Source organism: Kogia breviceps, chromosome 3 (assembly GCF_026419965.1).
Source record: "Kogia breviceps isolate mKogBre1 chromosome 3, mKogBre1 haplotype 1, whole genome shotgun sequence".
NCBI lineage: Eukaryota > Metazoa > Chordata > Mammalia > Artiodactyla > Physeteridae > Kogia > Kogia breviceps.
In genome coordinates, this window is record NC_081312.1 from 113,319,293 (window position 1) to 113,521,475 (window position 202,183).

At 37.1% G+C, this 202,183-nt stretch overlaps 1 protein-coding gene across 34 annotated transcripts; it reads right to left on the reverse strand.

Moving 5' to 3' along the window:
- Nucleotides 1–6,805: 6,805 nt before the first annotated feature.
- MEF2A (myocyte enhancer factor 2A) lies at nt 6,806–188,636 on the reverse strand. 34 transcript variants are annotated; one of them, XM_067029509.1, is made up of 15 exons: nt 187,950–188,061; nt 183,203–183,284; nt 161,976–162,059; nt 159,049–159,106; nt 158,105–158,171; nt 99,634–99,825; nt 84,261–84,464; nt 53,619–53,750; nt 51,066–51,285; nt 50,263–50,322; nt 36,807–36,994; nt 19,748–19,771; nt 15,952–16,078; nt 12,178–12,304; nt 6,806–10,899 (listed from the first exon to the last, which is right to left on the reverse strand). In XM_067029509.1, the coding sequence occupies exons 6-15, from the start codon at nt 99,685–99,687 to the stop codon at nt 10,530–10,532; spliced, it is 1,506 nt and encodes a 501-aa protein (XP_066885610.1). In that variant the 5' UTR covers nt 99,688–99,825; nt 158,105–158,171; nt 159,049–159,106; nt 161,976–162,059; nt 183,203–183,284; nt 187,950–188,061; the 3' UTR covers nt 6,806–10,529. The 34 variants fall into 34 exon arrangements, with proteins under 34 accessions (XP_066885610.1, XP_066885625.1, XP_066885606.1 ...); XM_067029524.1 differs by lacking the exon at nt 183,203–183,284 and having other exon boundaries at nt 36,807–36,892; nt 187,950–188,124; XM_067029505.1 differs by lacking the exon at nt 183,203–183,284 and having other exon boundaries at nt 187,950–188,124.
- Between the last annotated feature and the right edge of the window lie 13,547 nt (nt 188,637–202,183).

Consider the following 202,183-nt stretch of genomic DNA (forward strand, 5'->3'; position numbering starts at 1 on the left):
TGATTATGACCCATAACTTCTGTAGGCTTTCTTTGTTCCTCTACATTATTTTTTCTTTTTGCTTTTCTCATTGTACAATTTCAGTTGACTTGTCTTCTTGTCCACTGATTCTCCCCTCTATCGGTTCAAATATGCTGTTGAAGCTCTTTGTTGAAGGCTTCAGTTCAGTCATTGTATTCTTTACCTTCAAAATTTGTTTGGCTTTGTTTTATGTTTTCTGTCTCTTTATTGAGCTTCTCATTTCGTTCTTGTTTTATTTTTCTCATATTATCAAATTGTTTATCTGTGTTCTCTTCTAGCTCTCTGAGCATCTGTAGGCAATTTTCTTTTGCAATTATTTTAAATTATTTGTTGGGCAATTCATGAATCTCCATTTCTTTGGTCTGGATAGTGGAGGTTTACTGTATTGCTTTGGTAGACAAGTTTTCCTGATTCTTTGTGATCCCTGTAGCCTTGTGTAGGTGTCCAAGCATTTGAAGAGGTAGTCACCTCTTCCAGACTTTATGGACTGATTTTGGTAAGAGAAGCCTGTTACCTGTGGATAGGGGAACACCGGATTGTGTGGTGACCCCAGATCTAGTGGTACAGGGCACATGGCAGCACTGGATCCAATGCGGGTGTGATGTCTCTTTGTCTCAAGGCCACTAGGATTCACAGTATTGACAACTATGTATTCCTGGGTGAGCACTGCAGGGAATCTGAAATGGCTGCAAGGGATGTTGGGCTTCTAAGCATGCCTCTTGAATCAATAGCTAGGGACCAGGGCAGGCAGCAGTAGTGGCTGGAGCCAATGGTGTGCACATACTCTGCTTCAGGGGCTGCTGCAGTTGCCTTTGTAGTGGCAGAGGTTATTTGCAGGCACACTTGAAGTGATGGGGGTCAGGGCAGGTAGCAAGGGCCAGGGCCAGCTATGGGCTCACTGTCATCTGTGGAGGACCTGGGTGTCAGCATGTTTTCCTATGGCTTCACACTCTACCCCCGGGTATGTATACTACAGTGGAGGACAGTGACAGCGGTCAGGCTGTGGGGCATGCAGGCCCTCAGCTGGATGAACTAGCTACATGTGGGCATGGTGGTGCTGGCCAGCAACAGAAGACAGGGCCTCATCTGGACTCAGAAACAGCTGCTAGGGGCCCTGGTCCTTGGTGTTCTCTCCTGTGGCTGTATTCTTTCCCCTTGGGCATGCACACTGCAGTGAAGGCCAGGAGTGGGGGTCAGGCTGGGGGCATGCATGTGCACTGCTGGAGGGGCTGGTTACAGGTAGGTGTGGTGGTGCTGGCCAGTGACAGAAGGCAGGGCCTGATCCAGGCCTGCAGGCAGCTGCAGGGTCCTTGGATGTCAGTGTGCTACAGTCTCCCCATGGGTTGTGCACACTGTAGTGAGGGCTGGTGATGGGGGTTGGGCATTGGCATGCTGGAGCAAAGCTGGAGGGGCTGTCTATAGGTGGGCATCTTGTTGCTTCCCTGTGAGGGAAGGCAGGGCCTGATCCTTGCCCAAAAGCAGCATCAGGGGGCCTGGCAGTCAGTGTGTTTACCTGTGTCTGTACCGTTTCCTCTCCCTGCATATGTGCTACAGTGGAGGCTAGTGACCAGCATCAGGCTGGCGGCATACTGGTGGGCAGCTGGAAGGTCTAGTCCCTAGCACGGAGCCAGTGGTGGGGGTCAGCTGATGGCACTGAGGTTTGTGTCTTGCACATGTAGCTGTTGAAGCCAGTTTGCTCTAAATGTAGCTCCCAGGCTCTGGTGGGGGTGGGGAGGGACTCAGGTGTCTGACTTCTTATCCATGTGCAGCCACAGAGACCTTGGATGGCTACTGGTGCAGGTCCAGGCTCTTGCAGGAGGCAGTGGGTTGGGGGGAGGGGGTTAGGAAGCAGGGAGGGACTGGACTGAAGCTCAGCTGGCTGGCATTGGGGAATGTAAATACCTGTGGTGTGGCTGGCAAATCTGAGCAGCTGGCTGGTGACTTCATCAGTGGTGGAAGCTGCTGAGCTTGTCTGCAGGGCAGGTCTCCCACTCAGAGGCACTCTTAGAAGCTGGCCTTCTTGGTGCTGAATACTGTCTTGGAGGATGGGATGATACAGGCAAAATGTAGTTGTCTTCCTTCTCTTCTTGTGTCGTCATTATTCTCAGGTTTGTTGGGTTTTATTGGTTTTGTTTTTTTTCCCCACCATGTTGCTAAAATTTCATAAGTGGATTCTAGAGATTTCCTGGAGCTGTTTTTATTTGTGGATAGCTGCCTAATCATTGATCTCTGCTCAGGGACAGGGAAGCCGGGATCTTTTACATAGCCATTTTTTCCAGAATCTTCTTATATTTTATTATCTTGCTTGATTGCTCTGACTAGGATTGCCAGTATGTTGACCGGGAATGGTGAGAGTGGCACCCTTGTCTTGTTCCTAATCTTAGAGGAAGAGCTTTCAACCTTTCACTGTTGCATATGATTGTGGGTTGGTTGGGTGTGGGTTTGTCATATAAAGCCTTAATTGTATTGAGGTTTGCTCCTTCTATACCCACTTTACTGAGCATTTTATCATGAAAGGATGTTTTATTTTGTCAAATGCTTTTTCTGCATCTATTGAAATGATATGAATTTTACCTTTCATTCGATTAATGTGATACATCACATTGATTGATTTGCATATGTTGAACCACCCTTGTATCCCACGGATAAATCTAACTTGATCATGGTGTATTACCCTTTTAATGTGCCATTGAATTTGTTCTGCTAATATTTTGTTGAGAATTTTTGCATCTCTGTTCATTGGGGATACTGGTCTGTAATTTTTCTTGTATTGTCCTTATCTGGCTTTGGTTATCAGGGTAGTCCTGTCCTCATAAAAAGAGTTTTGGAGTGTTCCCTCCAATTCAATTTTTTGGAATAGTTTGAGGATTGGTATTAAATTTTTAACTGATTTAGAATTCACCAGCAAAACCATCTGGTCCTGGGCTTTTTTGTGTTGGGAGGTTTTTGATTACTGATTGAATCTTCTTGTTATTGGTCTAGTCAGATTTTGTTTCTTCCTGATTCAGTCTTGGTTGGTTGTATGTTACTAGGAATTTATCCCTTTCTTCTCTGTTGTTCAATTTGTTGGTATACGAGTGTTCCCTGTAATGTCTTATGATGCTATGTATTTCTGTTATCAGTTGTGATATTGCCTCTTTCATTTCTGATTGTATTCTCTTATTCTTAATTAGTCTAGCTAAAGTTTTGTCAATTTTGTTTTTAAAGAAAACAGCTCTTGGTTTTGAATCTTTTATATTTTTGCTCTGATCTCTATTTCCTTTATTTCCTGTTATCTGATCTGTTATTTCCTTCTGCTTACCTTGGCTTAGTTTGTTCTACTTTTTCTAGTGCCTTGAGGTGTAAAGTTAGGTTATTTTGGATCTTTGTTTATAAATGTATTTATCACTATAAACTTCCCTTTATGAACTGCTTTTGCAACATCCCATTGGTTTTGGTATGTTTTGTTTCCACTTGCATTTGTTTCAAGATATGTCTTGATTTCCCTTTTGATTGATTTCTTTTTTGACCCATTAGTTGTTTAGGAGTGTGTAGTTTATATCTTGTTTATACCAGACATATGGTTAAGTGAAGAAAGCAAAAGAAACAAACAAAAAACCCCCACCAAAATGCTAATTTATGCAAAAGAAATAATATAGGAAGGATTAAACCAGAAGCTAGAGACTGGTTATCTATAGAGGGCTGGTGGGGAAAGTCAGGGAGGGGGATGGGGTAGCAGGGGTGAGAAGAGAGTGACATTACTGTATCTTTTGTATAGCTCTCTTAGAACATAATGTTTCAGATACCATTCACTTATCTCCCCCCAAATAAATTAAAACCAACTAGTAGGAGGGGGAGTACCTGAAATGAAAGAAAAGCCAACAAGAGATCCTTACTATATTATATTGAATAACGTTAACACTGAAGGTGGTTGGGAACGTAAAGTAACCATGGAAAACACTGTCCTCACTGGATAATATAAGGCCAGAGGGAAAAAGAACTACACAAATGCTCTAATCTGGTCAATAAATGTGTTTCTCACACAGATGTGGACTGGCTATTTTTTTTTTAATTTCCATGCCATACATCATGAAGAATCCTAGTTCCCCGACCACGGATCAAACCCGTGTCCCCTGCAGTGGAAGCACAGAGTTTTAACCACTGGACCACCAGGGAAGTCCCTGGACTAGCAATTCTGAAACTACCTTATGTGTACGCTAGAACTAAACAAGTAAGTAAAAAGATTGCAGATAATGAGAGCCAGATTCTTACCTTAGGAGAAAGAATTTACAAATAAGGAAAGGTTAAAATGAACCCTGTGATGTTGAATTGAAATGGGAAGTGTTACTGTAAGCTCATGTTTTTTCACATACATATGTTTTGATAACTAGCTGCAGAATATGGATGTGTGTCTGTGAGTGAGCATACCTACATTTATTTCCTAGCTTTGGTGGCAGAGAGGGCCAAAAAGCAGTGACTCTAGTAGCAGTGAGCACATGTAGTGCCAAAATCTTGGATTCTCAATGCCATTCTCCAATAAATGGAACTAGGAATCCTTGGAGAGGTGGTTGTTCCAGTACCTGGACAGGGAATGAATATGAGTGTTTAACATCTTGCCAGAAAGTAAGGAAATGCTTAAAAAATGGGGAGGAGCTTTTCCAAGGAACACAGGAGTCTACCTAAAGGAGCTCTTAATGGCCAAAACTGGAATAATTTAAGGAATAAAATAATGATAGTACTAGATTATAACCCATAGAATAAAATAAATATCCATGATTCCATAATTAATATGATTAAATAAATTAGTGGGGAGAAGAGACAGCTCTTCCTTCAGAAGTCCAATTAATAAACAGAAAAAACAGGCAAATACTACAGAACTAGTTGTTCTAAACAAGATGCTAAAATTAGCAGGTGAAAGTTTGAAAAACCTATGTATAGTTTCAAAGTATCTCCCCAAGATACTTATCAACTACAAAGGGAAAGATAGTAAATTTACAGTGGAGAAACCCAATAGAAACCACTTAACCAAGTAATCAAGGTCAACATCACCTGTACATATGACATGAACTGCATGATGCATTAAGGATACATCATTTCTGTGGAATTCTTGCCAAAATGCACACATTCCAATCATGAGAAAACATCAGACAAATCCACCCATCAAGGAATACTATTCAGAGTAACTGATCAGTATTCTTCAAAAGTGTCTTGTCTTTTTGAAGACAAGACTGAGGAACTATTACAGAGACATAACTAAATGCAATGTGGGATCCTGGATTGGATCCTAGAACAGAGATAGTGGATAAAGTGGTGAAATTCAAATAAAGTATTTAGTTAACAGCACTGTATCAATGTTAATTTCTTGGTTCTGATAACTATGGTTATGTAAGTTAACATTAGGGAAAGCTAAGTGAGGGACATATGGAACCTACTATTTTTCCAACTTTTCTGTAAGTTAAAAATTAGTTCAAAATAAAGTTTTAAAAGGGTGGTGGAGAATATGGTGAAACCAGTTAGTATAACTGATTTTTTTCTTCCGCAGCTGCGTTCAGCCGCTTTGGTATATACAGAGCAGGCAGACTGTGTGTAAGACAGTGACTGGAGTCTAGGGCATGTTCTCAAAGTGGGGTAAGCTGCCCTGTTAGTTTGGGTCCTCTAGGAAGCAGACACTGCGGTGGAGGTGGGAATTTACCCCAGCTACGTGCAGTCATGGGCTGGGGCCCACCTCTCACTCGCTGGGCTAAGCACACTCTGCCTGGCGGCATGTGTCCACTCAGCCCCCACGAGCCCCTTCCTGTAGTGTTCCAGGTGCCTATTTGGAACCTCCCAACTCTTGTGTCAGCTGGAAGGAAGACCGCTGCCTCCTCAGTTCTACAACCAAGTGGTACTTTGACCCCTTGTGAGAGACTTGACAGGCAGATGGGAGCAGGCAGGAGAAGCCATCCCACTGGCAGAAGACATCACTGAAAAGTCATTTTCTTGGCTGGTGTCAGTCACAGAATCAACTGAAAAACAAGACGAAGCCTAGAGAGAGGCAGCACCCATGGGAGCCAACTAGGAAATCGCAATGAATTGATTTTAAGCAGCTGCCGGTGGGATTATTTTTAGCCACAGGCCTCAACCAGCTTTTCAAAACTTGCTAGTAAGTGTCTCACAGTAGCCAACAAGTAAAGCCAGCACAGAAATTTAGCTTTTAATTTGATAGCAAGAATCTGCTTAGCTGGGAGATGGCTTAGAAAGAGAATCAGAGGAACTCTTTCTGCTGCAAGTTTAAGATAATTTTTCACATCTATCACTTTTGAAAATAAATTTTTTTTTAGTAAATCTGTCTTCTGCCACCCCAGCTCAGTATTATGTATGCATGTGGAGTAAAACAAATTATTTCACCACCTAAACTTGAGGGAGAAATAGACTCGGATGATAGTAAGTGCCGGCAATGCCCCACTCCCACACTTTGGTAGCATATTCTGCAGGAAGCCTCGATCAGAGACTGAATGGGTTGAATGTATCCACACCAGCATGCACAGAACGGCCAGGCTGGCTGATGCTGGGACTGGATCCCTGGCTGCTTCCTAAAGCGTCCAGGGCTGCCCCAGGAGGAGAGGCCTCGGGAGCCAATACAGGGGAGGCTGGTGGGGTGCCGCCAACAGTTTCCCTGACCACATCTTAAAGCAAGTGAAAGGGACCTGCAGGCGGAAAAAGGGAGGGGAGGGGAGGGGAGGAGGAGGGAAAGGGAAAGGAAGGGGAGGGAGAGAAGGGGAAGGGAAAAGAGGACGACTGGTGGCAAACATGACAGAGTCTGGAGTACACAGGAAAAGCCAGTCCATCTTTACTGTAGTGAGTGCAGGATACAAAGAGTTTACAACAACCTCTAACATTTTCTTAACCATTTGATAAAAAGTTCACTATAATATTTATTGTATAATGAAGAAAAAAAACACATTCAGGGAAAAATTGAGATTAACTTATTTTTCTTAAAAGGTTCATCTCAAGGATGGCAACAAAGTCCAGCTTGTGCCGCCAAACGGTTTTACATGATCAAACCGTGTACAGCTTCTTGTGTGAACTGTTGACTACAAACATTTACCAAATACATAAATCTCTTTTAAAAAAGCCATTTTAAATATAGCAAAGCAGTGTCTTCTTGCACAGCAAAGTGAAGAAAGTTTCTACAGAGAAATAAAAGTTTTACATTTGTAAAATCTTTTTCACATTCTAATCATCTAGCTTCTTATGATCCAATGCCAGGAGTTTTCTGGTTCCTTATTTACTATGTATTTCTTGTGCGCATGATGGTTAATACAGAAAATATGTTAATGCTTTATTAGTTGTCCTTACAGTAAAAGGAAATGGTAAAACATATATTGTTCTTTTAGAACAAACCCCTGATTTAGTTTCTAACACAATGGACATAATTAGGGCTCAAAAGATTGATTTTTGATTGGGACCATCTGTAGATGTAAAATGGTGACTTTCACTCTCAATGTAGTACCAGGTAGACTGCTGAAGGAAGTACAGCTGCTGGAAACTGTACTTTAACCAGTGCAATTTAAGCTTTTTTTGTTTTTGTCTTTTAGTAATAAAATAATTCATCTGCAGGGATAAAATTTCTTATGATGGTGTCATACAAAACACATGAGTCTAAAAGGGTTAGAAAAGTAGGTTCTAAAGTAACACGGTTAGTGTCTTCCCCACTCTGAGCTGGTTTCCACCAGGAGACATGTATGTTTATGTGTTCGTACATGGGGTCTGGGTGAGGGCGTCTCTGTCAAGTCCATATGCTCTAAGTCACACTGGGTGTATGGGAAAAGGGTTAACAGTCAAATACTCAGTTCCTGAAAACGGAATACATTGTTACTTGGTCAGTGTAATTGAAATACAAACTCCGAGCCTTGTGTGATATTATTTTAGAAAACAGTAGTTGTACTGATTATAAACCTGCATAGAAAGAAAGACTATTGAGATACAGTCAGAAAAGCCATCTCATAAGGCACACAAGAAAATAGACAGTAAATGTGAATGTGTTAACTCCTATCCCATGTACAGCAGAAGTTCATGAACATGCATAAATAACAACCAAAGAAGCACTGAACACTTCCAAAGCTATAAATGGTTTACAAAGTGGTAAGGATTATCCTGGAAATTCAGTGCTGGGAAACTGTCTTCTTTCAATTAGGTGTGACCTCATGAAGAAATGTGCCTGTAAGCAGTTCAGTAAAATAAGTATATTTTAAAGAAAAAACAATCCTTTCTGAATAAGAGCCAAATGTCTAAACTGATGAGAGGAGAAAGCATATTGCCCTCCCTTTTTTGGCCTCTATCAAAATTTACTACCAAAAATGTCATTAAAAACAGAATTCCATTTTGCAGCTGGGAACGCCACAAGTTTATCCTGTACCTACTACCTGTGTGTCAGCCAGGAAGTCTGGCTGATGATTTGTCACAAAGAGCATAGGAGGAAAACGTCACAAGGAACGCAATTTAGGGGGAAAAACCAAAACATAAGTAAAAATTATAGGTAACTGCTTAATATTAAGTTTAAAATAGAAAATAGCAGTAATTTTAACCCCTTGAGTTTCTCAGGAAAGGGAATATTTAAAAATTGATGATGAAAGACATACAGGACTTTGAATTTTGTTCATGGCACAAGCCCAGGGACCTGCCGAACTTGCTGTTACCACTTAAGCTGTCTTCCTGTGAGAGTAAGGCCTTGGTCAGCATCTCAGTTGAGGGCATTAGGATGGCAAGAGTTGTGCCAAGAATCGGCACCATGAGAGGACTGCTCCCCACACTGCAGTGTCATTCGATGCACAGAGTGCCCGGCGTGGTAGTATTCTGTAACCAGCTTCATCACGCTATTTTAGAGGGTCAAGGAAAAAAGACCCCTTTCCCCACGAATATTTTTCCCTAATCATTTACCACTTATAAAACCTTTGTGCTCATCAACTATTTTGCCATTTTCTCTAATATTAATTAAATTAGGTCAACTTTTCTACTATATTTTTTTCCTCACAAAAGGCAAGTTTTAAATAATGCCTTATAAAATCTCACAACACATTTTACATTTATGCAGGATGAACTTAACACCAATTTTTTTGCCACTTTGCTATTTATATACACATATAAAATATATAATGATGCTCAACCCATACAGCACAAAGATTACAATGTAACATCACACATTCACCACCAGTGAGGGGAGAAACCCCTTTATACAATCCTCTGAAAAGACTGGGCCAATAATTAAAATCCAAAGTACAGTATATTTAACAAAATAGTAAATATTAAACAGTGAATACTCTACTTAATAAGGATCTCGCCTTTTCCCCCTAAATTGGCGGCAATCCACAAAAATATACTTTTTAATCTGGTGACCATACAATACATAGGTACTTACATCAAAGGTGATAATATATTTAAGATTCTATATACACAAAGAGTTTGGCTCAACTTTTAATTTACATATAGAGTAATAAGTGTTCATGGCTTTTTTTTTCCAAGGTTCTGCTTGCAAGATATTTTTGTTTGTTTTTTTTCCCCCTCTTAAAATAAAACTAGAAAGTTAAAACAAGATAAAGCTATTCTCTAAAAAAAAAGTTACAACATACAGCTTTGGCTTATATAAATAATTCATAGCAGAATGTGTTCAAAAGTAGTGAATATAATTTTATATATAGTCATCAATTCATAAGGGTGTTTTCTTTCATATAAAATATACATGAGCTAAAATCAGTTTCTTTAATTTTTATGATATGAATGTAAAAAGAAACTTCTGACATATTCCAATTATAACTTAATATATTAATTTACTGTTAATGCTCTATATTTCTAGGCTAATATTTTCTGAATATTTCATGCGTGTTTTCTATTCTCTCTCTTTTTTATTAGCTAAAGATCACTTCTTTGACCCAATACATTTTTGCACGTGCAAAACAGTTATGTGTGGGGCTTTTTTGTTTTGTTTTTTGTTTTTAATATCAACAGCCCTTTCCCATGCACCTCTTTGCAACAGAGACCCATGCCAGGTGGGTAATTAATATAAATGTCATTTTATATACAGTATTGCTTTCTTGGTTCCTGCTTTTCTACTGCTCTGTTCTACAAAGCATTTTTCTTAAGTAACTACAGTCACCGCACAGTTAAATAAAACAAGTAGGGGCCCTCTAGGTTTCTGCAAGCTAGTGTGGGAGAATTATATATATGGGTACACGTTTCTCTGCAAAAACTGGTTATCTTATGAAACAAGTAGTCCAAGAAGTGCCAGACTAGACTCTGCCTACAGGGTGCTCTGTTTGCCATGGGATGCACACCTGCAGATCTACAAGAGTTTGCAGGTAAGTGCCTGATTCCGTGTATGCAACACACACCCACACATACACACACTCACACCCACATACATATATATGTAAAGGGATATATATGTATGTATGTACATATAAATATATTTAACTCATGTCCTTATTTACCAACTTAGATATGTAGAGCAGTTCACTGCAGTAACAGAAAGTACAAACACCAGCCTGGAAGCCTTAGGTCACCCACGCGTCCATCCTCATTCGCTTTACGGAAGGGCTCTCTCTGTCCTCAGTGTTTGGGGGTCGGCCAAGCACAATCGGAGAATGGAAGTCGCTCCGCGGGTCCTCCCGGTCACTGCCATCATAGGAGCTGCTCGAGCTGCTCAGACTGTCTACAGGGGAGCGGCCCATTTCCTGCCGCGGCTGCGGTTGTGGCTGCGGCTGCGGCTGGGGGGGTTGTGACTGCGGCGGCGGCTGCGGCTGCTGCTGGAAGCCTGATGGGGTCATTCGATCCCGGGGAGGTGAAATTGGTTCTGACTTAATGTTGATGTTTTGGTTGGTATTAATGGATAAATTCGAACCCTGAGATAACTGTCCTCCAGCACTGAAGAAAAAAAAAAAAAAAGATATGGTAGATGAGTGAGTTCATCTGCATAAATGGAATATTACAGACACCACCTGACTAAAAAAAGTCCAGGGTCTGAAATACTGTCAGAACTCCCCAAGACCAGTTTTGGTGTTTCCTGCACAGAAGAAAAATATATATCTCTGGTAGAAAAAAACAAGTACAGTTGAGATTTTTAGTGACTGGTCCTGTTACCCATAGTCTTGGTACTTCTGTAGATGAAGTATCCAAAACAGTGTCAGTGACTAATGCTGTACGTGGACCAAAATGGCAGAGGAACAAAATGGCAACTTGAATTCTGCTCCCTCTCTTCCTTTCTGCTGCTTCTGTGACAGGCACAACATGTCACCTATTCTCACAGCAGCTCTCAGAACTCAGTCATGTCACCCTATTTCCAGATGATGAAAGAGTCTCAGAAAAGCTAAGTGACTTGCTCAGAGTAGGACACAGTAGAGTGTATACAGGCTATTCCCCCAGTCTGAGCACCAAGCCTTTTCCACTTGCCTTTGCATGCCTGTTTTTAGTGTGCTCATTTACGATGCTCTGCAAAGGCCCAAGGGCCAAACACCTGTGTAGGCAAAGAAATTTCCCTCAGATACTCTGCGCCTTTCTCCATGACATAATTCCCAAGACGACTGATAACAGTATGCATTGTGGAGCTATTTCAGGATGCAGGGAAGCTCTCTGGGGATTTTCAGGGCAGGAGGCTAGGAGGCTGGGTGTCCCGAGTGTCCTGAGCAGGGGCGAGGCAGCCAACCCTCGTGGAGGCCACGTGGGCCTGCTATACTGTCCCCTCTTCTAGGATGTTCTCCTCTAGCTGCTCTGTGGGCTGACTATTCTGGTTCTACTGAAGCACCATTCCTTCTGCTGGTGATGCCTGGTCCTACCTGGGCACCACTGTAAACCCTTTTCAGTTATACCCCCACACGCTGTCCATAAGGAACATTCTCTTTTGTGAACCCTTCTTGGTGAGGTATACAGTGTATGCAGTGGGCTGGGATCAACCACATGAATCCCATGTAGCTTGATTCATACATAAGATACCCAAGCCCTACCACTCCTCCCCTACGATCCAGGGAGAAAGCAAAGGGCACAGCTCATTTTCTTATTCTCTTTGTTGATGTTAACCAAGGCAAAAAAAAGAGAAGGGTGGTAGGTAGGCTGGAATACCTTCAGGCTGCCTTTCTTCAAACAGTGGAATGAGACAGAGGTTGGGAAATAGGGGTACAGATTTGGGGAAAATTTCTAGTTACTCACACGAGAGAGCTGAGGGCTGCTTGTCCTAAATGGTGCTGCTGCCAGGCTGACACCTGTCCCAGAGACAGCATTCCTGGGGAGTTGAAGCCCTGCAGGGCCGACAGGTCTGCACTAGTCAGTGAGTAATCTAAAAAAGAAGGAAATGTTGCTTGTGTGTGTAATAAAAGGACCATGCAAAATCTGTTTTTCAAATAGTTGCTTCAAAAGTTTTCTTACGTTGAGAGAAGCCAAGTACTTCATAACATCAAACAACGCACTTATGGGTCTAAAACCCACAAAAAGTTTTCTTTGGGGAGGTTAATAGGACCTAGCTGTATTCAGTTGTCTGGGATTATTTCAATAAAAAAGGTTTCAATTTTGTACTGAATATTTATAGTTTCTTATTTTACAAGAAGTTGAGATACTTCTTCCGGACTTGTAAATAGAAATAATAAAAATGCCACCACTAAAGGATGTTCCTACACAATTGTTATTTTAAATAAATATGCCCACTGCTACCCTCCTGAACAAAGAGAAACACTCCAGCTCACCCTGACTCCATCTAAATCAGCACGTCTCATATTCTTGAAGTACAGGGGGGAGCAGGAAAGACTCAGGACCCCTTCTCATGGGGTGCCAAGCTTAGTGACATAGACAGTATTTACATTATCACACAATTAAATAACTGCATTTGTTCGAAGTACAGGAACTGTCAAAGATCCCTGATTGCATGCAAAATGAAAGTTCATCAAAAAACTGTTACAAGACAGAATATACATGAATGCTTCAGTCATAATCATTGTGACCAAGACTTAGGATGTTAGTCATCATTCACACGTAGAGTTATTTCAGTTCATCATTAACACTTGTCTTTTCCAGTTAGTTCTAAAGAGAGGAGGCAAAAACTCTTTTTCATGTCTCAAGAGAGGTGTTTAAAGAAATTGGTCTTCCTAGTGAATTAGCATTTTTAAAAAAGAAACTGAGTTGAAACAGCATAGCTCTGCTTAGGACATTTTCTCATTCAGTGTTCTCTAAGATTGCCTCGTTCCCTCCCCATAGAAGCTGGGGTGGGGGTCCATCACACTGTGCCTCCAAGTCCTTCCAACTACTTACTTGACATGTCTACTTGGATGTCTCTCCAGACACCTCAAATCTCACATGACCCCAACTGGACTCATCATTTCCTCCAAACCTGCTTCTCTTTAGTAAATGGAACCAACTTTCACATGACTGTTCGTGCCAGAAACCTGTGGGTGTTATCCTTGGTACTTACTTCCACCACCAACCATCATGTCTGGTTGACTCTAGCTACTGTCTCAAGCCTGCCCAAGTTTCACCATCTCTACTGCCACCACCCTAGTTCACGCCATCAGTATCCATTACTTGGACCATGATAGTAGCCTCTTGTGTGGTGTCCTTGAATTCACTTTTGCCCCATGCACACTGTAGCCAGGTGATCTCAAAAAACAAATATGGTCATGATACCTCTTTGCTTAAAACCTTTCTATGGCTTCCCAATGCTCTCAATGCTCCTCATGTCCAAAGTCCTCAACAAGGCCTATGCATCCCTACTTACCTCTGTAGTTTCAACTCTACAGCCGTCCCATCCCTCCAGCCCGCTCCTGCTGCCTCCCAGCCTTTGTACACAGTACTCCCTCTTCCCGGAACACTCTCCCTACTCTGCCTGGCTGAGTCACGCATGTTCCTTCAGGTTGAAGCTTCAGTGCAGCCCTTAACACGACAGTAATAAATTATTCCTAGAGCTGTCTGTCCTGTGTCTTTTCCTCTGATAGACCCTACATTCCACTGTTAACCATGCACTCTTGTATTTCCAGTGCCTGGCACGGTGCTTGTCCCACAGTACGTGTTCAATAAATATGTGCTGAATGGATCCATGAATAAGTGGAGAAGCTGGGAGTGATCTTATGGATGGGCATGAGGAAGCATCTATATGCTTCCTCCACACAGAACTACTGTACTCTTTGAAATGTTGCTCATTTATTCATCCCTGTACTGACCGACTGGCATGTGTTTGACACATGCCACACACACAACGTAGCTGATATACTAACGAAAGACAAAACATGGACGCATGTTTTAAAAAGGCAAATAGATAAATACATTAAAGATAACGTGGTAACATTAAACAGAATAGGTGCTCTGAGAGAGAGCAAAGACTATGTAGTTAAAGAAGGAGTGAGACTAATCCTAAGTGATGGACAGTTTTGACAGAACCTGACTCCATTTTTATGTTTTGGTAATTCCTTCTGGACTAAAAAAAGATTCTTTAAATCCAATGGCATTTCTAAAAACAAATACAGGGGGATATCTAAGTTGAATACTGGAAATACCTGTCATGAAATGCTCAGTAAACTGTAATCTAATGTTGACACCCAGCGCAAGCCCCATCTCCTCAGCCAACACTCCTCTGAACATTGTAGCTCACAGATTTCCTTCTTTCCTCACCTTCTCGAGATTAGAGTATCAACTGGTAACCTCAACAGCTCAGGACTTCCCCGCCATAGTTACCAACTTAGGTATGTCCTGTCTCCTTTTCCAGAATAAACTTGGGAGAAAATGTTACATCCCTAGAATATAGTGTTGCTCATATAGCTGGTGATCAGGACAATGAAACAGAATTTCTATGAATGCATAATCCCTGGCTTTACTCTAGATTTAGCTGATGGATTTGGACATTTTTTTTCATATTGAGTGTTGGAAAAGGTAGTAGACATTTTCTAAGAGGCTTTCTTTTTCAACAAAACCTTTTAAAGTTATTTCTGTTTTAAAAGAACTACTTGGAATTAAAGCAGCAATCAAATGTATTGATGGCTCTGCACCCCTCTGGGAGCTCCAGAGAGCAGGGTGAAAGCACCGTGCTACAGCATTTACCCTGAAGTCTAAAATTAGATGATTTTTATTAGTCTCCTTATTAGAATCACAAAAGAATAAGTTCTCTGCACTGTAGTTCCTGAAAACTGGCAAGGTATTAACTATTTCCCTCTTTCCTTCTTTTGAAGCATCAGGTGTTTGGCTCAGCTGGTGAGAAAGTGAAGCCCCATGTGTCCTCTGCCACTCCCTATAATGGCACATCTAGAGACACCTGTGCACGTCGGGTTCTCCACACAGCCTGCGTGGCTGAAAGCACCCCTTCAGTCACTGCAGCATTCTTAAATTTGCCTGATATACCCTCCAAATAGGGTATTTGGGAGTGAAATGTCTAAATAAACATGAATGAGTGAAAAGCTCCCCTCAGAGGTGACGAGTGACAGACTCTGAGGAGAAACAAGAAAGCTCCTGGTCTTGCCCCTCAGGCACAAACAGCAGAAACCAAATGGGCTGTCACACGGACCTGCCGGCACAGCCACCCAGCTCCACCTCCCCAAGCCCTGAGGTCCAAAGGGACTCAGTCTTTTCCAAGGTAGGTTGACACAGCATAAAGAAAAACACCTTATTTCAAAAGCCTGGAATAGTGAGATGCTGTTTAACAAGAACTATACAGAAAATGCCGAGCCTTTTGCTCCGCTTGCTGCATACCATAATTTTGATAACAGCTAGTTGTTTCTTCGTCAGGGTTGTAAGTAAAAGTTCATGCTGGGAAATCTTTCTATGATCAAATGTGTATTTTCTAATTTTTTTCAAGACTAGCATGTGTTTCTTTAACATATCTAAATGTGAATCTAAGAAACTGGAAATAACTTATTTCAGTAAATATACTTTTTTAAAATCATAAAAGCACATGTTGAGCACAAAACAAAGAAATAAAACCCACAAAAGGCAACAGAGTAGGCTTACCAGTGTTGTAGGCGGTCGGCATTGCTGAGTACACCAGGCCCTGCGGAGGCAGGCTAGGGGTTGTCACAGACACCACGGGGGTAGCTAGGGGCTGAGTGGCTTGGGAACTGCTTATCCTCTGGGTATTCTGTGAGAAAGAAGAAAAAGGTAAAAGTGTTATTCTGTGAGTATTTATATTCAAACTTAATATTTTAAAAATAACATTCAATTTAAAAGTGACATTTTTCACAGTTTTATGATGTGAATGTCATTATTCCCTGAAGCAGTGATCATGTGAAAACCTTAAAAATACTAATGAGAATAACTATTTAATTTTTAAGGATGTATTTTACATTAATTATTCAGTTTCCCCTAGAGTCTTTTTCATAGAGTTTATTGATGTCAGAGATATACCCTTAAAATAGAAAACTGCATTAGGACTGATAACACTTATGTGCTAGCATAAATGAGGACTTGATGCCACTATAAAGACAGCCAAACTACCCTAAATAAAATACGTGTATAATTTAAATACCCGAGGATAGCAAGGTCATTTGTATATATAGAGATTATAAGTCCATGAGCATATAGGGATCACAACTACTTTTTGCAGCATTTACATATTAACAAGGTTTTAAGTCATGGCTTACTAAAGTGCAGCTTATATTCATATTTCCTTCCCTGTGATCCTTCAGTTGACAGACACACACATATATATATATGTACATGTGTATATATGTGTATATTTAGATAGATTTTTTTAAGACTTTTAAAAGAGCAGTTTTAGGTTCACGGCAAAATTGAAGGAAAGGTACAGAGATTTACCACATACTGCCTGCCTCCATACATGCAGAGCCTCTCCCATCATCCACATCATCCAAAACTGACCTGTTTTTTAAGGGCAGATTCAGACACAGTCTCCTGACTCTTATGAGAGGAGAAGCTTTGAGTAGAGAGCTCTTGAATAAAGTACTTTTGACAGGGCTGTATGAGAAATGGTAAATGCTTGCCAACTGACAGCATCTACATAGTATCCTATCTACAGTGGGAATGAAAAAAGATATCAACTATTGAATAATCAAGTCAGTTTAAGATAGTCACCACTCTCTATGTGTAGGGGTATGACAGGGCAGTTTCTCATGACACTGCCTTAAGCGAACACTTTCTAAAACTGAGGATCAGAGGAACAGGACAGACTCCAAGTTCCATGTGGTTAGAACACAAGAAGGCTAAAGCATAACTCCAGGGTTATTTTTTTCTAACTGAAGAAATTACAGCCTGATAACTGACATCTGGGGTACTAAGCCATATGAATAAAAGTATAATTCAGTGTCCTTGAGGTTATAAAGAGTCAGGATGTGATTGTTTTCTCTATCACCATTTCAAAGGGTAATCAGATAAAGGCCTTTGGTTAGATCTAGATATTTGAACTTTTGATCATTTGATAAGGATCCAGATCTCATTTTATTTCTTTTTAGTTTGTATTTTCTATCCAATCTTAAGTTAGAGGATGTTGGAAAGACCATTCAGGTTATACTGCCCTGGATCTTGTCCCAGATTCACTAATTCCTAAGCACTGGGAAAATCATTTAACCTCTCCAAACCTCTTCAAGTGGGGAAGATAGCGATCATTGTGCTGCCTGCCTTGTAGTACTACTGTGAGAAATCTAGTAAGGTAATAGATGGGAAATGCTTTGAGACAACTGAAGTACTACAGGAAGGTAAGATAGTACCCTTAAATTATTGCTCTAAGAAACCCTCTGGCCCAAGATTTCTAGATAACTCGTATAAAAAAAAAGGTAAATATATTTATTCCTTCTGATCCATAGCTATTTCCCTGGAGCTGTCATGAAGTAGAGTTGTTCTAGAATTGCAAGGCTTCTAAAGGAATCTCTGTAGCCTGGTTCTAAAGGAGTCTTTAGTGTAGGCTCCAGGGCACTTGTCTTTATTTCACTTGGGGTCAGAGCCATTCATGATTATATTTTAGAGCTCAAGCCAATTTATACAACTTTCTGAATTCTAATAGATTGTGTTTCTGATTATATTTTGGTCTGACACATAAAGCTCTGCATTTTAAATTGATTAAGTTTTAGAGTCTGAATTAGCTTAAGTTTTAGAAATGTGAATGACTGTTTACAGTTTTTGGTTATATATTTGTTTCTTAATTACAAGTATTTATTTTTATGATTGCTAGATTTTATAGTCTTCAAATTCTGTAATTGAGGGTATATTTTAAGGAAATGTGGAAAGGAATACATTTTTGTCTCAGCATCAAGTTAAAAATTTTAATGAATTTTTGAGACAGAGATCTACTTTGGATTTAATTTGTTCTCACAGATTTGGTCACTGAAACTTCAAGAGTCAAATACTAGGTGAAAAATACAGTACAACATGGTTTGGTCTAGCTTTATCCATGCCATAGCTTCACCTCCATGGAAATCTACTGATGTGACCTCAAGATGGGGGGGTGGAATGGAGTGTGTGTGTGTGTGTGTGTGTGTGTCTGTGTGTAAAACAGTGACACTCCAATTTATTGGTTCTACCCATTAAAGCTCAATGGCACTGATTTCCACAACCACTAGAGGGCAACATATTGCTAGATAATTCATAAATTCACAAGGAAACATTCATAACTTAAGGGTATAAATAGTGAGGTTTAATCTAAGATGAATTATTTTGTCTTGAACTATACACATCTATTTGCTAATCATTACTGTATCATTAAGTATTTCCCCAAAAGATAGTTAAAATCTGCACATGATATAATCCAATAACACAATGAAAGCTGGCTAGTATATTTTAGTTAACCAATATGAAACCACATCCAAAACTGTGAGAGTGAACACAAAGTTAAAGAACAATCTCTCATTTTAAGGACAGAGCGCAGACAACCTTATTTGAAAAGAAACCAACTGTGCAAAACACACCAGCATGCATATATATATAATAATAAAATGTAAACAAAATGAACAGATGCCTTTCCCCCATGCTTTCATGCAATCTAAACCTCTGTCCATGCTAAAAACTAAACATTTTCAAGTTTTTATTCCCCTTAAAGTCACCTAATTAGCAGCTGACTGAAATCAGAAGATCAGTTCTGTAAGGTTTGAGTTTTAGTTCCCAAAGAAATATATCAACTGAAAGTTATTTTTAGTCAAATTTAATTTCTAGAAAAAAAGCCAATAGAAATCATTTGTTTTGGAAAAAAGGTAATAGCTACTTTTAAGAACAGAATATCTTCTGATACAAAAAAAAAAAAAGTAAGTTTGTGTATGTTAAATTAAAGACATTCATTTTAATAAACAGGGAACCCCCTTGTGGTTCAGATCGTCTCATGCAGGATGAAATAATTCTAACTCTGTGAAAAAAGGTGACCTCACCAAAAATGATGTAATCTTTTTGAAAGAAAGAGAAACACAAGACAGTGTGTTACAATCTGAGGAACTGTGAGGGTGAAGTCATTTTCTAAAAATATATTAATAATTTGGGGAACTATAAAAGGTATTTTGTATCTTTCCTTAAAAAAATTCTTTAATGTGTCTTCTCATCATGGACAGCTATTGTTTATAAAGGCTCTATCCCAAAGTTCCCCTAAAAAGTTGTAACAAATAAAATGGGTCAAGATATACAATTATAAGTAGAAAAACCAGACTCTGCAGTACTAGTAGGTTGGTTTCGTTATTCAAAATGTTTGGACAGTATTTAATAGCAAGAAAAAAAATCTGTGTAACAAAGGGAATATTAGATAAAAACACTGAAGAGAATTAGTACTTTCTACATCTTTTTCAACTCCCTTCAATCAGAAACCCACACTCACCAACTCCAATTCCTCTTCCTCCGACTGCACTCAGCACATAAGAGGGATAAGAGAGTTACTAAGACTGTTGGTACTTGAATATAAAATATTTCTTTAGAAAAACATGTTATCTGAACACTAGCAGTTGTTTGGAAGTCTAAAGAGATGATTATATATGCAGTGAGTACAAACATAAATTATTTATTGTTTCTGTACCTGTAGTTGACTTCAAAAGACTGGAAAGGTTCTTTTAAATCCTCTAGGGCCAGGATTTAAAGACATTCCTACCCCAACTTGGTCTGCTCTTATGCTGGCCTCGCCTACACATGGCCATGCTACTGTGACAATATATAAAAGGATTTCCTAATCATGAAACTAGTTTCTATTTTGAATTCTGGAGAATATTAACTCTATACTTACATCTAAATCCTCCCATCCCTACCCCACCTGGTCACACATGTCCATTTATCTTATACTAGATTCTGTGCTCCTTGGTGGGCAGAAATTATCTTGTTTTCTTATTTCCCACAGTAACTAGCATACTGTTATGGAACAACAAGAACTCAAACATTTAGTAAGTATAGTTTTAAATAATACAAATTTATGTGTTTATCATTTGCAAATACAGTTTTCAAATGAATATAATAATTTCAATGGAGAAAAACCACATATATGAAGAAAATGAGACTGGAGGAGAAATGAACTGATAAATCACATACAGAAAAGATGAAAGAAACATATTGCTCCTTTTTTCCCTAACACATCTAGAAAGTATTAATATGCTAGAAATAACCTACTATCTAGTTTTTTTATTATTTTACTTGAATAAGCCAAGCTTCTTTGTCAATCTGCGAAAGGTGTCTTTATAAGCATCACTGATACATGAAGCCCCAATCTGAAAGCAGACAATAGTGTAAAATAGGAAGGAGGCTCATTATTTACTCTGAAAAACAACTACCTGGCCTATAAACTTCTATTTCAAATGTGCGCAAAATGCTCTTCCACTGTTTTGTTATAGATGTCTTCACAAATCTCCAACTGTAAGACACATCAAAATAATATGGGTGTGTGTATGTACAGTTTTCACTATAACTTACAGGGATAAGGGTATAAATAGTTTCTGTGGCAAATTTTAAGAATTCCATGGAGATGCTTCATGATCTCTTAAAAAAAGATCAAGATAACTGACAAGTTGCTAAATGTCAAACTTGTTGTTTGTCCTTAAATTTTGCAGTTTATTAGTAATTCTTATAAACATATTTCTACACCTTAAATGAAATATCCTATAGGTTTTATTTCTGAAAGATAGTGGCAGGTATTCCACATCCAGTTCATGAAAGGGGAGCCAAATGACTATCCTAAATGTCATTTTTTCTCAGCTCCTTTTCTTGGGGATATACTTCTCTGTTATATATAGGTATGTATTTTTTAAAACATCTTTATTGGAGTATAATTGATTTACAATGTTGTGTTAGTTTCTGCTATATAACAAAGTGAATCAGCTATATGTATATATATATATATATATATATATATATATCCCCCATATCCCCTCCCTCTTGCATCTCCCTCTCACCCTCCCTATCCCACCCTTCTAGGTGGTCACAAAGCACTAAGCTGATCTCCCTGTGTGTGCGATGCAGCTGCTTCCCACTAGCTATCTATTTTACATCTGGTAGTGTATATATGTCAGTGCTAACCTCTCACTTCGTCGCAGCTTACCCTTACCCCTCCCCGTGTCCTCAAGTCCATTCTCTACGTCTGTGTCTTTATTCCTGTCCTGCCCCTAGGTTCGTCAGAACCAATTTTTTTTTTTTTTTATTCCATATGTGTTAGCATATGGTATTTGTTTTTCTCTTTCTGACTTACTTCAATCTGTATGACAGACTCTAGGTCCATCCACCTCACTACAAATAACTCAATTTCGTTTCTTTTTATGGCTGAGTAATATTCGATTGTATATATGTGCCACATCTCCTTTATCCATTCATCTTTTGATAGACACTTAGGTTGCTTCCATGTGTGGCTATTGTAAATAGTGCTGCAATGAATATTGGGGTGCATGTGTCTTTTTGAATTATGCTCTTCTCAGGGTATATGCCCAGTAGTGGGATTGCTGGGTCATATGGTAGTTCTAGTTTTCTTTTTTTAAGGACCCTCCATACTGTTCTCCATAGTGGCTGTATCAATTATATTCCCACCAACAGAACAAGAGGGTTCCCTTTTCTCCACACCCTCTCCACCATTTGTTGTTTGTAGATTTTTTGATGATGGCCATTCTGACTGGTGTGAGGTGATACCTCATTGTGGTTCTGAATTGCATTTCTCTGATGATTAGTGATGTTGAGCATCCTTTCATGTGTTTGTTGGCAAACTGTATATCTTCTTTGGAGAAATGTCTATTTTAGGTCTTCTGCCCGTTTTGGGATTGGGTTGTTTGTTTGATATTGAGCTTCATGAGTTGCTTGTACATTTTGGAGATTAATCCTTTGTTGTTTCGTTTGCAAATATTGCTCCCATTCTGAGGGTGGTCTTTTCATCTTGTTTATGGTTTCCTTTGCTGTGCAAAACCTTTTAAGTTTCATTAGGTCCCATTTGTTTCTTTTTATTTCCATTTCTCTAGGAGGTGGGTCAAAAAGGATCTTGCTGTGATTTATGTCATAGTTGTCTGCCTATGTTTTCCTCTAAGAGTTTTATAGTGTCTGGCCTTACATTTAGGTCTTTACTCCATTTTGAGTTTATTTTTGTATACAGTGTTAGGGAGTGTTCTAATTTCATTCTTTTACATGTAGCTGTCCAGTTTTCCCAGCACCACTTATTGAAGAGGCTGTCTTTTCTCAGTTGTATATTCTTGCCTCCTTTATCAAAATAAGGTGACCATATGTGTGTGGGTTTAATCTCTGGGCTTTCTATGCTGTTCCATTGATCTGTATTTCTATTTTTGTGCCAATACCATCTGTCTTGATTACTGTAGCTTTGTAGTATAGTCTGAAGTCCAGGAGCCTGATTCCTCCAGATCCGTTTTTCTTTCTCAAGACTGTTTGGCTATTCAGGGTCTTTTGTGTTTCCATACAAATTGTGAAATTTTTTGTTCTAGTTCTGTGAAAAATGCCATTGGTAGTTTGACAGGGATTGCACTGAATCTGTAGATTGCTTTGGGTAGTAGAGTCATTTTCACAATGTTGATTCTTCCAATCCAAGAACATGGTATATATTTCCATCTGTTTGTATCATCTTTAATTTTTCATCAGTGTCTTATAGTTTTCTGCATACAAGTCTTTTGTCGCCTTAGGTAGGTTTATTTCTAGGTAATTTATTATTTTTGTTGCAGTGGTAAATGGGAGTGTTTCCTTAATTTCTCTTTCAGATATTTCATCATGAGTGTATAGGAATGCAAGAGATTTCTGTGCATGAATTTTGTATCCTGCTACTTTACCAAATTTGCTGATTAGCTCTAGTAGTTTTCTGGTAACATGTTAGGATTCTCTGTGTATAGTATCATGTCATCTGCAAACACTGACAGTTTTACTTCTTCTTTTCTGAGTTGGATTCCTTTTATTTCTTTTTCTTCTCGGACTGCTGTGGTTAAAACTTCCAAAACTAGGTTGAATAATAGTGGCGAGAGTGGACAACCTTGTCTTATTCCTGATCTTAGTGGAAATGGTTTCAGTTTTTCACCATTAAGAACGATGTTGGCTGTGGGTTTGTCATATATGGCCTTTATTATGTTGAGGTAGGTTCCCTCTATGCCTACTTTCTAGAGAGTTTTTATCATAAATGTGTGTTGAATTTTGTTGAAAGCTTTTTCTGTATCTACTGAGATGATCATATGGTTTTTAGCTTTCAATTTGTTAATATGGTGTATCACATTGATTGATTTGCATATATTGAAGAATCCTTGCATTCCTGGGATAGACCCGACTTGATCATGGTGTATGATCCTTTTAATGTGCTGTTGGGTTCTGTTTGCTAGTGTTTTGTTGAGGATTTTTGCATGTATGTTCATCAGTGATATTGGCCTGTAGTTTTCTTTTTTTGTGATATCTTTGTCTGCTTTTAGTATCAGGGTGATAGTGGCCTCAAAGAATGAGTTTGGGAGTGTTCCTCCCTCTGCTATATTTTCCAAGAGTTTGAGAAGGATAGGTGTTTGCTCTTCTCTGATAGAATTCACCTGTGAACCCATCTGGTCCTGTGCTTTGGTTTGTTGGCAGACTTTTAATCACAGTTTCAATTTCAGTGCTTGTGATTGGTCTGTTTATATTTTCTATTTCTTCCTGGTTCAGCCTCGGAAGGTTGTGCTTTTTTAAGAATTTGTGCATTTCTTCAGGTTGTCCATGTTATTGGCATATAGTTGCTTGTAGTAATCTCTCATGATCCTTTGTATTTCTACAGTGTCAGTTGTTACTTCTTTTTCATTTCTAATTCTGTTGATTTAAGTCTTGATTAGTCTGGCTAATGGTTTATCAATTTTGTTTATCTTCTCAAATAACTAGCTTTTAGTTTTGTTGATCTTTGCTATTTCCTTCATTTCCTTTTCATTTATTTCTGATCTGATCTTTATAATTTCTTTCCTTCTGCTAACTTTGGGTTTTTTGTTCTTCTTTCTCTAATTGCTTTAGGTTTAAGGTTAGGTTGTTTATTTGATTTTTCTTGTTTCTTAAGGTAGGTTTGTATTGCTATAAACTTCCCTCTTAGAACTGCTTTTGCTTTTGCTGCATCCCATAGGTTTGGGGTTGTGTTTTCATCATCATTTGTTTCTAGGTATTTTTTTGATTTCTCTTTGTTTTCTTCAGTGATCTCTTGTTTATTTAGTAGCATACTGTTTAACCTCCATGTGTTTGTATTGTTTAGTTTTTTTCCTGTAATTGATATTTAGTCTCATAGCATTGTGGTCAGAAAAGATACTTGTTATGATTTAAATTTTCTTAAATTTACCCAAGACTTGATTTGTGACCCAAGATATGATCTAGCCTGGAGAATGTTCCATGAGCACTTGAGAAGAATGTGTATTCTGTTGTTTTTGGATGGAATGCCCTATAAATATCATTTAAGTCCATCTTGTCTAATGTGTCACTTAAAACTTGTGTTTCCTTATTTATTTTCTGTTTGGATCATCTGTCCATTGGTGAAAGTGGGGTGTTAAAAACCCTACTATGACTGTTTTACTCTCGATTTCCCCTTTTATGGCTGTTAGCATTTGCCTTCTGTATTGAGGTGCTCCTATGTTGGGTGCATAAATATTTACAATTGTTATATCTTCTTCTTGGATTGATCCCTCAATCATTATGTAGTGTCCTTCTCTGTCTCATGTAACAGTCTTTATTTTAAAGTCTATTTTGTCTGATATGAGAATTGCTACTCCAGCTTTCTTTTGATTTCCATTTGCATGGAATATCTTTTTCCATCCCCTCACTTTCAGTCTTTATGTGTCCCTACATCTGAAGTGGGTCTCTTGTAGACAGCATATATACGGGTGTTGTTTTTGTATCCATTCAGCCAGTCTGTGTCTTTTGGTTGGAGCATTTAATCCATTTACATTTAAGGTAATTATTGATTTGTATGTTCCTATTATCATTTTCTTAATTGTTTTGGGTTTGTTATTGTAGGTCTTTTCTTTCTCTTGTGTTTCCTGCCTAGAGAAGTTCCTTTAGCATTTGTTGTAAAGCTGGTTTGGTGGTGCTGAATTCTCTTAACTTTACTTGTCTGTAAAGGTTTTAATTTCTCTGTCAAATCTGAATGAGATCTTTGCTGGGTAGAGTAATCTTGGTTGTAGGTTTTTTCCTTTCATCACTTTAATTATATTCTGCCACTCCTTTCTGGCTTGCAGAGTTTCTGCTGAAAGATCAGCTGTTAACCTTATGGAGATTCCTTTGTATGTTATTTGTTGCTTTTCCCTTGCTGCTTTTAATATTTTTCTTTGTATTTAAATTTTGATACTTTGATTAATATGTGTCTTGGCGTGTTTCTCCTTGGATTTATCCTGTATGGGACTCTCTGCACTTCCTGGACTTGATTTACTATTGCCTTTCCCATATTAGGGAAGTATTCAACTATAACCTCTTCAAATATTTTCTCAGACCCTTTCTTTTTCTCTTCTACTTCTGGGACCCCTATAATTCGAATGTTGGTGCATTTAATGTGGTCCCAGAGGTCTCTGAGACTGTCCTCAATTCTTTTATTCTTTTTCTTTATTCTGCTATGCAGTTATTATTTCCACTATTTTATGTTTCAGTTCACTTATCCGTTCTTCTGCCTTAGTTATTCTGCTATTGATTCCTTCTACAGAAGTTTTAATTTCATTTATTGTGTTGTTCATCATTGTTTGTGGGCTCTTTAGTTCTTCTAGGTCCTTGTTAAATGTTTCTTGTATTTTCTTCATTCTATTTTCAAGAGATTGGATCGTCTTTAGTATCATCATTCTGAATTCTTTTTCAGGAATACTGACTATTTTCTCTTCATTTGTTTGGTCTGGTGGGATTTTACCTTGCTCCTTCATGTGTTGCATATTTCTCTGTCTTCTCTTTTTGTTTAACTTACTGTGTTTGGGTTCTCCTTTTTGCAGGCTGCAGGTTCGTAGTTCCCGTTGTTTTTGGTGTCTGTCCCCAGTGGGTGAGGTTGCCTCAGTGGCTTGTGTAGGCTTCCTGGTGGAGGGGACTAGTGCCTGTGTTCTGGTGGGTAGGGCTGGATCTTGTCTTTTTGGTGGGCAGGGCCGCGTCCAGTGGTGTGTTTTGGGGTGTCTGTGAACTTAGTATGATCTTAGGCAGCCTCTCTGCTAATAGGTGGGGTTGTGTTCCTGTCTTGCTAGTTGTTTGGCATGAGGCATCCAGCACTGGAGCTTGCTGGCTGTTGGGTGGAGCTGGGTCTTAGTGTTGAGACGGAAATCTCTGGGAGAGCTCTTGCTGATTGATATTACGTGGGACCAGGAGGTCTCTGATGGTCCAATGTCCTGAACTCGGCTCTCTCACCTCAGAGGCTCAGGCCTGACATCAGGCCAGTGCATCAAGACCTGGTCAGCCACACGGCTACTGACGAATATGAGAAATATGAGCTCCCTGAACTGTTGAACCAGATTGAGGTGCTGTCTCTGAAGTGTTATTCTTGTGAGAATCTTCCATAATCAACTGTGGCTCTATGTATGTATTTTTAACTTTGTATTCTGAAATAGTTTTAGGCTTAGAGAGCAGCTGCAAAGAGAACACACCACCACATACCTCATCCAGTTTCCCCCAAAGTTAACCCTGAAGAAACAGGATTCAGTTGTCAAAATTGCATGTAGCAGGAACCAAAGCTATATAGACTTTCCTTGGGTTTCAGTCTTTTCATGAATGTCTTTTTCTGGTCCTGGATCAGATCCTGCATCTCACATGCCTTTAGCTGTCATGTATCCTTAGTCTCCACTGGTCTCCACAGTTCCCTCAGTCTTTCCTTGTTTTTCATGACCTTGACAACTTTGGAAGAGTACTGGTCAGGTATCTTGGAGATCATCCTTCAGTTTGGGTCTGTGTGATATTTTCTCATAGTTAGACAGACAGCATGGACTTTTGGCAGAAGACCACAGGGGTGACATGATCCTCTTAGCACATGATATCAGAAGACACATGTCATCCCATTACCAGTGATGTTAACCTTGATCTTCTGGTTAAGGTAGTGTCTTCCAGGATTCTCCACTATAAAATCACTATTTTTCTTTTTGTAATCAATGATTATTTGGGGAGAGACATTCTGAGATTTATTCAATATCCCATTTCTCCTTAAATTTTTTGCTAATTTTAGCATTCATCCATTGACTTTGCCTTCAAGGTCTGCACTGTGGTGTTATAATGGTGATTTGCCATTTCTCTCATTCTTTCTACCTGTATTAATTAGAATTCTTCTCTAAGGAAGAGTTGTCCCTTCTCCCTTTATTTATTCAATCAATTACTTAGTAACAGTCTCAGTATTTTTAATTCTTTTATTCTTCTTGTGTTATAACCCAATAATATTGTTATTTATTTTGTTGCTTAAATTGTTCTAGATCTGGCCACTGGGAGCTCCTCTGAAAGGTTGGGTTCCTCTGACTTTTGACATACATTTCCTTATACTCTGGCACCTCTGGCTCATTGTGTATTTTCCTGACCCTAGCTCTACAATCAATCACTTCTCGAAGGAGTCTTGATTCTTTTTATTGGAGAATGGTGGTTAGAAACTAAGATCTGAGTGTGAGGTGTGCTCAGTTACCAGGTGTCATTAAGACCCTCTCAGCAGTTACAGCTAGGAAATATATGATGTATACGAATTCATGCGTACACAACATCTATTTCTATATCTATCTATCTGTATATATGTTAAAAAAAAAACCAAGTTCATACTGAAACCTCTAACTACAACCCCGAAAAACAGGGTTCTTTATAGCCTTCCCCACCCACACTGCTTAATTGTAAGTTTTTTCTCGAGAAACCTGGCTTTCTTTATCAACAATGTATAGTAGTTGCTTGTTTAAGGGTGTGTATGTGTGTAACAAATTTACCATCTTGAGCACTGTGATTTCATGCAATTTTTTTTGGTATCCATATTTATGGTATCCAGTCAGAACAGTTTCCAGTTATTTACAGCAGCTCTTTCTTCCTCATCCCCTTCAGTATCATCATATCACTCATTTGTAATAACGTTATATTAATGTATCATGGTCTGTATTTCATCTTGGGTTCCCCTGGAATCCTGGTTGACTTTTTTTAATGGCATATAGTAAAAAAAATCACTCTTTGTATTGTACAGTTTTGTAGGTTTTACCAAAGCATAGATTCATGTATCTAACAATACAGTATCACAGATAGTTCCATCCCCTCAAAAATTCCCTTATACTACCCCTTTTGTATTCAACTCCTCTCCCCACCCTTGGCAACCACTTATCTGTTTTGCATTTTCCATTATGAAATATAAATATAATCATATATATACTATGTAGTCTTTGGGATCTGGATTCTTTCAATTAACAAAATTCATTTAAGATTCATTTATGTTGTTGAGAATAAATACTTCATCCCTTTTGTATTACTGAACAATATTCCTTTGTATGGATGTACCAGAGTGCGTATACCCATTTATCTGCTGGAAGGACATCTGGGTTGTTCTCACTTTTGGGAGATTATGAAAAATATAAGTTTTTTATATAAGCATGGTTTTCAATTCACTTGAGTAAATACTCTAGGAGCAGGATCGTTGGGTTGTATGACAAGTATATATTTAACTTTATAAGAAGTTGCCAAACTGTTTTCCAAAGTAGCTGTACCATTTTGAATTCCAAGCAGGAATACATGAGAATTCTTGTTGCTCTGCATCCTCACCAGAGCTTGGCATTTTTAGTTTCTTGGTTTTGTTTTTGTAATTTTAGTCATTCTAACAGGTGTGTAGTTGTATCATTCTGGATAAAAGTCTTTTACTAGATAGGTAATTTTGCAAATATTCTCTCCTTATCTGTAGATTGTCTTTTTATTCTCTGAACAGGGCCTTTTCATGGAGTGAAACTTAAACTTTTGTTAAATACCAATATATCAATTTTTTCTTTATGGATCATGCTTTTGATGTTGTAATTCTCCAATGTTTTCTTCTGGAATTTTCAGAGTTTCGTGTTTTACATTTGGATCTATAATACATTTTGAGTTAATTTTTGTATAAGCTATGAATTATACATCAAGGTTCTGTTTTTGCATATGGATGCTAAATTGCTGCAGCCCCATTAGTTGTACTGACTATCCTTACACCACTGAATTGCCTTACTACCTTTGTAAAAAACCAACTGAATATATTTGTGTGGGTCTATTTTCTGGGCTCTCTGTTTTGTTCTTTGACATATGTGCTCATCTTTTTGCCAGTATCATACATTATTATTGTAGCTTTATTGTAGGTCTTGAAACCAGGTAGTTCTTCCTATTTTGTTCTCTTTCAAAATTGTTTTGGCCAATGTAGTTCCTTTGCCTTTCCATACATATTTTAGAATTGGCTTGTTGATATCTACAAAAAACCTTGCTGTGATTTAAACTGGGGTTGTGTTTAATCTGTTGACCAATTTAGGAAGAAGTGACATCTTGACAATATTGAGTCTTCAAACCCATTAATATGATATCTCTCTATTCATTTGGCTCTTTGATTTCTTTTAACAATATTTCATAGTTTTAGCATGAAAATCATGCACATATTTGGTGAGATTTGTAAGCATTTTTTGAGCAATATTTAAATGGTATTTTAAAATTTCATATTCCAATTGTTCACTGGAAGTTTTTTTCTAGGTTCTTTTATGCTTTTCTACATAAATATTATCTTCTGTGAACAGAGACAGTGTAACTTCCTTCTTCCCAGTGTGTGTACATTTTATTTATTTTTATTGCCTTACTGTTTCATCTAGGACTTCCAGTACAATGTTGGATATGAGTGAGAATACACAACACTGTCTAGTTCCTAATATTATTTAACCAAAAGACTGTTTCCCCCTTATTAAGTATATCAGTTGTAGAAATTCTGAAAATGCTCTTTATTAGGTTAAAAAACTTCCTTTCTTCTCCTAGTTTGATGAAAGTTATTTTTATTATGAATAAAAGTTGAATTCTGTTAACATGGTAAATTATATTGATGAATTTTCAAATTTAGAATCAGCCTTGTATTCCTGAAATGAAACCCACTTGGTCTTAATATATTATCCTTTTTAGTACTGATTAATTTATTTACTAATAAACTAATATTTGTTGAGGATTTTATGTCTAGAGTTCATGAGGGATACTGGCTTATATTTTTTTTGAAATGTCTTACTCTGATTTGTATTAGAGTAATGCTGGTCTAATAAAATGAGTTGAAAGGTGTTCCCTCCTGGGATTTCCCTCGTGGCACAGTGGATAAGAATCCGCCTGCCAATGCAGGGGACATGGGTTCGATCCCTGGTCTGGGAATATCCCACATGCCATGAAGCAACTAAGCCTGTGCGCCACAACTACTGAGCCTGCGCTCTAGAACCCGTGAGCCACAACTACTGAGCCCGCGGGCCTCGAGACCGTGCTCTGCAACAAGAGAAGCCACCACAAGGAGAAGCCCATGCACTGCAACGAAGAGTAGCCACCCCTTGCCAAAACTAGAGAAAGCCTACGTGCGGCAACCCAATGCAGCCAAAAACATAAATAAATTAAATTAAATCTTAAAAAAAAGAAAAGGTGTTCCCTCCTTGCCTCTATTCTGAAAGAAATTATGTAGAATTGATATCATTTCTTTTTAAATGTTTGGTAAAATTTGGCAGTAAAACTCTGCATTTGGAGGTTTTTTTTGGAACGTTTTAAAACTAGGAATTCAATTTCTTTAATAGATATTTACTATTTAGGTTAACTATTTCTTCTTCAGTGAGTCTGATAATTCTTTGGTAATTTGTATTTTTCAAAGAATTTACCCATATCATCTAAACTATCAAATCTATTAGAATAGAGTTGTTTGTAGTATTCCCCTTGCCCCCTTTTTAAGTTGTACTGTTGTTTTGTTTTTAGATTAGCTGTTATACAATAACTGTTTGTAGTATTATTCTGTAGCTTATCTTCTGTACAATAATTGTTTGCAGTATCTTTTAGTGTCTTTTGGGTTATGTAACTCTTTCATTCTTAATATTGATAACTTGTGTTCTTCTCTTTTTCTTTGGGAAACTTGGCTATAAATTTAGCAGTTTTATTGATCTTTAAAAAAAAAGCAGCCTTTGGTTTGATTCCTTTTCCCTACAGTCTTTCTGTTTTAAGTTTTGTTAATTTCTGCTCATTTTTTTCTTTTCTTCTGGTTCCTTTGGGTTAAGTTTGCTCTTCTTCTCCTAGTTTCTTAAAGTAAAAGCTTACTGATTTGGGACCTTCATCTTTTCTAATATAAACGTTTAATGCTATGAATTTCCCCTCTCAACGCTACCCTACGTGGTCCCTAAAATTCTGATATGCTGTATATATTTCAAATTTTCCCTTGAGATTTCCTCTTACACCCATGAGTTATTTAAAAGTATGCTATTTGGGCTTCCCTGGTGGCGCAGTGGTTGAGAGTCCGCCTGCCGATGCAGGGGATACGGGTTTGTGCCCCGGTCCGGAAAGATCCCACATGCCGCGGAGCGGCTGGGCCTGTGAGCCATGGCCTCTGAGCCTGCGTGTCCGGAGCCTGTGCTCCGCAACAGGAGAGGCACAACAGTGAGAGGCCTGCGTACTGCAAAAAAAATAAAAAATTAAAAATAAAAAAAATAAAAATAAAAGTATGTTATTTAATTTCTATATGTGGAGATTTTCCTGTTGTCTTCCTGTTATTGATTTTATTATGCTCAGAGACTGTAATGTGCATGATTGAAATCTGCTAAGGTTTGTTTTATGGCACAGGATATGGTCTAAATTGCTGAATGTACCAAGTGTCCTTAAGAAGAATGTGTGTTCTGCTATGTGAAGTGAAGTGTTCTATAACTGTCTCTTATGTCAGGTTGGTTGAATATTGCTCAGGTCACCTAAACCCCTAACTGATATTTTTGCCTACTTGTTCTATCAATTACTGAGAGAAGAGTGTTGAAGTTTCCAACTACAATTGTGGATTTTTCTCTTCCACCTTTTAATTGCATCAGTTTTTGCTTTATGTATTTTGAAGATGTGCTGTTAGGTGCATACACATTAAAGATACTTATTTCTTGGAATATGGACTATGTAATAATATCCTTCTTTATCCTTGATAATATTCCTTATTGTGAAGTCTACATTGCCTGAAATTAATATGGCTACACTAGCTTTCTTTGGGTTAATGTTTGCATGGTATATTTTTTTCCATCCTTTTACCTATGTCTTTATATTTAAAGTGGGGTTCTTATAGACAGTGTACTGTATGATCTTCCTTTTTTAACCAATCTGACATTTTGTCTTTTAACTGATGTTTATGACCACGTTTACTTGTATAGTTGGATTAAAATCTACAATCTGGGCTTCCCTGGTGGCGCAGTGGTTGAGTCCGCCTGCCAATGCAGGGGATATGGGTTCGTGCCCTGGTCCGGGAAGATCCCACATGCTGCAGAGCGGCTGGACCCATGAGCCATGGCCGCTGAGCCTGTGCGTCCGGAGCCTGTGCTCCGCAATGGGAGAGGCCACAACAGTGAGAAGCCCGCGTACCACCACCAAAAAAAAAAAAAAAACCTACAATCTTGCTAGCTATATTTCATTTGTTCCATCTGTTCTTTATTATTCTCTTTTTCTCCCATTTCTTGGGCTACTGGAGCATATTTTATGTTTCTATTTTATCTCCTCTACTGTCTTATTAATACCTCTTTTTACTTCCTATAGCTGTACTAGGGTTTACAATATACATCTTCAGTTAATTGGAGTTCACCTTCAAATATACACCTCATCATGTGTAAAGACCTACGACAGTATATTTCTAATCCCTCCGCCGTCATTTTACTTTTACATATGCTATAAACACAAAAGTCATTGCTACTATTTTTGCTTTAGAAAGCCAATTATCTTTTGGGGCAAGTAAGAAGAGGGAAAACACCCAGATCTTGGTTTCTGATATCATTCTCCAGTAAAAGGAACCAAGGCTCCTCAGAGAAATGCCTGATTCCAGGACTGGGGCAGGAAATACACAAGATGAGCCTGGAGCATTCTGTAGTAACCAGAAAATAAAATAGTAACCCCCACTTTCCTCCCTGCCAAAAAAACCCCACAAAGACGAGGATATACAAAAGGGGCACAGGAACCATTTGAACAGTCCTCAACAGCTAAAGCTGGAACAATTTGAGCAACAGAATAAACTGGTATTGGTATTGATAGAACCATACATTAACAGAATTTAGTATTATTATAACCCAAAGTATAAAATAAATGTCCCTGACTCCATATTAATATTTGCTATAAGTAAATTATTAAATAAATGAGAGAGAACAGATAAGTCACCTGTGCAGAAGAACTCCAAATAATTTATGTAGATAGTTTGCCCTCAAGGAGGTAGGAGAATAACCCCCACTACTCCTTTGGTGTGGGCCTTGCACAGTGACTTCCTTCCATAGAGGACACTATGGGAAGGGGGAAAAGAGTAGCCAGTGAAATACTACACCAGCAAGATGACCAAAGTGATCAACAGTCATGTTGATAGTATGTACCCTTGATATAATGTGATGAAAATGGCACTTTAGTTCCACAGCCTTCCTGCCCCAAACACATAACACCGGTCTAATCATAAGAAAAACATCAGAAAAACCACAATTTAGGAACATTCTACAACATATCTGACCAATACTCAGAACTGTCAAGGTCATTAAAGTAAAGTCTTAGAGAAACTATCACAGCCAAGAAGAGCCTAAAGAGACATGACTACTAAATGCAATGTTGTATTCCTGGATTGGATTCCAGAACAGAAAGACATGGGGTTAACAACTAAGGGTATCCTAATAAAGTATAGACTTTAGTTAATAATAATGTTATCAGTATGGATTCATTAGTTGTAACAAATGTACCATACTAATGTAAGATGTTAATAACAGGAAAAATTGGGTGTGCAGCATATGGGAACTTTCTGTACTATATTTGCAACCTTTGTATAAATTTAAAACTGTTCTAAAATTAAAGTTTATCAAATGAAGGACAAAATTTTATCTTCATTTATTCCATTTCCATTGTTCTTTATTTCTTTGTATAGACTCAAGAGTTTGCTGGTAGCATATTCCTTCTTCCAAAAGAAATCCTTTAATATTTCTTGTAGAGTATGTCTGCTGGCAATAAATTCCCACAATTTTCTTTTGAGAATGCCTTTATTTCTCTTTCATTTCTTGAAAGATATTTTTGTTGGGTACAGAATTCTAGGCTGAAAGTTTTTTGGCTTTTGTTTTAATTTCAGCACTTTAGATTACTCCACTGTTTTGTAGCTTGTATAGTTTCTGAAAAGAAGTATGGTATAAATGCTTATCTTCATTCCTCTATATATTTATCTGTCTCTTTTCCCTGGTTGCCTTTAAGATTTTCCTCTTTGTCTTCTGCTTTTAGCAGTCTGAGTGTGTGTACATTTGGTGTTGGTTATTATTTCTTCAAACACATTTCTTCTGCTCTGTTCTCTCTCTGCTCTTTTTGGAATTCTAGTTATAAACATGTTAAATCATCTGAAAAAGCCCCACAAATATCAGAGGCTTTGTTCTGTTTTTTTTTTGTTTTGACTCTTCTCTTCATATTTTAGTTTGGGTAATTCCTACTGACCTGAAGACCTGTAGCACGTCTTTCCTCCTGTTAGGCCTTTAATGCAGAGTTTGAGTCAATTTAATTAAGAACTGGGCTGTGTTTGAGCTTCACTGTTGCTATGGTTACCCTCAGTGTATCCACCACAGGCCTCAAATCCCTCTGGTGGGAATGGAAGATTGGTTGGCTAGAGGTTTTTTGTTTGTTTTTTCCCCAAAGACTGCTCATTCTCAGTTTTAAGCCTTCCCCTTTGTGCTATGCCTCAGGCTGCAGCCTTCTCAGAAATTCTGCCATATTCATGACATTGTTCCTGCTCCTTCACCATGGGCTGAGAGAGTTTTCCTTTTCCATTTCCCTAGATACAATGGGAATTCACCAGTGCCTAAGGATGACCGTTTATGTCATTCATCTCCTCACAGATTAAGACTTCTGTTCCATAGGAGTGAAAGGGGAGAAGGACCCAGGCAAAACTTTTTGCCCCTACTGCAGTGGCTGCTCTTCCCCTCTCTTCCCGTTGCACACCACAGAGGATACTTTTTCAGGATACTCCCAATTTTTCCTGTGAGCACCCAGTGGGGTTCATGGAGAAAAACCCTGCAAAAGGGCTTAGGATTCTCCCTGCATAGCAGTCCCAGGGGTTTTATACAGAGTCCTGCCAGTGAACACTTGGCCTCCAGCAATTCACCAATCACCCTAGCTTAACTTATTATCTGTGTCTTGCCCAGATAAAGGCAGTGCTCCAATGTCCTCTCCCTTCAGTATCTGTCTCTCCCTAGAGTCTGGGCCAGTTGGTTGCCCTGAAATCTCAGCACTACAATGTGTTCAAGGAAAACTATGAAATTGTTTGTCCAACATTTTTTCAGTGTAAGGCTGGGAGCAACAGTTTCCAGTTTTCTATATCTCCGAATGAAAAAGCACTTTGTTTTTTGACTTAAAGGGTTTTGGTTCTGGCTGTCTTTTGTGCTACCTTGGACCAGTACTAACCTTCCCTTGGTTTCCTTATCTTACCTGCCAAGATCACTGTTTGAGAATCAAATGATACAATGTATATAAAGATGTTTGGGAATCTATAAATCATTATACAATGTAGAATTAGTATCTAAAGCCTGACAGCATTACTTTCACTTAGCAAACAATCAAATGGCCAGTTTAGCAGCTGCATAGTAGAAAGACCACCTGACACATCACATTGTTACTAGTCAAACAGTTGCTAAAATCAGAATGGTTTTAAAACTTGCATATATATTCTAACTTTTTTCTATAGAAAGCTAAGGGGGATAGACATATTTTCCTCTTCTTATAAATACAGGATTCAAAAGCAAATGAGGCTGTAACATTGTTAAGGGCTGCGGTGGGCAGACCTGTATTCTTATAAGAGTTAAATGGGAAGGTTATTTGAGAAGGAATAAACAAAAATTATGAGAACAACTAATCCAAGTTTTTATGCATTCTTTCCTATTCTACAATAGTTCTTTGGTATATAGAATTTTCTAACAAATAATTTAGTATTTCTCTTACAGAAAAGTATGTGAAAAAATTACTCAAAGTATGCAGAGCACAAAGAAGAAGTATTTAAGTCAGGTGTAATTTATCAAATTGAGGATGAGATCTCTAAGCAAAGATTCCAGTTTGGTAAATTAAAATTAACGTAATAACTTCTCCATATTTAGCTTTAATTTTAAATAACCATTAGGTAGATTTATTTCCTGTTTTTTCATAGTCTTATTTCTGTGTATTTAGAATAGACTTGTCTCTTCAAATGCTAATTTCAAATAGAAATACTTATTAGGAAAAGGTCTAGAGTCTATGGAAGTACAGTAAATTGCAAATGAGAATATATACACTATGTATAAAAATACATGCTTTAAAGAATGAAATTGAAGAAAGGTTTAACATACCAGTGGAGGCATCATGCCCTTGCTTGAAGGGGGGATGACAACTCGAAGATCTGGTTTTCGACTGTTCATTCCAAGACTGCCACCACCTGGAGGAGGGGGAGACTTTGTAGGCATAACTTTGCCTAAACTATTTGCACCAGTAGTTCCAATCAAATTTGGAGAAGCTCTTGAGTTTACAAATCCATTCCCTGGAAAAAAGAAATACCAGTCATTAACATGAAACAAGTCATTAAAATACTTTGGTACAAATATGATGCAAATTTTCCCCAGTCCCAGTTTCAAGTGAATTTTATAATAAAACTCATGAATATCTAACCATGTCATCTTTGAATATTTTAAAAATAAGCAAAGAGAGTGAAGCAAGTCTGAAATACATATAAAGTTTAAGACTAATGCCACTTGTTTCCAGTCTCACTGCTTGGACCTGCTGACAGAAACTTAAAACACAAAATATGTTTCTAATGGGGCATCTCCTACTGGGGACCAATAAAATGGGGATATATAAGAAGATGCCTGAGACCAGCCTATTCATTCATTCTTACGACAACAAAGGCACCCCTATTAAGTTCTGAGCACAGAACTAGGTGTCAGGGTATCTCCTTAATTGAAGCTTATTTAGCACTCAGCTCTAATGCCTTATTTTCACCAAGTACTTCTTCCTTATAGCTCTACCTGTATCTGTTCTGTTCTTGTGCTATCATTAAGGTCTTCTTTAAGTATTTGTGATTTATCTGACTTCAATCAACTAATTCCTACTTTTTAACTTTCCCTAAAGAACTGTCTATCTTTCTTAGAGAGGAAATAAGGAAAAAGATAAAGTGTGGTATAGGTTCTACTGTATATACACAGTACTTTTGGGCACCAGTTGAGATAGAAAATTAATGTAAGGGATCATCCCTATTTTCATGGCTCTTGCAGTCATTCTAGTCCTTCGCATGTGTAGCCATGTGGTTTGGGTGGGGCTGACTCCACTTCAATCCCCCTTGCCACAGACTGGCTTGTTGATGGGCATTTGACTTAGGCCAAAGCCAATGAGTATAAGGCATTCTCCCTCACCACAGTGATCAGAACCTAGGTAAAGCAGTTGCTATATGGTAGTGAAAAAGGCTCTTTCCTGCATTCCTCCAAATGTGACTGGGGAAGCATTTTATTCTCAAGCCATTTTGAGTCACAGAAGAAAGTCAGAATGAGAAAAAAGCTGACAGAGAAAGGAGAACTGAAAATAAATGAAGTAAAAGCCCTACCATGCTTATCGTCTATACCACTTCTGGCTCTTTTCAGTTACAAGTTAGTAAACACTCTATACTATTTAAACCTAATTGAGGTGGTTTTCTGTCAGTTGCAACTGATAGTATCCTATTACTATTCATCAGCTTACAGTTCAATGGTGGAGATAATGTCATAAATCAAAAACAAAGTAAAGTAACAATATATGGGAACATAAATGTTCATTTATAAATAGAGGCTACATATACTATTTTGATTTCTAAGTAAATCTTAAATAAAGCAGGTGAGAACAGAAAACGTTAACTACATGATATATTTAAAAAATATTTTGTGAAAATTTAATTACTAAATTTAAGATGTAGTGTTAACTGCCCATAAAAAATACAGCATAGGTCACTCTACTATTCCATATTTTAAAAATAATCATCAGCTTTATAATAATCAAAACATAAAAAATTAAGTTTACCATGTATATGGTGTACTTTTAGCAACAGAGACTTAATTCCATGAACGCTTTACCATTATTCTATTTTGAAGAGTGCTTAGTATCTAACTCTACTCTATTGCAGTATATAGATGTTAATTTAAGGGCACCGAATAAAAGAAAACTTTGTTGGCTTAAGAATTCCATTCCTAGTGTTTATTATAAGCTGACCAAACCCAAAATATTCAGAATAGTGAACTAGAAGTTCCTGGAGGGCTGAAGAGGCCTCTTGAATTCTCTGGGTGGGACTCAGCATTCACACATCAATAGTAGCAACCATCTAAAATCAGACAACACAGAACTACCTTTACAATTTAGAAATAAACTTTTAAATGTCTATTAGGTGTAGAGCACTATGCGGTGAGGAGGTTATAGGAAGGGATTAAAAAAAAAAAAACCCTACATGGTCTTCAAGCAGCTGTTCACCTAGTTAGCAAGAACAGGCATACACCACAGAGACACAAAGATGTCAAAATTATACTTAAGATATGGCAACACAATGAAATGTAACCACACAAAATTTACAAGGAAACAGAAAGCAAGGCACTGATACAGGCATGTGGGCTTTTAATTAGGGAAGACTTTGTGGGATCAACTATTTAAGCAGTCTGAAAGGGCAAAAGATGACAGAAGGTAGGCATTATGAATAAATGTGAGAAAAATACACTAAAGCATGAATGAACAAAGTGTGACTAAGGAATGGTGGGGCAGATAAGCACAGAGTCCATGGCTTCAGCGACTGTCACAAGGAAAGGGCAGTTGTATTTATTCTGTTCTTTTCCTTCCAGTATAAAGCAAAAAAGGCAACTTTAGAATCCTCCAAAAAGGACTTCCCTGGTGGTGCAGCGGTTAGGAATCCGCCTGCCAATGCAGGGGACATGGGTTCGAGCCCTGGTCCAGGAAGATCCCACATGCCGCAGAGCAACTAAGCCCATGTGCCACAACTACTGAGCCTGCGCTCTAGAGCCCATGAGCCACAACTACTGAGCCCATGTGCTATAACTACTGAAGCCCGTGTGCCTAGAGCCCGTGCTCTGCAACGAGAGAAGCCACTGCAAGGAGAAGCCCATGCACCGCAGCGAAGAGTAGCCCCCATTCACCGCCGCGAAGAGTAGCCCCCACTCACCGCCAACTAGAGAAAGCCCACGCGCAGCAACAAAGGCCCAATGCAGCCAAAAATAAATAAATTTTAAAAAAAGAATCCTCTAAAATTAAACAGACACCAGATATTACAAATATATATATACATGTCTGTGTTAAATACATGCAGGGACTAACCAAAACTGAGTATCTGCTGTGTGCTTAACACTGGCCTAAAACCTTCCTAAAATCTCACCCTGAGAAGACTATTCTAAGAAGTGAAATGTAGTACAATGAGTACTGCAATGAGTTAATGACAAAGACCAATTATGTACTGCACATATTTTTCAGTTTAAGAGCTTCTGTATTGGGTTATCAAGATCATTTTAATTCTATGAAAGTTTCTTGAAAGAAGAGAAATATTTAAACCCACTAAAATCCATGTAGCGTTTGGTAGTTTATAAAACATTCTCAGGAACAGAATATATAACGAATAGGGCCAATTGATGAATAGATATGTAAATTCTAAAATTAAAAAATATAACTACAAAGAGACTAAGTTCTTGAAGTTCTGCTGAAGGAAATGAATGCTTCAGTATATTTGCTTATATTAGAGTTTGAAAAGATATGTTATTTAGGTGAATTATTTATATGAGAAACTAAAAATCAATATTTTGCTAATGTGATATAATCAACTTTGTTGGATCCTAACCAGAACATTTTCAAGGGACAAAGAAAACAGAGAAGTGAGGTACAGCACTTAGGAACTGGCCTGTATCTCTTCAGCACTTGTCATTCAAAATGTTGGCATTCCAGATGATCAGTGCTTCTTTCCCCCTCCAACTTACTCTCACCCAATTCCTCTTGCTTTCTCCAAAACTTTTACCAAGTGACCTACCATTTTTAATTCATTATGTGATTTAATTTTGTTGTGGGGACTGATACTTCAGTTAACCTTATGAGGTTATTTCCTGCATTCTGCTTCCATTATCTTGAAGGGGCATGTATTAAATCTGGGTTGAATCTCCTTTCCACAACCCAGAAAGCAATTTCCTGCACTCTGGTAAGCTTCAGAAAGCAGTGCTGTTAAAAAATTCAAGCTCTGCACTAGGCCATCCCCTGTGGAGCAGAGCTCATCCATGAATTGGGCAGAGGTAACTGCTAAGCAAGTCATCTGGATATAAAATGCTCATCAAATAATTTTATACAAAAACCTGAAGGTTTAACAGAAACTAGTAGAATGTAAGTACAAATTAAAAATGCTTCTCTTGGGCTTCCCTGGTGGCGCAGTGGTTGAGAATCCGCCTGCCGATGCAGGAGACACGGGTTCGTGCCCTGGTCCGGGAAGATCCCACATGCCGCGGAGCAACTAAGCCCGTGAGCCATGGCCGCTGAGCCTGTGTGTCCGGAGCCTGTGCTCCGCAACGGGAGAGGCCACAACAGTGAGAGGCCCGCATACCGCAAAAAAAAAAAAAAAAGCTTCTCTTAAATAATGGCATGAATGTGTGTTCTTAATTTCTCTGATAATATATAGAAGATTCTTATTTACTTGATTTGCACCCAAATCTGAAGAATAAAGCAGTATTTCCTCTCAAATACATTATAAGATGATGCAAAGGTATAATTTAGAAAAACACATTAGCAAGAAGCACTAATGTGTTTTCCCCATGTGGAATCTATGATGCTTTTCAGCTAGATGTGGTACCACAGTAACCCATAAGAATCAAATTACAAGAATGAAAGGGGACCTAAAAGCACGATATTTCTGAGTATAAAGTCAGAGTCTGCAGCAGACGATTACAGGATGACGTAAGAGTTTGGTAACTTGCCAGACTGAAACAAGATAATCTTATATGCACCATTTGTTATTTTGTGGAGTGTAGTGATATACTGCCTAATGTGTGCCTTCTTACCCCTCCTGTTCATTTTTTTATGACAAAAATTAAGATATTGTTGGGATACACTTTTGAGGTATATACTTTAAGGATATAACTCATCTTGTCACAGCCTACAAATTTAGGAATAAAGTACTGATTCTAAATGAATAAACCCAATTTAATGTGACTTTTGTTAAAATGTGTTTTCAAGCTTTATGATAACTTATGCCCTGACACAAATGTGACAAAAATGCTTTTGAGCAAACTACATACTAATGCTTCCAGAAACTTGACAAAGCTGATCTTAATTATGGTCCTACAGCTCTAAGGCAAGTCATTCAATCGTATCAATCTGGCTTCTATTTCAGAATATCATATCATCTGAAATACTGCACTTAAGTGGCTGGAAAGCACTCCCATGTTCTTAATACTACTCTTTTAGGGCTATTACTATGAATCTATTTGAGAAGTTGAACTGACATGCAAAGGATTTTGAAAATCTCAAAAGATTCTGAAAAATTCATCCAAAGCAAGGTTCAAGAATTAATTTTATCATATTTGCCAAATTTTTCATAAAATCTGACAAACTTTCAGCTGATTATTCAATAAATAGGTAAATAAATAAAAATATACTTTAAAAATCTATAAAATTATGTCACTTGTATAAAGTAGTGAATGAGGTTTCTGAAATTTAAAAAGAGCATGGGTTTTAAAATAACTGATGACATATTTACTTGACTCAGTGGAAATTCCTATATGATGAACAAAATGGATTCTGTCCATTAGAAACTTATGATCTAAAACAATCATGAGATCCTGGTTCTTCTGTATTCCCTCTCAATCTTTCCTATGTACACAGCCCTAAAGAGGCTACATGTCTCCTTCTCTTTCAGAGACTTCAAGTATCACCATGGCTTCAAACCACTGCCTCAATATGACTCTTAAATCTGTAGTTCTGCTTTGTGTCTCCTAATTTCCAGTCCACATGCAACTATCTGTTGGGCACTGTTCCCCAGATATGCTGTCATTTCAAACTCAACCTGTTTTAAACACCTGTACTACTGTCATCCTCCATCACTTCCATCCCCACTTTCACAGAGCTATCAAGCTTTGCTAATTCTTTTTTTATAATGCCTTTCTCCTTACCCATCTCTTCTTTTTAACTGCCACTGCCTCTGATATAATGCAAATCCTTATTACCTTCACTCAACCCACATCAACTCCAAGAGCTTGTTGAGCTCTTTCTAGTCCAGTGTATTATTTTCTCTTTCTAAACATGTTTTAGAAAAAGTGAAACTGCTGGATTTGGGCAATTTTACATTACGCTTGATCTTTGAAAAGAGGCCCAAAGTTAAAAAGAGTTCCCAAAGTCATCAGAATTACAGTATTATCCGAGTATTAAATGTAAATTCTCAGTAGAGAAATTTACCTAGTAAACCATAAGCAATAAGCAGATTGCCTCCATGAAAGAAATATATAATTTACAATACATACAAAACTAGCAGGTTTTATTTGGACAATAACATAGATAAAATACAAAAAAATCACTTTACGAGGAAAAAAACATATGAATGCTCTAATTTACTATAATAATTTTATGACTATAGATGTACCATATCAATATAGCATCACAGAAAGTTCAGGAACTAGAAAAACAGGAGGGAAAACACATACTTCCACTATTCTAACATAACTATTATAATCATTTTGGATTTCTTCTCCTCTTATCTTCCATGTGTGTATGTATATATATATATATATATATATATATATATTTTTTTTTTTTTTTTTTTTTTTTTTTTTTTCTCTATATGCGGGCCTCTCACTGTTGTGGCCTCTCCCTTTGCGGAGCGCAGGCTCCAGATGTGCAGGCTCAGCAGCCATGGCTCACGGGCCCAGCCGCTCCGTGGTATGTGGGATCTTCCCAGACCGGGGCACGAACCCGTGTCCCCTGCATCGGCAGGCGGATTCTCAACCACTGCGCCACCAGGGATGCCCCATGTGTATATTTTTTGCATAGTTTTAAATCACAACTAAAAATTGGAATTCAGTTGAAATTTTTAATTTTTATACTGTTGAACATGTTGATATTTTCCTATTATTCCCTACTATAAATAAAGTTGCAATGAACCTTTGCATAGTCTGATTGATTTCTTTAGGAGAGACTCCTAGAAATGGGATTACTAGGCTTAGAGGAAAACAGGTTTTTATGATTACTGAAACATCTGTCAAAAACTTTCCAGAACGACCGTTACTAATTTCCAATGCCACAAACACATAACCAGATCATCAGTTTCACCCAGCATATCTAGCTGCCAATGCAGACAATAATGTTCAAAGATTCAAAAGGCTGCCAAATCTTTGTGAGTGTGAATGTATGTGTGTGTGAACTTTTTTCTCTCTAGATTTCAGAATAGTATAACTACAATGTACATTATTACATTCTCATAGTTTTAAAAGTGCCTCCAAATTTGTGATTATAATTACTTTTTTATATCAAAGTATTATACTTATTCTAAAAGCTTTTAATATAATACATATACAGAAAGGTGTACAAAACAAAAACGTAAAAGATCAAGGATTTATCATATGAACCATGTAACCACAGAACCCCAAAGAATATTGCTAGTTTCTGTAATTGGGCCCCCAAAATACTCCTATTGTTCCACCTACCAAAGTGGCATATATCATGACTTTTACAGTAACTTCGTGTTTTTTATAGTTTTACCATCTACCTACACAGACATCCCTAAAACTATAGTTTTGCTCATCTGCTTTTAAAATTTTATGTAGATAGAATCATTTAGTATTTGCATCCATCTTCTTTCATTTGTATTAGTTTGGTGAAATTCATCTATGTTGTTGATTACTGCTATAGTTCCTTCATTTTCATTGTAGTACAGTATTACTTCATGTAAAGGTACTATCTCATATTCATCCACTCTACTACTGACAGAAATGTGAATTATTTCTAGATGCTGGCTGTAACAAATAATGGCCATGCACATTCTTTTACATATCTCTTGGTGCTCATGGTGCATATATGCATTTCTCTAGTATATGAATGAAAATGCTGGGTCATGGAATACACATATTTACAACTTCAGTAGATAATGTCAAAATGATTGAACCAATTTTTACTGCCATCATCAGTGTATGAGAGTTTGGGCTTTTCCATAACCTTGTTAACACCTGGTATTATCTATTTTGCTTTAGCCGTTCTGGTGGGTACCTAATGCTGTCTGTAGTTTTAATTTTGCATTTCCTTGATTACTGAATCAAGCATCTTTTCACACATTTATTAGACATGTGGATAGCTTATATTGTGAAATGTTTGTGTTCTCATGCACATTAAGACTTAAATTTCTCTTAAAGCACAGCTTTACCTGTATCCCACATGGGTTCTAAAGGGCTTCTTGAATCTATGGCTTGATGTGTTCTGCCAGGTTTGGAAAATTCTGTGATTATCTCTTCAAATACCACTTCTGGCCAATTTTCTCTCTTTTTGCCTCTGGGACTCCAATTTTAAGTATGTTAGACCTTCTCACTGTATCCTCTAGGTCTTACTCTTCTTTTGAATTATCCGTCCTTTTATGTCTCAAAAATTCTGAATACTGTTCCTGTCTTTTAGTTCACCAATTCTCACTTTTGCTTTGTCTAATTTGTTATTAAACCCATCCAGTCAGTTCTTAGTACTATTACTTTTTTCAGTTCTAAAATGTCCATTTTTAAAGTTTCCAGTTCTCTGCCAAAATTCTTAATCTACTTTTTATCTTCCTGATACAGTAAACATTGTTATGTTAAAGTCAAAGTCTGTGCCTAATAACTCCAAGTTCTGGAGTTCCCAGGAGGCAGGTTCTACTCTCCATTTTTTTTCTGCAGCCTTTCATTTATGTTGTACTGTTCCTGACTGTGCCTAGTTAGTAATCTGCTTGTATGTCAAGTACAAATAATAAGGCCTGGGATGGTGTTTTTTCCGTATATTATTTTTCTAAAGAGTATCTGGGCTTCCCAGGCATCCTGGGGACTCTAACAATATATCACCACAATCTAACTTCAAGAAGTAGGATGATGCAAATAGGAGATGTATCTACATGAGGAACTGATAACCTCTGATTCATGCTACTTCTAGGGTCCAGCCTTTTGGGGACTCAATCCAAAGTGAGAAGAATATACTAGACCCTCCCAATTCTTTATGGGCCCTGAACTTTGATCTCTCTGTCTCCCTATGTCTCTGAGGCTATTATACTTAGCTTCTTTAGGCAATCCACTGTGGAAGTGGCCACTACCACCTAGGAAAAGCCGCCATAACGGCTGGGCTCACATCTTTGAGTCTCTGTCTTTGTCATTCCCTGGATCTTGAGCCAATAATTCCTCATTATCTTATTAGCTCTGAAATGCTTTCAAGCAGATTTTAAAAAATACTCTGCCTAGCATTTCTAGTTGTCCTCAGAAAAAGAGTTGGTCCAAATGAGCAAGTCTGCCCAAATGACCTGTCTTTCCCAAAATATGTTTTATATGACCCTAATTCTGAAAGATGCTTTTTCATGAGGAAAACAAAAATGAAGGGTTCTATTGTGAAATTGCTTTGAGTAACCATATGTTTAAAGATTCACAAAACAGGTTAGTATTTTAAAGGCTCTGTTAAGTCCTACAGTAAAGAAACTGGTTTAGTTTTATTTAGCACAAGGTTTGCCAAACACATAGGTAAGTCCTCTTTATATGGTTCCAGGAAACATACTTTGAAAAATGTAGATAAGAAATCATATCCACAGTTCTTAATATATTTTCTTCTAAATTTCTCTGCGAATTTAAAAATGTTTAATCTTTTCATTCATAAAGACTTTAGGCATAAAACTGAGTTTAAACTATTTTTCTAAACTACTAAACCAAAATGGCACCATTGTTGAAAATGGGCTAAAATACATTATTTGACTCTTCTTCGCAAAACAATAACACTTCTAAAATACCTATGACAGACCATTAATTTGGGGGCAGAGAGGGAAATTTACAGCAAGAAACACTTTAAACCCATGTATGCTATAAGTATTGTACAAAAATAATTACTTCCATTTGGTATCTGAATTAAGTGATACAAGATGGCTAGTTAGTTGAATCTGAATTCTGAGGTGGCACATGTTAAAAAGCAGTTATAACAAAAATGTCATCTAGGATATAATCCAAACAAGCAGAATTACATCTAGCACAGGTTAAATAGGTATATAAGAGTATGAATCAGTGAAGAATCAAGACATTCAATCTTGATATAAGTCTGAGGTTATATTGTGTTATAAGATTGTTATAAGAAATAGATTTATCAAAGAACTACCATACGACCCAGCAATCCCACTACTGGGCATATACCCTGAGAAAACCATAATTCAAAAAGAGTCATGTACCATGATGTTCATTGCTGCTCTATTTACAATAGCCAGGACATGGAAGCAACCTAACTGTCCATCAACAGATGAATGGATAAAGAAGATGTGGCACATATATACAATGTAATATTACTCAGCCATAAAAAGAAACGAAATTGAGTTATTTGTAGTGAGGTGGATGGACCAAGAGTCTGTCAGACAGAGTGAAGTAAGTCAGAAAGAGAAAAACAAATACCATATGCTAACACATATATATGGAATCTAAGAAAGAAAAAAAAAAGGTCATGAAGAAACTAGGAGTAGGATGGGAATAAAGACACAGACCTACTAGAGAATGGACTTGAGGATATGGGGAGGGGGAAGGGTAAGCTGTGACAAAGTGAGAGAGTGGCATGGACATATATACACTACCAAACGTAAAACATATAGCTAGTGGGAAGCAGCTGCATAGCACAGGGAGATCAGCCAGGTGGTTTGTGACCACCTAGAGGGTTGGGATAGGGATGGTGGGAGGGAGGGAGATGCAAGAGGGAAGAGATATGGGAACATATGTATATGTATAACTGATTCACTTTGTTATAAAGCAGAAACTAACACACCATTGTAAAGCAATTATACTCCAATAAAGATGTTAAAAAAAAGAAATAGATTATCTCTGTGTGTATGTAGTAATAGAAATAGACTTTTAAGTAACTCACTAAGCACAAATATTTTAATACTTACTTGAATCTTAAATTTTTATATAAATTCATGTTCACTAATCATGATCATTAATGTGATTATTATCAGTATTAGCACTAAACATATTAAAATAGTTGCCTATGACTAGGGAATGGAGGGTGCGGGGAGAGGAAGGGAATGGGAGTGGAATAGAGGTATAAAGGGAAAAGTGAATAACATTCTGAGAGATGCTTTGTGCAAACCACTGAATACATTGTGCCATGATCTGAGGAGTGTGACTAATGTGACCCTCCAAACCTGAGGGTCTAGAAAGGGGGGAAGGAAGCTTACAAAAGAAGAAAGATGAATTTAAAAAAAGAAACAAAAGCAACAGGATTAGATTATATGTAGACGGTCAAATTAGGATGACGACAAAGTCTGAGTCTGAAATTACCAAAGGGAACACAGAAAATTGAGCAAAGACAAAGTCTAGATTTATAGTTGCATGGCAGATAAGATAGAATAGTATAAAAGCTTTAGGGAAGTGTGGAGAGTACAAAAACCAAAAACGAACAAAAAGAGAACTGAAACACTTGTTTAATAGGAGGAAGAGCCATGTTTATCAAGCCAGGGGTATGAGAAAAAAAATAAAGGCAAAGGGAAAACACATTAGAAATCTTCAAATAGTTAAACCCCATTAAATAAAAATAATTTTGGAAATAACACCAAGAGCTAGTCAAAATTAACATTAAATAAGACAGAAATTATTGACTCCAGACATAACCAGGCTGGAAAGTAGAAGGGAGAGCAAGATGCACAGTGCTGGAAGAATAAAAGCATATGGGAAGGGACTTTCCTGGTGGCGCAGTGGTTAAGAATCTGCCTGTCAATGCAGGGGACACAGGTTCATTCCTTGGTCCGGGAAAATCCCACAGGCTGCGGAGCAACTAAGCCCGTGCACCACAACTACTGAGCCTGCACTCTAGAGCCCACGAGCCACAACTACTGAAGCCCACGTGCCCCAACAACTGAGCCAACACGCCACAACTACTGAAGCCCATGCACTCTAGGACCCACGTGCCACAACTACTGAGCCCATGTGCTACAACTACTGAAGTCTGCACCCCTAGAGCCCATGCTCTGCAACAAGAGAAGCCACCACGATGAGAAGCCTGTGCACTGCAACGAAGAGTGGCCCCCACTTGCTGCAACTAGAGAAAGCCCACGCGCAGCAACAAAGACCCAACGCAGCTAAAAAAAAAAATTAAAAATGGGCTTCCCTGGTGGCGCAGTGGTTGGGAGTCCGCCTGCCGATGCAGGGGACGCAGGTTTGTGCCCCGATCCCACGTGCTGCAGAGCAGCTGGGCCCGTGGGCCGTGGCCACTGGGCCTGTGCGTCCGGAGCCTGTGCTCCACGGTGGGAGAGGCCACAGCAGTGAGAGGCCCGCATACCGCAAAAAAAAAACCATATGGGAAAATGCAATATAAAAAGAGTATATGGGCACGTAAACAACTAAAATAGAGCTGAAAAGAAATAAACTATAAATATTAGGAAATACACATACAAGGATAGCAGTCCTAATGTATAATTGGTAAGACCTTTATGAATTTTTCCACATTTAATTATCTGTTAAAAAAATATCCCACAACAGGTCTTATCTGTTTAATTCCATTAAAGCAACAATTAATACAGTGGCAGATACAATTAGGTATTTATTCCTACTTTAGGTCACTACATGTTTTGTAACTTGTCTCACTGAATAATGTCCATTTATTTCTTTCTCATCACTTTAAATTATTCAATCATCTCCAATATTTTCTTAAGGCAGAAGCTCCTCACATTTTTGGAATAAATGGGTTGAATATATGTAATTGGGAATTTTTCCTATAAGTGATCTGTTTTCAGATGTATCTTTGAACACACAATATCTAGAAGCAGGGAGGGAATTCCTGCCCTTGTTTTCATATAAAAATGATGGTAACTGTGATTATCACAGATGAAGAAACCAAGACGACTAAATGTGATGGTAAACCAAAGGGATACAGTTATTCTTGTGACTCTTCGACATACATGCCATGTTTTTGTAATGTTAAGATCACAATCTATCTTTACCAGCACTTCAGGGCTAGGCAGACAGACACATTTATGACATATTTAAACAGCTAGTCATCTTGGGAGGGATCCCAAAGGAAAAGAGCCAATCTGGCAGCAACGACGACAAAATGTGAATGTTCTACATGTGACTACCAAAACAGATCCTTCAGAGACAAACTTCTCAATTCTCTTTGTGTCTCTAGAAGTAGGTCCACCATTTCTTCCTATTGCAATTTATCTGAAAACATTTCACACAATTGTAAGATACAGCAGTCTGCTAACAGTCTAACTCTGGTAAGGACAGATGACACAGAAAGCTTCTCCTTAAGAAACTGTCTTGATGTAAAAATTGTATTAAGGCAATTTAGTCTTTAGAAAAGAACAATGTCTGCTATGAAGGAGGCACTCAATAAATATTTACTGAATGAATGAGTAACTGAATGTAAGGCCGAGGAATAACACAGGGATATGAAAAAATGTTAAGTATTAGTGAAAGCACTAATTAAACAAAGCGCAAAGGGACATGTCTACTCTAGTCATATATCCCCATATTTTCCTCTTCATTTGGTAGAAGGCCTTGTTTGAGGGAAAATATTCCTTTTATCTCAGATAGGACAGATGCCTACAAAGTAAAGCAGTAGGAGTTCACTCACCCACTGGGCTGCTTCCAGCTCCATTTGGCACTGCGAGGTCTGAAGTGCTCAACATCCCACCTAACAACATTAGAGAGAGGAGAGAGGGAATGTGAATTGGCTCTCCTTATCTGAATAACAAGGAATTGAACACAGGTAACTCTCACTCCATTCCTAAAAAAAACAAAAATAAAAACTAGCCCAGTCTGAATTTGGCGTTAAGGTGTAAATATGATGTAGTAAAATATACAGTCACTTGCCTATCAAGCTCTGGACATGTCTACTTTCTTGTGTATGAATACCAAATGGTACATATTGATAAGAATGGGGGGAGTGCTGATGGTGTGCTATAAAATCTAGGAATAATGGGAGAGGAGACACTGCATTACACACAGTGTTGCAGTAAATGCACTGAAAATTTCTGCTGAATTAATGAACAAATCAGACAGGGGGAGATGGAGAAAACGCTCTAACTCCAATCAGGTGAGTCATCTCTCCACATTTTTAACACGAATGGCTCACACTCAATTTTACATCTTTGCTCATGATATCCTAAATAAATTTTCTGTCTGTCTAGTATGGCTTTCCCATGATAAGGAAAGCTTTCCCAGGATAAGGAAAGCTTTATTTGTTCCACAAAGCCTAGTACAAGGCTAGAGCCACAGATTTTCAAAATAATACTTTAAAATGGAAGCAATTATGTAGTAGTGACTCTTGCTCATCAAAGCAATAAAATTAAGAGTAGCAGAATAAGAAACTGTTTATGTTAGCGATTAGTTTTTTCTTTCTTTTAAAGAATTGGAAGAATACATATCAGGACATACCTGCACTGCCAGTACTTGGTGGTCTCTGAGGGGCTCCAGGGGATACATTTCTATGTAATGTGGCTTGAGGTGGAGAGAGCATGTTTGAATCTGCTAATGTTGAGCTGGCTGCCAAAGATGGGGACACAAGTGAACTCCCTGGGTTAGTGTAGGACAAAGCACTAGGGCTGGTCACAGGGACTGTGACAGACATTGAGAAGTTTTGAGGTGGCAAACCGGGCTGTAAATAAAGAAAAAGGAAGAGAAAACTGTTAGTTTCATTTTCATCTATATTAAATTTAATAACTAACGAACTTTAATTTGATAAGGTAACACTAGTTACTAAAAGCAGAGGATGGGGATAGGTTCTTACTAAATCAATTTGCAGGTTTAAGCTATTTTCTTTACAATTATATTTGGACATGAGAATGTTTAACATGAACATTTTCAATTTCCATTTTTTATATATTAATACATATATACTAGTATAATGTATATATTATGTATTTCAAATATTCAGAGATGAAAATGAGAGGCCAGAACCTGATATTAAAGTTGTGTTGTCAGGTTTACACATTATAAAATACATCATTGTTACCAAGAAAGCATAAATTAGCACTTAAATGCAAATCAGTTTAGTAACATTACATTTCTATTGGGAAATTCTAAATATAACAAAAGGGGAAAAGTATGTACATATATTATAAACTTCATATATCAAGTTTGCTCTGGTCTGATTTAATTCACTAACATTCTTAATGGACAAAACTAAAAAAAAAAAAATCACGTTATATATATAACACAATGCAATAAGTGTAATAAAAATGCAAAAAAACCTAAAATTAACTACTGACAAGTTATCTTTAAACTGTATAAAGATTAAATTACAAATATTATCTGATTTCCCTCCAAAATATTCTAGTCCCTTAAAAATAATATTTTCTATTTTCCTCTTACATTTCCTCCATAGACCACTTATACTTGTTGACCATGATAAATAACAATCCTCTTTATAATTTAAAGTGAGAGAAAATAGAAAACTTTCCTCTCTCTACATTTTAAAACAGTGATTTGCAAAGTAAGGTAACACTGCTAATTCAAAGTTGAAAGAATGTAAATAATTATGTACTTTATTCAATAGTTTATTTCAGGTAGAAAATTATAACTCATTAAAAAGTATAAAACAATGGATACATGATAAAATGTTTTCAAAGGTAAAGCAATTTTATTTAAACAATGTTTTTGCAGCTTCACACTAACTGCAAGGTCACCAACATTCATATGAGTTCAAAAGGGATTTTTTTTTCTGTTGTTTTGTTTCTTAAGAATGGTATTAGCACAAAAAATACCTCCTTAAATCTGTTTCCCATGGGCTTCTTCTTATAGCATAGGACTACTTTGAAGAAATAATCCATGATGCATACTTTAGGGCACAGTTATAAGATAATTAACTCTGGTAATGAAAGAAATATCAGCATTGGAACCAATTTGTTGCATGAAGCCTACAACACATATGTAATATTCTGGATATGTATCCAGAATAACTGTCTTAAGCAGCTCTTGCCAATGGTGCTTCAATGAGAACTCTCTGAAGAACTATCAAAGGAGTATGAACTCAAAGAAGTACTGTTTCACTACGGTTAAATGTGTGAGCATGGAAAAATTTTAAACCAACTATTTGTTTTGTAACCAGTTTAAGAACACTGCTTCCTTAAATTAAAATTGAGCCAAGGCTCTCTTCCTCAATACCTACAGTGTTAAGAAAAGAATAGGAATTTGGAGGTACTGTCACCAAATTGTTTTGGGACATTAACAAAGAGACAAATAGTAAGCTACTATTACAGCAACTGTATAAAATAATTAAAAATAATTTTGAAACACCACATTTTATAATAAATCCAGCCATTTTATATTTTATAGTCTCAAGATCTACTCAAGTACATGTAATATTTTAAAAGTCATCGGAGGGAGAGGGAAGTCTCATATGCACCCTATATTTAAAATCATGGAAATTTAAACCTGGAAGGGACCTTAAAAAACTATGTGAGCCAACTCACTCACTTTACAGATGAGGAAATTGGAATCCAGGCTGTTTAGGTGCCCTATCCAAAGACATGGGGATAGTAAGTAGCAGAGCCTGGATTAGGATGTTTTCTCTTCACTTCTATGTTTAAGACACTGAAGATTGAAGATGCACCATTGTAAGATTTATGCAATTTTATTGTGAAGCTCTATAAAACCAAAAGAAATTAATAAAATACTTTTCCCCCTTCTACTTACTGCTGTCATCACCCGCTACGAAAATAAACAAGATGTGTAGTCAGTCTCTTCATGCACAAGATAAGAGCACAAACCATACTTTAGTACTCACTGCGATTTTATGATTCCGCATCATATTATCAAATTCCTCATTAATTTTTTTATATTTTTCTTCTGTATGTGGAGTTAGCACATAGGAAGTATCAGGGTCTGGGCTGTCGCACCCTCTGTGTTCCTTCTTGTTCAGAGCCTAAATAATGAAGTTAACAAAAAGGATCAACAAATAAAAAGTAGAGGTAAAGTAAAAGTACTTACAGGGCCTCGTTTGAAAATAAAATCACTATCTTCATTTAGTTTGCTGAATCTGTCCTCCGAGAGTGGACTGTGCTCAAAGTAATCGTCAGCATCAGGGCTCTCACAACCATTAAGGCCTTTCTTTCTTAAAGTCTGAAATACAATTGGAAAATTCACACACAAATGATACTAACTTGCCATGAGTTTTTTTTGTAAAATTTATTATGAGAGCACAGACTGAATGAACTGGGTAATACAAGAGCCACTGAAATGGTTTTAAATGATCACAATGCACTCTAAGTCTTCAAATAAAGTAAACCTTACACATAAGCAAAATTATTTTCCCATTATACATTAAGAGAAAAGGAATATTTATATATTTAGATTCTTCTTTTTCAAACTTCCTAGAGAATACTAAGTTACTCACTGCTCTGACAGTTACGATCCAAATCTGATTACAGCCTGATCAACATATCTGATAGGATCAATGAGTATGAGATCCCGAAATACAAAAATATCAAGATGATACATATATATAAAGTTACCTTTATAAAATGAACATTTCAGCAACTTCACCTACTGACATTCCTTTCTGCCTGAGAGTTTATCCCATTCATCAGAAAGAATAGGCTCAATATCCCAAAAATTTCATTCCTAATTTGTTCTTAAATACTGTGATTTTGCTACATAACTCTGAAGTATAAAAACTCAAATACTTATTTACATATGACAGTAATGACTCTTTCATACGTAGAATATACGTATCGTTAGTGCCTTTACACATCTTTAAATTTTGTAAAATAAAAAAAATAATTCAGCATGTTATTTTCCACACTTTGCTAGCTCTTTCTACAAGAGTGCCTTCATGGATTGATTTAGTCCACTGAATTGACTTTCTGGAGAATTTTCTTGAGTGTTATCAAAGTATCCCCTGGATCATATTGACTCTTTTCCTTTCTTCTTACTTTGGGGTACAAATATAATGAACAGTTGGTTTTCTGAGTTTTAATTTTTTTAATTAAAATCATCACAAAATGACTTGCTTAGTATGTAAAAGAATACACTTAAAACCAAGGGTTTGATAATCTATAGACTATTAATTCACTTACAGACTCTCTAAATTTTTAAAAATCTTGATGGGTCTTATTTTAAATTAGAATTTTGGGGTTCAACAACTTAGATAGTTTTGAGACTTGCTGATTTTCCAGCCAACCACAGAGGAGTTTTAGGAAGTTAAAATTCTCCAAGTAAGCCTACCTACTTAGGTTAAGAAATATTTGAACAACAGATTAGTACTAGATGAGTGCATTTATAAATGATTATTTATATTAGATTTAAGGTATATTTTAAATTAATTCATAATAATAGTTCTTGGTATCCTTTAAAACATGATTTACAATAATTATGAATACTATTTTACTCTTTTTCTTGAAAGAGCATAAACATACAATAAAGATTTGAGAATTTTTTCTTAATTTCTCTGAAGTCTACTTTAAAATTTCACTTTACTCGATTTGATTTTTTTTTTTGCATGCTTAAAGGATCATAAGAAATCAGTGGTATAGCTGTGTTAGCTTCTCAAATTGCTTGGCATGCACTAGGAATTCCATACACAATGCCTGAAACTCCCACCACAACACAATCACTAAACATGAGCATATAGCAAACACTACACCTATTTCCCCAATATGAGCCCCATGGCCCTAAGTTCTATGGGTCTAAGTAATCACATGAACTTTTATGTGTACTTAGCCATAAAAGGTCCTGTTGTTTAGAACTAAAAGGTGGACACGTATACTCCCCCATTCGTAGTAGCAAGTTCTGCTTGCCAAAGCTCTGCAACTTGCTATCAGCAATGAAGATGTTAACACTCAGAATACTGGAACACAGTGAACTCTTATAACCAACACAGCTCTAGAAACAGAACAAATATAGTAGTCGCCTACACACAGATTTTATCATGAAGTTGATTTATTCTAGCCTGAAATCTCTGGACATTTTCCCCTCATATTCATATATCTTAAGACTAAGTAATTCATAGCCTTGCTCTTCCACTAATAACAATCACCAAGTATGTCTCTGAACATTTTTAAATTACAGAAGAAAAAGAATATGGCCTGTGTTCAGTAATTACACAAAAGTTTTATCCCACAACAGTAGGGTTAACTCTACTTGTACCCAAGAGGAAGAATAGCACTCTGGTATCTCCAGCTCTGCAAGTCTTCACTTTAGAGGGGGTTCCTGTCATTGTGAGAGAATTTAAGAGGCTGTATCAGCTCTGCAGATAACAAGCTAATGTACCTCTGTTGGATATCCAACTTGTGTCTTCTTATCACTAGAATACGGTTGTTTTGAGGACCCAAATACCATAAAAAGACTTTTTCTGTCTTCTTTATCTTACCACATAGCATAATAGTAAAAGTTTCTCCTGTGTCACTGGTACTAACAAGTGGAATGCTGTATCTATTAACAAGGCCAGGCGAGGCATATAAGAAACAGGCTAGCTTCAGTTTTCTTACGTGCTTCAAGTTAGCCACAATAAAAACACTTGCTCAATGAAGAAAACAGTCTGAAAGGTCACTACTAAGGAGGAATCTGCTTTTAAGTGGGAAAATATTCAAGAGTATTAGTGCTGTGCACTCTCTATAGCTATTACTGATGATTATAATGTTCCACTCTTAAGTAAACAGGACTTTAAAAGTACTTTATTCTTGTACATGTGATTGACAGTTTTTCAGTGCCATTATGGCAAACTTAAGGGGGAAACTCCATTGTGCCAAAATAATTTCATATTTCAGGGGCGTATACCATTTGTATCCCAGTTGCTTTTCTTAAATAACTGTATTCTGAAACACAGATTATGAATTGCTAAAGGGACCAATGGCGATAAACAAATTATTAATCAGTTTAAGCTGACTTGATACAACCTGTTCTGTGTCCTTCACATCAGTGTTCCAAACATGTTTAAAGATTCTAACTAGCAAGATTACTTACATGAAATCACAAAATTAGTATACCTACAATTTCCATTAGACCATTTCTATAGAAAACAGAAACTTTATTTTTGGAGGGTCAGTTAAACACCTTTAAAAAGACAAACATTTCTACTTCTCACAACAAAGTTAAACTCTATTATGATTTTAATAGCCTGTCTTTTTGTGATTTGGGGAAATTTTACGTAGGTTTTAAATAATGAATGCCCTTAGCTAACATTTACCTTCAACATTAGTTATATAGAGACAAATTGTGAAAAAAATTTTAAATGGATCAAAAAATAATTGCTAAGTATCTTTTTTTTTTTTTTTTGCGGTACATGGGCCTCTCACTGCTGTGGCCTCTCCTGTTGCAGAGCACAGGCTTGGGACGCGCAGGCTCAGCGGCCCAGCAGCTCTGCGGCATATGGGATCTTCCCGGACCGGGGCACGAACCCATATCCCCTGCCTCGGCAGGCATACTCTCAACCACTGCACCACTAGGGAAGCCCCTTGCTAAGTGTCTTTAATCTAAAACAATCCATCTGTTAGGACACATCCTCCCAGGTTATCTGATTCTTTGCGGTTTGTACCTGTCTTCAAGCTATTTTACAACTCTGTAGATAGAAGTTTATTTGTAGAAAGCGGACAGTAATGCAAATAATTAGTGTTTGTAGACATGCAAATAGATTCTGTCTGAAGGAGGTTTCAACCGACTTCTTTCCTCACTGTGGAAGATGTCAATTTTGCATCTATGAAGAAAATTCATTTTTCCTTCTTGATGGGCTTATGCATTTCTCTAAATCTTTGGATTTACCTTTAACCAGCTGCAACATTTTTTTCTTGTTCCCTGAGTAATTAATGAGTTAAAAGTTTTGACTCATGTTCATTTTATAGCTGCCTAAGAATCATGATTTTACCTTTTCTGAAAAAAAAATTGTTTAACAGTTTTAAGAGTGAAACTACCCTTGACTCGTGATTCATAGCAGATCCAAACTCAGGGGAAAAGAGTCTGCTCTTGTTAGAACTTAGTATTGGATTGAGTATCGGTTTTTAAAAGAAAAAAGCAATGTGCTGTTATTTAAAATTTTTGAAAATATTTAATTGTCTGATTAATAATCTGTACTAATTTATTATGGTAACAAAAATTAAGGAAATATGATCAGAGAAGGATTATGACCTTTCAATTCTCTTCAAGAAGTTAAAGACAATAATCCTTAATTTTTGTGACAATTCATAAATGAAATATTATTCATATCACAGTATTAAGAGTGTAACCATCTAAAACTGCAAACCCCACAATCTCTTGAAACAGGGTTCCTCTCCATTTGACACTAATGAGTTCTGAAGTAAAATTCAAGCTGTTGGGGAAAAAAGTAGGTAGTGTTTTGCCTGTAAGCATTTCCAGGGAGAAGGGATCCCTACATGACATCTAAATTTTCTGAGCTGGATACGCCCAAATTAAACTTACAAGTAAGAGGATGGTTTTTTTTTGGTTTTGGTATTAATTAAATCAGTTTTATTAATTAATTAAATGAAGAGTAACTTAAAGACTTCTACCTACTGATTAAAGACCTCATAGGTAGAAAGGCTCTTAAATTTAAGATTTCCATACCAACTTAAGGAAAAACATTAAAAAACTGAAATTTAGTGGGTATCCTGGCTAGAACTTCCATTTAGTTACCACCATCTTTATTCTTTGACTAGGTTATTATACAATTCTGTAGAGATGGGTATCAGTTTAAAACTATCAGAAAACTCACAGTAACTGCAAATAATTCCTGTTCATAGAAATTGTTTTCTGTGGAATGTCACTGATTATCACATTGTGGATAATGACCAATTTTTGCTTCCCCATGTATTGGGTTGGCCAAAAAGTTCGTTCGGGTTTTTCCATAACATCTTACAGAAAAACCGGAACAAACTTTTTGGCCAACCCAAAAAATTCATTTCAGCATTCTTTACTGATGTGTGGTATTCTGAGTTCTTCTTTGAATGGCTGTGACATCTTACTGGTTCACTCATTATAATTAATTAAAATATCTGACACATGTTCACTTTATAGTTGAATGAGAGTAATGATTTTATACCTTCTTCCAAATCTAATCTGAAACTTTGAAGACCTACAGTCCCAACTGACTACTGCACATTTCCATTTGGATATTTGGCTAATATCTCTAGTTCAATTTAACCAAGATGGAACTCATTATCTTTTATTAAATAGATTCCCTCTTTGGACTTAGCTATTCTAGTCAACACAGCAAGCAATCTTGCTGTTCACTCTTTGTTCTCTCCCCACATTAATATGGAATTCCAAATTTTGTAGATTATTATTTCCATTTCCACTGACTATATATCCTCCTTCGCTTTTCTCTCTCTCTTCTACTGTCCCTTAAATTGTTACAGATTCAGTTCTCCTCAATACCACTTTGTACTTGTCACCCTTGTTTTAAATCTTTGATGGCTCTCTGTGATCTAAAAGCAGTAGCCTCGCTAGATCATCCACCCCATCTGTAAACATATTTCATGCACAGCCCCAATATATGCATACAATGAAAAAATTATATGCATGAATGACTGTCAATCTTTTCAAATATTAACATGCCACATCTAAGGATGAAATATAATTTCTATTATTTTCTCCCTGAACCCTAGTAGTTTTATACACCTTACATCCCTCCTGAAATAATAGATGTAGAATACAAAATCAAAATTCCTTAGCTTAACTGCAAGTCACCTAACAGCCTAGCTCTTATTTTTTTTTTTTTCCTTCCCCATTTTTATGCTTTCTGAAACCTCTGACCCAGACAGAGTGGTCAAAATTATTGTCCTCCTAACAGGCACAAAAATCCCTTCACTGATGTCACCCCACTTGTTTGAAACGCTGTCTTCTCTCTTATTTGTATGACTATTTTATAGCTCACTATGGCCTACTTTGAACTCCATCTTCCCATGAAACTTTCTTCCCCCGCTGCTTCCTATGCTGAAAGTTTAAAAGCACTTACTCTATAGAACATTCATGTAATACATGCAACATTGTATTTACTTATCTTCTGTATATTTTCTGTATTCTTCAACTAATCTATGAACTTCCAAATCAAAGACTGAAGTCTAGACTGCTTTACATTTTCAGAGTCTAGACAAACAAGGTGCTACACACACATGAAATATGTATTTACTAATACTTGCACAATAAAAAAAAAAACATAGCAAAGGAGAGATCAGGATGATCTCTGACGTTATTTCAGGTGTCTTCTAAAACATAAACTTATGGATTTGTTATAATATACTTAAATAATAAGGCAATCCAGAAACATTAGTTGATCCACAGAAATCGCTGATAGTTGACTGCTTCTGAACTACAAAAATACAATTTCATATGTATAATTTCATATATAAGTTTAACTTACAATAGCCTATACTCTGAAAGCTGCTGGGATATTCTCCAGTGGGCTTTTGGGTAGGAAAGATTAGAATTGGTAGTGCAAGAAGACTTCTTATTCTGAGTGTACAGTTAGCTATAATCAATTAACAGCCAAAGATTCTGATTCTGGATCTTATTTTAACACAGAAGGCTGAAGTATAAACCTGGAAATCTAAAAACCAAAAGCCTTACTTTTCTTAATTAAGGGAAACTCCATGTCATCTGTAGAGGATCAACCCAGTTCAAAAAAAAAAAAAAAAATTTATGTTAGAACTGAGGTAAGTGTCCACAGCTCACCAAATCTCCTCTCCTACTGAGAAAGTATCAGTAAGACAGTATCATAATTGAAGCTCTTTTGGGCTTCCCTGGTGGCGCAGTGGTTGAGAATCCGCCTGCCAATGCAGGAGACAAGGGTTCGTGCCCGGGTCTGGGAAGATCCCACATGCCGTGGAGCGGCTGGGCCTGTGAGCCACGGCCGCTGAGCCTGTGAGTCCGGAGCCTGTGCTCCGCAACGGGAGAGGCCACCACAGTGAGAGGCCCGCGTACTACAAAAAAAAAAAAAAAAAAAAAAAAATTGAAGCATTTTTAAATTTGGGAATTATGTTCTGGTTACAAAAATGGGTAATTGTATAAGAACCCAGAACATCAATTTTTACATGAAGACCATCAGTTATGCCTTCAGGAGAGTCATCTTGCAAACTAGCCATGGTGGCAGAGATGAGGGACCACGTAGATCTTGAGATGGATGGAATTCCTGATTTCAGGCCTTAAGGAGGCAGGTATTGCTTCCTGCCTTGGGTGCAATCTGCCTGTACTCTTTCAATAAGTCCCCCTTTGGTTTGAGCTACTTTAACTGAATTTCTATTCCTTATAATCAAAGAACCTTGATTAAAAATAAAATAAACTGTCACAATTCTTTGAGTCATGAGTTAAATCTCCTTATCTGTCTAAATCATCTAAGTCCCCAAACAAGTCTGGCTAATGCCTCCAAAACCTAGCGTCCAGAAAAGATCCCTAACCTGGAGAAAACTGACTCAAACAACGATTTTTAAAGTCATGTGTTCTACTGTTCTACTTATAAAGTTTTAGCAACCTTATCTTTCAAGTGCAAGGAAACACTTTAGGAATTCTGGAATTCTGGGTATATACAAAAACACTGCTTGGCAGGCCCTCATTTTCTAGTCTACATTACTAAATCTGTTGGTGAAACTGGAGACAGAAAGAATAAGGGAAAAGTAGAAAGGAAATAGGAAAAGAAACTTGAGAAGGCAAGAACAATGCTGTTTAGACTTTTTTCTAAGTATAGCCAGGTTTTTTTTGTTGTTTTTTTTTAACACAATAAACTTAAAAAACAAACATATTTCAATATGGATTATAAATTAGGCAGAGGCCGCTAATTTTAAATAGATTTCTTTCAGCTTATATTCTGTCATCAGCAAAAAATAACATTTAAAATTTTAGACACATGTATCCTCCATGGAAATTACATATACACACACGTGTGTGTATATATATATAGATAGATCAATAAATATATATGCACTAATACATATACACACACTATACTCTTTGGTGTTTGTTTACAGAGTGAAGAAATCTAGTATTCAGGATATTTTTCATTGTAAATATGTTTAAGTAAATATTTAAATCACGTGGAGTCTGAAATAAGAACTGATAAAAATCCCAGAGGACTGGCATTTTCTGGAATCTTAAGATATGATACTGAATTTTGGATTCAGGAGTTTATACTGCCTGAGTGTTTACTGGGGCCCGTGTCAGATGCATTTTTAACATCAATCAAGAACTGAAATATACTTTAACATATGCTCAATTTTATAATGACAATTGTCAAATTCCATTCCAAACTAATAATAATCATACCACTTAGAAGTGAAACTAGGGAATTAAAAATACTCAAAAGGTATATACACATAGTTTTAAAATGCACGATGTCCTCATCAACTGAACCAATCTACAATATCACCACCCACCTATCTCATTTCTGTGAAGCAGCTAAGCAGCTCCATAAATACCGGGTGAATGGATAATTTGTCAGCTCTAGCTTATAAGGAATAAGTGAGTGCTTGTAAAATAAAGGAATAATATGTCTTGAGTTCCAAGGAACTTAAACTGGACTTTAGAACTTTTTTTAATGAAAAGTTCTCCTTTTCTCCATTTTTAATAACTTTTCAATTTTGAAAGATACTTCTTATTCTTCCTAGACACTTTAAAAACACACAAAAACATTTAATTTTTAAAACTGGACATACATAAAGAAAGGTGCATCAAAATTTATATAAAATTCAACAATTATAAAGTGAACAACAGTAATTCTAATCAGGTCAAAAAATAAACCAGAACCCTATATATCTCCCTCAATCACATAACCCTCCCCTCTCTCCTCTATAGGTAATACCATCCTAAATCTGTGATGTCAACTATCTGTACTTTCTCTATAGGTTTACCATATACATATCCCTAAAACTATAATTTAGCTTTGCTTATTTTAAAATATCATGTGAATGTAATATATGCAATGTATTATTTTGTCTAGCCTCCTTCATTATACTGTTTATTATATCCATAGGGTTGCATAGTTATAGTTTATACATTTTTATTAAGTACGGTATTATATGGGAAAAAAACTTTATCCATTCTATTACAGATAGACATTGGCCTCTCACTGTTGTGGCCTCTCCCGTTGCGGAGCACAGGCTCTGGACACGCAGGCTCAGTGGCCATGGCTCATGGGCCTAGCCGCTCCGCGGCATGTGGGATCTTCCCAGACTGGGGCACGAACCTGTGTCCCCTGCATTGGCAGGTGGACTCTCAACCACTGCGCCACCAGGGAAGCCCTGATTCATCTTTATAGAACTCTCCTTGTTGTTTTGCTATCAAGATTACACTAGCTTCATATAAAAAGAGTTCCCTCTTTTTCTATTCTCTGGAAAAGTTTGTGAAATATTGGCATTGTTTCTTCTTTAAAATTCTGCTAGTACTTCTTAACAAAGCCATCTGGATTTGGAGTTTCTCTGTGGTAAACTTGACAATAAGACTACTCAGATTTTTTATATCTTTCATGATTCCATTTTGTTAAACTATATCTTTCTTGAAATTTGTCCACTGAGTCAAAATTTTGAGGCACAATGGAATCTTGAGATTATATGTGCTCAAAAAATTATATTAAAATAGCTCTTGAATAGAAAACTAAATGTTACCTTTGTGATCATCTAGTTCACCCCCTACCTTTATATATAGAGGAGATTAAATTTAGGAGACACCCAAGTTCTCACCCCCCCAACCCCACCACATCACACAGCTATTAAGTGGCAGTACTGGGACTAGAATAAAAGTCTTCTGATGTCCAGTCTAGTGCTCTTTCCACTACACTGTGTTACTTCACACTGCATTAATCAGTCAACAAACAAAAGGGAGACTGCATAGAGGACTGTGATCAGGAACCACTTCAACCACTGGAAAGAGAGCACACTTCTTGTGCATGTGGTTGTAGGCACTGCTTTCAGACTCCTTCCCCAGTTCTTCTATGACCTTATCCATATCTATCTGTTAGAGGTGTGTGATGTTCAAGCTATGGCTTCTTTGAATTTTAAGGTCTTACCCAGTATATACCTAAGTTTGATGGCAAAGGTGTCAGCAAATGGTAATGATACTTCTCCCCAACACCACCCAAAACAAACAGTTTGGGGGCCCTTATCTTCCGGGAGCTAGATACTAGGCAGCCCAACAGTCTCATTTTACCCACAGGGATAATGTAACTCTGTTGCAGAGCTCCACATATAAATGAACACTTTGACAGAATTGGCTCTTGGTGTACTGTGAAGTCAGGAAAGTATATCTTCAAAGCCCTGGCTCTTGGTTCTTCACTATCCGTGTGTGTGTGTGTGTGTGTGTGCACGCGCACACACACACACACACACACTTAAACTGTACAAATGACTTCATTTACCTTTATCCTATCCCTTTTAATCCAACAAAAATTACTGACAGCACTCTACTAGGTTCTGATATTCACTGATAAAACAGACATGGGTATCAACAGACACGGGACCTTCAAGGTGGAAGAGGAGTAAGATGTGGAGATACTTTCCTCCCCACAAATACATTAAAAATACATCTACATGTGGAACAACTCCTACAGAACACCTACTGAACGCTGGCAGAAGACCTCAGACTTCCCAAAGGGCAAAAAAATCCCCACATACCTCGGTAGGGCAAAAGAAAAAAGAAAAAGCAGAGACAAAAGAATAGGGACAAGACCTGCACCTCTGGGAGGGAGCTGTGAAGGAGGAAAAGTTTCCACACACTAGGAAGCCCCTTCACTGGTAGAGACAGGGGGTGGGCGGGGGGCAGCTTAGGAGCCATGGAGGAGAGCACAGCAACAGGGGTACAGAGGGCAAAGTGGAGAGATTCCTGCACAAAGGATCTGTGCCAACCAGCACTCACCAGCCTGAGATGTGTGTCTGCTCACCTGTTGGGGCAGGTGGGGGCTAGGAGCTGAGGTTTGGGCTTCGGAGGTCAGACCCCAGGGATTGGACTGGGGTTGGCTGTGTGAAGACAGCCTGAAGGGGGCTAGTGCACCACAACTAGCCAGGAGAGAGTCAGGGAAAAAGTCTGGACCTGATGAAGAGGCAAGAGACCATTGTTTCAGGATGCCCAAGAAGAGAAGATTCCTTCCCCGTGTGCCCAGAAAAGGCAGAGCACCACCTAAGTGAGTTCCAGAGACAGACGCGAGCTGCGGCTATCAGCTAGGACCACAGAGACGGACATGAAATGCTAATGCTGCTGCTGCTGTCACCAAGAATCCAGTGTGCAAGCACAGGAAATTACCTACCCCCACCTCCACCCCCCGTGAGCCTGTGCAGCCCGCCACTGCCAGGGTCCCGAGATCCAGGGACAATTTCCCTCAGAGAATACACGGCGCGACTCAGGCTGCTGCAATGGCACATCGGCTTCTACCGCCGCAGGAATGCCCCACATTCCAATTATAACTACTGTCCCCCTCCCTCTCCCCAGCCTGAGAGAGCAAGAGAAGCCTAATCAGCCCATGCTTTAACGCCTCTTGTCTGGGAGGGGAACAGACGCCTGAGGGCAACCTACATGCAGAGGCAGGGCTAAAACCAATGCTGAACTCCAGGAGCTGTGCAAACAAAAAAGAGAAAGGGAAATTTCTCCCAGCAGTCTCAGGAGCAGCTAGATTAAATCCCCACAATCAACTTGATGAAGCCTACATCTATGGAACACCTGAATAGACAACGAATGTTCCCAAAATTGAGGCCGTGGACTTTGAGAGCAACTGTAGACTTGGGGTTTGCAGTCTGCGGCTGATTTGTTTCTGATTTTTATGTTTATTGTAGTTTAGATTTTAGCACTTGTTAACATTGGTGGACCTGTTTATTGGTTTAGTTGCTCTCTTCTTTTTTTAATGTTTTAAAATTTATTTACTTTTTAAAATTTTACTATTATTTTTTCTATATTTTTAAAAATATTACTTTTTTCTTCCTTTTTTTCCTGAGCCGTGTAGCTAACAAGGTCCTAGGGCTCTGGCTGAGTGTCAGGCCTGACCTCCAATGTGGGAGAGCCAAATCCAGGACACTGCACCACCAGACACCTCCCAGCCCCACATAATATCAATCGCTGAGAGCTCTCCCAGAGATCTCCGTCTCAACACTAAGACCCAACTCAACCCAATGGTGAGCAAGAACCAGTACTGGGCACCCTATGCCAAACAACGAGCAAGACATAAACACAACCCTACCCATTAGCAGAGAGGCTGCCTAAAAGCATATTAAGTTCACAGACACCCTGAAACACACCACCAAATGCAGCCCTGCCCACCAGAGAGACAAGATATAGCCTCACCCACCAGAACAAAGGCACCAGTCCCCTCCACCAGGAAGTCTTCACAAGCCACTGAACCAACCTCACCACTGGAGGCAGACACCAAAAACAACAGGAACTACGAACCTGCAGCCTGTGAAAAGGAGACCCCAAACACAGTAAGGTAAACAAAGAGAGAAGACAGAGAAATATGTAGCACATGAACGAGCAAGGTAAAAACCCACCAGACCAAACAAATGAAGAGGAAACAGGCAGTCTACATGAAAAAGAATCAGAATAATGATAGTAAAGACGATCCAATCTCTTGGAAAAAGAATGAAGAAAATACAAGAAACGTTTAACAACGACCTAGAAGAAGTAAAGAGCACACAAACAATGATGAACAACACAAAAAATGAAATTAAAAATTCTCTAGAAGGAATCAACAGCAGAATATCTGAGGCAGAAGAACGGATAAGTGACCTGGAAGATAAAATAATGAAAATAACTGCTGCACAGCAGAATAAAGAAAAAAGAATTGAGGACAGTCTCAGACCTCTGGGACAACATTAAATGCACCAACATTCGAATTATAGGGGTCCCAGAAGAACGAGGGAAAACGAAAGGGTCTGAGAAAATATTTGAAGAGATTATAGTTGAAAACTTCCCTAATATGGGAAAGGAAATAGTAAATCAAGTCCAGGAAGGGCAGAGAATCCCATCAGGATAAACCCATTGAGAAACACGCCAAGACACATATTAATCAAAGTATCAAAAATTAAATACAAAGAAAATATATTAAAAGCAGCAAGGGAAAAGCAACAAATAACATACAAGGGAATTCCCATACGGTTAACATCTGATCTTTCAGCAGAAACGCTGCAAGCCAGAATGCAGTGGCATGATATACTTAGAGTGATGAAAGGAAAAAACCTACAACCAAGATTACTCTACCTAGCAAGCATCTCCTTCCTATTCGATGGAGAAATTAAAACCTTTACAGACGAGCAAAAAGTTAAGAGAATTCAGCAACACCAAACTACCTTTACAACAAACGCTGAAGGAACTTCTCTAGGCAGGAAACACAAGAGAAGGAAAAGACCTACAATATCAAACCCCAAACAATTAAGAAAATGGTAATAGGAACATATATATCAATAATTACCTTAAATGTAAATGGATTAAATGCTCCAACCAAAAGACATAGACTGGCTGAATGGATACAACAACAAGACCCATATAAATGCTGTCTACAAGAGACCCACTTCAGACCTAGGGACACATACAGACTGAAAGTGAGGGGATGGATAAAGATATTCCATGCAAATGGAAATCAAAAGAAAGCTGGAGTAGCAATTCTCATATCAGACAAAATAGACTTTAAAATAAAGACTATTACAAGAGACAGAGAGGGACACTACATAATGATTGAGGAATCAATCCAAGAAGAAGATATTACAATTGTAAATATTTATGCACCCAACATAGGAGCACCTCAATACAGAAGGCAAATGCTAACAGCCATAAAAGGGAAAATCGACAGTAAGATAATAATACTAGGGGACTTTAACACCCAACTTTCACCAATGGACAGATCAACCAAACAGAAAATAAATAAGGAAACACAAGCTTTAAATGACACATAAGACAAGATGGACTTAATTGATATTTACAGGACATTCCATCCAAAAACAACAGAATACAATTTCTTCACAAGTGCTCATGGAACATTCTCCAGCTTAGAGCATATCTTGAGTCACAAATCAAGCCTCGGGAAATTTAAGAAAATGAAATCGTATCAAGCATCTTTTCCGACCACAACACTATGAGACTAGATATCAATTACAGGAAAAAACTGTAAAAAATACAAACACATGGAGGCTAAACAATATGCTAATAAATAACCAAGAGATCACTGAAGAAATCAAAGGGGAAATGAAAAAATACCTACAAACAAATGACAATGAAAACACAATGACCCAAAACCTATGGGATGCAGTGAAAGAGGTTCTAAGAGGGAAGTTTACAGCAATACAATCCTACCTCAAGAAACAACAAAAATCTCAAATAAACAACCTAACCTTACACCTAAAGCAATTAGAGAAAGAACAAAAAACCCCCAAAGTTAGCAGAAGGAAAGAAATCAGAAAGATCAGATCAGAAATAAATTTTTAAAAAATGAAGGAAACAACAGCAAAGATCAATAAAACTAAAAGCTGGTTCTTTGAGAAGATAAACAAAATTGATAAACCATTAGCCAGACTCATCAAGAAAAAAAGGGAGAAGACTCAAATAGAAATAGAAGTGAAAAACGAGAAGTAACAACTGACACTGTAGAAATACAAAGGATCATGAGAGATTACTATGAGCAACTATACGCCAATAAAATGGAGAACCTGGAAGAAATGGACAAATTCATAGAAAAGCACAACCTTCCAAACTGACACAGGAAGAAATAGAAAATACAAACAGACCAATCACAAGCACTGAAATTGAAACTGTGATTAAAAATCTTCCAACAAACAAAAGCCCAGGACCAGATGGCTTCACAGGTGAATTCTATCAAACATTTAGAGAAGAGCTAACACCTATCCTTCTCAAACTCTTCCAAAATAGGACAGAGGGAGGAACACTCCCAAACTCATTCTACGAGGCACCATCACCCTGATACCAAAAACAAAGATGTCACAAAAAAATAAAACTAGAGGCCAATATCACTGATGAACATAGATGCAATAATCCATAACAAAATACTAGCAAACAGAATCCAACAGCATATTAAAAAGACCATACACCATGATCAAGTTGCGTTTATCCCAGGAATGCAAGGATTCTTCGATATATGCAAATCAGTGTGATACACCATATTAACAAATTGAAGGAAAAAAACCACATGATAATTTCAAAAGATGCAGGAAAAGCTTTCCACAAAATTCAACACCCACTTATGAAAAAAACTCTCCAGAAAGTAGGCAAAGAAGGAACCTACCTCAACATAATAAAGGCCATATATGACAAACCCACAGACAACATTGTTCTCAATGGTGAAAAACTGAAACCATTTCTTCTAAGATCAGGAACAAGACAAGGTTGCCCACTCTCAACGGTATTATTCAACATAGTGTTGGAAGTTTTCGCCACAGCAATCAGAGAAGAAAAAGAAATAAAAGGAATCCAAATCCGAAAAGGAGAAGTAAAACTGTCACTGTTTGCAGATGACATGATACTACACACAGAGAATCCTAAAGATGCTACCAGAAAACTACTAGAGCTAATCAATGAATTTGGTAAAGTAGCAGGATACAAAATTTATGCACAGAAATCTCAGGCATTCCTATACACTAATGATGAAAAATCTGAAAGAGAAACTAAGGAAACACTACCATTTACCATTGCAACAAAAAGAATAAAACACCTAGGAATAAACCTAAGGAGACAAAAGACCTGTATGCAAAGAATTATAAGACACTGATGAAAGAAATTAATTATGATACAAACAGATGGAGAGAGATACCATGTTCTTGGATTGGAAGAATCAACAGTGTGAAAATGACTATACTACCCAAAGCAATCTAGAGATTCAGTGCAATCCCTATCAAACCACCAACGACATTTTTCACAGAAATACAACAAAAAATTTCACAATTTGTATGGAAACACGAAAGACCCTGAATAGCCAAAGCAATCTTCAGAAAGAAAAATGGAGCTGGAGGAATCAGGCTCCCAGACTTCAGACTATACTACAAAGCTAGAGTGATCAAGACAATATGGTACTGGCACAAAAACAGAAATATAGATCAATGGAACAGTATAGAAAGCGCAGAGATAAACCCACGTGCATATAGTCACCTTATGTTTGATAAAGGAGGCAAAAATATACAGTGGAGAAAAGACAGCCTCTTCAATAAGTGGTGCTGGGAAAACTGGATAGCTACATGTAAAAGAATGAAATCAGAACACTTCCTAATACTATACACAAAAACAAACTCAAAATGGGTTAAAGACCTACATGAAGGCCAGACACTATAAAACTCTTAGAGGAAAACATAGGCAGAACACTCTATGACATAAATCACAGCAAGATCCTTTTTGACCCACATCCTAAAGAAATGGAAATAAAAACAAACAAACGGGACCTAATGAAACTTTAAAGTTTTTGCACAGCAAAGGAAACCATAAACAAGACGAAATGACAACCTCAGAATGGGGCAAATATTTGCAAACGAAGCAACTGACAAAGGATTAATCTCCAAAATATACAAGCAGCTCATGCAGCTCAATATCAAAAAAAACACAACCCAATCCAAAAATGGGCAGAAGACCTAAATAGACATTTCTCCAAAGAAGATATACAGATTGCCAAATGCATGAAAAGGATGGTCAACATCACTAATCATTAGAGAAATGAAAATCAAAACTACAATGAGGTATCACCTCACACCGGTCAGAACGGCCATCATCAAAAAATCTATAAACAATAAAGGCTGGAGAGGGTGTGGAGAAAACGGAACCCTCTTGCACTAATGGTGTGAATGTAAGTTGATACAGCCACTACGGACAACAGTATGGAGGTTCCTTAAAAAACTACAAATAGAACTACTATATTACCCAGCAATACCACTGGGCATATACCCTGAGAAAACAATAATTCAAAAAGATACATGTACTACAATGTTCACTGTAGCACTATTTACAATAGCCAGGGCATGGAACCAACCTAAGTGTCCAACGACAGATGAATGGATAAAGAAGATGTGGCACATATATACAATGGAATATTACTCAGCCATAAAATGAAACAAAATTGAGTTATTTGTAGTGAAGTGAATGGACCGAGAGAGTCTCTTAAACAGAGTGAAGTCAGAAAGAGAAAAACAAATACCATATGCTAACTAACTCATGTATATGGAATCTAAAAAAAAAAAATGGTTCTGATGAATCTAGGGGCAGGAGAAGAATAAAGATGCAGATGTAGTGAATTGACTTGAGGACATGTGGAGGGATAAGGGTAAGTTGGGATGAAGTGAGAGAGTAGCACTGACATATATACACTACCAAATGTAAAACAGATAGCTATGGGAAGCAGGTGCATGGCACAGGGATGTCAGCTCTGTGCTTTGTGACCACCTAGAGGGGTGGGATAGGGAGAGTAGGCAGGAGGCACAAGAGGGAGGGGATATGGGGATATATGCATACATACAGCTTATTCACTTTGTTATACAGCAAAAACTAACACAGCATTGTAAAGCAATTATACTCCAATAAAGAGGTTTAAAAAAAAAAAAGACATGGGTCACTGTCCACGTGAAGTTTACACAGGTCATATGATCTTCACATGAAGACTGCTTTCTTACCACAGCAGTCTGACTTGACTTGGTTTTGACCCTTTCTTCAAAACTCTGAGGTGGTTTAGTTGCAAAGCTGATACACTGGTGTTCTGCCCTTTTGAAGATATTTTCTCTGGATATAGAATTCTAACTTGGATTCCAACTCCTTTTCCCCCAGCACATTTAGGATATCATTTCACTGACTACAGATTTCATTTGCTGTTGTTTAGAATCAGTCAGCACTCCTTTGAAGATAATGTGTTTAAATTTTTGTCTTTGTTTTCTGCAGTTTCATTGTAATATGTCTATGTAGAGATTAAAAGAGTTTTTAACTCTGCCTGGGATTTGTTGGGCTTCTTAAATCTGAGGACTATAGACTCTCATTAATCCTGGAAAATTCTGTCATTATCTTTTCAAATACTGCCTCTGCCCCATTCTCTTCCCTCCAGGAATGCCAGTTAAATTTAGGCTAGAATTTCTAAACAATCCTCCTTTTCTCTCAACCTCTTGGTATTTTCCAACTTTTCATCTCTTTGTGTTGCATTATAGATAATTTCTTCTTTCAGTTTACAAATTTCCTGTTCAGCTATGTCAAATACACTTGCAATATGTCTATGAAGATTTTAATTTTGGCCATTATATTTTTTTTTCATTTCCAGAAGTATTTCATTCTTTTCAAGTCTGCTATATCACTTGTTTTATAATTTGTTTCATACAGACATTTGCAAGCTTTTAAAAAATTAAAACATAGTAAGTGAAATTGCTTATATATGTATAATAATAGCAGTATCTGAAATATTTAGGTATCAGTTTCTGCTATTTCTTGCTGCATTTTGCTTATTGTGCCTTGTTTTCTTTTATGCTTGGTCATCTCTGTATGATAGATGCTCAATGGCCTTGAAAGGTTATTTGAAGATTTTTGATGCCTACAATAAGGTGCATTTATTCAAAAAGGATATATATTTGCTTTATCGAGGTAACTGGGGCACTACTTTTCTCAGACTTCTTGTGTTATATTCCTTTGGCTTGTGATTCTGCACAATGCTGGTAACTTATTTTATAACCTCTCAGAGATAGGTTCTCTTTCTTTTTCTTTTTCTCCTCTTTGCCCTATCTGGTCAGCACAAAAGAATTCTCCCGGTAGTCCTTTGCAAGTAGGGAAAAGGCAGTGAGCTTCCCTCTTCCTGAGGTCCCAGCTTGATGTGGGAAGCAATCTATTAGATGCAGAAACCTAGAAGTAATAACTGTCCTCTTGCCTCTGAATCCACTGAATCCTGAAGCTTAGTTTTTTAACTGTTTTATCCAGATGGGCAAATGATTCAGGGTAGCCAGAGCTTTAAACACTTCTTTACCTTTTAGGTTCTAACATTTTCTTAGATTTTGGCCTGGTGTATTCCTTAACAGTTCTTTGATGCTAAAACAAAGTTTTTGTACAACTCATCAAGCATTTTTAGTTGTCTTCAGTTGAAGAATTGGTCCAGATAACCTGGCCCAACGTTACTGAAATTTAAAGTCAATATTTTTAGGAAAAGATGAACCAAGTATTTTTTAATGACTCTGTAAAGTTGTTTTTTGATGATTTTTTTAAAAGTTAAATGTTGAAAAGAATTCCACATTTTCCAGAGTTCCACCATCAACTTCCCCCAAAAGAAACAAAGAGCTACCAGCAAATTCCACTCGTGGTGAGATACCCAAGAGAAATGAAAATATGTCCATATAAACACTTGTACACAAGTTTCACAGTAACATTTTCACAACAGTCAAGAAGTGAAACAACCCAATGTTCCTAACTGATGAATGGATAAGCAAAATGTGGTATATCTATACAATGAAATATTATTTAACCATGGAATGAAGTACTAATACATGTCACAATATGGATGAACCTTGAAAACATTATGCTAAATCAGAGAAACCAGTTACAAAAGACCACATATTATATAATTCCATTTATATGAAATATCCAGAACAGGCAAATCCATAGATACAAAAAGTAGATTAGTGGCTGCCACCATGTGTGCGTGTGGGGGAGGGGAACTGGGAAATGAATGCTAATGGATACCAAGTTTCTTTTTGGATTGATGAAAATATTCTGGAATTAGCATTCGTGGTTGTACAAACTTATGAATGTTCTAAAAATCACTAACTGTATAATTTAAAATGGTGAATTTTATGGTCTGTGAATTATATCTCAATAAAAAGAACAAAAATAATTGTTAATGTTAACCTCAGGTATGTCTATAATACCCACTATGGTAGCCACTAGCAACACAAAGTTGCCTCATTGAGCATTCAATTTCACATACTGAAAGATACCTGAGGCAATGATTTATAAAAGTACCAAGTAGTGTGAAAGTACTTCATGCAGCTTACTAAAAACTTTGGAAATGTTTATTACTATCATTATGAATAATCATCACATTGGAATCTGTACCTATTGAGTCCTATATCCAGATAGATTAAGATTACTAACTGGGCATATACCCTGAGAAAACTGTAATTCAAAAAGAGTCATGTACCACAATGTTCACTGCAGCACTATTTACAACAGCAAGGACATGGAAGCAACCTAACTGTCCATCAACAGATGAATGGATAAAGAAGATGTGGCACATCTATACAATGGAATATTACTCAGCCATAAAAAAGAAACAAAATTGAGTTATTTGTAGTGAGGTGGATGGACCTAGAGTCTGTCATATAGAGTAAGTCAGAAAGAGAAAAACAAATACTGTATGCTAACACAGATATATGGAATCTAAAATAAAAAATGGTTCTGATGAATCTAGGGGCAGGAGAGGAATAAAGACACAGACGTAGAGAATGGACTTGAGGACACGGGGAGGGGGAAGGGTAAGCTGGGACGAAGTGAGAGAGTGGCATGAATATATATACACTACCAAATGTAAAATAGCTAGCGGGAAGCAGCTGCATAGCACAGGGAGATCAGCTCGGTGATTTGGAACACTTAGAGGGGTGGGATAAGGAGGGTGAGGGGGAGACGCGAGAGGGAGGGGATATGGGGATATACATATGCATACAGCTGATTCACCTTGTTATACAGCAGAAACTAACACAACATTGTAAAGTAATTATATTCCAAAACAGATGTTAAAAAAAATAACAATGAACTGAACTATATGAAACAAAAGCCAACAGAATCTATGAAAACCTTCTTTATATTGCAAAGGAAACTAAAAAGATAATACAACTTCCCATCTCTGAATAATTTTCTTTTACATAGCAGCCGTTTATTCAGATGAACATAAGCTGATGAACACTATCTCGGGAGGGAGAGAAGGAGAGAGGGAGAGAGGGAGAGAGGGAGAGAGGGAGAGAGGGAGAGAGGGGGAGAGGGAGAGAGGGGGAGAGGGAGAGAGGGGGAGAGGGAGAGAGGGAGAGAGGGAGAGAGGGGGAGAGGGGGAGAGGGGGAGAGGGAGAGCGGGGGAGAGGGAGAGGGAGAGGGAGAGGGAGAGGGAGCGGGAGAGGGAGAGGGAGGGAGGGAAAGAAAAACCCTTCTATTATTAAACAGTAGTCTGCTCTACTATAAAACATGTTTTGGAATGCAAATTAGCTCATATGAAACTTATAAACAGAGAATGATAAAGAAGTATAAGAAGTATAATAAAGAAGTCACTTTGGTTCATTGCTGGTTTTTCCTAGGAAAGGGGAGCCAGGAAAGAGGGAACAGCATCACAAGCTTCAGGAGGAAAGGAGAAATGTCCTCCTGACAGCAGGAACATTTATCTGTATTATAACAAAATTTTAAACGAGGGCTTCAGAGCAGTACTCCCAGCCTTGTTGCAGGTTCCCATGCCCACTTTAATGCTAACCTCCCCTTCCCCCCATGGCTCATTGCTACATTGCCATCTGTACTGTCCTAAGACCCACTATCTCCATCCTAATTAAAGTGTTGCCAGCATTTCTATTCAAGTAATTAATTTGGTGAATTTATCATACCAACTCTTGTAGTCACCAGCTACACTAAGGTGCCTCACTGAGCAGTTCAAACTATCTTCTCAATTACTAATTAGTTTTAGTTAATGTTGTTGCTCAGAATACAAAGTTGCATAGGTTTTGCAGTCTGTAAAATTTTTCAGGAATGCATAAACTGCACTACACCGGAAGCACTTGTACTTTTTTTTTCTTTTAAAGTCTGTTTACTTGTCTAAAAGTTGGAAGTTATATAAACAGGGAGGAGATGTGGAAGATGGGGAGATACTGAAATAAAGGCATCATTTCCAGTGTTACAGAGCGAAGAAAATCACATTCTGTTCATTCTTGAGCTTTATTTCCACTTAAAGATACTTTATGTTTTTGTCCTTATTAGCTTTGGGTAACATTTGATAGATTTTTAAGAGTATCATAAATGAATTAACACTGAAGTGAGCAACACTGCTTTTAGCTCAGTTTTATAGGTCACTATTAAGCCATGTGCTGGATCTGTGGGAATCCACCAGGAAGAATACTAATGCTCCTTCTCAAAGTCTTTGCCTTAAAGGATCTACAGTCTTCAAAGAGATCCAGCGTTCCCCAACCCAGTCCAAGGCCTGTTAGGAACCAGGCTGCACAGCAGGAGGTAAGCGGCAGGTGAGCAGGTGAGGCTTCATCTGCTGCTCCCTATTGCTCGCATTACTGCCTGAACCATCCCCCACACCCGCCCCCGTGGAAAAACTGTCTTCCACAAAACTGGTCCCTGGTGCCAAAAAGGTTGTGGACCGCTGAGATAGACCCAAGACTTTCAAGAGAACATTATTTAAGTCTTGGTTTTGTCATTATGTACTGGTAGAATCTTGGACAAGTTCTTTACTTTGTTTGGACCCCAGCTTCCTTATCAATTAAATAAAGTACAGAACTAGATCAAGGTTTCCAAACCTTTTCATAACACAAACTCCTTTTCACAATAATTTTGGTCATTCTGTCATTTTTGCATAATAATAATGAAGTGATTTTAAGTAAAAATACTTTAAATTGCTGTATTAAAGGAGATCACATTGTACAGACTATTTATAAAGTAATATTTGACCATATTCACATTATGGTCAAATTCTAAACACTTCCTTTTCTACAGGTAATGTACTCAAAATTTTTATAGCTCAATTAAGAAAAAGTGTCATGTGTGAATACATCACACACTTTAGCACACAGCCTAAATCCCCACTTTAATCCCTCTTCCCCATTCAAACCAAGTGGAATAGCATTCTTCATCATACAAATCTCAACATTACTAAAAAGCTACCAAAATTAAGAGGTGAGGTAGTAACAGTCTATTTTTAAAACTATAAACTTCTTTTAAAATGTTAATTATCTGCTGCCAGATGAGTACTCTTACAATAACTATTTGACTACCGAAACTTTTAAACACTTCTAACGGCTGCCCAATGCCCATAGGACAAATATCAAATGTTACAGCCTGGTATTCAAGGCATTCCATCAACTATACCCAATCTGCTTCTTCCTTACCTTTATTACTCCCCTATGCAAACTCTCTATTCCACAGAAATTTTGTGTATGATGTGAATATTGGTTTTTTTCTATATGTATACTGCACATATATACATACTGCATTTATACTGCATGTCTGCCTTAGCTACCTTTATATAAGAGAACTGAAATACAACTTAGACTACAGATAGATCTCACTTTTCAGGTATACCCATAACATTGTTAAATATGGTGAGTACTCTACAGCTTTTGCTCTAAATGAGCTTCTAGCTCTAATAGTAATATAATATTTATATGCTGAATGGTTAATATTTGGTGGTAAACATCAAAATCTTTGGATTCTAAGTGCCTTGAATCCATACTGAAGTGTATCCAACAAAGGGACTTCTGAAGTAAGATAATAAAATAGCCACACATAATCCTGTTAGAAAAACAGAAGAAATATGGCCAGTTACCACCATATTCCCAGTGTCCAGTACAATGCCTCATATATGATATGATAAATATCAGTTCAATAAATTAAAAAATGAAGAAATAATGCATTACATTCAATATTTTTACCCTTTTCTCTTCACTTCTCTTCAGCCCCTTTCAAAAAAATTACAATGCAATTCTAACAGAATTTACAGCTTGGGAAGTGCAAGAGAGTCAGTAAAACCGCAGGCAGCTATTCTATTAGGCTCTTTCAATAGGCATCCAAACCTTCAGGAGAAAGTCAAGGGTATTATACATCTCTTCAGAATCTGGTTTACTTCTCAGGTTTTAGCTATTTCCACTCTTCACACTACACTACAGCTATTCATAGCTGATTTTAATTCCATAAAATAAGTATGCTATACTTCATTTCCTACTTTCCACATAAGCTGTCCCTCCTGACCTACAACACCTTTCTTCTAACCCCTTTTCTCTCTCCAACCCTATCCTTTAAAGGACTCAGGTGATGGTGTCACCTCTAGATGAAGTTTTCTCTGACCACTCTCCCAATCCTGTTCCCTCCTTTTCTCACTGGTTAAAAATTTTGTCAATGTATCAAAGAACTTCCTGAGAAAAAAAGAACAATTTATCTCATCATAAGTACTAAAACATTCAATCCATGACACATAGGGAAATAAAAAGGATACAAAAGTATTCATCGATAATCACAAGAAATGTATTACAGAAATGTGAGCTATATTATGAAGTGATATAAATATATATATACATATATATATATATATCTCACCCTTTTCACCCATGAACTCCTGTTTATATATCAGCAACATCAATCTCTGATGGAGAAAAACCTGCCCTCAAGAAAATAAAAATCACACGCTGAGATGCATAGTTCCTTATAAAAAGCACATAAATGAAAACCAATAATTGTATGATAAATAATAATATTCAAATACATAGCAAAATGAAAAGAGTAAAACTGAAATTGTAAGAGCTACGGTGATTGCTGTGTGAGGTGATGGTGCAGGACATGTGGGAAGAGGAGGAGGGCCATGAGGATTGCATGCCTCACCCTGTGAATCACCATCCTGCTGCTTCAGGCTCTGTTAGGAATAAAAGAGCAGGGCAGGGGGCTGGAGGTGGAGGAAAGCTTTGTCTTGTCTTCAGATGTTTCATTATTTTTTCCCTTTCCCTGCCGCTCCACTGCAGCCCTGTAAAACATTAGGCAAGCCTCTTAAACACTCCCTGTCTGTTCCATTCCTCATCTGTAACATGGGGAGAAAAAAACTGATTGGCTCAAAAAGGCTCTCTGAGGACATAATAATACTGTCAGAAAACCTAAACATAATCATGCCTCCAAATTCTGTAACTAGATGATCTCAGGAGACAAAAGTCATTTATCTTTCTTTTTTGCTCAGCTGAGGAACTGGAGTCCATCTCCCCACCCATCCCCACCATACCCCCTAAATACACTCAAAGAAGCAAGTATAACCATAAAGAATTGAATCGAAAGGTCACCCATTAAAAATGTGTTCCCTAGTTCGCAATTCATACCAAATCAGCATACTACTTTGAATTGCTCTTTTAGAAGGTCTTAAAAGTTACAATTTGTGCTTGCTCACTGCTTGTAATTATTTCAGAGGATAGTCTTAGGGATAAAAATATTTTAAAAGCTGGATAACCACTGCCAAGACATTGCATGTTAACTTGAAGCTTTTAGTCTCACTGCACTTGGGACAAGTTACTTCAAGTTAATACAAGATTGCTTAGGCCTCATCTCAAAAGTTTCTGATTCAGTAGGTCTGAGGTAGGGCCTAAGACCTTAGATTTCTAACAAGTTCTCAGGTGATCCTGATGCTGCTGGTCAAGGCACCACACTTTGAGAACTACTGATTTTAAATAATGTACTCCTGACATGATCACTTTTACTACCTGCTGTTTTTATTTAGTAATTGATAGATGCATCTTATATTGATTCCCTATTTTCCTTTGAGATATTATTTCCAAATTCCTTTGTAATTTGAAAGCAGGGAAGAACTATTAAGACTCAAAAAAGCAGATCTTCTCTTCCTTTAGAACGCAAATTATCATCATCTTACTTCATTTATCACTGTGCCTCAATTTCCTCAACTACGAAATGGGGATAATTAGAGGAATTCAATAATATAATAAGATAATATAAATAAAAGCCCTGGGAAGAGTACCAGGTCATAATAAGTACTTGATAAATGTTGTATATTATTCTTGTTGCAATTACTTTGCTAATTTTCTGTTCATTATTGAGGAAAACTTATTCACGTTTGCTATATGTTATACATTACTGGTATATGTATAAAATCTTATCTAATTATGGTGACATGTTCCAGAGCTCCAATGGATTCAGTAAACTGGGGAACAAAGAGAGGGGGTAATGTTAAAGACCTAGGTTTTAATCCCAGTTTTCCCACTAAATTGCTACATGACTCTGGGCAAGTCATTTAACCCTAGTCTCAATTTCTGCTTCTGAAAAAGCTTACCTTGGATATGAAGATCAAATGAAATAATGCAAGTAAAAAAAATAATAATTTAAGTACTGTAGTATTCCTGTGGTGAAGAAAATACCTCTATTTGGGAACAGTTCACAAGATATTAATAAGAGAGATAACTGGTTGGGCTTCCCTGGTGGCACAGTGATTGAGAGTCCGCCTGCCAATGCAGGGTACACGGTTCGTGCCCCGGTCCGGGAAGATCCCACGTGCCGCGGAGCGGCTGGGCCCGTGAGCCATGGCTGCTGAGCCTGCGCATTCGGAGCCTGTGCTCCGCAACGGGAGAGGCCACAGCAATGAGAGGCCCACGTACCACAAAAAAAAAAAAAAAAAAAAAAAAAAAAAAAAAAAAAAAAAAAAAAAAAAGAGAGATAACTGGCCATGGCCCCTGTATTTACATCCTTAAATGACAGAACAATGATCTGAATCACCACACAAGCTATTTACTGAATGTCCAATGCCACCAAGTCACTATTTTAAATATATTATGAGCAGAAATATTTAATATTTCAAATATTATTGCAAAGTGAAAGAAAAGTAGATACAAAAGTAATCTCAGGCATTTATTGTGTAGCAGCTGCTAACATCCTCACTTCATGCTTTTAGCACAATTTTTATTTTGATGCAGAACCCTTGTATTGGTTCTAGGCTTTTATTCAGTATAAATTCAAAGTGAATGAATAATGGCAACTAATTAGATGGGTGATTTTCATTTCTAGTTTCTAATACTCTAGGACATATCTAATGTTCTTATAAAATTGCATAATACAGTTCACAAGTTTTTAAATCAATTTACTGAAAAGAAGATCTGGCGATTATAACATTTTCTTTGTACATTTCAATTAAATTACTACCTTTTGTAGGACCAAACAAAAATCTGCCACCTTTCTTTGTGTTAATGCTTACCAATATAAAAAGATACAATGTATATCTTTGATGTTTCCTAATGAACTATAAGGAATAAAGTAGTAAAACTCATATTTTGAAAGGAATATATTCCTGAAAAGCAGTACACATTTTCAAATAAAATGTCATTTTAACTGCAGCAGTGATACTCTCCTTTCAAAGAATCCAGTTATGAATTCTCTTACAAGGTTTACCCCAATGACAATCTCCTAATTTACCAATGTGTAAATTTCCATTTTCATGTATTTAGCTTTCTCAACACAGGAGATATATACATCCAAGACATTGCAGACCTTAATTTAAAATACCTAAATGCAATTTAAAATATGTAAATGCTGTTGTTAAAAAAAAAGCTATACAAAAGAAATTCTTATCAACTATGATTAAAATGTTAAAACTGATTAAAATTTTAAGAGACTAGTTTTAAAATATAAATAATATGAAACAAGGAAAAACAAAGATAGAAAACACCACTCTGTAGATGTGTTTCTAACACCTGTGGTTAAAAATACCTGTAGATAAATGTGAGCATCATGTATTCCTCTGTTTATTGTCACAATATTCAAATACCAACTACTTTTACTATATTATATTTATTCTATAGTGCTCCCATAAAACATATTAGATCTAATTCCACAGGCAAAAACATATGCATTCTTATGCCATGGACTATGCAGATGTGGTTAACAGTACAGGACACCCATCCCTCTTCTCTCCACAGTACATCCCAAAAGGGCCTGTGTGTAGGATCCAGCAGAACAGAAATACTGATACATCTACAGAAGACTCCATTTTAATATATTCAAGATTCTGTCAAAGAATATTTTAGTTCTGGGGGAAAGCAAAATCCTGCTAATTTTAAAGACTAACATATATGCAACAGGAAATCGGTGAATTCAGGTTAGAGGTCTTATGAAAGTTGTTCACACGAAATTTTCAGTTAGTTTCACTGTTGGTCATATTGCATAAGGAAACACTCTAAAGTAGATTACTTATAGTTGTTCATGCCTCCATTTATTGCTGATGTACTCAGCGAATGAGTACATCATGAGATGGCCCAAGAGTCTGGAACCAATTTGTTAGAGGTTTAATATAAAATCTTCCATTGGTAAAAGTGTATCTCAACGTTTTACAAAACTGTAGGTAGGAGAAAAAAAAGTCTTGTGGCTTGAATTAGAAATCTCTAAATAATATCACTTTGCAGAGTCCCTGGCACGCAGAAGTCCCTCAAACATTTTTGTCAAATGAACAAATGCACGTCAACAAGTTTGCTTCCAATTACTACAACTGTTTGAAAAGAAACTATATGTAAAAGGAAAAAATACTTAAAATGATATTCTAAAAATATCCTTAAATAAGATATTTGTAAAGCACTTAGAAAGTGGCCCATAGGAAGCTTTATACAAGTATTCGTCATTACTCTTATCCTGTTAATTTAGTTTGGTTCACAACAATCTTGGTAGCTGCATTAGCATAAAGCCATCACCACAAGTGGTAAAAAGAACTCAGGTATGTATGCACTACTAGTGAGCATGTAGCTGCATCACCTTTACATGTGGAATAAAGACCATCTTTCAAGGATAACCACTACTGTCTTAAAATGAAAATTAACTCAGTAAGATATTAACATACAAGAAAGGTGAATTAAGCCTTGTAATTTTATCCTACCACAACAAATTAAATCCCTTATAATCCAATGTTTTCTGTCTTGTATTTACATAATGTGTCTTGTATTTATATAATTCAGAACTTCAAAAAGAGCTACTGGTTCATGTTCATGTTCATGTTCATTTATATCTAAGAAATTCAATTAAAAAAATAAAACATCAAAATGGCAATTGATGGCAATTTGCTTCATACTAAAGCAAACTATAATATAGGAGAGTGCTAAAAAATGTTTGGGATTTACTCTCTTACACTTTGACTGCTGACCACAACAGAGATGAAGACTGAGGTAGTCTGAAAATTCTGTGAGGATTAAATCACACTATATTCTTCATATTCTCTAAGGAAGTAAACTTTAGGCTGTGCGAAGTACCCTCAACTTCCGGGGGCCAAGAACAACAACTGCTGCAATGAAAGAGCAGAGTAGTTAGGGTTAAGGAGGTGATTGCCTTCTATAATGAAACTAGCTTCAATATCTATTTGTTGACACTATTAAAGTCAACTCTATTTTTTTGTTTGACTTAAGGCAGTGGAGCTTTTGATAAGACACAGAGGTTTTTAAAATAAGATGTCATTTTAAACTAAACACCAGGGATACCTTCTATTTCAAGGAAAGCCCGTTACAAAGTCTCTTTATGAAGCTTACCCAAACCAAGATGCCCTAATTTACAAAATTACGATTCAAAATGCATTGTGATACATAACCTGGGAAGAGTCTACTAAGCAGTTTATATGGCACATAAGTGATAAGATATACCAAAAAAGCTAAATGATATAAAATAACTTACAATTGATTAAAACACAGCTGTGCTAAGGAGTTTGGCTAAAGATGTAACCATGTAGTTTAACTGAAGTGATCAACAAAAGCAAGATCAAAAGCTTCATAAACACTGGAGTGAGCCACTCAAATAAAATGGTAGAAAAACCAAGTAACAGAGGAATCGTAGCTCTAATTATACTACACTTTTACTTTTCATTTCAAACAATTAATTATTAAAAAATAAGTATTTTTCTAATAAAAGTAGCAGATTTTTTTTTTTGCAGTAACAATCAATCAGTCAATTACTGTCCAAAAAGGAATGGTTAAGGCAGAAATATATAGGGGAAATTTAAAATGCATTTTCAGAACTATAACATAATCTGTGGAGGCAAATAAATCAGATTCCTATACAATAAAGTATATTTCTCTATCTTAATTTCAATATCTAAATTTGAACTTCATTTCTTCTTTTATGGCTAGTTCTGCATCATTTCCCATGATTTCAGTACTTTAACCAAGGAAATCTCTAATTCGTTGAAACAGTTTTCTAATATTACAAAACTAAGTATTAAACATATGTCTTTTCAAGCAGCGAAAAAATATCCGTTTCGAACAAAAATAAAACAAAACCTCGAAGTATAAACAAAAAAGATAAAAGTAAATAAGAATGTTAATTTAAAATGTTATTAGAAATATACATAGAAAGTTATCTTTTGTAAGATTTTTGCAACAGAAAATAGTTGAAGGGGAAAGTATATTGGTTCTCCTTTTTGAAGGTTTTGTCTTAAAACACTTTCTGAATAGACTGAAATCATTCTAAAAAACTCATTTTCTTTATTTTCACTTAATTAGATTGGTAGAACTATGAGAGATACCAAAGGGCAACAGATTAAAAAAAATAATGAGGCAATCCTCCCCCCACAACCAAAGCACTATTAACAAAATAGAAATAACATTTACATCATTTCCTTCCATTTCATTAGTGTTTAAAGTTGTGGGTAGTCACTGAGGTAATGAAATAATTAAGACATGTTAAAACTATAACTTCATACTGTCCAAAGTGATATAGTTTCTTACAATATTAATTTTAAAACTCATACAAAATAAGTAATCATAGATGAAATGTTAGATTATACTGATGTATATAGTACAACAACCTAGTTTATTTTTTCTCAATGATTAGGATATGCTTATAACATAAATGGGTCATCATACAGCAATAATTAGACCCTTCTAAGAAACAATTCAGAGAAAAGCTATATCTATAACCGATTTATATTTTGAATATAAAAAGCAACCTGACAGTTAAAGTTATTAAATCAAGATTTAATTATTATCTACAATTCAGGCATTACTAGATATATGTTACCTCAACAATATCCGAGTTGGTTCTGCTTTCGTGAGGTTCATTATATTCTGTATACTTGAGAAGAACTTTGTCCATATCAGTGCTGGCATACTGAAACAGTTTGTTAGAGCTGTTGAAAATTATGAGTGCTATTTCACAGTCACAGAGCACACTAAGTTCATAGGCTTTCTTCATTAATCCAAACTTTCTCTTTGTAAAAGTGACCTAGACAATCCAAAAAAAAAAAGAAAAAAGGATATTTTCATTACAAGTTATTAGTAGTACTTGAATACAGGCTACCTGAAGATGAGTTCTCTTTTAACACTGAGTCTGATTTCAAAGCTGAAAAAGGTTCCTAGCTTCATACTCCACATGAGTCTTCTTCCTCAATTTGCCAAAGGCCTACAATCCTACATATACCCTGTACCTCCAAGGGCTCTAATAGAGTAGTCTCCTGAGGAGGCTTCCTTTATCCTTGGCTGTCACTCGGCTGCAGTGGGCAAAGAACCAGAGAAGGAAACAGTTGATCAGTGGCCCCTTATCATCCAGCTTAAAATGGCATTAGAAAACCAAGTCCCACCTCAAGTAATCCATTCCTTACTCAGACGTTAATCCCTAAACAACAAAGTACATCCACTAATCTAATTTATACTTCTCCTCCTTCCCGAGCTCTTCTACTGCACCCACTGAATTTCAGTCTAGATCAGCAAATTCCCCAATGTCCTCAAATTCTTCTTTGAATATTTCTTTCTCTAACTGAAACATGTCACCTGAAGTCCTCTCAAATAGAAACTAATTAGTTTGTTTTTAAATACTACATCTCTTGTACTCAAGGGTCTGGAAGATATGTCCTTTTTGCTCCCCATTCTCTCCTCAATTTTCCTTTCTTCTTCTCTAAAAACCCCAGATATTTTGAAGCTCAAGCCATGAAATTTATACCACCCAAAAACTCTCCTTGTGGTGACCCCTGGTAACTCTCCCTCTCCCTCATGCACTGATAAGTATCACATAACTACTTCTTATTCTAATCCTGCTCTTATCTCTGGTGACTTCAGCAACTGTGTAAAAAATTAGTTCAAATACCTTAGCCTCTCAGTTCCTTTATCTCCCAACCTCCAAAATGATCAACCACCACCACATGTCAAGCACTCCTACTGCCATACCTTAACTCTGCCATAAACAATAATCACATCACCTCCAAAATATCAATTTCACGCATTCTACTTTGCCTTCTATGCAACTCTCCTATTTTGTATTATCTCTCCAGAAATTCTTTAACCTTCATCAAGTCCTCCAATCCATTTACCTCACCACTTTGTTACTATCTACATATTCTCATGCCCTTTCTTCTCTTTAGATTTCATGGTCCATCACTATTTTTCACTCCTTTGCTCCTCTACTCTTCTCTCATTAACATACTTGCTTAGCACAGCCCCAACCAAGGACTGACCCCCCATACATTTACCCACTTATCCCTTTATCTTTATGCAAGTAGCTGACAATTACTGGGAACATTAAGTGTGCGTGCACACTCACACCCATATCCCCCTTTTGTTTCTAAACTGATGACCATAAATCTCAACTAACACTTAACATTGCCTGACATTATAACTTGGCTTATTTGTCCCATTATCCCATTCTCCAGGTCAGGTATTTCCTACCTTCTCTCCCTCAAATCAACTCTCCACTGATAACCTTACCTCAAACCATTAAGAAAACAGAAATCAGCAGCAACTATCTCACTTCCCATCACCAAATCTATCAATTCAATTGTTTTATCTGTACTTTTCCACACTCTCCCTTCTCTGCTGTCATTATTGACATCTCTGTTCCTATTCCTTTCCATATGCTACACTCTCTTCCCTCACCATGGTTTCCTTCCTATCAGATCAAAGACCACAAGCTCAGAAACATGCTCTAGCATCTCCTTTGACTCCATGCTGCCCCTTCAGTTACCACCCCTTCTCTTCACCCCTCTTTCTGTTCTACTTCAGAGTAAAAATGTTTGAAAGAGATGTCAACAGTTGTTGCCTCTAAATTCTCATCACCTATTCTCTCCTCAACCTTACTGCAATCAGACATCCAGTCCCCAGATTCCACTAAGACTTGTCAATATCATCACAGTGACCTTCAATTTATGTGATTAAAGTCAATGGTCATTTTTTTTTCTTACCTTACTATACATCTTGTTTGACAAAGTTGACCATATTCTCACTCTTCAAACATTTTCTTTTCCAGTTGTTTATGGCACAACACTGTTCTGGTGTTCCTCCTACTTCAGTGACTGCTTCCTCTCAGCCTTTAGAGCTATACCTTCTTCCTCTGCTCAGCCTCTACCCACTGAAGTGCCTGTGAGCTTTAGACTTGGGCTCCCTTCTCCTCTTTTTTTTTTTTTTTGGTGGTACACGGGCCTCTCACCGCTGTGGCCTCTCCCATTGCGGAGCGCAGGCTCCGGACGCGCAGGCTCAGCGGCCATGGCTCACGGGCCCAGCCGCTCTGCGGCATGTGGGATCTTCCCGGACCGGGGCACGAACCCGTGTCCCCTGCATTGGCAGGCGGATTCTCAACCACTGCGCCACCAGGGAAGCCCTCCCTTCTCCTCTTTACCCCCACAGTCCTTGCTAGGTAATTGCAGCCAGCCTCATGATTTTAAAAGCAACAAATATGCTCTTTCCACAGTCTTCTCCATTTCAGCAAATGGCATTGTCATCCATTCAAACAAAACCAAATAATATCTAAGAGTTATCCTTGATCCCTCTTATCACAATAATCTACCCTACCAATCCTTCAGCAAATTGTTTTAGCTCCACCTCTAAAACATATCCCAAATCTATCCACTTCTATCTACACCACTATATCGCCCTAGGTTAAGTTACATAATCTGTCATGTGTATTATTTATATAATCACCTTATTAGATTTCCTGCTTCACCTATTGTACCCCACAATATATTTGCCACATACCTGACAGAGTGATATATTTGAAACATAAATCAAAATGTGTAAGTAGGAGTTTAGAGTTTTTCACTGCACTGAAAGTAATAACCAAACTCATTAAGGAAACAGAATAAATGATCTGGCCTCAAACTATGTGACCTTATTTCTCATCACTCTATCTTACATCCATTATGCTGCACTGGCGTGTGCGTGTATATACATGTCTATGTGTTTTCCTTAACCACAAGCTACTTTCCACCTTAGGAACTTTGCTATCTTCCCTCTCTGTGGAACACTTTCACACCACATCTTTCTAATGGTTCCTTCCCTCTCCTTTAAAAAATAAATCTCTCGTCTTTATTTAGTCTTTTAAAGAAGTCCTTACAAAATTAATACACAAATATATGACTTTATATGAATGCATATATGGAATATAATGTGTTTTGCTTGCCTCCCTATTTTCCCTTGAACCAACATAAACCTCTTAACCCACATTTTCAACTTAGTATTTTTCATTCCACACTTTTGTATAAGACCATATAATCATATACACATTTAGATGTATACACATACAAGGGATCTTGTCAGCATTCTACAAAATTGGGACTCGTCAGTTTTATTTTGTTTTACTCATTTAACTATACCTCATGGATATGTCTCTAAGTCAAAGGGTATAGTTCTAAGGTACTCTTTTGAATAATTTCATAATTTTTTCATATAAATGTTACTTAGGTGCAAAATAAAAATCTCGTCTCTGCAATATGAATTATCCTAACTAGTAGTGATTAAACATCTTTTTTATATTTGTTGTCATTTGAGATTTGCTTGTTCTAAGCTGCCCATCTTTTGATTATTTTATAAATTGTTTATTACTTGTCTGAGAGCTCCTTGTACAGGTATATTAACCATGTTTTATACTTTTCCAGATTTCTCAATTATATATTACCTTTGTTTACACATCATCTATCATTTAAAAGTTTTAAATTTTTACAAACTGATTGTACTACGGTTCTTCAAAATCTTGGCAGTTATTATACCACTGTAAGAATATAGTATGTTTTACCATACTCCTAGTAACTGAAGAAAATGACAATCAGCAAAGGAAAGCATATATTGCAAGAATAATTCTACTCTAGTCAAAGACTAGAATAGAGGGCTTCCCTGGTGGTGCAGTGGTTGAGAGTCCGCCTGCCGACGCAGGGGACACGGGTTCGTGCCCGGGTCCGGGAGGATCCCACGTGCCGCAGAGCGGCTGGGCCCGTGGGTCATGGCCGTTGAGCCTGTGCGTCCGGAGCCTGCGCTCTGCAACGGGAAAGGCCACGGCAGTGAGAGGCCCGCGTACAGCAAAAAAAAAAAAAAAAAAAAAAGACTAGAATAGAAATAAAACTATTCTAGTCAAAGACTTTCAAAATAAGTGAGATATGAACAAGACACAAGACAGGCAATACTACTTCAGAATATCCAATAAACATGCCTGAAGAAAACTCTCTAAAACAAAAACTTAGGTTCACTAACAGTAAAATTAGGACAAACCCTGTTGTCCTTTCCAAAAATACTTATAAAAAATATTTCTCTGAAGTTATCAATTAGAAGGAGTTGAAGATGAAGGATGGAGTTAGTGGAGGAGACCTAGCTTATAACAACCTCCTCTCCTCCATTCCTCCAGCTTACTCCAACTAGAGTAAGAGCAAAGAGTTTTTTCAGCAACTAGAAAGATTTGCACAAAATACACTTACGTTTCAACAGTGAAGCCAAAGACGTAACAGTGAAAACTACAATCTTAATATTTTACTTTCAATCTTTATAAATTAAATCTTTTTATTTTGTCTATAAGTGCTTAAGTCTATTTTAAACACTCTGGTTTACTGCTAATAATTTATGACAATAGTAATATAAAATTAACTGTATTCTTATAAATTTGTCATCCTTTTATATTTTGAAATAATATCAAACATAGAGAAGTTTCAAAAAGTAGTACAAGGGAGGAGATATGGGGATACACATATATGTATAGCTGATTCACTTTGCTATAAAGCAGTAACTAACACACCATTGTAAAGCAAACTCTAATGAGGTGTTTAAAAAAAAATAGTACAAAACTTTCATATATCCTTCCACCAAATTACCTGTTAACATTTTACCACATTTGCATTCTCTAAACACACATAACTTTTTCTCTGAACCCTCTGGACTAAGCTGCAGGTTATAAGGTCCCTTTGCCCCTAAATACTGCATTAAAAACAAGGACAAATATAATTATCAAAATAAAAAACCAACATGGATATAGCACTATTATCTAATCTATAAACCTTATTCAATTTTCCCACTAATTTCCTTCATAGGGGAAAAAAAGTTTTGCTTTTTTTCTCCCTCTAGCACAGAATCCAATCCAGGATCAGATGCTGCATTTAACTGCATCCTGTTTAATTTGAAACACTTTCTCAGTCTTTATTTTTCAGGACCTTGGCACTTTTGCAGAATACAGGTCATTTATATTGTGGTATGTATCTCAATTTGGCTTTGTCTGTTGTTTCTTTCTGATTATATTCAGATTGTACATTTTGGACAGGAATAGTTTAGAAGCAATGTGTCCTCAATACATCTCATGAAAATCTACATACCTATTTACTCCCTAAATAGTACTGGTTAGCTTGATTAAGGTAGTGTCTGCCAGTTTTTCCCCCCAGCAAAGCTACTATTTTCCCCCTATAATTAGTAAGTATATTGTGAAGATCTCTATGAAAATATTCTGTTTTCTCATCAAACTTTAACGAACTGATTTTTGCATCCACTGATGAATACTGCCTGAAAAATTATTACCATGATGGTTGTCAAATGGGAATTTTCTAATTCCATTACATTTTCTATCTACATTTACTAACTGGCATTTTACTGTGAGAGTTTTCCTTTCCCTTCATTCATTCATTCATTTATGTCAGCAACAACTCATGGATTCTTATTTTATTCTATGGGTTATAATTCATTCGTATCTTTACTCATTCTGATGTTCAAATTGTCTTTTATTTCAGCAGTGAGAGATCCTCTATGTCAGCTTCCTGTGTCCATTTGACATGCTCCCAGTATTCTTTGAACTTCCTGGCACAGTCAAATGTTCCAGGCTCTTCCTGTTCTTTCCCTGCCCCAGCCCTAGGATCAGCCATTTCACCAGGAAGCTCTGATTCCTTTTGGTAGAGAACTATATTTAGAAACTAAGATATGGAGGATAAGTTACTTGGGTGTCACTGTTTCTAGGCCCTCTCAACAGACAGAAATAGGAAATATGTACACACATACACACACAAACACACTTCAATATGTTTCTATTTTTATCAAAATATATTAAAATCCATGATACTTCCAATTCTAATTCTACGTCATAGGGTTTACCACAGGCTTCTCCCTTTCCATAGCTCTAACTCCCTTCTCTGACAGTAAGAAACCCAGCTCCCATTATCCACAATATACTTATTTGCTCAATCTTAGATTACACTTTAAGTAGTTTTAAAATTGCTAAGCCACACTATGAAAAACAAACCAACCATCTAGAAACAAAAGACATTTCTTTTATCGATACTCTGAAGGACTGGGTCAAGAGATAAATGCATACATAATTTTGGTAAGATATCGTCAAATACCGTCCCCTCAAATGGCTATACAAATCTGTATTCCCATCTGCAATGCACAGGACTGCCTACTTCTTCACAGCCTTACTATACTATCATTAATGACAGTATTTAGGGCTATGAATTTTCTTCTGTTTCTTACATTAAATATATTCCATAAATATGGTTGTGTACTATTTTCTTTTTTTTAGAAATTATGTTATTTTAGTTATATAGTTCCCTTTTTACCCAGAAGTTGTTAGACTGGCATCAAACTTTTCAAAAAAGAAATCCGTATGTAGAATTAGCTTTCAAAAAAACCATCAAACAAAATTAATTTCTAGTTTTATTACATGGTAATCGGCATATGTTTGTAATATTCTCCTTTATTGAATTTACTGGTGTTTCTTTGGTTAGGTAATATATGATCAATTTTGGTGAATGCGCTATGTACCCTTATATACTCTATTTTCTAAGTGTAGCGTTCAACATATCACTTAAAGTCAATTTTTAGATCTGGTTTACCATCAATTATTTTTTGTCCATTTGATCTATTTCATACTAAGAGTATTATGTTTAAGTATCTTATTACTAGTTTGTTTCCATTGATGTTTCTTTGTATGTCTTTCAGTTTCTGCTTGATAAAGGTAGTATTTAGTATACTATTATTCCTAATTCTTACATCTTCAAGGTGAATTACAACTTTCAGCACTGAAAAGTATCTTTCTTTGCCCCATTTAATGCTTTTTTGTCTACAATCCTACATCGTCTAATATCAGGATTATAATCTGTTTTCTCATTGTTTTCATTTGTCTGGTATACCTTTTCCCACATCTTTATTTTCAGTCTTTCTGATAATTCCATTTAAGGTGTGTCTCTTTTTGCCTATATTTGGAGCTTGTGAACTAAACTGAAAATGTTTTTTCTTTTAATAAAGAATCAGTCCCATTCACATCTATTGATATGACTGATAATGCTTATAGATTTCATTGTCATTTTAATACTTTAATAAATATTTAATGCTTATATATATTTTATATATTTCTTATTTTTTTTCCTCTCTCTAAATGAGGTGTCCTCTTTGCTCCTTTATTTTAAAAAAATTTAACAAAGATTAGCATTTTTGTTCTAGTGGTTAGCTTTGTAGTTACAGCTTTTAAAAATGCCCTTGGTCTCCTGTTTTCATGTTTAATCTTACACTATTTGGTGTGTCAAATCTTAATGATACTCTTTAACTCCCACCTATTGCCTAAACAATAACCAGAGTGTTTATTCTACTTTCCTCTTTCCCTCTCCTTTCTTACCATGTCTCAGTTGAATTATTTCTATTTTATCACAATAAAGTAACATATAATAAATAATATATAACACATTATTCTTCCACCCTTGCCCCCATTGTTGCTTTAGGCTAAAATCTATAGTTAAGTATATTAAATGTTGATCATGTATTTTTTTGCTTAATTCCTCAGACATCTCTCAGCTGTATGAAGCTTATCCTCTACTAGATTGCCCACTAACAGCTCATAAGTACAGAAGAATTCCCTGAGCTCTAGTATGTTTAAAACTTGTTTCTATAATCTTTGTATTTGAATACAGTTTGTCTGCAAATGAAATCTTTGCTTCAGACTTTTTTCCCTGCATTTTTTGAAAATGCTGCTCTACTGTTGCCTTGTGCTTTATTATCTCAATTTTGCAAAATTCGATGCCAGTCTAATTCTCTGCACTTATAAATTTGTGGTTGTTTTAAACCTAGAAGCCTTAAGGATTTTTTTTTTACCTTAAAATCTAATAGTTTCAGTAGGATATGTATCAGAGTTGATCTCTGCAGGTCCACCTAATCCTTGGCATCTTACTTTCTCTCTTATTTATGAAAACTTTAATTATAGTTTAAATATTAGTTCTATGGTTTTGTTTTTCTTCTTCAGGGACTGCAATTATACATAAGTTCGGCCTTCTTTATACATAAGTTCAATCTTCTTTATCTCCCTTTTCAACCACTTCTCTCAAACCCTCTGAAATTACTTATCTCATTTTCATTCATTTAGTTGTTTCCCTGCCTTCCTTCAATAAATATTAAGGTTTCATTTGAATCTATTATTCCTTGGCCACTTTGCAATTTAGTCTTTGTTTTGATATGACTTTAACATTTTATATTCTGGAGTGCAATCACTTTCTGTTTCAGCCATGCTTTAAAAAAAAATCCACTTCCATTCTTAGTATTTCAAAATTCTGAATCATAATTTTTTTTGTCTGTAACATTCCTAAATACTTGTTTAAGGAAATTTATTGCAGGTTGGAAAGTCATATAGCAGTTTTTTCCCACTTTTTCATTGTTGGGGGAACAATCTTATCACCCAAATAGTAGTAAATATCATTTTGTTTTCTTCTTTATAATAGTATATATAGGAGAATACTGCTTGCATCACTGAATTTCTATTGAAAGAACTAACAGTGGGGAGTGGTTTAAAATATTCTTAATTCAAGAGCACCTCTCCTTCTAAAGGAGTTAAGTATGGTCCCTTTAATGGAAGGCTTTGGGGGTGGGGTACTGGCAGTGGGGAGAAGAGCTTTGTGTCCTTTGATAAGTATATATATATATATATATATATTTGCATATTCTTTTGTCTTGAAGGATATATACGTATATCCATCTGTATATATCCATATATTCATTTCCATTCAACTAGCATTCTCCAAAGAGTACCTTTGCCTTCCTTTTTACCCTCTTCTCCCTCAAACAGTTACCTTTTCAAGACTATATATAATACTTCCTTGAGCACTACATACATTTAAGTCCGTTCTTTACCTGTGGTCCCTTCTGACCTACAAATAGTATTTTTCAGAAATTTTGGACTTAGGGTAGAATTCCTCTTTTTGGTAGTGATTTCAAATCAATCTTAAGACAGCTACAAGGTTTCCTCTTCTTTCCCACATAGTTTTTCCTGATGTATGCTTGCTCACCTCAAAGATTTATAGTAGAAGTTCAAGAAACAGCACACTGTGACTTGGTAATAATTTTCTCCTTGGAGGTAATGTAAAATTTAGATATGCTTTGCCTTCTAGTTGTGCCAAGATTGTAGGTTTTATGTAATTTTATTTGTTCTTCTTGTTTTTCTATATCTATTTTTGGAGAAATTATGTTGGAAGAGTCAGGATTAACACAACCACCATTCCTTTAATTACTAAGAATTCCTCTTATAAATTTGAATCTTTGTTTTGCAACAGGCGTAAAATTTTTTTTACTTGAAACATTTAATTTCATTTTATTTTAAATATTATGAAATTTTTAAAATATCAGTATTAATAAAGCTATTTCCGTATCAGGCAAAATAAACATAAATTTTATTTTTATTTAAAAAATTTTTAAATGTTTATTTATTTGGCTGCATCAGGTCTTAGTTGCGGCATGCAGGCTCTCTAGTTGTAGCATGCACGCTCTAGAGTGTGCAGGCTTAGTTGCCCCGCAGCAGGTGGGATCTTAGTTCCCTGATCAGGGATCAAACCTGCGTGTCCTGCATTAGAAGGCAGATTCTTAACCACTGGACCACCAGGGAAGTCCCATAAATTTTACTTTTAAATTGTCGTTTTACTCCAGTACTGTAATAACTATAAAGAAAAAGAATAGGACTAAAGGGCTAGACTACAAAATTCAGTGCGCTTCTATAAACTGAGACACATTTGGTTTTAACCTAATCAGCTTTCCTGATTTTGTGTAAAATCTGGGACTAATATAATTCTCTGACTTCAAGAAGGTTGAACTGTACCAACTCTGAAAGACCTTCTATGTTTTAAATCCCAAGTACCTGTAAAGATTTCCACATCATATATATTTAGACGTATTTTATTTCAGAGTGGAATTTAAAAGTCCAGGAGAGACTTTGAGTTTCTGCTCCAGCACTTAACACTCATGGAAGTCGCCACTCTGTCCTAACAACAAGTAAAAAGCTGAACAAACTGAAAAATCAACAACTCTTCTTAGATCCCTCAGAGAGTTGAGGTGCCAGGGCAACTTCTACCTCCCAAACTGGAGACAGACAGGCAGATACTACAAATCATAAATTACCATAGCCATGAGCAGAAACCTCCAGAGGAACCAGTACTGGGGTAGGAAAATCTTAACGGTAAATGATGAGTTGCTGGAGGATCACTGTGGACAAGTATAAAAGTTAAGAACTCAAGGGGGACCCAGTCTTGGGAGGGCATACCTACACTTTTGTGAGTTTTACCTCCACGACCCCTATCTATCAGGTTCTCACAGTAAATGGAAAAAAATCAACTAAGATGGTATAAACCAGTCCAAATATATATACAAAGGATAACAAAGAATAAGATCCACATAAAATGGACAGTCAAGATATATTATCAGACTATATAAAAAACAAAATCCAGCCATATGCTATTTACAAAAGATATACCTAAAGCATAAAGACATAGGTTGAATGTAAATGTAGAGAACTAGACCTATCAAGAAAATACTAGCCAAAATAAAGATGTAGCTATATTAATGTGAGAAAGTAGATTTAAGACAGACATGCCTTCCTGAGGACAGAAAAAGTCAATGTGTATTAAAAAATTCACCAAGAAGATATAACAATTCTAAATATGTATGAGCCTAATGAAATATTCCCCAAATATATAAAACAATATGTATTAAGCTAATAAAATATAAGAGAAATTGACAAATCCATCATTGTAGTAAGTGCAATTACTGACAGGTCTCAATGAGCCAAAACCAAATACATTAAAAAAAAAACACAAAGAATACAGATAATGTGAACACAAAATGAGACTGAACAGACTTATGTAGAATCCTGCATCCAACAATTAAAAGAATACACATTTATCTGAAGTCCACTTGAAATATTTACCAAAAACTGATCATGATTTAGGAAATTAAGCAAGCCTTAACACATTTTAAAGTGTTCACAATCTATTGGTAAAGGCAATATAATCTACTATAAAACACTGTAATAAGTCCTATCATTGAAGTGTTTATAAAGTGTTTTGGTAAAGACTGAAAGATACTATCTGAAACAGATTAAGTACATACAGAATTAATATCTAGAATATATAAAGAACTTCTAAGAAAAAAATCAACAATCCAGCAAAAAATGGGCAAAACACAAAAACAGGTAACATTTCACCTGCATTAGACCAAAAAATATATTTTAAAAAATGAAAAAATAAAGTGAGAGAGAAAGGAAGAAAGGAAGGAAAAAGGCAAAGTGTATAGGAAAAAGAAATTTTCATAAATTACTACAGTGCATCTGGTACAACCACTTTGGAGAGCAACGTGAAAACCACACAGTAAAGCTATGACAGACATACTCAACCCAGCAACTCCTCTAGATATTTATCACAGAGACATGTCCACAGATGTAGCTTTAGCATCATTTCTAACATAACATACGCAGCAAAATTTCTAGAAAACTGAAAACAACCTAAATGTTCTTTGATAGAAGTACTGATAAATGAATTGAGGCATATTCTTTCCTACAAACTAGTTGTACTAAATGAATTACATAGACAACTCTCCAAAACACTACATTTAGTGAAAAAGCATGTGCAGATAATAATGCTATTATGTAAAATTTTTAAACCATGCTGAAACAATATTCAGTAATATGTGCTTAAATAATAAAGAAAATACAAATTAAATCCATGATGGGGGTTACTTTGGGGAAGCAAAGAGGAATGAGACTAGGAAATTACAGAGGACAGTAAATTTTTAATTTTTTTCTTTTACAAGGAAAGATATCTGCAGCAAATATGTCAGAACTGACATACACTACTTCTGGATAATAAAAGTAATAGTGTTTGAGGTATTGTTTGCTCTCTGTATTCTGCCTTAATTTTTTTAAACTCTATTTCATTTTTTATTTAAAGTATAAGAGGATGTCTGAGTCTAAGTAAAATGGAGTGACTGATGGAAGACCAAAGAACCCACTGAGATCAACTACAAAAAGAGTGAAATACACCAAATACCTGTTCTAAGACATGAGAAAGCTGCTGAAGCAAAAAGGACTGAAGATGACAAAACTTTAGAGGAATGAAAGACTTCACTTCCACTTAGAAGCTTCTGATGAAACTGTGTGTTTGTCCTTCTTGGTCTAATTCTTTTTAAAATGTAAACTTTGTACTAAAGCATAACATTAAGGAAAGCACACAAATCCTGAGTGTGTGGCTCAGTGAATTTTTGAAGAAAAGAATATGGCCTTATATCTAGCATACGCTGGTGCACCACCCCAGAAACACTCTTTTGTCCTGTCTCCAAGTCATTATAACCTTGACCCAAGGAAGATCATTAACCTAACTTCTAGCACCATAGATTAATTATGCCTGTTGTTGAGTTTTTTATGAAGAGTATGTGTTCTTTTCTGCTTTCTTGGTATGGTTTTTGCAATAAATTGCACTGGGTCAACTGAAAATCCATCTGAAGAATAACAAATTTTGACCCCTACACCTCAAACCACATACAAAAACAAATTCCAAATGAACAGTAGATCTAAAACCCAAAAGCCTATTTACAAGAGAATAAATATATACATTGTATTCTATTCACACAATGGAATATTATACATCAATGAAAATGTATAAAATACATATCCATGCAACAATGATGAATTTCACAAACATAATGTTGCACAAAAGAACACATGATGTTCCAATGACTTTAAGTGTGTTATTTATCTTACTAGCTCAAAAACTCTAGTTATTCAAAACTCTATTTGCTATTACCTCCTTCAGTAACTGCTCTCTGAACTACCCCACCATCAGAGGTTGGTGGTTTCTTCCATAAACACTCCTATCACCTAAGCTTACTTCTATCTGCAATACACTTAAATGTATTTAATGAGTTCCCAGTGCCTAGCAGTCTCTCAGATAAAGTAGGTATTCAAATTTGGATGAAATAAATGACATCTCTTCTGCATGGGAACGATTTTTTCCTCTTTAATGCAAGAATAATGAAACTTTTAACTCAGAATCCACAAATGCCAAAATCAGTAAAATTAAGATACCCTTTTAGTTTATGACAAATTGTTCCTAATCTAAGCTTAAAAATAAACTACCCAACTACCTCTTTTATATATTTTTTGCATTTTTTTTGCCAAAATCATCTGATGAGAAATTCAGATACCCTTGTCCCATTTGGCAGCTTGGCAAGAAGCTGACTTAGCAGGTAAATTCAACACAGGAATAGGCTATTTCTACTTGCTGAGATAATAGTGGCAGGCTCCATTTTTTTAACCAGGTTCATTTCCTTAACTTAAAAAGTTCCCATTACACAGTCACTTACATATTCCTAGTTGTCCTTTCCTCTAAACATGTGGAGTCCTTTCCACTAGTAGTTCTAGTCTATCTATGCTCAATTTAAACGTGACTCTGTATGGGATACCCAGAGCTGAAGGGATCTTAGGTGCTTTGCTAATCCTCTGCTTGTACGTTATTCCCCAATAAATCCTATTTTACATTTATGCTGCACATGATCATGAAACAGGTCCCCATGCCCCCTCTACATGTCACAATCCTCAGACTTGTGAAGGGAAATTTACTTGCAATCTTGCTAGAATCATTCCTTTGGAATGATGGTATGATTATTTATCAGTCTTCCCTATTTTATCAACCTTCATAACAAATCATACTTTGTGAATCTTAACACTTCAGCTAAGGAATCTTCATGAGCTGAAACAAGGGACCTCTTCAATTCGGTCTATCAGCAACCCTAATCACTTCCACTAACTTCTTTACCAGCTGCTCAGTTGAGTTCTGTCTCCAAATATATCTGTAATACTGGATGAACTACTACTCAGACTTTACAGAACACATCTTCAGTACTGTTCTATTCCTGGTAAGCTTCCAAAAACCAGCTGCTCTTGAAACTTCTGATATGCAACCTTTCTGGAGATAGCATCCCTCCCTTCTGCATATGCTTTCAATAGTAGTTCCTTTACAATAGTCTATGATATTATTTTTCCTTCTTTCCTTTAAACGAAGGGATTGGCAAACTTTTACTTAGAGGGCCAGGGAGTAAAGATTTAGGTCTATGGGCCATACAGTCTCTGGGGCAACTACTCAACTCTGATGTTTTAGTGTGAAAGCAGCCAAAGACAATATGTAAACAAATGTACATGGCAATGTCCTAACAATGCTTTATTTATTAAAAAAAAAAAAAAGGCAGCCAGCCCATGGAACATAGTTTGCCACCCCCTGCTTTAAACTCTTACAACTTCTGGGCTTCATATACCAGTATCATTATAATTATCCTGAATTTGTAAGGGTTTACTGACATTGTAGTGAAAATTAAGTTCAATATATTTTATCAATTAAAGCTGAGATATATACATAAATGATTTAGAAATATTTGTGATAATAAGAGTTGTTAAAAAATCCTCATTATTTGTTGGTGAATCAGAAAATCTAACTGACCAGAACACATTCACTGATAACCACAGTTAACTTAGGTATTACCTAATTATGACAACAGAGGTGGTAAAATAATCATCAATATATGGAAAACTAACAAACATAATCAAGTGTACAGAAGACTAAATATATTATGATAAACCTACACAATGGATGATAGTAGTGGAATTGCAGTGATTTTACTTTTCCTATTTTGCTTATTTATGTTTTCTATAATTAACAAAAATGATTTCTATAATAGGAAAAAAGTTTCTTTAAAGCACATGATGAAAAATCAAAAGCTTTTGATTGCTAAATGTTTTAATGTAGTCTGGAAATAAAAATATTTAGACTTCAAATTAATTTTTTTTAAAAAAATCAACCATTCTATCCTACACTCCTTTTTAAAAAAATTGACACCAATTAAATAGATAAATTAAAATTTTCATTTACCTGTCGGTTCCTTTCATCCATTATGCGTGTGATTTGTATTTTCTTCCGCCCCATTTTCAGTCACCTTTCCTTCCTTATATTCCAAATATTTAATTCAAAAATTAATTTTCTTCAATACCCTAATGCATGGTACACAGCTTCTATTATTTCAGCTTCTAGTTCAAGGGCTACAGCTGAAATTTTCTATAAGATCTAAAAGAAAACACAAATTAGAAAATTTAAGTTCTATAAGTTTGCAACTCATGAAAATGTTATACAAATTTCAAACCTGCCTTTATAGTGCACACAGACTGCATTATTAGTTGAAATTTTTCATTACATAAAATTAGTAAACAAGTTGAAGCCTTGTTAATTTTACCCTTAAAATATCTCTTGAAACTTTTCATGCCTCTAGTTCTGGCTAAAAGAGTGCAATTATATATAACCTTTGAGTTTTTCCTCAATGAATATAATAACAGCAAAACAAGAGCAACACTTACTGAGATTTTTCTATGTGCCAGGCACTTTTTCTAAGTACCTAATATGCCTTAACTCATTCAATCATAACTTCAGTCTTCTGAGTTATAATTATCATCTCCATTTTATAAACAGGGATATTAAGGCAGAGAGCTGTTAAGTAATGTGTCCAAGGTCACACAGCTAGTAAGAGGCAGAGCTTGGAATATGAACTCAGGGAGTCTGGCTCTAGAATTTCTACTCTCAAACATTATGGAATATCCTTAAAAGCTTTTGATAGCCTCCATGTCAAAGGATGAACTAATAATCTGGATAGCCCCAATCTGCCTTTACAAATTCTTCTTGCAAACTGCCCTAGCCACTAGCAAAATTACTATTTGTCAATCCACAAAGACATTATATACTTTCATAGTAATATGCACCTAAATGAAACACTATTCCTCTAGCCATTTAATTATCTCCTCCTTATCAGCCAAGATTCAGTTTGAATGTCAACACCCTGATGAAGCCAAGACCAATTCCCCTTGGTAGAATAAATCATAGCACCTTATTTTGTGGGTACATGTGTATAAATTCCAAGATCATTTCCCTTTGAGATTGAATCTTTCAAAACAATGATTTTTTATTCCATTTATCTCTACAGTAGAATGACTGGCAATGATATAACTTGTCATGCTCTGAATGACAGTTGTGTCAAAAACCCAGTGCTTTCAAAACTTACATAATAAAATATTTAGAGGGATGGGGGATGAGAGACAAATGTTATAACACAATAACAATTTCTCAAGGGAATTTTCTAAAGTATTTTTAATATTGTACATGTAACTCTATAAAACTTCAACTGTACTATGCAAATCCAGTGTTAATTAAATCTAGCTTTTGCTCAAAAGCAGTGAGTTTACAATTCTTATCACAACCATCATTATCATCAGCACAGCATTTCTTACATATCTTCCCTTACTCATTCTGTTATTTCTTTACTTATACAAATATTAATTGATCATCTATTAACAACTGATAACCTATTCAGTGATCAACTACTTGCAAAACAGGTACTTCCAAACACTGAACTAGGTACATATGGTAAAATGGTCAAGGAAAAAAGGCATAATTTCTGATCTCACAGTCCGGAGTCTAGTAGGGAAAAACACACATTAGTCAAACCATCATATAAATGAGTCTGTACAAAAGTTCATTTATCTGGCCTAAATTCATGGTCAGGGCAGGCTTCACTGAGAACTGCTTCATACTCAAACCTGAGTATGCAGATATACTTACTAAGCAGACAGAATAGCATGTGCAAAAGCCCTATGACAAGAACGAGCAGGAAACATGAGAGGAACCGAAAGATGGCTAGTCACTGGTAGGAATCAATTAAACAAGCAGCTGTGCTGTAGAGTGTTTCTGTTTTCTCAACAGATTGCAATATAAACAATAGAAGTTGGCTTACTCCAAATCATGTTCTCTAATAGATCACAGCACATCCAATTCCCATTATGAAAACTTGCACTGTAGCAGGCCACGTAAATATTCACACATTTCACCACAGAGACAATATGTTAACTCCTATAAGGTATATGCACTTGTATAATCTGAAAAATTCTGAACATAATCTGAGCATTTTGCTTTTGACAATGGTGGAGTAGGTTGCTTCAAACCAGTCTTTCCTTGAGAACCACTAAAAAGCAAAACAAAAAGTAATCTGTTTAAAACAACTGAAGAACTTTCAAGACAGTGAGAATTTGCAGGGCTGAGACCTAGAAGAAACAGGTGGGGTCAGACTTTAGACTCGTTTTCCCCTAGAATAATTCGAAGATTCTTAAAACACTAGCTGAGAGGCTGAGAAGCTAAGCAGAGCTTTCCACACTTCTTTGGGTGGGGACATGAAAATTCAATTCAGAGCCTGGCTAGGAGGAATAGCTCCAGCAAACACATTAGGAAGCCGGAGGGAATCTAAAGGACTATACCCTAGGTAAAAGGTAAACCAGAAATAGACCAGTCCACAAAAGGAAAGAAGTATAGCTTCAAATCTTCTCAATCTGACTATACTGAGGTAATCTGGGCTACCTAGTATCATTAGCCTAGCTGCATGCCAGTAAAATCTTCCCAAAAGGTTTTAGCAAAGGTAAATCTTATCAGCAAGAAGACTCCAAAATTCAAATTATCCTATCATTTTTCATATGAAATGTCTAAAATTAAAAAACCCATCAAGATCTGACTGAAAACTAAGACTTTAAAATGGCACCAGAAATAGACTCATAATAAATTCAGATAATGGTGTTAGCAGAAAAGTTTTTTTTTTTTAAAGATCCATACTTCTGACCAGATTTAATAGCTTTATTTATTTATTTAGTTATTGGCTGTGCTGAGTCTTTGTTGCTGCACGTGGGCTTTCTCTAGTTGTGGCAAGTGGAGCCTACTCTTTGTGGTGCATGAGCTTCTCATTGTGGTGGCTTCTCTCGTAGAGCACAGGCTCTAGGCGCACAGGCTCAGTAGTTGTGGCTCACGGGTTCTAGAACTCAGGCTCAGTAGTTGTGGCTTATTTGCTCCGCAGCATGTGGGATCTTTCCAGACCAGGGCTCGAACCTGTGTCCCCTGCATTGGCAGGCAGTTTCTTAACCACTGCAAAACCAGGAAATCCCAGAAAACAGTTTTAAAATAAGTTAATGTGTTAAAAGGATTTTTTGAAGTGAAGAATTTTAGCAAACAACACTAAAAACATGGAAAACAGAGAATTGAAAAATACAATTTTAAAAACAGAAATTGAGAAATTGATGGATGAGTTTAACTATAGGTTAGATACAGCTGACGAAAGAACCAATGACCCAGAAGATAGGAAAGAAGAAAATACACTAAAGTCCAAAAAGACACAAGAACGGGAAATACAGAAAAGAGTATGAAAATATTATGAAACATAAAGAAAAGATCCAGAATTCATGTAACTGGGGTCCCAGAAAGGAAGGCGAGAACATATGAGAAAGAAAAGATATTTAAAGAGCTAATAGTTTAAAGTTTAAAAAAATGATCAATGACATCAAGCCACAGATTCAAGAAGATCTACAAACTCCCAAGCAAAACAAATACAAAGAAAACCATACTTAGGCAAATCAAAGTAAAGGGGGAGGTTGGAGGGACAGAAACAAAGAGACAGAAACAGCCACCAAACAGACCTTAAAAGCAGCCAGAAAAATTAAAAAGTATATTAACTTTAAGAGTAACAGTAAGATATAGCTGGCTTCTTTGAATAAATAATGGAAGCCAAAAGACAACAAAATGATATCCTTAGAGTGCTCGGAACAGGGGAAATGCCAAAATAGAACTCTGTATCTGGCAAAAAAAAAAAAAAAAAAAAAAAAAATACCCTTCAGAAATGAAGGCAAAATAGAGACACTTTTAGCCAAACAGAATCAGAAAATTTGTCACCAGGGAACATTGAAGAGACTTCTTCAAGTAGAAGGAAAAGAGGGATTCCAGATATAGCTTGGATATGCACCAAAAAAATGAAATATAATGAACAGGTTAAATATGTAACTCTAAATGAATACTGACTAAATAAAATAATGACAGTATTTTGTGGAATTTAAAATATTACAATGCACAACAATACATGATTGGGAAGGGTAGTAAATGAAGTTAAAGTGTTCTAAAACACTTTCATTGATTACGAAATGGAAAAAGTTCTCATTTACTTTAGACTTCAAAACATGAAAGATGCATGTGGTAATCTCTGAGATAACCACTAGAAAGACAGCAAGAGTATATATAGTCGTTCCTTGGTATCTGTAGGGGATTGGTTCCAGGACCCTGAGAGGATACCAAAATCTGAGGATGCAAAAGTCCCTTATATAAAATGGCATAGCATTTGCATATAACCCACACACATCCTCTCATATATTTTAAATCATCCTTAGATTACTTATAATACATAATAAAATATAAATGTTATGTAAATAGTTGCTGGCACGCAGTAAATTCAAGCTTTGCTTTTGGGAATTTTCTGGAATTTTTTTTCCTGGATATTTTCAATCTACAGTTGGATGAATCCACGGGTATAAAACCCATGGACATGAGGAGCCACCTGTACAGCTAACAAGCTAACAGAGGGGAAAAATGGATTAATAATCCAAATTAGATTTTAAAAAATAAAACCTAATTATAAGATGATTATAGAGGATATATCTGACATATGGGGATATAGAAAGAATAAGCATAAAAGCATGGAGAAAGATATCTTTTGTAAAACACAAACCAAAAGAAAGCTTGTGTGGCTATGCTTTACCATAGAAAACTTTGATGCATGAGATAGATAAATAGATATAGATACGGATAAGAATATAGTGGGATATCTCATTACAATAAAAGTTCAATTCACCAGGAAGGCACAGCAATTCTAAATTTGAATGCACCTGGTAACACCTAAGTCAGGTATCTTTTCCTGAAAAGCAGATATTCTGTGCAAAACCCTAACCAGGAACTTGTTTTCCAATATTTTAAATAGGAAAAATTATGTTACATATCAACTGATAACCCCCAATCACTTCTTTTTTAAAATTTAACTAAACATAGAAAATGTCCATTTATCATAGTAAATTATCATGGTTAGGATGTAAAATGCACAGTATATGACTTCATATGCAATAACTTTCTCCCTGGCTTTGTTTTCCTTCTCCACAATTTAACATTTTCTCAACATGTTTGGGGCATTCTACAAATTTAAGCAAAATCAAGGACCAAATATGAAAGGCAATTAGAAATTTATTCAAAACAAACACACATGGCAGATAATAGCTCAAAAGCTTACAATACTGTAACATCTTTCTTATTGCCAGAAACATCAGAGATGCATATTCCCTTTGTTGACACTAAGCAAATGTTTCAAAATGTCTACACGTGCTTCTAATGTTCAACAAATTACATTTGGAAGGTAATTTGTGACTTTCCCCCATAGACCAGTTTGCTAAAATATTGTACTGAATTTTACAGATTAAAAAATACTTTTTATAAATAAACAAACTAAGAAACTAGAGTATGGTGTATAAAGCCAACATGAAAAGAACTACGTGAAATCCACAATTCTAGTAAGTTGATTTTAACACAGCTTTCTCAGTAAAGGAGAAAGGAACAAGCACACCAAAACAAGGAACAAGCAGACTAGAAGAAACAGCAACAGATTTGAACTTTGCAATTAACAACCTAACTGACATACAGAACATTATACCTAACAAATGCAGAAAATACATTCTTTCTAAGTACATAAAAAACATTTACCAAAAGTGACCACACACTGGACCAAAACTAAGTGTTAACAAATTTCAAAGGACAGACATGTTTCTCTGAGCTCAAATTGAGCTATGAATTAATAACAATATAACTAGAAAATCCTTATATATGTGAAAATTAAGCAATGAACTTCTAAATAGACCATGGGTCAGAGGAAATCACAGTGAAAATTAGACAAAAACTTTAATGGAATGCTATTAAAACACTTTCTATTAAAATATATAGGATGTGGCTGAAACTATTCTTAAGAGGAAAAATTTTAGCTTTAAAATACATATACACTTGAAAAGCCAAAAACCAATGTTCTAAGCAACCATCTGAAAGAGTAACAAAAAGAACAAACTAAACTCCAAAACAGTACAAATGATGAAATAAAGAGCAAAAAGTAATGAAATCGAAAACAAACATGAACAGAGATCAACAAAGCCAAAAGTTAGTCTTTCGAAAAATAAAAATTGATGAACTCCTGAAAGGAGTAATGAAGGATAAAAGGAAGCAATCCAAAACATATCTGGCCCCAAAGTTCTTAGATAAAGGAATCTGGACTGTCCTATACATATATTTATCACACAAATATTAATATCAATACAATAACCAACAAAAATCTGACAGTACAGTAAATTATTTACTGGCATGAAATTAAGTTGGCATGTAGGACTCTAACCACCTCCTGTATTTCCAGCTTACAGACTCTAATAACCTAATACCAACAAATCTTTTGATCCCACTAGGTCCCACAATTTATTAATAAGCCTACCATGTTTTCACTGTCCCTCACCCACTCTATGTTTCTTACATGCCTCCTTATCCAGTTTAGTTTTCATATATCCTTAGTCCCTTGGCTCCCACTCTCCTCCCGCCACATTTCCTGGGAGAAAACTCACCCCTGAGGAGGGCCTGCTTCTATGTAGCTGAATATAGCTGAAAAATAAACAACCATGCTATCTAGGCTAATTAACCTGACAAAATTCATAAAGGTCATGAACCTCAAACCTTAAATATTCCCTTCATAATGCCCAGTAATCCTCCATTTCCCAATTTCCTCATTGATTATTTAATACCATATTCTATCTCCTCACATCTGCAATACCCATCCTTAATCCTCACTTCCAGCTGATAATTTTGCTACCTATTCTACTGACAGGGAAAAAAAAAGCAATCAGAAGAGAAGCTCCTCAAAATTCCTGCCATCACAACTATCAACCCACCAACATCTGTCTCATATACTCTGCCTTCCTTCCTTTTAAGATCTTGACTCCAACAATTCTTCTTTTCTTTCCTTCAATGTCAATTTTTTCTTCCATACTGAAGAGTTCCCAGTGGCACACACAAAAAAGATGCTATTATTTCACTTACCTAAAACAAAACACAGAAAACAAACAAAAAATCTTGATCCTGAGAGAAATTTAAAATATACTAAATAACAAATTCACATTTGCAGATTCTCAGAGTTTCAATTTTGTAAAGATGTCAATTCTCCCCAAATTAATCTAGAGATTCAATACAATCCTAATCAAAATACCAGCAGGTTTTCTTTTACTATATGCAGAAACTGACAATATTACTCTAAAATCCATTTGGAAATACAAAGGTATAAGAATAGTGAAGGCTACCTTGAAGGGTAAAGCTTAAAGACTCACATACCATCATTTACCAGGCTTATTATAAAGCTATAGTAATTAAGATGGTGTGCCCCAAGAGAAAACTCAAAGCTAACAGAAGGAAAGAAATAATAAACAGCAGAACAGAGAGAGAGAGAATAGAAAAAGAGTAAAAAAAATCAATAAAACCAGAGTTGGTTTTGAAAAAGGTTAAAAAAATTGACAAACCTTTAGCTAGATGGATTAAGAGAGAGAGAAGACTGAAATAACTTACATCAGAATTGAAAGTGGGGACATTACTTACCAGAAATAAATATGATAGTAGCAGAGTACTATAACAACAGTATGCCAACAAATGGAATAACCTAGATAAAATGGACAAATTCCTAGAAACACAAAACCTACCAATACCAGGAGGGAGGGAGGGAGAAAAAGCTGAATAGATCTACAACTAGTAAGAAGATTGAATAAGTAATCAAAAATCTCCTGAAAAAGAAAAATACTCAACCTGATGGCTTCACTGGTGGGTTCTACCAAAGATTTAAAGAAGAACTAACACCAATCCTTCTCAAACTCTTCCCAAAAACAGAAGAGGAAGAAACACTTCTTAAGGTCAGCTCTGTACAGATAAAAAACCAAAGAGAGTACAAGAAAAGTACAGATCAATATTCCAATGAACAATGATGCAAAAATCCTGAACAAAATACCAGCAAACTAAATTCAGTGGCATAGCTAAAGGACTGTACACCATGACCAAGTGGGATTTATTGCTGGAGTGCAAGAATAGTTCAACATACTAGAATTAATCAATGTGATATGCCACCTTAAGAGAATGAAGGAGAAAAACCACATAACCATCTCAATTGATGCAGAAAAAGGATTTGACAAAACACACTACCCTTTTATAATAAAAAATCCAACTAGGAAAAGAAACTACCTCAACTGAATAAAAATATATAATAGAAAAACCCCACAGCTTACACCATACTCAATGGTGTAAGACTGAAAGCTTTTCCTCTAAGATCAGGAACACGAGAAGAATGACTGATTTCACCACTTCTAAAACAAACAAAAAGCATCCAAACTGGAAAGGAAGAAGTATAATTATCTGTCTGAAGATGACATGATCATATATGTAGAATCCCCTAAAGATTCCACAAAAAAACATTGTTAGAATAAATAAAATTATCAAAATACCAGGATACAAATCAGCACACAAAATCAGCTGCATTTCTATTCACTAACGGTCTGAAATAGTAAAATAATTCCATTTACAATAGCATCAAAAAGAATAAAATACTCAGGAGGAAACTTTAGTCAAGGAAGTGAAAGACTTGCACATTGAAAACTAAAAAAGATGGATAAAAATATTAAAGCAGACACAATAGACATCCCACATTTACAGACTGAAAGACAATTTTCTTAACCTGTCAATACAAATTCAATGCAATCCCTATCAAAATCCCAATGATTATTTTTGCAGAAATAGGAAAAGCCATCCAAAAACTCATATAGAATATCAAGAACCAATAGCCAAAACAATACTGAAAAGGAAGAAATTGGAAAACTCACACTCCCTAATCTCAAATTTTTCTACAAAGCTACAGTAATCAAAACAGTATAGTACTGACATAAAGACAGACATAACAGACCAATGGAACAAAACAGAGAGCCCAGAAATAAATCCATGTATACATGGTCAAATGTCAAAAAGTGTCAATGGACACTATCAACAAAGTAAAACAGCATCCCACAGAATGGGTGAAAATAATTATTAATTACATATCTGATAAGAGATTAACAGCCAGAATATATAAAGAACCCTTAAAACTCCACAACAAAAAATAAACAAGCCAATTTTTAAAATAGGCAAAGGACTTGAATAGACACTTCTCTAAAGATATACAAATGGGCAATAAGCACATGAAAAGATGCTCAACATGACTAATCATTGGGCAAATGCATATCAAAACCACGAGATACCACTTCACACCCATTTGGATGGCTATTTATGAAACAAATAAAAAAGAAAAATAAAAACAGAAAATTTGTGTTAAGGTACATGTGGAAAAAATGGAACCCCTATGCATTGTTTTGGGGACTCTAAAATGGTACACCTGTTGTGGAAAAAAGTATAGTGGTTACTTAAAAAATTAAATATAGAATTACTACTTGATCCAGCAATTCTACTTCTAGGTATACACACAAAAGAACTGAAAGTAAGGACTTGAATACCATATTTGTACACCAATGTTCATAAGAGCATTATACACAATAGTCAAAAGATAGAAACAACCCAAATGTCCACTGGCAAATGAACAAAGAAGCAAAATGTGGTGTGTGTGTGTGTGTATATATATATATATATATAAAATGGAATATTTTTCAGACTTAAAAAAGGAAATCCTATCACAAACTACAACAAGAATGAACTTTGAAAATATTATGCTAAGCGAAATAAGCCAGTTGCAGAAAGACTAATACTATGGTAATTCCCCTTATATGAGATTCCTAGAGTAGTCAAATTCAAAGACAAAGTAAAATGCGAGTTGCCAGAGATGGGGAGGGATAGGGAGTAGAACAACGAATGGGGAGTTACGTTTAACGGGTACAGAGTTTCAGTATGGAATGATGAAAAAGTTCTGGAGATGGCCTGTGGTGATCACTGCTCAGCAATGTGAATTTATTTTAATGCCACTGGACTGAATACTTAAAAATGGTTAAAATGGTAAGTACTATGCTATGTATATTTTACCACAATTTAAAAGAATACAAATACTCCCCCCAAAAGTATGTACACACCTTTAAAATGATTACAGTATTCAGATTTTATTAATTCAACCTAACCACTAACTCTTTAGGTCAAATGAGTACTGATTTTTCTGTACAGTGAGTTTTACTGGAACTGGCAACATTTAAAACCTGCCTTTGGAACTAAACCCTATCTTTAGCAAACACAGATGGGTATTTTTTCAACAGAGAAAGTAATATATATCCTAGAGGGGGAAAAAGGAATTTCTAACTAAATCCCAAGGCCTCTATCTGTATTCAAGCAATGCTAATACAGTAAAAAAAATTAATTTAAGCTGAACTTTCAGTTAACTGAAAAAAAATTTTAGTATGTCATTTTATTACAAGCAGGAACTAGATTTTCAAAAAGACTTCCTATAATAACTATAAATGGAATATAACCTTTAAAAACTGTGAATCACTACGTTGCACACCTGAAAATCACATAATATTGTAAAACAACTATACCTCAATAACAAATTTTTTAAAGAAATTTTGAAAAATTCCCAGTTTGGGCTCTACTGTCTTAATTTAAGAGATATCATAGAATCTGGCACTCACACTCAGACCACACTAACACTGATTGCAGATGTTCAGTCTTTTAAAATCAATTTTATTTACTGTTTTAAAGAACTCTGTTGCTTAAGTAAATAAATACTTTAAGAGCATAGACTTTAAACAGAAGGTGAACCTTTACTTTTTAAACTTGGCCCTTATTAACACCAATTTTTGAATTCATAAGAACACCCCATTTTGGTGATGCTGGTAAATCAATTATTTATTAATTACTTTCAAAAGTTACTAAAATACATTTTCTAATAAAACTACGTACAATCAACAACTGAACCTTTTAAATAGATAAACAGGTATCTATCAAGAGAAAATCTTTAATGATTCATTACCTCTTTAAAAGGCGGGAGGGGGGCTTCTCTGGTTGGCGCAGTGGTTGAGAGTCTGCCTGCCAATACAGGGGACACGGGTTCGTGCCCCGGTCTGGGAAGATCCCACATGCTGCGGAGCGGCTGGGCCCGTGAGCCATGGCCACTGAGCCTGCGCATCCGGAGCCTGTGCTCCGCAATGGGAGAGGCCACAACAGTGAGAGGCCTGTGTACAGCAAAAAAAAAAAAAAAAAAAGAAAAAAAAAAAAAGAAAAAGGCGGGAGGGGGTGGCGGGGGACACAACTTCCCCAGTGGTCCTGTGGTAAAGAATCCACCTTTCAATGCAGGGGACTCAAGTTCAATCCCCAGTCAGGGAACTAAGATCCCACACACCACAGCACGACTAAGCCCGCACACCACAACTACTGAGCCCACACACCACAACTACTGAGCCCACGTGCCACAACTACAGAGCCCATATGCTCTGGAGCCTGCATACCACAACTAGACAGAGAAAACCCACACACCACAACTAGAGAGAAGCCCGCGTACCACAACTAGAGAGAAGCCCACATGCCGCAACAAAGATCCCATGTGCCGCAACTAAGACCCAACACAGCCAAAAATTAAATAAATAAGTAAATAATAAAATACTTTAAAATAAATAAATAAAAGAGGGGAACTTAAGAATTCAATTTTGGATATAATAAACTTGAGATAGTCAGAGATCATATGCTGGAAATGTCAAAAAGGAAGCTAGATATAACAATCAGACCTTAGAGCAAAAAATACACTTTGGGGAATCTTGTGAAAAACAATGTGCTCACCTAGGGATAAAATGTAAAATGAAGAGGGAGAGCGAAAGCCCCAAGGAACATTTATTATTATTGTTGCAAATGAATAGCCCCAAACTATACTTAAGAAATAAGGCTTTAAACAACTTGGCCAACATTAAAAAATTTTTTCAAACACAAACCTTTCAGCCTCCCTTGAAAAAACCATTCTACTTTCAAGAATTCATTCTAAGGAAGTAATAAGACAATGACAATAAAATATACACATACATGGATGTTCATCCCAATGCACCCAAAACAGTGAAAACGTAGAGGGAAAAGACTATAGCCATATAGGCATGACCTCTCTATATGGTAAAATACCATACCATTAAAAACGTTGAACATTTTATAACATTGTGAACATTGTTCACAATATAATGTTGTGGGCAGAAAATATATAATTCTAGTATTATTTTTTAAATTTTGTAGGTATGGTGTCCACAGATACAAAATGGCACTGTATATTCATGTTACTGAAATTAATAAACTGTGGAAAATTTTTAAAAATTATTTTCATTTTATTTTTTCCAAAATAAACATCATTGTGATAAGGAAAAAAGTTATTACACACAACAAAAAACTAATGGCCACTTTTAAAATTAGTCAGAAAATTAAAATCCTGAAAGATAGAAAGCATGAACTTGAAACATTACTGAAACGTTCCTTCTACTTTAGCATTTTGTGCAATTTCCAGTTACTTTTTCTTCATAACTTGCTTGCAATTTCAAAGCATTATTTGACTGAGAAGTTCTATAACAAGTGAAGTGAGAAAATGTGGGTCCTAACTCCAGACAATGTCACTAAAGTAGCTGCACAACCTTTGGTACATGACAGTTCCTAAGGAAAAGTGACTTTTTATAACAGGAAAATTGAAATTATATATGCTATAAGTACTACACAAGGCTAGAATAAAATACTGTATATATGCAAATATTTGAGGAAAGGTGATTATTACTACTGACAAATATATTTTAAAGCATGGTACAATGTGTTACATTAATATTTATGATTAGAAAATGAGTACTTTATTTACTGTGTCCACTATTTCACAAATTTATTCCCTTGAAATGTATTTATACCTTTTTTGCATATACAATAGAAATCAAGAGTAGAAAATGAAATGAAAACCAGTATCTTGTAGCTAATTTTCAATAACTTAATGTCAAATTGGTATCTAAGATTACACCTTATAAAAAAGCAAATTAAGGGACTTCTCTGGTGGTCCAGCAATAAACACTCCGTGCTCCCGAGATTGGTTCCAGATGGAGGAGTAGAAGGACATACTTTCACTCCCTCTTGTGAGAGCACCAGAATCACAACTAACTGCTGAACAATCATCAACAGGAAGACACTGGAACTCACCAAAAAAGATACCCCACATCCAAAGACAAAGAAGAAGCCACAATGACAAGGTAGGAGGGGAGCAATCACAATAAAATCAAATCCGAGAACTGTTGGGTGGTTGACTCACAAACTGGAGAACACTTATACCACAGAAGTCTACCCACTGGAGTGAAGATGCTGAGTCCCACATCAGGCTTCCCAACCTGGGGGTCCGGCAACAGGAGGAGGAATTCCTAGAGAATCAGACATTGAAGGCTAGCAGGATTTGACTGCAGGACTTCGAAAGGACTGGGGAAAACAGAGACTCCACTATTGGAGGGCACACACAAAGTAGCGTGTGCACTTGGACCCAGAGGAAGAAGCAGTGACCCCACAGGAGACTGAACCAGACCTACCACCTGCTAGTGTTAGAGGGTCTACTGCAGAGGCGGGGGTGTCTGTGTCTCACAGTGAAGACAATGACACTGGCAGCAGAAGTTCTGGGAAATGCTCCTTGGTGTGAGCCCTCACAGAGGCCGCCATTAACTCCACCAAAGAACTCAGGTAGGCTCCAGTGTTGTGTCGCCTCAGGCCAAACAACCAACAGGAAGGGAATCCAGCCACACCTATCAGCAGACAAGTGGATTAAAGTTTTACTGAGCTCTGCCCACCAGAGCAACAGCCAGCTCTACCCACCACCAGTCCCTCCCATCAGGAAACTTGCACAAGCCTATCAGATAGCCACATCCACCAGAGGGCAGACAGCAAAAGCAAGAAGAACTACAATCCTGCAGCTAGTGGAACAAAAACCACATTCACAGAAAGACAGACAAGATGAACAGGCAGAGGGCTATGTACCAGATGAAGGAACCAGGAAAAGCCACAGAAAAGCAACTAAATTAACTGGAGATAGGCAACCTTCCAGAAGAAGAATGCAGGATAATGACAGTAAAGATGATCCAGGACCTCGGAAAAAGAATGGAGGCAAATATTGAGAAGATGCAAGAAATGTTTCACAAAGACGTAGAAGAATTAAAGAACAAACAGAGATGAACAATACAATAACTGGAATGAAAACTACACTAGAAGGAATCAATAGCAGAATAACTGAGGCAAAAGAATGGATAAGTGACCTGGAAGACAGAATGGTGGAATTCACTGCTGTGGAACAGAATAAAGAAAAAAGAATGAAAAGAAATGAAGACAGCCTAAGAAAACTCTGGGACAACATTAAACAAAACAACATTCGCATTATAGGGGTCCCAGAAGGAGAAGAGAGAGAGAAAGGACCAGACAAAATATTTGAAGAGATAATAGTGGAAAACTTCCCTAAATTAGGAAAGGAAATAGCCACCCAGGTCCAGGAAGCGTAGAGAGTCCCATACAGGATAAACCCAAGAAGAAACACACTAAGACACATAGTAATCAGATTGGCAGAAATTAAGTACAAAGAAAACTTACTGAAAGCAGCAAGGGAAAAAAGACAACATACAACAAAACATCCATAAGGTTAACAGCTGATTTCTCAGCAGAAACTCTACAAGCCAGAAAGGAGTGGCATGACATATCTAAAGTGATGAAAGGGAAGAAACTACAGCCAAGATTACCCGGCAAGGATCTCATTTACATTCAATGGAGAAACCAAAAGCTTTACAGACAAGCAAAAGCTAACAGAATTCAGCGCCACCAAACCAGCTTTACAACAAATGCTAAAGGAACTTCTCTAAGTGGAAAACACAAGAGAAGAAAAGGACCTACAATAACAAACCCAAAACAATTAAGGAAATGGTCATAGAAAATACATACCAATAATTACCTTAAACGTCAATGGATTAAATGCTCCAACCAAAAGACACAGACTGGCTGAATGGATACAAAAACAAGACCCGTATATATACTGTCTGCAAGAGACCCACTTCAGACCTAGGGACACATACAGACTGAAAGTGAGGGGATGGAAAAAGATATTCCATGCAAATGGAAATCAAAAGAAAGATGAAGTAGCAATACTCATATCAGATATAATACACTTTAAAATAAAGAAAATTATAAGAGACAAGGAAGGACACTACATATTGATCAAGGGATCAATCCAAGAAGAAGATATAACAATTATAAACATATATGCACCCAACACAGGAGCACCTCAATACATAAGACAACTGCTAACAGCTATAAAAGAGGCAATCTACAGTAACACAATAATAGTGTGGGACTTTAACCCCTCACTTACAATAATGGACAGATCATCCAAAATGAAAATAAGTAAGGAAAAAGAAGCTTTAAATGACAAAATAGACCAAACAGATTTCATTGATATTTATAGGACATTCCATCCAAAAACAGCAGTATAACTTTCTTCTCAAATGCGCACGGAACATTCTCCAGGATAGATCACATCTTGGGTCACAAATGAAGCCTCAGTAAACTTAAAGACTGAAATCATATCAAGCAGCTTTTCTGACCACAACACTATGAGATTAGAAATCAATTACAGGGAAAAAAACATAAAAAACACAAACACATGGAGGCTAAATAATACATTATTAAATAACCAACAGATCACTGAAGAAATCAAAGAGGAAATCAAAAAATACCTAGAGACAAATGACAATGAAAATATGATGATCCAAAACATATGGGATGCAGCAAAAGCAGTTCTAAGAGGGAAGTTTATAGCAATAGAAGTGTATCTCAAAAAATAAGAAAAATCTCAAATAAACAATCTAAACTTACACCTAAAGGGACTAGAGGAAGAAGAACCAACAAAACCCAAAGTTAGCAGAAGGAAAGAAATCATAAAGATCAGACAAGAAAAAAATGAAATAGAAACAAAGAAAGCAACAGCAAAGATGAATAAAACTAAAAGCTTGTTCTTTGAGAAGATAAACAAAATTGATAAACCATTAGCCAGACTCATCAAGAAAAAGAGGAAGAGGACCCAAATCAATAAAATTAGAAATGAAAACGGAGAAGTTACAAGAGACACCGCAGAAATACAAAGCATCCTAAGAGACTATGACAAACAATTCTACGCCAATAAAATGGACAACCTGGAAGAAATGGACAAATTCTTAGAAAGGTATATATAACTTTCCAAGACTGAACCAGAAAACAATAGAAAATATGAACAGACAAATCGAAAGTAATGAAATTGAAACTGTGATTAAAAATCTTCCAAGAAACAAAAGCCCAGGACGAGATGGCTTCACAGGTGAATTCTATCAAACATTTACAAAAAAGCTAACACCCATCCTTCTCACTCTTCCGAAAAATTGCAGAGGAAGGAACACTCCCAAACTCATTCTATGAGGTCACCATCACCCTGATACCAAAACCAGACAAAGATACTACAAAAAAGGAAAATTACAGACCAATATCACTGATGAATATAGATGCAAAAATCCTCAACAAAATACTAGCAAACAGAATCCAACAACACATTAAAAGGATCATACACCATGATCAAGTGGGATTTATCCCAGGGATGCAAGGATTCTTCAATATATGCAAATCAATCAGTGTGATACACCATGTGAACAAATCAAAGAATAAAAACCATATGATCTCAATACATGCAGAACAAGCTACTGACAAAGTTCAATACCCATTTATGATAAAAACTCTCCAGAAATAGGCATAGAGGGAACCTACTTCAACATAATAAAGGCCATATATGACAAACCCACAGCAAACATCATTCTCAATGGTGAAAAACTGAAAATTTCCTCTAAGATCAGGAAGACAAGGATGTCCCCTCTCACCACTATTATTCAACATACTTTTGGAAGTCCTAGCCACGGCAATCAGGGAAGAAAAAGAAATAAAAGGAATACAAATTGGAAAAGAAGACATAAAACTGTCACTGTTTCCAGATGACCTGATACTATACATAAAGAATCCTAAAGATGCCACTAGAAAACTACTAGAGCTAATCAATGAATTCAGTAAAGTTGCAGGATACAAAATTAATGCACAGAAATCTCTTGCATTCCTCTACACTAATGATGAAAAATCTGAAAGAGAAATTAAGGAAAAACTCCCACTTACCACTGCAACAAAAAGAATAAATACCTAGGAATTAACCTACCTCGGGAGACAAAAGACCTGTATGCAGAAAACTATAAGACATTGATGAGAAATTAAAGATGATACCAACAGATGGAGAGATATACCATGTTCTTGGATTGGAAGAATCAATATTGGAAAAATGACTATACTACCCAAAGCAATCTACAGATTCAATGCAACCCCTATCAAATTACCAATGGCATTGCTTACAGAACTAGAACAAAAACTCTTAAAACTTATATGAAGACACAAAAGACCCTGAATAGCCAAAGGAGTCTTGAGGGAAAAAAATGGAGCTGGAGGAATCAGACTCCCTGACTTCAGACTATACAACAAAGCTACAGTAATCAAGACAATATGGTACTGGCACAAACACAGAAATATAGATCTACAGAACAGAAAGCCCAGAGATAAACCCATGCACATATGGTCAACTAATCTATGACAAAGGAGGCAAGGATATACAATGGAGAAAAGACAGTCTCTTCAATAAGGGAACACTGGACAGCTACATGTAAAAGAATGAAATTAGAACACTCCCTAACACCATACACTAAAATAAACTCAAAATGGATTAGAGACCTAAATGTAAGACCGGACACTATAAAACTCTTAGAGAAAAACATAAATCACAGCAAGATCTTCTTTGATCCACCTCCTAGAGTAATGGAAATAAAAAGAAAAATAAACAAATGGGACCTAATGAAACTTCAAAGCTTTTGCACAGCAAAGGAAACCATAAACAACACGAAAAGAAAACCCTCAGAATGGGAGAAAATATTTGCAAATGAATCATCAGACAAAGGATTAATCTCCAAAATATATAAATAGGTCATGAAGCTCAATATTAAAAAAACAAACAACCCAATCCAAAAATGGGGGAAAGACCTAAATAGATATTTCTCCAAAGAAGACATATAGATGGCCAAGAGGTACATGAAAAGCTGCTCGCATCACTAATTAGAGAAATGCCAAATCAAAACTACAATGAGGTATCACCTCACACCAGTTAGAATGGGCATCATCAGAAAATGTAGAAACAATAAATGCTGGAGAGTGTGGAGAAAAGGGAACCCTCTGGCACTGCTGGTGGGAATGTAAATTGATGCTGCTACTATGGAGAACAGTATGGAGGTTCCTTAAATAACTAAAAATAGAATTACCATATGACCCAGCAATCCCACTACTGGGCATATACCCAGAGAAAACCATAATTCAAAAAGATACATGCATCACCTCGGTGCTTTGTGACCACCTAGAGGGGTGGGATAGGGATGGTGGGAGGGAGGGAGATGCAAGACATATGAGATATGGGGATATATGTATATGTATGATTGATTCACTTTGTTATAAAGCAGAAACTAACACACCATTGTAAAGCAAATATACTCCAATAAAGACGTTAAAAAAAAAAAGACACATGCACCCCAATGTTCATTGCAGCACTATTTACAATAGCCAGGTAGGTCATGGAAGCAACCTAAATGCCCATCGACAGACGAATGGATAAAGAAGATGTGGCACATATATACAATGGAATATTACTCAGCCAATAAAAGAAACGAAATTGGGTCATTTGTAGAGACGTGGATGGATACAGAGACTGTCATGCAGAGTGAAGTAAGTCAGAAAGACAAAAACAAATATCGTATATTAACACATATATTTTGAACCTCGAAAAATGGTACAGATGAACCGGTTTCCAGGGCAGAAATTGAGACACAGATGTAGAGAACAAACGTATGGACACCAAGGGGGGGGAAAGTGGTGGGGGCAGGGTGTGTGTGGTGGTGTGATGAATTGGGAGATTGGGATTGACATATATACACTAATATGTATAAAATGTATAACTAATAAGAACTTGCTGTATAAAAAAATAAATAAAATGAAATTTAAAAAAAAAAAAAAAAAAAAGACTCTGTGCTCCCAATGCAGGGGAAGAACCGAAGTGCTGCAACTAAGATCTGGCACAGCCAAAAAAAATAATTAAATAAATATTTTTTTTTAAAAAAAGCAAATTAAACATGAAATATACATTAGTTATATATATTATAATATATTAATATATAATTTTAAAATTTGTATATAGTTTGAATTTTTTTCCTGAGGCTTAGTAGATACTCTTACTTGATTTCTTTCTTTTTCTATACATAGACTATCAATGAAAAGAAGGGGAAGAAAAGAGTGTCGAGTCAATACTGCTCCAGGACCCATTTTAATGTAAACCTCGTTTTCCACCAAACTTTAATCAAGCTGCTTAATAAAGGGTAGAATCCTAAAATTTTCAAGTTTCCTTAGAAATCATCTTATATCGTAATCCCTACCACTTCAGCAAAGAAAAAACTGAGATCCAAGGAGAAAAGTGAACCCTCCAGAATCTCAGTTCCAACAGCAGCTGTTCTTCTAGTCATTCACATACTATCTTCTCAATGTTTCTCCTAATATGTACTACTCTGTACATCATTATTTACCTATTTTTCCTCTACATCAATTCTTTTTCACTTTAATAAATGTATTTAAAACAAACTTTATTAATGCTAAAATAGGAAAATTAGTTTAACTTGCCACAAATGAAAGATGGGCATTAAAAACAATGAAAACATAATTAAATATAAAGTAAAATGAAAGCAATTAAAGCATGTTATATGTTTACAATCATAGTAACTATAAATAAAACAAAGCAAACTGCCTAATTTATAAAAATGCATACCTGAAAATAATTTCCTCAGTAAGAACAGGATTGTAAAAAATTAGTATTAAAGAGGCATTCAGCTCCATTCTACTAAGGAAGACAACTCCAATTTTTAGTTTTAAGTAAAACAGATCAAAGAATCCCACCTCACATGCATACTTAATCAGAAAAGGGAAAGGTCTGGGCAACCTTCTTTGATAGGGCTGGAATACTGAAAATTAATTCCTAATCATAAAATAAACTTTTGTTCAACAAACTTTTGCCTCAAGATCATTTCAGAAGCCTTCTTCTTAAATGTGAAAATGTACCTGGCAATTTTCAAATAGCAATGGGAAATGGGTACTATGTCCATGCATTTCTGCCATGCAATTTGGGGAAAATACTTTTTTTTTTTTTACAATTTCACTTCCGTTATATAAACTCTCTAAGCAATTTCCAATTACTTTTTCTTTTCTTTTTTAATTTAATTTAATTTATTTATTTTTTTAACATCTTTATTGAAGTATAACTGTTTTACAATAGTGTGTTAGTTTCTCCTTTACAACATAGTGAATCAGTTATACATATACACATGTTCCCATATCTCTTCCCTCTTGCGTCACCCTCCCTCTCACCCTCCCTATCCCACTCCTCTAGGTGGTCACAAACCACCTAGCTGATCTCCCTGTGCTATGCGGCAGCTTCCCACTAGCTATCTAATTTACATTTGGTAGTGTATATATGTCCCTGCCACTCTCTCACTTCGTCACATCTTACCCTTCCCCCTCCCCGTGTCCTCAAGTCCATTCTCTAGTACGTCTGCATCTTTATAAAAAAGCTTTTTATCAGGTCTTCCAAGTATCTTTTCGTAATATTTAGATTATGTTCAAAGCCCGTTCATCAGAGAAATAAGTCCATAACCATAGGATGCAGACAATGAATACGTTTTCTATTACGTATTAAATGGCTGAATGGAGAAATGAAGTTTCTCAAGGGCCCTGGTACATAATAACAGCAAAGCATTTTACATGCCTTATGTCCTTAAATTGTTAACACCTCTTTATGACATAGGCATTATTATTAATCCCATTTTAAATCTGACAAAACTGAAGCCTAGGCAATAAATACCACTTCCCCAAGGTCACAGGTGCTAAATAGTGGAGCCAAGACTCAATCCAGGTCTATGTGACTCCAGAACAGCACGTTAATAGTTGTATTCTGCTGCCTTAGTAAGACAGGATCAGTAGCTAAAGCCCTGCATCAGTTTTCCCAGAGCAGCTAGTCTCAGGCACCAAGTACCAGCCTCGACCAAGGAGGGCCCCTGAGTTCAGGGACCCAAGGTCAATAGTCTGGCTATCACTAGCCCAACCCTACCAGAGAAACCCTTATCTCACTGCTGGCAAAGGAGCATGGTGGGAGAGAAGAAAAAGCCAAAGACTACCAACCCCAGCTAAAGAAACCTCACCACCGCTCCCACTGCCTGGTTCCTTCCCTCCTCCTCCTTCCTTCCATCCATGCCAGGGACACCACAATCCTTTAAGCTGCAGCTGCTGCCTCCTCCTGCTTATCCACACTTTTGGATATAGATCTTCCTTGACCTACTATGCTACTCTTGCACAATTTAAAATTCACATTGTGCCTTAAAAGAAAATACAGAGAATGTCTTCAGCAAGTATACTAATGTCTGCAACCATTTAGAAAAATTTTTATTTTTAAACTTTTAACATTTTGCCATAGTTTCTCATTCTCTGTCCCCCTTCCCTCATGGAGTGAAGAATATTTTCTTATATAACCAAAACAGTTATCAAACTCAGAAAATATATCATTTACACAATACTCTAAAATGCAGGCCATATTCCATTGTTGTCAATTATCCCAATAATGTTCTGTAGAGGATTTTTTCCCTCTTCAGTACAAGATCTTTACAGGTTCATGTATCACATTTAGCTGTCCGTCTTTTTAGTCTCCTTTAATCTAAAGTTTCTTGGCCTTTGCCTTTCATGACATTGACATTGTGAAGAATATGAGCCAATTATTCTACAGAATATTCCTCAATTTAGGTCTGTCTTATGTTTCCTCACATTTAAATTCCCAGCCAAAACACTACATAAGTGATCTTGTATCCTTCTTATGGTATCATATGCAGAGGCATTTGATGTCCATCTACCCCTTACTGATGCTTATTTTGATAACTTGACCAAAGTGTCATCCAATTTCTCTGCTGTACAGACCTATTTCTCTCTTGCAAATAACAAGCAATCTATGGGAAGATAAAACCATATAAATATCCTACTCCTCATCAAACTTTTCCCCTGGATTGAGAACCCTCTGATGATTCTTACCCGAACCAATCTATACCATGACAATTATAAAATGATGGTCTTTGGATTCCACTACTCCCGCCACATTTATCAACTATAAGGAAAAGCCCTCCTCTCTGCTGTGTATTATTTATCTATTTATTATCAGTATGGATTTATATATTCCTCTTTTATTCAATGGTTATAATCCATTACTCTTCTTACTAATTTTGATGCTCAAATTATCCTCAACTTGGCCAGTGGGACCCCTCCTTTCAAGCTGGAACCTGCATCTTTTTAACGGTCTTAGAGCACTTTATTACTTTCTGGACCAAGAGGATGTTCTAGGCTCATCTGATACCTTCCTGAGCCACCCTTAGAATAAGTCATTTATCCAAGTGAATCTGGTTGCTTTTACTGGGCAATGGTAGAAATCAAGATCTGAGTGGTGCTGGGTGTGAACACTGCTACTGTAGCGCCATTCTTCTAAGCCATTTCTAGGAAATATATAAATAAAATGTGAACCTATGTTCATATTGATACCTCCAATTCTCACAAGGTTCTTCTCTGCCTTTCCCTGTGCCATATTTGTACTTCCCTTCTTCCACAGTAAGAACCCTGGCTTGCAGCAACATCAATGCATTTATTCATTCCTTAATCTAGCCAGAGTTTCTCAACTGCAGCCCTACTGACATTTAAGACCAGATAATAATTCTTTGTTGGGGGGTGGGGGGGATGGAAATCCTGTGTACTGAAGCAGGTTTAGTTTCCTGACTTCCACCTTTGCATGTTTTCAAGATAATCAGATTTCCAGACAGTAAGACAGACAAGATCATACGGAAAATAATGATTGAACTCAGTGAAATTTGCCCTGTTTATCTGATAAGGTATTTATTGACTATCATTAGAGAGAAATTTATTTTCAGAACAGCCTAGGGTAAGGAATAAAACATCAAGTGTTTCAATGTTTAGTTATATGTAAAAAATAATACAGATAACAAAAACACAGAAGCAAGAAGAGACTTACACATTCCCATAATAATATTCTAGCTCTATACAGCATTCCAGGTTACAACCATAGCTTTTATAGACAAAGAATATAAAATGAGCAGAGAACAAAAATCTTTAACCTTAATTTTACTTCATTTTACTGTGGCTGCTATAAACAGAAGGAAGACTCCTAATAGAGTCCAGCCTTTCATTCCTAAAGGAAATCTAGATAATGATTCATTATTTTTAGGGCAGAAAGATTGTTTTATGTAATTAATTAACAGCAAAAAATGCATCCCAAGAAATTTTGGTATATTTTCATTATACTTCTCATCCAAAGATGTGAGTCTTTAAATTTCAACTAATTTGACTGTGTACCTCCAAAGAATTACAATAAAGTTTAAACCAAAAACCTAAAACAGGATTATGTACTTAAGAAAATATACACTTAACATTAATCACCTAATCGATATAATGTTTTTTTGCAACACTCTCAACTTTACACAAGAAAGGATTTCATAGTCCAGCTACTCAAACTGAAAAAAATCCACTTTATACAGCTGCAGCTAAGGATGTAAAGACAATGTTAGAAGCTGCTATTCTAACAAAGAGAGCCAAATAATCTACAGAAGCATAATTTTTTGAACCTATCAAAAAGCTGAGGTTGCAAGGCAACCATGTGAATTCTAAAGGATGACAAGCCTCTCTGAGGAACAGGACACATAAAATGATTCACCTTTGGCAGAACATGGGAGAAACAGGCTGCTACTACAAAAGGTAAGAAGAAATCAGCTCACACTACAGAAATACAAAGGATCATGAGAGATTACTACAAGCAACTATATGCCAATAAAAAAGAAATCATCTGACATTTTAATGCTTCCTTAAAGGCTAAGTGGGCAGGTATGACAGTTTAGAATCTCTGGAAACCCCAAACAAAGGGGTGTTAGTGTTCTTTTCTATGTGCCCACAAGAGAGATTGGGGGACAGTACAAAACATGTGAGAGGTCCCCCTGGTGACACTCAAATACAAATTCCTGTCTGCTTACCAGATATCAGAGTTGTCTACTACATACATGACTCTGGACTACAGTTAAGTAAATTTCTCTTACCCTTCGTTTTCAAATCTGTAAAATGGGAATAATAGATTTCACATAGGGTTTTGTGAGGATTCATTGAGATAAAGTACCTGTTTAGCACTTGGTGCTAAAAATATCAGGTGCTTAAAAATTTATAGTCATTATTCAATATCCCAACTGCAAGTACCCATTTGTTGATCATAAAATTAATGAGGGCAGCATAGGCTTGGCTGCCACCTAGGGAACATCTAAATGGCAAAGAAGCCCCAAAACAGAAGTATATAAGCAAAGAAAAGATCAATTTTATTTATTTTTTTTTCCGGTATGCGGGCCTCACACTGTTGTGGCCTCTCCCGTTGCGGAGCACAGGCTCCGGAAGCACAGTCTCAGTGGCCATGGCTCACGGGTCCAGCCGCTCCGCGGCATGTGGGATCTTCCCGGACCGGGGCACGAACCCGTGTCCCCTGCATTGGCAGGCGGATTCTCAACCACTGCGCCACCAGGGAAGCCCCAAAGATCAATTTTAAATTCTGCTAATTTACTATTTAGAGAAACGCATCAGATATCGTAAACCTATAAAAAACTTACACTTACAATGAGAGGAAAAGGTAGTTATCTGGAAGAAAACAGTGATTCTCTTTCATAAAAGGAAAAATTATCTTTTAATTTACCTGGATTGAAAGTTCATGATTTACATACATTGTATTTTCATCATGAACATTTACTCTCTTTAACGCATTTCAATTTTATACCACAGACATCACAATGAGTGAACTGGATTTACTGACAGGATTCTTTATTGTCTGAGGGGCTTCTGACTACAGAGAAACACTTGTTATTCTCTATGCTTTTTTAAATGTTCATTTTCCTTAATTATATATGTAATTGAAAAATAAACATCATTAGATATTTAGAAGAAAATTCATATTCTTTTAGTTTCAATGATGAAAATAAAAGATGAAAGCAAAAATAAACTAGGATATTTAGAAGCAGTCCAGAGCATTTTTTTCTCCCCATGGGCATAAACACAGTCTAGGTCAACCACACACTGCCTAGGGACTATACTAGTAGGGAAGGACAACTAAATCAAGAAATTCAGAATGAAACAGGAGAACATGAAAACTGCACAGAAAAGATAGAAGAGGGACCTAAGTTAACCAATCCTGGAACCACCCTAACTCTGAACTTCTTGTTAGATGAGATGATAAAATCCTTACTGTTTTCATTAGCCTCTCTGTTACTTGGAACAGAAAGCAGCCTACCTGATGCATAAATGCAGACAATTTTAGAGCTGATTATAATCTGCTCCCCAAAAGACAAGTAAATTATAGATCACTTAAAAATATTTCAGTTAGGTTATTTTCACATCAAATCATAAATATTCTTTTGATCTATTGCTTCATTTTATAATTTTTATTCTAAACATTAAAAAGATGTGCAAATGCTCATAAGGCCAAAACCTTCTAAGTCAAAATACCAGATAATACAGAAAGCTAAAAATAGAAAACAAAAATACCTTGTAAATAAATATAGACCATACAACAAAACACATATATAGCTTAAAAAAATGAAAGATTTTCCTATGCAGTCTAAAGAAAGCTCACTGTTTCTGGTATCTACAGGCACCCAGTATAGCAGTCTTTACAAGAAATGATGTGAGTTGAGCACACAATTAAAGACTACTAAACAACAGTAGTATTGGGTGACAGAAGGCAGAATTCAAAGATGAGCAATCAGGGACTTCCCAGGTGGTGCAGTGGTTAAGAATCCACCTGACAATGCAGGGGACACAGGTTCAAGCCCTGGTCCGGGAGGATCCCACATGCTGCAGAGCAACTAAGCCCATGCACCACAACTACTGAGCCTGCGCTCTAGAGTCCGCGAGCCACAAACGCTGAGCCCGTGTGCCGCAACTACTGAGGCCCAGGTACCTAGAGCCGTGCTCTGCAACAAGAGAAGCCACCACAATGAGAAGGCCGCACACCGAAATGAAGAGTAGCTCCCATTCACCGCAACTAGAGAAAGCCTGTGCGCAGCAATGAAGACCCAATGCAACCAAAAATAAATTTTAAAAATAAATTTATTAAAAAAGAGATGAGCAATCAAGTCTTATAATTATATATATAGATCATAATCATATGCAAATTTAAAGGCAGATTAATAAATGACTGTAACAAAGATAGAGATAGTGGAACAGTAAGCTTGTTTAGCTACTCATTGCTTTCTAAAATTCAAAGTAGCTTAAAAGACTGCTTCAAAATTCTCTCACATCCAGCCAACCAATCAAAATTCATTATGTTTCAGAATGGTTCTGCCAGCATAGTGAGATAGGTTTGTTCTTCACTGTAATAAGAAACCCCATGGCTACAGCTCTCATTAGAGTATCCATGAACCAAAAGAAACATGAATATATCATTATTTTACTGGCATTCAGTACCTAAAAGACATTCTACATCATCAACTGACAGCATAAGTGAGGCAGCTGACAGGTGATTTATTTTTTTTTTTTAGAATGTGCCTCAGATTAAGCTTTTTTGAAAAGGGCTTACTGAAAAAGAATATTTATTCCAAACCAAGATCCTGAAGAAACAGTGAAACGGATAATACTTGTTTTAATTTCCTTTCACTGATTTTTAGTAGGCAGTAACAAGTACTGGTAAAATAAAAGTCTTGAACTCTGGTGTTAAGAGAAGCCAATATTTAAGATGCATTTATGCTGTGTCACCTCATTACCTCAATGTTCATTTGCCCTCTCAAAATTAAGGAAAAAACAAAAGGAAGGAAATTAAATGACTGAATTAAGATCAAGATGTAGTCCTTTACAAATGCTAACAATTATCTACTGACTATGAAAAGTTAGTCAAGATATCAGTATTGTAATTTTGTCCGATTTCTTCAGAGACATTATAAAATGGACATGAATTTGCTAGATAGTATTTTCCCATTCTATCTCTTCTAAAATAATTTTAATGAAGAAAAAGGCTTTACTTCACTTTCAAGTAAAAGTTATTATTTATTTTTAAGTATTTTAATTTTCTCAGCTATTTATCCTCTAAGTTCAACACATAATTTTAAACATTGAAGATCTATAATTTATTTGTAAGAACAAGACTGTAGTCTGATATATAACCATTAAATTCAATCATGTTCCCCAAGGGAAAAGTTCTCATTTTTAAGTCAACACAGTTCTTATTTTTAAGTAATAAAATAGCAAATATACTAGCCTTGGAGTCAAAAGAGCCAATTTTAAACCCTGGCCCTGCCATTAACTAATGATCTTGAGCAAGTCACTTAATCTCTCTGGACCACAGTTTGTTCACTTTTAAAATGGAACAGATACCAAATACTTCACAGAGCATGTGAATGTTAACGTAAATGAGGAAGTATATTAAAGCATCTATGGCACTATCAATGTATAGTATACACAGGTCTTCCATAAAAGTTCAATAAATGCTTTCTCATTCAGTCATTCTCAGTTTTGTTTATTCATTTGGTTCAAAAATCACAGAGTAGCTTATGGTAGTGGTTAAGAGGACAGGTTCCGCGGTGAGCCAGCCTGGATTCAAACCTCAGCTCCACAACTTACTACATGTGTAACCTCAAGGAAGTTATTCAACTTCTCTAAGCTTCAAGTGCCACATCTTAAAAATACTATAATAATAATTATGCTCATACATGTGTAAGAATTAAGAGATAACATATATAAAATACCTACCTTAGTATGCAGCACAAGCCAAGTTTACAAATGTTAAGAAAATCGTAACATGCATTCAAACTGTTGTGAAATATGCATAAAAGACACATACCAGCAACTCAGATTATCAACCTACTACAAAGACCTCAGCCACCACCTGAACACCAGAACCACATGGCTGTCCTTATGGGCCCTCTATATCCAACCACATTCTTAACTACTCAACCTGGGTGTCCTACAGGTATCTTGAAATCCAACGTTTTTTAAAACCAAACATATCAAGTCTATTTCTTTTCTGTATTCACATCTTTCCTGCTGTGCTCCAATCCAATGGTTACACTCCTACCTGTAATGTTTTTTAAACATCTTATCTAGTCAAATCATTCCCATTTATAAAATCTCCACTGACCCCACACTGCCTACAAGATTAAAGCCATTACAAGCTCTGGTTCCAACTCATGTCTCCAGTCACAACACAGTACTCCATTTCCAGAACAGCCACTAACCACTCTAGCCTAGGCCGTGCAACAGTCCACTACCTGGTCTCAGCAGGCATTCTTATTTCTCTCCACTCCAATTTCTCCATTTTCATTAGATCGATTTTAAAGTGCAGTAATGTCACTTGCCACTGTTCTTAAAGTCTAAGCCCGTAACATGGCCTAGAAAGCCCTATCTAATCTTTGCCCTGGCTCTACACACCACACTCTTCCCCTGCCACTCTTTCTCTTGCCCAGTAAGCTTCTGAGCACAGGCCTTTCCATGCTTAGAAAGCTAACTCCTTTCCATTGCAGGGCCTTTATACATACTACCAGCTTGCTATCTCTTGCTATGTCTCATCCCAAACACCTCCTCTTATTAAGAGTCCTACACATCCTTTATGTCTCAGTTATTACCATTATTTCCTCCATGAAATGTTCCAAACTATGTTGGGACATACTTTCAGAGCACACTGGATTTCATTTTTTTTAAAATTAGTTCTAAAAGTATAACATGAAAGCTAAACAGCTCTTTACTAAGTGCAAAAAGATGAAATGAACATGTAAATGACTGCCAACGCTAAGGAATTTTTGAAAATTAAATAGTAACAGGGACTGCTCAGTTATCCTATTCAAAGCCCCATTCCCACCGAATTCTGGGAACATACACCTTGAATCACTTACTTATACAACATACACTTGTATTTTTGGTTTTAAAAACAAAATTCTTTTTTTTTTAACATCTTTATTGGAGTATAATTGCTTTACAACAGTGTGTTACTTTCAGCTTTATAACAAAGTGAATCAGATATACATATATATATGTTCCCGTATCTCTTCCCTCTTGCATCTCCCTCCCTCCCACCCTCCCTATCCCACCCCTCTAGGTGGTCACAAAGTAACGAGCTGATCTCCCCGTGTTATGCGGCTACTTCCCACTAGCTATCTATTTTACGTTTGGTAGTGTACATATGCCCATACCACTCTCTCACTTTCTCACAGCTTACCCGTCCACCTCCCGATATCCTCAACTTCATGCTCTAGTAGGTCTGTGTCTTTATTCCCATCTTACCCCTAGGTTCTTCACGACCTTATTTTTTTTCTTAGATTGCATATATATGTATTTATTATTCCATATATATTTATATGTATAAATATATATTCTATATATATTTATACATATAAATATATATTCCATATATATATTTATTTTTCTCTTTCTGACTTACTTCACTCTGTATGACAGACTCTAGGTTATTCCACCTCACTACAAATAACTCAATTTCATTTCTTTTTATGGCTCAGTAATATTTCATTGTATATATGTGACACATCTTCTTTATCCATTCATCTGTTGATGGACACTTTAGGTTGCTTCCATGTCCTGGCTATTGTAAACAGAGCGGCAATGAACATTGTGGTACATGACTCTTTTCGAATTATGGTTTTCTCAGGGTATATGCCCAGCAGTGGGATTGCTGGGTTGTATGGTAGTTCTATTTGTAGTTTTTTAAGGAACCTCCATAATGTTCTCCATAGTGGCTGTATCAATTTACATTCCCAGCAACAGTGCAAGAGTGTTCCCTTTTCTCCACACCCTCTTGAGCATTTATTGTTTCTAGATTTTCTGATGATGGCCATTCTGACCGGTGTGAGATGATATCTCATTGTAGTTTTGATTTGCATTTCTCTAATCATTAATGATGTTTAGCATTCTTTCATGTGTTTGTTGGCAATCTGTATATCTTCTTTGGAGAAATGTCTATGTAGTTCTTCAGCCCATTTTTGGATTGGGTTGTTTGTTTTTTTGTTATTGAGCTGCATTAGTTGCTTATAAATTTTGGATATTAATCCTTTGTCAGTTGCTTCATTTGCAAATATTTTCTCTCATTCTGAGGGTTGCCTTTTGGTCTTGTTTATGGTTTCCTTTGCTGTGCAAAAACTTTTAAGTTTCATTAGGTCCCATTAGTTTATTTTTGTTTTTATTTCCATTTCTCTAGGAGGTGGGTCAAAAAGGATCTTGCTGTGATTTATGTCATAGAGTGTTCTGCCTATGTTTTCCTGTAAGAGTTTGATAGTGGTTAGCTTTACATTTAGGTCTTTAATCCATTTTGAGTTTATTTTTGTGTATGGCATTAGGGAGTGTTCTAATTTCATACTTTTACATGTAGCTGTCCGGTTTTCCCAGCACCACTTACAGAAGAGGGTGTCTTTTCTCCACTGTATGTTTTCCCTCCTTTATCAAAGATAAGGTGACCATATGTGTGTGGGTTTATCTCTGGGCTTTCTATCCTGTTCCATTGATCAATGTTTATATTTTTGTGCCAGTATCATAGTATCTTGATTACTGTAGCTTTGTAGTATAGTCTAAATTCAGGGAGGCTGATTCCTCCAGCTCCGTGTTTCGTTCGCAAAATTGCTTTGGCTATTTGGGGTCTTTTGTGTTTCCACAAAATTGTGAAATTTTTTGTTCTACTTCTGGGAAAAATGCCAGTGGTAGTTTGATAGGGATTGCATTGAATCTGTAGATTGTTTGGGGTAGTAGAGTCATTTTCACAAAATTGATTCTTCCCATCCAAGAACATGGCATATGTCTCCACCTATTTGTATCATCTTTAATTTCTTTCATCAGTGTGTTATAATTTTCTGCATACAGGTCTTTCGTCTCCTTAGGTAGGTTTATTCCTAGATATTTGATTCTTTTTGTTGCAATGGTAAATGGGAGTGTTTTCTTAATTTCACTCTCAGATTTTTCATTATTCGTGTATAAGAATGCCAGGGATTTCTGTGCATTAATTTTGTATCCTGCTACTTTACCAAATTCATTGATTAGCTCTAGTAGTCTTCTGGTACCATCTTTAGGATTCTCTATGTATAGTATCATGTCATCTGCAAACAGTGACAGTTTTACTTCTTCTTTTCAGATTTGGATTCCTTTTATTTCTTTTTCTTCTCTGATTGCTGTGGCTATAACTTCCAAAACTATGTTGAATAAGAGTGGTGACAGTGGGCAACCTTATCTTCTTCCTGATCTTAGTGGAAATGGCTTCAGTTTTTCACCATTGAGGATGATGTTGGCTGTGGGTTTGTCATATATGGCCTTTATTATGTTGATTAAAGTTCCCTCTATGCCTACTTTCTGCAGGGTTTTTAATCAGGAATGGGTGTTGAATTTTGTCAAAACTTTCTCTGCATCTATTGAGATGATCATATGGGTTTTCTCCTTCAATTTGTTAATACGGTGTACCACGCTGATTGATTTGCGTATATTGAAGAATCCTTGCATTCCTGGAATAAACCGCACTTGATCATGGTGTATGATCCTTTTAATGTGCTATTGGATTCTGTTTGCTAGTATTTTGTTGAGGATTTTTGCATTTATGTTCATCAGTGATATTGGCCTGTAGTTTTCTTTCTTTGTGACGTCTTTGTCTGGTTTTGGTATCAGGGTGATGGTGGCCTCGTAGAATAAGTTTGGGAGTATTCCTCCCTCTGCTATATTTTGGAAGAGTTTGAGAAGGACAGATGTTAGCACGTCTGTAAGTGTTTGATAGAATTTGCCTGTGAAGCCATCTGACCCTGTGCTTCTGTTTGTTGGAAGATTTTTAATCACAGTTTCAATTTCAGTGTTTGTGATTGGTCTGTTCATATTTTCTATTTCTTCCTGGTTCAGTCTCGGCAGGTTGTGCATTTCTAAGAATTTGTGCATTTTTTCCAGGTTGGCCACTTTATTGACATAGAGTTGCTTGTAGTAATCTCTCATGATCCTTTGTATTTCGCCAGTGTCAGTTGTTAATTCACCTTTTTCATTTCTATTGATTTGAGTCTTCTCCCTGTTTTTCTTGATGAGCCTGGCTAATGGTTTATCAATTTGTTTATGTTCTCAAAGAACCAGCTTTTAGTTTTAATGATCTTTGTTATCATTTCCTTCATTTTATTTTCATTTATTTCTGATATGATTTTTATGACTTCGTTCCTTCTGCTAACTTTGGTGTTTTTTTGTTCTTCTTTCTCTAATTGCTTTAGGTGCAAGGTTAGGTTGTTTATTTGAGATGTGTCCTGTTTCTTAAGGTAGGATTGTATTGCTATAAACTTCCCTCTTAGAACTGCTTTTGCTGCATCCTATAAGGTTTTGGTCCATCGGGTCTCCATTGTCATTTGTTTCTAAGTATTTTTAAATTTCCTCTTTGATTTCTTCAGTGATCACTTCGTTATTAAGTAGTGTATTGGTTAGCCTCCATGTGTTTGTATTTTTTACAGATCTTTTTCTGTAACTGATATCTAGTCTCATAGCGTTGTGGTCGGAAAAGATACTTGATACGATTTCAATTTTCTTAAATTTGCCAAGGCTCGATTTGTGACTCAAGATATGATCTATCTTGGAGAATGTTCCATGAGCACTTGAGAAAAATGTGTATTCTATTGTTTTTGGATGGAATGTCCTATAAATATCAATTAAGTCCATCTTGTTTAATGTATCATTTAAAACTTGTCTTTCCTTATTTATTTTCATTTTGGATGATCTGTCCATTGGTGAAAGCAGGGTGTTAAAGTCCCCTACTATGATTGTGTTACTGTCGATTTCCCCTTTTATGGCTGTTAGTATTTGCCTTATACATTGAGGTGCTCCTATGTTGGGTGCATAAATATTTACAACTGTTATATCTTCTTCTTGGATAGATCCCTTGATCATTATGTAGTGTCCTTCTCTGTCTCATGTAACAGTCTTTATTTTAAAGTCTATTTTGTCTGATATGAGAATTGCTACTCCAGCTTTCTTCTAATTTCCATTTGCATGGAATATCCTTTTCCACCCCCTCACTTTCAGTCTGGATGTGTCTCTAGGTCTGAAGTGGGTCTCTTGTAGACAGCATATATATGGGTCTTGTTTTTGTATGCATTCAGCCAGTCTGTGCCTTTTGATGGGAGCATTTAATCCATTTACATTTAAGGTAATTTTCGATATGTATGTTCCTATTTCCCTTTTCTTAAGTGTTTCGTGTTTGTTATTGTAGATCTTTTCCTTCTCTTGTGTTTCCTGCCTAGAGAAGTTCCTTTAGCAATTGTTGTAAAGCTAGTTTGGTGGTGCTGAACTCTCTCAGCTTTTGCTTGTCTGTAAAGGGTTTAATTTCTCTATCAAATCTGAATGAGATCCTTGCTGGGTACAGTAATCTTGGTTGTAGGTTTTTCTCTTTCATCACTTTAAATATGTCCTGCCACTCCCTTCTGGCTTGCAGAGTTTCTGCTGAAAGATCAGCTGTTAACCTTATGGGGATTCCGTTGTGTGTTATTTGTTGTTTTTGCCTTGCTGCTTTTAATATGTTTTCTTTGTATTTAATTTTTGATAATTTGATTAATGTGTCTTGGCGTGTTTCTCCTTGGATTTATCCTGTATGGGGCTCTCTGTGCTTCCTGGACTTCATTAACTATTTCCTTTCCCATATTAGGCAAGTTTTCAACTATAATCTCTTCAAATATTTTCTCAGTCCCTTTCTTTTCCTCTCCTTCTTCTGGGACCCTTATAATTCGAATGTTGGTGCATTTAATGTTGCCCAGAGGTCTCTGAGACTGTCCTCAGTGTTTTCCTTCTTTTTTCTTTACTCTGCTCTGCAGTAGTTATTTCCACTATTTTATCTTCCAGGTCACTTATCCGTTCCTCTGCCTCAGTTATTCTGCTACTGATCCCTTCTAGAGTATTTTTAATTTCATTTATTGTGTTGTTCATCATTGCTTGTTTCCTCTTTAGTTCTTCTAGGTCCTTGTTAAATGTTTCTTGCAATTTGTCTATTCTATTTCCAAGATTTTGTGTCATCTTTCATTATTCTGAATTCTTTCTCAGGTAGACTGCCTATTTCCTCTTCATTTGTTAGGTCTGGTGGGTTTTCACCTTGCTCCTTCAACTGCTGTGTGTTTTTCTGTCTTTCCATTTTGCTTATCTTACTGTGTTTGGGGTCTCCTTTTCGCAGGCTGCAGGTTCATACTTCCAGTTGTTTTTGGTGTCTGTCCCCAGTGGGTAAGGTTGGTTCAGTGGGTTGTGTAGGTTTCCTGGTGGAGGGGACTAGTGACTGTGTTCTGGTGGATGAGGCTGGCTCTTGTCTTTCTGGTGGGCCTGTCCACATCTGGTGGTGTTTTTTGGGGGTGTCTGTAGCCTTATTATTATTTTAGGCAGCCTCTCTGCTAATGGGTGGGGCTGTGTTCCTGTCTTGCTAGTTGTTTGGCACAGGGTTTCCAGCACTGTAGCTTGCTGGTCATTGAGTGAAGCTGGATCTTGGTGTTGAGATGGAGATCTCTGGGAGATTTTCGCTGTTTTATATTACGTGGAGCTGGGAGGTGTCATGTGGACCAGTGTGCTGATATTGGCTCTTCCACCTCAGTGGCACAGCCCTGACACCTGGCTGGAGCACCAAGGGTCTGACCTCCACACGTCTCAGAATAAAAGGGAGAAAAAACGGAGGGAAGGGAGGAAGGAAGGAAGGGAGGGAGGGAGAGAGGGACAGAAGGAGGAAGGGAGAGGATAAAATAAAATAAAGATAAAATAAAATGAAGTTATTAAAATAAAAATTAAAAAATAAATTTTTAGGAAAAAAATTTTTAAGTAAAAACAAAACAAACAAACAAACAAAAACAGACGGACAGAACCTTAGGACAAATGGTGAAAGCAAAGCTATACAGACAATATCTCACACAGAAGCATACACACACACTCACAAAAAAGAGGAAAAGGGGAAAAAATAATATATCTTGCTCCCAAAGTCCATCTCCTCAATTTGGGATGTTTCGTCATCTATTCAGGTATTCTGCAGACACAGGGCACATCAAGTTGACTGTGAAGCTTTAATCTGCTGCTTCTGAGGCTGCTGGGAGAAATTTCCCTTTCTCTTCTTTGTTCGCACAGCTCCTGGGGCTCAGCTTTGGATTTGGACCTGCCTCTGCATGTAGGTCACCTGAGGGTGTCTGTTCTTCGATCAGACAGGACGGGGTTAAAGGAGCAGCTGACTAGGGGGCTCTGGCTCACTCAGGCCGGGAGGGAGGGAGGGGTACGGATGCGGGGCAAGCCTGTGGTGGCAGAAGCCAGCGGGACGTTGCACCAGCCGATGCGCACTGTGTGTTCTCCCCGGGAATATGTCCCTGGATCACGGGACCCTGGCAGTGGCAGGCTGCACAGGCTCCAGGGAGGGGAGCTATGGATAGTGACCTGTGCTCGCACACAGGCTTCTTGGTGGTGGCAGCAGCAGCCTTAGCGACTTGTGCCTTTCTCTGGGGTCCGTGCTGATAGCCGTGGCTCGCGCCTGTCTCTGGAGCTCCTTTAAGCAGCACTCTTAATCCCCTCTCCTCGCGCACCAGGAAACAAAGAGGCAATAAAAAGTCTCTTGTCTCTTCCGCAGGTCCAGACTTTTTCCCGAACTCCCTCTTGGCTAGCCGTGGTGCACTAACCCCTTCAGGCTGTGTTCACACCGCCAACCCCAGTCCTCTCCCTGCATCCCACCGAATCCCGAGGTTCAGCTCCCAGCCCCGCCGTCCCGGCGGGTGAGCAGACAAGCCTCTCGGGCTGTTGAGTGCTGGTCAGCACCGATCCTCTGTGCGGGAATCTCTCTGCTTTGCCCTCTGCACCCCTGTTGCTGCGCTCTTCTTCGTGGCTCTCTGTACTTCTCTTTTATGGCATTTACCACAAATAAATTACTTGTACAAATGAATGTTTAATTTCTTTTTTTCCCCCTGCCACACTGTAAGCTCAGGGAGGGAGAGGATCACGTCGGCTGCATTTGTCCGTAAAACCTCAGAAGCTACCAAAGTGCCTAGCCCAAAAACAGATGGTCAATAAATAGCTGCTCAGTTAATGAATGGAAGAAATACATCAAAGTGTAAGAAAGATTTCAAGTCCCAGGCTGTCAAAACTCTCTAAAAGCCAATCTTTTGAAGGCAGTCAGTTGTTCTTCACTGAACTACATACAGGTCACTAACATTTATCCAATGTCTACATGTACCAACAGCTGTGTCAGAAATTAATGTACACTATCTCATATAGTAGTCACAATAATCCTGTGAGGTAGTTAGCATTTGCTCCATTTCTAGGGTGAAGCAACTGAGGCCAAAATGGTTAGCTCTCATCCAAAGTCACCACAAGGAGGCAGAGTTAAAATTTTGGCTCTAATGACAGGTGCAGTATAACAGTATAGCATCACCAGTAGGACAATTTTAAGCAGTGGCTGAAGAAAGGCTATCAATGAAAAATGTCATGGGGACATTTTTGTACAGATATGATCCATCACTAAATAAGCTAAACTGCAAAACCTTCAAGGAGCAATGCAATCCCAATTTCATGAGGCTAGCATTAAGGTAATGTCTTCTAAACTATGTGTGGCTGTACAAGAGAAACCACAACATTTCACTATGTCCTCCCCCAATTCCAACATCAGAGGGCAAGTTATCTGGCACTACAGTGGGCTGTCAAAATATAAAGGCCGTGGGCAGTTATCAGCTAACTGAGAGAGTTATGACCTCCTGCAAGGTCTCCATCTCCCAGTCCCTCCTATTCCACACAGTGATGAAAATACCCTTCCCTATCTGCCAAGGATATAAGTTTCAAGCATTTGCAAAGGAACCTGAGCTTCTACCTACTTCCCACTAGTGCTCATGCTTCAATATAACCTAAATAAATAAATAAGATTCCTCCCAATCTCTGTTCTTGGAGGAGTAAAGGAATCACATTTTCTGGATTACCAACAGGGCTAGCCCTGGGTGGGAAAAAGGTAGGTGGGTATAGTTTAGACTAAGGCTCTCTCAGGTCCTACAGCTGTTTACTATTTATCCACCAAACAATAATAACTATATATTTCAATAAATGGATCAATAAAACTCTTTGACTTAATGCAGTGGCTCTCAAATTAAATGGATACTAAATTCAACTGAGGAGCTATAACATATATTTTGTATGCATTAACTTACCCCGGCCCCACAACAAAACTATCAAATCATAATTGAGACTAATGTCCAAGCAAGAGTAATTTTTTTTTTTTTTTTTTTTTGCTGTACACGGGCCTCTCACTGTTGTGGCCTCTCCCGTTGCGGAGCACAGGCTCTGGATGCGCAGGCTCAGCGGCCGTGGCTCACGGGCCCAGCCACTCTGCGGCATGTGGGATCTTCCCAGATCAGGGCACGAACCCATATATCCTGCATTGGCAGGCGGACTCTCAACCACTGCACCACCAGGGAAGCCCCAAGCAAGAGTAATTTTTAAAAGCTCCACATATTATTATGTTGCACATCCCTAGCTCAGAGCAACTGTTTTATTATGTTACAGCACTAAACTCCTTATTCATTCAAACACTGGTTGGCTATGTGTGACAGTTAAGTGATAATCATATAAATGAATAAAGATCTAATTGTATTATAGTTACACATTGTACTTCATACACACATTTACCTTCATTTCCATAGAGAAAAACCTCCTCTATTTCCTTGAATAACATGGCTGTCTTAGTCTTTTTCTTTTTCCACATTCGATAATGGACAAGAAACATTTTATATCCCTCATGTCTTCTCTGTGAGGAAGAAAATAGCTTAAAAACACCAAGAAGCAGGGAGAACATACACTCTGGTGTACCTGGGACAGCCAGCTTTATATTTATTGTATGGGTATAATTATTAAGCGAGACCCCCTCACTCCCAAGAATATCCTGGTTTGATGATAAATTATATCAGAAGTAGGCGACTATTTTCATTTCTATGTGATTTTTGAGTTATAATTAATGTGTGCCATTAAGATCACCTTTTTAAAAGTGTACAATTCAGAGTTCTTTGTTTTGTTTTCTTTTGCAACCATTCCTACTATCTAATTCCAGAACATTTTTTTTTTTTTTTTTTTTTTTTTTTTTTGCCGTATGCGGGCCTCTCACTGTTGTGGCCTCTCCCATTGCGGAGCACAGGCTCCGGACGCGCAGGCCCAGCGGCCATGGCTCACGGGCTCAGTCGCTCCGCGGCATGTGGGATCTTCCCGGACCAGGGCACGAACCCGTGTCTCCTGCATCAGCAGGCGGATTCTCAACCGCTGCGCCACCAGGGAAGCCCTCCAGAACATTTTTATCATTCTAAAAAGAAGCCCAATGCCCATTAGCTATCAATCCCCATTCCTTCCTCTCCCCAACTCCTGAAAATTACTTATCTACTTTCTGACTCTACACATTTGCCTATTTGAGGCATCTCATAAAATGGAATCAGACAATATGCAGCCCTTTGTGTCTGGCTTCTTTCACTTAGCATAATGTTTTCAAGGCTCATCTGTGTCAAGTATGATCACTACCTCATTCCTTTTTTGGCTGAATAATCTTGTATTTTATGGATATACCACATTTTATTTATTCAGTCAACAGTTGATGGATATTTGGTTGCTTCCATTCTTTAACCATTAACTGCTATGAACAGTGGTGTGCAGATTTTTGTGTGGATATGTTTTCAATTCTCTTGGGTGTATGCCTAGGAGGAGAATTGCTGGGTCATGTGGTAACTTTATGTTTAACTTTTTGAGGAACCCTCAGGCTGTGCTCCAAGGGGTCTGAACCATTTTGCCGCCCTACCAGTAATGTACAAGGGTTCCAATTTCTACACACCCTCATCAACACTTGTTATTTTGTCTTTTTTATTACAACTATCCTAGTAGATGTGAAGTGGTATCTCAATGTAGTTTTCATTTGCATTTCTCTAATGACTGATTATATAAAGCATCTTTTCATGAGCCTATTGGCCATTTGTATATCTTCTTTGGAGAAACGTATTATTTCAAATCCTTTCGTAAATTGGGTTATTTGGCTTCTCATTGTTAACCTGTAAGAGTTCTTTATATACTCTGGATACTAGACCCTTATCAGAAATATGATTTGCAAATATGTTATCCCATTCAGCAGGCTGTTTTTTCACTATTTTGACAGTGTCTCCAGAAGGATAAAGTTTTTAATTTTGACAAAGTCCAGTATGTCTTATTTCTTCTTTGGTTGCTTGTGTTTTTGGTGTCATATCTAAGAAACCACTGCCTCATTCAAGGTCTTAAAAACTTAGGTTTACATGGTTTTAGCTCTTACATTTAAGTCTTTGATCCACCTTGAGCCAATTTTTGTATATGGCATAAAACAAGGAAACAACTTTGTTCATTTACATGTGTATATCTAGGTGTCCCAGCACCGTTTATTAAAATGTCTATCATTTCCCCAGTGAATAGTCTTGGCACCCTTGTCAAAAGTCAATTCACCATAACAGGCAATAAGCATATGAAGACATGCCCAGTTTCACGAATATCTGGGAAATATAAATTAATGCAAGGCATTTTTTCTTCCACAAGATTAAAAAAGAAAGAAATTAAAACCACATCTGAATAAGATTAAAAAAAAAGAAAAAAGAATAAAGAAAAAAATTTTCCTTGTGATGAGAATGTGTAAGATTTAATGTGCTGACCATAATAAAAGTAAACTGAAATCTGTAACAAAAAATCTCCAAATACTTGGGAAATAAACCAAACAAGTGAGAATAATTCATGAATCAAGGGAAATTAGAAAACGTTTTTAACTGGTCAAAAATGAAGTAGAACATAGCAAAACATGTGGGCTGCAGCTAAAGCAGTGCTTAGAAGGAAATGTACAACTTCACACACGTACATTAGAAAATAAAAATGTCTCAAATTAACAATCATAGCTGTCAATCTAAGAAACTAGAAAAATAAGAGCAAAATAAACCCAAAGTAAAGAAAGAAAGAAGATATAAGAGTAGAAGTAAATGAAATCGAAAAGGGAAAAAAATAGAGAAAATCAATGAAATGAAAAACGGTTTCTCTGAAAAGACCAATAAATTGATAAATCTCTTATAAGACTGACAAACTAAGGGAGAAGATACAATATCAGAAATGAAGGAGAAAATATCACTACAGACGCCTGAGACATTAAAGGGAAAATAAGGGACTACTAAAAACACTTCACACATAAATTCTACACCTTTGGAGCAAATTGATCCACTCCTCAAAAACAAAAACTCAAAACAGATCAAAGACAAAGAGATTATTTGAATAACTTTAAAGTGATTTTGTAACTAAAAAAACTTATGAAATAAAAATCTCCATACCCCACCCCAAAAAAACCAACTCACCATAAATTGTATGGGTTTATTTCTAGACTCTCAATTCGACTCCATTAATCTATATGTATACCCCTACACTAGTAGCAAAATGTCTTGGTTGCCATAGCTTTATGGTTAAGTTCTGAAATCAGGAAATGGGAATCCTCTAACTTTATTATCTTTAAAGACTGGTTTTTGGCTATTCAAGGTATCTTGAATTTCCATGTGAATTTTAAGATCAGCTTGTCAATTTCTGCAAAAACAGCCAGCTAAGATTTTGATATGGATTGCCCTGAATCTGTCCAGGAGTACTGCAATATTAATAATAGTAAGTCTTCTAATTCATAAACACTGTATGTCTTCCATTTACTTAGGTTGCCTTTAGATTCCTTCAACAATGTTTTCTAGTTTTCAGAGTACCGGTATTGCACTTCTTTTGTTAAATTTATTCCTAAGTACTCTATTCTCTTGATGCTATTATAAATAGAACTGTTTTCTTAATTTCACTTATGGATCTCACTGCTTTCACTCTATATGATTCTTGACTTCAAAAATGTAGAATGATATTTTTAAAAGTAATCAGAAGTTTATTAGATTTATTTTTAAAGTTTTTTTTATTGAAGTATAGTTGATTTACAATATTGTATTAGTTTCAGGTGCACAGAAAAGTGGTTCAGTTATATATCTGCACATACATATATATATTACACATGATTTTCATATTATTTTCCATTATAGGTTATTTTAAGACACTATAGTTCCCTGTGCTATAAAGTAATTCCTTACTGCTTACCTATTTTATATACAGTAGTGCGTATCTGTTAATCCCAGACTCCTAATTTATCCCTCCCCACCCCTTGCCCCTTTGGTAACCATAAATTTGTTCTCTATGTCTGTGAGTCGGGTCTGTTTTGTAAATAAATTCATTTGTACTATTTTTTAGATTCCATATATAAATATTTGTCTTTCTCTGTCTGACATACCTCACTTAGTATGACATTCTCTAGGTCCATCTGTGTTGCTGCAAATAGCAATACTTCATTCTTTTCTATGGGTGAGTAATATTCCACTCTGTGTGTGTGTGTGTGTGTGTGTGTGTGTGCGCGCGCGCACACACACACACCCCATCTTCTTTATCCATTCGACACTTAGGTTCCTTCCATGTCTTGGCTATTGTGAATAGTGCTACTATGAACACTGGCGTGCATGTATCTTCTCGAATTAGAGGTTTTGTCTTTTCCAGATATATACCCAGGAGTGGGATTGCTAGATCCTATGGTAGCTCTATTTTTGGTTTTTTAAGGAACATTCAAACTGTTCTCCACAGTGGCGGTACCAATTTACATGCCCATCAACAGTGTAGCAAGGTTCCCTTTTCTCCATACCCTCTCCAGCATTTATTATTTGTAGACTTTTTGATGATAGCCATTATAACCAGTGTGAGGTGATACCTTACTGTGGTTTTGATTTGCATTTCTCTAATAATTAGCAAAGTTGAGCATCTTTTCATGTGCCTGTTGGACATCTGTATATCTCCTTTGGTGAAATGTCTACTCAGGTCTTCTGCCTATTTTTGATTTGAGTTGGGTTTTTTTTGGGGGGGATACTGTATTTTATATGCTGTTTACATATTTTGGAAATTAAGCCCATCGGTCACATCACTTAAAAATATTTTCTCCCCTGCTATAGGTTGTTTTTTTGTTTTGATGATGGTTTCCTTTGCTGAACAAAAGCTTTTCAGTTTGATTAGGTCTTGTTTGTCTACTTTTGTTATTATTCCTTTTACTTTGGGAGACTGATCTAAGAAAATATTGCTACGATTTATGTCAGAGAATGTTTGGCCTATGTTCTCTTCTAGGAGTCTTATGGTGACATGTCTTATAGTTATGTCTCTAAACGATTTTGAGTTTATTTTTGTGCATGGTGTAAGGGTGTGTTCTAACTTCATTGATTTACATGAGGCTGTCCAGCTTTCCCAACACCACTGATTGAAGAGACTGTTTTTTCTCCATTGTATATTCTTGCCTCCTCTGTCAAATATTAACTATAGGTCTGTGGGTTTATTTCTAGGCTCTCTACTCTGTTCCAGTGATCTATATGTCTATTTTTGTGCCAATACCATGCTATTTTGATTACCCTAGCTACGCAGTACTTTCTAAAGTCTGTGAGGGTTATGTCTCCATCTTTGTTCTTTGGCCGCAGGATTGCTTTGGCAATTCTGTGTCTTTTATAGTTCCAAACAAATTTGGGGATTTTTTCCTAGTTCTGTGAAAAAATGTCATGGGTATTTTGATAGGAATTGCATTAAATCTGTAGATTACTTTGGGTAGTGTGGCCATTTTAACAATATTCTTTCTTCCAATCCAAGAACAGGGATATCTTTCCATCTCTGTGAATTGTCTTCAATTTTCTTTATCAATGTTTTATAGTTTTTAGCATATAGGTCTTTCACCTCCTTGGTCAGATATGTCCCTAGGTATTTTTGATGTGATTTTAAATGGGATTTTTTTTTTTAACTTTCTCTTTCTGATATTTCATTGTTAGTGTAAAGAAATGCAACAGGTTTCTGTATATTAATCTTGTATCCTGTTAACTTGCTGATTTCATATATTAGTTTTCATGTGGAGTCTTTAGGGTTTGCTATAGAGAGTATCATATTATCTGCATATAATGACAATTTTACCTCTGCCCTTCCAATTTGCATACCTTTTATTTCCTTTTCTTGTCTGATTGCTGTGGCTAGGACTTCCCATACTATGCTGAAAAGAAATGGTGAGAGTGGGCATCTTTGTGTTGCTCCAGAATTTAGGAGGAAGGCTTTCAGCTTTTTCTTTTAAAGAAGATGTTGGGGATAGGAGTTTATTAATTTATTTATGTATTTTTGCTGTGTTGGGTCTTCATTTCTGTGCGAGGGCCTTCTTTAGTTGTGGCAAGTGGGGGCCACTCTTCATCGGTGCGCGGGCCTCTCACTATCGTGGCCTCTCTTGTTGCGGAGCACAGGCTCCAGACACGTAGGCTCAGTAGTTGTGGCTCACGGGCCTAGTTGCTCCGCGGCATGTGGGATCTTCCCAGACCAGGGCTCGAACCCGTGTCCCCTGCCTAGCAGGCAGATTCTCAACCACTGCACCACCAGGGAAGCCCGGCTTTCAGCTTTTCATCATTGAGTATTATGTTGGCTGTGGGTTTGTCATAAACGGCTTTTATTATGTTGAGATATGTTCCCTCTAAACTCACTTTGGTGAGAGATTTTATTGTGAATGGATGTTGAGTTTTATCAAATAATTTTTCTGCATCTATTGAGATAATCATGTGGTTTTTGTCTTTTGTTAATGTGGTGTATCACATTGATTGATTTGTGCATGCTGAACCATCCTTGTGACACTGGATGAATCCAACTTCATTGTAGTATATGATCTTTTTTACGTATTGTTGGATTCAAGTTGCTAATATCTTGTTGAGAATTTTTGCATCTACATTCATCAAAGACACTGGCCTGTAATTTTCTTTTTTGGTCATTTGTCTGGTTTTGATACCAGGGTGATGGTGGCTTCATAGGATGACTCTGGGAGTATTCCCTCATATTCAATCTTTTGGAAGAGTTTGAGAAAGATTGGTATAAGTCCTTCTTTGTATGTTTGGTAGAATTTCCCAATGAAGCCGTCTGGTCCTGGACCTCTGCTTGCAGGGAGGTTTTTTAAATTACATATTATATTTCACTTCCAGTATTCAGTCCATTCAAATTATCTATTTCTTCTTGATTCAGTTTTGGCAGGCTGTATGTTTCTAGAAAATTGTTCATTTCTTCCAGGTTGTCCAATTTGTTGGCATATAATTGTTCACGGTATTCTCTTATGGTTTTTTGTATTTCTGTAGTATTGGTTGTTATTTCTCTTCTTTTATTCCTTATTTTGTTTCTTTGGGTTCTCTCTCTTTTCTTGGTGACCCTAGCTAGATGCTTGTCAATTTTGTTTACTCTTTCAAAAAACCAGCCCGTGGTTTTATTGATCTTTTCTACTGCTTTTTGATCTCTATTTTATTTCCTCTCTCATTTCCTTCTTTCTACTGACTTTGGGTTTTGTTTCTTCTTTTTCTAATTCTTTTAGGTGGTAGGTTGGGTTGTTTGACATTTTTCTTGTTTCTTGAGGAAGGTCTATATCACTATGAACTTCCCTCCTTGAACTACTTTTGTTGCATCCCATGGATTTTGTAATGTTCTGTTTTCATTGTCATTTCTCTCAAGGTATTTTCTGATTTCCTCTTTGATTTCACTGTTGACCCATTAGCTTTTTAGTAGCAAGTTGCTAATTTTTTTTATTGCAGTTAAACACGAATGCCTTGGGTCCTCTAATTTTTATCTACTACAAGGGGGAAAAAACTGATCTAAATAAGCAAGAAACCCTAATAGCCATCCACTTTGCTAAAAGATCTTAAAAAAATCAGACTCAAGCAATGCCAAATAATTTTAATCCCAATTTCAGTACTGGGCAATGCAACTACCTTATGCACACGCATGTGTGCACACACATACACACAGTCACAAATGATGTCTTGCATTCCCTTATTAACTATATAAAAACAAAATAACCGCTATTCTCTTAGTTGTACAAACTTGAGGGAGACTATCCTAGTGTAATTTTCAATGTGATTAGAGATTCTTTGCTCTTAAAGATTTATCTTTCAGTTACTTTTAATACAAGTTGTCTTCACTGTAAAACAGGATATTTTCATTACTGTTTGCAAATAATTAAATCCAGGAAGAAATTCAAATTCTAATTTAAGACTATCATTTAACTATTGTCTTATAGAAAATGAGCAAAGCATTCCATTTCAGCCAGAATTGCACATGCTATATCTAATTACACATTTTTAAAATACAATCTGTTGTATGAACTTAATGATGTACTCAATATTTAAAGATATAATTCAATAAGGAAAACAAACTTTACTTTGAACTTGTGGCTATTACTTGAAAACAATCTTTCAGTATTACATAACTTTCATAAAGGCAGAACATGCCCTACAAACAATTACAGTTAATTTTATAAAGCTCTGACTTATATTTGGTTCTTATAAATTTTAGGAAAATTCAAAAGCATTAACATATGATCAATAAGTATGAAACATAGGTATCACTGAGAAAATAATCCCATACTAACTACAAAAGGGACTGCTTAACAAATTCATGGGTATCATGATAGATATTCTGGCCTGAAAAAACAATTTAAATGATACAAATCTATCAAAAGAAAGGGAAGAAATCATTATGACTCAAGGCACTTTCAACAATGGTGGAGGCTATACCCTGCACATGGGCATAGGGCCAAGAGAAGGCAAGTGGGGACTGAATACAGTTTGTTCTCCACTCTCTAAACCCCAAACCCTAGCAGAGGGCAGCAATCACCTAAAATTGGGAGAAGAGCCTTTTTCTAACTTTGCAAAGGCTAGCTGTGACCTGGCTGTAGCATCCAAACAACCAGTTCTTAGAAAAATTAGGACAATTGAGATACTAAATATTGGAACCCTTCTTAAAATCATAACAACAAAATAACACTTCTCACTGTTGAGTTTATTTTGAATGTTTTAAGTAAAATCGTTAATATAGCAAAACATAGAGGACAGAGAAGATGGCAGAAGAGTAAGACGCGAAGATAACCTTCCTCCCAACAGATACATCAGAAATACAACTACACGTGGAACTGCTCCTATAGAACACCCACTGAATGCTGGCAGAAGACCTCAGACCTTCCAAAAGGCAAGAAACTCCACCACGTACCTGGGTAGGGCAAAAGAAAAAAGAATAAACAGAGACAAAAGAATAGGGATGGGACCTACACCAGTGGGAGGGAGCTGTGAAGGAGGAAAGGTTTCCACACACTAGAAGCCCCTTCACGGGCACAGACTACGGTGGTAGGGGGGTAACCTTCGTAGCCACGGAGGAGAGCGCAGTAACAGGGTGCGGAGGGCAAACCAGAGAGATTCCCACACAGAGGATAAATGTCAACCGGCAATCACCAGCCCGAGAGGCTTGTCTGCTCACCCGCCAGGGCGGGCAGGAGCTGGAAGTTGAAGCTCGGGCTTCCATTGGATCCCAGGGAGAGGTCTGGCTGCATGAACACAGCCTGAAGGGATTAGTGTACCACGGCTAGCCGGGAGGGAGTCCAGGAGAAATCTGGAGCTGCCAAAGAGGCAAGAGACTTTTTCTTCCCTCTTTGCTTCCTGGTGCACGAAGAGAGGGGATTAAGCGCGCTGCTTAAAGGAGCTCCAGAGACAGGTGCGGAGCTGCGGAAGACACAAGAAACTTTTTCTTGCCTCTTTGTTTCCTGATGCGCTAGGAGAGGGGATTAAGCACGCCGCTTAAAGGAGCTCCAGAAATGGGCACGAGCTGCGGCGATCAGCGTGGACACCAGAGATGGGCATGAGATGCTAAGGCCACTGCTGCAGCCACCAAGAAGCCTGTCTATGAGCACAGGTCACTCTCCACACCTCCCCTCCCGGGAGCCTGTGCAGCCCACCACTGCCAGGGTTCCGGGATCCAGGGACAACTTCCCCAGGAGAACGCACGGTGCGCCTCAGGCTGGAGCAAAGTCACTCCAGCCTCTGCCACTGCAGGATCGCCCCGCATCCGTGCCCCTCCCTCCCCCCGGACTGAGTGAGCCAGAGCCCCTGAATCAGCTGCTCCTTTAACCCCGTCCTGTCTGAGCAAAAATGAGAGGCCCTCAGGCGACCTACATGCAGAGGCGGGGCCAAATCCAAAGCTGAACCCCTGGAGCTGTTCGAACAAGGAAGAGAAAGGGAAATCTCTCCCATCAGCCTCAGAAGCAGTGGATTAAAGCTCCACAATCAAATTGATGTACCCTGCATCTGTGGAATACCTGAATACACAACAAAACATACCAAATTGAAGAGGTGGACTTTGGGAGCAAGACATATTATTTTGTGCCCATTTTTCTCTTTTTGTGAGTTTGTATGTGTATGCTTCTATGTGAGATTTTGTCTGTATAGCTTTGCTTTCACCATTTGTTCTAGAATTTTGATCGTTCCGTTTCTGTTTTTACTTTACTTTTTAAATTTTTTCTTCTTAATAATTACTTTTTATTTTAATAACTATTTTATTTTATCCTACTTTATCTCCTTCCTTTCCTCGCTCTCTCTCTCTCTCCCTCCCTCCCTCTCTCTCTTTCTATTTTTTCTCCCTTTTATTCTGAGCCGTGTGGATTAAAGGCTCTTGGTGCTCCAGCCAGGAGTCAGGGCTGTGGCTCTGAGGTGGGAGAACCAACCGCAGGACACTGGTCCACAAGAGATCTCCCAGCTCCACATAATATCAAACGGCGAAAATCGCCCAAGGATATCAATCTCAACACCAAGACCCAGCTTCACTCAACGACCAGCAAGCTACAGTGCTTGACACCCTATGCCAAACAAGTAGCAAGACAGGAACTCAGCCCCATCCATTAGCAGAGTCTGCCTAAAATAATAATAAGTCTACAGACACCCCCAAAAACACCACCAGACGTAGACCTGCCCATCAGAAAGACAAGATCCAGCCTCATCCACCAGAACACAGGGACTAGTACCCTCAACCAGGAAAGCGACTCAACCCATTAAACCAACCATAGCCACTAGGGACAGACACCAAAAACAACGGAAACTACAAACCTGCAGCCAGCGAAAAGGAGGCCCCAAACACAGTAATATCAGCAAAATGAAAAGACAGAAAAACACACAGCACGTGAAAGAGCAAGGTAAAAACCCACCTTACCTAACAAATGAAGAGGAAATAGGCAGTATACCTGAAAAAGAATTCAGAATAATGATAGTAAAAATGATCCAAAATCTTGTAAATAGAATAGACAAAATGCAAGAAACATTTAACAAGGAACTATAAGAACTATGGAGGAAGCAAGCAACAATGAACAACACAATAAATGAAACTAAAAATAGTCTAGATGGGATTAATAGCAGAATAACTGAGACAGAAGAATGGATATGTGACCTGAAAGATAAAATAGTGGAAATAACTACTGCAGAGCAGAATAAAATAAAATAAAATAAAAAGCACTGAGGACAGTCTCAGAGACCTCTGGGACAATATTAAAGGCACCAACATTCGAATTATAGGGGTCCCAGAAGAAGAAGAGAAAAAGAAAGGGACTGAGAAAATAACTGAAGAGATTATAGTTGAAAACTTGCCTAATATGGGACAGGAAATAGTTAATGAACTCCAGGAAGCAAAGAGACTCCCACACAGGATAAATCCAAGGAGAAATACGCCAAGACACATATTAATCAAACTGTCAAATATTACATACAAAGAAAACATATTAAAAGCAGCAAGGCAGGGGCTTCCCTGGTGGCGCAGTGGTTGAGAAACCGCCTGCTGATGCAGGGGACACGGGTTCGTGCCCCGGTCCGGGAAGATCCCACATGCCGCCGAGCGGCTGGGTCCGTGAGCCATGGCCGCTGAGCCTTCGCGTCCGGAGCCTGTGCTCTGCAACGGGAGAGGCCACAACAGTGAGAGGCCCGCGTATCACAAAAAAAAAAAAAAAAAAAAGCAGCAAGGCAAAAACAACAAATAACACACAAGGGGATTCCTCGTAACATTAACAGCTGATCTCTCAGCAGAAACTCTGCAAGCCAGAAGGGAGTGGAAGGACATATTTAAAGTGATGAAGAAGAAAAACCTACAAAGAAGATTACTCTACCCAGCAAGGAGCTCATTCAGATTTGATGGAGAAATTAAAACCTTTACAGACAGGCAAAAGCTGAGAGAATTCAGCACCACCAAACTAGCTTTACAACAAATGTTAAAGGAACTTCTCTAGGCAAGAAACTCAAGAGAAGGAAAAGAGCTACAAGAACAAACTCGAAACAATTAAGTAAATGGAAATAGGTACATACATATCAATAATTACCTTAAATGTAAATGGATTAAATGCTCCCACCAAAAGACACAGACCGGCTGAATGCATGCAAAAACAAGACCCGTATATGTGCTGTCTACAGGAGACCCACTTTGGACCAAGGGACACATACAGACTGAAAGTGAGGGGATGCAAAAAGATATTCCATGCCAATGGAAATCAGAAGAAAGCTCGAGTAGCAATTCCCATATCAGACAAAATAGACTTTAAAATAAAGGCTATTACAAGAGACAAAGAGGGCACTACATAATGATCAAGGAATCGATCCATAAAGAAGATATAACAATTGTAAATATTTATGCACCCAATATAGGAGCACCTCAATACATAAAGCGAATACTAACAGCCATAAAAGGGGAAAACAACAGTAACACAATCATAGTAGGGGGCTTTAACACCCCACTTTCACGAATGCACAGATCAGCCAAAATTAAAATAAAAAAGGAAACACAAGTTTTAAATGATACATTACACAAGATGGACTTAATTGATATTTATAGGACATTCCATCAAAAACAACAGAATACACATTCTTCTCAAGTGCTCATGGAACATTCTCCAAAATAGATCATGTCTTGGGTCACAAATCTAGCCTTAGTAAATTTAAGAAAATTTAAATGTTTTCCGACCACAACGCTATGAGACTAGATATCAATTACAGGAAAAGATCTGTAAAAAATACAAACTATGGAGGCTAAACAATACACTACTTAATAACAAAGTGATCACTGAAGAAATCAAAGAGTAAATCAGAAAATACTTAGAAAGAAATGACAACGGAGACATGACGACCCAAAACCTATGGGATGCAGCAAAAGCAGTTCTAAGAGGGAAATTGATAGAAATACAATCTTACCTTAAGAAACAGGAAACATCTAGAATAAAGAATCTAACCTTACACCTAAAGCAATTAGAGAAAGAAGAACAAAAAAACCCAAAATTTAGCAGAAGGAAAGAAATCTTAAAGACCAGATCAGAAATAAATGAAAAAGAAATGAAAGAAACGATAGAAAAGAGCAATAGAACTAAAAGCTGGTTCTTTCAGAAGATAAACAAAATTGATAAACCAATAGCAAGACTCATCAAGAAAAAAAGGGACAAGATTCAAATCAATAGAATTAGTAATGAAAAAGAAGAAATAACAACAGACACTGCAGAAATACAAAGGATCATAAGAGATTACTACAAGCAACTCTATGCCAATAAAGTGTCCAACCTGGAAGAAATGGACAAATTCTTCGAAATGCACAACCTGCCGACACTGAACCAGGAAGAAACACAAAATATAAAACAGACCAATCACAAGCAGTGAAATTGAAACTGTGATTTAAAATCTTCCAACAAACAAAAGCCCAGGACCAGATGGCTTCACAGGCAAACTCTATCGAGAGAAGAGCTACCACCTAGCCTTCTCAAACTCTTCCAAAAGATAGCAGAGGGAGGAACACTCCCAAACTCATTCTATGAGGCCACCATCACCCTGATACCAAAACGAGACAAAGACGTCACAAGAAAAGAAACCTACAGGCCAATATCACTGAAGAACATAGATGCAAAAATCCTCAACAAAATACTAGCAAACAGAATCCAACAGCACATTAAAAGGATCATACACCATGATCAAGTGCGGTTTATTCCAGGAATGCAAGGATTCTTCAATATATGCAAATCAATCAGCGTGATACACCATATTAACAAATTGAAGGAGAAAACCCATATGATCATCTCAATAGATGCAGAGAAAGTTTTGACAAAATTCAACACCCACTCATGAAAACCCTGCAGAAAGTAGGCATAGAGGGAACTTTAATCAACATAATACAGGCCATATATGACAAACCCCCAGCCAACATCGTCCACAATGGTGAAAAACTGAAACCATTTCCACTAAGATCAGGAAGAAGATAAGGTTGCCCACTGTCACCACTCTTATTCAACATAGTTTTGGAAGTTATAGCCACAGCAATCAGAGAAGAAAAAGAAACAAAAGGAATCCAAATCAGAAAAGAAGAAGTAATGCTGTCACTGTTTGCAGATGACATGATACTATACATAGAGAATCCTAAAAATGCTACCAGAAAACTAGTAGAATTAATCAATGAACTTGGTAAAGTAGCAGGATACAAAATTAATGCACAGAAATCTCTGGCATTCTTATACACGAATAATGAAAAATCTGAGAGTGAAATTAAGAAAACACTCCCATTTACCATTGCAACAAAAGGAATAAAATATCTAGGAATAAACCTACCTAAGGAGATGAAAGACCTATATGCATAAAATTATAAGACACTGATAAAAGAAATTAAAGATGATATACAAATAGGTGGAGAAATATACCATGTTCTTGGATTGGAAGATTCAACACTGTGAAAACGACTCTGCTACCCAAAGCAATTTACAGATTCAAAGCAATCCTATCAAACTAGCACTGGCATTTTTTACAGAACTACAACAAAAAATTTCACAACTTGTATGGAAACACAGAAGACCCCGAATAGCCAAAGCAATCTTGAGAATGAAAAATGGAGCTGGAGAAATCAGGCTCCCCGACATCAGACTATACTATAAAGCTACAGTAATCAAGACAGTGTGATACTGGCACAAAAACAGAAACATAGATCAATGGAACAGGATAGAAAGCCCAGAGATAAACCCACACAAATATGGTCACCTTATCTTTGATAAAGGAGGAAAGGATATATAGTGGAGAAAAGACAGCCTCTTCAATAAGTGGTGCTGGGAAAACTGGACAGCTACTTGTAAAAGTATGAAATTAGAACACTCCCTAACGCCATACACAAAAATAAACTCAAAATGGATTAAAGACCTACATGTAAGGCCAGACACTATCAAACTCTTAGAGGAAAATATAGGTAGAACACTCTATGACATAAATCACAGCAAGATCCTTTTTGACCCACCTCCTAGAGAAATGGAAATAAAAACAAAAGTAAACAAATGGAACCTAATGAAACTTGAAAGCTTTTGCACAGCAAAGGATACCATAAACAAGAGGAATAGACAGCTCTCAGAATGGGAGAAAATAGTTGCAAATGAAGTAACTGACAAAGGATTAATCTCCAACGTTTATAAGCAACTCATACAGCTCAATAAGAAAAAAAAAACAAACAACCCAATCCAAAAATGGGCAGAAGACCTAAGTACACATCTCTCCAAAGAAGACAGATTGCCAACAAACACATGAAAGAATGCTCAACATCATTAATCATTAGAGAAATGCAAATCAAAACTACAATGAGACATTATCTCACACCGGTCAGAATGGCCATCATCAGAAAATCTAGAAACAATAAATGCTGGAGAGGGTGTGGAGAAAAGGGAACACTCTTGCACTGTTGCTGGGAATGTAAATTGATACAGCCACTATGGAGAACATTATGGAGGTTCCTTAAAAAACTACAAACAGAACTACCAAATGACCCAGCAATCCCACTACTGAGCATATATATACCCTGAGAAAACCATAATTCGAAAAGAGTCATATACCACAATGTTCACTGCAGCTCTATTTACAATAGCTAGGACGTGAAAGCAACCTAAGTGTCCATCATCAGATGAATGGATAAAGAATATGTGGCACATATATACAATGGAACATTACTCAGCCATAAAAAGAAATGAAACTGAGTTATTTGTAGTGAGGTGGATGAACCTGCAGTCTGTCATACAGCGTGAAGTAAGTCAGAAGGAGAAAAACAAATACTGTGTGCTAACACTTATATATGGAATCTAAGAAAAAAAAGTGTCATGAAGAGCCTAGGGGTAGGACAGGAATAAAACACAGAACTACCAGAGCATGGACTTGAGGATATGGGGACAGGGAAGGATACACTGTGACGAAGTGAGAGAGTGGTATGGACATTATGCATTACCAAACTTAGGGTGAATAATTAGTGGGAAGCAGCTGCATGGCACAGGGAGATCAGCTAGGTGGTTTGTGACCACCTAGAGGGGTGGGATAGGGAGGGTGGTAGCAAGGGAGACACAAGAAGGAAGAGATATGGGAACATATGTAAATGTATAACTGATTCACTTTGTTGTAAAGCAGAAACTAACACACTATTGTAAAGCAATTATACTCCAATAAAGAGGTTAAAAAAAAAGGAAATCATTATGGAAAATATCAAATGTGAATAAAAGAAAAGAAGGTAATGAACTCCCATATACCCCTCACTCAGCTTTAATAATTAAGAACATATCTACAGTGCTGTATGTCAATTATGTCTCAATAAAACTAGAAGAGAAAAATAAATAAATAAATAAATAGGTTGGGGGGGGAGAAATCATCTAAAATTCTAGAATGGTATCCTTCTAGTTCATTTGGATTTCTTTGGTTAATAACTGGTTATATATTCAGATTAGAGATATTTTAAAGCTGAATGCTGAAAAATTAGAGAGCTTAGGGGTATACTGTTAAGAACCTATTCCTAACAGAATAATATACAACTTATTTTACACAACATATATAGTGTGAAAAATTATGTATTAACTAAATTTGATGGAAACTAAAAGTCATTTTTTTAAGGTCACTATCGCTCCTTTCATTTAATTGTAGAGGGTGTTTGAAGATTTTGTTTTAAATTGTGTTTCCTTAAAGACACACATTTTTAAATGACACAAATTACTAATCATGATAAATTATCTAATCTACTGACTAAAAAGACATTATAACTGAAATTTTTATCAGAATGACCAGCCTATAAAACGTGTATTTTATTTCTAGATATACCAATGAATTGCCATGTGACTTTAAGTGACTCACATCTTCATTACCTGAAATCAGTTATACAAAGTGGGGCAAGAATATAGATGAAACTCTTGCAGGAAATTATGAGGCTATAACCACAAGGTACCTTGGGCTCCTTAGAGATAAGCACCATATTATTAAAATTATTATTAAAAAGGATATTTTGTAAACTGCCCTTATTAAGACTAAATCCCATCCATACATGACCTTTCATTCCCAGATTAATTACACATAAATAAGGGCAATGTCCTGTCTTGACATGGGACACGCAGAAGAAATAAAGGATACATCAAGGCAAGGTGTGAAAATGAGATTCCTCCACCACCAACTCACTTTCAATATTAGCACTCTGTCATTTTTTAAATGTAGATTCTTATAACTATCCCAAATCATAATGATTTCTGGAAAAAAAACCTTTGCCAATAATTACATCCTGTATAAAGATAAATTATCCTTACTAGAAACCACCTCCATTTTCTGTATTATTACAAATACTAAATACATTTAAATCTTTTAACCTTGCATCACCTGACTCAAACCTGTATATAAATGCTGTTCTAGGTCTAACTTTATCTTTATTTATAAAGATAAATATGATTTGGCATATACCATTATATTCAGAATCAGAAGATTTCTAAATTAATGTGAAAAGAAGTATAGCAATATGGGTAGGCATGCAAATACAATTAGGAACTGGCATATTTGGTGTTAACGTATAATATACAGAAGCATGAAATGTATACATTTTACATGTTTTTATTTTTATGTGCTTTGATTTTACTCTGCATAAGTGGAATCACAAATAATGAATTTTTTTGTTTCTAGCTTCTATTGAGAAACATATTTGTGTTACCTGTGTAGTATGTAGCTGTAGTTCATCCATTTTTATTGCTATAAAGTAAACATATATAAATATATATATAAACACATATATGTTATATATATATATAAAAACATATCACAATTTTATTCAATCAACTGTTGATGAATATTGCACTGAGTCTGAAGCTACTAAAACACTGCTGCCAATATTATCAACATATCTCTTGGTACACATGTTCATTCATTACTCTCAGGGGTATACTCATGGAAGAAAATTATTGGGTCACAGGGTAAGCAAGTAACAAACTGTTTCCTAAAGTGGTTGCAGTAACATACATTCCTACCAGCAGTGTTTACTGAGTTGCTATAACTTAACATCCTCTCCAAAACTTGTACTGTCAATCTACTTTTTAAATTCAGACACTCTAGTGTTTTATGGAGCCTCTTTGCAGTTTTAATTTATATTTCCCAGATTACTAATGAAGTTAAGCACCTTTTTCACATATATCTTGAATACTTGTATTTCTTTTAGAAAGTGCCTTTAAGCGACTTCCCTGGTGATCCAGTGGTTAAGACTCTGCATTTCCACTGCAGAGGGTGTGAGTTCAATCCCTCGTTGAGGAACTTTCACATGCTGTGTGGTGCAGCCAAAAATAAAAATAGAAAGTGCCTTTATATGTCTCTTACCCCTTTTTCTATTGGATTTTTTGTCTTTGTCACACTGATGTGCAGTTGTCACACTGATGTGCAGAAGTGCTTTGAATATTCTGATATATACATTTTGTCTGTTACATGTGTTGCAAATATCTTCCACCCTGCCTTCCCTTTCTATTCTAATAGTGACTTTTCAAGAACAAAATTTCTTAATTTTAAGGTAATCAAACTTATCAACTGTGTTATTTATATCAGCACTTTTAATTTCTTTTTAAGAATATTTTCCTGTCCAGAGATCATGAACATGTTCTCCTTACATTTAGCTTCTAAAGTTTTATAGTTCTGCCTTTCACACTGAGATGTACAAATCAATCTTTAATTGATTTTTGCATATGGTATAGAGTATGAGTCATATTTTTGCTTTATCACCAATTGTTCCAATATCATTTATTGAATAATTCTTTTCCTACCACTCTAAAGTGCCAGTTCTATCATAAAGCAAGTGCGCATGTACACACTGACCCTCTTTCAGACTATTTCTTTTGTTTATCCTTGTGGCTTTATTTCATGAAAGTAATTATTGTAGATTTATAGGCTTTGAGTAGAGAAAGTCTTCTGATTTGATCTTCTTTTTCGTGACTAAGCTATTCTTGGGCAGGCCATAAAATTTCCTTTAAAACACAAAACAGTAACAAACTAATAAAATTTTTTTATAATATCCATTGGGATTACAATGAATTGAGAATAATGCTCAAAATGGATTATAACCCTCAGAAAAACATAACCTTAATGGATGACCAAATTAACCCCACAATAAAAACTGCTCTGGACCAATGCTGACAAAGCTTTAAAAAAAAAAAAAAAAAAAAAAAAAAAGCCTCAAAAGGATTCAGCTGATACCAAGTAATTTAAACATGTACAAAAAGTTCAACACTATATAAAAAGTGCAAAAAAATCACTATACCCAACAATGTCCAGCATTCAAACAATGAAAAGCAGGAAATGTGGCCAATAATAATAATAGGCAATCAACATAGAGAACCAGGAATGATAAAGTTAATGGAATTAACAGATGAAGACATTAAAACAATGATTATAAATAAGTTTTATATGTTAAAAAAGGTAAAGGAAGATAAGAATATGATAAGAAAAATGAAAGAAATAAAAGAGATAAAAAATAATTATTAGAAATAAAAAACATACTGGATGGTATTAAGAACAGATTATATATTGAAAAAAAAAATCAGTGAACCTTGAGACATGACATTAACCATCCAAATAAAAGAAAGGAAAAAAAGAATGAAAAAAAAAGGGGAGTTAAGTGCCGAGACAGACAATCTCAAGTGTATAACTGAACTTCCCTTCCCTCCAAAATATCACCTGGGATAAGTGGGATATCTGAAAAAACAGTGGTCGATATGTTTCTAAATTTGGTTTAAAAAAAAAACACAAAAACTCAAAAATACTAAACAGGATTTTCACAGAGAAAACCATATGAAGGCACATTATAATCAAGTGACATCATAATCATAGACACTAAAAAAGTTGTAAGACTGAAGAGCAGTCAAACAAAATAGAAAATTTACATATGAGGCAACAAAGTAAAAATAACAGCAGACTTTCTGTCAGAAACTATACAAGTTATTTCAGAAATGACTTCACAACATATTACCAGATATAGAGAGGGACAAGATAGAAGACCCAATTCATCAAGAATACATTTTTTTAAAAAGATATATATGCACCTATTAAAATAGCTTCAAAATACATGAACCAGTAAGTGAAAGGAGAAACAGACAAATCCACAATTAAAGTTGACTCTTCTCTCAGCAATTACTGTAAACAAATAGAAAATCAGAAGGGATAAATCTTGAAGAACACTATCAATCAATTTGACCTAATATTTTTAGAAAGCTCCACTCAACAGCATACAATTCTTAAGTGCACACAAAACATTCCTTTATACAGACAACATTCTGTACTCTATAATAAACCCACAAAGCACAATATGTTCTTGGACCACAAAAGAATTAAATTAAAAACTTATTAGAGAAAAATATCTGGAAAATTTAGGAAATATTTCAAAATTATATAGGTCCAAAAAACATCACAAAGGAGCTTAAAAATTCTTTGAACTCCATGTAAACAAACATACATAAAGAACTTTGCAGAATGCAGACAGAGAAAAGTTTTAAATATTAAATGCTCCTTTAGAAAAAGTAGGAAGGTCTCAAATACTAGAATGAAAGAGAGGGTATCACTACAGATCCTTCAAACATTAAAAGAATAAAGAAATATAACATGAAACTTCATGCCAATACATTAGACAACTTACATAAAACAGACAAATTCCTTAAAAGACACAAAAAACTAAAGCTTATTCAAAAAGAATTATTACAGATCTGAATAGCCCAATATCAATCCAATAAATTGAATTCATAGTTTAAAACCTTCCCACAAAGAAACTCCAAGGCCAATGGTCTTCGTTGGTGAATTCTACCAAACACTTAAAGAAGAAATAACACCAACTGTATGAACACTTTTCCAGAAGAGGAAATCTTTCCAACTCACCCTGTTATCCTGATACAAAAACCAGACAAAAACATTATTAAAAAACTACATACCAATGTCTACTATGAACACAGATGAAAAAAATCTCTCATTTACACAAATCTGAACTTACACAACAATTTAACTCAAAATTACCTTTATTTCAAGATACCAGAAACATTTACATATTTGCAATTTTTGTCTATTACCTGTATCTGTAACAACTTTCTTCAAGGTTTCAACATCGGAATTATTTTATGCCTTTGTATCACAGACCTAGAGATTGAAAGTGAGATAATTCTTGGGATAGCTCACCAAAATAAATGGCTTCTTAACATAAAAAATTTAACCCAGCAATATATAAAAAGTATTAACACATCATGATCAAGTGGGGGTTACCTCAGAAATGCATGATTTATTCACTCAATATTCAAAAATCAATCAATCAACTACATTAACAGACAAAAGGAAAAAAACCATGTGATCATCTCAAGATGAAGAAAAAGCATCTGATAAAAATACATTTGATAAAAATACTCACTGATAATAAGAAAAAAAATACTCCCAGCAAACTACAAATATAAGGGAACTTCTTCAATCTGATAAAGGATATCTATAAAAAACCTACAGCTAACATCATACTTAATGGTAAAAGCCTGGATGGTTTTGACCTAAAATCAACAGTAAGGCAACAGGGATTTCCCTGGTGGCGCAGTGGTTAAGAATCCACCTGCCAATGCAGTGGATACGGGTTCATGCCCTGCTCCGGGAAGATCCCACATGCCATGGAGCAACTAAGCCTGTGCACCACAACCACCGAGCCTGCACTCTAGAGCCCGTGAGCCACAACTACTGAAGCCCACATGCCTAGAGCCCATGCTCTGCAACAAAGAGAAGTCACCGCAATGAGAAGCCCGTGCACCACAACAAAGCCCATGTGCAGCAACAAAGACCCAACACAGCAATGAAGACCCAACACAGCCATAAATAAATACATAGATAAATAAGTAAATAAGTAAGAGTAATACAACAATGTGAGCCCACCACTTCTATTCAACATTGCACTGGGACTATTAGGCAGTGCAATAAAGCAAGCAAAAGAAATAAAAGGTACAAAAATTGAAAAGGTAGAGGTAAAATAGTCTTTACTCACAGACAAGATGATGGTCTACACAGAACATTTGAAGGAATACACAAAACTGCCACCAGAACTAGTGAGTTTAGCAGAATCATAAATTAGAAAGGTTTATGTAAAAATCTATTACATTTCTATACACTAACAACAAACAATCGGGAACTGCTTTTAAGACGCCATTTACAATAACATAAACATAGAAAACAGAGATTAATTCAACAAAATACGTGTAATACCTTTACACAGAAAACTACAAAATACTGCTGAGAAACTAAAGACAGCTTAAATGGAGAAAGATACCAAATTCACACATCAGAAGACTCAACATCCCTAAGAGATTAATTCTCTCCCTATTAGCCTCTATGATAAAAGCATTCATAATCAAAATCCCACTGAGGCTTTTTTGTAGAAAATGACAAGCTAATTCTAAAATACATAGAGAGAAATGGAAAGGACTTAGAATAGAAAAACAGCTTTGAAACAGAAGAGTGAACTTGGAGGATTTACACTCCCTGATTTTAATATAAAGCTATGGTAATCAAGGCAGTACAGTATTGTCATAAGGATAGATACATAAATCAATAGAACATAACAGAATCCTGAAATAGACCCCCATATAATGTCAAATGATCTGCAGCAAAGGTGCCAAGGTAGTAATTCAGTAGGGGAAAATATAACCTTTTCAAAAATGCTTCTTGAACAATTTGATTTTCATATGCAAAGAAATAAATCTCATCCCTTACCTAATACCATATATCCTTACCTAATACCATATATAAAAATTAACTCATACTAGAGCATGGACTTGAGGATATGAGGAGGGGGAAGGGTAAGCTGTGACGATGTGAGAGAGTGGCAGGGACATATACACACTACCAAATGTAAATTAGATAGCTAGTGGGAAGCTACAGCATAGCACAGGGAGTTCACCTCTGTACTTAGTGACCACCTAGAGGGGTGGGATAGGGAGGGTGGGAGGGAGGGTGACAAAAGAGGGAAGAGTTATGGGAACATATGTATATGTATAACTGATTCACTTTGTTGTAAAGGAAAAACTAACCCACTATTGTATAACAGTTATACTCAAATAAAGATGTTAAAAAAAAAAAAAAAAATTAACTCAAAGGGGACCAAACACTTAAAATATAGTTTCAAGACATGAAGGAAAAGAAAAAGGGTAGAAAAAATTTTGCCGAATGTCTGTGACAACTCCTCCAATTTCTACTGAGAATTAGGGCAGAATTATAGGGAAAACAAATCTGAGGTTCTTCAGTCAATATTTGAAACTACTCAAAAGGAAAGAGTGCTTCCCATCTAAGTACTCAGAGTAACTCCAAAACAAGTAGCTCTTAACTCAATCACAGCCCTCAGAACCATGCAAAACCTCCCATAAATAATAAGACACTGTTTATATCTTCAGAAGTTAGTGAAAGAAGTATCATAGAGGATACCTTAACGCTTAAACATAACCCAAATATAACAACTGAAGTTATGCTCACAGGCATCATGGAGGTTCAGAGAAGGTACAGAATGATAGGGAAATTATAGCGGAAATTCTCTGGAATGAGATGTCTAAATTCCTATAGTGCTTTAATTCAAATCACTCAGTGTTGAGCAGTTAGTGAACAAAATATATATATATATATATATATATGAGAAATGTAAAAAAGATGAGAAAAGAAAAACAACAAATATACATTGAAAGATATATAGAAGACTAACCAAGGTTTATATTTTAAAATGTGAACTAAACTTCGTTATTCCCATCCTTCCTGTACATATACAATTTTTCAACTGAAGGATACTTTTCAATTGGAAAAAGAATACCTTTTCCCCTAGTTCCCCAAACTGAAGGATATCATAAAATGGGCTGTTCTGCGATCAAGGTTTAAGAAGAAAAATATATGGGCATAAGAAACTGACATTGGAATAAAGTATTTTAACAAAAAACGCATTTTGTAAGCTCATAAAAGTTCTTTCTACCATTTAATTATTCAAGAAAAAATTTAAACATTAAACAGCAAAAGTATTCTTAAAACAAGAATAACAACAAGAGCAAATATTGTAAGTAGCTTTCCCAAGTTTTTACTGACATAACCATCAGGCTTGATCAACTGTATCTAACATTCAGAATGTTAAGGTTAATATATTATATATAACACACCAAAAACTATTCCCTAACATTTTCTGAAATTACATTATTTTAAAATATTCTAGTATTAATATAATTCTTTTCCATTTTGAATAGAAGGTTGAATTCAAGTGAAGTTTCACTTATGAAAGATTTTTGAGGAGAACTACACATCGTACTAGCATACTGGAACCATTAACCTAGGCCAATGCAAGTTTTTAAACCAAAATTGCCTACTCCAGAGCTTTGCAAATATGGGCCTATGACTTAAGGCAAAAATTCAAAGTCAGAAAAAAAGTCTACATTTTAAAAAGATTTCTTAAATTTGCTTAATTTTTTTCTTCAACCCTTCCACCTTTCAAGAAATATGGCTAGATCTGTCCACTTTGTCTTTCATTTGAAAATCTCTCCTCATAATATGTAACTCATGTCCTCAAACCCTCTCTTCCTCCAACTTACTGTCACAGTAAACATGGACTTTAGATTTTTTTTCCTTATTTTCAAATACATGTAATGGACATGGAAAATGGAAGTGGAAAAGATGTAAAAGTATGGGATTATCTTAGCAGTGCCACTACATGAGAAACTGTCACTATACCACATTATGTATATTTTTTGTGTGTGTGTATATACACATACATATATATGTATATTCAACAAGATTTTATGAATTTCCTTAATTAATCTACCTTAATCCCCCAAATAAACTCCAAAATGACTTATTATTCAAGCTCACAAGACAGTCTTATTTTAAAAACAAATTCCCATTGTGTTTATTTACTTCATAACATAGAAAAAAGGAAAAATGTCTTACTAGAAATGATGTATCAGCAAAAAGTGCACTTAGATGTGATCCTTGAAGAGAATTCTTCTGTTACTTTTTCACAAAATCCAATTCCTTAATAAAGAAAAAAATATTACATGGTTAGTAATTATTCTTAACTCTAAAACAAAATTAAATATAATTTCATTACTACAAATTTCAACAATCAACAGATAGTTCCACTAATACTTACTGAATAACAGAAAAATAAATTTTTTAAAATTTGGCTAATAAAAACACAATGTTAGCCAATTGGGCATTGCTAATGTCACTAATCCATTTTTTTCAGGAAGTATTATTTAAACGTTCAATAATATTCTATCCATGCCAAGATTCACAAATTGGTGTCCTAGGTCCCACTTTCCTATCATCTATATCACATGATATACTTTAACTGGTATACACAGCCTACTGAATTTACATTTTGATAAAATAGTTACATTCTGAAAATGTTCATTGTATTATGTTCTCATTTAGAAAAAAAACTGTCAATGGATCAGTGACTTGCATTGCCATAAAATGTGTATATATTCAAATGCTATGTGTATACTTATAGCTTTCACTCTTTTAAAGGGAACAATGAAATGAAAATGAACATAAAAATGCCAAAAACAAATATAAAACAGATTAATGTCAATAATTCACAATAAAGGAACACTAATAAATGCTAACCAATGGAGTAGTGCATAAATAATCCAGTCTTGCTACTCTTTTGTTTGGAAATAGTAGCAAGACACTTAGGTAGAAAGAGAAAGATGGTAAAAGCCTCTCCTCACCCTGACTGGCCAGGATCAATTGATGATGCTAATCTAATAATTTAGAATTGCATAATTGGGTAATTATGGCAATCCCCAAGTAAATCTGCTTCATCAAATGAAAATGGTAATTTCTCCACACAAACACCAGTCTTTTGAATCTTGTTCAGCAATACTAATTATTGTGATACTACAATTTTGTTTCTATTTGAAATGTACACCCCTCTAGAGGCAGAAGGGTGGGAATCTACAGTCTGCCAAATATTTTTTATATTAACAAATTAAGCATTAAAAGCTTGAACTTTAAAACACACATACACATACACACATAAATAAGCCTTTTTTTTTTTTTGCCAAGGTTAAAAGGAGCTTGCTTTAAAAAGCCAATTTCAGCTTTCAGTCTAACTGTACCGAAATACAGAACAGAACAATCTCCTCAAATACCAATACATTACCAATTTCTAAAATCCAATAATTCAAAGTGAAACTATTTTTCATGTGTTCTCATTCTAAACAAAACTAATTATTTTTAAATGTATTTTGACACCAGCTTTGTGTCAGTGCCACAGTAGGAATTAAAGTTTGGCAATTTGACCCATAGTAAATAACAGATTAAATAAAAATTTGATAATTACACAGGTGGTACATATTCTTAAATCAAAAAATATTAATTCCTCAATTCTATAAATTGTTATTGACAAGTCTGTTTTGTACACAGTTCTCAAATAGTTTCTAAAAAGCAATATTCTAAAAACCAAGTTTTTATAGTTTGTTTATAACAATCTATAAAGAAATACATTCTCACCTTCAAAAAACAAAACTAAAATGTTAGTGCTACAGCCAGTTATCATTAAATTTCACATACTGAATCCAAAATCCCATTACTCTGTCCAGGTAAAAGCTAGACAACCTGTACCTCTAACAGCTATCTTTCCCAAACCTGGTCCCAACCAATTTCCTAGCTCCCTCTACCTCTAATTAACCTACACTGTTGTTAACCTGGACTATAAGCCATTGCCCAAACTGTCAAACTCTGTAATTTTGTTCAAGATTTTACCTCTGCCTGGAAACCTTCCTTATCTGGATCAAATGTCCAGTTCAACTGACACCTTCTGTGAGGCCATCCTCAGGTATCCTTTACCACCACCACCACCATCACTTACATGGGGCAAAATAACTATAGTTAGTTTTGTAGGTATGAGTCTCTTCTATTATACTACATGCTTTTTAAGAGAAAGAACTTTTTCGTACTTTTTTCATTTCTATACCCCCAATATCTAGTCAATACCTGTCACACAATTCAACGTTATCCATTCAGAAAACATTTACTGGGCATCCAATACACTCCCTACACTTCTCTAGGTGCTAGGAATAAAATCCCTATATCTATTCCTGACTTTATGGAGTTTACATTCTAGTGGGGGAGACCTACAGCACACAGTGAATAAGGGATATATAGTGTATACAGCAGGTTAGTGGAAAGTCCTTAATGAGAAAAAAATAAAGCAGGGAACGAAGTACTATCATAGGGAGGGGATTAAAATTTGAGAAAAGGTGTCCAAGAAAGGCCTAACATAACAATAATAGTAATAATAACTGCAACAACAGCAATAACATTTGAGTATTTATCATATGCTAATCAGTAGCCTAATTGCTTTACACATATTAAGTGATGTAAACCCAACAATAACCTCACTATTATCCTCAAGAGGAAACTGAAATACTAAGAAGCAGCTAGCCAAGGTCACACAGCTAAACCAGTAAAGTGGTAAAGCCAGGATTAGAACCCAGGCATGCTTTTAACAACTACGCATAACCACAGTTCATTTAATGTTTTTGTTGAATAAATTTAATAAGTGAAATAAATGAATGCATACTATAGCAACAGACTCAAAAGACAACAAAGTATATCAGTCTCAGAGGACTGATACACTTGAGTGGCTTCAAATATACAACGCACCTCAATACCTATATATGAAGACATCCTGACAAATAACAAGTCGGTGCCTGCTGTGAACAAAAATTATAAACTGATAATTCCTCTATAACTTTAAAAATACATTTTAAGCTCCTATATGGCAATTATCAGAACTAAAAATTACACAAACAATATCACAAAAAGCACATGGAGAGGTCATTTTAAAAAAAAAGAAAACTTTTAAAAAAGGTCTTCTGAAACAAATGAGACCTTTGAAGGCATTACCATTTCAGTGATAAATGTTGAATATCATGTTTTATACTGCGGCACAAGTTACTGTCATCTTCCAGTTTTCCATATTAACAAAAAAGGGTTAAATGAAATGACCAAGGTTCAAAACTCCTTTCTTCAAATGTCCCAAATACACTTTACAAAGCAAACAGAGGAAACCCAGCAAAACTGCTGACAACTGAAGACCTGAATGATCTAAAATAAGTTATTTGCTCCCTAACTCCTATTTCTTGCCATATTAGCTGGTTATTTAAGTGCCTAATCAGTGAATGCCAATAAACTAGAAAGCAAAGTGAAAACAAAGTGCTGCTGACATGATACTGACATTCCTAGTTTCAAATCTTGAGAACCTAAAAATTATCTCCTCAAATCTTGATAAAATTATCAATACAATTATGAAGAAAATTACTGCTTTATATTTGGAAATTATCAAAGTTTCTGCCTTGAGCATAAAGTAGTGTCAAAGAAAATAGGTTTATATATGAAAACAAACAGCTTTAAAAATCAATCCAGATTAAGATAAAAATGAAGCAGGCAAAAAAACCCAAAAACATAAAGTACTGTCTATAAACACAATACAAAGTATTTATTTGCTCAAAGATGAATTTCATTTTGTAATCAAAACTGAGGTTTTAAAATGGTGTTTTTAATTCATGTTCTCATATGTGGTCATCAACTTACTCGTGCCTTAAAAAGATTTTTGCAACTAGCCATGATATGGTAACTAGTACCAGTCATGCTCTCCCAGTGAACTCAACAAGAAAACTGATTTTATATATATATATATATATATATATATATATATATATATATATATATATATATATAAACTATAATTTTAAAACACTGGACAACAAGGAGCTCAGCACTGCAACACCTGAGAAAACGGAAAGTGTCCCCTACAACAGGAGTCCCCAACCCCGGGAGCCACGGACCGCAACTGGCCTACAGCCTGTTAGGAACCGGGCCGCATAGCAGGTGAGCGGCGGGTGAGGGAGTGAGCAAAGCTTCTCCATCTGCCACTCCCCATCGCTTGTATTACCCCCCATCCCATCAAAAAATTGTCTTCCACAAAACCGGTCTCTGGTGCCAAAAAGGTTGGGGACCGCAACCCTAAAATGAAGAGTCAGGAGGGCTTCCCTGGTGGCGCAGTGGTTGAGAGTCTGCCTGCCAATGCAGGGGACACGGGTTCGTGCCCCGGTCTGGGAAGATCCCACATGCCGCGGAGCAGCTGGGCCCATGAGCCATGGCTGCTGAGCCTGTGTGTCCGGAGCCTGTGCTCCGCAACGCGAGAGGCCACAACAGGGAGAGGCCCGCATACCACAAAAAAAAAAAAAAAAAAAAAAAAAAAAGGAGAGCAGTGCAGAAATGAGAAGCCAAGCAGAACATGGTGGACTAAGTGAGTAAAAGAGACAGAAACTGAAATTTAGGGAGGCTAAGGAATCCAGAAACTGTGTGGGAAAGTAATAGAGAGGATAGAGTTCAAGAAGACAAAGTGCACCTGAAATCTGCCCAGAGGATTCTACAGCAGCTCCGTCCAAAACAAACATAACATGAGCCCAAAATGTAATTTAAATTTTTCTAATAATCACATTTTAAAACTAAAATGAGGTTTCCCGGGTGGCACAGTGGTTAAGAATCCGCCTGCCAATGCAGGGGACACGGGTTCGATCCCTGGCTCAGGAAGATCCCACATGCCTCGGAGCAACTAAGCTCGTGCGCCACAACTACTGAGCCTGCGCTCTAGAGCCCGTGCTCTGCAGCAAGAAGCCACGACAATGAGAAGCCCGCACACCATAACAAAGAGTAGCCCCCACCTGCCTCAAGAGAGAATGCCCATGCACAGCAATAAAGACCCAACACAGCCAAAAATAAAAAATAAGTAAATTTTTTTTAAAAAGTAAAATGAAACTAATTTTAACATAATTCCTTTAACCAGAATGCTCAAAATGTTATCGTTTCAGAATACAATTTAAAAAACAGATATTTTACATCTTTTTTCCATAAGTTCCTGACATTCAGTATGTTTTATACTTACAGAATATTTAAATTTGAACTAGCCACAATTCAAGCTCTCAAAAGCCACATGTGGCTAATTGCTATCATACTTGACAACACAGTTTTTTGCTGAATATAAAGCTGCAGCATTAGTAAAGTGAAATTCTACAAGGCCAGTCAAAAAACAATGACTAGGAAGCAGTAGGCTCAAAAGTTACCAGAGGTTACATAAGCTTTGGAGATGTTCAAATTCCAACTAGAGGAGAGAAAAATCTCATTGAAACCTGGTGCAATGAGTAGACGCTGAAGCAGAATCACCTCCTTAGTAGTAGTGCTAAACTACTACTACTTTTTCATAAGAAATGGAATACGCTGCCAAAACAAAATTTAAGCGTGTTGAGAAGAAACCAACAAAATCCAGACAAGCATGATGAACATCCAAGAGTCAACCAAAACTTACTCAACGTAAGAAACTGGAAAAATGTGTAACCTATACCAGGGGAAAAAAATCTGACAAAAGAAACAGATCCAGAAACAAGATGATGATATCTTTAAAGACATACACTTTAAAATTTTATAAATATATTAAAGGATTTAATGAAAAACAGAAGAAAAGACAATTATTTTGAAAAGAATCAAATGAATTTCTAAAGATGAAAAATATAGTATCTCAAATAAAAAACAACTAGATAGACGTGGCAACAGATTTGACAGTGTAGGAAAAAGGGATCCCTAAATTGATGATGTGAAAATAGAAAGCAAGAAAAGAAAAAAAGAACAGAGCATCAAGGACCTGTGAGAATATCAAGGGCAGTCTAAAAATGGTGTAATTGTAGTCCCAGAAGGATAGATAGAAAAAATATCTGAAGAAACAAAGGCCAAAGAATTTCCAAATCTGAGGAAAACTGAACCCATATATTCAAGAAACTCAATGAACAAAAAACAGGTTAAGCACACAGGAACTGTACCAAGGCACATATTTAACAATCAAACTGCTGAAATCCAGTAATATAAAGAAAATCTTAAAAGCAACCAAAGTGAGGGGAAGACACATTACATATAGAGGAACAAAGGTAAGAATTACCACAGACTCCTTGCAGAAAGTAATGCGAGCAAGTTTAAGCAAAGGAATAATGCCTTTAAAGTGCTAAGAAGAAAAAAAAAAAACCTGTAAACTGAAATCCACACAAAGCAAAAATATCCTTCACAGATGGAGAAATAAAAACATTTTCAGACAAACAAAAGCTGAGAATCTGTCAACAGAATGAACCCTAATGTAAACCATGGACTTAGTTAATAATAATGCATCAATATCAACTCTAACAAATGTACCATACCAAAGCAATACGTTAATAATAGGGAAGGGGGAGAGACGAAAGTGAGAGAGAAAGTATATAGGAACTCTGTACTTCCTGTTCAGTTTTTCTGTAAACCTAAAACTGCTCTGAGAAACAACAGATAGAAACCTATTTCTACACAAAGACCAATAGAAATGGTACGTATGTGAGTTTACCTTTTATTTTCTTACTTTTACTTTTTAAAAAGAGATAATGGTTTTTAAAGCAAACGTAGCAATAATGTATAAAAATAAAAACATGCAGCATAAAATGGATGACAAAAATAGCACAAAGAATGAAGGGGAGAAAATTTTATTTCCAAATTGGAAGCAACCAAAATGTCCATGAAAGGGGAATGGAGAAATTGTGGTATAAACATATAAAGGAACACTAGGCAACAGTAAACTGGAACAAAATACTGATAGACACAAACATGGATGAATTGCAAAAACATTTTGGTGAGGGAAAAAATCCAGACATTAAAGAGTACATACTGTATGATTCCATTTAGGAATAAATTTGCAAAACTTTGAGCAACCACCAAATACATACAAAGATCACACATTACGAAAGCAGATACTCAACACAGAGAAGTGATACATACGTAGTTAAAAGATTTTTCTGACTTCACAAAGTTAATCTGACTTCACAAAGTTAAGATCAAGAACAATCATCATTATCTTCTGAGTTTTAGTTTCCTCATCTGTAAAACAGTGTAGTAATAGTTTGTATACTTCATAAATTTAGTTGTTAAATTAATTAGTTGTTATTAAATAAGCATATATGCTATGCTATTACTTCGCATAGTGCCAGTATGACCTCAATAAGTGCTAGCTTTGTAAAGAAATAACCCAGAAAAGGGGGCAAATGGAACAAATGGAGACTGCCACTGGAAGTCAACTGGTTAGCAGCGTTCCTATTAAAGAGTCATCACTGTTGAAGAAATCAGAAAGGCAAACACTACATATAGCAAAAGCCAAATGAGAAGTTTTGGAATATATCTGGAATCATTTAATATGACTTTAGAATTGAAAACGATACTACTAAGGCCTTAAAAGAATAGATTTATAAACATATAAAAAGACTAAGCCACAAGAAACAATACCTTCAAGTCAGTTAATTTCACAGAAGCAAGCATTTAAGAAATAAAGTTAATTCAAGCACACATGAAACTAGGGACTGTTCCAATTACAGGAGGTAAAAAGATGACACAAATGTAAGTAGGTGTGAACAATAAAAGCAAAGCAGGGTATAGGATGGATAGATGGGCAGAACACAATTACACGCTACCTTGAAAACAGGAAAACATTTGAATTTAATATGACAAAAAATACACAAATAAGAGAAAGGCAAGACTAATCCTGTCAAGTGGAATAATGCACAATTCCCGCCTCAGTGTTAGGTAAGGTTAAAAAGCTGGGTTCTTTTACAATGCCCACTAAAACACAACCTATTACATTCTTAGCCAGCAAACAGGGTAGCATTGGTGTTACAATGTGATAGTATACTAATGCCAGAAATGCCTATTTTCCCCCATGCCCTTCCACCTCCACCTATATCTCCCAAAGTTCCCATTAGGTCCAAAACATCTCTTCACACAGCCTCAGTTCTTTTTTAAAAAATAAAAAAGCAAATAGCTTTACTGAGATATAATGCACATGCCATACAATTCACCCATTTAAAGTATACACCTGAATTTTTTTATATTCACAGGAATGTGCAACCATCACCACTAATCCCAGAACATTTTCATCACCCTTAAAAGAAACCTGTACCCATTAGCAGTCACTCCCCATTCCCTATTCCCACCCCACACCCAGCCCTAAGCAGTGAGGTATCTTTTTGCCTCTATAGAATTGCCTATTCTGGACATTTCATATAAATTGAACCATATAATATATAATCTTCCATGACTAGCTTACTTCACTTAATGTTTTCAAGATCCATCCATGCTGTGGCATGCATTCATACTTCATCCCTTTTTATTGCTAAATAATATTCTACTGTATGGAAATACCACATTTTATTTATTCATTCATCAGCTGATGGACATTTCTTTCCACTTTTTGCTTATTAGTAGTAATGGTGCTATACACCATGGTGCTTGTATACTGGTATACAAGCTTCTGTGTGGGTATATGTTTATTTTTAGCTTCTACTCTTATAATAAAATAACTTAGAGTGCCTTCACATTTTCTTTTCTATTATCCTACTTCATTATGGTATCTAACATCTTTCCCATAACGATACGCATACCGGTGGTTATGCCACAAATAATAAGGCATTTTAGGTAAATTACTAGTTCTTATTTTATTTTCCCAAATAATTTATCACTCCCCAATCTATAATCAGCAACAATACTGACAGTGTTCACATTGATATATAATATTTATTACATGTTCTGAGCTATCATTCATCAAGTGGAGGATGTTAACTTCTCAAATGCTGAAGTTCCATTTGTTCTACGTGCCTCAACCCAAACTAAGGGCTAACACTCCTAGTATTCCTTGTCAGGCATATAGTTACTGGAACCTATCACTTTTACAGTCTCAACCACCCACACCCCAATAACAAAAAGTATATTTTGTCCACAAAAAAAAAAAAAGTTCAAAAACGAGCACACTTTAAAATGTGACACTAGGCACTTAACATAAAAAATGGCCAAATATACATCACTTTGGTTAAAGTCTGGTAAGCTGGCAAAGTGTGTCAAACAGATGTCCATATTAATAAGGATGTTGGCCAGAATCTAGAAAAAGCTTGAACACCATATTTGCGATATTCTGCAACTTCCTAAAGTTTTGAACTGGAAGAGGCCTCAAGAGGTCTTTTTAGAAACACAAACTCTAAAACTTAACAGAAATGAAATGGAATCCAGGAGTAATATCCAGACTACCAGTTTAATCTGCATCAAAATAGGATTCTACCCATTTCAAACAAACAAATAGTAACAACAAAAATATCAGCCCTAATGGGAAAGAAGAAATCCAAACAACCCGAAAGTTATCCTGAAAGATGGATACTATAACTTGGGATTTTTATTGCAAATAATTTCATACTTCTAAAGTGCTGCTTTGAAACTTAAAATAGAGAGAAGGGGCTTCAGATTATCCTCATAGCACTACCTTTCCTTGCATTCTGGTATGTCTTCTTAAGTGGAAGAGAATTGGGAAGAGTTAAAGCTACTGCCCTAAGAACTATATACATCATCTACTACTTGTTACACTGACAACAAATCGTAGGATAGTTGTGGCAATTATAAATCACTGTAACATTTTACTTCCCTGCTAAGTAGATGCATGGGAATCCATGTGTCAAAATTTCACATACTGTATCTCACAGCAGAAAAAATGTTGAGAACTACTGATCTAGACCAGCAGTGTTAAGACTTTAAGTTCAGTCCAAAACCTTAGTTCAGCCCAAATCCTCATGTAAAATCTAGGGTCATCTGAAAGACAGAAACTTAATAGATTACTATATATTTACTGAGAATCTACATGAAAAGAATGCAAGAACAACTAAGACACAAGCATAAAAACCTTCAATGCACTGTGTATACACCTACTCCCTTTATTATAAGGTCAAACATGGTAAGTACAATAAGACAGATACAAAGCACTATGAGGATTTCAAAAGAAAACTCTTCTAATTGGAAGGAATCCGTTTTTTATCGAAAGCAAAGCATTTGGCCTGACCTGGGAAAGGAGATCAAGAAGTGAGATACAGAGGAGAATGAGAAGAGAATAACCTATCTTTATTCATGTCTTCTACTTGAAAGGCATATATTCCCACCAATTTCCTTCAAACAATCAAATTAAGAATTAGGCTAGCACTGTCCTTTTAAACAAGTGTTGTTGAGCATTATTCTTTAAGGAACCAAGCTTTATTAATAAGGAAAGACATAATGTCATCTTTGTTATCTTGTTATATGGGCATATTAAAGACAGCCCTGGTGGGCTTCCCTGGTGGCGCAGTGGTTTAGAGTCCGCCTGCCGATGCAGGGGATACGGGTTCGTGCCCCGATCCGGGAGGATCCCACGCGCCGCGGAGCGGCTGGGCCTGTGAGCCATGGCCGCTGAGCCTGTGCGTCCGAAGCCTGTGCTCCGCAATGGGAGAGGACACAGCGGTGAGAGGCCCGCGTACCGCAAAAAAAAAAAAAAAAAAGCACTAGAAAAGACAGCCCTGGTCACTTCCAAGATTAAAAGACTTTTCAACAGCTCTTCCTTAGCTGAAGAACAAAGTCCAAACTGCTCAACATCCAACGTGCTCTACAATCTGGTCTCAAGCTCTCTTTCCCACTTTACCATCTTCTACTTCTGAAACACCCTCCAATCTAGCCAAACTGTGTCCAATACATACCTCTCACTTTTCTACTTTAGTTCTTTTGCTCAAAATGATTTCTCTATGTGAAATATCTTTTCTACACCTCTGACAATAAAACCTGACATCCAGCTCAAGCATCAATTCTTCCATGAAGCATTCCCTAGTCACTTCTGAACTCTTCCTTCCCTGAACTCCCTAATCCATGCCTTGTGTCTAAGATTTACACATCACTTGGTAATTAATGTAGCATAGTAATTAATGGGGTTTTACCCTTTCTACACCATTACCTACTAGAAGCAAAGGGCTATATCTTAAATGTGTTTATATTTCTGCATCAACAATACAGAAACAATAGTTAAAGTAGTGAGAATAGAAAAGGAATAGAGTCCAAAGGAAGGGATAAGGGAGCAGAGCATTGGACATTACTTTGGGGCTACCATATTTACCAGCTGAAAGAAAAGGGGTAGGGCAGTAAAAAGAAATTGTACAGAGAGTCTGTCAAGTCATTACTTAACACTTGGGGAAGCTACGAAAAAAGAAATGAAAGCTCATATATGAGGTTCCAAAGACAGACAGCTGGGCATAGGTACTGACTGCCTTTAAACACCATTAAAAAGCCAGGTGTAGAATTCCAAAAACACATCATTAATAGAAAAGGTTTTAATTTATATTATAAAAGATTTCTGATGTTTAAGGTCAACAGACCTTTTAATTTTGGTTTATATTTTTAAAAAGAAATGTACAATGACTAATGGAACAAGTCAATTTCTACCCCAACAATGTAAAACACTGACAAAAAAACTTGTTAATTCTAGGGAAAGAAATGCTTAAAGGTAATAAATATTTTAAGCAGGGCTTCCTTGGTGGCGCAGTGGTTCAGAGCCCGCCTGCCGATGTAGGGGACACGGGTTCGTGCCCTGGTCCAGAAGGTCCCACATGCCATGGAGTGGCTGGGCCCGTGAGCCATGGCCGCTGAGCCTGCGCATCCGGAGCCTGTGCTCTGCAACGGGAGACGCCACTACAGTGAGAGGCCCGCATACCACAAAAAAATAAATAAATAAATAAAAATAAATAAATATTTTAAGCAACTAAATTCTAGAAACCAAGCATACAGAACTTCCACACATAACTCTAACTTTGTTAAATTTCTCATGTTAAAAAGACATAAATATAAAACATATGACAGAGAACCAATTAACTTCAACTACAATCAACAGATACAGTGCCATCTTATTAAACAATAAAAGTGTACAGCCAAGAAATAACACAACACCTACAATTTATTGTAATCAAAGAACAACAGTTCAATCATAAAATAAAACTGAGAAAGCCAAAAGAGTAGAAAAAGAAAGAGAAGAGATACAAGCAGTTTAACTTTCAAAGAAGTTAACATCAGATCAATTCCCAAGTTTAGAAGTTACCTTTCTTTAAAAAAAAAAAAAAAAAAAAAAAATCTACTATCCTACTAACAGAACCAGCAAAGAAACAAGTAGAATGGATAAACAAAGTGTGCAGTAGTCATACGGTGGCATGTGAGGGCATGGAAAATAAATGGACTTTAGCTACATGTACTAATAGTAACCTGCTTAAGAATAGAGGCCAAGAGAGGGCTTCCCTGGTGGCGCAGTGGTTGAGAGTCTGCCTGCCGATGCAGGGGACACGGGCTCGGGCCCCGGTCTGGGAAGATCCCACATGCCGTGGTGCAGCTGGGCCCGTGAGCCATGTCCGCGGAGCCTGTGCTCCACAACAGGAGAGACCACAACAGTGAGAGGCCCGCGTACCACCAAAAACAAAAAGAATATAGGCCAAGAGAATAATAACCACAAATTCTTAATAATTCTTAATCCTGGAGTTAGAGATAGAAATAAGACTGTGAATGTTCACACAGGGGACTTCAACAATACTGGTAGTTTTATTTTTTTCAGTGAGGTAGTAGATCCACAAGTGAATGTTTTATTATTCTTTATTTACCATTATATTTCTTATATATTATTTACATCTCCACCTCTAAGTGTAAAAAATTTTATTAAAAATGATTTAAATTCCCAAAAAAAAGTTACCTTTTCTGAAAACTTCACATATTAGATTGTCATTAGAATAAAGAAGTACCAAAGAAGTGCTAGGTTGAATATAGGCCTGTAACTCATTCATGTTATAAATAAAACCAAAGCATTTCCAATATACATTACAGAAATAAATATTTGAATTAATTACCTTACTTTACAGAAAAAAGCACTTAAGACTCTTGCAATAACCTAGAACCTGAATTTACATGCTAGCAGAATGAAGCAAGAGTATTTAAAACGGTTTATATCTCCTACAGGGTACTTTCTAACATCTCTAGCTCACCAGTGTAAGTTGACTACCTATGTCTTTTCTTACTAAAACCTTTGTAGCACTGATAGCATACGTCAATAGATTCCTGCTCCTAAACCATATGAAAAAACAAGGTGGAAAAGGAAATCCTACATAAAACCAAGCTTTCAGCATAGCCTAAAGACTAAAAAAAAAAAAAAAAAAAGCTCTCTATGAGTGGAAACAGAAAAACTACCAAATCCCAGTACTTGATTGATCTCCCAAGCTGTCACTTCACCCCCACTCACCACAAGGCTTGGTGCCAGCAAACAGGCCTAAGGGCCATTTGCAAGGACCACCAAAAATATTAAACCCACCGTAAATCTGGGAAAATGGGCAGATCAGACTACAGAGTACAGGGAAGGAAGTTCAAACTTCTGGTGAGTTAAAGAACAGGTGCCATTTAAAGCGCCAGCCACCATGTAAGGGGGCACAACCTTGAAACACATGGCCTCTGGGAGAAGACTGGCAAAAGGAAGGAAAGAGTGTCCTTTGGCAACGGGATGGTAAAGGGAAAAAGAAAAAGGGGAAAATTTAAGGTCCTGCAAGACCAAAAAGAATCATAAAATTGGAAGTCTCACAACCCTTCTCTCCAACCATTAAAACAAACAAATAAGAACTAGTAAAGTAACAGGACTATTTTATACGGACAGAAAAGGGCACCATCAAACTAGGAATACTGTAAAATCTCCCAATACCAAAAAAAGGAATAAAAGAAAAGTGAAATCCAGAAAAATCAGGAAACAGATTTTGACATATCATGTGAGGAAAATCTCCTACCAAAAACAACCTCAAAGCAGCAAAAACTCTGTAAGTCAGTATTCCAAATAGAATTAAATATATTCTGTTAATATATTATTCCTAATATATTAATAATTGGATTAAGCATTTCAAACAAGCATTTGAGGATATGAAAACCACTTTGAATCAGACAGAAACTGAAAAACTAAAAACAAAAATGAGAAATTTTAAAAGCTGACTGAATTAAAAAAAAATAGAAAAAAAAATTATTGCAGAAATGAAGAATAAACTGCAAGGCAACGAAGGGAGAACTGACTCAAAGGAAAATGATCTACCACAGTCCATAACATAACAGCATGTGTTATGAGCCACATCTATCCATATCTGGTGGTGTTTCATTTGATTTCAGATAACTCTCAATCCACCACTTCACAATAACTCACAAGCCACACATTTCCAAAACTCACCTACATAAGCAAACTTCATGTCTTTTTCATAGCAAAGAGCCATATTTACTCTTTATGTAATACTTAACCTTTTAACATGTTTAACAGCATGACTGCTATTTTAAATAGGTTTATTAGATTCCTATCTTTCCTCTAATGTGTCACTGACAAAGTTTCTGAGTATTGTTTTCCTGGCTCCACTGATACCACGAACCCCGTGGTCTTTATTATACAACTTTGCATCGCACAGTGATTTTCAGGAACACACATGCCACGCTATAGTAGAAGTGACTGTATATGTATACAGTCATATACTAACCCACACACATATATATATATGTGTGTGGGTTAGTATACACACACATATTTCTTAGCTCTGCTGAAAAGGCCTAGAAACAATGACATCCCAGGAGCAATGAGCACACCTAGCACCCAGATCTTGGTTTCTAAATGTCATCCTCCAACGAAAAGAGCCAGGGCTCTTTGGAAAAGAGGATGATTCCAGGATTGGGAAAGGTAAAATACAAGATGAGTCTGGAGCAATTAAACAGCATCCTGCTTTGTTTAGAAAGAAATGTTTATTGTCGCAGGTGGTTTTTTTGCTTTTTTTTTTGCTTATTTAACTTAAGACAATCTTATTGACACCACAGTATCTGAAATTTCTCACTTCTAGTTTCCAAGATAAAATGCTGAAAACCTTGAGATAATCTAAAACAGGGTGCTCTGCCTTAGGGCTTTTTTTAATAGATAAATCCTCTCTGTTCCAGGACCACTACATACCTTCTTCATTTCCACTCCTCTTCACACACCCATTCCATGGGCAACTCCTTAGGCCTTGTCATTAACAGGAACTGTTCCACTTCTGAGTAAGTTATACATCCCACTCTCTGACTATACCCTCTTTATCCATCTAGGTACTCTATCACAAGTAAATTCATCATCTTTCTCCAAAGCCTAAACCTCCCCTTGTGCTTCCTATTTCAGTAAACCACCCATTCATTCCCTCAATTGCCCAGGCCATGAACCTAATCATTACCCTTAACTCTTTCTCTTTCACCTTCCACAAGCCCTCCATCACTGAGTCCTTTAATTCTACCTCCTATATATCTCCTCAAATCCAACTATTTCTTCAATCCTCACCCCACTACCACAGTCCAGGCCACCTTAACCCCTTTTAACTAATTTGTTGTAACATCCTCCTAATTATTCTCCTGCCTACCAGTTTTTAAAATTTATTTATTTATTTATGGCTGAGTTGGGTCTTTGATGCTGCACGCGGGCTTTCTCTAGTTGAAGCGAGTGGCGGCTACTCTTTGTCGTGGTGCGCTAGCTTCTCATTGCGGTGGCTCCCCTTGCTGTGAAGCCCGGGCTCTAGGCGTGCGGGCTTCAGTAGTTGTGGCTGACGGGCTCTAGAGAGCAGGCTCAGTAGTGGTGGCGCACAGGCTTAGATGCTCCACAGCGTGTGGCATCTTCCCGGACCAGGGCTTGAACCCATGTCCCCTGCATTGGCAGGCGGACTCTTAACCACTGCACCACCAGGGAAGCCCTACCTACGAGTTGTAACTCTCTCTGAAGAAGTCTACACAGTGCAATCAATATCATCTTTTAAATTAATTTCCTCCCACGTTTAAGATGCTTAGATTTTCCCTAAAATAAAGTATAAATTCCTTAACACAGCTTAAGGGCTCTTCATAATCTGGCCCCTATTTATCTCTCTAGTCTAATCTCTCTGGCACTGCCTGATCCATCCACAGTGTACTTTTTTGAGTTTCTCCAAGCAACCCAAGGTCCGTAAGTGTATCTCTTGCCCTTAACACAGGTCTAGTAAACTCTACCTACTCTCTTCACAAGGCTAAGTCCTATTTACTTTTTAGACTTCAACCTAAGTTGAAAATGTCACTTCCAGTGGAATAAATTTTTCTGGCTTCCCTGAAACTGGGTTAATTTCCCCGCCTATGTGCTCCTGTAGCACTCTACACTATATACATCAAGCACATAGCAAAGTGAATTATAAACCTATATGTGTCCATACTCCCAAGTGACTGTGAAAGCCATGCCTTTTCACTCTTATTCCTCATCACCTAGCCCTGTGGACTGAATGAATAAGATAATGAAAATCAAACTGTGAAACTGCCAAAGTAACACAATGTTTATAAAGAATTAGAACCCAATGACTCCTGGCTCAGTAGCACAATATTCTTTCCACTATACTTTGTAGCACTTAATTTCACTTTAATAAACAAGTCAACGTTAATTATATATAAAGCATGTAACCTAGACTTAAAAAGGATCTAGACATCATCTCACCATAATTAAAGTGAAGCCCAGAAAGGGCTAAAGAACAAAACACTATAAAACAGCAATGTCAAGATTAGTCGTTTTGATGTTCTTTATATACTTTAATCTCAAGAATTAGGTTTTTAAAATTTTTAAGTTGAAATACTTTTAGATGTTTCATTACTTCAAAGTTAACAAAGTTAGTAAAAACAGAACAAATGAATCACCAATTCACTTAAAAGTTTCCACAAAATTACCTGAAATGTTTCAACAAAACACAAGAATAGTTAACTATGGTGTAAGAGTAATAAAGATAATATTGAGTCATTATTATACTTATACATTATAAACCACCTATGGGTACCAATCATGCTCAAGGCACTATGAAACATATTCACTGAAGATACAAAGAGATATAAAATAGGACTCCTATTCCCAAGAACCTTAAAATAAGTTTTGGAAGTCAAGACCCAACCATTACAGAATTAAACAGAAAAAATTCGTGACAAATTAGTCACTTAAACTGTTAACAGTTTCAAAAGAAAAGATTCTGTGCTAAGGAGTTCCAGGAATGTAAAGAAAAATTACAATCTACTGCTTGAGCAATCAGCATAAACTCAAAATTTCTCAGCTTGGTCAGCTGAAAAGGCTCTAAAACAATGATATTCCAGTATCAATGAGCATACCTACTGCCCAGTTCTTGACTTCTAAATACTCCTAACCCAATGAAAGAAACCAGGACTCCCTGAAGAAATGGCTGATCCTAGGACAGCTGCAGGAAAAGCAGAAGATGAGCCTGCAATATCTTCTGTCCCCAAAGTAAGGAAGTGCTCCAAAAATGACAGAAACATGTCAAATCAATCAATGAGTTAAGTTGAAGGAGCTCCCACTGACCAAATCTGAGTTAATTTGGAACATCAAAATGAATACTGACAGGGGACTTCCCTGGTGGCACAGTGGTTAAGAATCTGCCTGCCAATGCAGGGAACACGGGTTCGAGCCCTGGTCCGGGAAGATCCCACATGCCACAGAGCAACTAAGCCTATGCACCACAATTACTGAGTCTGCGCTCTAGAGCCCATGCTCCACAACAAGAGAAACACCGCAATGAGAAGCACATGCACCACAATGAAGAGTGGCCCCTGCTCGCCACAACTAGAGGAAGCCCGCGTGCAGCAAGGAAAACCCAACGCGGCCAAAAATAAATAAATATTTTTTTAAATGAATAATGACAGGTGATAGAGTATAACCTACTTCATAAAAAAAGAATCTATAAACTTATATTGATATTAAATAAGCGATGAAAAGGAAAAGCTCTAATTTACAATTGAATAGAAGGCCGACTAACAATTGTAGAAGGAATAATAGAAAAACATCACTTTGAAACCACTGTGTAATAACTGATTCAGGCAAGAATCATCAACAAATGCTAAAACCATTATGTGAACATTCTGAGGGAAGACAGAGTATTTACACAGTCTCAAAGGGTCTCCCCAAAGATTATGCAACAATAACAAAGGGGACAATGAAACCTTTTATATGGAGTTTTCAAACCTTAACTGATTCAAGTAAACAACAACAATGGGTCAGACATTATATTGCCTTTTTTAATGAAGGATATATCATCACTTATGTGGTATTCCTGCATCCTACAAAACAAAGGACCTGTATTCTTCAAAACTATTCATGCAAGAGAAAAAAAAAAACGTTGAAGGATTGTCTCAGATTAAAGGAGACAGGACAACTAAAATGTAATAAATAACACTGCATTAGGAATAAAACACTATTAAAGGATATTATTGGCACAACTGAAGAGATTTCAACATGAACTGCAGAGTAAATTATTGTATCAATATTAAATTTCTTGAATCCATCATACTGTGGTTATGTAAGAATATCTCTTCGTTCTTAAACAATATTGCTGAAGCACCTAGGGTAAAGGATCATGATGTGTGAGACCTACTCTCAAATGGTTAACAATAAAAATAATTATAATAGGAAAAGGAAGAAAAAGGAGAAAAGAAAAAAAAAAGAGGAAAAAAAGAGAAGGAAAAAGATCTACAGAGTGAATTCCTGCTACTACAGCACAATACATGATATGCTGAATGAGATTAATATGTTTAATATGTGGTTTCCTTGTTAGCAAAGTACATTAATGCAGCATTTCCAATCTATCCCTTGTATGCATCTGTGATGTTCTGCCTCAGATGATATGCCTCTGACTTTAACTGAATAAACTTGAATCTTTGGCATACTCCAGAAGAGAGTTTCAAATTATAGATAAAATAAAATAATAATATCTGTTTCTGGAGTTTGGGGCCACTCTGCAAATACAGAGAATCATAAGGCAAATATGCTAAATATATTAACAACCGGTGAATCTAGGTGACAGGTATATGAGTTCACTGTACTAGTCTTGTAACTTTTCTCTAAGGTTTTCCCAAAGCAAAACATTAAAACAACAACCTTCTGCCAATACCAAAACTTTACTTTGGGAAAACTGAGCCACTTCTGAAAAACAAAATCTCAACTAGCAGATTCTTTCCTCCTTTTCCCTTCATAATCCATGTGAAAATAAGCTTAACACCATTAAGAAAAAGGTTTTCAGCATCAAAATAAACATTTTGCTAAAATAGTCCCCAACTTGCAAACAGGTTATGTTCCAAAAGCTCGTTTGTAATTTAGGTATTTAGAAAGTGGAATGATCTTCACCATTACAAATAGTTGTTAGGTTCCTAATGCTGGCCACAAAAGCTCTCACAAAATGGAATCTCAGGAAATGCTATTATACTTAGGCTCGATAGCTCTGGGATTCCTGCCTTGACCCAGAATACATATATTAATATGTACAGGAAATGCACGAACTAGTATTTTATAATCTAGAAAGTACTTTTATAATTTTTAAAGTCTCATTTGGGAAAACTGGTTTGTGTTGGTCATTTCAGTTGATTAGGACAACTTCTACTCAATTCAACATTTAAGGAGATTTAATATGTGGCATGACAGACTGGTTGGTACTGAGCATACAGAAAGAGCAACACAGTCTTTGACATAGGAACTCCACCTAGCAGAAGAGAATGACATCAATTATAATACTTTAAATAGTCTATAATGGATTTTACTCTACAAATAGTGTGTGCATCAAGAGCAAGGGAGGAAAACTTTGTCTAAAAACATTAAAATCCGTATCAAGATAACATCTGAGCTACAACTTAAACAATAAATATGAGCAAGTGAGCATTCCAATCCCTGGCAAAAAACATGAATGAACATATAGATATATTACATTCTGATAATGGAGAAAAACCATAATTAAGCAATAACAAGATATGTACAAATTATACTAAGTATCTTAAAATAAACAAGATGTGTGACAGAGTAACTAACGGACTGCAACATTAAACAGGATGGTCTGAGTGAGAAAGTGAGATCTGGGCCAAGTTCCAAAGAGTTTGGCCAGGCCAGCCTTATGAAAAGCATCTCAAGCAGGTAGTACAAAAACTGCAAAAGACCCTAAAAAGGAAGTAAAAAGTTTAAAGAACACTGGGAGGCGCAAGTGGCTGGCATCCAGTGAATGAACGGAAGAACAATGAGAAGGAGAAAGATCATTCAGGGCCCTTCAGGTCGCAGAAAAGAATACAGGCCATTCGAGAGGAATGGGAAGTCACTGAAAGATTTTAAGGAAAAATGACATGACTGAGGCTCTTAAAATGGTCCCTAGGGCTGCTGTGTGAATAAAGAACTTGTGAGGAACAAGAAAAGAAACAAGAAGCCCAGTCAGGAGGCTACTGCAGTAATTCATGCAAGAGATAATGATGCCTTGAAATAAAGAGGTGGAGGCAGTGAAGGCTAAGAGCAGTGGATTGGCTCAAGACAGATTCTGAAGGTACAACATAAGGTGTGGATGGGCTGGATCTGAGAGAAACGAAAAGAATCCGAAATGATATCTTAGGTTTCTGGCTTGAGTCCTACCATTTACTGAGATGGGGAGGGCCAGCAGAGACACCAGGGTTTGAGGGTAGGAGAGAGGAAGAAGGTTGGGGGAGAGGAATAAATAACTATATCTTAGTCATGTGGCTAACATTACGTTTGAAATCCCAACTAGATTTCCAAGTGGATATCAAGCTCGGGAAAATTCTGGGCTAGAAAAATAAAAGTGGGAGACATCAGCATGAAAATAATAGCCTTTTCAGGGAGAAGCAAATAGCTGGCCTTAACTGGGTCATAGAAACTGAAGAGTTGTGGCTGACAATGAGCCTAGAAAGATAGGATAGAATCGTACTATGAAGTGAACCGTGACTAATAATGGCAACAGCAGTAGCGGTAATGATAGTAACAGTAGGAGAAAAAATTACTGCATTTTAGGTACCAAGGACTGTGCTAAAAGCTTGATAATACATATCTCATTCAGTCGTCTCAACAACTCTACAAAGTAAATAACATTATAATCACTATTTTATACACTGAGCCTCAAGAAGACTGAGAACTTGACAAAGAAAAAGTGCTAGAATGGGTATTCTAAAACTTGGGCAGTCAGATTTTAGAGATCAACCTCTTATCTTTTTAAGTTACTGCCTCTTTACTGATTTTACATGCCTTCAAAGTTTTTTTTAAAAGAAGAATGCAATTTAGATCTGAATTTTAGAAATGTAATTCTAATCCCTATGTAAAAGATGGATTGCTAGGGGTGGGGATAAAAAGTGAGATAAGCAAATACAATATTAGTCAATGCAAGAGCACCTTGTTTTAATAAGCCAACAGCTACAAGTTATCTTACCAGGTTAAATGGAGAGTATCCTCTTGTTCCAAGGGTCACAAATCATACCTCAAACTAATCCAAGTCAAGCTCCACATGAATGCTGCTGGCAACAAAAATAACCTGGTGAAAAGGTCCAGCTCATGCAGTATAAATTTACCACCCACTACCAAAATGTTTCTCAAAACATATAACAATGTAACTTTATTGATGGCTGAATTTAAGTTCATAAATTAAAGTTTACATTTTTGTATAAGGAAGAAAATAAAATTAATATTGATTCAAGACAACCATAAAAAGATGTGCCTTGGCTGATAGCTATTAGAAGTCTGATCAGCTAGTGTCTGTTTTTCACCCATGTTAACAATTCCTCTGGCTTTCAGCATCAACAGGTATTAAACTGATGAAGAAGTAAATTATCTGCTGTCATACACCAATATTCAAAAATCTGGTATTCCACTTCATAAACCAGATAATTTTCTTATCTCATATGCTTATGATTTCATCTTGAGTGATTACTAACATGATTCAATATTAAATAAAATACTAAGTTCAATAAATATCAATTTAGTAAATACAAAAATATTAAAATCAGTAAATAACATATATCTACATAAATAATATAGTATTTATTAAATATGTGCCAACACATATTCCATGCCATGCATGACACTTATTAACAAATGAGCTTATACTTTCTATTATAATAAACTGGACACAGGATCCATTTATCATAGAGTACACAGATAAACCATACACAGATAAAGCACACCTAAATAAAATAATTTAGTTCCACCAAGCAAGTAAAATGAAGAATAAAAAATTAAAATTACCAACTAAAGAAAACCTATTTTTTTGATATACCTATTCCAGGTATGTTATAAAAATATTTTTGTAATTTCAAATTTCAAGTATCATATCTTAAAGATAACTCCCACAGATAATTCCTAGAAGACATGTTTCAGTGAAAAGTAGGAAAAATACTTATATTTCACTTTTTTTTTTTTTTTTTTAATGTAGAGAGATCATGGAAGTTAGAGTCCAACAATGATTGCAGATCAGCCAACTAAACATTTTATGTTTAATCTGACAATGAATTTAAGATGCTGGGATATTTTATCCCAAACAAATACATGAGCATTCTCCTGTATTTATACATTACATGAAGTCCTTTTGGTAACAAACACCAAAGGTACAGGTATTGGGCAGAGTACCTACACAATCTACATAGGAAGGAAGGGGTGTATGCAGGAAGAGATGAAGGGAGACGAGGCAATATGCATTTTAGTACATCAAGTCTCAGGGAACGCCCTAGGAACTATCACACCATTATTTCATTTAATTCTAACAATTCTATGGGGCAGGTGGTGTAATTCCTTCCCATTTTACAGAAGATGTCTCATAACTTTGTCAATGGTAGAGCTAGGATCAGAACCAAGATCTGATGACAAAGTCAAGCAGCCTTCCTTTATGAGAACTTGCAAATCAGCACAATGTGTTAGAGTGCTCTATGCAGGAAGTTATCTAACTAGAAGACAGGTTTGATTTTCAATACTTACACTTCTCTTATTACTTCAAACATTGAGAGGGCACTCACTTCTCAATTTACTAAGAACGTTCAGAAATTTTCTTTCTAATCTAGAAAAAGGCAATGCTGATCATTTTCAGTCCACAAAGCAGTATTTTCATTGCCCCATCACTGACAAAAGAAAACTTCAGCTAGACTTTGTAACATTCATATGTATGAGTATATCTTCCAAAACAAACAAACAAAAAATAGGTGCATGGTCTGATTACAAGACAGAATATATAAAATTAGAAATGCCCAAAGAAAATCTAGGACCATCATCATTGTGTGTTACTCTAAATTCCTCTTGCCAGACTTTATAAAAGCAGCAAAGGGACCAAAAAAAAGTGGCTTCCCAAAACCACACTGATAAGCATGCTACTTCCCAATAACAAATTTACTTATGACTTCCCCCTCCTAAATCGGAAAACAAATCTACTAAAAAGATTTTATTAAAATATTTCAAACTCAAAATCAAAATCACATTCTAATAAACATTTCCACAATTACTTAACCACTCTCAGAATACACTTAGATATTTCTCTTGGTAACCAAAAAATTAATGAGTGATGACACTGCTACTGCTTGAATATTAATAAAATTAATATTAACCTGCACTGCATTCTTAATGTAAAATATAAAGCAATAATGCAACTGCCTTGAAAAATGAAACATCACCATTCAAAACAACTCATCTTTAAAAGATTATTTCCAGTTGCATTTACAAAATAATCTTTGTCAAACATACCCATTAAGGAAACATAAAAACTCTAACAATATAGAAGATTATTCTCAATCCCTAATTTAACATGGTGACTTTACAATTATTATTCCTGAGTCCCAAAGAGCTATTTTCCTTCTACTGCGCACTCCCCACCATTCATTCACTCATTGCCCTAAACAATTTTATTGGACTTTTGCTGGGAAGCAATTTAAGGAGTTAACATGATATTATCATCTTTGCTCCAGTAGGAATAAAACCATAGTTTCATATATAACAACAGTGTGAATTAAATGAAAAACCTGTGTTTAGAGAGGTCACTACCATCTCACAATCGTTGACGGCTTTAGTAAATAAGTTTCTATAGAAAGCACTCTTCCAACAGAATTATTAAAGCGTGTCTGCAAAGTATTTAAATCACTAGTTTTAGTTCTTCAGAGTATTTTCATTTTAACACCATTATCACAACTTTTTACTACAACGCTCACTGAGAATTAGAAATGATTCCAGAATCAGTTAGTGCATCATCATATAGAACTAATCTTAGTGTTTTATATAACATGTGTTCACTATGTTCGATATAAAGTCTAACTGAAATTGTCTTCCACTTTAGTGAAAACACTTTTGACTTTTTTCTTAAAACAAAAGTTGCCATTCACAGGAAAAGAAATAAGTAAGGACTGAGTCTTCCAAAACTAAACCAAAAATACAAAAACAAAAAACACCCCAAACCAAAAGACGTAGATACAAAAGCCATAATAACACAATATAGTTATTTTATCCTCATTTCCTAAATTCACACTATTAAAATAAATGCCGTTTTTGTGTTTGCAGAAAAAATCTTTAAGCTATTTTGTTTAACTTTTCCACAGACTGTACAAGTATTGCCAAGGTAACAGATTTTAAAACTGACAACTGGAGTACTTGGCAGATGCCAAAACAACACAGCTGGATTCTTAAAGGAAAAGTGCTCTTCGGTAATGTACACCTAATTACAGCTTTAGAGAACCTTCTCTCCATATAGTAATAGATACAAGACACAATGAAAACATAACTGTGCTAAAACTTGAAAATTTTCAGACAGTATTTGTTTTAAAATACACACACTCTCAACACACCACAGCAGGCCTTTCTAAAAGCACACTTACTGGAATCACAATCTCATTGTAAAATAAAATGCAGGTTAACACGGTGCTGCTAGTCTTCAATCTACACATGGTTCCCTACCGGATCATGACAGAAGGCTCGCTTCTTATCTCAGTAATCAGTCATCAGGTTTGAGGACATTTTTATAGTTACACTTTAAAGGGGAAAAAAAACAAAATAACAAAAAAAACCCTTGTTTTTCTAATTCAGAAATGCTCATCTTTTCCAAACTTGTTTGCACTATCTCACCTACTAATAAATCCTCAATGATCAAAGACAGATGGAATCGAACTAAAAGGCAAAGTTTCTTATCACACAAAACCTTCCCTGCGAGCCGGGATCTACTTAGATGGACGTCCTGGGTGGGGGCAGCGAGCGGTTCCCTCTGTAGCCACTTCCCTCCCCGCGACGTCTCCCCGCACGGTCGGGCGTCCGCACCCGCAGGTGCCCCCAACCCGGGCCACCTCTTGGCCCCAAGTACCGACCCGGCCACTGACATCCACACACACACGGCCACTGACACACACACACACACACACACACACACACGAGTTCCACTCCGTTAGACCAACCTTCACACACACACACACACACACACACACACACACACGAGTTCCACTCCGTTAGACCAACCTTCTCACACACACACACACACACACACACACACACACACACACACGAGTTCCACTCCGTTAGACCAACCTTCTCCCAAACAGAAGTGGGGGAACTTCTTCGAGTCCAACAACAGCGCAAAACGCCCCCCGCACCCCCCGGTGTCCAACAACAGCGCAAAACGCCCCCCGCACCCCCCGGTAAACCGCTTCGGGGAGTCCCCGGCCTCACACTGAAAGATTAAGAAAACGGCCCTCGGGCGCTCCCCTACAGAGAGGCTCTGGGCCCCCAGGGAACTCCTTCAACTTTCAAGGAGGCGACGTCCACCACCGCCCCCCAGCCCCAAACACGGCGCGCGCCCTGGGAGGCTCCTCGCGCCGAGCCTGCGCGGCCGAGCCTCCCTCCACCCGCCCGAGACACCCCTTCAGACCTCGGGCCCGCCCTCGGGGCACCCCGCCCCCACCTCCGCAGGCGCCTTGCCCCTCGCCTCCGACCCCGACGCGACCACCGCTCGCCGCTACCCCGCACCCCACCCGCCCCGCCGCCGCGCGCCTCGACCCCTGCTCTCTGCCAGCCGGACACCACACCGTCCTGCTGTCCCCGGAGCCCCGCAGGCGCCCCTCCTGGGCCGCGTCGCCCCCCTCCCCGGCGCCCCCAGCCCCCTCGCCGAGACGCCGCCCCTCTGGCCCCGCAGACTGAGCCCTGCCGCCCACGGCCCTCACCGTCTCTCCGGCGCAGCTGGCGGGCGCACACAAGCCGCAACGGGGGCCCGCCACCAGCGCTCCGCGCCGCCCGGAGCCGCCTCCTTCAGCCCGGGACTCGTCGGGACATCAGCGCACGGATCCCCACACCGGGGCTATTTTTAGGAGACAGGCCCGGGCCAGACCGGAACTCGTTCCTGTCGGCGCGCGTGCGCACTATTCGACGGTACTCTGTGTCCCTCCGCCAAGCTCGCCTTTTCCTTCACTTCCCTCCGCACCCTTTCTGGCTTCTCCCTTAAGGTTTCATCAAAGAGCTGATTTATCCTCTTGGTGGGTCCTAGAGCACTTGGAGTGGGAAAGACAAGGGTGCGGGCGAAGAGAGTCACACTGTTTGGAAGCCAGCACTACCCCACAAGGACGTGAGGGGCGGACTATGTTTTCTGGTGGGTGAGGAGACGGATCACCCGGCACAGGAAGGAGATGACGGCGGTTTGGCGCCGGGGCTACAGGCTGGAGCTCGCTTCCCTCTGAAGGACCGTGTTCTCCTGGAAGGGATACAGGTCACTTGATGAGGACCCGGGCGCCTTCTAGGGCGGGGCAGCCCGGCGGCGTCGCGCCCTGTAGCCCTGCCTCCCCCACTGTTGCCTCCCTGACCAGCCGCGGGGGCCGGGCTCAGAGCGGCTCCAGAGACGCGGCGCGTGGCAAATCGCCTGGCTTGGCCGCCGGCTCCAGCCAACCCGGGACGCCGGGGGGCGGGGTCCCGGGGGCGGGGCCGGGGCTCGGGGCGCGAGTCCGTCAGTCGTCCGGAGTCCGGTGCCAGGCGGCGTCCTTTGGGAGGGCCCAGACACCCCATGCCGGGCTCCTGGAGCCGCTGCCAGACCCCCGCCCTCGGGGCAAGCTTGCGCCCCAGATCTCCGCTCGCCACGCTCGCGCCCACACCCACACTGCGGTTGGGACCGCACCTGTGCCCTCGCCTGCGCTGTCACCAGGTCACCCTCACTGAGCAAGCACAATTGGGACTCAGGCCCCTGGCGCGCCGAGGCGGTTCGGACCCCAGACCCCGGCCCCCGGCCCCAGACAGTAGGACTTAAAAGGGGCCTGGAAGGCTGGAAGGCGAGCGACCCCTTTCGGGCTTTCGACCCCAGCCAAGCTCGCCGCGTCCGGGGAGAGACTCAAACTACTAATCTTAACTACTAGTAATAGCTAGTTACTGATAGGCGCAGCTAGTATGCCTTGAGCGCTAAACTGTGTGCTGAATAGTTTGCAATATGATAGTTCATCATCCTTACAACATCCTCGTAAAGTAGCTTCAGTTTCTATTCCCATTTTGCATAGGAGGAAAGGGAAGCTTGAGCGCTAAAGTGACCTTCTGAGGGTACAGCTTAAGAGGAGGGCACTGAGCACTTGAACTCCTGACCACTCTGCATACTGCCTTTTCTGAGAGCGGTTCAAAGGAAATGTGTTTGGGGGCTATTGGTTTTTGCCTAGGGAGGTCGTTAGGAGGTGAGCCGTTTGTAGTCTTTGCATCAAGAAGGTTGCTTGCCTCGAGTTTCTACTGCCACGCTGCCTATCTATGCACCCAGAGGTACCTATGCAGTGGATACAAAGCCAAATAATTATTTTCATTTGAAGATGAGAAATTCAGTCGCACAGCACTTTGAAACAAAGTGATTGGGGTGGGTGAGCAGATGCGCAGAGGCTGTGGGTAGAGGAACTGGGAAGTTACAAAGGAAGCTGGAGACTAACAGGCTTCCTCCCTCAAGGACAAGGCAATGTACTGGGGAGAACCCAACACAAAAGTGACACATAAACACCAGACACTGGAAAATTAACCTGGAGTTGTGCTCAGAGCCCCACAATGTCAGCGTTCAGAGGAGCCAGCAGCAGGGAGGTTTTTTTAAAAACACGTTCGAATTTGGTGTAACTCAGCAAGTCATGTGGAAATGCACACTTTTTAATCTGCCAGAAGCTGCAAAGCCAACTGGATTTGGCTTCTCTGCTCCAAGAAAATAGAAGAGTTGAACGGTTTTCCTTCAGGAAGGAAAAGGTGAGGTGGGAGGACCATGAGCAATGGCTCCCTTATTCCCACCTGCCCTGGAAGGAGAAGAGGAACAATGAGAACAGACTTTTCTGAAAGAGGTTTTCATACGCTCATTGCTTCACCCCATCTCCCATCCTTGGCAGAAACTGACCCTCTTGGGGCACAGAAGACTCAGCTCAGACTGCCCATCCCCTACCCATTCAAATGCTGTTGGTCGCTCCAGAAAGCCAGGCAGAGAACTTGGCTCTGAGTCCAGCCAAAGCAGAAATGAAGAGTGTTTGCATCACCTAAGAGAGCACCTCTTTCCCCACTACCCCCTGCAAGTCAAAGCCCTTGTCTAAGAATTACAGCGAGTTGGAAGGAAGGAAGGAAGGAAGGAAAGAAGGAGGGAGGGAGGGAAGGGAGGAGGAAGGAAAGGAGGAAAGAAGAGAGGGAAAAAAATAAGTTTAAGAATCTTAGAGCACAGCTATTGTAAAATCCATTAGCAAGGTATAATCACTGTTATTTGTAATTAAAATAACAAATTTTAGGAAATCTTCATAGCCCCTATGGTCTCAAAAACATTTACCTGAAGTCCAGTGTCTCCAGCAACTTGCTGCACTCAGCTGGGCCTATACCATGCGCCACTGGCTTGGAAGGAACTTCTGAAGGGCAGCATCTGTTAGTCTTCCAACTCTTTCTGTCCTCCTTAAAGCACTTAGGTTTCCAAGTGTGTCTCAACTGAAGGGGCTCCGTATTGTACTAGGCACTGTGATATAGAGGTAAGGAAGAGCAGTCCTTCCTTCAAAGGGGCTGGCAGGCCATGGTGGGGGACATACACCTTAAAACACAAGCCAGCCTGGTAACCACCAAGAGATGGGTTTCCAAGAACACTAGAAGAGCACAGAAGATGAATATCTAAGAAGGGAAGAGAATTAGGGTAGGCTTCTTAGATGAGGCAACCCCACAGTGAATCTAAAAAGTCTCCAAAGAAGGATGAAAAGGTGTCCTCTCATTATGTCTTTATCTGAAGAATAAAGTCCAAGCTTCCTGGGAGGCAGAGATCCCTGACCATGGGCCAGCCTTACTGTCACCCCTGCCTGCCAGATACCTCACTGTCCACATTCAGGAATCTTAGTCACACACCAGGCTACTTCCTATGTCTGCAGGGTAAACCCCTTTTTATCCATCAAGTCTCCATTAGGCATCTTCTCTAAGAACCCTTCTCTAATACAGTGCTTAGTTGAAGTGTATTTCTGTATGTATGTCTGTCTCCTTCCTTCTGGTGAATGAGCCCCTCGAAGACAAGAAATGTGATTTATTCCTTACTTGATCTGCCATATCTAGCACAGTGCCCGGCGTGTGGTAGACAATCAAATGTTTGTTAAATATTTCTGAACAGCCTTTAGGCAGAGGGACTGCTGTGTGCAAGGACCCCATGAGTGTGGCTCAAGAGAAAAACCACAGCTACAGTAGTGTGCCTGGAGCCTGGAGTCTGATCAAGCGCTGGGGAGTGGTCAGGAGTGAAACGGTGCAGAGCCTTAGCCCATCAAGCCAGGCCATTTGGATCTCTTTCTGAAAGCAAGGGGAAGCACTGACAGATTTCAAGCAGGTGAATAGCAAGATCTATTTGGCGTTTTAGAAGGATCACTGAGAGCAGTAGTTGGAGGTGGGTGGGAGGGAGCAAGACTGGAGGCAGGACAACCAGTTAGAATGCACTGATGGTATAGCCGCTGCTGGCAGAACCCCCACCCTTCCCATACCTGGACATCTCCGCAGACTTTCCCCATACATGCTGATGGCTTCCTGTGTCTCTGTTGAGGCTCTGGCCCCAAGAGAGTGCTTCCTTGGGTCAGGAGATAAAGACTCCAGCTTCCTCACGCCTTAGGAAGACAATTCTAAGGCATGTACCCCAAAGTCTCTCAGGGGCCCCAGTGGATTGGGCCCCAGTTGTCCTCAGTGGTGATCCACTCATTAGCACAGTTTTGATGTCTGTCCTCACTTCCCAAGTCTTCCGCACTCCCCCAGAGCCCTTCCCAGGATCACCTCCCAAATAAACCACCTGCACCAAAATCCTTGTTTTGGGGTCTGCTTTTCAGAGGACCCATTTAAGACAAATTGCAACTGAGATAAGAAAGAAGGAGGACCTGAATGAAGACAGTTGCCTGATGGTAAAGAGAGGGCAGAAGCAAAACATGGAGCTAGAAGGAGAACTGACCTGCTTGCTGACCGTTGAATATGGGGTCAGGGAAGGTAGAGGAGTCTCAACTGCCTCCAGGTTTCTGGCTTAGGCTCCTGAGTAGATAATAGCAGCATCATTTAAGTGGGGAACCCTGGAGGAATGTGAGGTTGAGGGAGCTGGATGAGGGTAGCACGATGAGTTCCATTCTGCTCATGTTGAATTTGACATGCCTGTGGGACAAATTATCCTTAGCCTCGTGGGGTTGGAAAAAGAAACAACTAGTTGAGACTGGACAATATAGGGAAAACTTCCTGGGGGAAGAGAATTTTAAGCAGAATTTTGAAGCTGTGGTATATGGGCTGGAGAAAAAACATAACTACGTATCAGAATGGCAATGAGAGGGATGGAGAGAAGAAAGAAAAGAAAGAAAGAAAGAAAGAAAGAAAGAAAGAAAGAAAGAAAGAAAGAAAGAAAGAAAGAAAGAAAGAAAGAAAGAAAGAAAGAAAGAAAGAAAGAAAGAAAGAAAGAAAGAAAGAAAGAGAAAGAGAGAGAGAGAAAGAAGGAAGGAAGGAAGGAAAGAAAGGAAAGAAAGAAAAAGAAGGAAGGAAGAAAGAGAGAAAGAAAGAAAGAAAGGAAGGAAGGAAGGAAGGAAGGAAGGAAGGAAGGAAGGAAGGAAGGAAGGAAGGAAGAAAGAAAGAAAGAAAGGAAAAGATTCATGGGGGGGGAGCAAGTTTATTTGAAAGAGGGAAAATAAAAAGAGCCTCACAGGGGTTTCAGTTTGTGAGCTGCTTGAAGATAGGGGTCATGCCATGTTCAATCTTGTGTCCCCACACTTACACAAAGTTGATATTTATTAAATATGGTGTGAACCAGGCAAAGTAATATTTTTCATGATGTCTCAATCTTGTACAACTATAAATAATTAAAAATTGAAGGTTTTAAATGTGTTCCAAATTAGCAAATTCTCTAAATTTAACTGTGTAAGGATTTGTGTCTTCTTGAGTAATACCGTATTTAAGAGAAATATCTTGCTCGTAAAGTTACCTGATTGTAAATTTTACTTGTAAATCTGACATAGGATCTAATGACTTGTAAATATTTCAGAAAATCAAAATTCCACATTTTAAATTAAAACTAAAGCTAAAGACATAATCTACTTTGTACTGTACACAACAAGTGCTTTAGAGTTAAAATCACAAATGTATATGTGAAAGAAAGAGACCTTTTGTGCATTCCTTTTCTTTTGCAAGTTCCATGACAAACACCCAGATCTAAATGGCATTTTCCAATAAAAGAAACCAGGGCTCCTTGGAGAAATGGCTGATTTCAGGATTGGAGAAGGAAAAACAAACAAACAAACAAAAAACAAAACGAAAAAACCTAGATAAACCTATGGTGCCAGAAAGCAAGGAAGTTCTCACAAAAATGATGGGCAGGTCAAAGGGCCATTGGAACCAATCTGAAAGAGCTGCCAATGGCCAAAGCTGGAACAATTGAAGCAACAAAGTAAATAATGCTAGTGTTGGATTATAACCTATAGAATAAAATGAGCCCATACTGATACAAATAAATAATTGGCTGAATAAATTAACAGGAGAGAAAGTATAGATTTTACTTACAGGAGAATTCCCATTTCAAAAATGTAGAAGGAATGAGAAAAATATAAAAACCACCATTAGGCAAACACCACAGTTAATAACTTCTTGCAGGCGAGAATGTTCAGTGGATGCAAAAATTGGTGGGAAAAAATTATGAGAACAGGACATTTACATAGTCTCAAATTAGTTACCTGCAAGATGTTTATGAATTACAAAGAGAAAAATAGTAACTTTATGATAGAGAAACCCAGCAGACACCACCTGAGCCAACTGAACAAGGCTAGTATCACCAGCAACAATGTTTATCAACGTTATGCACCCTATGTGTATGATACAATGAGAAAGGCACGTCCCTTCTCCAGTATTCCTGCCCAAAATGTATGACCTGAATCTAATCATGAGAGAACCTCAGACAAACACAAATCGAGGTTCATTCTACAAAATAACTGACAAGTATTCATTGAAAGTGTCCAGATCATGAAAGACAAGGAAAGACAGAGGAGCTGTCACAGATTGGAGGAGACCAAGGAAACGTGACAACTAAATGCAAAATGGGACCCTGGATTGAATCCTGGTACGGAAAAGAGACATTAGTGAGAAAACTGGTGAAATTAGAATAAGGTCTGTAGTTTAGTTAATAGTGTTATGTCACTGTTAATTTCCTGGTTTTGATAATTGTACTATCCTTATGTAAGATAAGGTTCCAGGAAGCTGGGTGAATTCTCTGCACTATGTTTGTCACTTTTGGTAAGTCTGAAGTATTTCAAGATTAAAAAAAACTTTTAAATGACAAAATATTTTAGTATTCTATAATTTACTCAACTCCTCAATAACAACCCTCATGTGGAGTTTAAATGACTGGTATAAAGCATCTTTACAATGGTAAGTTCAACTTCAAATTGAGCATTATTAAAACTATTGGGAAAATATAAGTATGAATGTTTTGAGGTGGCCTATGTTCTGAATTGAGAAAAAAAACACAGAATATAACAATGTTTCCGTTTATTACACACAGCAATAGGATCCATGACTGCCATGTCTATGGCTATTCCTAAATACCAGAAAGTGAAACACTCGTATAAATTCTAACATTGCCTATTACATCTTTTTCAAGCATTAAAAATGTTGTTTTCACTTCTCTTATGTCATGGGCTTTTATTCTTGAACGCCTTATGATGAAAAGGATGAATTCAGGTTCTCGAAGAAGAGGATAAAAGACGTTTCCTTTGCTCAATTTATAATCTTACATGTCAAAGTCTACATGAAGATTAAACAAACTTCAAAAAAATAAGAAATCGAATCTTTGACAGCTGAATGTTTTTTACAATCAAACTTCAAATAAGTCTTTCAATTTCTATGATATGTTATCATTTTGTTATATTTTTTTTTCCTCTGCACAGAGTTTATTCTGACTTTGTGATCCTCTCCAGAGCCAACAATACATTCGCATGTCAATTATGGTAACTCCCAACCTTGAGTTTATTTTCTTTTCACTTTTTGTATTCCATCCAAAGAGAGGCTGCATTTCACAGCAATATCCCACCCACATCTACCCCTTGCATATGAGATCATGATCTCTCTCCTGTCCTCTTTGCCTATATATTGTTGTCACAGGTATTTCTTCTAAATCCTGTAATTGCCCTAGTTCCCCTTCAATAATTTATTTCCAGATTCATCCAGGCATTACCAAGCTCTACCTGTCTATTAGGATGCCCATTTAGACCTATTTTGGACCTATGTGTCCCTAAGATCTCATCGAGAGAGAAGGGTCAGTTCTCTTGGTGATGGCCACATTATACAAATCATTCCCAAATTGCTACTTAAGATCTAGCAAAGATTTTTATCTGTTAGGATTTTAGAATGTTGAAATTTGAAATAAATCTGGGAGTCACGGAAAAAAATAAGACTACAAATTTTGGAGTCCAGTGGTCTTTTGTTTAAATCACACCTCTACCATTTCCCAGGTGTGTAAATTTGGGCAAGTTGCTCAACTTCTCCAAACCTCTATCCTCCTACCTATAAGACGATAGGAATCCTTCCTCAAGGTTGTTTTGAGGACTGAGTAACCCACATAAAGTGCTTACATAATTTACATGCATAAATAGTAGCTACATGTTTGGCCATTCATTGATTGATTTCACAAACTTCTACTGAGCCCTTACTGTGTACCATGCACTGTCCTAAGCATGGGGAATACAGAGAAGATTAATGTTCTTAGGAAGTTTGTAGTCATGCAGCTACATAGACAATAAAAAATATATGTAAACAAGATGTCAGATGGCAATAATGAAATAACACAAGATCATGAGAGAGCCATTGAGAGGAGATCTTAGCTAGGAGTTCAGGGAAGGCTTCTCTGAGGCAATGACATTTAAACTGGGTGACAAAGGTACTGGACAGGTGAAGACCTGGGGAAGAGTGTCTCAGGCAGAGGGAAGGACAATGTCCCCAAGGTGCAACTGAGCTTATTTCGTTCAAATAATAGAAAGAAGGCAAGTATGGCTGAAGCAAGGTTGGGGGGCCTGGGATGGTATTTAAGCCATTGGAGGGCTGTTGCTGTGGCATTGTTATCTAAGGGGGAAAACAATGAAAAAACAACAGATTAAATCACCAGCGTGTTAGTACATTGCTCCCTTCACATTCAAAAGAGACAAGTGAGGCAACTGTCTGTCAGTCTATTAGTCAGCAGTTTTTTAGCTGTAAGTAACAGGAACCCAAGTCAAACCAACTTAAACCAAAAATAGGGAGAATTTACTGGCTTGTTCGACTGAAAATTCACTGCCATTTCTAATTCCAGCGTTGCTGGACTGGAAACTAAAACTCTCTCTCTCTCTCTTTCCCCCTCTCTTTCCCTCCCTCCCTCCCTCTCTCCCTCTCTCCCATTTACCCTGTTCTGTGCCCCAAATTCATATGTTGAAACCTAATCCCCAATGTGATGGTATTAGGAGGTGGGGCCTTTGGGAGGTGTTTAGGTCATAAGAGTGGAGGCCTCAGGATAGGATTAGTGCCCTTATAAAATAGACCCAGAGAGCTCCCTTTCCCCTTCTGCCACGTGAGGACAAAGCAAGAAGGCCATCTATGATCCAGGAAGCAGGCTCTCACCAGACACCTAATCTGCCAGCACCTCGACCCTGGACTTTCCAGCCTCCAGAACTATGAGAAATAAATTTCTGTTGTTTATACACCACCCAGTCTATGGCATTCTGTTATAGCAGGCCAAACAGATTAAGACAGTTTCCACTGAGAAAGAGCTTTCTTTAAATTTCTATTAATCAAAGTCTCAGAGTTAAGCCTGGCCTGGCTAACACATCTCTCTCTGAACCAATCACTGTGGCCAGGGTGATAGAATGCTCTGATGGGTCAAATCTGGGTCATTACCCGCCACTAGAATCCTAGAAGGGGAATCAAATTCACCAAAAACCCAGGAACACATGGGCTGACAGTGGGTGGAGTAGTTCCCCACAAATTGAGCTATTATCAGAAGGGGACCTGTGTGCCAGAGAGAAAATAAGAAAATAGACATTGTTACCAAACCAAACTTGGGTCCACTTGCTTGGACACAGTAAAGACAATCTACTGACACTGGGTTGTGGTGAAGGAAAGTGCAGCGTTTATTGCAGGTGCCAAGCAAGAAGTCCAGGCAGCTAGTGCTGGAAAGGCTGCAACTCCCTGAAGGCTTTCAGGGAATGGTTTCTAAAGACAGGGTAAGGGAGGGGGGTTGTGGGGTGTGTGATCAGCTCGTGGACATTCTTCTGATTGGTTGGTGGTGAGGTAATCAGGAGTCAACATCATCAACCTTCTGGTTTCAACCGGTCTGGGGTCTACATGCTTGTGGGCATCATACAGTTAACTTCTTCCACTTGGTGGGCATTTCAGTATCTGCAAAAGGACAAGTATCTGCTCAAAGGACATGACTCAGAATATTCTCTATAGCCCTTGAAGAGGAACTAAAGTTCCTTGACTTTGTTTAACGGCTCAGCGATCATTATTTTGTTTTGCTTGACTGTTTTCCTTTCTTTCTGCATTTTCTCACTTCTCTGATTAAATTTATTCTTTGACTATAAAGTTTTTCTACAGACAAAAGGCAGGCAGAGTACTTGGGAGGGGGTCTGTTCTGGAAAGGCCCCATAGGGTCCTGCTCAGTTACAGACATCACAACAATTGAGTGGCAAGAGTTGATTGTATGCTTGTATTTAGACTGTGAGTGGAAAAATTTTGTTCCTACCCTCAAGACTAACCCTGGGCTCCTAATGGGAAAGAGACACAGAAGGAAAATTATCAGTAAGAAACCTAACAGAAAAGTAAACCTAACAGTAAAGCCTGAAATTCCATGTTCTGCCTTGACATCTTTGACCCTCACAGGGCTGCAGAGTCCTAACCATGAGTTCCCTGTTCTCACCAGACATGCATGGCCCCTAACCAGCTGGTGACCCTATCAGCCAGACCAGCCAGGCCAGCCAGACCCCACCCAGTTCTAAACCTCATAGGTTTCATGTCCCTGCCAGCCCACACAATTATTCAAACAAGCAAATCACATTCTCCTGCAGGAACCAGTGAGCATCTCACCCTCCTGTTACCAGAGAGCATTTCTCGCCCAGCTCTTGCTGGTTCACTCTGCTCCTGAGTGCAAGCCCAGTGTGGCCCTGCACAGCATTCAGTCTCCTCCTCCCTCAGGCTGTGAGCACATGTGACTCATAATCTGCTGCCAGTCTCATCTGTCCACTGCTGGATGTCATGTGTTTGGCCATCTAGTATTTTTCAGGGCAGAAAATCCCTCCTGCTCCAATGGGATGAATTGGGGGTGATCAGATCACAGACCTCAATAGCTTTTCTAAGAGTAGCCTGAGTCATTTGCACTGGTCAGCAAATTTCAGCCCTCTGGACTCTGATAAACCCTGAGAGCTCCTGCTGGTGGGTCCTGGGGGCCTCTGCACATACAGGCAGACTTCTCCACACCCCTGGTTCCCAGCCTCTCTTCCCAGATGATCTTCTTTAATATGAGATCTGTCCATCAGGCATGGCATCTTACTCATTAGTGCCTTTGCCATAGTCTAGCTGAGGACCTGATACATAGTAAGCTTCCAATAACTGGTCCCTGAGTGAAAGAATGGATCTTTGTCTTCAATCAGGCAATGGCAAAGTGTGGAACATTCTGGTCTGATGCAACCCCTTGAAAACTTGGTTTAAGTTAGAGTCAAAGTGACCAACCCAGAAAATCTGAGTATGGAAAATCTATTTTATCCTGGGCTTTACAGAGAAAGGAAATACTGGAGGTCAGAAGCCATGGTTTTCAATGTTCACATTAGCAAAGTATCAAAATGACCTTTTTTTTTTTTTTGAAATGAGATTTCATTTTTATGCTAACGTTTTCAGTGAGGTCCCTGTTTTTGTCAGAAATTTCAACCTTTGCCGGGTAATTGCACAACCCCTGGGTTTGCTTGGCCTGCACAGTCTTGGCACGACTGACTTTTTTGGTACATGCTGTAGGCAAGATTTTTATGAGGCTTGATTCTTGTCTTGACTTTATTTGATCAGGTATATCTGTAATTCTACACATACATTAAAGCAGACAGCACCTCTTAGCACCACAGAAGAATAACAAAATATGTATCATATATATATCTACAGGAATGCAAAAAGTCTTTCCAGAAATCATGCTTCAGCACGTTGTGTGATTTAAGTACACAGTTTCAAGGCTCTGGGTTCTCTCCTTGAGAATCACTTGCAATTTCCAAGAGTTTGGATAAATTAGATTCAGCATGCCAAAACAAAACAAAATTGAAGAGCTTCATCAAAATTCTTTATCAGAATTCTCTTTCCTGGTCTTTGGATCTATAAAAGTGTGCATTTTAAAGCAACTTCTCTTCAGAATACCTCTTCTAGAACTGAAAACAGTGGCAGAGCTGAGGTTAAAGAAAGACTCCTTTTTTTCACCTTTTGGATTAAAAAAGATGAAAAGGCTTGTTAACACATTGAGTTGGCAAGGATATATAGCAACAGGAACTCTTGTACCATGTTACTGGGAGTGAAAATTGGTACAATCTCTTTGGAAGGCCATTTAGTTAATATCTATTACAATTTTAAATACATGTACATTTGGCTCAGCAATTCCACATCTAAGAATTTACCCCCATAGAGATGCCTACATATATTCATTGCAGAATTGTGTACAGCAGCAAAACAATTTTTAAAAAGAAATAAATATTTATCAAAGTGAGATTGGGTAAATAATTTATGGTACAACCATACAAGCGAACACTATTCCGCTACCATATATATACTTAGCTGAATATATATATATGTAGATATATATATACACACACACACATACATGCAGTATATATATGTGTGTGTGTGTGTGTGTCCCAAGACCAGTGGTTTTCAATAGGAAGAACAGCTGATAATATCTGGAGACAACTGGACAGGGCATCTAGGGGGTAAAAGCCAGAGATGCTGCTAAATATCCTACAGTACACAGAACAGCTCCTCCTCTCCAACAACATATAACTATCTAGCACAAAATGTCAATAGTGCTGAAGATGAGAAACCTTTCTCCTAGACAATCTGGAAGTTTCCATAAGTAACAATAGTAGCTGTCTCTGAGAAGGGAAACTGGAAGACTGGATGTAATACTTTGTCCTGAAGGAAACTGTATAGATGTGTATATTCTACATTTAATATACTCCATATGAAGCAGTTTGAAAATGTTCATTCCCAGGCTCTCTCAGGCAGGGTATCAGAAAGTAACAAGCTCTGTGGGAGCCATTTCTCTGCCTTCTCTTACCTCAGATCTTGTCTTTGCTCTGAGCAGATGACAAATACCATGAGTGAGCTTGAGGATGAGAAAAAGTACTTTGTATTCACAAGTTCCTGGGCCATTTCTGTTCACCCAGGGACAAAAATATCACTGAAGTGTTGACTCTAAAAGTAAAGTGTAACTTTCTTTTTGCTTGCCTCTGCTCATGTTGACTCTAGAACTTGGTGTAGAAAGGTAAAGGTTCTTTTCTTTTCCCATATGTATCAATAAAATAAGTAAAGTCAGGGATATACCTCTCTAATAGCCTGAAAGTGCAGTTTTTATATTTCAAATAATAAATTACCCCTTAAAATCTTTTAAGCACCGTTTTGAGTTTAGCAAATAAAAATTTACCCACAAAAGTTTGCCAAAGCAGGATGTTCATTGAAGCATTGTTTATAAATCTGAATCTGAAAATAAGAAAAGTATCCAGGAGAAAGATGTTATATAAACTATATCTGAGTCATTCTACAGAATATTCTGCTACTGTTAAAAAAGAGATAGAGCCACACATGTTGATATGGTATGATCTCTAAGATACATCACTTGAAAAAAGCAAGTTATAGAACAGTGTATATGATAGGCTTCTTTCTGTATAAATTACCAAAAAAAATACTTAAAATTCCATCTTGGCATATGCATGTTTTGCTTTCTGGAAAGAATAATATGAAACTCTTAACAGTAGCTTCTTTGGTGAAAGGGACTGAGGGCAGGGGTTAGGGAGAGTTACAGGCAGTTCTCTTGGTATCTTATACCCTCACATGCTTTCTAAATGTTCTAACCATGTACATGTGCATGCATTATTTAAAAATTTTTTCAACAGAGGTTATCAGGATGGCAAAAGCATGGACCTTCTAAAATTTTTTTCAGTATTCCTTTTTGTTTATAAAAATGCACACGACACATATTATGAAAGGAAATTTAGAAAACATCAGAATGTAAAAGAGGCAAGGGATGGTCAAATTAAATAGACAATTTAAAAACTGTTCTTTAACATTACATAGAGCCAAATCTTTGTACAGTAAAAGGGCATATATATGAGCCTTCAGATATGAGCAATGCCATTGAACAAATTTGAATACAACATCTTGTTGTTGTTCTTGCTGTTATGGTTACTATTATCCCTTGATCTATTAGTATTTTTGAGTGTCTACTCTAAGCAAAAAGCATTGTGGTTAAGTCTATGAAAGAGATAAAGGTGGGTCAGATGTGAACACAGACCCCTTGAGTCACCTGCCAGCTAAAGTGATAAATTTACACTACATATGTCTGCAAGTTAGCTAGCCAGGGTTAGGGACTCAGGCAGCTCCCTAATAAGGATCAGGCTCATGATCTAGGCCAGTCTGGTTTGAGGACCAGTTGCCACATCTCCCTCAGATGGACCAGGACCTGAAATCGCCACCACTACACTGAGTCCTAGAGTTGACAACAGAGGCTGATTTAAAATAAAATGCTCATGATTAAAATGCACACAAGCAGGCCCACATTTCCCAAGCTATGTAATCCAGTGTCTAAATATATCATTTGTTTAATTCCTTCTGATAGCAGATAATGTAATTCTTAACCAACTGGCAGCAAAATGGGTTATTTCTCATTTTGAATTGCATCCAGTTCAGGAATCCCCCTCCTTCTCCCTGAGATTCACCTATATTGGGGTGG

Coding starts and splice junctions, on each gene's coding strand:
- MEF2A (XM_067029526.1), bottom strand. CDS start 99,687: ATGGGGCGGAAGAAAATACAAATCACACGCATAATGGATGAAAGGAAC. Junction 53,554..53,618: donor TTATTTTCAAACGAGGCCCT/GTAAGTACTTTT, acceptor TTCATTATTTAG/GCTCTGAACAAGAAGGAACA. Junction 16,079..19,747: donor AGGAAGAGGAATTGGAGTTG/GTGAGTGTGGGT, acceptor TCTTTCTCACAG/AATACCCAGAGGATAAGCAG.